Source organism: Euleptes europaea, chromosome 4 (genome assembly GCF_029931775.1).
Source record: "Euleptes europaea isolate rEulEur1 chromosome 4, rEulEur1.hap1, whole genome shotgun sequence".
Classification (NCBI taxonomy): Eukaryota; Metazoa; Chordata; class Lepidosauria; order Squamata; family Sphaerodactylidae; genus Euleptes; species Euleptes europaea.
The window spans coordinates 86,236,345-86,503,747 of NC_079315.1; the positions used below are offsets into that span (position 1 = coordinate 86,236,345).

Sequence of the window (267,403 nt, forward strand, 5' to 3'; positions counted from 1 at the left end):
CAGACTCAGTCATGCCAATTTCCTTTTCCCCCTCTGTTTTTCCTTTTAAAAAAACTATTGCTGACCCAGGGTTATTTAAGAAGGAACGCCGCTATTCAATAAATATTAGAGACATTTTTCCAAAGTTAACAATTTATTAAAACACAACTTTATTAAACAACAACATTATTAACATTTAATTGTAAAGAATTGGAGTGATTTTGGAATAAATTGGCCACTGCTTGGAATTGGCAAACAGCTGCGACCCCCGTGGCGCAGCATGTGCGATGTGTCAAATGCCAAGGCCGTTCCCACCACGGCCATAAGTAGCATCTGCCCACAGCGGTCCCGCTGTGGGCAACTGGGATGGCAGTACCAGGATGACACCAGGACGAACGCCACTGGGTGTTATCCCCCACCACATGGGAAGAGGCGGACAACCTGCCCTGCCACCAGGGCCTGCCCATGAAGCCTCTCCCAAAACCCCTTAACTAGGGTTCCCAAATCAGGGAAGCGACCCCATACCTATGGCGCTTCCCCCCAACGTGACACATCCCCATGCCGAACCGCCCCAAGCTGTGACTATCAGTAAAACAATAGGGAGGGTGGGTGGGTTTCAAGCAGAAAAACGGAGTGAGCTGTGGGCGGGCTCCGCTCCCCTTTATATAGTATTGGGGCGGAGTTTTCCACGCCCCCACCCAGCTCCCGCCTTCCGCCCCCATTGGCTGGGACCCTTCCTTGTCCCAGCCAATGAGAGGGCTGTAGCCGGGCAGATCGGGACCGGCACGAGCCGCGTGTGCGCGCAAACGCACATGTCGGCCGGCCGGGCCTGATCGCCCCCCCCCCTCGCCGCGATCGTTCCCTCTCTCTCCCGGGGCAGCAAAGATGGCTCCCGGGAAGGCGGGAACCATGGCATATTCAACTATTCAATTTGTCCACTTATAGCTTCTTTGACAGCCCTGTCAACTGGCAGCACAAGACATCTAGATATAGTGGCAGGCCAATGAATATGCATAACGTTTGGTATTTCAGACGCACAGCTGTTTCGATGTGATAAGTTTGTCTGCCTCCGGTCTTGGCTGTACAGATTTATTTATTGGGAAATATGTTCAATTGTGAATGGGATATGAGCATTCCATCAGTTTTATGGGACTGCATATCTCTAGATAATATGGTACTCAACTGATGTCATGGAGACCAATACATTTCACGGCTCTTTTCCCTCCATCATTCTTAAAAGTTGTTTTCTCAGACTCATTAAGCACAGTGGAAGTAATGTCCAGCAATCTGAAGAGCCAACAGCCTAAAGGAGTACTAAACATTTTCACAACAACCATTTTGCTTTAGGTTTTTGACAGCATCTAAACGCCAACTGTCAATACTGGCTCGGTATAAGTTGAACACATTTTAGTTAATTGAACTTGTGTCTGCATCTGCAATCCTGTGTGAAGTTGGCTTCTTTTACATGAGGAGTAATGCCTTGCTAATGGGGTTCAACGGAAGTCGGTTTCAGGTAGCCAGCTCAAGGTTGACTCAGCCTTCCATCCTTCCGAGGTCGGCAAAAGGAGTACCCAGCTTGCTGGGGGTAAAGGGAAGATGACTGGGGAAGGCACTGGCAAACCACCTCGTAAACAAAGTCTGCCTAGAAAATGTCGGGATGTGACATCACCCCATGTGTCAAGAATGACCCAGTGCTTGCACAGGGGACCTTTACCTTTACCTAATGGGGTTCAACAGCTGAAATTTCTGTAAGGAAGTGCTACTGCTGAACAAAATAAACGAAACAAAAAACATGCCTATTAAAAGGTGTTTTTACCATTTGTTTGTTGCTCACTCTTGGGGGGAACAATCCATGTAAGTAGACATATTTATGTAAAGGAAGGGCAGTCATTAATGAGTGTAGGAATTAAAATCTAGTCCCTGTTCAACTTCAGACATATTTCATTGTGCACGAAGACCAATGGCATGTGGAAAGTCCCTTCCGTCTTCCCCACACCCCCAACCTCAAGCTTACTGGGAAGCTGGATTCCTGGCTCACTTATTTCACGCCAACTTGTAACATTTTTTAAAACACAGCAGAAGCCTGATAAGAACTTAAGATATAGTTCATTTATGGTTCTACTTTTGCAACCTATCCGCCATCTATTCCTGTAAAAATCTACAGCTACAAAAATATCATACAAACAAGAAAAAAGCTTTGTTCTAGCCCTAAACTAGAGAAATAGCCATTCCAAAAGATTTTTTCCCATGAAATCTGGACCAGAAAACAATCTGGAAAGGAACTTGGAACAGAACTCATGTGATTCTTCCCCCACACACACACACACTTTTTTCTGATTTCAATAAATTTCCACATTATTTAACTTTGCAAAATGTTTAAAGACCAAACTAGAATAATACACTCTGGATCCAAGAAAACCCTTACAAGCTGCTCCAGTTTCAACAGTGATCTGACACACAAAAACGTGCTACAGTTCTATAGCAGGAAGCAAAAAGCAAACAAAAAACTCTTCATCCAAGCAGTAAGACAAGAAGACAAGTCTATAGATCTTGCTGCTTTGTCAACTCTCTGTACTCCTCATTTATAAATTATAGGTTGTGCCTTTTCCATGGTTGCCTTATGATCACTCAAAACCCAGTTTCTGGCTTTCAAGAAAGAAACAAAAGAAATTAAACCTGAATCTCATTTGATTCACACAACATTTAGAGAACATTCAGATGTCAGTTCCCCACATCAAAAGGGAAGCTGTGGGTTTTTGGATTCATGGCAGTTGAGGCTTGGGCTCCTCGTTCACTTATGTGTTTAGTCTTGGCATGTTAAAAGCATTTACAGGGCATATATATTTTGCTTATGCCTTTGACATGCGGCAAGGCACACTCTTATATTAGAGATCTGCTCTTGGCAAGTCACTCTGGTGGCTTTCTGGGTTCAGACACCACCCACTTTGGGGACATTCCACATTGTGCCTCATTTTGACGAGCAATTCTGTCATTGCAATGTCAGCCCCTCATAGGGACCTCAGTTTTTTCACGTATTCATCTTGGTCTTTTTCAAAAAAACATTTACGTTCTCTACGATTTTCCCCTTTCTTATATAACATATTTTTCCTTTCTGCTATGTCAGGTAACTGAGTCACAATTTCAGTTCCAAACCAAGTTTATTGCATTACTTCTGCATCATTCAGTAAAATAAACTAGGCCCAGGACAAATTCCCTCCCTCCTACTTCCTGTTTTCTGCAAGACTACATCTACAAGCAAGCAGTGCTTCCAACTCTGTTTATAGCCATGGCTATAAGCACACCAAACTTCAGTTTTCCTGTATTTTATATCATATATGTTAATTGCATTATTAGGGTTGCCAGCCTCCAGGTACTAGCTAGAGATCTCGTGCAACTGATTTCCAACTGATTTACAACTGATTTACAACTGATTTCCAGCCGATAAAGATCAGTTCACCTGGAGAAAATGGCCACTTCAGCAATTGGACTCTATGGCATGGAAGTCCCTCCCCTCCCCAAACCCCGCCCTCCTCAGGCTCCACCTCAAAAACCTCCCACTGGTGGTGAAGAGGAACCTGGCAACCCTATGTATTATACTGTACTTGCAAAGACCAAGTTGGTGCTATGCCAGTAATGGAGGTTGAAAAGAATGGGGAGGAACGTCTTTGCCAGTTGTAACATCATGCTGAGCATTTGCCTTTCCCCTCCTGTTGCAGGTATAAAGCTTGAGTGTGGCCGGTGGTATGAACCTTGGGCCCAAACTGAAGCTCTTAGCCTATTGCTTGCAGGCTGCGCTTTCATATGAGCCAGCACTGAATACAGGACCCAAAACATACATTGTTGGTTTGTTGTTTGATTGGTTCATTGGCATCATATTCTCTACTGCTGTAAGGCTTTGGAGAAAATGAAACAGAGTACACATATTTAAATACATAAATAAATAGCATAAGTGAATGATTTATCTATCATGTATATTTATTGCATCCCGTTCTGACTAGGGTTACCAGGTGCCCACTGGTGGCGGGCAAACCCCCGGCAATTATGCCCTCTGCCCGCCGACCACCTGAGGGTTGGCGGGCAGACGTGCACACTCGTGTGCATACCGCGCGCGTCACTTCCAGTTTAGAACCAGAAGTTCCGCCTCGCAAGGGGCCTTTTACCTCTTAGTTTGAGTGGTAAAGGGCTGCTTTACCACTCAGACTAAGAGGGAAAGGCCCTTTGCAATGCGGCACTTCCGGTTCTAAGCCAGAAGTGACGCACGCGAGTCAGCGCGCTCGAACACACACTTTACAAGAAGAGCCTCCCACTGGAGGAGGAAAGGGACCTTGCAACCCTGGTTCTGACCCTGCTCAGTTTCCAAGATCTGATGAGATCAAGGGAGCCTGGGCCATTCAGGACAGGGCGAGGACTGCATAGCACAAGGTATTTCTCCTGCTATAATTGAAAAGCAAATTAAATAAAATCATGTGGACCATCTGTTGCGCATTCCATTGCTCTATATACACATTATTATTTAATTGTTATTATTAAGCAGATGGCAAGGAGTAATTTTAGTTCTTCCGTTTGTGCAAAGACACATGTGGAAAACTTCCATGGGATCCAACCCATCATCGTTTGTTCAGTTATACAGACCTTGGTTCTTGCCGTGGTGGGCAACAGTGGTTTCTTCTCCATTTCTTCACCCAAACAATTCATATTTGATTTCTAGAAAAAGGGGTTTTTAATTGTTTCCTACGCATGCACACAGGCATAACTCTGACTGTTGACCAAGGTATCGTTTTCCCTCTTTTTCCCTTTTGTTCCCAAGAGCAGTGCACTAGCTTCTTCTGTTGCTTTTACTAGTATTGTGCCAATCCCATTATGAAGCATACCAAATGAAAGGGAAAAGATTCCTCTCTGGAAGATCATGGCTATCATATGATTGCCTGTAAGCTGACCTTGGCGTTCGGTCTAAATAATCACCCTCTTTGGTTCATACCATCTTTTCAAGTTACAATAGTTTGTGTATAAAGGATGGAACAAGGCTTTTAAAAGAGGGGCATCTTTCCAGTGACTGAGGGAAAGGGGCAGCCAGTCAAGGTCGGCAGGATGTTGGCAGGCAGATGCTGTTCTTATGTCTTTATGGTTTCCCTCAGCCTTGTATCCTCTTCAGAAAAGACATTATACTCCCACTTTAAAAACATTTATTCATTATTTTTACATAAAAGGCAACTCCAAAAGAAAATATATTTCAATACATTATTCGAGGAAACACCTTAGTGTTCTCATCCAAGGCTTCAGTTACTGTATTCCAAGCTCTTTATATAAAAGAAAGGATGACATTCTTTTGTGGTTTATATAGGACATAACCCAGTGTCAGCAAAGTATCCCTGCTACAGATGCTGTCCAGTGCAAACTATCTGCAGATTAACATGTCTGTAAGGAATTACACACATAGATACAATAACTGCACACTTAATATAATATCTAGATACTACGGTTACATCTACAAATCCCCTTTCTTTTTACTTCCTGTCTGAAATGTTCATGGCTTAACTATGGCCCTGTACCATAACAGCTGCACTAACAAAGAAGCACACTATTGTTGCTTATGTGGGTCACACCAGCACAAGGTTGCAGCTAGAAAGCTTAAGCCAGGATCCCATTCCTAGCAAGGTCTAAAAAAGTGCGCTGGACTGACCCTCCCGAACATTATAAAGATTCTCCTTGTCCAATAACTCCTGAATGATTGGCCACATGGTCTCCACATTTGCGTGTCTACAAAAATCTAGGTGTGAGAACCCTATCTGTCTATCAGAAGAAAAGTTTAATTTAATGCTACTGAAATTAACTAGTGGGTCATATGCAAAGATGTCAATCTTTCTATGACAGATATTCATGACATGTTATAGGTATTAGTGTTAGTTACATAGTGAAAATCAAGGAAAGAGCAATGATTATTCAGAAATTAAAAGTAATTGTAATACGTATGGATAACTAAATGATACAATAGCATGCTTTGAAACAGTAGAATCAGAAATCAAAATGTTTAATAGCGAGATCTATAATCCTTTATGAAAATGAATGAGAAATGGAAAGTAAGTGAAACCAAGCAGTAGCACCAATGGAATAATGGATGAATGTTCAATTCAAGAAAAGAGTCAGGACTCTAAATGAGGAAACGAGGAGGGTTGTGGCCATGTTAGAAGAATGTAAGAAGTGAAGTTTTTTTAAACTCTATATTCTTTCCCCCCTTCCTATTTTTCTTTTCTGTACCCCGAAAAAATTTCTAATAAAACATATTTTTAAAAAAATAATGAAATTAACCAGTGGGAAGGAGAGACTGAGTCATGGCATGTACACATGTTAGCCCCTATTGCAATATGTGCCCATTTACACACGTCTTTATTGTGTTGCGCATGTGTAATAGCCTGTGATGGAAAGCCTGCTTGTGTAAATCTATATTACAATGTGAGTGAGAAACAGTCCACAGTGGTATGCATGTACCCATGTTATGGTGTTTCAGAACTACTCCACGGTTTCTTGCAGTATCGCTCATTTCACGGTTTCTCCCAATATTGGTTAAAAACCACTCTTCTCACAGTGTCCTTCTAAGCTTTGTTAAATTTGCTGGTAAGTTTTACTTTATTATATTAATCAGAAACAAAGGCAGGGGATGCCCTCTACTGATTCCCTGTGTCTCTGCAGCACAGACCACAGAGATACTGCTGTTCTGCTCCCTATCATTTCCACCCCTAAGAAGCATGTGTGCCTTGTCAACAAGCTACTGTAAATAGCCTCCAACAAGAGATCTGTTATAAACATATAACAGAGCAAGTTGCTCATTGGTGCATCATCTTTTTCATCTTCAATGAGAGTCTCCTGTTTTATGAACACTCTCACTGCACCAGCGCTCTGAAGATTTCAAACAGCATCATCCTAAGAGACAGCAGGAAGTTGCAATAAAAATGATTTATAGATATATGATCCCTTTACCCCATCCCAGCGTACACAGACCTTCCTCTTGCTTTTCGGCTGGATAACTTAGCTTGAATAAATAAACACGTAGGAGATAGAGAAACTGACTGGGGGAAATTGCTGTGGGTAATAGGCCCCTAGACTGACCCTAGAAGCTAACAGCCCATTCCTGAAAATTGGGCTGAAACTTCTTAGGAGGCAGCGTGACCTCGCTGCCAGAGTAAGTGCATCTAATCGCGTGTTTAAATGCACTTACGCAGGCAGCGAGGCCAGTCCCGCCAGCAGCAGAGCACCACAGGGCCGTGCCTCCCCCTCCGCCAGAGCGGCCCCTCTGTGGCGTAGGCCACGGAGTAGAGAGGCCGCGCCAACACAGGGGGGCATTCCGGGGGGAGGAGCCGCCGGGTAGGTGGTTTCCTGTCCTGTTTCGGCCCTCACCGCTGGCACCAGGAACGGCGGGGCTGTGACTGCTTTTTAGCAGGCGCAGCCTCGCTGTTCTCTATGGGGTGAAAGGCCCCAGTAAAACGGTTTTTGTTTTGTTTTGCGGCATGCGCGATTCGGCATGCGCGATTTCGGCCCCGCCAACTCCGCATGCCACATTTTCAGGAATGGGCTGTAAAATGATTAAACTGACGCTATTGTATTTTGATCGCATTATGAGAAGACAAGAGTCACTGGAAAAGACAGTCATGCTAGGAAAGGTTGAGGGCAGCAGGAAAAGAGGAAGACCCAACAAGAGATGGATTGACTCTCTAAAGGAAGCCGCAGCCCCTCAATCTGCAAGAACTGAGCAAGGCTGTCAAAGAGGAGAAGCCTGAAGAGGAGAAGACTGAGAGAACATGGATATGATAACCATATTCAAGTACTTGAAGGGCTGTCATATAGAGGAGGGTGCCGACTTGTTTTCTGTTGCTCAAGAAGGTCCGACCAGAACCAACGGGTTGAAATTAAATCAAAAGAGTTTCCGTCTAGACATTAGGAAGATTTTCTAACAGTTAGAGCGGTTCCTCAGTGGAACAGGCTTCCTCGGGAGGTGGTAAGCTCTCCTTCCCTGGAGGTTTTTAAGAAGAGGTTAGATGGCCATCTGTCAGCAATGCTGATTCTGTGACCTTAGGCAGATGATGAAAGGGAGGGCATCTTGCCCATCTTCTGGTCACTAGGGGTGTGGAGGGGGGAAGTAGTTGTGAATTTCCTGCATTGTGCAGGGGGTTGGACTTGATGGCCCTGGTGGTCCCTTCCAACTCTATGATTCTATGATTCTATGATAAGACATTTTGTTTTTGTTTTTTTATATAAATTTTATTGGGTTTTATGATAGAAATTTTCCATTGCATTAAACAACATCTATAACAATATCGAATTTCAATTCTAACCTAAAGTTGTTATAATTCCATATCATATAATAAAAAAGAGAAAAGAAAAAAGAAAAAAAAGAAATGGAAAATTTTTTGACTTCCCCATCACCTCTATCTGCCTCTTAATAAAAAGTTCCTCCCGTCATAGGTAATCTAATCTTGATAAAATATCAATACCATATATAAAAAACCGTAATCTGTTAGTAAATATAATTATGCTTATTCAATATAAAAAAAAATCAAGAATAATCCTCTGGATCAGATTAGAAAATATTCTTCCATTCTTCCCAATTTTAACTCATATTCACAATAATGCATCCACGCCCCCCATTCCCCCAAAAACCGAACGTCATTTTCTTCATTTAGAATAGCTGTGAGTTTTGCCATTTCTGCCACTTCAAACATTTTAACAATCCAGTCTTTTTTCTCTGGAGTTTCTAGCCCTTTCCATTTCGCTGCATAAAGCAGTCTCGCAGCTGTTGTGGCATATATCAAAAAAGTTCTTTATGTTGCTAAGTCGTCTGGAATCATACTCAATAACATCATTTCTGGTGTTTTGGATATATTCTTTTGTAGTATTAATCTCAGTTCGTTATAAATCATGTCCCAGAAGTCTTTGGCTTTGTCACAGGTCCACCACATGTGATAAAAGGAACCAATTTCTTTGTTACATTTCCAACAAGTAGGGGACATCGTTTTATAAATCTTTGCAATTTTCTTGGGTGTTAGATACCATCTATACATCATTTTATAGATGTTTTCTCGCACTGACTGTGCTTTTATTCCTTTTAAATCTTTAGACCATAATCTTTCCCATTTATTTAAAACAATATCATGTCCCACATTTTGAGCCCAATCGATCATAGTTGGTTTAATCGTGTCCTGCTCACAGTATATTGTTAAAAGGAGATTATACATTTTAGAAATCAGCTTTGTATTATTGTCTAGTAGAATCCTTTGAAAAGGAGATTTTTCTTTAGAGAAACCTTTTTTTGCATCTTGTACAAAAACTGATTTGATTTGGTAATATTGAAGCCATTGTAAATCATCCTTAAGCAGTTGAAAGTCTTTTAGTGAGCATTTCTTTCCTTCCCAATTAGTTAGATCTTGATAAGTAATAAATTTGTCTGGTCTAAGTGGGCGCAAAGTTAGCATTTCTTGGGGCGATATCCACATCGGTGTTTCTGGTTCCAAAATGTGTTTATATCTCATCCAAATACGAAGTAGAGAGGACCTGATTATATGATTACGGAATGTTGCTTGTAATTTAATTTTATCATACCACAAATAACCATGCCATCCACTTAAGTTATTATAACCTTCCAAGTCTAGCAAACGTACATTTGACAAATTCATCCAGTCTTTTAGCCATACTAAAGCTACCGCTTCAGCATAGAGTTGAAAGTTAGGCAGTGCTAAACCTCCTCTAGTTTTTAGATCCACCAAGTATTTATAAGCAGTCCTTGGTTTTTTTCCTTGCCAGATGAAGTTTGAAATGTCTTTCCTCCAAGTTTCAAAATATTTTGTTTGTGATATTATTGGTAAATTTTGGAATAAGAAGAGCATCCTCGGTAAGACATTCATTTGGATCGTTGAGATACGTCCCATTAATGACAATTTTTTGTTTGACCATATAATCATATCAGTTTTAATCTTACCCCATAACTTGAGGTAATTGTTGGTTAACAGATCTTTATTCTTTGCAGTGATCCAAATTCCCAGGTATTTAACTTTGTTAGCTTTCTCCCAGCCAGTATATGATATAAATTCCTGTTGTTGTATTTCCGATAAATTTTTAAATATTATCTTTGTTTTTTCTTGATTCACTTTAAAGCCTGATACTTTTCCAAAATCATCCAAAGTCTCCTGAAGTATATTCATTGACTGTGTTGGGTTTTCCAAAATTAGCAGTAGGTCATCCGCGAATGCTCTCAACTTAAATTCATGTTTTTTAATTCTTAGCCCGCGGATGTCCTGCATACTTCTTAGTTTCACACATAGCGGTTCCAACACCAACAAAAATAAAAGTGGAGACAAGGGACATCCCTGTCTAGTCCCTTTCGTGATTTGGCAGTTATCTGACATTGATTCATTAACCAAAATTTTAGCTTGTTGGGAGGTATAAATAGCTGATATACCTTTCTGAAAACGATCTCCAAAATTCAATTTATCCAAAATCCGTTTCAAAAAGTTCCAAGAGACCATATCAAAGGCTTTTTCTGCATCCAAAAATACAGAAGCCGCAGTTTGTTGAATATTATGGTCATAATATTCCAGTGAATCTAGTAAAATTCTTACATTGTCTTTTATTTGCCTTCCTGGTATAAAACCTGCTTGGTCCTCATGTATAAGATCCTTAATAAATTGCTTTATCCTACATGCCAAAACCGAAGCAAAAATTTTGTAATCCACATTTAAGAGCGATATAGGTCTGTAATTAGATGTTTTTTCTGGATCTCTTCCTTCTTTGGGTATCAGTGATATAAATGCGTGTGACCAAGTCTCCGGGGATGTTCCCTCGTCCAAAATTGCATTGTAAAGTGAACCAAAAAATCCAACTAAATTGTCACTAAAAGTTCTATAAAATAGTGCAGTAATTCCATCTGGTCCAGGTGTTTTATCCGTTTTTTGTCTCAGTATTGCTTCTTGTATTTCTTCCCTTGTTACTGGAGCTTCAATACATTCTCTCTGGGTCATTGACAAAGCTTTCATCTGTATTGAGTTTAGAAATTTGTCTATTTTCTGTTTTGAAGTATTTTCTTTCTGATATAACTTAGAGTAAAATGAAACAAATTCTTTCTGAATTTCTGAAGTTGAGTAAACTGGTCCTTTAGCAGTTTGGATTTTTGTTATAATCTTCTTTTGAAATGAGTCCTTCAGTTGTGTTGCTAAAAATTTTCCTGGTTTATTTGCATATTCAAAATACTTTTGTTTAGCAAGTTTCAGATTTTTATTCATTTCCTCCATTATTACCAAATTTAATTGGTGTTTAGATGCAGAAATCTGTATTTGAATTTCTCTTCTCTCCTCTTCCTGTGTTACCATTACCAATTTCTGCTCCAAATTTTGTAAATTCCAAAGTATGTTGTTTGTAAATTGCAATTGAGTCTTCTTCCAGGCCGAGTGATTCTGTATCATAAAACCTCTCAGAACAGCTTTGAATGCGTCCCAAACTGTATTTAAAGAAGTTTCCCCATTAAGGTTAATTTCAAAAAAGTCTTTCATTAAAACCTGTAATTCCTTTTGTATCTTGTTGTCTTTTAAAAGTTTATCGTTCATTCGCCATCTAAATGCTTGTTTATTGTTCCAATCAAAGGTAACAGGATTGTGATCAGAAAAAGTTCTAGGTAAAATATGAATTTTACGTAGTTGCGTGAAAATTGATTTACTGGCCCATATCATATCAATTCTGGAGTGTGAATCGTGTCTTGCTGAATAAAAGGTGTATTCTTTAGCTGTTGTATTCATTGTTCTCCAAATGTCTTGTAATTCTAATTCTGAAGCCATGGCAAAGAAGGTTTTAGGCAAGCATCCATCATTGATATCTTTTGCTTTTGATTTTTTGTCCAGAGATGGGAGAATAATTCCATTGAAGTCGCCCATCAATAAAATTTGGTCTTGTGCGTACTGGGTTATCAGGTCATGTAATTTTTCATAGAAGGATTTTTTCCCTTCATTGGGTGCATAGATTCCAACCACTATTGTCCTTTGTCCCAATATTTTAGTTCTGATAATTACAATTCTTCCTTCATTGTCTTTATATACTAGTTCTGGACAGAGACTGGGGTGGGCATAGATTACCACTCCCTTTGTTTTAGTTTTAGCAGAAGCAATAAATGCTTGTCCAAGCATCTGTTTCTCCAAGTATTTTTTATGCTTTGAAGCTATATGGGTTTCTTGTAGGCAAATTAGGGAGTATTTATATTTCTGTAGATATTTGAAGATTCTGGCCCTTTTAGTTTTCTCATTCAGTCCATTTACATTCCAAGAAATTGCTTTTGCCATAATGTAGTATTTTTTAACAAAATAAAAAGTCTATAATTTAGTACCACCTTCTGCACCCTGTACCTCTTCTTCTTCCTCTTCTTCTTCCTCCTTCTCTCCAGGTAATTCTTTAAGGTCCATTTTATATTTTCTCAAAAATTTCCCCACATCTGCTTGGGATAGAATTGTCGTTTTCACTTCCTTATAGGTGAAAGCCAAACCTTGTGGCATAATCCAACGATATTTGATGCCATTAGCTTTCAGTATAGACACAAAGTCTTTGTAGTTATTCCTCTGTGAAAGTAGATGCCTTGGAATATCCTTCAGTAGTATAAGAGAGGAGTCTCCTGCTGACACTGGATTTTCATAATGAATCTTCATAATCTTGTCTTTAACTCTGGTGTCATAGAACACTATCATCAAATCTCTTGGCTTAGATCTTCTCATTCTAGCAGGTAGTGGTATCCTGTATATTCTATTAATGGCTTGTTTTAATTCTTGTTCATCTATCTGAAATAAGTAGGCCAAATTTGGTATTGCAGATTCTTTATTATCTCCCATCATATCTGGAAAATTGCGTATACGAAGGTTGGTCTCTTTCACTCTCATCTCCATCATTGCCATTTGATTTTTTGCCGCCATCTGATCCGCTTGTATTGTTTCAATCTGTTTTTCTTGGCTTGTTAATTTTTTCTTTGTGTCCTTGTGCTCATCCATTACTTTCTTAATTGATACATCCATCGCTTGCATATCTGTCTTCATAACAATCATTTGAGTTTTTACTTCTTTCAAGTCTCCAGTGACCACATCCAACTTCTGATTAATAGCTTGGGATGCTTGACCAAGATTTGTCATCATAGAAGTCAACTGTGCCATCTGTGCAGACATCTGTTCAAACTGTTTATTTGTTGCCTCAGTTTGTTTAGTTAGCATATCCTGTAACTTTTTTTCCATGGTCGAGGTTTGTAAAGAGTCCCTTAGTTTAGTATAGGCAGGGCTATGTAGTGAGCCAGAGCGGGGTCGAGACATTTACATTCAGAAAAAGCTGGTAAAATACATGTCCACCGACAGGGCCTTTAAGGTGCTGGTTAAAAGATGATAGTTCAAAGATCAGCCTAGTAATTTTTTCGGGTTGAAAAGAGTCGAAATTGGCTTTAAAATTGCATTTTAAAGTTTTAAAATACCAGTGAGTTTTTTCGGTCGCTCTAGATCGGATTAATCAGGAAGTAAACAGGAAGTTACTAGTGCTGCAGACCTTCTATCGCCTCTTCTCGATGGTTATTCCTTCAGGAATGATTTGAAAGTAACTCGAGTGCGACGGATATTCAGTCCCGCAGCTACTTCCTGTTGTTTTAGTTCCAATGATAGAGAGGGTGTTATAGAGAGTCTTCCGTTCCAGGCACTCCCTTACTGCAAACGTGGCAGGAATTCGCCGGAAAATCAGGAAGAGAAATCACCCTCCCCTTCCTTCGGACCTCTCATTGGTGATAATTCTTGTCAGTCTAAAAGGTATCCTTCCGACTCTTTGTTATGGTTTAGGCTGATCGATCCGATAAGGCTCCTGTCGCTAATCCCGATGACTAACTCAGATCAAACTTTTTCAGTTCGGATTATGGAGGGGTGGGGGTCCCAGAAATATTCTTATCAGCCTCCCGTCTGTTCAAATTTCTAGTAAGTAGACGAAGAGTTCTTTTGTACTCACTTGGGTGTCAAGAGGTGAGGTTCTTTTCTTTATGTAGTCCTTATGTTGGTATTAAGGCGGTGGAGGGTAGAGCTTGCTGCCAAAGTTGCGTTTTGGCGATGTCCTTCCCTAGTGCCCTCGCAGGACCGGCATCTAGGACTCCGAGGGGCTTAAAAAAGCCCCCTCAGAGTACCTAGGAGGTCAAACCGCGTTTGCGGGCTGCAGGGAGTTCCTGCTTTCCAACCCACTTGCAAGGGTCGGATTGGGGTATCTATGTACCCCAAAAATAACGCAAACTTGGATTTCTCCCAGGACAACCTGGGGAAATGGAGTGCTCTCTCCAACGGCACCACCGGAAGTCCTATGATAAGACATTTTGGAGGACATTGATTCATAGGGTCACCATGAGTCAAAAGCGACTTGATGTCACTTAACACACACAATAGGTCTCAATCCAATTTAAAGTTAGGCATACTTCAACGGCTTAGAAACCAGTGGGCTTCAATGAGCTACAATTAACTGGTAGCACTGATGGAAAATAGTCTTGTGCGACTACCTTTACTTGGGTTAGAGTCATAGTCTACACAACAGCTAATGTGAGTGTGTTTTTTGCGGTCAAGTCACAACTGACTTATGGTGACCACATAGGGTTTTCAAGGTAAGGGATGTTCAGAAGTGGTTTTCCCTTGCCTGCCTCTGCGTCACGCTCCTGGTATTCCTTGGAGGCCTCCCATCCAAATACTTGCCAGGGTCAATGCTGAGAGTGTGCGACTGGCCCAAAGTCACCCAGCAAGTTTTCATGGGAAGGGGGATTCAAACCTGGGTTTCCCAAATCCTAGTCTGACACCTTAACCATTACACCATGCTGGCTCTCACATAACAGCTAATACATGTTATACAAGGGCTCAGTCCTTCTTCTATTGAGGGGCTGTGGCTCACTGGTAGGGCATCTACTTGGCATGCAGAAGGTCCCAGGTTCAATCCCCTGCATCTCCAGTTAAAGGGACTAGGCAAGTAGGTGATATGAAAGACCTCTACCTGAGACACTAGAGAGCCACTGCCGGTCTGAGTAGACAACACTGACTTTGATGGACCAAGGGTCTGATTCAGTATAAGGCAGCTACATATGTTCATGTGTTATATTCCTTCCAGAGTTTGGGGCAGAATAGATCTTATGGCATGTATTCTGCAGCTGCTGATCTAAAGCTGAAGTGACTGACTGACAGAAGGTCAAAAGACGATATAGAATGAGGCCCCTTCAGTGAGGATCGCTCAGACTACAAAATGCCCAGTACCCTTGCAACAAAAGAGAATTAGTAGAGAGTAAAATTTATTTTCACATTCTTCCTCCTTTCATAATATCCTGCCTTTCTTCCATCTTGGAACTCAAGACAGTTTGCATATCATTTCCAGCAGTTTTCCCAAACAAGGAGTTTAGTTTCACGTGTTTTGTTCCCTCTCACCATACCCTGGCCAAGTCATTTATTTGTTTGTTTGTTTATAATCCACCTATAAACAGGGACTCAAGGTGGATTACACATAGTAAGCCAGTACAATCACAAAAACGGGACATTCAGTAATCAATGTGTTAGGATTTTAGAAGTCTGGAGTTACCAGAAAGCATAAGTACTTATGCATAGCATAAGTGTTCACATGACACATTAAGCAGTACAGAAATTACATAAATGGGATCCTACTTGCAATAAGCTAAACACAGCAGTATAGACCACAATCCTAATCATTTATCCAAATAAGTTTGTAAAATCATTTTATGCAGTACACCCCTATCACCTGCACAGAAAAGCCCTCTTGAATAGTTCAGTTTTGCATCATTTGCGGAAAGCCAGGAGAGTGGGAGCTTTCCGGACTTCCTCAAACAGGCCATTCCACAAAGCGGAAGCACATGTATGGAGAAAGCACATGTACAGGCAGTTATTGATTTTGCCCATTTGAAGGGTTGCCAACCTCCAAGTACTAGCTGGAGATCTCCTGCTATTACAAGTGATCTCCAGCCAATAGAGATCAGTTCACCTGGAGAAATGGCCGCTTTGGCAATAGGACTCTATGGCATTGAAGTCCCTCCCCTCCCCAAACCCCGCCCTCAGGCTCAGCCCCAAAAACCTCCCGCCAGTGGCGAAGAGGGACCTGGCAACCCTACCCATTTGCAGGTTAACACCTGAGGAAACCCCTGCTGACATGAGCAAAGTTGTTATGGCGGAGCGTAGGGAGAGAGGCAATCCCACAAATAAGAGGGGCTGAGGTAGGGTTGCCAGCTCTGGGTTGGAAAATACCAGGAGATTTTTGGGGCGGAGCCTGAGGAGGGTGGGGTTTGGAGAGTGGAGGGACTTCAATGCCATAGAGTCCAATTGCCAGAGCAGCCATTTTCTCCAGGGGAACTGATCTCTGTCGCCTGGATATCAGTTGTAATAGCGGGACCTCCACCACCTCAAGGTTGGCAGCCCTAGGCCGAGACCATGAAGTACTTTGTATGTGATAGCAAATCCCTTAAACTGAGCCTCATAACAGATTGAATCCCTAGAATATAGATTCCTTGGCATTTGGAAGGTGTTTATAATGACACTGCATTGAGTGTATCCATGCATGAATTGTCCACATATACACGAAGGGGGACTCCCATTTAAATATTATGCTTGCCACATGATTTACAATAATATTTGTGACTGTATCCTTTTTATTATGGACCAATATTATTGGCTTGCCATCCTTAAATTAGATAAGGTGGCTTACCCCTCCACCTCAGCATTTTAGAATTGTTCTCTGCCTGGCAAGGGAGGCCTTCTAGTTACACTGTTGCAATTAACCTTGATTTAAATGTGTTGCTGGCGAGCCAAAAGACACACCCATGTGACTTTGCACTCACGCAGCAGCTCATCTAAACCATGCTGCAACATGTACAAAGCCGCTAAACGTGTTTAATTAGCACTCCAGCTCAACACCCACCCGAGCTATGGACCTCTGGCACTATATTTATGCAGCTGCTTTGCAGGACTAGTAGCCCAGTTTAAGCAAGATGTTGTGTGATTGTAAGTCCCATGGTTTTTAGCCCTTTCCCATCATTATGATCAACCACATATAACCACCAATGCCAGGAAACAACATCAGGGAAAGGCCTAGGGTTGCCAGGTCCCCCCGGCCACCAGCAGGGGATTGAGGGGTAGAGTTGCCAACTCCAGGTTTGGGGACTCCTGGAAATTTGGGGATAGAGTCTGGGGGGTACAGGGACCTCAGTGGGACACAATACCAAAGAGCTAGGGTTACCAGCTCCGGGTTGGGAAATACCTGGAGATTTTGGGGCGGAGCCTGAGGAGGGTTGGGTTTGGATAGGGGAGGGACTTCAATGCTATAGAGTCCAATTGCCAAAGTGGCCATTTTCTCCAGGTGAACTAGGGTTGTCAGGTCCCTCTTCACCACTGGCAGGAGGTTTTGAGGATGGAGCCTGAGGAGGGTGGGGTTTGGGGAGGGGAGGGACTTCGATGCCATAGAGTCCAATTGCCAAAGCGGCCTTTTTCTCCAGGTGAACTGATCTCCTTCGGCTGGAGATTAGTTGTAATAGCAGGAGATCTCCAGCTAGTACCTGGAGGTTGGTAACCCTAGGGTGAACTGATCTCAGTCGGCTAGAGATCAATTGTCATAGCAGGAGATCTCCAGCTACCACCTGGAGGTTGGCTTCCTCCAAAGCATCCATTTTCTCCAGGGGAACATCTCTGTATTCTGGAGATGAGTTGTAATTCTGGGGGATCCCCATGTCCCACCTGGGGGCTGTCATTTCTATCTTGGCCTTTTTGCCCTTTTGTTGGATTTTCAGAGGTCACTGTGTGAGACAGGATGCTGCACTAGAAGGACCACTGGTCTGATCCAGCACAGCTCTTCTTATGTTCTTCTTGATACATGAAGGTGCCATGTTGTATGAGAACATGTATTTTCCTTTGACTTGACTTGAAAACCTTTAATGGCATAAGTAATATTACAATTGTTACAAAGGTACATAAAATATGCAGTCATTAAGATAAAAACATAGGCCAGTAAATTCCAAAAGTAGAAATTACAAACTTTGGGCTTTTTGAACTTTCATCACATCCACTAGAAAATTGGCAACATCCAAGGTAACCTCCGGATCGGAATTGTTTAATAAAAATTGACGTTTTGCTTGGGTAGATAGGTGATATTTGGAAAGAAGCCAATTTTTAACCATTTCCCACGGGGTGTTTCATATAAGGGGAAGACCAACAGAATATGATCAATTGAGTCCAGGGAATAGGTATCACAGGGACAAGTCCTATCCTGGATTGGTATTTGTTGATACCTTCATGTATTTTCCTGCTTTGGGGTGTACAGTCAGAGAACCCAGATTTGCTGGGGGTGCATTTGTGCTTACTTAAGCTGCTTTGTTTACAAAATGGCCACCATGCCTTTTGAGAAGATCTTACTACATTCAATCTCTCCTTACATGCACTTGATTGTAACTACTGAAAAAGGCTTTTGCCTCACTAGCACTAGGTTGAAATCAGGCCTGTTATCTGGGATGGAAGGCTAGATTTTAGGCTGTATGTGTAAAGAACTAAATATACCTGACAGAAAGATGCTATCATATCTCTTCTCAGCCTCAAAGCACTTACTGGAATAATCCTGCTGAAGCTGATGGGAGTTTTCCAGAACAAGAAGTAAAACATTGTCTACATGGACTTTCCAAAAAAGGAAATGGAGTTGTCTTAAGTGGATTTCCCACCACAGCAGAGCTATTAAAGGCAAAAAGATGGTTGACAGTTATAGCTTATCATATGTGAAAACAGCCTAGATGGCATTTAAAAAATTGAAGTGAACCCTGTCGTAGCATGACAAGGACGTGTATAGTGCAAGACACGATTCTGAAGTGGCAAACACTTGAGCAGGGAGGAAGCAGCTTTTTCTGGCGATTAAGTGTCAGGGAAGAAGGACGCCAGTCATTACAAAGATGCCATTTTGGAAATACACTCTGATAAGGTAAGGGGAATTCTACTGATGTGTGTAAGATGGGGAGCCAGAGAGGAAACCCCAACAAGTAGCCTCTTTCCAGTAATATTAGCTAAAGCGCACTCTTAAATTTAAGGGCAGGCAGCAGAGAGTTCTTGGGTAGGCTCAGAATAGTTTATCAAAAAGAACTGATGATACACATTAAACTACAAGAAGGAGAGCAAAATTAAAGGGTTTGTGAGGCTGCCAACAGACCAATCCTAAGTACATTTTCCTGGGAGTAAGCCCCAATAAGTAATATGGGTTGAAACAGACCAGCTAGGATTGCTTCCTAAGCCATTACCTACACAGTTCTATCCCAGCAGAAGCATCATTTTACCTCAGCTATTAAACCCTGATCTATAGGTTTTATTAATTAAAAAACAGTTTAAAAATAGTTAGACTGTCTCATCCTCAGGTTCTTGACACTTAACAGGCAGGCTCATATCCTAAACAAGGATTTCTCTGTTTAATATAGATTGTTTGTGTCCGCTTGGGCTACCAAATGCATCCCTGTGCCTCTCTGCAAGTGAGAATTTTAATTGCCTCTAAAGCAAGGATGTTTCCTCCTGTCCGAAATTTGGCAGGGGAGAGGGGCTGTGTTGAGTGAACAATCCCTGGAAATGTTATCCCAGCTGGATAAAAGAGGGAAAGTTATAGAGGGAAATAGTGTTTCCACTGAAACCAATGGAAAAGGAAACTAAATTGAATAACTAAACTGCATAATCGTTTTTTAATTAAAAATTAAATTAAATTTTAATGTTTATGAGAATAAGTAAATTCATAGTTTTAATAACTAATTTGATGAAACTAAATCAAGGGTGTGTGTTTAAAAAAAGACCTATTATCTCCATGATCAGAGGAGCATGCCTATTATCTTAGATGCTGTGGAACACAGGCAGGATGGTGCTGCTGCAGTTGTCTTGTTTGTGGGCTTCCTAGAGGCCCCTGGTTGGCCACTGTGTGAACAGACTGCTGGACTTGATGGGCCTGGGTCTGATCCAGCAGGGCTTTTCTTATGTTCTTATGACAACAATGAACCGTCTTCCTAATGGAGACCAAAACAATGGGTGCATATCCCTAGTGCACACCAATTTTTTGTGTGTATAGTGTAAAGTTTATTGTGATACAATGGACAAAGAAATTTCAAGGGGAAATTAAAACTTACAATTGCAGAACTTGAGATAATTCACAAGTTCAGAACAATGGAAACCGTCTCCCATGGCTGAATAGGAACATAGGATTCTTATTGCGTTACAGATGCTAATTTTCTGCCCCCAAGCATATCCCCTCTGCTCCAATCAAGCTGATTACAACATGCATTGTACCTTTGGGTCCTTTACAATTATTCTTTACAACTCCCCTCCCACTTTCTGACCAGGATTAAAGGACTCAGATCTCCATTTCTATTGGTGTCTGAGGAAGAGGGTTTGACTCTCAAAAGATTATACCCTGAAACTCTTGCTGTTCTCTAAGGTGCTACTAGACTTGAATCTAACTGTTCCAATGCAGACCAACACACCTACCCTCTGAAACTATCTTCACACACATACAACAAACACTTGATAATGAGCATTTTGCTACTTTTTTTGGGTAAATGCAGCTTTATTTCATGTCTCATTTGCTCCTTAGAAAGAAAGAAATGTGTAGAAAAGCAAACTAATGTAATCCTTGTTAATAAAACAAGCAGTTAAATAAAGGTTTCAAATGTCTTTAAGAGTCTTGTTGGGTTGAGAAATGTGAGCTCTTCCAAATTGTCTTGGTACACATCATCTGGAAACAGTGGCCATTAAAGCATGTCTGTTTTTGCTTTTGTCCTATCTCATGCCTTTGAATCCCGTGTTCAAAAAATTGAACGCATGGGGAGAGGGGACAGAGACAAACAGAAGAAGGGGCAGCAGCAGCCCCTGCGCCTCTCTTTTCCCCACTCCCGCGCCCTCCTCCGCCCCCCCACCCCTAGCACCAGCCAGTGTATCAGCCCACCTCACCGCCTGCAGCCCAGAGCCCGACAGTCAAAGGCGAAGGGGTGGTGGCTCCTTCCAGCGCCAATGACTCACACTTCCAGCTGCTGCTGCCTCCCTCTACCCGGCAAACCCCATATGCAACGACTGGAGATGCACAGCGTAGATGCCGGAAGGAGCTGCCGCCGCTTCACCTCCTTTCCTTCTGCTAGTTGCCCTGTAAAGAGGAGTCAGGCCTGGGCATCAGAAAGCCTACAAGAGGCTTTCTGACAAGAGAAAGAAGTCCCAAACACTGTTAATGCTAAACTAGTCTGATGCAAGCTAGTCACAGTGGCAAAGAGGGACCTGGCAACCCTATTCATAATGGAGTAGGCGGTCCTTCAGATATGTTAGTCCCAAACCATATAGGGCTTTGAAGGTCAACACCACCTCCGTGAACTGTGTCCAGAAACACCTGTTAAAATAGCCTGCATCAGACTAGTTTAGCATTAACAGTCTTTCTCTTGTCACAGAGAGCCAGCGTGGTGTGGTGGTTAAGAGCAGTGGTTTGGAGCGGTGGAATCTGATCTGGAGAACCGGGTTTGATTCCCCACTCCTCCACATGAGCGGCGGTTGGCTAATCTGGTGAACCGGGTTGGATTCCCCACTCCTCCACACAAAGCCAGCTGGGTGACCTTGGGCAAGTTACAGCTCTGTTAAGAGTTCTCTCAGCCTCACCTACCTCACAGGGTGTCTGTTGTGGGGAGGGGAAGGTGATTGTAAGCCGGTTTGATTCTGCCTTAAGTGGTAGAGAAAGTCGGCATCGAGACTCTTCTTGTTGTTGTCAGAAAGCCTCTTGTAGGTTTTCTGATGCCCAGGCCTGACTCTTCTTTACAGGGCGATTAGCAGAAGGAAAGTAGGGGAAGTGTGGTAAACTAAGCTTCTTGCGGTTTAGAAATGGTATTGCAGTGGGTGGGTGCCACAGTGTAATGAGAGATCAGATTACTTCAGAAAAGGTTGACTGGTGTTTGAGGCTAAGAGTGCCTGGATTTAAATAAAAACCCAAGTGACTGGAAATATATTAGGTTCCCCCCTCCCCCAAAAAAAGTCTTCACCTGAGTAATTTGAGTTAATACTCCTTACCTGTCAAGTGGGAGCATGCCCCATAAATGAGAAACGTTCAAAGAAATGATGATGCCTCAGGAATCAGATATGACATCACTTTCGGGGGATGCAAGCCTCAACCTTCACAAGTGAGATCAGACTTTTATCTTTCAACAGCGGATAAAATGAATAACTTGCACCGCCTTAGAAACAGTAGGACTTTTCTTCTCTGCTTGAGCCTCTTTTTCTGGCCTCTTTGGTCAAAAATCCTCATCCCATTGCTATGGTTCTCAATTGATGCACTGGTCTCACCACTCTATCAAGGCAGATTCTTGCTGGCAAAATTAGATGTGTAGGATAAAATGCTTGATCCTTGGCTCTTACACTGAGAACCCTCCCACTGGATTCAAGAGGAGTTTTACTTTACAATAGATGGAGAGATTTAGCCTTTGGCATGTAAACAGCTGGGGAATTCAAATGTATTAGCATTACACTACTTGCTTTAAAAACACACACAAAAAGGCTTCTTGTGGCTTTACATTTAGCCTGAATGTGGCTAGTTCAGTCACACATATTAAAAAATCACCCAAGTCTGTGACTAGGGCTGTCAACCTCCAGTTGGTAGCTGGCGATCACCTACTATTACAGCTGATCTCCAGGCGACAGAGATCAGTGGCTACTTTGGAAGGTAGACTCTATGGCATTATACCCCACTGAAGTCCCTCCCCTCCCCAAACCCAACCCTCCTCAGGCTCCACCCCCAAAATCTCCAGGTATTTCCCAACCCAGAGCTGGCAACTCTAATCAAGAGCCTCTTGTCCACTGACTCATTACTCCCACCACATTAGAGAAATTACTAACATTTCAGTCATAACACTTAAGTTATGCCAGCAGACAATGGTGTTCACTTACTTCCCAGTAGGTATGCTTAGTCTTGAAACCTATGATACCAAAATAAGGTTTTGTGCTCCGATGCACATAGGACTGGCACGTAAGGTGGTAGAAGCAGCTGCCTGGAGTGGTTTATCTTCATTGGATCCAGGTTCTAGAAGGCCACCGTCTTGCCTTTGGGGCAAGATAGTTTTAAATGTGAGGGAAATGGTTTCCCCTTTTCCCTCACTAACACAATGAATGGAATATAGGGAACAAAGAAAAGTCATACAGGACTTCCTCACCCACCCCTCTCTCCCTCCCTCCCTCTCTCTCTCACACACACACATTACCTAAAACAAGATGTGGAGGTGGGGGAATTAATGTTCACCCTGGGCACTGCCTGAGACCCTGGAGAGCTGCTGCTGCTCTGAGTAGACAAAACTGACTTTGATGGACCAAGGGTCTGATTCAGTATAAGGCAGCTTCATGTGTTCTTGTGTACAATAGCTTGAGCTGGCACTGGAGGCATACATGGCTTCCCTCTAAGAAATTGTTTTCTCGGCTTCCAATGCTAGGATTTCCCAGTCCCAACCACCATTAAAGATTATTGCATCTTCTTGACTTTTTTTGTTCTCTTCACTAAGTTGTATTATTAAAGACTTAAGTTCTTCCATTTGTGATTCTTCTTCCTCTTCTTGATTTTTGGTCTTCTTTTTTGACTTGGGCATTTCTATTGAACTAACTCTTTCGTGTTGTGTTGACTCAGGAGATGATGGCAGGATTTTGGATGAAATTAGACGCTTCTTTGACTGTTGTAAATATTTTTTCATAATCCAAAACAGTAAATTTTTCAGTTCTGCCCGGCAGCCTAGCAGGTATACAATATAAAATTGACTACAAGTATAATTGAGTTCCAGTTCATCAAATAATTAAAAAAAATCAATCAGTTAAAATTAATTGAAATTAATTCGTCAATACCTCAGCAATGGAAATTATGGTCTGCCTGATCAGTATACGGTTGGCCATATTATTGCAGTTGGCCATAAAACTGAGTCCACACATTCAGCTGACAGTCATACAGTTATCCAATGGACAGAAGTGATGCCTGTGTGAACCAAAGTGACTGGTATTTCACATAAATTCAGCCTTTCAGGTGGTTTAGATCTGCATTGGTGCATAGGGTTGCCAGGTCCCTCTTGGCCACCGGCGGGAGGTTTTTTGGGCGGAGCCTGAGAAGGGCAGGGTTTGGGGAGGAGAGGGACTTAAATGCCATAGAGCCCAATTGCCAAAGCGGCCATTTTCTCCAGGTGAACTGATTTCTAACAGCTGAAGATCAATTGTAAAAGGGTACACTCCTTCTATCTGGAATGGTCGTCCTCTTCCACCGAGCGTGCAGCTTCGGGAGGGACGCACATGGAGCGGTGAGGGAGGTAGGGGACACCCACCTAGCCAGCCGGATCAGCCGAATCAACCCTGGCGATCAATGGGGTGACAGATGTCGCAGCCAGATCACCCTCACATCCAAGATCAGTTGTAATAGCAGGAGATCTCCAGCTGACATCTGGAGGTTAACAAAAATCACAGCCGCTATGGCCAGCCAATGTTCATACAATGAGGACAGCGATGCAGCTCAAAAGTCACTGATATTTATATGACCAATACTATGTGTATACATTCAATTACCAGCTAGTTAAGTGACCTAACTAATCAAACAACAACTTATACAAAACGCTGCAACAAAAGTGAAACAGTAAATAAGCATTACATAGAGCCAGTGCAGCTGGCAATACATGCAATAATAGCTATCCTATATAGAGTAGTTGTTTACAAGTAACAAAGTATGTGGATAGCTCTGACTCATATAGAAAAAAGAAATTAAGCGTCCAAGTTCTGATGGATGAAGGATTGTGGCAGCGTCGTATTACAAAGGTAAGTGATTCAGGCAGAAAAACTTAGACTGATGGCCAAATTTGAAGGCAATACAGGATCCCGGCAAGCACCTGTTTTCGCATCCTTCTTCAGTTTCCTTCTTATTAAGGTCCCCTTCTTATTAATATCTGGAGGTTGGCAACCCTATTGGTATACAAGACAAGCAATGCTGCACTGCTAAGAGATGTTTCGCCACAATTTTAAAACATTTTGCTGGCACTCAGAACTTACTTGTTCCCACACACTATTTGCCATGTCTCAAATACAGAAATCCCACCCACCCACATCGGCTGCCATTTCTGTCATGTAGACATGCCTATTAGATAATGCATTCCTAGCATGGAACACGATTTGCGCAGTTATGATTTAATTTTCAAATCCCTACCACCTCCTGACATTCAAAAAAAAAAATACAGGAAAGAGTCTGATGGGGATTGAATTACTTATAGCCTCAGTTGCTTTTGTTAATCCTCCGTGCCTTAAATAATTATGTAATACTTCACTTACAGAAAACAGATGCATTGTGTTGGTGGGGAAAATGAAGCCTGGCCAACAGCCAAGGGAACTATTATTTTTACCTGTAGTAGTGCTCTGCCTTTATCCCTTTATGTTTGCAGATTTCAGAAAAAGTCATATCCTCCTGACCTCAAAATGCGTGTGGCAGGACTTCCAACACCTGCAGGAATAGAAGGTGGCTGTCTATTGTTAGCGGGCTTTGTCCTGACACTGGTCTGTTACTAACTGAAAGTCTGACTCTGCACTGAAGAGGAATGTGCCAGTCCTGAGGGGGAAAGGAGGCTGAGAGAGGAAGAGGCAAGTATTATTTTAAGATCTCATTTTGTTTTCCGCCCAGAAATGCTGCGGGTTTCCATCATCCTTGCAGGTGGCGACATACCAGCTGCTGTTTAAGCTGTGACTGTTGACTCATACATCATATCACATATAGAGGCTCCAGTCGAAACAACGCTGAAGGATAGGGAAAGCAAGAATGACAGATAACGAACGCATGGAGAATGTGTGAATGCACTGACCATCTATATATCCATTGTCAGTCCATTATCTTTTGCCAAAAAGCATGGGTGTTAGTAATTCGGACCCAGATCATTATTGCTTTAATTGCTTTTCACTATTGCAAGTTGGTCAAATCTAGGTTACTACAAACGGCAGCCCTGAGGAGCAAATGAGCATATGGGTCAAAGGGGAAGCCAGCTGTCCAAGACTACCTAGGTACTTAAGGGCTGTCAAGTCACAACTGACCTATGGCGACCCCAACAAGGGGCTTGCAAGGCAAGTGAGAAGCCCAAGGCTACTTAGCCCAAAGCAAATATAGGAGCAGCTATCCAACAGGTCTAGTTTAGGGGAATACCAATAGTGAACACGCAAGTCTCACATCAAAAAGGATGTGACGTATTTGTGATCCTCCTGAATCTTGTATCCTTCTGGTACGTGTATCCTAGAACAAAAGAATATTGACTTCAGAATTAGAGGGACCTTTTTGACTGTTGAGAGCCCCGTGGCGCAGAGTGTTAAGCTGCAGTACTGCAGTCAAAAGCTCTGCTCACAACCTGAGTTCGATCCCGACGGAAGTGGGTTTCAGGTAGCCGGCTCAAGGTTGACTCAGCCTTCCATCCTTCCGAGGTCGGTGAAATGAGTACCCAGCTTACTGGGGGTAAAGGGAAGACGACTGGGGAAGGCACTGGCAAACCACCCTGTAAACATAGTCTGCCTAGTAAACGTCAGGATGTGATGTCACTCCATGGGTCAGTAATGACCCGGTGCTTGCCTTTACCTTTTATAACTGCAGAGTCCCAATATCCAGCCTCAGCTTGTGATGACTGCATTATACACTTTATGAGGAGATAATATTAATATTTCAGCGCTTAACCATTTTTTGTAATTTTAATGTTGTTGGGCAGCCACCTGATTTTAGTCAGTCTGAACCATTCCCATATAAAGCAGGGGAGGTCTCTCTCTCTCTTTTTAGATGGGATAGAGCAAAGGGGAGCTGAAGCCTTCCCTTTCTCAATAGTTCCTCAGAGTACTCTGCTGTCTGAAGTACTTTCCTCTCAGTTCCACCACTGAAAGTCAACCTGCTTGGGGATAAAAGCACTTGAAGCGAAGTGGGAACGGCTTTCGCTCCTTTCACCCATGCACTTTTAAAAAAAAATTATTCATTTATATCCTGCTCTATCCTGGCCCCGTGTTGCAGAGTGGTGAGCTGCAGTACTGCAGTCCAAGCTTTGCTCACGACCTGAGTTCGATTCCAACAGAAGTTGGTTTCAGGTAGCCGGCTCAAGGTTGACTCAGCCTTCCATCCTTCCGAGGTCGATCAAATGAGTACCCAGCTTGCTGGGGGTAAAGGAAAGATGACTGGGGAAGGCATTGGCAAACCACCCCGTAAACAAAGTCTGCCTAGGAAATGTCGGGATGTGACGTCACCGCATGGGTCAGGAATGACCCAGTGCTTGCACAGGGGACCTTTACCTTACCTTTACCTATCCTGGCCAAAGCTAGGCTCAGAGCAGCTTACATTATAAAACACAGTATTACATAAAAATTGCTAATTCTGCTGATACATAATAAATAATAATAAACATTTAAAACCCTCAATTCACGCGCAATTTCCACTTAAGTTTCATGTTATATGTAAGAAGGGCAGTCATCTGAATAAATATACAACCCCCATCATAACTACTTTGGCCCTTAAAACAAAAACAATATGGATTGTAGTTCTTTAATATAATCAGGCCACCATTTTACAATCATAAAACAAAAATTTTAGTTGACTGTTACCATTCACACTAAACTGTTGGGTCTTTTCCCTTTCACAGTAAGAAGTTCTTGTCTTTGCAACGCTCTAATTACATAGGCTTTCTGCCCAAGGCACTGAATAATTTCCATTGCTTTATTGAGTGCAGATCCCCTTTTGTATAGCTGTAATCTTCTTTAATCCCTTCTCAAGTGGCAACCAGTAATCTGCTGGGATCTTTACAGGTTGTAAAGAAGAAACGCTCACTACGTCTATGCAAGTCCAGCCTGACAGAATTAGAAAGGGCTGTTTTCTTCTTAAGCTTCTGCATCCCTTTAGTTAAGTAATATGCTCTGCCCAGACTTTTATGGCACTTCAAGACATCTCTGACCTAACCTCCTTCTGAGCCAGAATGCCTGAGGCTTCAGTAGCTATGTTTGGTTAAGGAGAATGGGAAATGATAATAGTGAGAATAGAAAAGGGCAGGTTGCCCCTGTGAAGGGAAGACTATTCAAGGGAAGAATTACCAATGGGGTTCATCCTTGTTAGTGTAAAATCTTCCCGGTACAAATGGAAAACAAAGAAGGACACAATACAGGGGGGGGGGTTTTCCTTCCAAATAAATTGCTTAATAGGCGGACCAATCAAAAGTTGAAACATTATTTTCCTATGTAGACAGTGATGCACAGAGAATGCAAGAGAATACCCTCCCATGTATACACACACACACACACACACACACACACCAAGTATAGTAGGAAGCAAGTAAAGAAATGTGCTGGACAATAAAAAGCAGGTAAATGCCTTCCTCAAACACAATGAACTGGTAAACAAAGTGTATGGAAGAGGGAAAATTAATGACACCTAGCAATATAATGCTAGTGTAAGATACAGATGGCATTTCCCCCATGTCTGTCAGAATTTCCCCCAGATGAATTAGTACTGGACAGTATTTCTTGCATTCTAGTACAATTTTAATTCTTACATTACGTGCATCTTCCTTGCTAAGGAAGAGAGTCAAACAAAAAAATGGCAGAAGTGGATAACATTGCTCCCATTAACTTATATTAGCCATGCTCTATGATGGATGGCATGATTATGATAGTATTATCTAATTATTTACATTTTGATCCCACCCTTCCTCCAAGAAGAAGAGTTGGTTTTTATATGCCGACTTTCCCTACCACTTAAGGGAGACTCAAACCGGCTTACAATCACCTTCCCTTCCCCTCCCCACAACAGGAACCCTGAGAGGTAGGTGAGGCTGAGAGAGTGTGACTTGCCCAAGGTCACCCAGCTGGCTTCATGTACAGGAGTGGGGAAACAAATCCAGTTCACCAGATTAGCCTCCGCCAATCATATGGAGTGGGGAATCAAACCTGGTTCTCCAGATCAGAGTCCACCGCTCCAAACCACCACTCTTAACCACTACACCACACTACACCAAGTCATTCAGGAAGGAAGAAATTGGCTTGGATTCAACTGAGCTTTTGCACAGGCAGAAGGATTCCCACCCTTAAACTCCACTTTCTTTCCTCTCCCTTCTGCTGCCAACTAGGATTGCCAACCTCCTATACTGAATTTCTCATCTTAAAATAGGTGTATAGAGGTGTCTGATTTGTTTTCCAACCTCCAGGTATTAGCAGGAGATCTCCTGCTATTACAACTGATCTCCAGCTGATAGAGATCAGTTCACCTGGAGAAAATGGCCACTTTGGCATTTGGACTCTATGGCTTTGAAGTCCCTCCTCAAACCCCGCCCTCATCAGGCTCTGTCCCAAAAACCTCCCACCAGTAGCAAAGAGGGACCTGGCAACCCAAATGCCCCCCAAATGCTGTACTTGTGGGCCCCCAACTTACAGGAGCAGCATACAGGGGAGGAGCATTTGGGGCTGCAGCAGAAAGGAGAGGCAAGAAAGTTGGGCTCCCCTGGTGGAAATGCTGCCACCTGTGGAAACACTCTTTTAGAGCCAAGCCAGAGTTCTTCCTTCTTCCATTTTATCCTCAGATTATGTTGACAGAGAATGAGTAGCCCAAGTCTCCCATGTCCATCAGACATTGTCAGTATCCCTATCTAGCTGTAAACTACTGAGAGCCAGAGTGGTGTAGTGGTTCAGAGCAGCAGACTCTAATCTGGACTGGGTTTGGTTTCCCCACTCCTCCACATGCAGCCTGCTGGGTGGTCTTGGGCAAGTCACAGTTCTCTCCGAACTCTCTCAGCCCCACCTACCTCACAAGGTGTCTGTTGTGGGGAGAGGAAGGGAAGGAGATTGTAAATTGCTTTGTGACTCCTTAACGTAAAGGAAAGCGGGTATAAAAATCTACTTCTTCTTAACTGATGTACCACATACACCAACAACAAACCCCAAAGAACGCATGCCATGTTTCTTCAGTATCACGCACATTGTAGTGTGCATCCAGTCAATGCGTGTGTGTACGCGCACGTGTGCCATCAAGTCACAGCTGACTTATACAATTGCAATAATAACTTTGTGAGTTAGAATCGGGTGTGGAGAGTATGTGAAAAAATCAAACCCAAGATTTGGAAGAGGGTTGCAAATCCTGACCCACATTTGAAGGATATTTCTTTTTTTCTGCCACAAGACCCTACCCAGACAGTGAGCATCTCAGAAGGATGCCATTCATTGTGACTCTCCAACCATAGGATCAGAGAGTGCTTTGAGTCACAGTACTCCTCCTACAGGGCATGAAGATATATGTGAAAGCAGCTTCCCAGAGCCTGTGATCTGTGTCCTGGCCATAATGTGTCTGACCACATGGATTGCTTATTTCACATCCTGAGTCTTCATGCCCCTATGCTGCAATCCTGATAGCTGCAGATAGGCCAACAAAAATCCAAAAAAGCACACTGTTCCAGTAGTACAATTTAGCCAAGGTAATTCCTTTAATCCCACTGAAAGAGCCAGCATGGTGTAGTGGTTAAGAACGGTGGTTTGGAGTGGTGAACTCTAATCTGGAGAACCAGGTTTGATTCCCCACTCCTTCACATGAAGCCAGCTGGGTGACCTTGGGCTAGTCACAGCTCTCTTAGAACTTTCTCAGCCCCCCCCACCTCACAGGGAGTGGGAGGGAAGGTGATTGTAAACTGGTTTGATTCTTCCTTAAGTGGTAGAGAAAGTTGGCACATAAAATCAACACTTCTTCTGAAACCATTAGTCTATGTTCTGATTAGATGTAATGCTCCTACACTTGTCACAGAAATCAGTGGCCTAAACTGTAATAAATCTGCATAGCACTGCAACGCTAACTGGCTAATCGACCCAAGTAAGAGCCACACTTTCCAGAAGAGACAGAGCAGGAAGCCTGAAAGGCAATCAAATTAGTAATTCTGACATTTTTTACAATATTATCCAGGATTTGAGCTATAAATGTTCACCAACATGTTTTTGTTCAGACAAGATTTTTTGCTATGTGCTCTGCTGGCTGAAATATGCACAGTCTAGCCAAACTTCTGTATTTTAAGCCCCATTAATTTTAATGGAAGAGAGTTGTCATTTATACACTATCCAATTACTGTAAATGAAAAAAAAAGGAACCAATAGAGTCAACAGCAAAACTTTAAAATAGTCAGCATAAGCAGTAGAATTTAAAAAAAATTCAGCTCAGCTGCTGATGAAACCATTGAGCAGCAATAAAATCAGCAGTTCAAAAAAACAGTAAAATAAAAAATCACTCTGGGGTAGAATCTCTTTAGTGGCAGTAAAATAAGCAATTAAGAGAAGTCAGGGAAATGAGGAGGACAACCAGTTATATGTAAACCCAACCACTAAAAGCTTAGAAGAATAAAAACAGCTTCGCATGCCACCTAACTCTTGACAAAGAAGGCAGGAGATGTACAGCAGGGGGCAGCGGCCCACAGATGGGGTGTTACCACAAAAAGGATCTATCCCTCATGGCCAACCAACTCATTTCCGTAAAGGGTGGCACCCTCTACAAGGCCCCAGAGGTGGATCCTAATATTTAGACAAGTTCATATAGAAGGTGCTACTTCAAGTACCCAGGTCCATTGAGGCCTTTGAAGGCCGGCACCAGCTCTTTTAATTGTGCTTAGAAACAAGTTTGTAGACTAGGCAGCTTCTTTTGGGCTGGTAAGATGCATTCTTGTGCCTTGCTGCTCTATTCTGCACTCACTAAAGGGCTAAATTATTGCTGAATCCTGCCCAGCATAACCTATTCATGACACAATCTCTTTACCAAGGGAAACTAAATGAACAAATTTGAAATATACAAGAACAAAAATCAGCATCACAACACCCATAAAATTTGGAGAAATGAGCGGTGACACTGATTTTCCCTAGATGCAAGGATCAAAACAAGACAATTTGCATAAAGCCATTTTAACACTCTAGTAGTGTCATCCTAAGCAGAGCTACACCCTTGTATGCCCACTGACTTACAATGGACTTACAAGGGTGTAATTCTGTTTAGGATTGCACTGGCAAACCACCTCTGAAAGTCTCTGGCCTTGAGTATTCTGCAGGGTACTGCATAAGTCAGCCGTGATTTAACGGAGGAGGAGGAGGAGGAGGAGGAGGAGGAGGAGGAGGAGGAGGAGGAGGAGGAGGAGGAGAAGAAGAAGAAGAAGAAGAAGAAGAAGAAGAAGAAGAAGAAGAGTTGGTGGGAAAGCATTATTACAGCACTGTGCTTGTGAGCATATTAGCAGATATGATAATTATTAGCTTAATTTGCTCTGCTTCTTCAAGGGGGAACAAAGATTCAGGGTAATGTATCATCACTTTCCCACCAATCTGAACATCTTCAATATGTGAGCATCTTTATTGTGTCAAAAATTATTCAAGAATCCTTTTAAATGATAAAAATGCAGACAGCCTTATAAAAAAGACATAGCAACGTTCTTTCTCACACACGGGAACATCTGTGTTGCCTTTTGTAATAACAAACCTGGAGCAGAGTTTTGTGAAATTCCAAAGTAAGTGCATTGGTTTATAGTCTTAATTGTTCCCAATGAAGGTTTATTCCTGTTAAAAGATGGCACTGGAGACATTTAAATTGACAAATGTTAGAAGTCGCCACTAGAGGGCAACCATGCACTGTGTAAACAAGATCATCAGACTGCTGCCTTGGCTTGGCTTGTGATTTATTACTACCTGCCAAAGCATTCGTTCTTTAGGCTGTCGCCTGAAATTATCTTTCTGGTGGTGTCCCAACTACTTGCAACTCTGCGTGTCCATCATACCACATAAACAACTGTTCTCACATAACGTAATGCATCAAGCAAATCTAATGCATATCCAGCTGATAGAGATCAGTTCACCTGGAGAAAATGGCTGCTTTGGCCATTGGACTCTATGGCATTGAAGTCCCTCCCCTCCCCAAACTCTGCCCTCCTCAAGCTCTGCCCCAAAAACCTCCCGCTGGTGGCAAGAGGGACCTGGCAACCCTAACCATGGCTGTTTGGGCAATTGAAAAGGCATGGGGGGGGAACAACTGTGCCTTGTTGCATGCCCAATCAGGATTGGGCCCTCAGGGCATTTTAAATGTTTTTAAAATTGCAGTGGTGGCATCCTCAAGGCAGCCATGAGGACACTGTCACATCTAGTTTGGCCCTTATTACAGAGGAAATTGGCCATAAGGGATTCCTCATCACTTCCCCAAGGGTAATGTTCCCAGGTCTCCTAAACCAAGTCTACTCGTACTAGATGATGGTTATATTTTTAATTACAGTTGGCAGATTCGTGCAGAAAGCGCACTGAGCTTGTCTTGGTAAGAAATGAGGGTCAGTTTTTCTACTTTGCAATGGAAAAGGTATGAAGTATTTTGATTGTTATATAGTAACCACTTACCTTCTGATAAAGCATTTTGTCTGCTCAGTACATATTGTATCCCCCACCCATCTAACTACAGCTACTGGAAAGCGGGATCATTTATTATTATTTATTCATTATTCCAAAAGCATTCCAGTTCCACTTGCACCAAAAATGATTCTGGGCTGTACTGTTTTCTTTAGAAAGGAGCTGATATGGCCACCTTGAAAAAATTCTGGCCTTATTTTTTGTTGCTGTCATTGATTATTCGTTTAGGAGGATGTGTCATTTATATGCCCTTCATGCAAAATGTTTTGACAACATGTGTTTATGTTTAGCAGGAAAAAAATGTGGCAAAAGGAAACAGAAAACTCACAGATTCGTTCTCACAAGGAAGAAGAATAACCAAAATGGGGACATTCAAACCAATCCAGCAATTCTGCAAGTTATGTCTAGCTCTGAGCAAATTGCTTTGTGGAATGTTTTCAATTTGGCTATGTATTATATTGATATATTGATTGTATTGGCCTTCAGAATGCTAAGAATTTCTTCATCATCATCATCATCAAGAATTTCTTGACTCATCCACTTTCTCTCCCTCTCAGACACACAGCCATATGGGAGCCACTTCGCCTGGTATAGTCCCAAGCTGCTGCAGTAGGTGTCTGAATAAACCAGATGGGTGGGGGCAATCCTGTGCGTCTCTCACTCCCTCCATCCCCATTTTAACTGGGAAGGAGGGCAGCCATTGTTGGATATAATCCCACCCACATTCTCATGGTTCTGTTTATTAGAACTGCATGAGATAGGATCATAAAGAAGCAGCTCTTGTGCAAATGCAGAGGTGTGGAGGGAAGAAAAGGCACGTGACGGAGGACTTCATTGTTCAGTTATGGAGGTATGCAGTTCTCACCCCCATTCAGTCCATCTGAACTAAGACCCTAACTAGACAAACTGCTCAAGTTCACCATAGGGACTTGCAGCTAAACTGTAGCTGCCAGTTGCCGGTGTCAGCTCATGAGTAAATGTGTAGCAGGGCCCAGTTCAGATCAATGCACATGCTGGTTCCCAAATAATGAGCAAATAAGGTTCTCCCTTTGGTCCCCAGACTGTTTCAGCTGCCAAAAACACCATGGGGGGGAAGGCAGAAATTCCTCTTTCATTGGCTCAAATGAGTCAGGTCCTTCTGCTGGCGAATCAGGCCCTGCTGCTTGTCTATTCATGAGTTGCCACCAGGAACTAGCAGCCACAGTATAGCTTCAAGTCTCCCTAGCCACCTCGTGCAGTTCATAACATCTAGTTAGGCTCTAAGCCCTTGTCTATTGTGCATGAGATTTCAGAAACAGCTTAAGACCAGGAGTGGAAAGGTTGATCCATACACTTTCTCAGAAACCACCCATGGTACACAGCAAGCCATTCTTGAAACTACGGGGACTTTCAAAAGTACGTTGTAATTGGACATGCTCTTTTGTTCTGAGAGGAAAAGTTTCTTAAAAACCCACGGTGTACAGGGCCTTGGGTATCCGCCCCTGCCCCCCCCCCCAGGAACTATTGGGAGTCAGTGTGGTGTAGTGCTTAAGAGCTGTGGTTTGGAGAGGTGGATTCTGATCTGGAGAACCTGGTTTGATTCCCTACTCCTCCACATGAACGGCAGAGGCTAATCTGGTGAACTGGATTTGTTTCCCCACTCCTACACATGAAGCCAGCTGGGTGACCTTGGGCTAGTCACACTCTCTCAGCCGCACCTACCTCACAGGGTGTCAGGGAGGGGGAAGGGAAGGTGATTGTAAGCCGGTTTGATTCTTCCTTAAGTGGTAGAGAAAGTCGGCACAGAAGAACCAACTCTTCTTCTTCTTCTCTTGGGCTTGCAGCATTTTAGTTGTTATTCTTCTGGACTAAAATTAAAAATTACATGTAGGGCTAACATGCTCCATGGGAACTAATACTACCTCAAAGACAGAATTGTAAAGATTTGCCTAAAATTGGCTTCATTGATAACCAATTTGTGCCAAACTGCAGATTTTGAGAAAGGTTCTCTCATGCAAAAGTCTGTTGATACAGTTGCACAGAAAAAGACATCTCCTGGCTAACCTCTGAAGGAAAGTTTATTCAGGGCTCCCTCCCCTCTCCAAGGTTCCCTTATCAAATGCACTTTGAAAAGGTTTGTAAATGGGTTATGAAGACAAGTGCTTCCATTTTGCAGTATCAAAGTCAATCTTTGCCACCTTAATTTAAATCTTTCCCTCAGAGGTTGCTTTCTTTTACTTTGTTCTCAATGACACAGTTGGAAATTAATGCTAACAGCCTCACATCCTTTGATCATTTATCAGAGAAATCATTTAGTATAAAACATTTAGCTAAATATCAGAAGAACAGAACATCAGAAACAAAATGCTGATAACTTCACTGAGACATAACAAACGGGAGAAATTTCCTCTGGCTGAGAGCTTCCGTGGAAAAGCATCAGAAGATGGAGACCCACAGCAGATCTGCATAACATACCAATACACAACTGTCCCAGTTTGCAGAATATCTTCCGGAGGAGGACATCAGCTGCTAGTTGATGGACATAATGGCATTTCTGTGGTGCAAACTGGTACATGACAAGGAATGGTCATTTTGCAGATGATCAGCAATTAACAATGCTTTGGACCATTGGTTTTGGAGTCATACACATTGCACAGCAGGAAAAGTTCAATGGAGGGCTTAGACCAAGCGCATCCATTTCATTCTGCCCTAGAATTCCAGCAGCAGAGAATCTATAACCAACCTTTGTGAGCAGAGCAGATCAATTAACTTTATGTTCCTCCGTAGTTCAGAATCCTCCTAGTATAATGGCAACAACAGCAATCTTCAGTGGCCAACCAAACGTTAACTTTTGCTCTGCGTTTTTTGGTAGTGCCATTTTACTTTAGAGGAGTCCCGGCAGTTTTCAAAGTGTGACAAGCCCTGTTTTGCCAGCTGAGTGTTCTAGCCCAACATTTTAACACCCTCTCTTGTCAGTTTCACACATTCGTGACCATCAGCCAAAATCTTCTAGATGCACACACTTGCCTTAGATACTGGAAAAGTAATGTACTGGTCTCGTTTTCTTGGTTTTAAATTGTAGAGCAATTAGTAGCCTCTGCTGTAGTACGTTGACGTTTCTGTTCACAATCATGAGGACTAGAAATCTTTCTATTGATATCAAAGCCAAGTTTCTCAGAACTCTAACATGAGCTCACAGGGTGCAAAAGTGCCTTGGGAGCAGTTCGTCGCTAACCGTGGAACACACAGACACTGCTAAATATAGATCTTGGAGTACTGTTGGCTTGTAAGTTCATAGGCTTCGTTCCCATTATTTCGCAGTGGTTCTTTTTCATCTGCTGTGTCAATGTCTTTCATCGGTGGAAAATAAGCAGGAGATGCCTTGCCTTCATAGTGCCTGTCAAGGGATTTCAAGTGTATCAGCATGTGGAGGGCATAGGCCAGAACAAGAAGCAAAATCAGAGACATCACCAGGCCCATCAGAATTGCTGGTGGGAATAAGGAGGCACAGTCTTTGGCGTAAGCAAACTGTCCATCTTCAATGTTGAATCCTTGAATCTGTTAAGCAGAAACAAAAGTGTTAATTAAAAATCTTCCCTGTCTTGGCTAAAGGCGTTTTTGTCCCTATTGCTAATCATGACATGAATGACTGTATATGGCATAGGTGTTAGAATTCCTCTGGTTTGAACTAACTATTTTATTGCTGTTGTTGCAGGGAATCTATGATGAGTTGATTTGTTAGGAAAGAAACATTTACAGAGTTCTTTATGTTTGCGGAATGGATCGAAGTCGGCGTTCGAGAAACAGCCAAGCACCATTAGACAGCTGGGCAGGGGAAAGACCCTTTCCTTAACTCCTTTTGGACTGACCACACTGTTCTGTCTCATTTGTCTCGACCAATAGCTGTGTTAGTCTGTCTGTAGCACTAGGAAAGAGAAAGAGTCCAGTAGCACCTTAAAGACCAACAAAATTTCTGGCAGGGTATGAGCTTTCATGAGTCACAGCTCAGTTTTGTGGGTGGCAGTATAACATGTGGCCAAAATTATGGACTTTGACACACACACACACCTGTGAAGTACGACTGATATCTTCCCATTTGGTTTTCAGGAGGGTAATAAAAACCTCTCTCTTTTATCAAGTATTGGAGTTAACCTAAGGTTTGCTTATTGGGGAGTGATTTGGATAGCACTGCTGGGCAATGCTCCTTTGGTATGCTTTTCTGTATTGCTCCCAACAGGTGAGCTGTTGTTTTAGAAGTACTATTTCATGCTTTTATGTGGCACTGTATTACTACCAGTGGGGCTTTGTTGTGACTTTTCTGCTATTGCAAGATGTTTTGAGGATACCTAAGCCAAAATATTTGAATAAATATGCAGCTTCCCACTCCCCTTGGGCTGATTCCTTCTCTAATCAATGTAGCTCTGGAACTGGCAGTAATCCAGCACTGGAGGAGCAGACAGAAGAACAGACCTGACCTGTCTCAATGCCACTGCCCAGCACTGAGATTTTCCTACCCCTGACCAGGAGTGCCACAGAGTTCTGTTGCTTATGCCACAGGTTATCCAATCAAATTTGTGGAGGGGAATCACCACCAGCATATCAGCTTCTACAGGACCTAATCGTAGACCAACAAGCCATACAATTAGATCATTAAGTTTACCAGGCTACCTTCTGGTTACATTTAAATACATGAATCAAAACTGTGGCACCTTTCTTTAAACCTGGAGTGAAATCAGTGTTCAGTGTAAACTCTCTAAGTAAGAGAAGTCACTGAACCTGGAAGAGACCATTAAGGCACGTGAAGATGACCCTGCCAATCATCTGAGAGGCGCCATGTCAGCCAGAGGTAATACCACTAACATGGACGTCCCTTCAGCCAACCACGGAGTGGCCAAGGAAGAAAGCAGATCATAGATAAGAGTTGAAAGAAAAGTCTGTTTGCAGCAGCTCAGTAAGTTTAGGACTTGAAACATTCTCCCTAAGAAATCTGATTAGAAGTTCAGTCAGAATGAGGATGTCCCGTGAACATGAAACCATCAGACCTTCTTCTTCAAGACAGAAAAGAGAGAAAGCAAAAAAAGAATGAGGATGTCCAGGACTAGAGGTTCCTTGCCCCCACTGGTGGCTGCTGCAGGTGGAAGTCACTCATAATTTTGGGTGGACAACACAAGCAAAGATGCCTCTCTAGCTGGCCGGAGGTGGGGGGGGGGGAAACAGGCTGATACTGCAGCCAAGGTTGAAGCGCATTTTGCCATCACATGGGAGAAGGGTCTCTTATAAGAAGTAAGCATGCTCCATAGGGCATGTGTAGCTTATTCCATACTGTATGAAAGGGCTGAGTGGGTGGCCAAAGATGCAGAGACGATCCACCACTCCCAGCAGTAGAGGACAGGCAGTGGGGGGGGCAGAGGAAGACGTATGTGAGCAAACCCTCTCTTTTTCTGGCTGAGGCCACAAAGGGAATAGCCAGGCTGTAGTGCTGAAATGGCCCACCAACCCCTGGCAGAAAACACCGACAGAAGTGGTCTGAGGGGGTCTATCCAGCAGGACTCTTGAGAGCCTGAGTAAAAGTGACTCCTGACCTCTTGCAGAAAGCAACAGTCCCTTCTGGTCTGCAGTACCTAGACTCCAGCAGCCACCAGTATGAACGAGCGCAAGTCTTTGATCAGACTGAACACCAGTATAGTGTTTTATAACTGCAAATTACAATTGCAGCTTCAAACGAATCAGAACTGCTTGTTGGTACGTTAAAACAGGGATAAGGGAAAGGAAAGGAAGGAAAGAGTCTGACACTTTAACCACTACACTTGGATGGCTCTCCAAGGGGGCTAAGGAGGTGACAGGTATCCCAGATTCGTTAATTCAGAGTGGACGCAGAGGCTCTTGCTGCTGCGTCGCTGCAATGGGGGTTACCCACAGCTGCGACCGACCACAAGCCCAACTCGCTCAGCCTCCATCCAGATGAATGGGAGAGGGAAAACACAGCGGTACGTTACAACCTGAGCAATTTCTCCTTGGCTAAATTGTCCGTTTTGTTAGCTTTGCCCTCTCTTCGCCCTGCCCCCTTATCCTCATAAGGAGATAAGAGTCAGTAACAGGCATTATATCCTCTCCTTAGCTGACCTCATCAACTGATCCAAGTGTGATCTCCTCACTGAACTGTGAAGTATGCAATGTTCACAGAACAATCCCCAAACCACTTACACTGTCAATGAGATAAAGGTTTCTGTTAGACATTAAGGAGAATGTGTCTTTGCCAGCAAAAACAGCAGCCCCAATATAAGACCCTTTCCTCTCACTGGGGAGGGACTGTGGATTAGTGGTAGAACATCTCCTTGGCATGCAGAATGTCCCAGGTTCAAGCCCTGGCATCTCCAGTTAAAAGATCTGGCAGTCGGCGATGTGAAAATACCTCTGCCTGAGTCACGGGAGAGCTGCTTCCAGTCTGAGTGGACAATACTGACTTTGATGGAGCAAGGGTGTAATTCAGTATAAGGCAGCTCCATGAATGTATGATCACTGTAAAGTTTAGTTAGGGAATGTATGACATTATGTCACCATGTTGCGCATTTGTCTGCTGTGCCCACAGCAACATGATAGAAAGCTAATACAAACAAACAACCAGTTCTGAAATACTGAATGTAAGCCCAATAGGCTAACAATAACAAATATAACCCCAAACATTCAAACACATAATGATTTCATTGTGAATACATGATAGAAGGCATATCAACATGAACTAACATCCATGAGCTAGTACTGAAAAGTTCAAAGTGAGACAAAATAGTCCAAATTCCGCTTGGAACAGGTAAATGGGTATATCACAGTCCCAACAAAGCAATAATATAGTAAATAAACAATGATGTTGATAGAAGAGGTGGAGAACTGGATGTCTGCCATTTCGAAGAATGACTATCAGTCTATATATCATGCTGAAACAAAATATAAACCAACATGCCAAATAATATTGCAATCTAAAGATATACGAATGAATAACAAAAAATACAATATAGGGATCTTACCAATAAAGAGGAGATGTCACTCATCTGTCTCTATCCTTTGATACTTTCCCAAAGCGGTCACTATTCTCTGGTTCTATGTGAGGAAGGTTGTTTATACATACATCTCCTCTTTTTTGGTAAGATCCCTTCTATCTCGTATTCACAATGAAATCACAGCAACATGAGGTCATACCAAGTGTTACTCTAACTAAAGGGTACAAGCAAGAAGATCAAGCCTTAGACACACAGCTGCCATTTTCCTCAGTAAAACACATTCCGTTACAGTGGCTAGGTTAGGCTATGATGGCAACCCTAGGCATTCTTCCTAGGGAGAAAGTACCATTAAACTTAGTAGGATTTACTTCTGACCAACTGTGCCTGAGATTGTCCTTCAAGCCAAGTTTAGTGCGAGTGGTTTCTAGATCATTCTATTATTTTCTTTTATTTCTTGCCTGTAAGAATACAGAGCCCTATACCAAGATTTTTGAAGTCATTCACAGCCTGTTTGCATCACACACTAAGTCTCACAACAGTCACGGACACACACACAACAGAAGGCAACATCTTTTATGAGTTCTTCTGAAGTTGGCTTTGGAGAAAAGTATTTCAGTTGTGTAACTATACTCTCCCATATGACAAGAAGTGCAAGAATTGTCTTCTGTGCTTAATCCCTACTTCTTATTTCATTCCTGGAGATTCCTGTAATTTGCTTTCAGTAGGTCATTAAGCATTCTTGATCACATACACACAGCTGTCCCTATAAGGACCTGCTAAATTCATTTGGTTTGGCTTTCACCATATTACCTGAAAGTCAATAAAAGTGACTTCCCAGAGCCCGGCTGCATCATTTGTGGAGCTGGGTGTCAGCAGCGCATCATACCTCTGGAGGTTGCTAACATGTTCACAGTGATAGGAATAACTCGCTGGAGCATGTATTCGGGTTGCATTGAATGTCGCTTGTACGGAATGGTTGTATATGAGCTGGATTCTATGCAAGGTAAACCAGTTTTGAATGGACAGCTTGTAGTAACTGTTTGTGAGCATAAATCTAGGGGAAACAATCAGAAAACAAGAGAAAAGAACAACAGTTTTAATATATGTTACTTTGTCCCAAGGGTGATTCACCAAATTCATTTCATATTTGTATAGGCTGCCCCCATGAGGCCAGAAAGTATTCTTTGCTTCCTTCCACCATCAACTCCTCTGAAGCACCTTCCCATGGAAGCAACCAGTGCCAAAGCGAAGATGGAGAAGAAATTATTTCCTCCATGTGGGTCTTTGCTAGCCTTGGAGTGGCGGAGTCTGATCTGGAGAACCGGGTTTGATTCCCCACTCCTCCACATGAGCGGCGGAGGCTAATCTGGTGAACTGGGTTTGTTTCCCCACTCCTACACATGAAGCCATCTTTTAATCATGGGCTATTCACACTCTCTCACAGGGTGTCTGTAGTGGGGAGGGGAAGGGAAGGTGATTGTAAGCCAGTTTGATTCTGCCTTAAGTGGTAGAGAAAGTCGGCATATAAAAACCAACTCTTCTTCTTCTTACTAATCCTCCTGAGCACAGCTCCAACATTTCTATATTAAGGGTTCAATAGCACTTGGTAGCACTGATTGTGTAAGAATGCTGTGTTTTTAATGCCTTAAAGCTGGCGTTTAATTTTGCTTGGTTTTCATCCAGTGTATTATATCCATTCTAAGTACCCATTAGAAGTACCCATTCTAAGTTCTTTCAAGTATCTGTTCCATAGGGAGGGTGTTGAAAAACACTGAAAGTGGCTCATGACCTAAAAACGCCCACCCAATACTGAATGGTGCCTCTGTACAACTGGTGAGGATAAATGCGGTGCTAATACCTTCTGAAATTTCTCATAAAAAGGTATCTATGAAGCCCTCAATGCCGAGGCATTGTCAGCCAAAGCTGAAGAAATATAAGGCCTCAAAAAGGGTGATTTATTTATAATGTTGGGTAAATCATTCACTCTTCTGCAAAGGGAAAAAGAGTTCTCAGCATTGACTGGATGGTGCTACAGGTGTTTTGACTTTGGTGGGATCCCTGACCCTACGGGGAAGGCTTAAAGTTGCCAACCTCCAGGTGCAAGCTGGAGATCTCCTGCTATTACAACTGATCTCCGGCCGATAGAGATCAGCTCATCTGGAGAAAATGGCCGCTTTGGCAACTGGACTCTATGGCATTGAAGTCACTCCCCTCCTCAAGCCCTGCCCTCCTCAGGCTCCACCCCAAAAACCTCCTGCCAGTGGTAAAGAGGGACTTGGCAACCCTAGGAAGGCTTCATACCTAGAGAGGATCTAGGACCCATCACTGATCCTTGATTCTTTGGGGGCAACTGCAGTCCAGAGTGCCTTTTACCAACTAGAATGCTTTTGGTTGCCAACTGATGGGTGTAGATTAGCAAGAACAAAGTTTGTTCCAAGCCCTATTTAAGGTGCCTCTTTTGACCTTTAAAGTCCTATGTGATCTAGGCCTATCTCTGGACTGAATTCTGCTATGAGGGCTGTTCCAGTTTAAATCCTGTAGGAAGATAAAATTGTTGACGACCAGAAGCAGAGAATTTTATGTGGTGGCCCAGATTTAGGGAATGTGCCATGTCTGCAGCTCACCAGTCTCTTTCTGGCATCCGGAAAAGGCTTTTGTTCTATCAAACATTTGAGAATTAACTGGAGATTTTTTTACCTGTTGCTTTTATGTAGATTAACATCATTGTATTGTTAGGATTTACTTTATATTTCTTAATGTTTGTAAAGTGACTTATGAACATTTTCATACAAAAGTAGTAAAGAAACATTATAATTAAATAAGATTACGGATTCAGAAAAATTATTCACACCTGAAAACCTACCTGATAACAAATCCCTTCAGATTGTCAACATCACCAAAATTAAGGGAAAGCCTATGGCAAAAAAGAACAAAAAGGCAGATTAGATGAAAAAGTGTAACATTGTACAAAATAGAAAACACATCTATATTTATATACAACAAGGTGTCTAATATTTGTGTACAATTTAGAATTTTTAGTTTATACAACCTTACTGAAGTTTTGAACCAGGTTCAGTACTATTCATTCTATCCTCACTATCTCAAGAGATCTAGGGTAGTAAAAAGCTTTGGCCTAAGTCCCTGGGGAGTTGTGCTGCATGGATGATTTCAATCAGGGCCAAGAACATGGGGCTGGAAGTGACCCCCCCTTATGTTCTTAAACCAATTCAAGGAACAAAAGCTCTTAGGTTCTTAGGACTGGATCCACTGAACCACAAGTAGAGTTCTAGTCAGAGAATGCGGCTTTCCTACTGCCCCATTGTTGTTTCTTCCCTTCAAAGCTGTCCTTGTAGGTTGGGGAATGGGATGGATATGGCTCAAAGGAATACAGTAGGAAGGAGGAATCAGCAGAAATTCCTTCTATTAGCAATGAAAGTGCCCTTCTTATTCAGTGGCAAGACTTCATGAGATAGGATCAGCATGTAGACAATACCTCAGCATACCAACCTAGAAATCTGTCATTATGAATCATTAAGAATGGACAGAATCATAGCCTCTCATGGAATGGGTACAAAGCTTCAGTTGTGAATCTCAACATCACCTATGCCTGTCTGCATGGAGACTGCATTATAAAGTTCCTGTTATTTTGATTGATTTATTTACTTCATTTATATCCCACTTTTCTCCCTATTGGGGACCCAAGGTGACTTACATAACTCTCCGGTCCTCCATGTTATCCTCACAACAACAGCAGTGTGAGGTAGGTTAGACTGAACGCATGTGACTGGCCCAAGGTCACCCAGCAAGCTTCCATGGCAGAGTGGGGATTCGAACCTGGTTCTCCCAGATCCTAGTCCGACACTCTATTATATCACACTGGCTCTGCTAAGGAGCAGTATGGAGGGAGGAGTAAGCCATGCCATATGGAGGGGCTGTGGCTCAGTGGTAGAGCATCTACCCCCGGCATCTCCAGTTAAAGGGACTAGGCAAGTAGGTGATGTGAAAGACCTCTGCCTGAGACTCTGGAGAGCCGCTGCCAGTCTGAGTAGACAATACTGACTTTGATGGACCAAGGGTCTGGTTCAGCATAAGGCAGCTTCATGTGAAGGTTTTAGCAAGCAGTATAGTGGGACCCAGGATGTATTTGGACCACATCAGTCAATAGAATTCCTTACACAAGCTCTGTATCAACATCCCATAAGTAGCAATAAGATTCTGAGGTGCATGGTGTGTCATGTTGCACAGGAACATCCTCGAGAACATGCACTACACAGACATGGCTCTATTTCTGTGGTGTTCCCAAGAGCTGAATGGTTGCTGGGACATAATGCTGGAAGCTGTGCCTATATGTGCTTATGTACACATATAGCCTCCAAGCACTACTACCAAGAACAGGAGTTTTGCCAATATCATTACAGTATCACTGACAGAAAAATACCACTACTACACTTTATGAATATTTCCAGTTTAGGTTTGAAGGGAAAATGAACAGGTTTGAAAGGTAAAACAAGCTTTTATTCACAAAACCCCCACAACAAAACCAAAATTCTTATCAAAATACTACCCTTTTGACAAAGCTTTGTTTTGGTGGATAAATTATTCATTTTGGGCTCTTAAATACAAAAAAAGACACAAATAGGATAGACATTCACTAGAAGCCAAGAAATTGGGTGCTTAATTTAATTCGACATGGGAAATTGAGACCCTGGGCCCTAATGCTTTTTGTATCTTGCATTCTGTTTTTTGGCCAGCCCTCCCAGAGCACATTACCACCACTGGCAGGTGGTGAAATTTTCTCAGAGACAACTCTCTCCTTGCTTTAGTTCCTATTTTCTCAAGCCTCTTTCTCTCATATCCTACCTTCCCCCTCAGATCTACCTTCTCATCCAGTCCTTCTAGCACCTTGCCTTGGAACCCCCTACTCCTTACCCTAACTGCTTGGACCTTCCCCCAGTCTGCCCCACAAAACTATTCTTCTCTCTAAGGTCTGTAAAAGTTTTATTCTCAGGGAAAACTGGAAATTTTCCCACAGAAGCTAGGCTGTAAATGATCACATAACATTGTTCCCAGGGAAACTGAAATGTTTCTGAACATTCCAAGTCATCGAAACAACCCAGCCAATCAATGCCAGAGGCTTCACCACCAATACAATATGGATTTTTCTATGTTGCAACTCTCCATGGTAAGACATCATCTTACATAGCATTTTCTTCACTGCAGTTTGAATCAGCAACATCTACAGTTGCATGAACACCAAATGTCTTGTCTGTTAGGTCCAGCTGAGTGTGATTCTGAAACTTAATCATGATTCTTCTGGCCCAGAAAAGTATGCAAGGGCTCCCATTCACTGTGACATTAAGAGGACTGTAGTGGCTGTGGATGACGGACTCTCTCTCTGAATTCTCTTTACTGCTTACATTGTAATTCACAACCTGGGTAAGAGATCAGAAGTGTGGTTAGGGCTTCCAGACAGAACAATGAATCGCAGGTGTTGCATGCCACAAACACCTCGCTTTTGGAAATACATCTAATCCCACTTACTTCAATAATACTGGACTGGCATAAAGTATGCCACGCTAAATGCCTTGTGGGACACACAAAATGCTAGTATCTATGTACTACAACTGTCAACCAATATGGAGGTCAATATGGATCAGACATGATAAGTGATGTGGTGGGCTTAAAAGACCAACATTCAAATTCTTGGCTGAACCATAAAGCTCATTAGGCAGAATTCGATCAATCATAGTCTCTCAGTTTCACAGGATTGTCCTGTGGATAGAATGAAACTAGTGTTGTAAAGCACTTTCTATTCTGCACTGCAGAAATAGTAAAATTCTCAAATGAAGACCCAGAACCACAAAGACATAATATTCACTAATTTTGGGGGTAGCAAGAGGCACTGATACATGGGACCATAACTACAGGAGTGTTCTAACTGGAGAGGTCGCTGCAGTGACTTCTCGATACTCCATTCTTATTCCAGATGAACTAGGGTGGAAAACTACTATTTGTGCAATGGAGACTTGGGATTCTACCTCTACAAAACATTCCACAACTATGTGATCACCAAAGATCATATCGCACACCCAGCCCCAACTCTTTGATAGGGATCTCCAGATCAGATTCCCCTGTAAGAGGGTAATCTGTAGTTGCCCTTTTAATTCATTTAGCACCCTCTTTAGAAAGCCTAAAACATCAATGCTTCACTCCACCAATAAATCTATGCATCATCAAGGGTCTGATGTTCAATGAATAATAAGTCTACATGGCGATCACATATTTGTTAGAGATTTATACCCTCTCTTTACACTCTTAACTCACAAAGGGCTCCCAAGGTAGTTTCCAACATAGATTAAAAAAACAATAAATAATACAGAAAAAAGCCAATTAAAACAACCACAACACAATAAAAATCAGCCATAAAATCAAAGAGAACTTTCCATAAATCAGAGACAGTCATAAAGTGCAATAAAACAGCAGCTAAGAACACCAATAACGATTTGACATCAGCTTTAGACCACAGATTCATGAAATATAGTTACATATTTAACCCTCCTCTATTAAATTAGAAATTTCAGCAACTTAACCCTCTTATAGTGTCTCTCAGAGGGCAGGTAGTTGACCTTAGATTTAATGGACATCGAGCCAAATCCCTGGCTTGGTAACAAATTCACTGGGTGGCTTTGAGCACATCTTTATCTTCCTTTTACGGTCTTCCAGTCTATAAAATAATTATTCTTTGCTTATTTCAATTAAATCCCTCCCTTTATCCCAGTAGTTCAGAGCACTAATCATAGAGATCTATTGTGGTTTTTCCCATTCATGCTCTGACCTGGCTTCAGAAACAGAATTATTCCAGGTGCCCACAGAGCATTCTATGGAAAGATAAAGCAAGAGTGGTTTCTGTGAATTTTGGGGATAAGCAAGTTGTACATATGTGTGTGTGTAAAATGCTGTCAAGTCGCAGCCGACTTATGGCGACCCCTTTTTTGGGGTTTTCATGGCAAGAGACTAACAGAGGTGGTTTGCCAGTGCCTTCCTCTGCATAGCAACCCTGGTATTCCTTGGTGGTCTCCCATCCAAATACTAACCAGGGCTGACCCTGCTTAGCTTCCGAGATCTGAAGAGATCGGGCTGTACCATGCTGCCTCCCTCCTAGGTTGTACGTATAAACAATGATAATTTAATCACAAGTTCCAGTACATTGGGAATTAACATATTAACATATCAATATGGTTATGACTTTTATCATTATGGCCTGCATAAGGGCCAGTTAGGATGGATGTGTCCTATTTTTCATACATTTACCAAGACGCTGATACAGACAGAGGCCTTTTATGCATTGTGTGTCTCCATCACAGTCACCCCTTGACTACTTCGGGGCTTCGTTTTAATTATGCATGTATTTTCTGACCTTCAGAAGTTGTCTCACTCTCCCCTCACGTTTTCTTTGCATTTTTAGGATGCTGTTTTACCCCAGGTTTAAAGTCTGCCTCGATCTCAAATCAAAAGCCAGTCCTGTGCATACTTGTCACTTCAGGTTTTTCTCCCCATGCCCATTCTCGTTACTCCCTCTCACTTCTCTGTCCCTCTCACCCCAAACCCTCCCCTCGAAGCAATTTGCAAGTCCACTAGGGGGAGAATGCTGGAATACTTTGAGGCTGCTTATTTGGTAAGTTTCATGGCTAGTGTGGGTCAGTCTCAGACTGAACAGTTGAAAGAATGCTGAAATAATCACAAACAACCTATGCAGTGGCTTATTTAGTCAGTTTCACAGTGAGTGTGGGTCAGTTTCATTCCTCAGCGGTTGGACCATAGCTGGGGTGATTTGCCGTCCTCCCCATAAGACTGCTTATTCAGTCAGTTTCACAGCGAGCATAGGTCAGTTTCAGTCCTTAGCAGATGGACCATAGCTGGGGTGATGTGTCATCCTCCCCATAAGACTGCTTATTCAGTCAGTTTCACAGAGAGTGTGGATCAGTTTCAGTCCTCAGCCAATGGAACGGAGCCAGGATGATTTGCCGCCCTCCCCTTATATGGTCCTCTTATAGGCATGCAAGCCTTCTTTTGTTTGTGAGTGCAAGACTACCAATGGAGATAGCCAGAAACAAATTGGGGGGGTGTTGTCCAGATACTTCTCTGCTTTGGCTGTAAAATGGCCACTTGGTTCAGTTCAAGTGAAAGAATCCTGTTGCGGGGCTAGCAGGGGTTGGTGATATATTTCAAAAAATACACTACAGCCAATTACAAAGCTGTGTTTTCAGGGGGAGATGCATCATTGATCACAAGGTACTCCTGGAATTTCTTAGGGGGGGGGGAAGCCCCTGTGCATAGTGTTTTGAGAATTCAACCACAGATACTGTGCAGTTAGAGAGCGGCAGATCCAGCATAAAAACAGACCGTGCATAAAAGGCCAGAAATAACCAAACCAAATGAGATGCTGGAAAATTGTGATCTTATCCTAATCTTTTACAAATAGGATCCACTGGGAGGCCTGATCTACTTTTGAACTATGGTGCTAGGCAATGGGACAGTTAACTCCTTCTCCCTCACCCACCCTTTCCCCAATGTAAACCAGTTGCTGGAGCTGCTGTTCACTTTCATAAGGGGGGTAAATGGGCAAATGTAAGTTTCCCTGCCAAGGCAAATAGCAATCTGATTTGACTGCATGTTGCACACCTTCAAACACATACCCAGGGCCACAAATATGGTATAAGGTCCACAGAAGAAGAAGCCTCATATTAGACACTCCAATGCACAGACAACATATATACCAAGATAGTTAGAGAAATGTAATAGCTACCCTACATAATTCAGCATTCAGGTATTGTTATCTACACCGTGGGAAAACTTACAATCCCCTTTTCTAGTACCTCCATACCTGTGCAATTGCTACTTGCTGTAAATTAAGCTTTGGCTTCACACCACCATCGTATCGTCGGCCTGCAGAAGAAGAAACACATCAACAGCCCAGCTTTCTGCAAGCATAAGAGACTTGCATACAAAGGACTGTTCCACAGTTCAGCATCACTAAAGTAATACTGTGTGTGTGTGTGTGTGTGTGTGTGTGTGTGTGTGTGTGTGTGTGTGTGTGTGTGTGTTGGCAAGAGACTAACAGAGGTGGTTTGCCAGTGCCTTCCTCTGCACAGCAACCTTGGTATTCCTTGGTGGTCTCCCATCCAAATACTAACCAGGGCTGACCCTACTTAGCTTCTGAGATCTGACGAGATCAGGCTAGCCTGGGCCATCCAGGTGAGGGCAAAGTAATACTAGTAAGAAGGAATTCCACTAATAAGGCGTTTCAGACTGCTGTAGGTTCATTTATGTGCAATCTACAGGGAAGCCTGGTGTAGGAAGAATAAGAACAAGGAGAGTGAGCTCATATTTTATATAACTTTTAAAAAGTCTGTCTTCCTCTTTATTCTCTCAGACTGCAAGTTCCTTGGCAGGCCATGAGTACCTCTCATTTATTGTGTCTTCCGGCAGTTCCATCCAGCACAAAACGCTTGGGTATGCGTAAGAACATTAAGAAGAGCCAGCCAGATGAGGACAAGTGGTCCATCTAGTCCAGCAGGCTGTTTCACACAGCAGCCAACCAGTTGCCCCAGAGGAGCAAAGAAACAGGGCACAGAGTCTGAGGCCCTCCCCTGCTCTCCTTCCCAGCGTTGGTATTCAGAGGTTTGGTACTACTATAGATGGAGGCTCCCTTCAGTCACCATGGGTAGTAGACACTGATTGACCTCCTCTCCATGAATCTAAGACCCTTTTAAAGCTATCGATGCTCGTGGCCATCACAACCTCCAGCCTTTCCTTTATTCTGAATCCTGCATGGCACTTCCCTGTGGCCACATCTCCTTGCCCAACACTCACCCTTCCTTCTGCACACACCAGTTCTCTTCCCACCTAAGGGAACAGAGGTATGTGCATGTTAGGACATTACAGCCATAGGGGAGAGAGCAGGAGATGGTGTTTCCAATGAGAAGAAGAAGAGTTGGTTTTTATATGCCAACTTTCTCTACCACTTAAGGAAGAATCCAATCAGCTTACAATCACCTTCTCTTCCCCTCCCCACAACAGACATCCTAGAATCATAGAGTTGGATGACCCCCACCAGGGTCATCTAGTCCAGTGGTCGGCAAACTCATTAGTCAATGGAGCCAAATATCAACAGTACGATTGAGATTTCTTTTGAGAGCCAGGTACCTGCCCCCTCACAACGCCACAGCCTTCCTTCTCCTGCTCGCTCTGCGTTGCCGCCGCGTTTAAATCCTAGAGACTGTAGGATTCCCCCCCCCCTTTCCAAGTGGGCAAAATTGTCTCATCTAGCGTTGAGATAAAAACAATTGGTCCAAAGAGATCCCAATTCATGTTACAGCCCGGAAAACTCTCCTCAGGCAGCCTCAGTACAAGCCCGTGTTTTCGCTGCTGGCTGGAAAAACAGGAGAAGGTATCATTAACCTGGGGGCTTCCCAAGCATGTGCAGAGCGCGTTTCCGGACCCAGCCACCACTAGCAGCCCTAATGCTTTGGAAGGTGAAGGAGAAAGACTCCCCAGAGGCACGACGTCTAGGAATGCTTCTGGGTTTCTTTCCGGGAAGTTCACCACAGCACTACGTGCTTGTTTCCTTACAGGGAAGTCGATCCCCCAAGCTGCCGCGCCAGGGGTCCCAAACGTCCCCCACCCCTTGCAACAGCAACTCTTCCTGGGCCCTGGGCCACAAGCATAACACCCCAGCATTGTGCACTAGGTTGTAAACAGGGCGCCAGGGGACGCCTGGTCTCTGCCCACGAGAGGAGGGTGAAAACGCAAGGGAGATTTTTGCCTTGGATCTGCCGCTCTCTAAATGCACATTTCCCCCATCCTGATTCTCAAAACTCAACCATAAGCCCCCATGCAGAGCTTGGAGAATTCAGATGGGGGAAATGGGCATCGCCCCTGGAGAAACTTGGACACCCCCGATACTCACACAAAGACGCCGAAGAGGAGGACTCGAACCCCGACCTCGACCGCCAGATCCCGCATGGTGTGCTCCGAGAGAGGCCGGCGAGGAGGGACGATCCGCCCGGCTGGCTTCACAGCCTTGTTTTTAATCCCACGAGGAAAGCCCGGCAGGCAGCCCCGCGCCGCTCTGGCTCAGCCCCAGGGCCTTCCCTCCCCGGTGGGTGCCGCGGGCCGCCCAGCGTGGGCCCCTCCGGCTCCATACCCGGCCCCGGGGCTCGGAGCCGCGGTGCTTACGGACTGGCGGGGCTGCTGGGGCTTCCCTCTGCCCGCGTTCCTGAGCGCCCCAGTCCAGGCGACGGAGGCTCCCTCAGCCTTCTGGAGCAGCCTGGGCTAAGGGGATCCTGGGGGATTTCCATGCCCCTCCCTGCCCAGCAACTATCTGTTGCTGCTCAGGCCCCGCTCACCAGAAAGGCTCTTCTGCCGCAGGCTTCGGGAGGACTTTCCTCCTCGCCAGGATCATCCGATGGATGCTTCGAAAACAATGAGCGCGACAGGCATCTTGGTCATTTGTGGCAGAGTCGCACTCAAGGGGCCAAAGAGCCGCATACAGCTCAGGAGCCGCGGTTTGCCGACCACTGATCTAGTCCAACCCCCTGGACAATGCAGGAAATTCACAACTACCTCCCCCCACACCCCAGTGACTCCTACTCCATGCCCAGAAGATGGCCAAGATGCCCTCCCTCTCTCCCTGTGAGGGAGCTGTGACTAGTCCAAGGTCACCCGGCTGGCTTCATGTGTAGGAGTGGGGAAACAAATCCAGTCCACCAGATTAGCCTCCGCCACTCATGTGGAGGAGTGGGGAATCAAACCCGGTTCTCCAGATCAGAGTCCAATGAGGTGGAGTAGCATTGCATGTTGCCTCATTCTCCTGTTCTGTCTACTGAGTTTCCTTTCCTTGGAGGGAAACGAAGTCCTTCTCAGTATTCTCCCTTATCCCTGCACACCCCTGGTGGAAATTCCACCAGTCTTTCAGTCTCCAATTACATTAGAAAAGTTTCGTGGCATTTCCAGTGAGGATTATGAAAGAAACAAAACATACTCCAAGTGCTATGTATGCAAAGCTAACAAAATATTCCCTAGCTCTTTCTTTATTTTGTAGGCCCTATTTTCTGAGGAGAGGGTGATGTAGAGGGTAAAACTCAGCTGTTCAGCCAAGTCTTTTTGCCCAAGTGTTGTATAAGTATGTAGGTGAATGATGAGGGAAGCAACAATCACCTGTTTTGTACAAAGTTTTGTGAGAGAAATACGCCACAAAGCCATGTGATATCCTCAAGCCTTGACCAGATTCTCACACAGGCAAAAGGCTTTCCTTAAGCTTTATTTCATGGCTATTATGAGGAATTGTATATTAGTGACCAAGATCATCTCTATATGGTGCTATCAATATCACTTCATTGATTTCACTTTGAAAACTTACCATTTCTTTGGAGCAAGTCTTGGTCAGGGTATGCAAACCAACTGCAACAGAGCAAACACACAAACAGTCAGTGGGCAATTGTGTTATTTTTTTCATTTTGTGGACCATGTTTAAATTGGATAATCTCAGTTCAACTGACTTGCAACATGCCTCTCAGATAACATATTTATTAAAAGCACATGGGAGTGGATAGGTCTGTGTTTCCATCTCACATATGCCTTCTTCATGCATGTGTTTTCTATAGTCTTTCTTAGGGTTGCCAGCTCCGGGTTGGAAAATACCTGGAGATTTTGGGAGTGGATCCTTCAGGAGGGTGGGGTTTAGGGAGGGGAGGGGCTTTAATGGGGTATGATGCCATAGAGTCCACCTTCCAAAGCGGGGCCACCTGGAGGTTGGCAACCCTAGTCCTTCTATTATAAACATGCCCTGAGTAGTGAAATGCTTCTCACAGCATTCCTCACAGGAGCAAATGGAGAGCCATTATTGTATAGTAGTCTGAGTACTGAACTAGGATATGGAAGACCTGAGGTCATATCCACTTTCTGGGTAATCTTGAGCCAATAACTCACTTTCAGCCTAATGTTTCTCACAAAATTGTTGCAAGGATAAAAGGGGGAAGAAGAGAACCAAGCATGCTTCCCTGAGCTCTTTGGGGGAAAGGAGGGATTCAAGTGTACAGGGCTGACAGAATAACAACCTTTCATTTCTAGAGAAGAACTCAAAGAGGTGAACCTGGTCCGCTCAGTGTCTGGAGCAAGTGGCAAATTTTTCTCCCTTTACTTAATTGAACCGTGTATTGCAAGGTATTTACTTTGTCCCACCAAACTTAAAGGATGCCAGTGAGAATCAAGTGTACCAAATGTCAGAATTTACTACATAAATCTATTGTAACAAATCACAATTGGCCCAGAATGTTTCTATAGGTGTCTAAGGTATGTCTATGTTTCTTTAAAATAAGCTCCATGTTTATTAACCCAGGATTTTTCATTCTGGGGGCACATATTATAACAGGATATTTGCTACCTTCAAGATTAGTGAACAGATAACAGATAACATGTTTTGAACAGATAACTCAGAACAATTCAGAGGGAAAGCCAGACAGTGTTCCCATGGCAAAATGATGATGGTTAATTATATCTGTCTAGAACAGTGGTTCTCAACCTTTTTTGCTCCATTCCCCCCTTTCACCATTGTTCAGAATATAATTCCCCCCTTCTCAAGATAGTCTAACTAAAAAAAAAAAAAAAACCTACCATTTTACAGATTGTACATAATCTACAAGACATCACACTTTGCTGAATAGTGGTCCAAATCCCCCCCCCCCTGGAACCCTAAAATTACCCCCTGGGGGGGAATTCCTCCCTTGTTGAGAACCCCGGTCTAGAAAGATAAAATAACTGGGCATATGATAATAACTGTCATATGATTTAGGGTGGCACCAGAGAAGCTGATACTAAATTGATGTTCACTTTAGTAGTCTATCTCAGAGGATGCTTAATTGGTCTGAAATATCTATTTGCTGCAAGACTGTGGGATATGTCTGCTGATATGCACAGTCAGGCGGAGGCTGTGAACAGTCGCTACAATCTCCCAGGTTCAAGCTGATACTTAGGACAGGCAGCCTGACGTCTCCCGGAAAAACCACCGAAAAATGAAACCATGTTTCACACACAAGTAACAAGATTCTACCGCCAGAAGAAACACATCCACAAAGTGCTAAATCTACCTCCCAAATGCAATATTCATAGCTCAGCTAGAAACCCAGCAGTGAGAGTGAGGTGTGAGCCTCTGCAAATTACCACAGATTGACAGATACAATTGGCAACTGTCTACATCTCCAGGGAAGCAAGTGGTAGATACAGCGGCAAAGAGCCCTCTTCGTATGACCGTTATTTGTGTTTATGGTATTTATAGACTGCCAGACAGTCACAGTGGTATCTAGGAAAACAAGATGTGTACTTTGTATTCTGCCTGTTACCAGTGTACCAAATGCCAGAAACTAAATCAAAAGAAATTAAATCAAAAGAGTTTCCATCTAGACATTCGGAAGAATTTTCCAACAGGCTTCCTCAGGAGGTGGTAAGCTCTCCTTCCCTAGAGGTTTTTTAAGCAGAGGCTAGATGGCCATCTGTCAGCAATGCTGACTCAATGACCTTAGCTAGATCATGAGGGGGAGGGCATCTTGGCCAACTTCTGGGCATGGAGTAGGGGTCACTGGGGGTGCGAGGGGAGGTAGTTGTGAATTTCCTGCATTGTGCAGGGGGTTGGACTAGATGACCCTGGTGGTCCCTTCCAATTCTATGATTCTATGAAATGCTTTGGTATATTACCTTACAATGTGTAGATGTGCTTTGTAAACATTTTTCTGTTGTAAAAGAAGACTGTTGTAAATGGTTGTCCTAGCATTATAAAGGATAATTTCACATGGCCAAAATTAGTAGCTGGCACTAGCACACAACACTGTAATTTTGAAAAGAATTTGACCAACAAAAATTAATCCCACCCGACACATCCAATCTCTATGTCATCTGTTGGATGTATGATTAGTGGATATCTATGTAAAACAGCTTTGGCCAAGGTCTACATATCTAGCATATTGCCACTCAGTACTTAATTTTAATGAACTTGGTTTTAGTACATATTCATGGGACAGAAACCGCATTCACAGAAGATATACCAATTTAATTCACTATTACAGACACTCTTATGTGACTCAATTTTCTAGCAAGAGCTGAAGTGAACTCTCATACAGGAGGAGCAAGAAGAGGAAGAAGAAGAGGAGGAGGAGGAGTTGGTTTTTATATGCTGACTTTCTCTACCACTTAAGGGAGTCTCAAACCGGCTTACAATCACCTTCCCTTCCCCTCCCCACAACAGACACCCTGTGAGGTAGGTGGGGCTGAGAGAACTCTTAATAGAACTGTGATTAGCCCAAGGTCACCCAGCTGGCTTCGTGTGTAGGAGTGGGGAAACAAATCCAGTTCACCAGATTAGCCTCTGCCACTCATGTGGAGGAGTGGGGAATCAAACCCGGTTCTCCAGATCATTCCATCATTCCAAACCACCGCTCTTAACCACTACACCATAGCATGTTGCTGTAAAAACCCCTAAGGAGCCTTTGTGTACAGATATGTCATCTGTCTCTCAAAAGGAAACCTCTGCCATGGCACCTACAATTTGGTGGAGCAGCTAACCCTACATATGCACTAGAATCTAGATCATGCTAGCTATGGGGGCAGCTGCTGTGACAGACAGCAGGACAATTTCTGGTATCTAAACACAGACCATGTTTATTTATATCATCATCTTTGCTTAAACATCATGGAAGTTTTAAAGGGAAAATATGTATGTAATATCACTTGGATGAACCCCAACACTAGATCAAAATCTACTTTTTAAACTTTGGAAAGAGAAGGGAAGGGAGGCTGGGGGGCTGTGTAGGGCTTTAAATGTGCTGTGTGGCTCATGGCCTATGAGAGCCAATTCGGTGTACTAGGAACTGGAAGGATCTCAGACTGGGACTGTTTCCACAGGGATGTTTTGCTCCACCTTGGCTCCCTTACTGCAGCACTGTTTTGGGAGTGCCCATGTGATGCTGTCCTCCATTTGTTTTGCTCCCCCCACACTTTGTTGCAATAGTTCCTACGCCTGGTTTGGTACGATCTGTTTGGAAAGATCACAGTCAAAGCACTTTTGGATATCAGTCCCTCAACATTCACACACACCAGCAGGTTTACAAAAATAAATGGAGTTGCTAGATTGTTATAGTGGTCTACTGCCACTATAATTCTTTATTTCTTTTTTTAAGTAAGCATCTAGGGATCCTGCATGGCAGGGAGTTGGACTGGATGGCCCTTGCAGTCTCTTCCAACCTTTTGTGATTTTGTAGTCCTTTTTATTCCAGAGTGATGAATGGAAGGAGTACATTTCACCTTATAATGCCATAACAAAAAGGGCTATAGGCTTTTAAATCTGAGAACTAGTAGAGCATGACAACAGATCATTATAACACAATTGTAATCCGGAAATTCCCTCTTTTAAAAAAAAAGCCCTCTGGTAAAGGAGATGAAATGTTAACCTGGGAGGGGAGATGAGGCAAGTGCAGGGAAAACTGCCATGTGGATACTCCATCGTCACTACGAATGCTGCTGCAGTAATGAAAGCTACACAGAAAACTACCATCATACAGCAATAGCCTTGAACTAAGGCAATCTGGGCTCAAATTCCTGCTCCGGCATAAAGTTCACTGGATGACTTGGTCCAGACACTGTTACTCAGGGCCAAAGCTAGGCATGCCATGCTCACAGTTCCCAAGAGCTTTCCCCCTTTCTTTTGGAGCAACAGCCTCTCAGAGACCCAGTTTGAACTAGCACCATGACATACGTAGAAAGGAGGTTAACCCTTCTCCTCATGTCATTTTCCTGACCCAGTATGGCATCTGATATATAATTTTAAAAAATTGTCAGAAACTCTAGACGTGAAACCCCTAGCACAAAGTGGAACTTAGCCCTCGGCTTCAGGTACTTCACGTACTAGTTAAAAGGATAAGTGAGGGGGGGAACCATGTTCACCATCCATAACCTCTCAGACAAAGGGTGACCATACTAACATCATACATGAACCAATAGGCTGCCCCTCAGTAACATCTTTTCAGACGCTTGCATTGCCTGCAGCAACATTAGTTCTTATGTCCCATCATTGTCTGTGGTGAAATAGTTTTCAGACACTTCTGTAGTGCTTCCCATTGCATCCTGGAAAACCAAAACCATCTCTTCCCATGCTATCCAGCCCACTACAGACAGGCCATTTTCTGTGGTGGCACCTCGCCTCTGGAACTCCCTCCCTCCTGAATGTCCCCTGGTACCTACTTTACTTTCTTTTAGGTGCCAAGCCAAAAATAACCCAGGCTTTTATTTAGGGGTTTTATCTTACCAGTTTTTATGGTCTTCTTCAATTTTAAGGATATGTGATATAGCCTGATCTCATCAGATATGGGAAGCTAAGCAAGGTCAGTTCTTGCATGGGAGACCATCAAGAATGACTCTGCCGGGAAAGGCAATGGCAAACCACCTCTGCTTCTCACTTGCTTTGGAAGCTCCTTGTTAGGGTCGCCATAAGCCAGTTGCTACTTGACAGCACTTTTCTACATATGTCCAATGGCTTCTTTTTATCTTGTGATGTTGTTTTAATTGTAAGCAACCTTCACCAGGACTCTGAAGAGGCAGCATAAATAGAGGTTGCCAGGTCCCTCTTTGCCACCAGTGGGAGTTTTGGGGGCGGTGCCTGAGGAGGGTGGGGTTTGGGGGGGGGACTTCAATGCCATAGAGTCCAATTGCCAAAGCAGCCATTTTCTCCAGGTGAACTGATCTCTATCGGCTGAAGATCAGTTGTAATAGCGAGGATCTCCAGCCAGTACCAGGAGGTTGGCAACACTATGCATAAATAAATAAGTAAAATGCTATCTTTGTATATTTTAGTGAAACTGTTCTAAACATCTGGTGGGTACTGCCACTAAGTAATACATTTCTTACTCATATATCCGTACTAGGCCAGAGCCCATTTGAAACCATTACAAATTGTTTTTAATTCAATTTAATGTTTATTATTTAAACATGTGCCCTCATATATGCATGTATATCACTTTAAGGAGAAGGTGCAGCAGCGTCTCCCTTTGGTGGTGATATTAACTAGACCAGAGGCAGCCTGCAATCTGGTTTAGTTCATTTCACCACTCTTGTTTACATGCAGGGAACCAGAAGGGAACTGTTTCCGTGAACTCCTTCATCTCAGTGTCCCTTCTCTTCCATCTAGATCGAAAGCTGAAGATCAGTGTCAGGCCACAGTTGAAGTCAATTCAGTTGTTAACTAACTATCTATACACTTGTACAATTCTGGCCTTCCACAAAATATATGACCGTAAATCAAATCCCCTAAGATCTGTTGATATTAATGGACCATTTTATGCCTGTATGATATGTTTATCTTACCCTATTCTGGGTCTTTCACCTGTCAAATTAAAATTGGTTTAACTCTAATAAAAATAACGGAGTGGCTAATCACTGTATGGTATAAGATTAAAAATGATCCTGTGTATAAAAGAATGTACGGTAAATGCCTGCTATCAAATGACATTATTCATCACAAGAGAATAAGAACTGACTTGCTTATTCAGGTTCCTGCTAAAGGAAGGGGTTTGAAAACTGCTCTATTTTAAATGGACATAACTGGGGGGAAATCATTTTAAGTGTTTGCTTGTAACATTATGTTAACTGGGAGTGAAGATATTTACAGATTTTTAGAAATACTTCAATGGAAAATCAAGTAGTATAAAGTTCAAAGACGAACAGATTCTTGATTAACATTCCTATTATTCCAAATGTTTCAACCCCTTACTTTTGCAGTAGTGGACAGCTAATGACACATAAGAACCCGAAGCCCAGATACTGGTACACATCTCCATTCATATCAAAAGACCCATCCAATCTGTTCAAAATGGCTTGGATCCAGACGTGCATGCAGATCCATGCCAGCAATTCACAGGTGGCTGCTGGCGCGGATCCCTCTTGCTAAGCAACCAAGATTTGTTTCATTAGCGATCAAGCATATTCCCTTTTTTATGAGTGATAAAATTCAGGGCACTTCCGAACTGCACCTTCTCCAACCAATACTGATATCTACCAACACAGGATACAGTGCTGGTCAATTCCTAAAAATGGGGGTTTGATTGGTAGATTATTTTTGATGGTTGCTGTGCACGCTGAACCTGCTAGAATGTTTGGGCTAGCAACAAAATGGAATTTGTACAGGGTGCAGGTGTGCATTCTGGATACCAAGCATGCCAATTCTTCATCCTCATGTTTGAAACGCTCTCAATAGTGCAGTCAAGATCCAAGGAACTGCCGGGGGGGCTCATCTTTCATGCCTGTGTGTTATAACCCCACCACACACACACACCATCACCTAGAAAGCTGGCAAATGATCCTCAGGAACTGCATAGGATGCAGCACAAGAGACTGCAGCTCTTGGGAAATCTACAGAAATCACAGATTCCCCTCCCTGGAGCAGACAGAAGTACCTTCCACTTCCACAAGGACAGCTTTGGATCCAACAGTGTAGTATTTAGGATTGCCAGGTGGTGGCTGGAGATCTCCTGCTATTACAACATATCTCCAGGCGATAGAGATCAGTTCCCCTGGAGAAAATGGCTGCTTTAGCAATTGGACTCTATGACATTGAAGTCCCTCCCCTCTCCAAACCCCGCCCTCCTCAGACCTCACCCCCAAAATCTCCAGGTGTTTCCCAACCCTGAGCTGGCAACCCTAGTAATCCCACAGAAGAAATACCTCCTTACTTGTAGATGCCTATGTTCTAATCCTCCTGTAGACATGCTAAAAATATGAAAGTTGGCACAATTTTATTTGCAGCATTTATACCCCACCTTTCTTCTATTATGGATCCTACTTAAAGTTCTTCTATGATGCAGCAATGGAGGGGGGGATCCAAAACACTTTTATTTATTTTATTTATCCGTTAACCGAGCCACAGATCTCTTAATACAAGCTTAAGGAAATCACCACCTGCCCCTGTTACCCTAAATGCACAGACCTGAGAGAAATTTGGGAGTATCGGGATGCTTTTGCTTTCATGGTTTTTCACTAAAAAGTGCATTGAGAGGTGTGAAGAAAAAGATAAAACCTAACAGAAGATTTAGAATTTTCAACAATGTCAGATTGTTCCTCTGTTTTTAAAAAAACCAAACTAGAAATTACATAATTCTCTCCAATGAAGGACACACAATTACAAAAAATGCAGATACATTATTATAATGAACTATTTGTAGCAATTAAATATATAATAACACAATTAGTTGATCAATCATTTTATATTTCTGGAGTGTGAACTAGTTTTCTTTCCATAGACTAAAGGCAGGAGACCATTAGAAACATGAATCATAAGACTTAAATCTTATTTTTTTAAAAACTCTCAGGCACTAAAGAGCCCCCCTCCCCCACACATATTAAAGAGCCATGAAATGACTGACCAGACTGAAAAAAAGATCTGCTATTGCTCAGTCTTTCGCAGAGTTCAGGAATTTCAAAAAGTATGTCAAAGATTAGAAATGGCTTCCAAGAAGACTTCAGTAGATATCCGTGTGATTCGGATTTGACAAAGAAAACCACCAAAAGGCATTTGTAAACACCAGCCCACAAAATTCCCAGAAATTACAGTGTTTGTAAAAGTGAAGGTACATGAATCGGTTCACCTGACACCTGTAACCAAAGGGTGCTGGCCCCAGTATCTCGTAATGAACCCTGAAATCCCAAACAGACTTGCAGACGCAGTACAGGTAGCCCAGGAACAGTAACTCCAACTCCCTCTGTGAATAGGTACCTCTGCTCCTGAACAGTGCAAACTAGGGCTTAAGAGGCAAATATGTATTCCACTAAGGCTTTAGTAAGAGTTGCCAGACATTCCTTGTTTTAAGAATACGTTGCTTAAACAACACAGTGGATACAACTTTCTTAGGACTTCAGAGCTCTTTTGCAAGTATGATCCAATAACTCTTAATTTAATCAATTCTTTTTTTTTTACCTGAGAAACTTACTCTTACAAAGTGTCTATGAAGTCTGCTCTTGCGAAGTCTTGCAAAGTTTAGTTTGTTCCTCCAGTTCTTTTACTTACAACTGTACCCATAGTACACTTAGGGTTGCTTGCTCCGGGTTGAGAAACACCTGGAGATTTTTGGGGCAGAGCCTGAAGAGGGCGGGGTTTGGGGAGGGGAGGGACTTCAATGCCATTGAGTCCAATTGCCAAAGCGGCCATTTTCTCCAGGTGAGCTGATCTCTGTCACCTGGAGATCAGTTGTAATATCAGGAGATCTCCAACTAGTACCTGGAGGTTGGCAGCCCTAATTACACTGAGAATGTGAAAGGGCATTTGATGTTATCTTTAAGTTTGTCTTACTTTCTAGCTGATGGCTACCAGTGATAATCAGGATGGCTCTTTCAAAATAAAAATAATCAGAGTTATGCTTTGGGTTTATAGACATGATCCTGCTTTTGTGAAAGTAAAATCCAGGACACAGGGCCTGAGTCAGTGAAATGTCTCTTTAATCTAGAAACATGACTATACTTTCCTGGATACCTTATTAGAAAAATAGTCATTGAACGGGAATACTCCATGGTCACAGCAAACAAACAACTTACATGCAACAGTATGTTTTAATTTATCAGTTAACTGAGCCACAGATCTCTTAATACAAGCTTAAGCAAATCACCACCTGCCCCTGTTACCCTAAATGCACAGACCTGATAACGCACCGTGATCCTCAGCGTGGTTACCTGGCCAGTTCTTACTAGCTGTGAGACACAGGGCATATTGATTCCACTGAGCTGTTTTCCCATCCAGAATGATTCCTTTGTACAACTTCCCTTGGCTCAGACACTTGCTGAAATATCTGAGAGCTGTCTGTTTTGCACAAATGAAGAGATCTTACACTGGAGTGTCTTTTATTCTCCAGTAAAGCTAAAACTATACCCACTTCTATAGAACACGCTTCCCTTTGGAGATTTGTTTAAAACCCTGCATTTAACTGTGTTTTGGGGAGTATGTTTTTACACCTACGCTCTTTTATTTTTATCTCTGTTATTAACACTTCAGAAGGATGGTGAAGTCACAAACTCAAAGGGGGGAAAAACTGCAACGGAGAACCATTGCCTTCCCGAGGCTTTAGATACAAAACCATATGAAAGACGCTTCATTTCATCAGCAATATACAATCCAATTTCCTCAGGAGGAGTCCCACTGATGTTAATAGCCCTGCTTTTGAATAAACGGCTTGCAGCAGATGGCATCGTTGATGTTTAAACACTTTCATTCTGCATAAATTCTGCAATGTTTAAAGAAAGGTAAAAACAGTCTAGCCCTTACCTAGTTTACATTTAAAAAAAAAAAATTCTAGCCCCACCATGCAGGCTCAACATACACACCATTCATTCAATAGCCATGCTTTTTATTCAAAGGCATAAAATCACTAACCTCCTCTCCATTCTTCCCAAAAATTGATCCATGGATGTTGTAAATCCCACACAGAAAAAGAAAAGAAAAAGCCCAAAGGTGCTGTTGCTTTCCATTGAGAGCAGAAGAATCCGTCCCTCCAGACCCAGCACATCTGTTCATGTGTAGCAAAGAAACCTGAGCCAGTATTCTCAGGATACATGTGATGGACAGCAGAACCAACCAATAGGAAGCAACTTTGGACACCACATGAGTTGCCATGTACTGTCTATACATAATAAAAGGCTGTCTTCGCTGTCTTTCTCTCTTGAAAACAACCAGCTTCCCTTTGCAACCTGTAATTGTCGTTAGGGAAGGATTAGAGACCGTGGAAAACTTGAGTAAAATGCCGCTAATATGAGACTGATCTTTTAATACAGTGTTTTAAAGCTAGCCCTTCCAAACATAAATGCAGTTAATGTATTTGCTTCAATGCTAATCCTTCCTTAATAGCATGGGGAGATCACTTAAGCATGGGCAGAACAGCTCAATTAAAATATACAGAAAGAGAGCACAGTCTTTGGGGAACATGTCCAGGACACAAATGCACTGAAATGAATGACAAGTGTTGGCTAAAAAGGCACAGGACTTGCAAATAAATATAGTTTTCCCATATGTCTCTTTAAAAGCCAGTCTATCAAAGCCATCATGCGATTCACTAACACACAGCACTCCCAGATCATCTGTAGGACCAGGTAAATAGGGGTGAAACATGGCCGATCCACCCACAGCATTTTCATGCTCCTGGAGCTCATTTAGCACATCCAAAAACTTTGGGCTATCCCAAACCCCTCCTACCAAGGATTTGGTCCCAGCAAGAGTGGTGAAGCTTGTGAGTACCAGCCTTTGGCCAGGCAAGAGGAATTTGTGCTAATCGCCCTTCTGTTATTCCAAATACCCTTTGTGTGCAATTCTCACCACCAAAGTGCAAGGCTCCATACTCTCAATGTGTGTGACATTGGCCAGAGAGATATAGATGTCTGCTGGACACCCTATCATGTGAGCTACGGGTGTCCTGGCTGGGTTTCATTTGGGGCTTGGTGGGGCTGTGACTAGCTTCTGGTGGGGGACTCTAATGGGCTGCAGGCGCAGTCAGCATCCTAAACTGTGGTGTTGAGGGGCCACTTAGTGCTTTCCCTTGCATTGCGTGGTCCTCTATAACTATGACAGAGGTTTTGCTGATAACATTATACCAGGGTTGGAGTCTTATCATGGACTGCATGGCTTATTCAAGTCCTGCTCTGCCTACAGTGTGCCACTAATGCCCCCCAAGTCTATGCTGCCATAGCATGTTATCTTTGCCATTAGCTGCCATAACTCAGAAGTAAATCAGCAAAGCGCTTGGTCATCATCCTAAACCCTAGCAAACCTTATCAATTAATTTTACATGAGTGGTTTCCATTATTTATTTTGATTGAGTGTTTTGCCACAGAAGTTATGGTTTCTGCAAGTCCAAAGTAGGCAGCCTGGAATATGGCTATCTTTCTTGCTTGCTAGTTAGTGTCACACATACCTACTGGTGTGATTGTAGAAGAAATAACTGATTGAGTATGCCAGTCAAATGCAGCCTAGATATAAGATTAAGCAGGGGCTTTAGCATCTGCAGCCATTAAGCTTTGGGATTTACCATCTTTAATTATTTTTTCCTTGAGTGATACAGAGAGTATATGATAATCTCAAAATCCTTCGGCAGCCTGTGCTCACCATGACACCACCATTGTGAAGAGAAATCCAAATGCAGGTCTTAACAATGAAATTCGAGCATGTGACCCCACTTTTACAATTGCAGAGGCAAAGCACAATGCTCCTTTAAAAAAAAAAAAGCCAAAACATTCATTTATCAGAATAAAGATTGTAAAAGGAGAGAATAAAAAGGCGGTGGAACTGGCTACAATTATTCTTTTAAGATTTGGAACAGAATAACGGAAGAGCAGAGGAAGGAACTTATCAGGCAGATCTCAAAATGTTAGTAGAGAATTATTACCACTTAACACTCTTAATCCACATTTGGTGTTCTTATAAAAGGAGGACGACACAAAAAGTTGCTAAAGGTGGGGGATGTCCACATTTCTCTATAAAATACTGAGAGAGAAGAGGAAAGATTCTCATTGGTCTTATTGATTTTGAAAACGTTCTCAAAACAGTACAAAAGGACAAGAAATTTAGGTTGTTTCACACCAGCTCTATTGATACGCACTAAAAAGTGCAAAAATCTGACATGATTTGGATTTGTGAGAATAAAGAAGTGAGAATGCAGTTGTAGCACAAGAGTTAATAGCGTCAGCTGGAAGATTCTTATCTAGTTCATATCTTGGGTCTCCCACAGATACAATGGAAGCCTAGTTCAAAGACTCTGTCCCACAGCCACACTGCCCAGCTCTTTAACACCAGTTCCGCTTGGGGTAGAAGCGCTGTAGAGCCATCCTAACCAGAGTTACGCTCTTGTAAACTCATTGATCTCAATGGACTTAGAAAGCTGAAAGTCTGCTTAGGATGTCACTGTCAGTCTGCCTGACTGAACTGTTACAGCCAGCTGGGTGACCTTGGGCTAGTCACAGCTCTCTCAGTCCCACCTACCAGGGGGTCTGTTGTGGGGAGGGGAAGGGAAAGTGATTGTAAGCTGGTTTGAGTCTCCCTTAAGTGGCAGAGAAAGTTGAATATAAAAACCAACTCCTCCTCCTCCTTTGAAAGAGGTTTCAAAAGAGCAGTACATGATTGTTATGATTTATTAATATTTTTTCTACTTGTAATCCCCTTGCCCAAGCAATTGACCTCATTCTTTTTAGAATATACACTTGAGCAGCTTTAGTCTGTGCTAGGATTTCCAAGAACAGAACTGTGGCATTTAGCTATGCTAACTAAGGGGCTGTTACGATTCTGAAGCAGAATCCCTTTGGTGGGTGAAAGAGCAGGGGAAGGCTGTTGGCTTTGCATCTTCTTTGTGGAATACCTAAAATCATCTGACTGGTCATTGTCAGAAACAGGATGGTAGAACAGATGGAGTCTCCAGAAGGGATTGGGTTCAGATTAATTAATACAGGATGAAATCTTGTGATCTTATTTACTTCTTTGCACTTCACCACTTATAAAAAACAAAATGCTTTAGAAATGTAGCATCTGAGAAATGAAATGTTCTCAGGTCCTGGAAGTCTTTATCCCCTAGTACCAGATGGCTGGGTGAGAAGTGGGGGTTACTTTTTATACTAAAAAAAAATGTGGGGGGGGGGACTTGGCATATAGTCACAAGCTGCCCCACCTTTTCTGCCATTTGCCTGTCAAAGGTTTAGGGTACAAAAAGAAAGTCCAGTGAGTGTTGATGTCATACATGCCTTAAGGATAAAGTTTTGCAGGAAAATACAAAATCTTAGAAATGAAAAAAAAAACTAAAAACTACTATTTGTGAATATTTCATGGAGCAAAAAGGAGGGACTTGCAGATTTGCTCACATCTCAGGTGTTCACACGTGTGCTATTTCCCCCCCCCCCCATGACCATTAATTAGTCTCATGTTCTGCTAATAGACAAGACTTTGAAGGAAGGACCTTGGGCTAGTCACACTCTCTCAGCCCCACCTACCTCACAGGGTGTCTGTTGTGGGAAAGGGAAGATGATTGTAAGCCGGTTTGATTCTTCCTTAAGTGGTAGGGAAAGTTGGCCTATAAAAACCAACTCTTCTTCTTCTTAAATATTGTTTCAATGTGTTTTATATCGGTTTTAATGGTACCCAATTGTTTTATACTGTATTTACATTACTGTTGCCCACACTGGGTCCTGAGATGTTCAGAAAAAAGATGGACATATAAATATTTTAAATAAACTTGTACAATCCCTCTTTTAAAGGCATCCAACACCTATAACCATCACCGAGCTTTAAGAAACAAATGTTCTCTGTGGCCTTTGCTCAGCAACCACAACAGAAACGACAGAGTTCAAACACTGATTTCAGTCAACAAAAGGCAAGGGAAGGGAGCGGTACCCTTCCAGGTCTGTTTTGGCCTTTGAGGGAAGACTCATTGAGCCACGGCCAGCAGCAACCACCCGATGACTGGCTACCACACCATTTATGACACATCCAAGACTGGAAGCTTGCTACTGTTCAAAAGCAGCCACCACATGGATGCCAGCGTCGTATAGCGGCTAGAGTTTCAGACTAGGACCTGGGAGATCCAGATTCAAATTTCCAGTTGGTTATGGGTGGGTGACCTTGGTCTAGTCACACACTGACTGCCTAACCAACCACACAGGGTTGTTGTGATGATAAAATGGAGAGGACAATGATGGAAGCTGTTTTGAGTCCTCATTGTGGAGAAAGGTGGGGTATAAGTGAAGTATTTAGCTGAAGGTGGAGGACAGATAAAAGGTAGATTGGTCAATATGAAGAAAGCAGGGAAAGGGGAGAGGATATGGGGGCTGCCAGAGAGAGAGAAAGAGGAAACAATATGCAGAAGGAATATAGGAGGGAAGTGAGGTTCCCCCTGCAAGTCCTTTTAGATTCTCTGTCATGCGAGAAGGTCTGGTGGATGGCCTCAAGCATCTTGGCCAGAGTTTTCCTAGGAAGAGGCTCCCAGGGGAGGGAAGGAGGGAAAGCTGAAGATGAGGGGGGTAGATAAAGGTAGGTTGCCTGGTGAATGGGAAGGATTGAAGGACGTAGGAAAAGGGGAGAGGCTATGGGAGCTTTCAGGGAAGGGAAATAGTCGGGGGGGGGGGACAAATGAGATGCCCCACATAAGTCCTCGCAGGTCCTCCATTTGTTTTTTCTAAACTGAAAAACCCCAGATTCTTTGAGCTTTTCATTTTAGGGAAGGTACTTCAGCTCCTTGGTTGTTGTTGTTGTTTTTTGTTACTTTTGCTTTATGCTTTTTAGCACTTTTTGAGTTTGAGTGACCAGAACTGTTTACAGTATTTCACATTCAGAAAAAGTCATTATAGAGGTTAGTGGGCATAGTGATCCCGGCTGTTTTATTTTCAGTCCCTTTCCTAATAACCCCTAGCATACAATTTCATGTATATTAAGTCTCTTTCCATTTGTACAATTCAAATGACTTATAATTAAAACATTTGTTTTTAAACTTTCAAAATGTTACCAGCTGCATCCCTGAAACTTTTCATTAAAAAAATTTCTTTGACTGCAACCATCAATCCACTCTTTTAAAAAAACATATCTCCTTGAACTCCTCCCAAAGTCAATGGCACTACACTATAGTAAGCAGTTTGGAAATTGCTGCCTTGGCATTTCTCCACCCCAAGATTTCTCATATGCAAGCATTTTTACAGAAAGCAAGATCTAATAATGTATCCATCTTATCAAAGAATTGTATAGATAAATTTAAGCTACATTGTTGTTATCAGCACAACATGACCTAAATTTATCTATACTGTAATAAATAATTTGCTACAGGACCAGCATATTGCTATTGTTTCAGTGTAAATTCATTTCCATTAGTCTATTGCCAGGTTTCACCAGTTACAGTGGCCATTTATGCAGGGTTAATTTTGATGCTTGCTCAAAGCTCTTTTAAATGCAACCTTTAAAATGCCTATTCACTGTTCTGACCCAAAAGGAGAAATTCCACCACCCCCACTTGCCTGCTCCTTCGTTCGTTCCATTAGCAACCACCGTTTGCATAGCTAATGCGCAGCTGTGATTTTGCATGCTTCCTTGAGGGGATTCTTCGAGGCAGAGCAAATACAAAAGGTTGTGATAAAGGGGCTCTTAAGAAATGCGAAGCAGGTATGCGCCGTTTGTAATCACTTCCTGAATGACGGTTCAGCGTGTAAAACTCAAAACAATATGCGCAGCACTTCAGCTTGGAACGTGCTAATTACCAAGCATAAATGGCCGAAGTCTTAAGGGCACAGGTCTCGTCTGATCCCTAGGTCCCTCCAGCCTTACCTGTCTCATACTGGAAGGCTTCTTATCAAAGTCATTGCAGCATCATTTATGAACTTTTCCCAGTTGACTCACTGGGATTGCGGTCCACTGGCCTAGGCTATAGTGTAAAAACTAAAGAAAGGCCATTGGAAGGTAAGAGTTACTAGGTCCTAGGAACATTTTGTGGAAATCAGTGGGCTGCAATGTGGTGTGGGGGGAAGGCAGGAAACTTCCATTCTCCTGACAGAATATTTAGCCTGGGTCTTACACCATTAATATATTGGTGGAAGTAGTGGAGAAACGCAGGGAAGATAACAGAGAAGTTTCCACTAACCCCTAATTTATTGTTTCTTATTTCTTCCTGGCAGAAAACTATTTTGGAAGCTTTAGAAGTCTGCAGTCTAAATAAATGCAGAAAACAGAGGCTAATTAAACACTTTCTCATAACATCAGTTGATTCCACCCTTTCCCCCTCATATTGCATTTTTAGCAAGAGATCTGAACATGAAGCCCCACTCAGCAAACTTCAAATCAAACCAGGATTATATGTTGACGAACCCAGAATAACCAGCTGTGCTCAGTGATTATATACACCCTACATTTACAATCATGGAATGATACTGCACCAGAGTCTACCACTTTAAGCATGGATAATTTGTAAGCGTGACTAGGCCCTCAAGAAGACATAAGTGAAAAGAGCTTTGAATGTAGAAATCTCTCACAGGGATCACTTTCTTCTTCCCTGGTACAACATTGCTACTTATTTGGACCTGCTACACATCTTCTTATTTTCCATCACTCCCAGGGGAATCAAAAGGCATATCTGAGACAAGTTCCCATCCTGTTACCACATTCCCTTTAAGTTGAGCAAAGAAACAGGTAGCTCTCCCATCAACCATGTATGAGACCATTTGCAGTTTCTTTGTTGGGCATTGTGAGCTCAGGTTATGTTTGTTACTGTCCCAGGCCCATGTTTTGGGGACCCATTCAAACTTCTTGTCATAGACAGCAATCAAGGATGCAATGTAAGAGCTGCTAGCATGGCCAGATTTGCTTGGCTAGCAATTAAAATAAGGCAGAGATCGCTTAAGACTATTAGTAAAGGAAATAGTCGATGTGTACTGTATGTATCTATATTGTAAGTATGTTTATTTTTGACAGATTTATCCTTTATCTTTTGCTATTAATAAGCATTATAATTTTAATGATATTCAGTATTTGTTTGGTCTGATATTAACTAGCTATGTATCTCTGCAAATTTGTCATTTTTAAGCATTTTAATTACAATTGTACTCTGTACTTGTTTTACCCTATATTATTTAGCTAGGTAAACTCGATCTGTTTGATGGTCTATGACTGCAAATAAAAAAATATATTTAAGAGCTGTTTCTTTATGGGTATACATCAGGAAATGTATTTCACATCTGTGGTAATACTCAGATTACTACCACTTGAATAGGTACACAGTGGAACATTTATGTTCTTTATGCTAAATCCCATATTGTCCAGCCCACCTTTCAAGATCTGCCTCACAAGCTCTGGTCTCTGTACCCCACCCCCCCGCCTCCAGATGTAAGGTGGAGCACCCAGCAGAGACAGGGCTTGTTCAGTAGCGGCATCTCACTTATGGAAAACGCCTCTGCTTGATGCTCACCTGGCACCTACGCTGCTCTCTTTTAGGTGCCAGGGCAAAAGGTTTCTGTTCATCCAGGCTTTTAATTAAGCAGCCTTTCAAAACCATTTTAGTGTGCTTTAGTCTGAAAAGTGCTTTTTACACTCCTATATTTTTATGCTGTGACTGGGTTTTCAGTGCTAGATTTTAAGCTTTTTTTAATGTTCTATTTTTATTATGTTATATTTTATAACTGCCATCAGGCAGGTTTCCTGAAAAAGAGACATCGAAATATGCTAATTAAGTAAAAGCTATTTGGCTTAGGGACTGTGCACAATGTATTCTGAGTTAACAGCTGTTTCTGGACCATGGTCTTGCACAAGTGTTACTAATGACGTCCAAACACTGCAGCTGTATAAGATGTTAGCTAGCATCTCCACATGCATATCCTTCCTCCACTGTACTTTCATCTGTGCTTAGTGAAGGTTGCGACAAATATTGCATTAAATGTGCTGTACCCAAAGTAATCCTAGCTGTGCTTATGGGCCTATCTTGCTGCTTGTTGGATTAGAATCTGGGAGAACCAGGTTCGAATCCCCACTCTGCCATGGAAGTTTGCTAGGTGACCTTGGATTAGTCACATGTTTATGGAGGAGAGGGGTATTCATGGCTACTAGTTAAAATGGATGCTAGTCATGATGCATACCTATTTTCTCCATGATCAGAGGAGCATGCCGAATATATTGGGTGCTGTGGAACACAGGCAGGATGGTGCTGCTGCAGTTGCCTTGTTTGGGGGCTTCTGAGAGGCACCTGGTTGGCCACTGTGAACAGACTGCTGGACCTTGGTCTGATCCAGCAGAGCCTTTCTTATGTTAAGTCAGTCTAACCTCCCGCACAGGGTTGTTGTCAGGATAAGAGGAAATTATGTAAGCCATTTTGGGTCCCCACTAGGGAGAAAAGCAGGGTATAAATGAAGTAAAAAATCTTTAAAAAGACCTGATGCCTGGGTCAGGTGTTCTGGCTCTAGCAATACAAAGTGGATACTACCTTACCAGATACAATAGTATTCTGTCCCAATTAGCCATTCGCTGATGCATGGCAGGACTGGTACCTGTAAGCGCTTAATGTTGTCCAACTAATGCTGTAATACATGGAGGATACTGCCAAGAACCCAGGACAAACATAGATCAGAATACTTAACTGCTGCTACAGATATCCTCTGAAGCTGGATTAGACTGTCTGACTGAATAAATCCATTTATATGATTAGATTGCTCTCAGCCCCAATTTCTCTGTTAACTTCAGCATGTGAATGTTAACTTAAAATTTAAAGGAAATCTTCATGCATCACTCCAGAGTCAGGAATTATTCACCACGCCGAATCCTGTATAAGATCTCACAGATTTTAACAGAACTGGTTTCTGAGACAACGTATGCAAGATCACACTATTAAACTAATCAACGTGAACACATCACACCAAGCCTCTAAGACTGCAGCAAGAATCACATGTGAGCAAATATATTGGCTTAAATCTTCCAGTTTTCCCACCAGCAGAAATACTTCCATCCTTTCAGTTACATAATTAAATAAATGAACCGGACATGATGCTATGCAAGTCTTTTCAACATACTCCATCTCAATATTTCTTTAATGCTCATTAATATGTTGAGATTTAAACTAGCAGTTTAAATTTTTGGTTAAGAAACAGTCTTTTGCAACTTACACTGCAATCCTATAGAGCAGGGGTGTCGAACTCAAATGTTACAAGGGCCAGATATGACATAAATGTCATTTGGTCGGGCCATGCCTCACCAGCCCAGATTGAGGGGGGGAGGGGGCTGACTTGGCTGGCTCGCAGGCCGGATAAGAGCTCTCAAGGGGGCAGATATGGCCCCTGGGCCTTATGCTTGACACCACTGCTATAGAGAGTTACCCGAGGCTAAACCTAGACTACAGTAACTCTGCACAGGATTGCACTGTTAGACTGCAATACTAGTAAGTAAGATTCCTTGAATTCACTGCGGTTACTTGAGACTAAACAAGTTTGCAATCAGGATGTGAGTCCATTCAGAAGATTCACGTAACTCAATTTGCTCAAGATATTTGCTCACGTAACCCAATTTGCTCAAGTTTTTATAGGATAATTCCTCCATGTTATAAAACACTACACAATTATAAAACAGTCCATAGAAGCCCTTTGTAAAACACAGATGTTTATTAGAGACCTAAGCAGCACAGGAATTATGATCTCGGTCTCTCTTTCTTGCCTTTGTACAAAGCTAATAGAGAAACATTGGCTACTTTGACAACTTTGAAGCGAACTCCTGGGATGTCACCAACAGCATGACCCTTGCGACCAAAGCCAGCTACCAGGACTTCATCATTTTCCTACAGCATAAAAAGAAAAACAAGAAATGCTTATTCACAACAATTATACAGCCAAAGATATCCCTTTCCCTCATTAAAACTTACAGTATCTGAAGAAGTGAGCTGAGCCTCACAAAAGCTCATACCCTGCCAGAAATTTTGTTAGTCTTTAAGGCGCTACTGGACTCTTGCTATTTTCTACTACAGTACTATATGTCAACCAATGCTATTCTTAATTGTTCCAAAAAATGCAAGTACCTCAATGAAGTTCAAACAACCGTCATTAGGAACAAAGGCTGTTATTTTCTTGCCATTCTTGATGAGCTGGACTCTGACACACTTCCTGATGGCCGAATTCGGCTGCTTGGCCTCCACACCACTGAAACATATGAAGTGAAGAGAGATGCGGTTACAAAAATATTTCTGCAAATTTAGTAACTAAATACATAATTACCCATATTCAAGATCACAGCTAGGACTTAAATTCGTCTTAAGACTAAAATGAAATCCAAAGTCTTTAACACAAAATATTTCCAGTAGTGGTGTTTTAGAAAAAGTGACACTGGCGTAGTGCTGAAAGGACAATGCACAGAGCACGGTTTATAAATAGCCAGATCAAAGGATTAGAAAGACCTTCCTCAGAAGTATCCTGAACTCAATGCAACTTACTCGAAGCCTTAATTTTATATACAGTAAAACCAACCCCCCAAAAATCTTACTTTGTATTAAGGTAAATTATGTATATTAAATTTGAAAGACGTTTCAGACAAACAACAGCTTCTGATAGTCTACTAGCATCCCCTTTTTAGCTAGGTTAAAAGATGGTTCTGTGGCAAGTATGCTGAAGTTACAATTTTTAAAGGCTTATATTGATTATTCCAGTTATTAAATGTAGAACTCTAGTGCAATAGAATGAAAATAACTTTCTAGAAAGAGAGTGCATTCCTAACACCCCTAGAAGCGGTGCAGTTTTAGAAATGTTAAAGGGGGACTCAATTCAACAATTAGTCAAGTTGTCATCTGTAATCTGTACATCCTTGTTTTTGAATAAAACCTACTGAACTCAATGGGAACAATGTACAAGTATACACAAATAGAATAGGGTTGCAAAACTGTAATCTACACATTATAGATACAGCAACTCACACTGTCTATCTAAACAAAAAGATATCAAAGGTATGAGAAGGATATAATTATACAGAAGCTTGGAACCAGATGCACATACGCTAAGCTAAGTGGATGAGAGGCAAGATAAACATAAAATAACATGGCAGAAGTATACTGTTCTAAGGTGTCCTGAGGTCGTTTCTACTATGGGGCAAAAAGTAAGAATTCACAGGCCCCCCCACCATCATTGTCAAGGCTTCACTCACACTTTTTCCAGGACTATTCCTTTTGCATGGGAAGCTCCCCCAAAGGGGTTGGCCTTCAGAGCTGTGCCCAGGTGAGCCTTCTTATACTGCTTGTCATGCCACTTCTGATCCCGGCGGTGACTGCGCAGTTTCCTGGCGGTACGAAGCCCACGACACTTACCTAGAAGGCAAATGGAGAGCCAAAACGGAAAAAGTCTGGTTTACACAATCCGGAAAGCGAAGCAGCAGAAGGCCAAGGCGATGAAATGAAGTGTACCGCTTCAGGTGCAGAAGTGGTACACTTGGCTCTGCTCCATGAACCACAGCCACCCTGCAGGTAGGTACAAGACCCGGCCACAACACAAGCACCCAACAGAGCCCTTTCATTCTGGTGTAATAAAACAGGAGTCCAGCAACACCTTAAGCCTAACAAAATGTGCCCCAGCATAAGAGTTCATCACATCAATTTCTTTCTTTGTAATGATCACAAATCAGCCAACATCAGCTGAATGAATGAATTTTATTTGCAATCAAAGACTAATAAATACACACTATATGTAACAATCTTACAACGTTTCAAACAAAATAGGATACAAAAACTTATCAATATTAAAATAAATTACTGCATAGTAATTTAACAATTGTCTGTTTCCTATAAACAAAGCCATCAGGTTTCTCCACTTTTGAAATCCAGTAGTTTAAGCTCAAACTTTATCTGCATCTTTGCTTTTTAATTTACTGCATACTTTAATCTCCGCAGCGCAAAATTTGGCAACCTGTCTTGTGGTTGAAGTGTTCATCCACCGGTAGTTTTCCAAGTTTATATTTGTTAGAATAAACAGATAGGTTTTTTTTCTAATAGTGGGGATACTATGGCGAGTCGGAGCGGGTTATAAATAAAATTGAACCCCAAAACATATTGGCAGCTAAATCGAGAACTTCTCCTGGGTACCTTTTACAACCACATGGGAGCCGTATGCGTGAAGAAGCGTCCAAGGCAGGCATCCACCACTTGCAGAAGTGGAGAAACCCATCTCCAGCGTCAAGCCCCCCGCCGCCTCGCCTATCCTGGATAAGCTATCAGAGGCCATTTATGCACGGGAGGTTTTGCCTTGGATATTCCGCTCTCTGGATACACATTTTCCCCATTCGAATTCTCATACCTCTGCATGGGGGCTTATTGGCCATTTATGCACGGGAGGTTTTGCCGCTCTCTGGATGCACATTTTCCCCATCCAAATTCTCATACCTCTGCATGGGGGCTATTGGCCATTTATGCATGGGAGGTTTTGCCTTGGAGGGTTTTGCCTTGCTCTCTGGATGCACATTTCCCCCCATTCAAATTCTCATACTTCTGCATGGGGGCTTATTGGCCATTTATGCATGGGAGGGTTTTGCCTTGGATATTCCGCTCTCTGGATGCACATTTTCCCCATCCGATTTCTCCAAACTCTGCATTGGGGGGGGGGGCTTATTGTTGAGTTATGAGAATTCGGATGGGGGGGATGTGCATGGGGGCTTATTGGCACATTTTCCCCCATCCAAATTCTCACACCTCTGCATGGGGGCTTATTGGCCATTTATGCACGGGAGGCCATTTATGCCTTGGATTTGCTGCTCTTTAGTTGCACATTTCCCCCCATCCAAATTCTCATACCTCTGCATGGGGGGGGGCTTATTGTTGAGTTATGAGAATTCGGATGGGGGGGGGGAAATGTGCAACTAAAGAGCAGCAAAGCCAAGGCATAAATGGCCTCCCGTGCATAAATGGCCCGAGACACGCAACCACTGCCGCCCCCCCCCCACGCACCCCCCCCGGCAGCTTGCACACTCACCCATACCGCCGCGAAGGTCAAGAGAGAAAGACCCACAAGCCCCCGCGGCAGCGCCTTGGAGCCTCAGTGAGGACCCCCGCAGGGCGACTATCCTCGCGCCTGACCCTTAGCCGCCTCACCGAAGCGACTGAGCGGAGTGACACGTGCTGACATGAGAAGCGTGGAATCATTGGAGCGTTTCCCCAAGTTTAAGATCCCATATTGGGGGGGGGGGTGGAGACACGAGAGCCAAGCAGAGTCCGAGCTGCTGGTTTTCGTTTGAAAGGCGCTATTGGCGCTGAAGGCACATACAGTGCGATGGAAGGGTTACTCCAGTGTAAGGCCAATTCACAGTGGGTAGCCGTGTTAGTCTGTCTGCAGTAGTAGAAAAGAGCAAGAGTCCAGTAGCACCTTAAAGACGAACAAAAATATTTTCTGGTAGGGTGTGAGCTTTCGTGACCCAGATCTGAAGAAGGGAGCTGTGGGTCACGAAAGCTCATACCCTACCAGAAAATATTTTTTGTTAGTCTTTAAGGTGCTACTGGACTCTTGCCCTTTTCTACTACTGGAAAAGACAGTCATGCTAGGACAAGTTGAGGGCAGCAGGAAAAGAGGAAGACCCAACAAGAGATGGACGGACTCAATAAAGGAAGCCACAGCCCTCAATTTGCAAGATCTGAGCAAGGCTGTCAAAGACAGGACATTTTGGAGGACTTTCATTCATAGGGTCGCCATGAGTCGGAAGCCACTTGACGGCACTTAACACGCACTTCACGGAGAGCCAATAATGCAGAGAAAGTCCGCCTTCCGACTATGGGCTGGGCAAGCTGTGGACTACAGTTCCCACAATGCACCGCACAGCCCTTATCCGCCCAATCCAACAACAAAAAAGCCTGTTGGGTAATGCCTCTGCGGCCAGGCACTAGCTTAGCCAGCCCTCCCCTCGGGAGCGAGGTCCTTGGAGCGGGGAGAGTGTGCCGCGCTGGATTGTGGGTCTTTCTCTTTCCTCCTCGGGACCGGCGCTCGGCGGGATGGGTGAGTGGCTCCGGCCGGGGAGCGGCCCGTTGGGGGAAAGAGCGGAGGCGGTGGCGGCCGCTGCTGCGTGGGAAAGGTCGCTTTATGCGTCTGGATGGGCGGCGGGGCCCTCCCGCCCCTTCTTTCCTGAGAAGGGGCGGTTCAAGATCCCTGGAGGAGGAGGCCACGCGGGCAGCTTCCTTGGAGGCAGGCCTGCGTGTGACAGAGTGGCGTCAGGCCCTTCTTCTAGGATACCTCGAAGATGATATAATAATAATAATGAAGAGATAAAAAAATATTGTTCTAATTCAACAATTAAATGACTTCCTCCTCTTCCGTCTAAAATTAAATTGTATAATCTTTTGCCAACGGGACTAATCCCAATATTATTTTAATTTATTCTTGTCTTATCCAGTTTTTTTGAAATAATTTTTTATTTTTCTTCATTTAATATTTCCATAAAGACAATATAATAGTAATAATAATAATGAAAAGATAAATATTGTTCTAATTTAACAATTAAATGACTTCCCCCTCTCTGTCTAAAATTAAATTGTATAATCTTTTGCCAACAGGACTAATCCCAATATTATTTTAATTTATCTATTCTTGTCTTATCCAACATTATGTAATCAATACCTAATATACCTAATATAAAAATTAACACAAAGTATGAATAAGGGATTAGATCAGTGAATATCCTTTAAATGGTCCCATTAAAAAGTAATTCTCACAGTATGTTTTCCAAGCCTCCCATTCCCCCCAAAATTGTGATGTGTCCAAATTTTGATCGACCGTTTTCCCATTTGATGTGGCTTCCCTTTGGAGAAAGAGAAGGCTTGCATCTCGTTATTCAGTGTATCAACTCAGGAAGTAGCAAAATCATTTGATTTTTAGCTGCAGCTTATATTTTTGTTCTGTCGTTCCTCCAGAGATGCTCAGGGTGGTGGTCATACCTTCCTCCTCTCCCCAGTTTTATCCCCATAATAACTGTAAATCCTGGAAGGCCCAATAAGAGATGGATTGACTCAATAAAGGAAGCCACAGCCCTCAAATGTGCAAGATCTGAGCAAAGCTGTCAAAGATAGGACATTTTGGAGGATATTGATTCATAGGGTCGCCATGAGTCAGAAGCGACTTGACGGCACTTACCACACACAAGGCCTGTCAGGCTCAGAAAGAGTTAGGGGTAGCTAGCTGGGTGAAGATGTAGAAGCGGAGGCACAGGATGCCGTTTCTGCCTCCCCATTTCCTCCTGCTGCTCATTTGAGCAGTGGTGGGAGGCAGGGAGGATTGATGGAAGCCCTCCTGCTGGAAGTGGGTATGTGGCATTCCTAGGCAGAGAGTGGCTAGTCCAAAGTCACCATGAACCTAGGTCCTAATCCAACACACCCAAGAACGAGCAATTCATTCAACTACACCAGGTGAACAAAAAGTAGAGAAACAAGCGATTCCAATACCTCACATAAGCTGTCTGTGGAGACTGTTGAAGGCCCCATCTTCAGATTTGCTCTGACAGTTATAACATTACATAAAGATACTATGGAGATAAGATAGTAGAAGTTGAGCTTCATGAAAGGTTCTGTTTGTAATGCTTCAGTGTTGCCCTCCTTTTTTTTTTTTTTACCTGTTGTCCTCAGTGGTGTAGCTGTGGTTCTGTTGGAGCAACCAGAGTCCATATTTAAAGGCATTTAATGAAGGGACAGCATAAATGTTAGTTAGCATATTGGGTGCCATGAATCTTTTTATAGCTCATAAAAGAGTTGGGATAGTTGGATAGAGGCATGTAAATTCTATTAATTTGTTTGCTGCCATCTTAATGTTTTCTAATGCGCTGGTCCTTAGGTAAGTGTCGTGGGCTTCGTACCGCCAGGAAGCTGCGCAGTCACCGCCGGGATCAGAAGTGGCATGACAAGCAGTATAAGAAGGCTCACCTGGGCACAGCTCTGAAGGCCAACCCCTTTGGGGGAGCTTCCCATGCAAAAGGAATAGTCCTGGAAAAAGTGTGAGTTTCATTTCATAATTCTTGATGGTATCTCTTTTGACTGAAAGCACGTATCCCAGTTCCTGTAAAGAGTGTTGCACTGTACAATCGAACTGGCGATAAATGCATCTTAAGTGTGTTTAAGTATATGTGATCACAAATACATTGTTAGCATTTATTGCATTTTTAGCACCCAGTCATTAGGAAACCTTATCAGTGCTAGCACTAGAAAATATCAGCCCCCAACCTAACATACTGACTTTCTAGGTTTTGGGTTTTTTTTGGGGGGGGGGATTTTGTAGTAAGCATTTGTGCAGGAAAATGAATGAAGACCAATAAAAGAAAGAAATGGATAAAGACTATTGCTACTTAATGTAGTTAGCCTCTTCATTTGAAATTACGTTTAAATTATATAACTTTTTCTCTAGAGGAAAAAAATAACATGTAAAGTTAATGTACCTTAAAGTAGTGTTGGCACTTTTGAACCTCTACTGAAGAGTTCAGGTGCCTTAAGTAAGACTTCAGAACTTTTATTCACAACTGTTGTCTCTTGAATGGTTTCTCATCTAAGAGCCCATTCCTGAAGATGGGGGCAAAGCTCCTTAGGAGCCAGCTTGACCCCGCACCGGTGTAAGTGCTACCTTATAACGGAATAAGGTGGCACAGGGGCAAACACGCAGGCACACAAGGAGGGATTTCCCAGAAGGGAAAGCCCACGCTGGCATGAGGGGGGGTGGTTCCCGGGGGTGGAGCTGCCTTTGGGCAGCTTCCTAACATTTGCCCCGGGAGCACCCTCTCACACAACTGCGCAGCTATGACACTAGAAAAGGATGGAACATCCTTTCCTTTTTTTTCTATTTAAATTTTTAAATCCCTTTTTACCTCCACAGCGGCTGGGAAGCCTCTGAAGAGGAGGTGTGGGTGCGCTGCTCCCGGCTGCTGCGGAAATACCCCCCGCCCCTCAGGAATGGGCTGCCCATGAATCTAAGATTTGCTTATATATAGATATTCCCTCTGATAGTTCTTGTTAGGTTCAGTATTTCTGCAAAATATGCCTTCTTGCATCTAACCTCAATGAATTTTGTTATCCTAACCATATACCATTGTTTTGACAGTAAATATGCATATTTCTTCATTTTATTTCCATTTTAGTGGTGTCGAGGCTAAGCAGCCAAATTCTGCCATCAGGAAGTGTGTCAGAGTCCAGCTCATCAAGAACGGCAAGAAAATAACAGCCTTTGTTCCTAATGACGGTTGTTTGAACTTCATTGAGGTAAATAACTTATCCAGCCCTTCAGAGGAGCTGTACATGAAAACCAGCTTTTCTACTAGTACATCTCATTGCTCTGTAAACGGCAGAAAGGAGGATAAAATAGCAAAGCCTTACGATAGTCCTGGCATTGACAGATCATGTGAAAGGCTTTGGATTTGATTCTCTTTATGGAGAAGGAGACCAGCATTGTTACCTTTGTTTTCAGCCAGTTTAGTCACACTGATCCGTGGTAGTTTAACTTCAAGGCTGGATTACTCGAGTACGCTTTCAAGGGGCTGCCCTTAAAGACACCTCGGAAATGACAAGTGGTTTAGAAAGTGACCTTGTGTCTTGACTGAGGCATTCAGTGTTCAGCATATAACACTGGCATTTACATTGGCTGCCAATGTGTTTTGAGGTTCAATTCAAGGTGTTTAGCTTTTAGAGCCTTACGTAGCCTGAACCTGCAAAGGGACCACCTCTCCCTATATGGGCTTGTGTTGCCAATTGCATTCAGTATGCCAGGCCCCCTCTCTGTATCCCTGGCTGCAGGAGAGTTAGAAGGATGGTGGCCTCTTCCAGAACTTTTTCAGTGATTGCCCTGGAACAGGCAGCAAGTAGAAGTTTGAGTCACACTGTGAGCCTTTTCACAACCTGTGAAAAACAGTAAAAAAATCTTGTTTAAAATAACTTTTAATCTGAGTTAACTGAACTGATCCGGTAGACGTAACACTTGTGATTTTTGCACCGTTGCCCCAGAATACAGTGAGTTGGATCCCATGATAACATTGATGCAAGGCATACAACTTCAGTTTTCTAAGGCTACATCAAACAAACTTTGGGACTACCTTTCTTTCTGTATGGTGGTTTAAGAATTGATAATTGTTGCGAGATAAGCAAGTGTGCACAGTTAATACTAAAGATTTTTTTTTTTTAAGAACTAAGTTTATTTTACAATACGCATTTTGGACAGTCACCAAGCTCAAAGTTGGCTGCAGTGTTTATTTGTAAACACCACTTTGTACTGTGAATTAGTATGAAATGACATTTTATTGTTTAATTGCAGGAGAATGACGAGGTTCTGGTAGCTGGCTTTGGTCGCAAGGGTCATGCTGTTGGCGACATTCCTGGAGTTCGTTTCAAGGTCGTCAAAGTAGCAAATGTTTCCCTGTTAGCCTTGTACAAAGGCAAGAAGGAGCGACCAAGATCATAAAACTGTTTGAATCTTTAAGATGGTCAATAAAGTTTTCTCATAAATATTTTTGCGCCTGTTACTGTGTGGAATTGTGCTTTTTAGCATTTGTCTTCCAGCCATATTCTGGGTCATTCAGGATTGAATGGGACTTACTTCTGAGTAGACCTTGTTTAGGCTTACCACTATTGTTAGACGAAAGCTAATTCTGGTTTTAATTATGTAGATCTCCATCATGGCCCTGTTTAAATTTCATTTATTTGCTTTTGCAAAAAAGACACCAGCTGCCCTTGCAGATTGCAGCAGTGGGGAGAGAACTTTTTGCAGCTGTTGAGTCAGCTTGTAATTTCACCATCAAACTTTGCCAGTTCGCTATTCCCTTGAGTCCCTGTCATTTATGTTAAATAGTGCTAGCCCTCCTGTGGATTTTTCAAGGAACGCATAGGTTGTTTATTATGGGTTGGATCCACTGTAATATGAGAAGAGTTAGATTCTCAGAATGAGGCTTTTCTGGTCAGCCGCCCCCTTGTTCTCTTGGCAGTCAAAGGAACCTTCATGAACAGTGTGTGGGAGAAAGTTGAGATCTGCAAAGGGAGGGGGAATAACAAAAATCACCCTCCAAGCCACAAATTGAAGCACCATTCGAGCATAAGGGCTGCTATGCTAATGGAACACCACCTTGGGCTTCAACTTAATACAGGTTGAGTATCCCTTATCTGAAAATCCGATATCCAAAATGCTCCAAATTCCAAAACTTGAAGAGCCCACAAAGGGTAATAAAATGGCATGGGTGCAGGCTGGTCGTACCAACAGCAGGTACCCCACAATGACCCGCATGTACAAAATTATTTAAAATATTGTATAAAATTACCTTCAGGCTATGTGTTTAAGGTGTATATAAAACAAATGAATTTCATGTTTAGATTTGGATCCATCCCCAAGATAATCTCATATATATGCAAATATTCCAAAATCCAAAACACTTCTGGTCCCAAGCATTTCGGATAAGGGATACTCTACCTTAACTCATTTTTCATCCAAAATCCGGTTCCCAAAGCAGCTTGCGGAAATTAAGCTAATGCTAAAGTCAGTAACTACAAAATATATGGGGGGGGGCCTTAGATAAACTCGATCGGGCAATATGGAGGAGTGCTTAGCTGTTCCCTCCTTTCTTTTGGTGTATTCGTTTACTTCGGTTTTGTTTATTCCTGCGCTCTGGTCTTGTTTTTAGCTAGTTGACAGTTAAATCCCTTAGAGAAAGTGGGTTGTGAGCTAGGGGTTTTGCTTCTAGCATCTATCCATCTCCTACAGTCAGTTGAACTGCCAGAGGCTACATTTCCATGGCTCTAACAAGAACCAAACATTATTTCCACAACCTGTCCTCAGCTCATGACTACGAAACATCATTCCCCATATTGTATGCTTTGGGCATGATTCTGCCAAAATTAAGGCATATGCTTAATTCATTAGTGTGTGTAATGTCAAGTCACAGTAGACTTATGCAACCCATAGAGTTTTCAAGACGAGACATTCAGAGGTGGTTTGTCATTGCCTGCCTCTGCGTGGGCTGAGAGAACTGTGACGGGCTTTGTTGCTGTCACTGTTCTGTGACAGCATCTTTATAGCAGATTTGAACATAGCGGGGATAAAGACTTGGGTAGTAGGCTCCCTCAGCAAGGCAGAAAATATGTCCCCAAAGTGATCCCTCTATCCCAAAGTGATCCCTCTTGTGTTTCCTGTTCCAGAGTCAATTGGGAGTTTGCATTCAGATATTTCCTGACTGGATATGTATCCAAAACTTACCTTAGTATTTTTTAAATATATCCAGCTAACTGGTGCAATATTCAGTATTTTCAGAATATTAGAAGCCACAGCCCTCAATTTGCAAGATCTGAGCAAGGCTGTCAAAGACAGGACATTTTGGAGGACTTTGATTCATAGTTCACAGTGGGTGATTCATAGGGTTGCCATGAGTTGGAAGCGACTTGACAGCACTTAACACACACACACAGTATTCAGGTCCGGAATAGTTCCAGAAATATCCAGGGACAGCATTTAAGTCTCCCAAGTCTGCTTCCCCCCCCCCCCCCGTTTAACAGGTCTCCTGGGCAACATGAGGGTGTGGGGAAGGAGGCAGGTCTCCCAGGCAATGGGATCAGACACAATGGGGAGCACTGGAATTGTCTGCCCAGTCCTGACAGGATTCTCTCACAATCCTCCATAGCACTCTGAGCATCGCAAAGAGGATGAAAAGCAGGCCTGGCTGCAGCTTGACTCCATTTCAGGGCTAGAGCTTTTGGAGTCCTGCTCGTGTCTACTGTGCTGGTCTGTGCCTTAGGCTTCTATTTCCTGCCTGTGAGGGAGCCAGTGGGGGTTACTGCACTTTGTATTCCCAGCAATGTATTAAGAGTTTGAAAATGGTGTAAAAAACATCGCTTTAAAAGGGTTTTTGGATACTACGGCTTATAAATGGTTGGAAGACGTCTTCACAGCTAAAGGGGCCAAACAAAGTGTGAACAGTATTTTTTTATAATTTTTTCAAACTCTTAATACATCCGTGGGAATACAAGTGCGGTAACCCCCTTTGTTTTCTTCCTGGTTCTGTTTAAAATAGTTTCCCTTCATTTTTGTTTAATTCTACTTTCAAAGGGGCTTATAAGGCTTGTGGCAGTTTGTTGAGTTCTCAGCTTGTTTTAGAAAGAGCTGCTTTTCCTGTCTAAAAAGTGTTTAATTTTAAAAGGGTTTGTGCTGGTCTCTTGGGGCCTCTGAGACATTGGTTGGGGATGAACTTGCCACATTGGCCTGTGGTTCTGCTGGGAGTCTCTAGTTTGATGTTGGGCTTATTGGTTCTGTTTGCCTTTGGAGGATTTTGGCCAGTATTTGCTGCTGTTTTTTTTTTTTAAATCTATTGGCTTCTTTGCCCTGAAGATGGCATCCCCCCATGAAAAACAATAGACAATTAGGATAGCTGGAGGCACCTTGTTTAGGGGTATATAGAATTTGGACCTCTTGTTCCAATTCATTTGAAACGTCTGGGGTCTTTAGTGGAGAGGCAGGACTAGATTTCCTGCAATTTGCGTGTCATTTGCTTGAAAATCAGCCACTCCAGCCCCCTGGAAAGAGTCCCCCCCATACAGAATAATGGGCCCACAATAATTCAGAATTCCGGGGGGGGGGGGAAATGAACCCTGAAACAGTATTGAGGGCCTGAATAATCCTGCACAGTGGTATGAAAACCATTCCTGAAATCTGAGTCCAAAAGATACTGAATTTTTCTCCCAAGTGCACATCCCTAGAGCCAACCTAGATGGATTTGTGTGCAACATCCTACCAAATGTCAAAGATTCTGCACCAAAGTGGAATGTGCCTTGCTCCTTAAAGAATGTGTTGCTAGGAAGCTATCAGAAATGCTGCACTGTACACTTCCTCTGCTTCCATTGGTTTCTTGGGCCCTCGACTTGATCCGTCTAGACCACACCAACTACATCTTGGTGACCCTTGGTGGCTGTACCAGCCCTGGTTCACCTTATTATGGCTCCTTTTCAGAAAAAACGCCTTTCACTTCCCAGAGAGAATGAATCTTGTGTAGTATGCAAAGTGGTACTACATCCAGAGTTGGACACTCAAGTCAATACAGTGGCTAACAGCAGTGATATCCCTAAGCATAAATACACCCTTATAAGTCCATTGGAGTCAACGGCCTTAGAAGGATGTCATTTAGGATGGCATTGTAATACCATTTGATTTCACTACAGGTTTCTAAAGTCCTGTTGAATGCAAGAAGATATTCCACAAGGTGCTCATATCACATTTATTTATTCATTTATAGTCTTCCTTTCTCACTGAGACACAAGGTGAATGACATACCGGTAATTTAAGATAATATAATAAAAATAGTTATGCTTTGTTTGAGAAAGGCAACTTTGTAAAACAATGATCTCATAATCACTGTGGTTGATTTTGTTTTGTTGAACTTGCTCACCGTCCAGAATACGGTTGGGCTATCCCCTTTAGTACTGCTTAAGAAGGCAGCATGGTACAGCCCGATCTCGTCACATCTCGGAAGCTAAGCAAGGTCAGCCCTGATTAGTATTTGGATGGGAGACCACCAAGGAATACCAGGGTTGCTGTGCAGAGGAAGGCACTGGTAAACCACCTCTGTTAGTCTCTTGCCATGAAAACCCCATAAGGGGTCGCCATAAGTCGGCTGCGACATGACAGCACTTTATACACACACACATCCCCTTTAGTACACGTAGCCTCTTTATTGGTCCAACACATCTACAAAGACTTGGTTTCTAAAGGGGCTTTGAAATTGTCCCCATCGTCGCATTTCATATCCTATGCGTGCATGGAGATTGTCATTGGATCTTTTGAAACTCATGAAGAAATGCTTTGAGCTTCTGGCATCTTGCAGTCTCTGGGTTTTAATTCATAAAATAGTTTTCCTAGTAGCAATTCTTTCCGCAGACCAAACAACTGAGCTGAGTACACTGACATCCTAGTGTTTCCCTCCAGCTATAGTTGTCTTGAGACAAGACACGTTATTCACCTTTAAGGTGGTTTCAGGCTTTTAGCTGGTTCAAGATATTATGCTCCCATTTTCATTACCTAGTCTAGAGGTGATAAAGAAAACTATAGGTCATCTGACAAGCTTTCATATTCTACCTACACGTGGTTAGTATCTATTGCATGGAATCTAGACTGTTTCTTTGTTATGGTGTCCCAAACAAGAAAACTAAAGTGTTTGCCATTGGTTATGAGGATATCATACCTTTGTCCAGGAAAGCAAATTTGTCAGGCTCCCATCAGCGCAAGAGAGACCACAAAGAGGAAAGAGAGGTAGCCCACTTTTAATTTATATTCTTTGGGTGGCCATTTGTTCAATTGCAGAACCACCCCTCACCACTATTTTTGTCCTCTACTGGTACTGCATCTTAGGCAGCAGGTAGGAAGGAACACATTTCTAAAGTAGTGTTGCCAACCTCCTGGTAATAACTGGAGATCTCCTGCTATTACAACTCATCTCCAGCCAATAGAGATCAGTTCACCTGGAGAAAATGGCCGCTTTGGCAATTGGACTCTATGGCATTGAAGTCCTTCCCCTCCCCAAACCCCGCCCTCCTCAGGCTCTGCCCCCAAAAAATCCTGCCAGTGACAAAGAGGGACCTGGCAACCCTATTCTAAAGGCATGCATGTGCATGCATGAGACTTGCTAGTCTTAAAGTTGAGAAAGTTTGAAGGCCATCTCTGCACAGATGCTGACTATATTGCTGTGACTGACAGATGACCACCAGAAGAAGATGAGTTGCAGAAAAGCAACCTAGAGTGTCAACTGTAGGATGGATGTCTTATTCTTACTCCAGAAATATTTGTGCATGAAACCAGAACTGAGACAAACAACATACTCCAAGACCATACTTTATATTCCTTTCTGTTTAAAGCTAAGCAAAATGGTGAACAGGATCAACCTCAGCAGGGGTCTGCATGATAATTCCTTTCAAATTGTCATTGGCTGATTACTAACACATGACTTTTAGGGTTTTCTGCAGGAAAGGTGTGTGGAAATAAGTTTGTATTTCATACCTAGGAAGATGTAGGGAGGAAATAATGGAAAGGAAACATGGATTTCCAAAATTGGGGTAATGCTGCTGAGGAAACTTGATCAGCTGAAATTAAAGTGCTTCTATCTAATGCTGACAGGTGGCACCTTTGCTTTTATGCACTAAAGGATAGCGGCAATCACTGTATTGATAATAAGCCAGTATGCATCCAAAAGACAAACAGTAACTCTCTTTATGCTTTCAGCTTCTCAGTTTAATGCATGTTCTGGTGCAGTTTACGAAGATGCCCCTCTATTAAATGCAGAAACGGGAATTAACTCCTTTGTTATCTTTTCCCCTGACCAAACCTGCATCTCAAAGGAACGTCGTTACTACTGGAAACTTGGCTAATGAGAAGAAAACCCCCAAGGACAGATTGTGAGGCTGCAGCGCATTTAGGGGAATGCTGGCACATGGCCACCTATTCTGCCTTGACTGGTTGCTTGATTATGACAGTACAGGGGCTGAGGGAAAGTGTCAGGGGCATTGCAATGAGGAAATAAAACAGTAACATGCCTGTGCAGCCAGGGCAGGGCATCCAGTATTTGCATCCTCTGTACTAACCCTGACGGGTTCCAACAATCACAGTGGTCTGTGGATCACCCAGATAGGTGCTTTAACAGGGCAGGTAAAGCAGAGAAGCTCATCGCTGGGGAACAGCTGCTCGGTGTTCCAAAACACAATTAAGGGATGGAGGTACTGAAAAATGTAGCCCGCATTACCAGTACAGCATGTTCCATCCACATTGGCACCAGAGATCTTGAGGTTAACTGTACAAGTTTGATGGCTTGGCTCAGGTTTGAGGAGATGAGGGAATATCCCGGCTCAGGTTCTGGAAGGCAGCCTGATTATCTGTCTCAGTGATGGTTTGGTTTTAGGTTCAGCTGTGGCATTGGTACGGGAAATCCCTCCACCTGGCTTTACTGTTGAAAGCTACTGTTTCTATTTTGTCCTATGCCAGGAAGAGGTGCCAATCCTGTATACAGTCTGGTAGACAGACACTTCCTGAGCCAGAATTAGTGATTAACCGAAACAAAAAAACAAACCTTGAGTTAATGCGTTACTGAATAACTTTGTATGAATTTTAGTGCTTACCAGAATGGGGCGAAGAATTTATTTTACAGATTTTTTGGAGTCTATTCTTAGAATAGGAAAACTGCTAAACTGGGAGGGGGAAATTTGTTGGCATGTAGGAGGAGGTAGAGGGAATTTTTGGCCTTGACAACCTAGCAATTTGAATAGGCATTTTAGGAACTTCCTAACATTTCCTAATTTGAGTAACAATGGTTATAAGGAAATAGGAACCTTGTCATTTAAAGAGGCACTTCCTTCTTCAACAATGAAGGGTTACTAGGGGAGTTTTATTGCTGTGACTGCCACTGTTCCTTCCATGCTGATATATCTGATACATTAATTAGCTGATGTCAGAATAAGGATCCCCTAGTGTTTGAAGGCAACCAACAGAAATCAGAATGGGAATATCCCTTTGTCCCACCCCACTAATTTAGAATCATTTCCTGTAGAGACATTTTTCAGATAGCTTAAAGAAATACAGGTTGCTTCCACATGCATATTTCTCTTCACCTGGGCTCTCAAACTGAAACCGGTGTTTTAGGCAGTTTTTTAAAAAGAAGTTGAACAATGTCATCCTCCATTTGTCAATTTTCCGTGTTTTCTCCTGCTTGGCTTCATTTCCTAAACTTGCTTTCAGGATATTTTTTGAAAGATCAGAGTTCAAGCAGGTATGTATGCCATGTGCATAGGGAAAATGTGCACTCTGGAACCTCCCACCCATATTGGCATTATTTTGTTCCCATGATCCTCTTGTGGCCACCATTCCTCCCACCTACACCCATCCCCCATGCCACCAGAGGGCTTTTTAAAAAATGGCAATTGCTTGTACAGATTCTCCCTTCTAACAGCCCCCCCCCCAACATCTGCTCACTCCACCCACCATCTTGGGGTTCCAGCTTTGCACTCTAAGGCTGCTATGAGATCCTTTAAGAAACTAACTCCTTTTAGCTTTTAATCTCTGGATAAACTTTAGTCAGTGCCACCACCAAGAGTTCCGTAGGACATCCAGATTCCAGCAATATTGGTGCAGTCTCACTTCTGGGCTAACTGCCCCCTTAGACTAGTCTCAGTATTGATTCAGGCTGCTCTTCAGCCTTTGTGTTTCCTTAAAGGTAAAGGTCCCCTGTGCAAGCACCGGGTCATTCCTGACCCATGGGGTGACGTCACATCCCGACGTTTACTAGACAGACTTTGTTTTATGGGGTGGTTTGCCAGTGCCTTCCCCAGTCATCTTCCCTTTACCCCCAGCAAACTGGGTACTCATTTTACCGACCTCGGAAGGATGGAAGGCTGAGTCAACCTTGAGCAGGCTACCTGAAACCGACTTCTGTCGGGATCGAACTCAGGTCGTGAGCAGAGCTTTTGACTGCAGTACTGCAGCTTACCACTCTGTGCCACGGGGCTCTTTGTGTTTCCTTAATGGAATGTAAAAACAAACATGTGCTTGTGTGAGTGAAAGGGTTTAGACTGCCTCACCCTTTTCTCTATTTGTTTCAGCGCCTTTTAAAAAGTATAACAGGTTTGTGACCAAAGGTGTTGACTTGTGTGTAGACTTCCCCAAGAGTCCCCTTACCAAAACACAGAAGAAAAGAGCGAGAGTCCAGTAGCACGTTAAAGAGTAACAACATTTCTGGCATGGTATGAGCTTTCTTGAGCCACAGCTCACTTCTTCAGATACAGCTAGAATGAGATTCCATCTATCCTTAAGTAGAGAAGAGTCAATTAGACACACAATGGCAGTGTAAATGTCAAAAGCAAGTAAATGACATTAGCAGGCATGGTTGGTTTAGGTGTGTCATGCAGAGGGATAGTAGATGTGGAGAAATTAGCATGGGTAATGAGACAGGAATCCCAGATCTCTATTCAATCCAGGAGAATGCATTATCTTGAGCTTCATTATTAGTTGTGATTCAGCAGTTTCTCTTTCTAATCCCCCTTTCAAATCCCTTTGAAAATACAGAGATTTAAAGTTTTATTAACTAAACATATATTCTGCATAACACAGATATTTGGGAACAGCCTATAGACAGGTATAATAATACAGAACACTAATAAAACAAAAAGAAAATGCAGTTGCTATCTAGATCTACTTAACAATGTTTAAACGTTCCTCTCCCTAGGGATGGTTAAAGGAACCACACATTGTTTTAAAAAAAAGTTACTGAGGCTTTTCCAAAGAGTATCTGGAGACTTGACAAAGAATTACACCCCAGGCGTCCTTATTTATGGGATTTCCTTCTAGCTTAGAAGTTCCCTTCCTGTACCAATCAGAACTTGGAGTACTAATTTCCCTCCTCAAAGACTTTTTTTCACCAATCAATTCAAAAGAAGGGTCTATTGCACCTTAAGGGTCTATTGCATCCTTAAGGGTCTATTGCACCCTTCCCCCAAATTAGTGCTGAGTGCAAACTGAGTGCCAGGTGCAGAGAGGTGAAGACCAGGGATACTTTATCAGAGACAAGATGACCACATGGCAATATTAGACTGCTGATTCTATTTCTACCCTGCCCACATAAATCAGTATGAAGCTGACAGTGCCCTTTTGGGAATGTAGCTTGTGGGTTTCGTTGCCCACTTCAAACAGCTACGCCTAGGTTATCCTAAAATCATATTAATCCATCCATAGCAGTAGCTATATTGCTATAGCAATATAGGAAGTACCTTTAAATAAAGCTAGGTGGCATGGGGGGGCAAAGAAAAGTACACAGACTCCTCTCAACTGGATGCATTTGCAGTGGAAACGAATGCACAACAGGGAATGGTTACCTTGTGGAGTCCAAGATGGAAATAGTTTAAAAGTTTTGTATCATTACTACACAAAAGCCTATATCACCAGCACAAAGTGAATTATGAAGTCATAAGCAAGGAACCTTGACATTACCACAGAATACTCCTACTAGAGATTAGCACAGCTCCAGTTCTTACTCATAACAAAATGTGAAGGCATCCTGCCACTAGATGCCACTCTTAGTATACAGGGAAATTTTCAAAGATGTATATGGGCTGTTGTTTGTAAAATGTTCATGTGTCGTTTTGTAGCAAATCCCTTGGAATTGTTTTATATAAGATTTGAATTAATCAAGTTTGAAGCATTGAAGCGCTAAATACCGGTCAGCATCCGAAACTGCCTCCCTCTCCTAAGAGAAAAGACTGTTCTTTCTGGGCTCCTAAGAATTATATGCAAAACAGACAAACAAAAACCAATGAGAAGTATGTAAGAGAAACAACTGGATAAATTGGTACAGAAGATGTGAACGTTGGGGGTGTCATATAGTTGAAGATTTAATGCATGGTGAAAATTGGTTGGGGGGGGAATCCAAATATTGTTTTTAAAATAAGCACCTCATAACAATGGCTACATGAAAATATACATAATATAATTTACATAATCTGATCACAAAGGACATTGTTCATAACTGCATGACAATTAAACCCTTCAAAAGGGGTGAGATGGTAATCACAGCCTCAAGAATGTCATTTACCATCAACGTTTATTTCCATAAAAGTCTTCGTATTGTAAATCTAGCTGTCTCCAGACCAGGTTTCAACTTCAGGAGAAGAGTTTTGAAAGCTGGATGTGTAGTGCCAGCATTGTTAAGAAAATTTAGCAGGATCATGACAAAAAATGCAAACCACATGCACAAAATTATTAGCCTCAGCACCCAGTTTTGTATCTAACTTCCATCCATTTTTCTTTGCTGGATGAAGAAGAAATGAAATAACTTCTGCAAGTGACTTCAACCCTTTGCTATTTCCTTCCTAGCTTCAAAAAAAATGGATATGCTACATTTTTCTGTGGCAACAGAGAGGAGGAAAAGTGTATTTACTCATTCCACCCCACCCATCAATTTGGAGGACTGCAAAATACAATGCACTACATTTATATTGTGCATTCTTATTCTGATCATCTCTTTTGAGAGCCAGCATGGTGTAGTGGTTAAGAGGGGTGGTTTGGAGTGGCGGACTCTGATCTGGAGAGCCAGGTTTGATTCTCCACTCCTCCACATGAGCGGCGGAGGCTAATCTAGCGAACAGGGTTGATTTCCCCACTCCTTCACATGAAGCCAGCTGAGTAACCTTGGACTAGTTACAGCTCTCTTAGAGCTCTCTCAGCCCCACCTACCTCACAGGGTGTCCGTTGTGGGGAAGGGAAGGTCATTGTATGCCGGTTTGATTGTTCCTTAAGTGGTAGAGAAAGTCAGCATATAAAAACCAACTCTTCTTTTTCTTCTTTATAAAGGACAAAATGGGCAGCTGAATATGGCTACTACTACCCACTGGTACGTTGCTGAAGTTGGTGACTGGTAATGCTCACCTCCAATGGGAAATAATCATTATGTCCACAGACTTTGTCTCTAGCTTAGGTTACATTCCCCACTGAAGAATTTCACCGTTACCCTGTATGAGAGATCAACTAACTGCTGTTTTACCACAGTGAGTTTGGATGTACAGCTTGATCAGCTTTACTGAGCCTATTATGAGTGTCACAATAGCCCCTTTATCTCTTTAAGCGGGGTAACTGTTAGGTCTAAAACAGTATCCAAGGGGATTGTCATAATTAGACACTGATATCTTCCATCTGAGTTCCGTCCACAACACTTAAAGAGTCCTACTACTCTTTAACCTACTTGGTAGTGACAGCTATTTAAGTCCAAGAAGTAAGGCTGGAGCAACTAAACATCTGTCTAATAGGGTTTAACCAGTAACACCTCCCCAGGGTATCATGATAAGGACTCCAAAAGACCCTAAGGATGTCATACACTGCAAACAAAGTAAGCATGTAGAAAAGTGATTAGTTAACAGGGCTCCTGGGTTCGACAATGGAAAATATGTACCCTGCAACCAGCAGAAGAACATTGGATAAGCAACAATCAAATCAATGAAAAACCCAGTAAAGTGCATTACGTAAAGCTTACAACAGCAGCTTTCATTGCTCCACCTCCTACCTGCCCAGTTGTCAGGGGCAATGCAGCAACCCTGAAAGCCTGTATGGAAGACAGAACAAGAACAGAAGGAGAGAACATGGCAGGAAGTGCCTCCTGATTAGGTCAAACAAATCCCACAAGTTTAGCTTTGATGGTGACATGAGAGACCAGAGTAAGCATTCCTTTCAAGACTCTCCAGCTACTGTCCACTGAAGCAATCACACATGGATGGGTGCGGCCATTTCTGCTCCACCCAGTCTCCAGCAAGCAAAAGAGTAACCAGAACCTCACAGAAAATCACCCTTAGTTTTGAACACTGCCACATGCAGAGAGGTCCAACTTTTGTCTGCCATATTCAATACACAAAAGCTAACCACCGTTCTGTGAGTACAAATGAACCAGCTGCTACATGTAGGCATAAGCAACAGAGGGAGAAGGAATCTGGCTGTCGCGTGTGCACATGCCAAGAGTCTAAAAGACTGTGACTGTAAAAGAAATTCTCTGTGAAACTTCATGGGTCTCCATTTCTTACACCAAAACTGCTAACTCCACAAAAGCAAATCTCTTTTTTGCACTGCCAGAACCCATCAAAAGTCCACCAATGAGCGCATTTGTGTACCTTGCACGACTTCCTGCCAACTGAGTCAAGTTCACACTTTTTACTGGGTGGAAAATAAATGTTGCCTCAAGAAACCCAAAGTAGGGCATTGGACGCCAAAATAAATGGGGGAAAAACAGCACAGTTGCTTGACCTTAATATAAAAATGGTTTCACACCTACTAAATAAATCCTCTGCAATTAATTTTTATGTAGCTCTCATTCCTAAACATAAAATTATGAAACAAAGCAATTCAAAAGGAGAAGGTAGAATGAAAATGACAAAGTATTTATTTTCCTGCTCAATTCCTTTTTAATTAATATCCATCAAAATTCCTGGTTTGTAGGCCAGGTGTATAAATACGAACACTGAGGTTGCGCGTGGAACTGTGCCAGACAGATTTCCAACCTGGTGCTATGAGCTCAGTTCTTTAGACAATATCATCGTAGCTGCAATGCGTTTTTATTTATTTATATCTGCTTTTCTCCCCAGTGGAGATGAAAGAGACTCACCACACTGTTTTCCCATCCTCAGCTTTATCCTCATAACAACATCCTTGTGAGGTAGGCTTGGCTGAGAGTAATGGGCCCAAGTTCACCCAGCAAGCTTCCATGCCAGAGTGGAGATTCAAAGTAGGACTGACCAGATCCGAGACAAACTCTCTAGCCACTACACCATACTGGCTCCCTGGATATCAACTGAATCCAAATAAATTGCAGGTTGAGCTTCATGATAACAGAAGAAGAAACAGAAGATGAAGAGTAATTGGTTTTTATATACCAACTTTCTCTACCACTTAAGGAAGACTCATACTGGCTTACAATCACCTTCCTTTCCCCTCCCCACAACAGACACCCTGTGAGGTATGTGGGGCTGAGAGAGTGTGACTAGCCCAAGGTCACCCAGCTGGCTTCATGTGTAGGAGTGGAGAATCAAACCCAGTTCTCCAGATCAGGGTCCACTATGTAACAGAATCACATGGTGCAGTACTTTGATGGACATTGAATAAAAATGATTAAAGACAAAACCAATTATGAAGCTAGAAAGACAGCAGAGAGTGGGTACTATCCAGCGTTTGCTCTGAGTGCCGCGTGAATTACCTGTCTGCCTTATGGGTAGAAGTTGTGAGCATGCGCAGAGTACAATGAGCTCCTGGTACTTAGGATATATGCTTATTCCTTTGGGACCTTAGTGTCTGGCATAGACAACCTAAAAGAATCAGCGGTGTGGTGTAGACTAGACATCCTGGAAGAAAGATCCCATTCCCAGACTAACAGCTTATCTTCTAGCACAGAATGAGGTCTCAGTACAGAATGGTGTCATTACTGAGGAAGAGGGAAATGATCCCTTAGAAGTGACCTGGTTCTCAGGTGGTAAATCAAGATTGTCTTTTGTTGAGGACAGGGGTAGGGGGGTTCTGATTTGTTTGTTCATTGCATGGAGATAGTATAGTGTACTAGTGGTTGTATACATCATACACCGTGCATGTAGGCTAGCAGATAGTACAAGGGAGGAGTCAGTGGTTGTTGGGTCTGTCGGCACCAATGACTTGGAGAAATTAATGTTTATTTATTTAAAACATTTCTATGCCACCTTTCTAACCAATTCAGAGTCCCCAAGGTGGTGAACATTAAAATAAAACATTAAAACATCTAAATACACACACACACACACACACGCATACACAAACAATGAAGAGGGCTAATAAGAGTTAGTGAAGGAATGCCAAAAATGGCAAACAAAACAAAAAAGTCTTCACGTGCTGTCAAAAGACAACACTATTAGGAGACAGACAAATCTCCCTGGGGAGGGAATTCCTAAGTTTTGGTGCCATGACTGAGAAGGCTCTTTCCTGGGTTGCCACCCATTTACCAAAGATGACAGGGGCACCCAAAGCAGGGCTTCTGAAGATGACCAGAGTAGTTGGGTAGGTTTCTATGGAGGGGAGTAGGCAGTTCTTCAAGTATGCTGACCTCAAGCTATTTAGGGCTTTAAAACTCAGTATCTGCACCTTGAATTGGGCCAGAAAGCAAACCGGGAGCCACTGCAGATGGAACAAGACTGGAGTGATATGGAAATCAATAATAATCAAGAAAATCAATAATAGCAAGCTTGCTATTACTATTGCAATAGCTTGCATGGAAACAAAAAGGTATTAATCAGGGCAACACAAATCACGGGGCTTCAGCCTTAGAATAGCAGGACCATTACACCAGAGCGAGCTGTCAAAAGGGAAAGTTCGTTTTTAGTTACAAGTAAAGATTCTGGGTCTTAATGTTCAGAAAGAAGGCTGAAACTGTATGCAGAACATAGAAAAACAACTTGGATCTTGGAAAAGGAGTGGAGGAAAATTTCAGATTGCTGCACTAAAAGTGCTGAGCCACAGGATCCAGGGAAACTGAGAAATAGCCTGTGCTTGTTGTCATGGCATTGATTGTTGGCATAGTAAATGAAAGGCTTAAAATAGTCAGGGATGCCCAGGGCAGGGGCTAAAATAACACCCTGCTTGAGGGAAATGAAAGAAGTCTCATGTGCAGTAATTCAGGAGAACAGGTAGAATATATAGCTGAAATCTTGTTTGCAGAAACTGAATATTGGCCTTAAGAGATCTCATGTCCCAGAGAGTGGACTTCAGACTGACAAAGTTGCAGTTTTCCCTTATTTGCTTTGTGCTCTGTCTCAGTGAGGGCAGTAAGGAGAATAAGAGAATCTTGCTTACAGGAAACTTCCTACCCAAGGAAAAAGAAATTTCCCCTTCAGTCCCTACAACCCACTTCAGTGGGTTGCAACATTTGTAGTGTCCTGGATGCAGCATTTTGTACCAACTGCAGCTTCTGTGTTGTGGTATCTTGACAGCCCTAGACTACCCTGGTACACCAGGCAAAGGGTTCAGGACTGGAGCAAGTGTGCAGGGATGGAATACTGCTGTATAGCCAGAGACAAAAAGGGGTCTCCTGGCGTCCATCTTGTGTGCCAAGCTACAGAGCCGACTGGGCAAATTCAAGCTTGTTTACTTGTTTCCCCTTGGGAGGACATCTGATGTAACATGGAAACAAAAAGGACAAAAGAAAGACTTCTTCAGCATTTGTTTAGCTCTCGCATGTAGCAGATACGACACACCTCACGCCAACCTCTCACACAGCTCTACCAGTCTCCTAGCTAATTTCCCCCAATAAAAGGAGAGATCTGGACAGTCCTCTAGTAATCCAATACTGTAAGGAAAGGTTTAATTCCAGGTTAAGGACTTTGAAGTTTAGGACTTCCAGGATATCATTCTAAAAATGCTACATGTTTTGTGCACGGGGCCAGCAGCTAGAAAAGCAGAGTCATGGAGTCTCAGTGCACAGAGGAGATGCGCATCAGTACATAAAGTGCCCGGCAACACTTTAGGACAGAACAAGCTATAAAAACAAACCAACACAGGTTCCCCTTGAATAACAACGGAATCCTCTGCTGGTTCTATTAATAAAAGTCATAGGGTAGTTGATTTCTGAGGGGAAAGAGAGCAGGAGCTGGGAAGCATCCTGTTCAGGAAGTCTAATTCTTTAGAGATGACGGTGAAAATGCTTCAGGTGGCCATCTAAGTGGGGATAGTGTAGAACTTGGCAGTATGCACAGAGAAAGAAATGACAGCTGTTTAGAGAGATTAAAAGGTCGTAGGAGAAAGCTGGAGATGGACTCAGTGTTTATATGCCAGCGCTAGAAGGCTCCAAGCCAAGACAGGAAATCTGACAAGGATCTCTCCCAAATAAGGGTGTTGGAAACATGGAAAACATGGAAAATTAGGTTGAATGTTGGTAATGATAGTATAAGGCATACTGAGTCAATAATACTAATTTCACATATACATTGAGAGAGTCTGAACCGGCGGTACCTAATCATGGAAATGAAATTGAGGTTGTGATGGGTAGTTCAATGAAAACTTCAATGGAATGGGTGAGAGTGGTGAAAAAAAGGAATAGTTAGGAATGGTACTGAAACTATAAGGGCCAACAACACAATACCTTTTCAAACATGACCACATTTGGAATGCTGTGCATAGGCCTTCTAATCCCTCCCCTAACAGAACTGTGCAAACCACAGAAGAAGGTAATCACAATGATCAAATTTATTCATCATCATTTATCATTTATCCCCTCCCCCCAAAATTATCCAAAAATACCTTGGAAGGCTATAATACCATAGAGTGTGCCCTTCAAAACAGCCATTTTCTCCAGGGGAAACTGATCTCAGTAGTCTGGAGATCTGTTGCAATTCAGGGAGCTCTCCAGGGCCCAGGCAATCCTACTCTGAGGTAACAATAGTTGCCATATCCTGTTACTTGGAAAGTGTATGGGTGTTATTACTGATGAGTTCCAATGACTTATATTTGCCTTTTGGAGGCATTCCTGGACCATTATGTCAGGCTGCAACAGTGAGAAGAACTTTCAGAAATAATCTTTTCTCTCAGATTCTAACTTAGCGAACTAGTGTGGGCTTCCTAGAGGCAGCTGGTTGGCCACTGAGTGAACAGACTGCTGTACTTGATGGACCTCGGTCTGCTCCAGCATGGCTTTTATGTCCTTACTTCTACTCATACTGTTATGACCTCTATTGTAAGGCAAGTGATGAAGGTATGCTTTTGAAAACTATGGAAACTACAAATGGTATGGTCCTAGAACCAGACTCCCTACTATTGGCTTCCTTTTCCCGGAAGTGCAACTTATCTAACTTCGGGTTTGGCAAGATGGTTGCCTTTCTGGCTGCTAGGGAGGTGCTCTAAGAAAAGAAAAACACCCTGAGGACATCTTGAGGTGTTCTTGGTGGCTACTCAAACTTCTTTAGCCTGAGAGTTTGCCAACACCTGAGCTAGTACATTTTCTAAATGCAGCACAAAACTTTTCTGTTTGGGCTGGTGTTTGTTTGCTAAGGCTGAAACTATTCAGGTTTATTTTACTGCCTATACAATATATATTTTCTTTCTTGTTTTATACATGTTGCTTCTGGTGAATCTTCAGGATAATATAGGTTATACATATAAATTAAAATGTATAATTTCATCTTTTCCTGATTTTCCATGTAAGTGAAGATTATGTTGCAATCCAGAATATGAAAGCACTGCCGGAGTAGGTAAATTGTCTTTGTTAGCAGGCTACATTTTTCCATTGTTATTGCCAAGTAGCAATAACACATAGTAATCTAACCTGCTTAACTATCCATGCTCTGAACTACCATGTCATCACTAAACTTACTGAGTGATAAAGATGGAATTGGCAAGTAATTTTTTCCTGCAAATAACGGGTTAATTATTTCCAAAGTATCTCAGCTGCATGTAAGCTTAATAGGATGATTCACAAGCCACTTATACTGATGTAAATAACCCCCTAGATGTTCTTTGTGGTTATTTATACATTCACGAAAACGTAGGCTGGCTATATCACACGCACACTCTTATGTCCTTACCCCACTGCAATCATAGCTGTTTGTTAGCTTTATACGGCCAGTTAACAGTAAATGTAACATTTTAGTACATGTATGCATTTGGGGGTATTTCCAGACTATTACAGCAACCCCATATTTTCCTTTGTACCATATCTTAGCCAACATCAGTGGCATTATATCCCTGGCACACACTAAGTAACAGGCCTAGATGCCTATTCTCTCTCTGTGAAAGATTCATGATCATATCGCCTGCTTTTTAACCCTTTCTTGCTGTGCTGTTTTCCCAACATAAATTGCTTGGGAGGGGGAGCCTTACAGGTACCAACATTGCAAAAGGGGAGGTCTTCCAAAACAGGAATATATGGTGGTTGGGACATATTGCATATAGCATGAATACACAGAGCACATTCCTCATCTGGTAATGTTCCTTCTTTCTTAGGTTCTAGACTTTTCTTGTTTATCTTACAGTTTCTGCATCAGGAATTTCAATTAGGACAAGTGGGGGACCCAAAAGAACTTGCAAGGAGCTTCTCATTTTCCTGTCCCTCTTTCCCTTCTGTGAATGCCCCTTTAGCCTTTCCCCTTTTCCTGCTTCCTTCTCGCTCCCACCCACCTCCAACCTACAATTATTTTCCCCGACTTCACCCTTTCCTTCCTTCCCTCACTCTGGCAGCCTTTCCCTGGGGGGCGGGGGATTGTGTGATTCCAACTGCTAGACTGGGCCCAGTTGCTCAGTACCAATGACTGGCCTGAGCCCAGTTGTGTCATGTTGGCAACTGGGCTGGGCCCAGTTGCACAGTGGGGAACTTGCAAGGATTTGCAGGGGGCACCTCACCTTCCCCTGTATCCTCTTCCCCACTCTATTTCCTCTTCTCATCCTAGTAGCCCCCATATCCTCCCCTTTCCATGCTTCCTTTACTCCTTCCTTCCCACCAACAAACCAGCTTTTTATCTGCCCCATCTTCAGATATATTTATTATTTATTGACTTCATTTATATTCCACCTTTCGTCACAGTGGGGACACAAAGCAGCATACATAATCTGCCTCTCCTCCATTTTATCCTCACAAAAACCCTATGAGGTAGGTTAAAGCTGAGCGTCCAAGGTCACCCAGTGAGCACCATGGTAGCTGGAAATTTGAACCTCAGTTTCCTAATCCGAAACTAATCACTACACCACTGTCTTTTATGTGGTGTCTGATGTTGAACAATAGCAAGCAGCCTAGCTTGGGTATCATGCAAGTCAGCTGTTAGTAAGTAACCCAGTGGTTTCTGGCCAGCCTGGGCCCAATGGGCTCAAAGGCCAAAAGGGCCCTGCCCCCTCCCACTGCCTATTACTGACAAGAAACCGAGGCTTGAAGGCTGACAATATTGTGTGGTTGGCTAGCAATGGCCACTAAGGGCATTCATTTCTATAGGTGCTGCTTCTATTGTTTGGGGGTGGGTTAACCCCCAATGGTTTTTTAAAAAGATTTTCAAATTTGTCTGCAAACGTGGGGCATTTTTCAGGTTTGTGGAAAGATCTGTCTTGCCTGTTCATGGTACTGGTCTCCAGATTTATGTACCCAGGGATGGGGTCATGTTGAAATTAGATACATGGATGTTCTGAAACAGGCACCTTTTTGCCATATGCCCCAGAAAAGGCAACATGTTATGCTTTCCTTAAGACAATCTTAGTATTTGTAATGATGATTAAAATGGGGGGGGGAGAGTTTGCACAGCATGAAGTAGCACCCTTATATCACTTTCTAGAGCACCACAGCCCCATTTTAATTTAATTTTTCATAAATATTGAAAAGAGACAAATCAGTTCTGCTATAGGGACTTCTCTAGCGCAGAGAGAGAGAGAGAGAGAGAGAGAGAGAGAAACATTGGCGTAATAATTTTTTTCCTGATCTCATTTCTTGCTCAGCCAGCATGACTTGTTATGACATGGCCTGAAGTGAATAAAAATGTCCTCAAATGGCTAATTACCTTCCATAAGCTACTCTGTTTAATTTGCAAGATCACATGGAGATGGAAAGCGCCCAGGTGTTCTACTGTGAACACCAGTGGAAAATTAAGAGTTTTCAAGAAACAGGTCTGTTGTTGGCAGTGATGGAGAAATGCCATAGCCGGTAGTGTTGTTATTAGTCTGACATACTAGAATTTCTTGCATCAAAATGGAAACAGAAATGGCTGGAATGTTATAAAAAGCACCTAAGGGACAGTTCTACATTTTATTGATAGCTGTAAAGTTACAACACACCTGACACATGGAAGTTCTCAAGAATATCTGCTATTTCTTAAAGCAAAAATTTTTGGGGGGGGGGAGTAGGTGTTGGCAGGCAACCCCCCGGCAATTTGCCCCTTTGCCCGCCAACCAGCTGACGGTCGGCGGGCAAACGTGCACGCACGTACACGCCGCTGGTCACTTTTGGTTTACAACCAGAAGTCCCGCCTCGCGAGGGGCCTTATGCCCCTCTAGCGAGGCGGGACTTCTGGGGCCTTATGCCACTCAAACTAAGAGTTTGAGTGGCATAAGGCCTCTTGCGAGGCGGGACTTCTGGTTGTAAACCAGAAGTGACGTGCACGCACATCGGCACGTCCACGCGTTGCTGCACGATCCTGAGATGTGCCTTAAAAGTCTCCCGCTGGAAGAGAGGTAGGACCTGGCAACCCTAGGGGGGAGGGATGTCTAACCCCATCCAATGCCAACTTTGACAAATGAACCCTAGATGTTTATTCTGTATATTATCCAGTTTTACATAAGACTGGATCCTATCAGCTTACCTTCTGGAGAAAGATGTGGGAGGGGGCTCCTTGGACCACCAATAAGTCACGATATGGTGGCTGCAGTGAGGAGGGGAATTGGGCGAAATGGAGCAGAAAAGATGGCAAATCCAATAATTGACTGCAGTAAAAGATTTTGATTGATATAATCCATATCCCAGTATATATTGTTAGTATCACTCAGCTGCAAGCACTTTTCAGGAAATATCCATATATTAGAGGATGCCTGCATGTATACCTTCTTCCTGCTGAAACCCCCACAGTTGCTTCTGGAGGTAAGGGATCTACCCAGAGCTGTATATGATTCAACCAGAAAGAAAAATCAGCACAACTTTTTCACATTTGGATGCCCTTGCTGCTCATGCATGGGGCCCTTCGGTTCTGAGTCCTAAAACACAGTTCTAATTAGAGTATGACTTTTTGGGAAGAGCTCTAATGAGGTCTATCCAACCATGGGATAATTTTTCCTATGCTCTAGGAAGGAATGGTACCTCAAATTCCCAGTGGAATGGTTTATCCCTGCCTTAGAAACATACAGCTTCTGGAAGGAAGTAATGTATAGTAGCCCTGCAATTGGACTTTACCACAAGAATGTACTTTTTAGTCTCCCATATCTCTTTCCTGGCAATTCTCCCCTGCTGTGGAAAAATACCCTTTTGGTTACTCTGTGTTTGTCCCTCATATAGAGGCATAGAAGTTATAGTGACCTGATTTTTTTCTCAAATTTTTGTTTCTGTTTTCTATGCCCTGAATGTAGCCTTGTTACTCACCGAGAGGGCTCTTTCCGCTCTGAGGGCTCTTTCTGCTCGGGGAGGCAGGACCAAAATCTCGCTTCCTGTCTCCTTGGCAGGAAAGCCTCGACTTCCACTTTTTAAGGAGCCGAAGCTATAGACAGGAGCAATAACTAGAGTAAACACTGATAAACCTGAACCAAGTAGGTACGGAATATAACTAACATGTAACTAGATAGAATAGTAGGCCTACTTAGAATAGAAGTAGACATACAGAACACCATTCAGATAGGAAAAGGAAGGAACATCAACCCTTCTGACACGGTCATTGTAACCCAAGCCAATCTAATTACTCATGCCTATGGTGAGGCAGAAGGAATATTGATTGATGCAATTTAGGCAACATTAGCCGAATTTTATTGGGTGGGGCAAGATGCCCTTCTTCTTCAGAGTGGAAAGAGCCCTCTTGGTGAGTAACAAGGCTACATTCCCGCTCTGAGAAGAAAGGGCATCTTGGAGCTCGGGATGTCCAAGAGCTGTAGACTATTCGGGTGGGTAGTAATTATTTAGTTTTCCTTGACCACGTGCTGTAGCACTCTACGGCCGAACGCCGCCTCTGCGGATGCGAAGGTATCAATGTGGTAATGCCGGATAAAAGTGGACACGCTCGACCAAGTGGCCGCCTTACATATTTCCTCCACGGAGGCCTGATGAGCCATTGCTGCAGTGGTTGCAGCGCTGCGGAACAGAGTGTGCTGTGATGCCTGAAGGAATGGGAACTTTACTAACCAGGTATGCCTCAGATATACAGTGCTTGATCGCCCGGCTTAGGGAAGGTCGAGACAATCGCCTACCCAGGTTAGGGGCAGAAACAGAGATAAAGAGAGAGTCCGATACTCTGAAGGATGCTGTCCGTCTGATATAGATTTTTATGGCTCTTCGAACATCTAAGTTGTGCCAGTATTTTTCTTTAGAATTAGCTGTATTCGGACAGAAAGATGGCAGTAATATTTCCTGTTGACGATGAAAGGTGGTATTGACCTTGGGGATGAAGGTGGGATCGAGGCATAAAACGACTTTGTCCTGTTGAATGATGCAGAGTTCTTTCCTAATTGAGAGAGCCCCCAATTCGGAAATCCTTCTCGATGAAGTGACGGCGGTGAGAAAGATAGTTTTCATTCCCAGGAATTGCAGTGGAACATCCTGTAGAGGTTCGAAAGGCTTCTTAGTCAACGCTCTTAGAACCAAATTTAATCGCCATGAGGGAAACCGATGAATGGGAGGAGGATGTAATTGAGAAACGCCTTTAAGAAAAGCTTTAACTTGTCCACACGTTGAGTTTGAACCAGGCCGGGTCGGGGTGAACAAGAGGACCCTGCTGGAGTAGATTTGGCAGAAGCGGTATTCGCCATGGTCTCTGGGTTGACATGTGCATCAGGTCCAAGAACCAGGGTCTTCGTGGCCAATCCGGAGCGATCAGGATCACCGTGGCTCTCTCGGATCTTATCTTCCTGATCACCCTTGGAAGAATAGGAAGAGGGGGAAAGGCATACAGCGTTCCTCGGGGCCAGGGGGACAGATGGGCATCCGTCTGTTCCGCCCGAGGATGGTAAAATCTGGAATAGAATCTGGGCAGCTGGTGGTTCAGATTCGAGGCAAAAGGGTCTACCAGGAGGGGGCCGAATCTTTGGTTTACCATCTGAAAGGCTTGAAGAGAGAGGGACCATTCTCCCTCATCTATGGAATGACTAACTCAGCCAGTCGGCCTGAATGTTCTGCACACCTTGGATATGTTCCGCCTGAATGTGTAAGAGATGTCTTTCCGCCCATCTGAAAATCCTTTTGGCTTCCTGATGCATTGTGGAAGACCTGGATCCCCCCTGTTTGTTCAGGTGAGCTTTTGTGGCGACATTGTCGGTCCTGACAAGAATATTCTGCCCTTGAATTAGATGTTGAAAATGTCGAAGTGCCAAAAAGACTGCTCGTAACTCCAGAACATTTATGTGCATCTTTTGTTCTGTGGTACTCCAGACGCCTTGCGCTGATTCTTCTCCCAGGGTTGCCCCCCAGCCCGATAGGGAGGCGTCCGTGAAGATCTGTAGAGGATCCGGTAGAATGAACCTCTTTCCCGTGCGTAGGTTGGTGGGATGGGTCCACCAATGAAGACTCTGTCTGACTTGATGGGTCAACGAAATTAGTTTGTTCGTCTTCTTGGTTATGGCCTGTTGATGTGGCTTTAGAAGCCATTGTAGGGGACGAGAGCGAAAACGGGCCCAGGGTACCGCTACAATGCTGGATATCATCAAACCCTGCAGGCTTGCTAGAGAAAGAAGTAGGGATTTCCGAGACCTGGCAATCTGCATGGCTCTGCTTGAGATCTTTAGAACTTTGTCTTCTGGAAGGTAAATTGTGTCGACAGCCGTGTTGATGATAACGCCCAGATGTTGGATGTTCTGAGAAGGCACCACCTGACTTTTGGCGAAGTTCACTATGAACCCGTGGTTTTCGAGTAATTGAACGACCCTTTTGGTGTGGGAGCGCAATGTCACCTCTGACGGGGCACAAATGAGCAGGTCGTCGAGATATGGATGGATTTGGATAGCCTCTCGACGAAGCTCTGCAACAAGGGTGACTAGCACCTTGGTGAATATGAGCGGAGCAGGACCAAGACCGAAGGGGAGGGCCTTGAACTGCAGATGTTTCTTCCCATAGGCGAATCTCAGAAAGCGGCGATGCTGAAGAGCGATGGGGATGTGCAAATAGGCTTCCTTGAGATCTATGGAGGTCATGAAGGAACCGTGCTTGAGAGCTTGAATGATTGATAGAAGGGTCTCCATCCTGAAGTGCTTCGTGGGTATGTACCGATTGATAAACCAGATCAAGGATGGCCCTCCAGTCCCCTGTCTTCTTTGGGACTGTGAAAAAGGTGGAATACATTCCCGTGAATCGTTCTGCTGCGGGTACTGGTTCTACTGCACCGATGGTGATAAGATGGTTGATGGTCTCCATAGTTCTCAATTGCTTGGCCTGAGATGTTGATACTGGGGAAGGGATGAATCGGTCTGATGGGAAGGTTCGGAACTCTACTGAGTAGCCGTGTTGTACAATTTGCAGAACCCAGGCATCCGTCTGGGATCCCTCCCACTGAGAGCGGAAAACTTGAAGTCTTCCGCCCACAGGCACATCCATGGCGTCATTGTTTGGCAGCTTTTTGGAACTTGTCCCCTTTGTCTCTGAACTGGCTTTGTTGAAAGGGGCGATTGTAGCGACCTTGCCTTCTGAATTGTTGTCGGTTATTAGACCAGGAGGGAAAGGGCCTTCTCTGATCCTGCCTGAATCGAGACAGGGTATGGGAGGATCGAAAGGAATGAGAAAAGCCTTTTGATTCCTTTTTTGAAGACTTGGGCATCATGCGCTTTTTATCTTTAGTCTCAGCCAGCATCTTATCCAAGCGCTCGTTAAAGAGCTTACCTGCTTGGAGTGGATAAGCCAAAAGACCAGATTTTGTCTTGGTCTCTACTTGCCAAGATCTGAGCCAAAGGGCCCTGCAAATAGCGGCATTAGAAGACATAGATCTGGCTGAGAAAGATAAAGCATCAAGGGAGGTGTCAGCTAAGAAAGAAGAGGCCTTGATTAATCTAGCCATGCCATCAGAAATCCTTTTGTCTGATTCCCCCATGAGTTGGGAAATTTTCTTTGCCCAGGCTATGGACGCTCTGGCTATAATGGCAGCAGATGCGGTAGCCTGAATAGCCAGAGCGGAGGACTCATGTACTTTTCAAGTGAGAAACTCCATCTTGCGATCAAGTTGATCCTTGATCACAGTCCCTCCCTCCTCGGATAATCCGTCAGGTGCCTGAAGAGATGCAACAGGAGCATCAACGGCAGGCAGACTGAGAAGCTCCATTGCAGGAGGAGTCATTTCATAAAGCCTCTTAATAGACCCAGGGAACTGTCTGTTCTGGGTTGGTTTGTCCCACTCAGTCTTGATGAGTTTTACAAAATAACTTGGAAGAGGGACTCTTTTAACCTGGGAAGCCCCTTGGGGAAAATAATCCTTCGTGCCAACTGGCCATGACTCAGATTGAGAACCCTCAGGCTTAGAGTCTGCCTCTTGATTCAACTCTAAGGCAATCAATGCCTTGGAAAGTAAGGCCTGATAGTCATCATGGGAGAAAAGGCGAGGCTGATCTTCTCCTTGATCCTTGGGGTCCTCAGCCTCAGAATCATATTCGCCTTCCTCTCTGTCTGCAGCCTCTGAAGGCGAATAGAGAGAGGCATCCTCCCTGGTTGAATGGGCGTAGTTACAAGGAGCTTTAAGAGCTGCCTTGGTAGGCCAAGCACGAGTACAGTCAGGATTGCTGCAAGGGGATAGAGAAGGAGACTCCTCTCTGATCCCTCTGTGAGATCTTAAGGGAGATCTGTGCCGGGTTTCCCTGTGAGGAGCTGGGGCCTTAGAAGGGGCAAACCACTTTGACTCCCTCCTTTCTAACACCCTCTCAATGGCTGCCTCTAAGTCATTCAAAGAAAATATTCCCCCCGTTGCCGGAGCCCCAGGCGCGGGTACGTTACCCTCCGACGATCCCTGGGGCTGCCGTGAACTGACGAGGGCCAGCTCCTCAATTGCCCGAGAGGTGGAGGGAAGGTCGGCAGGATCGGCCAACAGGGCACCCGATCTCAGCTTTGGGTCCTTAGGCCGCCTGGTGCTCCTCTTAGGAGAGCCGCCCACGTCCTTCCTTTTGCACTTGCCAGCCTTGGAAGTGGCGGCGGTGGCGGCTTTAGCGGCGGTTTTGGCGGCGGTGGTATTTTGAGCGGCGGCCACGCCTGCGGGCTTCCCAATCCCCGGTGGACCACCCGGGCAGCCACCAGAGGACTCCAACTGAGGACCCAGGGAGGGATCGTAATCCTCCACTGAGAGTAAGTCGTCCTCTCTGGGGACTGATGCTGCTGCAGCGGATTCAGCCGCCATTTTGGGGCCGGGACAGAGCCGATAGAAAAAACAGAAGAAAAAGGGACAGTAAGAATTTTTTTTTTATATATATAAGATATATAGTAGGTAGACAAGAAAAAACTAAGTATGAACAGAAAGAAAACGTCCTAAAGAGATAAATTTGCAGAGGTCTGCAAAGAGCGAGCTCTCCCCAGCGAGGCAGGACTGAAAGTGGAAGTCGAGGCTTTCCCGCCAAGGAGACAGGAAGCGAGATTTTGGTCCTGCCTCCCTGAGAAAAGGGCGGGAAAACCCGAGCTCCAAGATGCCCTTTCTTCTCACAGCGGGAAAAAGCTAGTTACTTAGAGTTTCCCCCCAGTATTTGACAATGTCAACTTCCAGTTACTTGATCACTGCCATGGCAGAGTGGGGATTTATTTATTTTTATTTGTTTAATTCATTTATACCTCACCTTTCTCCCCTAATAGGGACCTAAAGCAGCTTACATTATTCTCCTCTCCATTTTGCCCTCACAACAACCCTGTGAGGTAGGTTAGGCTAAGACAGTGTGACTGGCACAAGGTCATCCAGAAAGCTTCCATAGCACAAGTGGGAATTTGAACCTGGTTCTCCCAGATGCTAGTCCGATCCTCTTAACCACTACATCACACTGGCTCTTAATTTGCCAGGGACACTGGTTAACCACTTTAGCCATTGTTAAACATAATGGTGGCAAATCGAGCTCTATTAAAATAAATCAGTGTTTTTACCAACTTTAGAAACAACAGGATGAATGACATGGGGTTTCCAGTTAAATATGAATCGGAATTTTTTTTTAGTGTCATAAAGAGAGCGTGATCTGATTTAGCAACTTTATTTTGACTTATATTTTAATTTATATATGTTAATTTTATATCTCAATAGCAACATATATTTGAACTGAAGTATTTTATTAGGAAAATATACATCCAGTGTGGTTTAAATATTATAGTCAAACAAATTATGTAGAAAATATTTACACTGAAATAATACTGGTTGTTTGAAGACGATATAGCATGTACTTAAGGAAAAAAGGTACAGAAAGCTGCAGACACATTGGGTTCAATCCAAACTAATGTTTCCCATGAGCAAGGATTTCTGCCCAAGGAGGGCAATTTTCCTGCCTACCCCCTTCCACAGCAGCTGCAAATGCCCCCCAAGCTCTGCTCCTATGGGTCTCCTGTACCTCAGAAACAAGATCCTGCGGGAGGGAGACAGGAAAATTGCATTCCATGGTGGAAATTTGTGCACTTGCAGAAATGTCTATTCTGGATCCAAGCCAGAAATTTTAGTGCACCCAAAGAACTGTGCATGATATGTCATAGAAATGGTTTTCCATTTTTGTTTCAGCAGAATTTAATTCTTCCTAAATTTAACTGTCACATGTTGTAGCATCACTTGCATTACTTATTAATTCCGCATCAAGCTGGTGCTTTATAATATCTCTACCACCATGTGAGAGGACACATATGAGTAAGAATTTATTAGATTGGGCTTTTGATGTGATTCACACAAAGAACAGGTGAATTCATAACCTGATTTTTAAATTTGGATTATTAGATGTATTTGTGGTTTATTCCACCCCCACACACACAGGCTTACAAATCAATAAAACATTCACATACTTTCTCACACAATTTAGGAAAACCACCGGGGGGAGTATTAATTATAACTTTGAAACTGCCAACTGTGCCCAATATTGTATTGGCAATGGCATCCATTCAATTGTTATTAAATTATATGAAACAATGAGTCTTGAGAAATGGAAATTTTTTGGCAGAAAAGGCATTGTTAGAAGGAAGGGAAGTTCTATTCTTCCCACATATTTGAGAAGGACTGCATCCAAAATCACTACACACGGATACTTCCCATGTCTCCTGAAGTAACTGTTATTTCAGTTTGGTTCCCCATCAAGCATGACTGAATTGTGTATCTTAGAAAATCACAACCTAAAAGACTATTTTATATATGTGTGTGTGTGTAAAGTGCCGTCAAGTCGCAGCCAACTTATGGCGACCCCTTTTTGGGGGTTTTCATGGCAAGAGACAGAGGTGATTTGCCAGTGCCTTCCTCTGCATAGCAACCCTGGTATTCCTTGGTGGTCTCCCATCCAAACACTAACCAGGGCTGACCCTGCTTAGCTTCTGACGAGATCAGGCTAGCCTGGGCCATCCAGGTCAGGGCATTTTATATATAATAAAATTATTATTTTATATATAATAAATGCTAAATAACAGTAACTTGAAATATGTTGTGTCCTTCTATCATTCTTCATTACTAGCTGTGACATTTTTCTTCTCAGCCAATTGACTAAAAGCAAGAGGCAGACTTGCTCTGGAAACATGGCTTTATGCCACTTGGTGAATTCCTGATACTTATACAGAACATCTCACCTGAGTGGCTGAACTCTCCTGAACCAGCTGAAGAATGGAACTGTGCCAAGCAAATCACTCTAAAAAATGTATCACATAAAATAGTAGCATTTTCTTGAGAAAGAACTCTCCTTTCAAAACAAAGAATAAAGTACACACATTGGTATTACAAAAGACTATATTCTCTGCGTTTAAAAAAAAATCAAAATTTTAAGCTAACGAATTTTGTGGCAATAAAGCTGGATTTTACTACTCACACAAATCATATATTTGCTTGTGGCATAGTGGTTAAGAATGGTGGACTCTAATATAGAGAACCAAGTTTGATTCCCCACTCCTCCACATAAGCGGTGGCTCTAATCTGGGGAACTGGGTTGGTTTCCCCACTCCTACACATGAAACCTGCTGAGTAACCTTGGGCTAGTTACAGTTCTCTCTGAACTCTCTCAGCCCCACCTACCTCACAAGGTGTCTGTTGTGGAAAGAGGACGGGAAGGAGACTGTAAGCTGGTTTGAGACCCCTTAAAGGTAAACTTAAATTGGAGTATAAATTTAAATTGGAGTATAAAAACCAACTCCTTGTTGTTCAGGCTGATTAAAATTTTTTTTGGCTTTTTATACATGGAGAGATGCAAAGAGCAACAAGGAGCATTAAAGACACTTACTTTGCAATCCTGTTCAGCGATTCAAGTAGGTTGGCTTGGTGGCCAAGCGTGCCTTTTATCAGCTGTATCTGGTCCACCATCTATCTTAAAACATTGGCTGCCAATTTGTTTCTGAGTCCAATTCAAGGTGCTGATTCACCTTTCATGGCCTATGGTCCACATATCTAAAGGAATGTTTCTTCCCATGTGTGAACTATACTCCTCAGGTTGCCACCCCCTAGCTATTCCCCCACTGAAGGTAACCCTGGCATCCATTAGAGCCTGTGTATTTTTCATTATAGCTCAAACTTTGTGGAACAGGCTGCCTGAGAAGTCAAGGAATGTTCTGTCTTTAGAAATTTTCAGGACATACTTTCAAGCCATTTTATTTGCCAATGCTTTTAATGGTATATAAACTGCTCATATCTTTTTTTGGGGGGGGGGAGTGATACCTCTGTTTTTATTTGATTGGTTTTAAATTATAATTTGACTTGTGTAAGCTGCTTTGAGGCGCAAGTAGAGGTAGGATATAAATATTTGAATAAATAAATAAAACTACCCTCTGTTGTAGCAGTTCTTAACTGTATTGAGCCAATGGATGATTGTACTTTTAAGGGAAGAATAGTGGGCACCATGCCCTGACCTGTTTGGCCCAGGCTAGCCTGATCTCATCAGATCTCAAAAGCTAAGCAGGGTCAGCCCTGGTTATTACTTAGATGGGAGACCACCAAGGAATACCAAACCACCTCTGAACATCTCTTGCCTTGAAAACCCTACTGGGTTGCCATAAGTTGACTGTGACTTGACAGCACTTTACATACTCACACACACACACATGGTGGGCACCATCACAAAATAGCTGTCACGTGGGCAGGCCCAATCACAAAAAGTTGGGAGGTTCCAAGCCCAGCAGATGGATAATGCAGATAATATACAGTTTATATAATTAAAAGGCCAGATGAAATCATCAGAAATACAAGAAAGTCTAGGGATTATACCACAAACCCTAAGCATTGTGTGGACAAAGATAAACTTGTGAACTGCAGTGCTTTACTCTTTTGACCCAAATTAATTTCTAAAACTTAACATATGGGTTGTTTTACCGAACCAGAAATGTCCAAAGCTCCTTTCATCTTGCCGAAGTATCTAACTTCACCCATTGTATTTTTTACCATTCGACAAGATGCAAAGTAAATCGCACATATTTATCCAGTAGTACATCTGAGAACTTATTTTTAAAAATATATATGCATTTATTTTGTTTATGTTTTAAATATACATTTTAATAGGACTTTACACATAATTTGATTCCATCTGCTAAGCAAATTATATAACAATAAATAACAACAAAAACTTGTTGAGAAGGAGTTGAATTGAAACTGGTTGACACGAACATCATGCTCCAATATAGTTATGTGGCTCACACACTGTGGTTACTGTCCTCATTAGCTGAATGAAATCCGCTTAAAGTGGATTTGCCTAGGTAAAGGTAAGATATGGTATCTACTCATAAATCAAGCAAGGTACACCCAAATGATAATTTAATGTGACAATAACTACCTCAAAAGGAAATAAAACTATTTTCTGAGATTATGAAGAAGACTGCCTTCAATCTATTGAATTTAGTAAAAGTTATCGAGCTTTTTTTTTTTTAATTTAAGTTTGCATCTGAAGAACACAACCCTGGAATACTCAGATAATTGGCAAAGGGTCACTGGGGGAAAGGCTATTTAACCCTGACCTATGATTTAAATCCTCTTCCTGAAGTTGTACTTTATTCTGCAAAAACAAAGTCAGGAACAGTAAAAGATGCCGTGAGAGGTGAGGAGATGGTTGAGCTTCCCTCATGCACATGCTGCTTTTGATGCTGAAATTAGACACCACCACCACCAAGTCACCACTTTACATATGAACAGGGCATAAACGTGAACAACAATCATGGCTGACTCCATGTCTAATATGATCCTAACCTAACCATATGCATCACTATACATTTATTACTATGGGCACAAAAGGTGCATGTGTGGTCAGGACCTAGGCCAATTGCAGCTTTTGAGTATGCGTTCATCATGTTACCTATATATGGGCCTTTAAATAGCTCTGTTGTCCCTCCTGGCTCCAGAGGAAGTCAGGATATGGGCAATAACAGTCAGTCATGGAAGTTGCCTCCGGCATCTTCCAACAGATTTCATCTAACACAGGGGATTTCATGTTGTTTGCTCCACAAAAACTTCTTATGACATGTGTGAAGTAACTTGTATATCTATAACTTACTACTGTTGTGAATAGGTCTGATAAAGCAAAATAGCAGGAAGGAAACAATTCTGCATATAGCTACTCCCTTTCAGCCAACTGTGTAAACTATAGTGGCAAAAGAAGAGGAAAGGAGCTTTCATCATCTGAGAGCTTAAACCAATTGCTTTGGACAATTGCTCATGATTTGTTAAAAATACACTGGCTGAATTGTTTCACAAAGCAGATGGGCCAACTGGTGATTCTATCAGTTCAGATCCTTCCCCTAGCTATCATTAGCCCTGAAAAAGAACAACCATTGCTTGAATGGGCATTTGCTTTCTGGTAGGACTGTCCTTGCAATGACACCAATTATTTGTTGTCATAAGACACACCCATGTCAATGCAATTCAACGTGCTGAGGTATCTTGTGCAATTCAACGTGCTGAGGTATCTTGTGTTCACCATGATGTTGTTGCTACCTTTGCATTTGAACTTAGCTTTACCATTCACCATTCTTCATGTACCTGCAATTGAACCTGCAATAAGAACATTAAAAGGTAATTAAAAGTTGTGGAAGAATCCAAAGATAAACACTAGAGTATTGCTAGAGTAATGTGTAATTATATGATGTCATTCCTGATTTTGTGATTAAGCTATTAGTAAGGTTACAAGTGGCGGCCTGCAAGAGTCGTGGGAGAGAATCTCATCCTCCCTCCTGGGCCCGGCTGCGGCAGCGGGGGGTTTGGGAGCTGCTCTGAGCCCGGAGCAGCTCCCACATTGTGCTGCTACTGCAGACAGGCCCAGGGCAGGTCCCTGGACGCTGACACTGCCAGGCCCGGAGTGGCTCTCCAGACACCAGCGTCACGTCCAGGCCTGGAGCAGTTCCCTGAATGCCAACAAAGCTGGGCCAACAGCAGCTCCCCAGACAATGACAATGCTGAGGCTAGGCCCAGAGCTGCTACCGGACTCCACCACAGCCAGGCCTGGAGCAGCTCCCCAGATGCCACCGCCGTGGCCGGGCCTGGTTGGAGGGGGGCACAGGGCAGGACCAGGGGGCATGGCCTCCTACTGATGATTATTTGTTTCTCCTAACACTTTGCTGTTTAGCTTTAAACATAGTTAAAGTGACTGCTGATCTAATACTTAACTGAAGTTAAGGTGGGAGAGAGAAATTTACTCTGGAGAGGGCAGGCTAGGAGGTCGCATGTGCACCATGCCATGATCTTATCTCTGAACTGTGGTTAAGAGGGTCGTCTGTACCAGGGTCTAAAAGAAGGGCACAGCAGCATCAATGCAAGATGGTGGACAACAGAGCAAAAAGACAGGCCAGTCTGTTATGAAGAAGGGGTGCAGAAGCAAAAGCTGAAATGGATTTGTTTTCCGACTACTTTTGAAAATAAATGTTTTACAGTTAAGGAATACATCCAAAACAAACAATACAACAAAAATAAAGTAAGAGAAATCCATCTGCCTATTTTTAAAATGGAAGGTTAAGGACGAGTAAGGGCAAATTAAAGAAGCACCAAAGAGTGTATATGTAAAAGGCAATACAGATAAGAATAAACACAAACAGTTTTTTTGTTTCTTACAAGATGAGAAGGAGAGTAGGGCACTTTCACACACACTGAATAATGTACTTTCAATCCACATTCAATGCACTTTAGTGATTGTTTGCAAGTGGACTTTCCATTTCATACAGCCAAATCCTGTTGCAAGGTACATTAAAAGTGGATTGAAAGTGCATTATTCAGCATGTGTGAGAGCACTTTTAGGAGACATTTTAACATTCGCAAGAGCAAAAAGGCTTTTCAATGACCGATTTTGTGTAGGATCAGTTTTACCTCTTTATTCAGCACTTGTGGTCTGCTCAGAATTGACTTTTGCGTAACTCAGAGGTAGATGGAGACCCACCACTGGACCTACAACACTCAGCCATGAGATGATGTAATTTGTACGCCTACAAAAAAGGAAATAATTTTTAAAAAGTTATATTAAGGTAAAGGTCCGCATTCCTGACCCATGGGGTGACGTCACAGCCCGACGTTGACTAGGCAGACTTTGTTTACGGGGTGGTTTGCCAGTGCCTTCCCCAGTCATCTTCCCTTTACCCCCAGCAAGCTGGGTACTCATTTCACCGATCTCAGAAGGGTGGAAAGCTGAGTCAACCTTGAGCCGGCTACCTGAAACCAACTTCTATTGGGATCAAACTCAGGTTGTGAACAGAGCTTGGACTGCAGTACTGCAGCTTACCACTCTGTGCCACGGGGCTCTTGTAACATACCATAGCTGTATTTAAAAAGTTTGGGCACCATTTTGAACAGCTATCAATTAATCTTAAAACCCATGTGACATTATAGTCGTATATTATATAGTTTAAGGAGAAAAAATCTTCAGTGGCAGTTCTGACCCTCTAAATTAACAGAGCTCACTATTGTGCTGTGCCACTTTTAACTGAGAATATGCAAACCAGTCAGCCAAAAGCTAATGGGTCTGGTGCTTTGCTCAATGCAGGATCAGCCTAGAGCATCTCTGACAAGTGTTTGTCTAGCCTCTGCTTAAAGACTGCTGGTAACACCGTTGAACAACTCTTACTGTAAAAAATTTTTTTCCTAACATCCAGCCAGTACCTTTTCGCCCGCAATTTAAACCCATTTTTGTGAGTCCTATCCTCTGCTGCCAACAGGAAAAGCTCCCTGCCCTCTTCTAAGTAACAGCCCTAAGTGACAGTTTAGGTGCAGATTAGATGACAGAAACATCATCTGGAAATCAGTTCTTGTAGGTTATCCGGGCTGTGTGACCGTGGTCGTGGTATTTTCTTTCCTGACGTTTCACCAGCAGCTGTCAGGAAAGAAAATACCAAGACCACGGTCACACAGCCCGGATAACCTACAAGAACTGATGAACTCTGCCTGTGAAAGCCTTCGACAATATCATCTGGAAATGTTTGTATGGACAGTCTGGGTTTTGTTTCCTTTGATGGATGTTGATAGGATTCTGGTAGTTGTGAAGGCTACATCCTCTAAATTGTATCTACTTACAGTTAAAATCTCGCCTTAAACAAAATCAGGGCTTGTTTGACCTAGACTATGAACAGCTCTGACAGAGGGAAAAAATCATCATGGATTTAAATAAGACTGTTAGAAATAATTAAGTCTAGATGGGAATTATGACCCACCATATAACATCTAACTACACAATTCCAGAATTTCTGGGCTCATCATTGAGACAAGAAATCTAAGTGCTAGACAATTTTCCACATTGCCAAGTTTGTCATAGGGAGATAAAGAGCAACAACCTTAAGAAATTGTAACTTAACCAGATTTTGTCCGGCAACAAAAAAACTTATAGGGTTCTTGAGAATTGTGCACCACCACAAATTTATATACAAAATTTACTTGCATTTGTTATGAGTTATAGTAGGGGGTATAAGAACCTATGCAGCCAAACAACTCACATCCAGCAGCTCCTCACCTGTTTCCTTTATGTGAACTGGATAATACTGAAGCCATAAATTCATTTGTCCGACAGGGATGAAGTACAAAGAACGGCTGTCCAAATAATGGATGTTCCTGAAAAGAAGCACAGCCTTGTCAATTTTTAATGAACTATACTCAATATACAAAGTAGATTACATTATTACATTTGTCCTCATTACAACCCCATAGGGTAAGTTCTTTAAGTTTCTCATTCTACAGAGGAGGAACTGAGTTTAAATTATATCAACTACCCAAGATTATCCAATAAATCCTAGTCTGGGTCCCCCAAATCCGGCTTCAACATTCTAGCCATTAAATCACACTGTAAAAGAAGAGAAGACACTGCAAGAATGAAAATGGAAATGTTGTGACCATCAGGACAGCGGTCTAACACAGGCTCTGAAATTTTGACAAGCCTATTGCTAGTTCCTGTTTAAAATCAATCTAAATATTTGTTTTATAATGTGTGTTCGTCATTATATTGTCATTGGTAAATCTTTTGTTGTCAGTTCCAATCCATAATTTCCCCCCAAACAATCTGTTTTTGCTAGAAGTATTTTCACACATTACTGATTTAGTTTAATAGCTGAGTGGAATAATATGTTTTTGTTCTGTTTGACATTCTTTACACGATACGGAACAGCATCAGTTCACTACTATGGATAAAAGAGGGAAACATCCTTGCATAAATTTGTAATTTGAGCTAATTTTTCCTAAACTGTAAACTGGATTGTATGACTGATCTCTACACTGCTCATCCCAAACCCTTTGTCCCTGACATGAGACAGAGCTGGCAGTGAGAAGCAGGATCCCACACCAGTGAGGGAAACTCATTAGGAAGTTGGCTTTGCCTCCTTCTTTGAGGAGAGGCCAATCCCAAAGAATCTAGAACGCCCTCTTGCCTCTATCAGTTTCTGGCATACCCTCTCATTTGCATGTTAAGTGGTCTCTTACCTGTGGCAGACCTATGTACAAATCATGCAGATTATCCATATCATTCTTCAGCGAGATATAATTCATTAGTTATGGACCAGATTTCCTTTGAATCAAGGCTATCCCCCAATGGTACAAATGCAAGGAAGTCACACACTTAAAAGTTTGTCTGAAAAATCCTCTAAGGTTACCACTTTAATTCCTTCTCCATGCTAAGTATCTTGGAAGAAAGCACAAGAGTCCCAAGCAATCTAAGTATTTTACATGGTAAGTTTAACCATGCTCCTTTGTTAGTGAACTATTAAGAAGACTGATGTACATCCAAGGTTAAAGCAATGAAACAGCAGGTTGAAGCAAACTGAGAATAGTTGCCAATAAAATGAAAATTATTATTATTATTTAAAGCAGCTCAGGGAACTGATAATCAAAAACATAGTCTTTTATTGCTAGATCACTGGACCAAATTTGGCCCACGTTGGTAGTAGCTAAGAAGTATTACTAGACAATAGCCTATAGAAAATTAATTGAGGGTATTTACATAAACAAAGCTTGCATTAATTAGCCCCCTTTTTATTCATTCTAGCTTAGAAATGAAGAACTAAATTGACCAAAGAGAATGAGTTAACCCTATGTCATTCCATCTGATCATATAGTAGAGGAATTGAATTACTGTGTGGCTGCCTGGCTACAACATATATTCCATGCATAAGAATAAGGCTGAGGTACGATAAAATAGCCTGTTTTAAGAAAGTTAAGAGATCTCAGTCTTCAGCAGGTTTCAGATCAAGCTACAATAATTCTGTTCTATCACAATTAATCTGCAAGCATTCTCATGCAACTGAAAAAGGCAAACTGAAATCTGTATATATACAGATGCCTCCATTTAGCTCTTTGATGAAAAACCAGCAGTATAGATGAAAATCTCTGAAAAAGAAGGTAAATGAGGAAAGTGCCATACTAATATCAGGGATGGTGCATAATGCAATCTCATCAGTAATGCATATAGGCAAATAACTTCAGTGCCTTCATACATTGTGTTGAATCCTATACTTTGTTCTATTCTGGGGCAGTGGGCCATCGTAAGTGTCTTTAATGGTCAGAAGACTCACCTGGACTCAATGGTGCCTTTATTGTTAAGAACCACAACCACTAGGGTTGGCAGGTCCCTCTTCGCCACCGGCGGGAGATTTTTGGGGCGGAGCCTGAAGAGGGCGGGGCTTGAGGAGGGGAGGGACTTCAGTGCCATAGAGTTCAATTGCCAAAGCAGCCATTTTTCTCCAGGTGATCTGATTTCTATCGGCTGGAGATCAGCTGTATTAGCAGGAGATCTCCTGCTACTACCTGGCAGTTGGCAACCCTAACAACCATGGAGCTATCCACACAAGTATACTTGTGACTCTGCCATGGGGCAATTCCACCAGGCCTGTTAAGGTCTGGTTGCCTTATCTTGCCTAAGCCCCCAGCTCCTCTTCCTCCCTTCTCTTTGCCTTCCCTCTCCCTGCCGCTCTTAGGTAAAGGTAAAGGTCCCCTGTGCAAGCACCGGGTCATTCCTGACCCATGGGGTGACGTCACATCCCGACGTTTTCTAGGCAGACTTTGTTTACGGGGTGGTTTGCCAGTGCCTTCCCCAGTCATCTTCCCTTTACCCCCAGCAAGCTAGGTACTCATTTTACCGACCTCAGAAGGATGGAAGGCTGAGTCGACCTTGAGCCGGCTACCTGAAACCGACTTCCGTCGGGATCGAACTCAGGTCGTGAGCAGCTTTTGACTGCAGTACTGCAGCTTAGCACTCTGCACCACGGGGCTCTTAACATCTCCCTTTTTACCCACGTTGGCCAATCCCAGCACTGCTCCTCCCCTTATCTCAGCACTGTTCATCTGTTAACCTCTTCCTTGCCTTGCCCCACCATATATTGGAGCAGCTGCTGCTTTTGGCCAAGCAGATGGGACCTCTTCTGGCCTCTGAGAGCCAGCATGGTATAGTGGTTAAGAGCGGTAGACTCTAATCTGGAGTGCCAAGTCCTCTCCCCACAACAGACACCTTGTGAGATAGGTGGGGCTGAGAGAGTTCTGAGAGAACTGTGACTAGCCCAAGGTCACCGAGCAGGCTTCATGTGAAGGAGTGGGAAATCAAACCTGGTTCTCCAGACTAGAGTCCCCCACTCTTAACCACTACACCACACTGGCTCTGATGGTGCTGAGGCTACTACTAGAGGACCGAGGGATCAAAAGTGGCCCATATTTCTAACAGTTGTGCTGCTGCAGCAGCAGCTGTCTCTTTAATGTGCTAAAATATACATCGGCCAAACAGGAGATGCCCATAGAGTGTGATCCAGCTAAGGAATCTGCATGCAAAATGCTACATGCTGGGTGGGGGGGGAAGTATTACAGAAGCATCTCAAGTATTTTAAAAAGTTTGTCTTGAGATGTGCAACAAATTACCCTGCTGTGGATTATAAACCTCATTATTAATTATTTACTTTTCAATTTATATCCTGCCATTTGCTTTAAAAGCCTCAGGGTGGCTAATGATAATTTAAAAACATAAAATCCAATCAATACAATTTAATCAATTAATTTTTTTAAAAAATGCATAAATAAGTTACACATCCGTAATAGCAGCAGGTTTCACTAAATTATCACATCTTTAAAAAAACAACACTATCTTTTCCAAAGGCTTGCTGAAATAGTAGTCTTATCTAACCTTTCAAAAATTTGAATCAAGTGGATCTACCAAACCTACCTATGGAGAGAGTTCCACTTCCCTGCTCTTTGTACCAAACAACCTAATTGTATCTTTATGCATCACTGTGACTTTGCTGCTCCCCCCAACTACTGGTCCTAAACTGAAGCTGACCAGAGAACCCAGTTGGGTAATGATGATGATGATGAAAACAGAGTTTCACTTACCTGTAACCTGTTGTTCATCTGGTGGATCTTCTATGCAGTAACACATTGGGGACTGTGCAGGCGCAGGCCAGCCACGGATAAGATTTGTCAGCTTCTAGCAAAATAGAAAGTGAGAGTGCTCCCCCTCCCCTCGGGGCATGTAGCCTTCCCGCCCAACGGTCACATGACCCAGGGGGAGGGAGCACTCTCCCCTCTAGTTCTCCAACCTGCCGCCACGGAACCACCCACGTGTATTGCGGAGAGGTCCCACAGCGGGGAAGGAGGGAGGCATGTGTTACTGCATAGAAGATCCACCAGATGAACAGTTACAGGTAAGTGAAACTCTGTTTTCATCTGCATGGCTTCTATGCAGTCCCACACTGGGAGAGTAGCAAGCTCGGTTGCCCGGATGGTGGGTGTGGGACAGTCACCGAAACAATGACTGCAAGACGGCACGTCCCACTGCTGCCTCTCTAGATGAAACCACATCGACCGCATAGCGCTTCATGAAAGTAGAAGGGGTCAACAACGTCGCCTCTCGACAGATGTCTCGGAGGTCGATTTTAGACAAAAAGGCGACGGAGGCAGCGTAAGCTCTTGTGGAGTGCGCCTTGATCATGTCTGGGCAATCCACGTGTGCTCTCTCATAAGACAGTCTAAGGGCTGAGGTAATCGACCTGGACAGGGTCTGCTGGGAGGCTCGGTGACCCTTACGGTGGTTGCTACAGCAATAACATATTACTGTTTTCCCTGCAGGGTTCATTGTAATAAGAAGGGAGGGCCCTCCGTACATTTAAAAGTATAAAGCCCTCTCCGCATCGGAAGAAGGGGTCTGCAATAACACGGGTAAGACGATACCTTGCGTAGAAAGAAAGCTCGGGTTTCAACACCACTTAATCAGCGTGAAACTTAGTAAACGGTGAGGAATGACAAGAGCCGTTAAATCTCTGACATGACTGGCCAAGGTGATTGTGACCAGACAGGCAGTCTCATAGCAAAGAGAGGCCCCCAGTGACCAAAGGCTCAAACGCTGTTTCATGAGTTAGGACAACCTGAAGGGAAAGCTCCACTGAGGAACAGGTGGAGATACCCTGGGATAGAGGTTGATATGTTCCCTTAAAAAAACTTCTGTGAGTCTGGGTGTGAAAAAACACAGAAAAGAGAGTCCAACGCAGTGTGAAGGGCCGAGCAGTAGTCGAGGGATTGAACAATCCAGCATCGTTAAACATACAAGGTAGTCAAAAATTGAGAACAGGAGAGAAGCAGCTCCGGACAAATCATTGTCAGCAGCTCACAGGGAAAAATGTTTCCACTTGGCATCAAGAAAAACGTCTCGTGGACAACTTAATGGGGTGCAGCAGCACCTAAGCCACCCTATCTGACCACAGATTACATAGAATTCTCCATGCTGCCAGCTTGATTCTGGAAGGAATGTGAGAAATATCTTGAGGAGGAATAGTACTACCTTGAGTCAGGGCATTAGAATCGTGAACTGAGATCTCCTGGGCTGGATGGTGCCACCAGGATGCCACTTGTCCTGTCTGTCCAGATCTTGGCCAGAACCTTGCCCAGCAAGGGGAAGGGGAAAGGGGGGGATCGACCAAGTCATTTGGAATGCGTCCCCCATGGAGCCTGGGCTCTCCCCCGCTCTGGAGCACAATTGAGGACACGCTGAATTGTGCTGAGTCACAAGAGATACATTCGCGGGGTGCCCCAGATGAGGAAGAGATAACAGAGACAATGTGAGTCTACAGTGAGTTTGTGACAATCGTCAGGATGATAAGTTACGAAGTCTACTAGAATGTTACTCGTGCGATGTGAATGGCAGTGACAGTGGAGCCATGTGTTATGGTCAGTCCCAGACTGGAATGGCTTCTGTGCACAGCAAGTGGACCTTGTGCCGCCATGTTTGTGCTGGGCAGTGCTCTCCGTTGTGACTTGAACATGTCGATCCTCGAGGACCCCTGCAAAGGAACAGAGAGCAAGCCTAATAGAATGAAGCTCAAGAAAGTTAATGTGCAGGGTAGACTCTTGAAAGTTAATGTGCAGGCCATACACCATGGGCCTTAAGATCCGTACAATGAGCTCCCCATCCTGATAAGGAGGTGTCAGGAACAAATGAGCCTGTGGAGCAGGTGTTTGAAAAGGCAACACCGGCCAAGAGGACCATCAGTCCAAAGAGGCAATAACCGATGTAGGGATAGACAGCTCTTTGTATTGAGGGTCAATGTTCAGCTGAAATGCTGTCAGAAAACCGAGTGTGCAAGGGGAACAACCGCAGACGAGCAAGACAACAACTGCAGTGGAGAAAGCCATGAGTCTCAAGTAATGAATTTTAGGAGTCGTTTGGAACCTTGTCTAGAACAGGTTAACTAACTTTCAAATGGAGCGTATTCCCTGTATTAGAAGGTAAGCTCTAGCTGTGGCCAAGTGCAAGTGGATACCATGAATCTATGGCCTTAGAAGAGGTCAATGGAGACTTTTATAGTTGACCAGGAGACCCAGGTCAGTTAGGATGGAAAATAAAAACTTCCGCCTGACTAGCAAAGGCAACCTCTTAGTAACCGACTATCGGCCAGTCGTCTAAGTATGGAAAATGACACATGCCTGCAGGGCCAGGTGTGTAACTCCCACAGATAAGCACTTCATGAAGGTGCAAGGTGCCGTAGCACGACCAAGGGCGAACTGCATATCCATAGTGCTTGCCTTTGCAGAGAAAACGCAACAGAGACCGCAGTCTCTGTGGATTGCAATGTGCAATATGCATCACGCAAGCCCAACGGCAAACCACATCTGCTAATTTGGGAGTGGCAGGACCTTGGGTATTTAACATATGATCAACATATGAATTTGTGGATCTTGACAGCATCGTCAATTCCCCAGGTCTAGAGAGGGGCGCTTCCCCTCTTTTTGTCAACTAGGTAGAAACGGGAATAGTACCCATAGTCCCTATCCTCAGAGGGGACCTCCCAGATGGCCCCTTTCCGTAGAAGTTCCCGAACCTCCTCTAGGAGTTGGGCAGGAGCCAACGACGTAGTGCAAACCGGAAAGAGGTAGGGAAGCAGCGTCTTGAGCTCAATAAAGCATCCATGCTTTATCATTTTGAGAACCCAATTACCATCAGTGATGGACATCATATACTGTAACGACCAGATACCCGGTCTGTGAAAAGCACTTGAGCATCTAGCTACACCTGCTTAGGTTTGTAGGGCGGTTGAGAGATGGGCTAGGACCCTTCCTGGGTCTAGGTGTGCCCAAAAACTCTCTATCCTGCTGGGCAGAAGTGAGAATGGAGGTGGAAGGTACCTTGGTACCTGTATAGGTGGGATGGTTGAGGCTGGCTGCCAAAGTATCTTGGCTATAAGCTGGCACAGTGGGGCAATGCCCAAGGACTTAGTGGTTATCCTTCTTGAGACGATCAAGAAAGGCATCGTTTAATCGCTGAAGAGTGAAGTGCCCTCAAGGGGTGGTTTCCCAATACGCAACAGAGGTGCCCTCAAGGGCAAGGTGCTAGATACACGACCGAGTGTCATACGGAAGGGTGGGCTGGTTAAGTCAGCATGCCTCCGAAGGACTATGGACGAGGCTATGACCTTGCTGGAAGGGTCTGCAAAGTGACGCGCAGCAATAAACTGCTGTCTGTTGAAGGTCATGTTTATGCTACAAACAGTGTAGTGTGATGGGCGTTGATCCTCTGGTAGGGTACTAATTTGAGATGAAATTCCATCCCAGAGGGCATATTAGTATCTGGCCATGATTGCCATGAAATAGAAATGTGAAGGCCAATGGAACTGGAAGTATAAACTTTTCTGGGTAAAGTCTCCAGTCTGCGTCCCGCCCGGTTAGGGGCAAGGAATGTGAACACGATTTATATTTGCCCGACAGGGCATCGACCACCATAAAATTTAGGACAGGCTACTGGTACGGAAAATCACCGTCCTCATGGCGGATCTTGTAAAGGTTCTCAATTCCTTTGTTGAAGAGGGCAGCAAAAATGGCTTGGTCCGGTTAGAATCCACCACCTCCAAATGCTTGTATCATTGGAAGGACCACATGACCTGCTTCAGAGGAAAGTAATATACCCATGATGGCCATCATCCGAGACGTCAGGGGGGGAAATATATATTAGAACCTTAGCCAGACGGATCAATTCTACATATAATCTCACATCACCCGGAGGGAATGTGATTTAGTATCTCCTGCAATGTCCACAGGTGAGGGTTGCGAGGCGCGGAATTCCGAGTCAGAGACCTGAGTAGCCGTTGCATTGGAATGGACCATATCCTTTAATGTAGAAGGAGACCTTGGTTGGAAGAGTCTCCAGGGGGAGTCTTTGCCTCAGCAACGTAGGCTCCGAGAGCGTAGGCTCCGAGAGCCTGTGGGCGCCGAGAGGCCGTGGGCTCCGAGAGGCCGTGGGCGCTGAGAGGGTCGCCGAGAGGCCGTGGGCGCTGAGAGGCTGTGGGCTCCAAAAGGCCGTGGGCGTCGAGAAGCCGTAGGCGCCGAGAGGCCGTAGGCACCGCTTGTCCAGAGTCGGAAGAGCAACACCCTTATGCGGCTGCAAAAGGAACTGAGTGCAGAGCTGTTGCTCATCCTGGGACCTGCTCTGAACAGGAGCAGAGGGGCTAACCAGGGCATCCTGGGACCAGGGCATCCTGGGACCCGCTCTGAACAGGCAGAGGGGTTAACCAGGGAATCATGAGACGTATCCTCAAGCTCCGTAGACGTCGTCGCTCGGCGCCAAGAGACATCGACGACGATGGGAGATGCCGAGGTGAGTTAGATGCCGATCGGTATCGAGGTGGTGCCAGAGCGGGTCGGCGCCGAGGCAACTCCGCGTTCCGAATGACGGGGAAAGAAAACTTGTCCGGTTTTCACCAATTAGAGGTCCGAAGGGAGGATTTGTCTCACCCAGATGTACCTCAGATGTCTTGCCGAGTTTCCGAACGGGGAATTTTCCTCAAGGTGGAGGTAACCTCTCCGAGGACTCCATGTAAAAGTGATCAGTCCGAGTCTTCAATGCCCTCTGAGTGATCTAGCACAGTTCTTACATGAGGAAGGCAGTTTCTCTGTGACAATTGGACTTAATTATTTCTTGAAGAGAGGAGCCTTCATAGATTCCATAATGAAGAGAAGCTAAAGACACGCTCTCTCTCCGTGGTGGCAGAAAGAGAACTGGAGGGGAGAGTGCTCCCTCCCCCTGGGTCATGTGACCGTTGGGCGGGAAGGCTACATGCCCCGAGGGGAGGGGGAGCACTCTCACTTTCTATTTTGCTAGAAGCTGACAAATCTTATCCGTGGCTGGCCTGCACCTGCGCAGTCCCCAATGTGGGACTGCATAGAAGCCACACAGATGAAGAGTTGGTTTTTATACCCTGCATTTGTCTACCTTTAAGGAGTCTCAAAGTGGCTTACAATTGCCTTCCCTTCCTTTCCCCACAACAGGCACCTTGTGAGGTAGGTGTGGCTGACAGAATTCTGAGAAAACTGTGACTTGCCCAAGGTTACCCAGCAGGCTACACGTGTAGGAGTGGGGAAACCAACCTGGTTCACCAGATTAGAGTCCGCCACTCGTGTGGTTGAGTGGGGAATCAAACCTGGTTCTCCAGATTAGAGTCAGCTGCTCTTAACCACTACACCACGCTAACTCTGAATCATGAACTGAGATGAATCATGGACTGAGCTGTTTGTCCTGCCCCATTCAGCCATGTTTAAATAATGCATACCAGGTATGAACCTTTATCTAAGATCACTATTTTGCTGGTTTCAGACCTAACAGCCTTACATATTTATCTCTTTGAGAAACTTTAATGTTGCAATATCAACAGGATTCCCAAGGTGGTGTTCAGTTCCAATCCAGTTAAAACAATCTGTCAGTAAAATACAATAAAAACCAATTGGATAAATACAAGAAAACAACAGAACAAGGTTGTTTTTTTTTAAGTCATAAAATAAAAATAGCTACAGCACATACAAAGAAAAGCAGCTCAAAGGAGTAAGAACAGTACAAAAGCATATGTTAATTTAAAAAAATCTCGACAATGGTTTAGGTAAAGAGCAAAAGTTTTACACTGGCGTGGTGGTCATCAAGTTTTGGGTTTGTTTAAAAATGTCCTCTGAATAGTTTCAGAAAGGTTGCCAAATATGTGGTATCTATATTATATATGTACAGGTATTTGATGTCAGTCTTACAGTATCTGGAGATGGTTGGCATGCAACCAAGTTGAATATTTAACTACTCCGTGCACATGGTCCTTGACAGAGTCAGGTATACAAAAAAGATACCAGATGTCTACCTCAAGGAGCTTACAATCCACACTTTGAAAGTGGGGGTGATGTCAGCAAATTCAAAGATGGTGGAACAAAGATGTTCAGGGATGTCATTTCAGGAACGAGGAACAGCAAAGGAGAGGGGAAAGAGCAGGAGATGGGAGGATGGGAGGATGGAAGGTCATCAAGTCTGACAACTGGTAAACACTTTCAGGGACGTGATTTCATAAGTAAGGTGTTTATTTTTTAGGGATGGGTACACCCTGCACAGCTTCTGGTAGAGATGCTGATTGTTGGGCAGGTGGTCCTTTAGATACCCAGACCCCAGACCATTTACAGTGCAATCCTAAGCAGAATTACGTCCTTCCAAGCCTACTGAGTCCTAAGCAGAATCACACCATTAATGTTTAAATGTAAGGACACATTAATTGGGTTCTGAAATTGATTGGTGGGCATTGCAGTTCTTACAATGCAATCCTAAATACAGTTCAATATACTTAGTGACTTCAAGAGACCTATAAGATTGTAACTCTGCTTAGGACCGCACTGTATTGGAAACATATGCTCCCTGTAACCAATCTCTTGTAGTAGTATTGCTGCTGACTTGTGAACCTGCTGAAGTTTTTGAACCATCTTTAAAGAAGGCCCCATATATGCCACATGCCAGTGATTTAACCTGCACTCAATAACACTTTTCAAGGAAGGGCCACAGTTAGCAAACCAACCAAAAGTTGGTGAGAAGCACTAAACGCTACAGGAGAGAGTTTAGTATATATCTGTAGACACTGGTATACCAGCACTATGAAGCACTAGATGCAGACTCAGTAGGCAGCTACCACAATCTCTAGAGTCAGGTTGGGGACTAGAAGATGAGCCAGCCCTCATTACTGAACTTCAAACTATACTATCACGCCACCTGCCTAACTTGGGTCGCAGATTGGATCAAACATCCCAATAATAGAAACATTACTCTAGAAAGAGCGGATCTTATGCAAGGATTCCACAAAGCTTTGTAGAACCTCTCGACAATACCACAAATAGGTAAAATTTCTGAAGACTGCAACATTAAACCGGCGATCTTGAAAGTTTGGAAGAGATACAAAAAGAGAATCAGTCCCTCTTCGCCATCCATAATGTCCCCGATTGAAGTCTACCATGAAGACATCAAACTGAAAACTGAACTGCAGATCAAGAGTTTACCAAGGCTCCAAGACAAACTTAAAAAGGTAAACTGGTTGATATATCTCCAACTGAGATCTAACCTAAAAAAAAGATTGTTTGCAATCTGGATCATTCCGAGAACTAACTGAATGAGCTAACAGTAACTAAGACTGATGACCATTTATTAGGAAAATCTACAGACTACTCTTGAAATATGACACGGAAGAAGAACAAGTAAAGATAAATATGATTAAATGGATGCAAAACTTTGGTGAGATGGTCATGATGGAAACATGGGAAAACCTTTGTACATCTGAATTAAAATATACTGTGAGCCAAGAAGTGAAAGAAAATTGGTACAAAACATTTTATAGATGGTACATGACGCCCAACATCATCTCTCAGATGACTACCTCCGGAAAAAAAGGTGCGTGCTGGAAATGTCAGGAGACTGACAGTTCTTACTTCATGTCTGGTGGACTTGTCCTAAACTACAAACGTATTGGAAGAAGATTCAAAGAGAACTACAGATAATAACCAAAACAAAAATAACACTGGACCCTAAATATTTTCTACTCAGTATAGTACCATCTGATTTGCCCATGAGATTCAGTGACGTCTTTAAATATGCTACAACCGCTGCAAGAGTAGAATTGGCAAGAACCTGGAAACAAATGCTAATGCCTGACATAGAAGACTGGAAAGACAAAATGCTCGAATATGCATATATGAATAACATGGCTAGAATGACACCCTAATTATAATGAATTAATAGAACAGTTCAACGAGAAATGGGAACCATTTTATACCTACATGTTAGCAGGTTGACTGATCAATGCACGCTAAAAAATTAGAACATATATCTAGATAAATGTAAGTATCTCTGATTAACGAAATGTTTTAGAACCATTCTTAAGGTGATTCTACGATGAATTGTTTATCAAGAATTGGTAATCATCTTATATCCATAAGCTGGCAACTTGATTGACATATATATTCTAAGTAATACGAATATACATTTAGATAAATGCAAACTTACTTGACTAATCTATATGCTTGTGTTAGCTTGAATATCGACTAAGCTCTTAATTTTATATGTACAAAATAGTGCTTTTACTTATCAGGCTTTTTTCCCATCCCTCCCCTTTTCCTTCTGTATCCCTTCAATTAAAAAAAACAAAACAGAAGATGAGCCAGCCCTCGATGGACTTCTTCTAAACTGGCCAGGGACTAGGCAAGTAAGTGATGTGAAAGACCTCTGTCTGAGACCCTGGAGAGCCGTTGCTGGTCTGAGTAGACAATACTGACTCTGATGGACCAAGGGTCTGATTCAGTATAAGGCAGCTTCATGTGTTCATGTGTTCATCTTCAGACAAAAACTTCTGCTAGTGCAACAAATCATATGATGAAATCATGCCAGGACATATTTAATGATAAACTAAACCTAAGGATAACCTGTTTTTATGCAAACATTCCATTTATTCAAAGAAGTCTACATTGCACACAGGCTTCTAGACAAAATAATAATGCCATGGTTGAAATACATGAGAAAAACCTGATTTTATGCTGCTACAGAACAACCTCCAGAGAGAAGACAAACAAGGCAACAGTTGTGATATTAGAACCCCTTCGTTGTTTTGCAGTCTGAAAATAGGAATGGTTAGCTGTAGCCCAATACTGGTAGTCTGATGCCCCACCCCAAAAAAAAATTACAGTGTATGTCACATTCCCTTCTGTAGCTTAATGCAACAGATCCATTCACTGAAGATTGATCTTTCTGGTTTCACGTCCTTTATACTTCTTTATCATTGACTAAATAGTGTCATTTCCACCGTATCTCAGTGTAAAAAAATATGAATCACTCCCATTTCACAAAGAAGCAAAGGACCAAGTTTTGAAGTTCCACCACTAACAAAACAGACCTTTCATTAGATTGGGTTTATACAACTTGAAAAAGCAAGCACACAGCGAGATGCAGCCTAAAATAATATGTGAAATATTATCCATGTCAAATTTCAATTAACAACAAATGTCACTTTTGGGTAATGGATACAGCAAGGTAATTAGTTCTGGATAGCTTCTATTGTGTGTTTTACTTCCCTTCCCCCAAACAGCAGGTATTTTGATGTTGGTACATTTCCTGTAACAGCACCATTTATTTTCCCTGTCATAACTGGAGCTCCTCCAGTAGTAATGGCTTCTATTTTCTCCTGTGCTACATTAAACTGCTATGGAGCATCCATCATAGCATTTATGGCCTCTCCATTTCTTCTATAGTGCAAAAGGATTGTTGTCCAAAACATCTTCTGCCACATCTAGTTTGCATGATGTAACTTTGATGAAAATCATTCATAGAGGGATGTCAAGACTTTTATCAAGGGTAGCAGAAAATGTCTGTGCTTGAACTTTTTTTTTAAAATACCACCTGAGACCTCAGCTGTTCTTCAGGCAAAGAGAAGAAGTAAGAAATAATACAATTTTATTTCCCAGAAAAAGAAGAAAAGGAACAGTCATTCAATTAAAATACATGCCCTCTCTTTCCCCATATGTACCCCAAGATAGGAGAGATCATACCAACCAATTTCAAGAAGTGAAATCAACACACATCAAATTAATGCAATCTTATACACATAACTAACTCACAAAACTAATATTTTTCTTTATCAACTTCATTCAGTCTGACAACGTAAATCAGTGGACAATGTCAGCACCTGCCTTTTATGTATTAACAGACATCATCACTTAAGTATGCTTCTTGAGGGGCAAGCTTTCAGTACATAAAATATTGTTGAAGGCTTTCACAGTCAGAGTTCATTGGTTCTTGCAGGTTATCCGGGCTGTGTGACCGTGGTCTTGGTATTTTCTTTCCTGATGTTTCGCCAGCAGCTGTGGCAGGCATCTTCAGAGAAGTAACACTGAAGGACGGTGTCTCTCAGTGTCAAGTGTGTAGGAAGAGTAATATATAGTCAGAAGGGGGGGGGGGTTTGAGCTGAATCATTGTCCTGCAAAAAGTATCAAAGGTAATGTGCTAATCATTGTCCTGTAAGTATCAAGATAGATAGATTTATCAAGAAGATAAAATGATGCTCAAAATCTTACAACACAGACTGTTACCATATATGAAACAAGAAATGCAAAATGCTCAAGCTGAATTCAGTTTGAGATATGCAGATGACACCACATAACTGGCAGAAACCAAATAAGAAGACTTGAAACGACTGCTGATGAAAGTTAAAGAAAGACAGCATGGTGTAGTGGTTAAATTGTCAGTCTGGGAACTGGGGAAACTCAGGTTTGAATCCCCACTCTGCAATGGAAGCTTGCTTGATGACCTTGGACAAGTCACATGCTTTCAGCCTAACCTTCCTCACAGCCCCATTGGTAGAGCATCTGCTTGGCATGCAGAAGGTCCCAGGTTCAATCCCCAGCATCTCCAGTTAAAGTGACTAGGCAAGTAGGTGATGCGAAAGACCTCTGCCTGAGACTCTGGAGAGCTGCTGCTGGTCAGAGTAGACAATACTGACTTTGAGGGACTAAGGGTCTGATTCAGTATAAGGCAGCTTCATGTGTTCCTGTGAGGGTAAAATTGAGGAGAGGAAAACAATGTAAGTAGCTTTGAGTCCCCATTGGGGACAAAGGCGGGAAATAAATAAAATAAATAAATAATAAATTAATCAGAAAGTGCCAAAGCAGGCTAACTGCTGAACATCAAGAAGGCAAAACTAATTAATAGGGCTGTGTACCATTTTCGGCCAGATTTTTTCAGGTTCAGGTTTATTAAACCAGGAAATTTCCAAAAATCCCAAAAAGCTAAGCATAAAGGATTCGTTGGTTCTTGTAGGTTATCTGGGCTGTGTAACCGTGGTCTTGGTATTTTCTTTCCTGACGTTTCGCCAGCAGCTGTGGCAGGCATCTTCAGAGGAGTAACACTGAAGGACAGTGTCTCTCAGTGTCAAGTGTGTAGGAAGGGTAATATATAAAGGATTCGGCTTTTCTGAATATGAAAAAAATTCAGGTTTAATAAACCTGAACCCAAAAAATACATGGCGCAGAGCTGAATGCTGAGCTCAGCATGGTCATTTATTGCTCTATCACTAATCTTGAACTTGCAAACAAAAAAAGGAAAATGGATGGGGCATATGGAGAAATAAGCAGTCTCAAAATGGCTTTGAGGGGAGGGGTTGGAGGAAGGGAAAAGGAAAGTGGGAGGGAGAAGCGATAATGTGGGCATGGGAAGACAAACCCAAACTAAAACTATGCACAAGAGTAGCAATCGATTTGGGATCGACATAGACCTTAACCTCGGAGTAACACAGCATCCAGAAAACACGGGGGAAATGCAGGGAGAGAGTGAAATTACTTCTAAAGGTCAGAGAAAACGTGCATAATGACAACAAAGCCCCAAAGTAGTCGAGGGGTGGTGGTGACCAAGACGGAAACAACTCATGCATAAAAGGCCATAGTCAAGACTATTTATTCAAACCTCAGCCAGTGAAAAATTGCCAGCTACACCAGCACTGATCATTCAGACCATAATCCTTTTGAGGCAGAACTATATAGATCCGTGTTGGCGAACCTATGGCATGCGTGCCATTTCCGGCACGCATAGCCCTCTCTGCCGGCACGCAGCTCTCTCCCTCTCTCTCAGTTGAGCTGCGGCCAGCACGAGAGAGGAGCACAGCGAGGGACCTCCCCACAAACGGCTGGGATACAGGAGGACGAGCGAGGGGGAGGTGAAGACATGCGCCGCCAGCTTCTGAGCGGCCCGCCGGCCAGCTGGGCATCGGACGAGCGCTGGCGGGGCGGAAGGCGAAGGGTCGGCCGCAGCTCAGCTGTTTGTCGGCGCCGCTTGCCTCTCCAGCTCTGCCCCCTCCCACCCTCACTCTGCTGCTGTTCCCCACCGGCGCCTCCAGGGCCGGGCTGGGTGAGGGGCCCACACACAGCCATGCCCAGGGGTAGCTCGGGTTATACTCTGGCAGGGCCGCCAGCGGGATCGCCTCCGTCGGGGCGGCGCTGCCGTCGGGGGCCGTGGGGCTGGGCGGCGAGGGGCAGCAGGGCCGGGGGCCCTGGGAGCAGCACTGGTGGTGCCGTGGACGGGGCGGGCGGGGTGCTCCTCCACTTGCGGCAGCCGGAGCCTTTCTGCATGGCGGCTGCGCTGCACTCCCTTCGGAGGGGGCGCCCTTTCCGACGCCTCCCTCCGCAGGCCGGGCCAGGCGCTGTGGAGGCGCCGCCAGCGGGCCAAGGAGCGCGCCAGGCCCCAGGCTGCCAGCGCGCCCCCCCCACTCGCCCTGCAGTAGCATGGAGGGGGTGGGCCCGTCGCCTGGGCTGGAGCGAGGGCGGGGGTGTTGCCCCGGGGGCCGCACCATCGGCCGCTTGCCTGGCCTGGCCCCCTGGCCCTTGCGATCGGCCCGCGCTCGGCTGAGGTTCGGGCCCTTTCCAGGGCTGGGGAAGCGGCCGGGGGTCTCGGGCGGGCAAGCAGCAGCCGCCGCTCTGCAGGAGGGAGGCCTTGGCCACGCCTTCCTGGCGCTCTGGCCGCAGAGCCCAGACAGACTGGGAAGCCGGCACCGGCCCTGCACTGCAAGGCAAAGCAAGGTCGGGGGGAAGGAGGGAGGGAGACCTCCCCATGAGCGGCGAGCTCACAGCTGCCGCCACCCCCCCACACCACAGGGTGCTGAGGCTGCTGCCTGCCGGGGCCCAATCCTGCTATGGTTCTCCCGCCCAGGAGAGGCGCAATGCCCAGCCGCTGGGGCATGTCGTTTGTGCCGCCGCGGGATGTTCATCTTTGATGGGCAGGGGGGGGAATCCTTCCCACCCATGGCTCTGAAAACATCAAACAGCTGGGCGCGGCTGCGTGTCCAGGAGGGGAGGGGCCGTGGCTCAGCGGTAGAGCATCTGCTTGGCATGCAGAAGGCCCCAGGTTCAATCCCTGGCATCTCCAGTTCAAGGGACTGGGCAATTAGGTGATGTGAAAGACCTCTGCCTGAGACCCTGGAGAGCTGCTGCCTGTCTGAGCAGACAATACTGACTTTGATGGACCGAGGGTCCGATTCAGTATAAGGCAGCTTCATGTGTTCATGTGTTGGAGAAGGGCCGTGGCTCAGTGGTAGAGCATCTGCTTGGTATGCACAGGGTCCCAGGTTCAATTCCCGTCATCTCCAGTTAAAAGGACCAGGCAAGTAGATGATGTGAAAGACCTCTGCCTGAGACCCTGGAGAGCTGCTGCCTGTCTGAGCAGACAATACTGACTTTGATGGGCCGAGGGTCTGATTCAGTATAAGGCAGCTACATGTATACAAAACATAGTGGCATTTTAAAAAGTTGTTTGTATCATTGAAAGCTCTGTTATTGTGTTTTTCCTTTAAGGCAAAAAATGTTAATGTATGAGTTGTTTTTACTAAACTAAAACCTCAGTATTCAGGTTAAATTGCTGCATTGGCACTCGGCAATAAATAAGTGGGTTTTGGGTTGCAGTTTGGGCACTCGGTCTCTAAAAGGTTCGCCATTACTGATATAGATAATGGTCATTTGCGTTCACAGAATTTTGCTTAGTGTATCCTTACTCTACAGCTATCCTTTACTGACATCTTACAAGACCCTTCAGATATCACTTTTTTCCCCCCACCTGAATCACTCTCTTGAGAAACTTAAGAAACACAGACCATTCTTCCTTTCCTTCCCTACCACCATAGTGGTAGACCTCTCCAGGATGGCCCATGACAATTTTTCCTATGACCTGCATCTTTATAATGCAAATGCCATCTATATCAAAATAAACATGACAAGAGAAAGCATGATACACTCAGAGAAATGGCAAAAGTGGACACTAGACTGCTGACCACTGCTTGGGACACAAGGCCAAGGAAAGCAAGAAGGAAAACTATAGTAGATAGTCCAAGCACACACCCTCCAATCCATGAACACCTATAACAACAACAGCTGTCCCATGTAGCAAGCTTTCTGGACTCACTTTAACAACCCAGTCCTGTATACATCCCTTACTTGTACCATTCATCTATTGTAGGGGGTTACCGCACTTTGTATTCCCAGCGATGTATTAAGAGTTTGAAAACGTTATAAAAAACATTGCTTTAAAAGGGTTTTTAGATACCACGGCTAATAAATGGTTGGAAGACGTCTTCACAGCTAAAGGGGCCAAACAAAGTGCGAACAGTATTTTTTATAACGTTTTCAAACTCTTAATACATCGCTGGGAACACATAGAAAGTGTGAACAGTATTTTTTATAACATTTTCAAACTCTTAATACATCGGTTCTTGTGGGTTATCCGGGCTGTGTAACCGTGGTCTTGGTATTTTCTTTCCTGACGTTTCGCCAGCAGCTGTGGCAGGCATCTTCAGAGGAGTAACACTGAAGGACAGTGTCTCTCAGTGTTACTCCTCTGAAGATGCCTGCCACAGCTGCTGGCGAAACGTCAGGAAAGAAAATACCAAGACCACGGTTACACAGCCCGGATAACCCACAAGAACCAATGAACTCTGACCGTGAAAGCCTTCGACAATATCTTAATACATCGCTGGGAATACAAGTGCAGTAACCCATGTAGTCTCTAATGCACGTGCCCCTGCATTGTTCAGTAAGGTGGGTGAGCTCAAGGCATGGGGCTTTCTCTGCTATGGTGCCTTGACTCTAGAATTCATTCCCAGCATCAGTTTCACCAGGCACCACTGCCTTTTTTTACTTCACAGCCCCTTCCTCACCTTTTGGTGCCGGGGTTGGCGTAGCTGAGGCACCACCACGGCGCCTCCAAACCCATTTCCTGGCCACCGAAAGGCTTTAAAAAGTCTCTTGCCAGCTTTTAAAATTCTAAATGGGGCATTTTGCCTCATTGAGAACAGCGATGCTGCGCCTGCAAAACAGCAGTCGCAGCAACACCATTCTCCCCACCGGTGTGCCAAGCCAAAAGGGGACAGGAAGCTGCCTACTGGCAGCTCCACCCCCGCCCCGGCCTGCCCCAGGAATGGCCCCCAGCATGCCGGCACGGGCCTTTGCGCGGTAGGATGCTGGCGGAAGGTCCAGCCAGCGTCCCTGGGCAGCGCTGCTGCAGCAGTGCTGGGAGACCAGTGTCCGGGCCTCCCCACCAGTGTCCAGCCCATACTGGGTGGTGCAAGTAATGCCAACGCCGGAGCAGGAGGCCGGAATACCGGCGCAGCCCCTTCCTGGCCTCCAAAGGACTTTCGTCCTTACAGGTCAGGAATGGGCTGTTAGGCACCAGGCAGAAACATTTTGTTTTGTTGTTGTTGTTGTTGTTGTTGTTAGTAATTAAAGTGTTAGTTCTGAGAATTATTGTCTGGTTGTATGACTGCCTCTGCTGGCTTGATTTGGTGTCTAGTCTTTTCCCATTGATTGTATTCTTTTGTTACTGTTTCATTCCTAAGCGGTTTTGAATTGCTTAAATATAATTTTTTAACTCCCGGATTTATTGTCATTTTTAATTTGTTTTTAATTATTTGTCATTTTCATTGTACTATTTCAGCCTTTCTTTTGGAAGCCTCCTCAAAAGGAATATGCTGAAAGCTGCGTATTATAAATTGTTTTAATAATTTATTTTTGAAAACTATGAAATATAGTTACTCAATTGCGATGAAAGTTTGTAACTCATTAAAAATTTTAGATAAAAGTTTATAATGGAAAATTGGCACACAAGTTTTTGTTCTTAGAACTGGCACTTCAGTTATTCTTTCATGAAAATAAACAGATGATATATTTTTCAACACATGCCAAAATAAAATTAATTTAGTCTTCTACATTTTAGTAATTTTGTATGTCATTTTAATAACTGTGTGTTTAAAATCTGTTCTGAGCTTGTAAGATTGACGGAAGGTGCAAGAAGTCCACATAAGTGTGCAAGTATGGAGAAAATTAGATTGCACTAAGATTTTGTGTGCAATCCTGAAGGGGGGGGCGAATGCCCATAGGAGCCGGCATGACCACTACACCTGTGTCCGTGCCACTTCCGTCATGCAAACTGGCATGGACACCAGCACAGGGTGACATACACCAGCTCTGGTGGACTGCGGTGGCAGCATGGCCCTCGGACGCCGGCGCAGCCTCCCACTGGCATGTCCCCGGCGTATCTCCCCATGCAAGTGTCCTGGAAGGTGTTCCCGGTGCAGTGTCCTAGCCCCTTTCGCCCCCGGAATGCCCCCTCACACTGCGGCATTGCTACACCAGCTATTTTGCTGGCGTAGCCTTGCTAAAGGCATTGGGGCTATTTTTTATTTGTTATTTTTAAATGGAGTTATTTGCCTTTATTCTGGCCGGGAAGCCTCTGTGAAGTCAGCGTGCCAGTGCCGCTCCTGGCCACCATGTTTCTCCCCCCCCACACACACACACCTTAGGAATGAGTTGCCAGTGAAGTTAACAGAAAACAAAAGATTCAAAATTCTTGCAGTCTGTGAAATTTAAAAACTCTTAAATTAAGGAAAGAAGAAGGTAATAGTGTTAAACACATCTTTAAAGATTCCATTTCTGATGCAAGAATCACAAAATATTCTGTATATCTCTTTCCAGTTTGTGACTTAAAAATCATAAACTAGCTTGCCCATAATGAGATTCATGAGCCAGTGAATGAAAAGCACATTAGAAAGAAAATCTTGTGTGCAGTCATCAGTAACAGAAGACCCATTTGCCAAATGCTCCAAGTCATAAAAGTGTGACCATGAACCTTCACTTTGAATTTGTATTGAGAAAATATTCTTCCTGGGCCTGATCCTATGGTTAACTCTTACATCTCTCATAAGATCGAATTCTTCCTTTAAAAGATCAAGTTACGGTCACCAACTGACACAGGATCCTTCAGCAAATGTGATTAATTGATCTCATACAATAAAACTGGTGCTGTGATCTCCTCCTCTTCTGGAAATAGTCCCTCGCCTGACCTCTTCCTTCCTGCTCCTCACGCCCTGCTTGAATTGTCTCCTTGCGCAGATCTCCCACTGTACCTCACTAAAAAATTTTCTTTTTGGTCTTCACGTCTAAACTCCTTACCTTAAATTTAGGATTAAGGGAGATTCCTGTCTCAATTATCTAACCTCTGCACAGCAGAAACACCATCAGCACTAAGTTGGCATCACGCAGGGATGAGCTACAGAAGCCATGCGGTGCTCTCTCTATCTCTGTTCTAACCTAATAAAAACTGACACATGTGCCAAGGTGGCACAGGAAACAATTTGCAGCTCTCTCAAGTATATTTGCAATTTTGCTTGTATAAAACTAAAAAATTTACACTTCTAAATCCCATCAATTCACTAAACAGTACAATCTTGTATGCTTATAAATGATGCATTTTTATGCTAAAGCAGTAAAATATGTTTAGGTTTGACAGAAAAGGAAGGCCATTTTTGCAGGGCTGTTTCCCCGTGGTCACTACCCCCCTCCCCCCCCGACTGCTTCGGGGCTTGCTTTTGCAGATCAGATCAAGTTTATTGTATAAGGCCATAGCCCATTACAAGGGGCTTGCTTTTGATTATGCATGCCTTTCCTGACCATCAGAGGTCACCTCGCTCTCCCTGCGCCTTTCCGCACATTTTGCCCATGTTTTCTGGATGCTGTTTTAGCTAGCCCCGAAGCAGTCGGCAGGGATGACCGTGGGGAAACAGCCCTGCATAAATGGCCTAAGTGTTTAATGTATTCTAGTTTTTCTTCAAAATCCTATGCCCCTGCTCATGTCTTCAAAACTTCCAGAAATGTTACATCTTTATTTATAACAGGACAGTTGTTGCTAGATATAATATACGTAACACTCTAAATCACGCTTCAAATAACAACTGGAAGGCAATCTGAATTTAGGCTTTTTGTCATCCTACAACGTATTTGCTCGAGTCCCAAAGGAGAGGCAACACAAAGTAGACAGATACCTAGGCAAAGGCTCTGATCCAAGCAGTTCATACAAACTGGAAGGCTAAATTGAAGGCTAATCAATGCCTCACTCAATTAGGTGTACAGAAAAAATGTTGTAAGACTCTTTTGCTCCCCTGGAAAGGGGGGTAGAGTTTTCCCCAACCATCTAAAAAAGTTTGGTTTTAGATTCATGGTGACAATGGCCATCATTATGGTCTCATACTCCAAAACTCAGTTTAAGTAGAATTTTATCAATTATGGTAACCAGGACACTGAATTATGTACAGCTCTCGAGTAATACTTGCAACTTGCTTCTCTACAGTTGTATTGTTGTTACAAATTATTTTCTGTAAATTCTGGCCAAGGGATCTATAGCAACTGTTGATACAGCTCAAAGAAATTTATCTGAAAATCTTAGCAACCTTCTGTTAAGCTACACTATACATAACCTCTGCAACTTAACAGAATTCTGCAATATGTCCACAAAGATTTGTATGTCTAAGAATAGCTACCTACACACATTTCTCATGATTCAGCCACAAAGATTTAAAACTTCGCTACCACAATTTCACTTTGCTGTGACTCAACTCTACTATATCAAAGACCTCCCTTCAGAAACATTTGCGAATCTTTCGTTAAAAAAAATCACACCATTAACATCCTTGACATTTTAGAAATAATGTTTATTGATTTTTGTGTTAACATTGCCATAAATTAAGTGATGTAATGGACAGAATTATTGTAGCACTATAAAGAACATGTCTTTCAGCCTCTTAACCACATGCTGAAAAGAGCAGGATTAAAAATAGTCCAGCATGATGCTGGTATCAGGGAGGTATAGAGATTTCTTCACATGAAACAAATGAATAGCACCAATAAACTGCCTCAGTCATTATTTAGGTGTCTAATCCCGCAGTAATCTGGTTCTTAGGAAGAGATCTTATCCGGCCATGCCACCATGGATGCTAACTGGGATCTCCTACATACAAAGCAAATACTATACCACTAGAACATTTTTTCCTGCATGGATTATCACTGAAACCTTCCTGACTTTTAATCTCTAATTTAATAAGTAGTGCATTATGCCCTAAAACGAGTCCAGAAAACAGACTTCCATAGGTTGCCAAGATAAAGAAGATAAAGCGCACAAGTGAACTGGAATATGTGATTGTGAAAGGATCAAGTATGATAAAAATATGAACACACCCTTTTTATTTATTAATGTTGCAGCCCACTTGACTATAACATCAAACATGTTTAAAGGCAAGATGTTCTAGAATAGACTAGCCCCTGTCTTGCGCTACAATGAAACAGCTGGTACTTATTAAGCATACCTTTTTAAAAACTAAATACAGGTTGAGTATCCCTTATCTAGACATCCAATATCCAGAGTGATCAAAAAACCGAATATTTTGAGCTGGCATGCAGGCATAACTCACAGGCCCTCAGCATCGCCACTGATGGTTCAGTGTACACAAAATTATTAAAAAAGTTGTTTAAAATTACATTCAGGCTATGTGTATACAGTATATATAAAATATAAATGAATTTCATGCTTACACTTGGGTTGCATCCCCAATATATCTCATTATGTACATGCAAAAATTCCAAAATATTCCAAAATACGGAAAGATCCAAAATACAGACCACTTCTCATTCCAAGCAGTTCGGATAACAGATACTCAACCTGTATGATCTTTTTGTCAGATGGTCCTACTGTCAGCACTAACTTGTTTTGTAATGGGACTTCTATAATGTTTCTTCTATTTACTGACAGCAATACTCAGGCAGTAGGAAAAGAGGGCCCTGACCTGGATAGGCCAGACTAGCCTGATTTTTGTCAGATCTCAGAAGCTAAGCAGGGTTGACCCTGCAAAATATTTGGATGGGAGACCTTCAAGGAATACCAGGGTTGTGACACAGAGGCAGGCTATGGCAAACCACCTCTGAACGTCTTTTGCCTTGAAAACCCCACCAGGGGATGCCATAAGTCAGATGTGACTTGGCAGCAAAAAAAAAAAAAAAAGAGGAAAAGAGGAAGACCCAACATGAGATGGATTGACTTCTGTAAAATGGTGTTCACGGCCACAGGTCAAACCTGTCGCTGCAATAATGTCTAGTTTGGCCCTTATTATCACTGACCTAATGGCCAGGGTGCATTAGATTTGTGCACACAATTCATTTTTTTCTGGCCCCTGAATCCTTTTGCATCGTTATTCTTAACACTAGGGCTGAAATGGGGGCAGCCATTAGGGATGCTTGGTGATCGTCATTTCTGGTCACTCCTGAAAAGAAGTTGCCAGAGAGTGTCTCGTTCCTCCCTTAAGTGTGATTCACAGTACACTGGGAAGGAAACTACTTTATTCTCATTCTTCCTTGAAGAAAAGCTCCACTTTAGATTTAACTTGCTGCTATCCCTGTAGATTGGTTCAGGAAATCATCCTCGGTTGCAGTAGCACACAGTTTAGTTGAACGGTTTACTATGGAAATCTGATAATATCGAGCTGTGAAAATTGTGTTGCCTCTCTGAACATTTCAGTCATACTATGATTTGGGGGAGAGAGGCACCACCAGTGGTGGCTGGGAGCATGTGTCTCTGCTAGTGGAATGCAAATGTCATTTGCTACTCAACAATAAAAGGATTATGGGCCAGTTTATGTCTGTGTTGCCTCTACCAAATTTCTGCCACAATACTATCTTCCAGTTTGCTTGTGCCTGTGATGACATAGAAGAGCATGCATGTGTAACATCAGCAAGGATTCTGGTTATCTCAGTTGTTTAAAAAAATGGCTAACATTGCACAAACCATTGTAATCACAACTTGCAGGTGTATACTTCCATACCATGTAGCAAGCTATTTCCAAGCAGTGGTGGGCATACACATGCCCATAACTGCCATGCCAAGAGAATCCCAAAATTGAGAACTGGCTCTCTTACTTCATTTCCCCCCCTTTGCAACTCTATGATTTTAGGCTCAAGCTGTCCATTCTAATTAGTTCATTTGGCCACTTGTTTTAAGTGTTTGAGTATACATTCCATTTATAAGCCCTAGCTGAATGTGAACTCACAACTTTGCTTATTCGGCAAAAGATTTATTAAAATTCCTAACACAAACCAAGCAGTCTTTTAGGAATAGGGAAAGAACGTCGGAGTGGGTGGGAGGAGCAGACTGGACCTAGCCAATAGACAGAAATAGAGCAGTTACAGGGTGCTTGCTTCCACCTATCCTGTCAGAAAGAGCTATTTAAACACCGGTTGCCTGCAGACATGAAGGAAAGGGCGCTCTTGACTCTGCCACCAGCCAGATTTCCAAGAGCTGCTAAAGATTTTGCTAATTGTGTTGGATTTATTCCTTTGTAAGCTGCCTTGATGATCATTTTATTGAAAGGTGAAATAAAATATATATTATCCAAATAAATATATATCCAAATATATATCCAAATAAAATATATATTAGGGATATTTTATTTGCATTTTTTGTTAAAATAGAAACAAAAGGGAACAGGTATTCCAGCTGGAAAACAAAAGCACCCATATTTTGTTTAAAAACACAAGCATCTTTACAAATGCAGCATTATTTAGAATCAGATTTAACTAAGTTTTTTCATGACCTGAAAAGTTTTCAAACAGGTGTGAAGTGAATTGATGATCTCAGCTTATAAATACAGATACTTTATATTGCCTCTGCATAGAACATTTTGACAACACATTATAATGCTAAACATGTGTCTAATTTGTTGCTGTCTATATCACTGTAAGCCCTTCAGATAATTAAAATTTTAGGTGACTTCCTCAATCAAGTTTTTATTTTACCCTACATGGCTTCATTTTCACTTCTTCCATTTTTGTTAAAGTAATAATCACTTTGATACTGTCTCGTTTTATAAATCTTCTTGTAATTCCCACCCACCCGCCGCCCTCCCCAACTTCTCTAACTGAATTATTAATGTGTCAGTTATTCCCTTTCTGGATCCTATATGAACAAATGCTACATTCTGTTATACAGTGGTTTCAGTCCTACCTTGAAGGTAGGTTTCAGGGTGTGGGGTTGGGAGATGGCTGCTCCATCCCTTGGCCTGTGGCCTACAGGGCCCCACTAGGTTCCATCTTGCTGCCCATGTTTTTCAGCATCTATGTAAAGCTGCTCAGAGAGGACATCTGGAGATTTGGGCTGTTGCTACCAGTATGTAGATGACAGTTCTATCTTGCTTTTCCAGCAGATTCCAGGGAGGCTACTGAAATTGTGAGCAGGTGATTTGAGGCAGTTCTGGAACGAGGGCTAACAAACTAAAACTTCATCCTAACAAAATGGAGGTGCTACTGGTGGCAGGAAGGAAATGGGCCCCAGGAAATAGGATATTTCTTGTTCTGGATGGGGCTATATACCCCCTAAATCAGCAGGCTCATAGTTTGCGGGTGCTGCTGGACCTGGGCCTCCTGTTGCATAAACAGGTTGGAGTGGTGACCAGGGATGGTGCTTTCACCAGCTTTGGCTGGTAAACCAACTGCAGCCCTTCCTGGGCAGGAAAGATCTGGGCACTGTGCCTGCTCTTTTAACATCACATTAGAGTATTGCAATGCACTCTATGTGCGGCTGCCATTGAAGACTGTCCAGAAGCTACAGTTGGTAATGATTTGGATGAAGGAATAGAGGGGATGCTTATTAAATTTGCAGATGATACTAATTGGGAGGGGTAGCAAATACGGTAGAAGACAGAGCCAGGATACAAGATGATCTTGACAGGCTGGAGAATTGGGCTAAAACTAATAAAATGTACTTCAACAAAGATAAATGTAAAGTTCTGCATTTAGGTAGGAAAAATCAAATGCATAATTATAGGATGGGGGAGATTTGTCTGAGCAATAGTGTATGTGAAAAGGATCTTGGGGTCTTAGTAGACCAAACACTGAACATAAGTCAGCAGTGTGATGTGGTAGCTAAAAAGGCAAATGCAATCTTGGGCTGTATCAACAGAAGTATAGTGTCCAGATCACACAGTAATGGTATTGCTTTACTCTGCGCTGGTTCGACCTCACCTAGAGTACTGTGTTCAGTTTTGGGCAGCACAATTTAAGAAAGATGTAGACAAGATGGAACGTGTCCAGAGGAGGGCAACAAAGGTGGTGAGGGGTCTGGAGACCAAGTCCTATGAGGAAAGGTTGAAGGAGTTGGGTATGTTTAGCCTGAAGAGGAGAAGACTGAGAGAGGATATGATAACCATCTTCAAGTACTTGAAGGGCTGTCATATAGAGGAGGGTGCCAAGTTGTTTTCTGTTGCCCCAGAAGGTCGGACCAGAACTAACGGGTTGAAATTAAATCAAAAGAGTTTCTGCCTAGACATTAGGAAGAATTTTCTAACAGAGTGGTTCCTCAGTGGAATAGGCTTCCTCGGGAGGTGGTAAGCTCTCCTTCCCTGGAGGTTTTTAAGAAGAGGTTAGATAGCCATCTGTCAGCAATGCTGATTCTATGACCTTAAGCCAGGGGTGGGGAACCTCCGGCCCACAGGCCGTAAACAGCCCGCGACATCATTCGCTGCAGCCCACGGACTCTCCAGCAAAAACTGCCACCATTGCTGTCGCAGGGCCGCCTGTGTGTGTGTGTGTGGGAAGCCAGGAAGGCTTCACCCCGATTGCTTGTGTGTGTGTGGGGGGAGAGTAGCCGGATGCTTGCTTGTGTGTGTGTGTGGGGGGGGAGAAGCCAGGGTTGCAGCCAGGTGCTTGCTTGCTTGCGTGTGTGTGTATGGGGGGGGGGAGAAGCCAGTGTCGCGGCTGGGTTCTTGCTTGCATGTGTGTATGTGTGTGTGTGTATGACGGGGGAAGAAGCCAGAGGCACGGCCGGGTGCTTGCGTGTGTGAGTGTGTAGGGGGGGGGAGAAGCCAGGAACCTCTTTCTTTCTTTCTTTCTTTCTTTCTTTCTTTCTTTCTTTCTTTCTTTCTTTCCTTCCTTTCCTTCTTTCCCTCCCCTTCCTTCCTTTTCTGCATAGCCTCACCTAGGGTTGCCAACCTCCAGGAGGTGGCTGGAGACCTGGCAACCCTAGCCTCTCCCCCACACACGCCAGGAGATCTACACCTGGTATGGCCCTCAAATTATGTTATAAATATGCAAACGGCCCTTGGCAGGAAAAAGGTTCCCCACCCCTGCCTTAAGCAGATGATGAGAGGAAGGGCATCTTGGCCATCTTCTAGGCATGGAGTAGGGGTCACTGGGGGTGTGGGGGGGGAGACAGTTGTGAATTTCCTGCATTGTGTGGGGGTTGGACTAGACGATCCTGGTGGTCCCTTCCAACTCTATTTTTCTATTCTATGATTCTATGGTGCAGAATGCTGCAGTCAGAATATTGACTGGAGTGGGTGACAGAGATGACATTACTACAATCTTGTTCCATCCACATTGGTTCCCAATTTGCTTCTGAGCTCAATTCAAGGTGCTGGTAGTCACCTTAAAAGCCCTAAATGATTTATGGCTAGTGTATCTTAAGGACTGTTTCTCCCTTAAGAACATACCCATCCACTCTGATCATCTTTGGGTGTCCCTGCTTTCTCAGAATAGGCAGGTAGCCATCTGAGAAAGGGCCTTCTTGGTAGTTCAGCCAAAACTTTGGAACTCCCTCCTCAGGGAGTCATCTGTCTCCCACCAGTGGGTGAAGACTTTTTTTTATTTTGTTTTGTAGACTCTCAAAAACTGTTATTGGCCCTCTGCCATGGTCATCTTATGTGTGTTGTGTGTTTAGATGTTTTTATTGAATTAATTTATATAACCTTTATTTTAGTTGCTGTTTTAAAAGTTTAAATGTTTAATGTCTTCATGACCACCACCTTCGGGATCTTATTTGGGTGGAAAGGCAGATAGAAATGTTTTAAGTAAATAAAATAGTGCATGGTTTGTGGTGTGTCTTAACATTATTTATCTTTATTGCATTGTTTTTGAAATTTTGTAATCTAGTTGTTGCATTGTTTGAAAGGCTGGCTACAAATAAAGTCAATAAAGAAATAACTTGAGGCACAGCTCAGCCATGGAACCTATTTTGATTGGCAAATGAGTCCTTGAACATTTTAAGTAATAATAAAGAGTCCCTTTTTCTCTTACGTAGAGCATCACCCTTTCAACGTGCTCATCAAGGGGATGTCTTCCAGATCAAAGAAAAGATATTAGCCACAATACCTTTCATTTTTGAAAGGAGGTATGTGAAATTCTTCATAGGGACAGATTAAGGTGGCCCAGGAAAGAAGTCTTTCTCCCCCACTACCACTCTCAGGCCATTTATGCAAGGCTGTTTCCCCACAGTCACCCCCGCTGACTGCTTTGGGGCTTCCTTTTTATTATGCATGCCTTTCCTGATAGTCAGAGATCACCTTGTGCTCCCAGCATGTTTCCACGCATTTTGCCCGTATTTTCCGGATTCTGGCTAAAACAGCAGCCGGAAGACACAAGCAAAACACGCAGAAATGCGCAGGGAAAGCAAGACGACCTCTGACGGCCGGGAAAGGCATGCATAATCAAAAGGAAGCCCTGAAGCAGTCGGTGGGTGACCACAAGGCACACAGCCCTGCATATATGGCCTCAATCTCCTTCCCAAACCAATGTCTCCAAAGGTAAAGTAGAAAATTGGGCAAATAAGAACGGCCAATGAGGAGAGGATTCTTCTCCCATTAAAATCCCTGTGCTTTCCTCCCTCTTAAAAGGTCCTTTAATGTGTGTCTGGTTTCCAAGTTTTGCAAAATACATATATCATTGAATAATTACATCTCAGTTGACAGTAAGAAATGTTTGTATTTATTATGATGATAATTCACAGTGGGTAGCCGTGTTAGTCTGTCTGCAGTAGTAGAAAAGGGAAAGAGTCCAGTAGCACCTTAAAGACTAACAAAAATATTTTCTGGTAGGGTATGAGCTTTCGTGAGCCACAGCTCACTTCTTCAGATACCATACCCTACCAGAAAATACCCTACCAGAAAATATTTTTGTTAGTCTTTAAGGTGCTACTGGACTCTTGCCCATTTATTACGATGTTATTCTTCTATTAGGATCAATTTGGGATAGATTAATGACAATGTTCATTACATTACTGCATGTGGCCGCAATCAAACTTTGGTTGTCTTTATTTAATCAGTCAATTGAAGAGTTCCATTTTCAGTATGCACTTGTAAAAGTTATAGCAGCATTACAGCATTAATCTTGAATTAATATATAAGAACAGGATTGGAGTGAAGCTGGCTACAGCAGATTTCTCGTCTCCTTAAAAATAGTATTAACAACACTGTCTCCTGCAAGATAATTTTACTCATAATTGAACTGGGAATTTGTTCCACATACAGAGGAATCACTCTGGAAAGAGAAATATATTGTGTTGTATCCTACTGCCACTCTGTTGGTGGAAGCAGATAGACCTTTCTCTCTCTTCTGTTAAAATAATATTAGGGTTTCAAAATATCATTTTTCAAGCACGATATTTTAATAGTTAATTAGGTGAGACAGCTATTTTATATTTTTCTGCTATTAATATCTCTCACTTTTATCAAAGTATCAAAGTTTCATAGTTCTTCCTGGTCTAAGAACATTCTGCTTTACCAGATAAATATGATCCATTCATCATGTAATTAATTCCATTTTATAATATTATAATAGGTTAAGAAGCCTCGAACCTGTTGTGTAATGGTGTCCCATGGATCCTGCCAGAGACGCTCCCTGTAGCATTCATGAACACTATTCCATATTTCATCCAGGGTCAAAGGCCTTCCATCTGAAAAAAAATCCACACATCCTACTGTGAAATTAATTCTAAAATATATATCTACATATAAACATGCAAAATATTGTTGAATCTAACAGCTAAACCAGGAATGAATAGGAAGAATGAATAAACCAGGAATGAACAGGAAGAACTATTCTTTACAGAGGCCCCAATTATATATTTTGTTAAAAAATTATAGAAAGTATAGTTTGTACCCCAATATACTCATTAGTGATTTTGCTGTAAGCCTTTACAGGATTCTCACATTCTGCAGTCATTTGTGTTTCCTCATGTCCCCGGTATTAGCTAAACTGCAGTTTTATACCAGTCTTTGCTACTGTATTGCAAGTAAAAGTAATCCTTCTCTGAGTGTTCTTTTAAAAAATGAGAATATTTCAATACTTTTTCAAAAAGTATTGTCATCTTGGCATTTATTAGATGTCAGGAGGCTATTATCCCATGATAAATAGTTTTATTTCACTGACATTTTCATGTCTGTGAAATAAACAAGATTTATTCATCCAATTAACATTTGAATGTCATGTTTAGACACAACTTGAAATCTGTTACAATCAGATTCAGTTTTCTGAATTTATTCAAAATGGAGGATGAAATTCTGTTTACTATTCACTAGTATTAACTTTATTAACTTTAAATGTGAGAAACTATAAACACAGGGAAGCAAAAGCAACAGCCAAAAACTAATCACAGGAAAATATTAGTGGATTATATATAATCTCTAAGGGCCAATACATGCCCCAAATTTCTACAAATATTTAAAGGTTCACTATGATAGGCCATGAAATTATGGTGAATACAAATAAAGGGAAAGCTGAATCTCAGCTTTGGAATTCCATTCTATCATGTCTGATACATTAAGAACTCTTTCATATATCATGCAAGAACCTTTTTCCTGGATAAAAACAATTTATTGATAATTCTTGGTTAATATGGAATTTAAATTTCCATATTATAATCGCTATTCTGGTTCCGATGCCTTGTTCTTTCTTGTATAGAACAAATTCTGTATACATGTACATAACATAATTTCAGCTATTACATTCATAACTAAGGACTGTATGAAAACTATATACTCTGTCTTCAGATTTCACTGAAGATTTTCCCTCTGATCACATAATTGTGCCACAGTTTATACAGAATATTTTCACTCTGTTCATGCAAATAAGGGAAGGATTTGGAACCTCTGATCTCTGTATAAGAATCAGGCTACAAATCAAGTTCCAGTTCTTCAGAACCATTTAAATTTGAGATGAAATAAAGTGTCAGTTTTGCTCCTTGTAGAAACCAATTAAGAGAAGATTAAATTCTGCAGATTGAATTACAAAAATATTATTGCAGTTATTAAGAATCTTACAGGATAGCATTCCTATGGATTGTCAGTCTGTCAATTACAAAAGGTCCTGGTAATTTAAATGGATGAGTCTTCCCATGATAAACATGGAGGCTGAGACACAATCCTTTCCTCTCTGTCTACCGTATTTATTGTGGGGGAACTCAGCTGTTTAATCCAGCACACAACATGCACAACTGTGTGTTTTTCTAATTAAATTGGCATTTTTGTACCCAGGTTTAAAAAAGTAAAGTGCAAAATCAGCTCTTGAGTCTTGGGGATATAGAAAATGATACATTTAATGAATAAAGAAAAGAATAAAGTTTTTTTTTAAGAGTGCTTAAATAGTGTTCATAACTGAGTATAATAAACTATTACACAATTTATTTTCAAGGCACATTGTAAAGAGACACTCAGCAACATTAGTAATACTATAACAACATATACATTTAAAAAAAATGAGTCCCACTGCTTTAAAGTGAATTTACTACCACAATAAGTGTACTTGGGATTAATACCTCTGGATAATGGAATTATTATTATCCTTTAGAAATGCAATAGAATCAAGCATGTTTCTTTATGAAAAGTAAGCTAGGACCGACTGGTATCACATTTCTAATGTATCTGTTGTCATTACCTCCTGTGATACACTTTACCAGAAATTACACTACACCAGAAATTACATACATGCCCCTGACCTGGATAGCCCAGGCTAGTCTGATCTCATCAGATCTCAGAAGCTAAGCAGGGTCAACCCGGGCAAGTATTTGGATGGGAGACCTCCAAGGAATACCAGGGTCTTGACACAGAGGCAGGCAATCGCAAACCTCCTCAATGTCTCCTGCCCTGAAAACCCCATCAAGGGTCGCCATTAAGTCAGATGTGACTTGATGGCAAACACACACACACACACACACACACACACCAGAAAATCACAACTGTGTAACTGAAGCAAAGTGAATTGTCAACAACAACCAGGTTAGGTACGGAAAGATAAATACCATCAAGGCAAAATAGTTTGCTCCTACATCTGTTACAAAGATAACATTTCCAACCCCTAAATCCATACGTTTTTAGATCTGATTTGTACAAATTAGTATAAAGGGTAACATGTCTATCTACATAGTCTACATATTGGGGAAACTCCATATTGTAGTTTTTAACATTTATACTAGCACCACAATCCTAAAACTGGCTATCACAGCAAGGGAGTGCTTAGAGTGAACATGCCAAACACGATTGGCACAGTGACACAAACTATGATTTTATTTCAAACTTTCAGGCAGACATGCCAACATACATATTTAGGGCTGGAGTGTAACTAAATCAGGAGGAAAAGATCATTATTTGTATAAACAACTGAGCTATTCATACTGTAAATAAGGTGCCCAATAGAAATTACATTAGGAGTGTGGTGTGCCATTCATCCATGGCTTCATAGCACATTCAAAAGGTCATCACCATATAGGTAGGGCCAATCACATGAGTTTCTGCCATCTGATCAAACCCCAGACAGGTATGACTTTCACAGTATAATCTACAAGACAAGCCCCACCCATGTACTGCCTTTAAATGCGTAACAGCAGCACAGAGAGAATCCTCAGTGGTCCCCAGACCAGTGCTGTAAGGTCTAAGGGTACCTAAGTGAAACCTATTGGGCAGATCTGTTAAGCAAAGTATGTTTATCTTTTCAGGTCAGCCTGTGAGGGGGGAAATGCTTAAAAGATATCAAAGAATCCCCAAGTGGCTGCAAAAAAATCCTCCAAAAGTCATTATTTTCAATTGTGAAAGATTCCCAAGAAGTGTGTTAAAATGTACAATTATAGGAACAATTAAAATTCTGTACTGCAAGGGGAGCTGTTGGCACACAATACAAAGACTTTGCATTAGATCATCCATCAGCTTCTGTAATATCCACTTCCAGCTATAAGGAGTCATGTTTCAACACCTCCGATTCCCTGATGCTGACAAGCTAAACAACTTGTTTTGTCTCTGGGAGCTCTTCTCTGGTGATTAACTGCTTATAGTGAATACTAATTATATGAAAATACAGTACTGTAAAAAAAAATAAAGGGGGGGGGGAAAGAACTGCCCTGTTTCCTCTACCTGCAGTAACATCATCCCCCCCTGCATGTAAGAGGTAGACTCTTCCAGGTAATACAAAGATGACATTTTTCTGCACCACAAATAAATTAATTTTCCTTTTACTATATATCTGGAAAGCACTAAAGTGAGTTGAGTAGATGCAGTTTCTTTATTCTCCTGTCTGCAAGTAAGTTAAACAACAGTGTGCAACTACTTTGTTAAATGTTTGCAATAACCACAAGCATATAATTGCAGTGTGGTATGTGTGAATTACGGTACTATTACTGGCAATAGAGCCTAAGATGTCCCCAATTCCCTACATCCTAACTTGAAAATATACCCTAAACTGTCATTTGTGAGAAAATGAACCTCAGATTAAAATCCCTTCTACCAGAGGAGACTAAGAATTTTCTATTTTCTTTCTATACTCAAAGAGCTGGTTAAAATGCTAACGTGGCAAAATTAGAAGCCATGAAACAATATAAAGGCAGAGAGTGATTAAATCTACCAAACACATTCAAAGCAGCTTAAGCTACTTTTTAATTAAAAAGAAAAAGATACCACTAGCAACATTCAGATGTGCTAAGCTAGATAAAGCTAATGGATCATTCCAAACACAAAAGCTACTAAGGCTGCTATACAGGAGACTAAGTTTAGAAATGACCTCAGGATTCCAACTCCCTCCCCAGCCCCAGGTGTAGACTCTTCACAGGGAGGAGAGCAGAGTACAGCCAGTACACTCCAATACCATCACTCTATTCCTGCTGATTAAATCAGTGTTGCGGCCACTGGCCTTGGAAAAAGCAGAATGTTTCACCTTTCCAACAAAGTAATAAAGGGTCACAAGCTCGAAGATATATATTAAAAGGAGCATAGATAAAGCAAGGCTTGGCGTGAAGAATTTAAAAATGCTGTATGTGATGGTTACAAACATGGCTATGTAAAGCTGCTCTCTACATTTAATAATTATCAGTCACAATGCACTATTAGTTCAAAACAAAATTCTGATAAGGTCCATATTCAGCATTCTTTACCACATTCAAGACCTAGGTATTTTGTTCATCTCAATTGTAAATCTTAAAGCTACCTCTAGCTTTAAGATTTTTTCTCCCCTTATCATTTAAAGAAAAGGAAAAACGGCTAGCAGGTTTAGTCAACTATAGGCTTTCTGCCAGGAGTCTAAAGATCAAGCTTCTTCAAGCTGAGATGATATCATCTGCCCCAGGATACAGATACTCATAGAATCTGAAATATAGGAGAAATTAATCACCACCACCCCAACACCACCATCCCAACATTTTTCATCTTTTTTATTTTCCTACTATTTCATGATATTTGTGTACATTTTTTTTCTTTTTAATATTTATTTCATGCAAGAGACATCTTACCTAAAAAACATGCTCGAAAATACAGCACAGGAGCTTGGTAGCTGCAGGAGTACAGAACGTGATACTCATAGCGAATCGCCTCTGATGCTGCACAGACTCCAGCAACCTGAGAGTCACCCAGACCTTCCTGAAACAACAAATACCAACACCTATAAACAAGTGTGTGTAAATTATATCATTGTATGGGCCATCGAAGAAGAGGAGGAGGAGGTTTTTATATGCCGACCACTTAAGGGAGACTCAAACCAGATTACAATAACCTTCCCTTACCCTCCCCACAACAGACACCCTGTGAGGTAGGTGGGGCTGAGAGAGCTCTTAATAGAACTGTAACTTGCCCAAGGTCACCCAGATGGCTTTGTGTGTAGGAGTGGGGAATAAAAGCTGGTTCTCCAGATTTGCCTCCGCCGCTCATGTGGAGGAGTGGGGAATCAAACCCGGTTCTCCAGATCAGAGCAACTGCCTTAATTAATAATGCCAGGAAGGAGGAAGACAGGCATACTGTAACAAAGAGTTCACAGTGCATACCTCAGCTTTACAACTGACACAATGAAGGTGCATACCCCAAATTCAAACACATTCTTACTCCCTCCTCCATGCTTTTAGACAAGACTGCTTGCATTATTATTATTTTATGTTTTTAAAATATTCCATATAGAAGAAGAAGAGTTGGTTTTTATATGCTGAATTTCTCGGCCACTGAAGGGAGAATCAAACCGGCTTACAATCACCTTCCCTTCCCCTCCCCACAACAGACACCCTGTGAGGTAGGTGAGGCTGAGAATGACTCGGCCAAGGTCACCCAACTGGCTTTGTGTGTAGGAGTGGCGAATCAAATCCAGTTCACCAGATTAGCCTCCGCCACTCATGTGGAGGAGTGGGGAATCAACCCCGGTTCTCCAGATCAGACTCCACTACTCCAAACAACTGTTCTTAACCACTACACCATGCTGATCAGTTCATTTTTTTGCCTTACTAACATCTTTTAAAAGTAGATAACACCTCCAGATGTTCACCTCTGCTGAAACCTTCAGAACCTTTTATCTCTAAGAATTCAATTAAAGAGAGGGAACATATGTTTGCTTTAGTAGAAAAGGGCAAGAGTCCAGTAGCACCTTAAAGACTAACAAAAATATTTTCTGGTAGGGTATGAGCTTTCGTGAACCACAGCTCACTTCTTCAGTATGTTTACTTGTAAGCAGTGAGAAAACTTCCAAATCAGCTGATTGCTCTGAAAAATGTCATGTCTGTCTTCACCGATCAGGTTTCTTCCTAGCTGTGGAAGTTTTGTGGATAATGCTTCACTGTAAGAGTGCAGGACCTTGACCTGGATGGTCCAGGCTAGCCTGATCTCATCAGATCTCAGAAGCTAAGCTGGTTAGTACTTGCATGGGAGCCCATCAAGGAAGTCCAGCGACGCTATGGAGAGGAGGGCAATGGCAAACCACCTCTGAACATCCCTTGCCTTGAAAACCCTATGCGATTGCCATAAATCAGCTGTGACTTGATGGCACTTTTCACCACCAAGCGTGGAGGAAAATAATGCATCAATTTGAAAGATGGGTCCATCTAAGGGACATTATGGTAATCCTAGTCTGCAGCTTAATCTATGTGCCCATTTTAGAAAACACTTGCCATCCTATTTGTCACTTAAGATTTGCATAAGAAGCTGTGATATGAATTCACCTTCACATACTAAGGAAAAAATTACTGAGGAAAGGCCTTTTCAGTGATGGCACCTCAGCTGTTTAACTTCCTTCAAAGTCAAATTAGCCAGTCAGTTTGATACCAACCATGATTCTAATTGCATCTAGGCAAAAGGAAACCACTGTTTTATTACCTATCGATAATTTAATTACCCTTGTTTTAATTAAGCATCCTATTTTAATTTTATACCAGGAATCAGTGGCCTTTTATAATTAAAAATCTGAACAAGGGGAGCTTCCGCTCTACTAATTTACCCAGCTTTTTTGCCATTGCTGCCCAGTCGTTCCCTGAAGTAAGGTGAGAATGGAGATATTAGGCACTTTTAAAAGAAGGAAAAGGGAAAGGGGGAGCCTGCCCTTAAAAGGAATGCAAACGTCCCAGCAGCCCACATAGCCAATTTGTTGCTGGAGACAATGCCAGCTCAAAAAGTGCAGAAAGGAGGCAGGGGCTTTAAAACCAAAGCAATGTTTCAAACAGCAAGTAGTGCTGGCTTTCCATCTAGGGTTGCCATTCCCCCACACACACTGGGGGCAGGGGATACCCCACCCACAGGCCCCACCCTTCGTCATATATCAGCTGGCTGGCAGGGAGACTTACCAGCATCAGGAGAGGCCAACACCAGCCTCTCAGCTTCTACCACAGTTTTGGTCCAAATACCAGAGTGTCCCTGTATTGCCAGCAACATGACATCACTTTCAGTGCATGCCAGAAGTGATGTCACCACATTGCCAGTGACAACACTGAGATGCTGTTGTAGACCGGTAAGCCCCCCACCCAAGCCCCTGCCAGTTTCCAGGAGTACCTGGCAACCCTATTTCCACCACCTCAAGGGGAAACTTCGTAACAATAGAGGTTTCAAAAACAGTGAATAAAGCCATCTGAAGCGCAGCAGGAAAGCAATTCAGAATGAAACATGCAGGAAATGCCTTAAATAACCTGGAACTGTGAAGAAGCCCTTCAAAAGGGACATCTAAAAGAAGCTTATGTCACAATTCAGGGCAAGAGCTCAACAAGGAGCCAATATAAATAAAGCCCATTTCCATAACAGGAAATATGCAATTTAAAATTACTGATAATTGATGGGTTGATTAATAATCCACAAAGGACGGAAGTGGCACACACAAGCTCACATGATAACACATACACATGAAGCTGCCTTCTAATGAATCAGACTCTTGGTCCATCAGAGTCAGTATTGTCTACTCAAGACTTTCAGCAGCTCTCCAGGGTCGCAGGCTGAAGTCTTTCACATCACCTACTTGCCTAGTCCCTTTAACTGGAGATGTCGGGAATTGAACCTGAGACCTTCTGCATGCCATGCAGATGCTCTACCACTGAGCCACGCCCCTCCCTATAAATAATAAGTATACATTGGCACACCCCTTACAATTGTTTTAGTGCACTGGCATACATCTGCACATGGTTCCCACTTGGGATTACTGACAATGTTCACTTCTATAATTTCCCTTTCTCTAAAGCATCTCTGAGAAGCTCTTTAGTCCCATAAAAATCTTGGCTTTCCTCAGGATTTCCAGCTGACTCACTTTGGAGGGAGACCTCCCACTTCTCCTCGCCGCTGCTCATCTGGGAGGTGGAGAGAAAATGCTGGGTGAAATGAGAGGTGATAGACAGGGCCTGGCACAATGACATCACTTCCAGTATAACACAGAAAGTATGCTCTAGCATTTGCCCAAAGCTCTATGGTTCAAGTGAGAAGTGATGTCATAGTCCAGGGACAATGCCAATGAACTAAGTTTCCCCCATCTCTCCCATCTCCCACAGCAGCCTGCCAATCCCTTCACATACTGGTTACTCAAGCATCCCACCCCTCCAATATACTTTAACTTAAATATTTAATTTGCTTTTCTTTTTTGAAGAGCAATATTTGGTTTTGTAAAGGTAAAGGTCCCCTGTGCAAGCACCAGGTCATTCCTGACCCATGGGGTGACATCACATTCCGATGTTTACGAGGCAGACTTTGTTTATGGGTGGTTTGCCAGTGCCTTCCCCAGTCATCTTCCCTTTACTCCTTTACAGAGTCAAATTCTGCATGGATCCTCTCTGTTCAATTCTCAAAATATTAATTTAGTTGCATGAAGAAATCAGTTTCTGTTTGGTTGTTTACACAAGCCTCTTTCCTTTTAGCCTCAAACACAAAACTAAATCTTCAGATATTGGAACCATACTATACTTGGTTATAAGAATACAGAAGCAGATTCTGGATAATAAATACTCTTCTTATGATCATAGTCTTATTAACCAATAACAATTTATATGAAACAAGCAAACAAAATTAATGACAATATTTTTTATCATGGCTTGACTTCTGATCGCTGCTAGCAAACTTACTTTTTAATGATGACAATTTTACATTAGATGACAATTTTATATTAGAACAGCCTCAGGTAAATTCTGCCTCCCTTGGAAATAATAATTCCATGTATCTAGAACAAATTCAAAAGTTCCAAGAGTTGTTTTGTAAAAAATAGTGAGCTTAATGCTGTTTTCAAGCAGAATTTATTATACCCGTCTTCACCCCAACCTCACTCATGTGCCAAGATTCCAAGACTGGTGTCTGTTGTAGTTTATAAACCTTTTTACAACCATATTGTTGAAAATGAAGTACTTCAACTGACTGAAAAGATAATTTCAGAAATAGATAATGTGCTAAAATATCTACCTAACTTTCCCAGGAGATACTAAGTAACAGCTTAAAAAAAAAAATTCTTGGAACACCTAATGATTTCCCCCCCCCCCAAGGTGTTTATCACCTACGCATATTCATTTATTACTTATTTATCTGCTAGGTCTCCCCTGGTAGGGTTGCCAGGCTAAGGAGGGGGGGTTGGGGAGGGGAGGGACTTCAATGCCATAGAGTCCAATGGCCAAAGAGGCCATTTTCTCCAGGTGAACTGATCTCTATCAGCTGGAGATCAGTTGTAATAGCAGGAGATCTCCAGCTAGTACCTGGAGGTTGGCAACCCTATCCCCTGGCCACCATGGGAGATGGAAAGGTCGGGTTGCCAGATCCAGTTTGGGAAACTCCTGGAGATTTGGAGGTGGAGCCTGGGGAGGACATGGTGTATAATGCCATAGAATCCACCCTCCAAGCAGCTATTTTCTCCAGGGGGACTGATCTCTGTAATTTAGAGATGAGAAGAGATGAGATGTAATTCCAGGAGATCCCCCGGCCTCACCTGGAGGCTGGCATCCCTATATTTATTGTACATGTTTCTAATTGAAACTCAAGGCAGATTACAGAGTTATAAGAACAACAGAGTAAACCAGTGTTAAGACATACAATGGACAAATAAAGACCAATGGAGTAAAACAGTACCACGCATACAATAGCCTAGATTTTGCAAATTACAGGATCCACTGAACTGGATTTCACAATTAGAGGAAATTAGAAAGAAATGGTATAATATATTCAATAAACAATGCAGTATGGTGGAGCAAAAAAAGGGATTCCTGACAACTTTCACAGGCAATTTAAAAAAGTGTTAATTTTACTGGTTGGTTGCTGGTGTTCAACGCCTTTGGAAATAAGGCCATTAACTTTATTTTCACTCATGAACTGAAGTAATGGGAAATAGCAGAACAAATTTTGTCAAGATAACACAATCAATATAGTCACAGAATACAGACAGGCACCAAAAAAGTAAATGGGCACACAAAACCTGAGCAATGGCATGTTTCTAAGTTTGAATGTCGTGCGCATCCCATAGAATCGGAAGGGGTACTTAGTGACCACCAGTTCTCAATACTAATTCACTATGATACTTTTGCTGGGTCAAGAAATGGATAGCTGAAAGCTACAACTGAAGAACCAGCTTTTCTAAAACCAAAGTTTCTTCAAAAAACAGCTTGTGGTATAGGGTTGCCACATCCCCACTTACCTTGAATGGGAGCTTCTTATGGGCGGGGCTGGGTGGAGGGATTGGTGCACGCTCTCAATGCTCCTTACAGTTTCCTAGCCCCGCTGGGTGGAGTCAGAGCGCTTGCACAGCAGGGCTAGGAGGAAAGCTCTCGCCTCCTTCTCCAAGCTGCAAGCCACACCAATCTGGCATGCAGTTTGGAAAGGGAGGCTGGAGCGTTCCTGGGAGCGTGCGGGGCGGATCGCTCCCCCCTTTCTGCTTCCACCCGCTGACCATCAGCTGGTCAGTGGGCAGCCTGGTTGATGGGCGGGCAATTGCCCGCCACAACCAGGCAGTTGGGAACCCTATTGTGGTATCATATGCCGTTTGGGTCCATAAGAAACCTTGATTCTTCCTTGTACATTGGAACAATATAAGCACTGGTCATGTTAAAGATGACATGCCCATGCAAAAGCCTAAATTGAAATCATTACTACAAAAATAATCTGATCTGAGAAATGTGACCATTCAAAATAGTAACCAAACAAACAAAACCAGACTAGTGTATGATTAAAACTAGGCAGGCTAATCATTGGAGTGAATTAACAGTACTATTTTCTTTACAGTTGTTGAAAGTTTGCTATTATTTAATCTACTATCAAATAATACCAGAAATCTTTGCTGATCAGAAGTAACTTGTACAGATTACTATCATGGTCTTTCTTTTTTGCCTGCCTTATTACTAGAGACAAGGGAAACACTTTATCAACAATCTGTAAACATGCAAGAATTCCCGGATCCTCCTTAAGGCCTGCTCTAATCCCTTTTTATTTGGTAAACAGTAGTAACAGGATGCATTAACACTAAAACTCAAGTACTCGTGTGTAATCCGTTGCTCTGTACTTCCAATATCATGCATGCAAAGACATAGCAGAGTGAAGTAAATTTTAGTGTCTGCCAAGGTTGACAGCATCACTTTAACAGATTACAAAATCTGATAATTTTTTTGATAGCTCTCATCTGTAGAAAATAAAATTTATTATGCTTCTACAATGAATCACCATTGCTTTATTCATAATGATGGATAATGGAATTAAAAAACATGATATAATAAAACCATAATCTGTAAAAAGTTGCTAACACACTGAGGGATAGATTTCTCAGGACACTTCGCACAGAGAAGAGGAAGTAGAGTTCTACATAGGAATGCATCATAATCCTCCCATTTGCTTACTATGATGGCCCTGCTCAAGATTTAGCATTGTGGTGCTACATGTATGACGAGGCAGCCAGCCATTTATAGTCAGTCCAGTTACGCCACCCCCTATGTCTCTTACACACACGCACACACAGCACCTTCCAATATTCAACAATGCATTCTTCCCACACCCCTCACTGTACAGACTGTTCACACCAGAGACAGAGAGAGAAACTGTATTTTGACACAGATTTAGACAGGCAGGTAAGATGCAAAACATAACTAAATGAACAAATTGAGCACTAATAGTTCTAATGATTGCAACTATAACAATGGGATTCAGAGAGTGAGTTCTGTTACTGGGCTGTTTAATAGTTTACAACATGCAGGGGATCTGCAAGGATTTGCAGGGGACATCTCATTTTCCTCTCCCCACAATATCCTCTTTCCCTTTCCTGAAAGCCCTAAAAAGTCTCTCCCCTTTTCCAGCTTCCTTCTCTCCTTCCCACCAGCCAACCTACCTTTATCTGCCTCCCTGTTTTGAGCTTTTTCTCCTTCCCTCTCCTGGCAACCCCTCCCTGGGCAAGTTTGGCCCAACTGCATGGGTTCAGTTGCATGGTATATAACCTGCAAGAAGTTGTAGGGGGGAACCTACACCACACTAGTCCATCTTTGCCTCCCCCTGACAGCCCCCATATCCTCTCCTCTTTTTCCTGCTTCCTTCTCACCTTCCCACACACCAGACAACCTACCTTTTATCTGTGCCCCATCTTCAGCTATATTTACTGACTTCATTTAGAACTCATCTTTCCCCCCAGTGGGGATTCAAAGCAGGTTACATCATTCTCCTCTCCTCCTTTTCATCCTCACAACAACCCTGTGAGGAGGAGGAAGAGGAGGAGAAAAGTTGGTTTTTATATGCTGACTTTCTCTATGACTTAAAGAAGAATAAAACCGGCTTACAATCACCTTCCCTTCCCCTCCCCACAACAGACACCCTGTGAGGTAGGTGGGGCTGAGAGTATGACTAGCCCAAGGTCACCCAGCTGGCTTCATGTGTAGGAGTGAGGAAACAAATCCAGTTCACCAGATTAGCCTCCGCCACTCATGTGGAGGAGTAGGGAATCAAACCCGGTTCTCCAGATCAGAGTCCACCACTACACCATGCTGGCTGAGAGTGTATGGGCAGCCCAAAGTCACTTAGTGAACTTCCACATCAGAGTGGGGATTCGAACTTAGGTATCCCAGATCCTAATTTGAAACTCTTACCACTATACACACTGTCTTTCTTGGAGTGGGTGCTCTAGAAGCAAGCAGCTGGGCCTGGGTGAGTTATGCAAGTTGTATGCAAGCAATTCACCCGGTGGTTGTTGTCAGGCCTGGCCCCAGTGAGTCCTCGCTCAAAGGCCAAAACAGTATTGGACCCTGCCCCCTCCCCCGCCTTTTACTGACCAAAACCAAGCCTTGAAGGCTAGCAGTACTGTTGTGGTTGCCTAGCAATAGCCAGTGAGGGCATCCATTTCTTAAAGCTCCCAGCGCTCCTTTTATCATTTTATCATTTTTTTATGATTTCAGATTTTTCTGCAAACTTGGCTTTTTTCAGGTATGTCATTTCTATCCTTGGCTTCAATCTCTGGATTTCATTATTCACAGATGAGGCAACATTGAGAACAAAATATAACGATAGTTGATATATCAATATCCGTCTTGTTCACAGTACCTTGTTTTAATTTCAACTGTATATACATAGATATGCAAAGCCAAACTAGGAAATGTGCCCTATGAGCAAAGACTTTGCTTATTTAGTTGTTTAAAACATTTATGCTTGCCTTTCTCCTGAGTATCTCAGGACCGAAGGCAGGTTAAATCAATGTAAAAACAATTGTATAAAAGACATGTAAAACCAACAGATAATACAAACATTAAAACCAGTTTAAAATTACCTTAAGTCACCCATGAGTATTCCCTCTCTGCCCAGGCTCAGAATGTCCTCAAAGCTCCCAAGACTAGCACTATTTTAAAGTATCACCGGAAATCCAGGAGGGTAGCAAATGCCTTGACCACTTCTGGGAACCTATTCCAGAGTCATTGGGCAGCCACTGAAAAACCTTAAACCCAAACTGTTGCTGAAAAGTGCCTTGGACAAGCGCTTTGGATTAGGGGTACCGACAGTAAATCCTGCTGGGATGAATGAGGCTACCGCATGGGAACACGCAAGGAGAGGCAGTCCTTCAAGTATGTGGGCCCTAGGCCATGCAGGGCGTTAATGCTAAGCACCAGCACCTTAGACAGGACATGGAAGTCAGCGAATGGATCTTTAAATACAAGTGACATGGTCTTACCAGCTAACCCCATAATATAAATGGGCTGCTGTATTTTTTTTTACCAGCTGCAGTTTCTGGATCTCCTTCCAGGACAGTCATGTGCAGAGGGTGTTAAAGCAATCTAGCCTCTAGGTTTCTGAAACACAGATCACCCTAACCAGAGCAGGTGTCTGCAAACAGGTAGCCAGCTTCCTAACTAGATGTAGCTGGGTGAAAGCATGTTTTGCTGTCGTGAGCACGTTTCTCTGACCGGAGACCAGGATCCGGCAAAACTCCCAAGATCTTAACAGAGGCTTTCAGCTAAAGCTGCATTCCATGGATGGCAGGAAGCATAATCCCCTCTAGAGCCATGGCCCTTCCAGCCAGCATCACCTCTGTCTTGTCTGGATTCAGCTTCAGTTTGTTCTCTCTCAACCTCTTGTCGTCCACACTGAGGCAGTGGGTCAGGAGGACAGAGACAGCAGCAGCCCGTGACTGACTCAGAGTTAATATACAGCTGGGTGTCATCGGCATATTGATGACAACCTTCTCCAAAACCGTAGCTGATCTCATTAAGGGGCCTGGTATAGATATCAAACAACACAGGAGATAACACAGGGCCTCTGCGCAAGCTCGAAAGATGATTAAGCATCTTCCACTGGAACTTTTTGTGAATCATCTAATCGAAAATATTGGACCAACCTCAACACTGCTCTGCCCGGACCCATTTCACCTTCCAGACACCTCAGCAGTATTGTACGGGCCACCGTACAAAAAGTTACTGAACGCTAACAGAAACATGGAGGCAAGGCTATAATTATTCAAGTGTTTTTACAAGCAAAACTTAAGTTGGATTTTGTAGAAAAGCAGCTCAGAACCATTTGATTTTTTTCCCAGTTATTGCTTCTCCACAGCAATTTTACTTGCATGGCTGCCACACTACATGGGAAACCAAATCTGGGACTGACTGTTTCCTAAACAAATTGGGAAGTTGTCATCAGGAAGCATCTGTTATTTTATTACACTCACGTAAAAGCATTCTTGTGCTATCATAATGGAGTACTGAGCAGATGCTTTTGAGCACTATACCCAGTGCAATGTATGTTTAATAGTAAAAAAGATAAGTAGCTACAGCCTAATTAATGATACAGGTTGCTTTACAAATTCATTCTCGCTAACTAATGAGACTTGTCAGTCTTCAGCATTTAAATCATATGTCTGTCTGCTCTCAAACGTGTTTGCTCTGATGTCTTCAAAGCTGATTGTTAGTAATCATCCCAACAAATTAATGCAATGTAACACTTTTTCCCCTTTTTAACCAACATGTTAAATTTTTGCCTCTTTTCAGAAAGTTGTTCAACTTCAGACCTTTCATGCAAACTACAGCTGTTAGGGGGAGCTGTTAACTTGATTTTGGCAGAGTTTTTGATAAGAACCTGAAACCCAGCCAGCAGCAATAGGCTCAGGTCAAAGCAGATCAGCAAGAGATCTTTCTTGAAAAAGAGGGAGGCTGACAGAAGCAGGGATCAAGGAGGAAAGCAATCGGCAGAAGAAGCTGCATCTTTTGTCCCTCGTCCTCATTCCTCACACAAAACTTGGTCTGGCAATCTTCATTCTGGCAAAAGCCCCCAGAAATGTAGACCCACCCAGCTCTATCACAATCAGTGACCTTTACCTACAGAGGGTTTTACTTTGTTTTATACTGCTTGAATTGCCACTCTAAGCTTGGTCAAGTTGTTTTGACACTCCATGTTGAAGCTAGGCCAAAAGCCTTTTCTCCCGGGTTTGGTAAAGGTAAAGGTCCCCTGTGCAAGCACCGGGTCTAGCACCGGGTTAGCACTCTAACCTCAGATTCATTCTCAGGATCTCAGGCTAATCAGGGTCTGAGCAAGCCATATATTTGATGGCTTTTTCTCTACAAGTGATGGTGCGCTAGTAGGGTTGCCAGGTGACCGCTGGTGGCGGGCAAACCCCCAGTAATGTGCCCCTCTGCCGGCCAACCAGCTGAGGGCCAGCAGGCAATCATGCACGCACGCCCCAAAGCAGCACTTCTGGTTTACAACCCTATGCGCTAGGGTGGCTGCAGTAGCTCTTGATTCCACCTCCTCGTGTCTTTTCATGGCTGCTTCTACATGTGAAAAAGCTGTGGGGTGGGGAGACGAGCTCTGGGGCTACTGCACACCTAATTCTGATTGGGGCCTCTCAGCAATTTTCAAAGAATTACAAATACTTCTAAAACATCATCAGCAAGGAGGGTCTGGAGGGGAGAGGCAATAATCTGGCACTAACTACTCAGCTACATTTCATGTTCCATGGTTAATTCATTGCCAAAGGCCACTGCAATCTTAACATACCGTATATACCCATGTATAAGCCGACCCGCGTATAAGCCGAGGTGCCTAATTTCTCCCCAAAATTGGGGAAAAATTAGGCACCCGCGTATAAGCCGAGGGTCGGCTTATAACCCCTCCCCCCCCCGCAGGCTTACCTGAAAGGCTCTCCAGCGGTGAGGGTCCGGCGGCGGCGCGGCCCGGGGGGGCCTGGGCAGCCTTCCTGCGGCTGCAGGAGGCTGCCCCAGGCCGCTCCCGGCGGGAGGAAGCGGTGGCGAGGCCCAGGGGGACCCGGAGCAGCCTTCCTGCGGCTGCAGGAGGCTGCCCAAGGCCCCTCCCGCCCGGGAAAAATGGCGGGGGGGGGCGGGAAGGGCCGGGGCAGCCATCCTGTGGCTGCAGGAGGCTGCCCAAGGCCCCTCCCGCCCGAAGAAAATGGCGGGGGGGGGGCCGGGGGGGCCAGGGCAGCCATCCTGCGGCTGCAGGAGGCTGCCCAAGGCCCCTCCCGCCCGAAAAAAATGGCGGGGGGGGGCGGGAAGGGCCGGGGCAGCCATCCTGCAGCTGCAGAAGGCTGCCAAGGCCCCTCCCGCCCGAAAAAAATGGCGGCAGGGGCCGGGGCAACCATCCTGCGGCTGCAGAAGGCTGCCCAAGGCCCCTCCCACCCGAAAAAAATGGTGGCGGGGGCGGCGGGAAGGGCCGGGGCAGCCATCCTGCGGCTGCAGGAGGCTGCCCAAGGCCCCTCCCGCCTGAAAAAAATGGTGGCGGGGGCCGGGGGGGCGGGGCAGCCATCCTGCGGCTGCAGAAGGCTGCCCAAGGCCCCTCCCGCCCGAAAAAAATGGCGGGGGCGGCGGGAAGGGCCGGGGCAGCCATCCTGCGGCTGCAGGAGGCTGCCCAAGGCCCCTCCCGCCCAAAAAAATGGCGGCGGGGGCCGGGGGGGCCGGGGCAGCCATCCTGCGGCTGCAGGAGGCTGCCCAAGGCCCCTCCCGCCCGGGAAAAATGGCGGGGGGGCGGGAAGGGCCGGGGCAGCCATCCTGCGGCTGCAGGAGGCTGCCCCAGGCCGCTCCCGGAGGCAGGAAGTGGCACGGGCCCGGCGGCGGCGGCGACGGCGGTAAGTTTCCCCCCTCCCTCCTCCCTCCCTCCCCCCGTATTGACCCACGTATAAGCCGAGGCCGGCTTTTTCAGCCCATTTTTGGGGCTGAAAAACTCGGCTTATACGCGAGTATATACGGTAAGAGATAACACATATCAAAATAATAAAACATTTTGTGTTTAGTTCATTGGGGGATCCATATCTTTTTTTTTTGGTCTTGTCTTGTGAACAGTCCCTTCTCTACTAACCCACGTGACTGTGATGTCACACATTTACAGATACTGTAAAGTGATTAAGTACTACCATTAGTACTGCTGTTCAATGAAGCATCACCAGGTCCCACCCTAGGAGTCTCAGGGTTTAAGATGTTTGAATCCTGGCAATCCTGCTGACACCACAGTGGCAAGCAAGAAGTCATCCCTAGCTTAACTAATAAGAACTATTATATATGTACTAAGGTTCGCTAGAAGGGTCTTCCTTCTCTTCTAGAGGCACCCTAGCTGTAGCTGGGCAATCATTTTTCTTCATCAAACTGATGCTTCTATGAACAGATGCTTGGTTTGCATTACCTTCCTGTGCTTTATTCCTTGTAATTAACAGCCAGCTCTTTCTTTCATTGGCTAAAAAGACATCCTTATCTGCCAGTCCAAAATGTAAGATTTCAATCTGCCTAAAATGCATAAATTTTGCTAGTTTGAGGGAAAAGTTGGTCGGAAGAAGACTGCACATCTGGAAGTGCTGCTAAAAATCATTCTGCAAACACCCAGAAGCTGGGCCCTCAGTCACAAACTACTACCTATTTTACTGGTGTGAAGTACAGAAAGTGGAGTAGAGCAACACCCATGCTACAAATCTATCACACTTTGTAAGTTCACACTTTGTATACCCACTTCCACTGACTGTTTTTGCCCTCCTGCTGCTAATTGTGGCCTCTTTCAATATGTATACTGATTTAAGGTAGAACGGTTCCAGAAACAGGAAGCCAAGGGGACCCAGGCAGAATTCTAGTGCTATTAGCAACACACCCATGGATATGACAGATTTGTAGCCCCCTGCACTTATAATACAGTGTTTAGCACCTAAGTATAGTGGCTCAACTAGAATTAGCCTCATAAGGTCTAGCAGTGTGATACTGGCTCTTCAAAAATGTATTCCCCCATGTTGCAAGAATGAACAGCTTTGGCTTTCAACTTTTATTTTTCTAAAGTGCCCAGGGTTATACATGTTCCATAACTTGAGAGGGGAAGCACAACCTGAATAATCACTGCACATTCCCTGTGCAATAAACAATTGTTCGGAAAAGCCTTTAAGGAGAAGATGTGCCCAGTAAATATAGCATTTGCAGTGCCTTATTTTATTTTTTGGTCTTTGAGGTTTCTGGCTCTGGAGAGCATGAATGAATAATGCTGACCTTCCATGGTGCTACTGGTGTGAATCCCTCTGTGAACATCCCCCTTGTTTGCAACCCAAATCGTAATCTTTCCATAGGTGTACTTTACTTCAGGCAAACTGAGTGCCAGTTCAAACGAACGTGAAAGACTATCAGTACAATGTTGTATAAATAAAGATTAAAATGAGTTTAATGTAAAGGGTCCTGCTGGGGCTTGTCTGCTCCGTTTGATTTTATCTTTACTGTTTATTTCTCCCTCCCAGGTGTTCCTTATTAATCCTGACTGCGCCCTTGTTGCTTGCAGCCCTCACTAGAGTCTAATATATTCAGCTTATGTTGGTTTGCTTTTTCCACAGCTTACTGAGTGGTTGAGTCCAATCTTCCCCTCACTGTGTAAAAACCAGAAGTAAAACATATGGGGTTAATTACAAGTAATTTGGTTAAGATCAGAACACCTGGAGATGCTACCTCCCTACAATGCCATCATGCTGTGCATTTGGAAGCATGGAGCCTCTTGGCATGAATTTTCAGACCAAATAACAACCAGCTCCAATGGGCCAAGAAGGTAGTATGAAATCATGAGACTGGCAGGAACCAAAGCCCCAAATTATGCCTTAAGTCAGGTTCTTCCACCGAGACATTATTCCTCATCCATACCACACACCACCCACACCATGCTTCAGTAGGCCACAAGGAATGAAGAAGCCTGCAGGCGCAGAACAGATCAGCAAAATAAATCCAAACGTCTCACGCAAATGAGCCAAACCACACACTCTAACTAAAGGCAACACCCTCGCCTAAACTACAGTCCAAACTGACGTAAGGGAAAACTTTTTCCTCAAACATTAAATAATGCTTAATTATCTGGGAAAAGGGGGGAGAAAGGCTCTGTGACATTAAACTAACTACCTTTCTTGCAACAACAGCATAATGTCCCAGATCCTCAAGCATTCTGAATGTGTTTCTATTTTTCATTGGACAAAGCGAGAAGACGGAGTCTCCCGTTTTTGAAGTAGTCCTGTGGTGGTCAGAGGAAGCAAGACTTCCTCCTACAAGGCTTCAGTATCTTTTCAACCGTGTTGATGTGCATGAGTTCACTGTCCTTACCTTCTTTTTACTATTTCACAGGACAATTCTATTACAGGCAATTTGCAAAACTGAAAGAAAGGAGGTTTCCTTTCTCAGATTATCTAATTTATATATTTATTTACTTCTTAAAAATTTATATCCAGCCTTCCCCAATGGTTTGAAGCTATTTAAGCAAACAAAGCGCAAAAATAAAATAAACAAAAATAAAGCACATTAAGGCAATGAATCAGCCGCATTAAAAATATTTCCTCCTACTAGTTTCAGTCAAAACAGAAGAACCTTTAGGACTACAGGCTCAATCATCAAGCAGTCATTTTAGTACCATCTCAAATTGTCTTGCATGCTTGTCAGAAAGAAGGAAAGGAAGGGGCATTTTGAACCTCTTCAAGGCAACTGCAGAGAATGGGGGCCACCAAAGTAAAAGACCATGCTCTAATAGCCAGAAATAATTTATTATCTAACCTAAGTTGATGAGAAAGAATATACAGGGAGAGCTACCCCTTTGATATGTGGGTTCCCCGGATCCAACTCGCTTTCATCACAGTCACACAGAAACTGTGGGGGAAAGCATTTCTAAAGTCCTCATGAGTCCGATTTGGTTCACGATGATTTTAAAGTGGAAGGTGTGACTCCTGTCTCTCCCCCCCACCCCATGCGCTGTTTTCTAAGCCAAACTGGCCAGGGATGGGGAGTGATTTATACACAGAATATTCCATGTGCATCTCCAAAGGTGGGTAAATTACTCCACTCCAGCCATTTCAGCTCAAGAAAACAGTGCAGGAGAGGGAGGCAGTAGCCCCTCCTCCCTGACCATTTTTTTTCCAAGTCTGATCAGGCTGTTTTTGTTACAGTTCAACTAATGTGCAGTTTGGCCTTTAAGGGGTCTTTTTAGGTAAGAACAGAGATATAAAATGTCCAGAAATATTGAACGGTGGGGGAGGGGGGGTCTCCCTATTACAAATAGAAAATTGGGAGAAAATGGAAATATATCCTATACTTATTTCCTTATCCAACCTAAACTTATATTGCTGCTTTATTTATTTATTCATTTATTGGATTTTTAGGCTGCTCTTCCAGACAAGGTCTGGCTCAGAGCAGCTTACAAACATTTAAATCAAACAATTAAAACAGCCATGAGTTACAATAAAATTACAAGAAAAATTAACAACAAAAATTAACCATTGCCATTTTAGATAGCGCGTAATATTATACTGCTGGGCATATTTACAACATTTAAAATGCCTTTCTACAAGCAAAATTGCAAATACACTTAACGCTAAAGAAAGAGACCAGCAAATTGCAGCAATATATACTACCTTAAGGCATGTATTTTAGTTTTTGCCACCTGAAAATTGTAAAATAAAAGTAAAAGTAAAAAACAGAACACACGTTTTGTAATAAGCAAAGTTAAAAAATATGTATAGTCTTTAAAATATTGCATATGTCTACAGGATATGTAGGATTTATTGTTCTCTACTGCTATAGGTTGTCTTAAATAAAAATCTTCAGACCTACATTTTCTGAGTAAAAACACTGTCTTAAAAAGCATTTCATTCATAGTTTTAAAAATATTGCTCCCCAAAATTTCCAGTTTTTCCATTGGTACCGATGTGATGCAGGGTAGAAACATGAGCCATTTATGCTTGGGTACTTTGCCTTGCATTCTCCGCCGGACTGTTTTGAGGCTTTGTTAGGGTTACACATCATTTTTTTCAGCCTTCAGAAGTCACTTCACTCCCGCTTTGTGCTTTCCTCGGGGTTTCAGGATGCTGTTTTGCATAGCCTTAACTTTGGGTTTCTCTCCCCATGCCCATTCTCGCTTGTCCCTCCCTCATCCAACCTAGAAGCCATTTTGGTGAGTTTCAACAGCAAGTGTTATAATATCTCAGGGAATGGAGCCGCTTGTTTCCTCCCCCCTCACTTTATATGTGTCCTCTCAGAAACAAATTGGTTGGGGGACAAAAAGCCCCCAAGCACAGAGATTTGAGAATTCGAATCAGAAAACTGTGATCTGCAGAGCAACAAACCCAACGCAAACTTCCCATGCATAAATGGCCTTAGCTTGTTAAAGGCATATACAGCTGAGTGTTACTGGCATATCCAGCAAAATTGGAGAGAGAACAAAGCTCTGCAACACCATCCAATTTTCAAACGGAAAAGGCCACCTCTCTGCCTTCTGACAGCAAACATTGAAACCAACATAAAACCACACCTGAAATTCAAAATTCTTACTCCGACTAGTCTAATAAGGTAGCATGATTGACTGTATTGAAGAATGCTGGCAAGTATAACAAAATTCATAGAGAGGAATTGTCCTTCTCTATCTGTAGATACAGATCATACACCAAAGGTAATAAAGCAGTCTGTGTCCAAAGAAGTCCAGGGAGAAACTCATGATCCAGTGAATGGAGTGCAATGCAGAACTGTTACATATGTAAATATTTTTAAACAGAAAAAATATTTCATAAGAATTTCAGGACTGCATCAGACCTACAGCATAGCATCCTGTCCCACAATAATAAACTAAAAAGCCTGAAGTGGGCACAGAGGACAAAACTTCCTCCTGTGTGGACCCCTTCAGCAAACTTGGTCAGATCACTGCTCAAACCCAATCCTAGATGAACAAGTATCATTGTGCTCATCCTAATACAGACTTTGCAGAAACAGTGGCACTTGCATCTGTCTGCACAGATTATTTTTTGTGACAAGCAGAGCTTTCATTTTGGGATTTTTCGGTTTTATAAAATATTTTATTTAAGTCTAGTGCAAGGTAGTAGGGTGTGGAAATATATTCTCTCTAGTAAGTCCAAAGGGAACTTTGTTACCTCATTGGGATTCAGTTAGGCACTATGCAAACGACAAAATGTCTGGATTCTAAGGAGATTCTTGAGACAATTTTTCTTTATAGGGAAATAATTTCCACTGCAACACTGGTCTTACTATAGTAGCATGTTCAAAGGTACAAATGTTTAACTGTATAAATGTAATGGATGGAAAAGGTATAACTGCTTCAGGGAAAAGCCTGTTTGGCCACTTTCTTACAAAACAAAAGGGTTTGTGTGTCCTCTGGAGAAGGAAAGTAGCAGCATATTTCTTCCAAAAGAAAAAACAAAAATGTTGTTGAAATGCCAAAGCATTGCTGCAGTGGAGAGAGTAGCACTGCACTATTTTTAGAGACTATCCTTGGCAGGGAGCACTGACCCTTTACAGAAGTTATTATTTTTTTAAGCACAAGCAGGGGGGAAGAGCAGGCATGGATATCAGGCCTGGTGGTGGAGTCCCCCAAACGGATTGTTCTGGGGGCTTTAACCATGCTGAGGGCACCTTGGCTTGGATCTAACGATACACGAGTGTAAACATAAACAGACTTAGCACAGTTCCATTTGTGCAACCTTGTACTTTCCTGCCTATACACACCATAGTGCCCAGAGATTGTTTGCCCAACATATTGTACAAGTGGAAATGCAAGTAAGGATACATTAAGTCTGACACAGTGCGAGTGGCTAGTGTAGCCCTTTTCTTGCATTTCCACTTGCATGAGAGCTCTAGTGGAAGTGGGAGTTTTGCATTGGATCCAACCCTTTGTCTGGACCAACTCAAGATTTTGTATAATCTTTGGCCACCATGGGTTTCACTCAGGTTGTGACGGGCCCAACACACATAAAAGGACATACCATAGACTTAATGCTTTGCACTGAGCCTTTGGGAGAAGGTCTAATTTGGGAGATTTATGGATGCAACTGGATTCCAGAATGCTTTGGGGATTTTAGGATCCCAGAAAAGTCTGTGGTGGGAATCTGAAATGCAAAGCTCCTGGAAGTTATTGATAGGGTTGCCTCCTTCATCCCGTCTCACCCTCAATGCTGACTCCAGCTCCTTAGTTTACCATAGAGCTGAATGACTTAAAGAGGGCAGGGATGTTTCTGGAGAGGTCCTGGAAGAAAACTCGGGGTGAATCTGACAGAGCCTGCTATATAGCTCGTTGAAAAACTTTATTGTTTTGGGGCTTCCTAAAGGCACTTGGTTGGCCACTGTGTAAACAGACTGCTGGACTTGATGGGCCTTGGTCTGATCCAGCAGGGCTTCTCTTACGTTCTTATGAGGCAGCAGTGACAGCAGCAAAGAAATCTGAGTTGTCTGCTATCATTGCAGCAGCTAATTCACAAATAGCAGTTGCTTAAGTGTAGGGAACCTGCAAATTTCTCAGTGAACCATGAATTTACCTTGTTCAGCACTCATGATCAGACTGTTTCAAAGGGCAGCCATGTTGATCTGCAATAGAATAGTTAGATTCAAGCCCAGTAGCACCTTAGAGATGAACAAGATTTTCGGGTATATGAGCTTTTGACAAAAGCTCCCTTTTGTCATGAGCTGCTCAGGAGTATACTTGGATTGCAATTTGAATAGCTGCCAAACAAATTTGCAGCTGCTTGTTGGTTAGAAGCAGACTCAGGGATCAGCTGGGAGCTGGATTCCTACCCACCCTGCCCTCTCAGCAAAATACCTGCACAATGAAGTTGCAAAAGGGAGCTCTCCTCTCCCCTCCCCTCCACACTGGATTGGAGAAATGCAATGCTGTCAATGGTCTGTTTTGTAACAGGGAGAGGAGAAAGCTGGCGCCTTTCCTTTTCTCTGGACAGCTTTGAGTGGGAACAAGAAAAGGGAAATCAGCCGGGCTTCTGATCAGCTACCCATCCTAAATTTGTTGCATCTCAGCAAGTCTGGGAGGCAGCAAAATTTCCAGGATGGGAGATCAGAAGAACCCTAGTTACAACGGATCAGCTAGCAGCTGGCTCCAAATTCCTACCCCCACAAAAAAAACCCTTTGAACAATTTGTCAACATCCTTGAACCACAATTACTGAACTTCCTCTGTGGAACTGTGAATACCAATTGTTCCATTTATTTTGACTCAGTTACCCTGAGGTACGCTGCTAGGATCTTGGGATCTGTGAAGGCCACCACTTGTAGGGCTGTTGAAAAAAAAATCGGTATAGTTCGGATTCGGCCGAATTCGGCCCGTCTGGATTCGGGATATGCCGAAGTCCGAACTCCCCCACTTCGGGTCCGTGCAATTCGGCGGGAATTCAAAGTTCGGGGAAAAAATTCGGCCGAATAAAGCCATTAAAAACACAACAGCGCCTTTCCGCGGCTCCGGGGGGGCATTTTTGGGGGTAGAGGTCCCAAACTTTCAGCGGAGCTTCAAAGGACCCTTCTTGCAAGAACCCCCAAGTTTTGTAAAGATTGGGTCAGGGGGGGCTGAGATATGGGCCCCGAAAGGGGTCCCCCCACCCGTAATGTGCATCTCTGAGCAGACCTTGCCACCCACGCACAAAGCTCCCAGCCCCAACAAACAGCTGAGCTGCGGGGAGCAAGGGCGGGGCAGGTGCGAGGAAGTTTGCAAAGCAACACAACCATGCAAAGCAACACGTTTGCAACCATGCAAAGCAACACCTGACACCTGGGAGTTTGCAAACCATGGAAAGGGACAGAGGCAGCTAGCTATGCATAATGAGAAGGAGGGGGTGGAATTTCCCCTTTTGCATTGGACTCGAGTTGGGACCAGGCAAATGCATTCTTTAAGTAACCATTTGAAAACCAGTTTTGAGCAAGCATCAAAATAGACCTAACCGATCTTATGAATGAGGGAAAACCTGAGGACACATAACTGAAGCCCCCCCTCAAACCAGGGAGAGAGAGACTCGAGGGGGCACACACACCCCAGGCAGAACGGGCAAAAGCCCCCTTTGGCTTCCCCCCCTCACCCAAAGAAACTGCTCCCTCCCCACACACACACAGACTCTGCTTCCCCCCACACACACACACACAGGAGAAAAATTATAGATTAAAGCCCTCAAAGGGGTCTTACTGTGGCTGTCTTCTGTTCCATCAGGAGGGGCTGGGAGGACTGGGTAATCCAATACGATTCTATTTAAGCACGGGAGGTTTTGCCTTGGATTTGCCGCTCTGGAGATGCATACAGTATCGGGTGATCCATTCATCCCAATAGGGAAAAGGGGAAAGCCCATATTTCAGGACCCCCTGACCCAATGTTTACAAAACTTGGGGGGTCTCTTAAGAAGGCTCATCTGAAGCTATGCTGAATGTTTGAGGGCTGCACCCCAAAAAATGCGCCCCCTGCAGCCATGGAAAGAGAAAAGGGGGGAGCCCATATTTCTGCCCCCACTGAACCCATCTTTACAAAACTTGGGGGGTCTCTTAAGAAGGCTCGTCTGAAGCTATGCTGAAAGTTTGGGGGCTGCACCCCCCAAAAAGCGCCCCCTGCAGCCACGGAAATGGAAAAGGGAGGAGGAAAAAGGGGTGAAGCCCATATCTCGGGACCCCCTGACCCAATGTTTACAAAACTTGGGGGGTCTCTTAAGAAGGCTCGTCTGAAGCTCCGCTGAAAGTTTGGAGTCTCTACCCCCAAAAATGCGCCCCCTGCAGCAACAGAAAGGAGCGAATGTGCACACCCACCCCCCATGAGGATTTCTCTTTCTCTCCCCGGCCGGGCCGCACAGCAGCTGATTCCTCCAGTACTCAATCCTGACTGATTGGCACAAAGACGACCCAGCTTAGCCACCGATTGGCCAGGGGAGAATGCTGCTTACTGACGGTTATGCTGCTGTGCCCCGAATTTGCCGAATTTATTCATGAACTCCCGAACTCGCTGAATTCGGCTTCCCCGTTTTCCCGCCATTTTTGACTTCCTTTCATCCCGAACTAAAAACCGCCGAATCAGGGGAAATTCAGCTATTTTTCGGTTCGGGCCCTAACCACTTGAATTTGTCACAAACCCACCCTGGGTCTGTGTGTTCTTACATGTGTGTTGCATGTTGGCATACATGCAAAAGCCTGTTCCCTCTTTGTGTGCCACCACTCCAAATTACAAAACCCAGCCTATCACATAACTAGTGCCTTGGGGTACCTGGTGAGGCTGCCTCTGAGCAAGCACAAAGGGCAGAGCTTTCCAATAACTTGACCCCCTCCCCATGCATGAGTATTCTTAGCGTGGGCAAGTGACCTAGGTGGGTGAACCACAGCCTGCTTTCTTAAACAAGAATTTTTTTTGCTAAAAATTAAGCTAGAGCACATACATGGAAACCCAGAAACTCCAGCTGGTACAGAATGCCATGACTCAATTATGATTAGGAAGTAGGGGAGGTATGCATATTACACCTCTTGTGCAGTCGTTCCATTGGTTACCAATTAGTTTCTGGGTTCAATTCAAGGTACTGGCTGTCACCTAACAAAGCCCTTCACGGCCTAAGAACCACAAGGAACTCCTCTCCCAACATGGTCCACTGAAACAGCTGCACACATCTGAGCAAAGTCTGCTGAAGGTGCCACCCTACAAGAGGGCAAGATCAGGACCCAAGCTTTCTCTGTTGAGGTGCCACTTTGTGGATTGGCCTGCCTAGGAAGTCATGTCAATCATTCCACAGAAGGCGTAACATGGTATTTTCAGGAGAGCAATGAAGGAATTATGACTGCAGTAAAATGGTACTGTTCAGCAGGACACTTTTACAAAGGGACAAGACTGTAGTTTTAGAACTGTTTATTGTATTTCTTTTTTTCACTGCATTGTTTTCTAATCTCTGTAATCCAGTTTGTGCATTTCTAATGTCATGTCTTGTACCATTTTTATTGCACTGTTTTCTACCTTCGTATTCCAGTCTAATTACAATGTTTATTATGTGTCTTACACTGTTCTTATTGCATTGCTAAATTTTGTAATCCATCATGAGTCTCAGCAAGAAATTTGGACTATAAAGTAAATAAATATGTCATATTCAATGCTATCAAAAGCATTATCCAATAGGCATCAGTAGCACTTTCATCATCCAGAACAATTTTCTGCAGCAATCATGGGTCTGGTAGGGAGCTATTTAACTTCTTTTTTTGTTCTTTCTTTTTTGGAGGGGGTTGCACTTCAAATCTTTATTAGCAAACAAGGTGCTCCCCATAGATATTCTTGAGATACAATCTGAAGAATCTGGAGTATGCCCCATTAAATAAAATGACTTACTCAGTATTCAGACTTACTCCTGAATGTGTGTGTGTTAAGTGCCATCAAGTCGCTTCCAACTCATGGGACCCTATGAATCAAAATCCTCCAAAATGTCCTATCTTTGACAGCCTTGCTCAGATCTTGCAAACTGAGGGCTGTGACTTCCTTTATTGAGTTAAGCCATCTCTTGTTGGGTCTTCCTCTTTTCCTGCTGCCCTCAACTTTTCCTAGCATTATGGTTTTTTCCAGTGACTCCTGTCTTCTCATAATGTGACCAAAATACGATAGCCTCAGTTTAGTCATTTTAGCTTCTAGGGTCCGTTCAGGCTTGATTTGATCTATAACCAACTGATTTGGTTTTTTGGCCATCCACGGAATCCGTAACACTCTCCTCCAACACCACATTTCAAGAGTCTACTTTCTTCCTATCAGCTTTCTTCAATGTCCAGCTTTCACACCCATACATAGTAATAGGGAATACAATGACATGAATTAACTTGATCTTGGTGGCCAGTGACACATCCTTACACTTCAGACTTTTTTCTAGCTTCTTCATGGCTGCCCTTCCCAGTCTCTCTTTTTTAAAAAATAATTTTTATTATTTTTTCTAAATTTATTGAACATATACATTTCTACAATTACTAGCAATCATAAAGAAACACATTATATTGTTGTTGAAAGTATATCCATTATTAAATGAAAAAGAAAAAAGAAGAAAAAGAAAGACTTCCCCTACATCTTCCTCCATCCATTAATAAACCTATGTACTCTTTAGTATAGGTAATTCCAATCCTAATATTTTTAATTTTGTTCATTAAACTAAATCACATACAATTTTAAAGATAAAGCATTGAATATATTCATTAAAAAATTTATTTAATACTAACACAATTTTTAAATAAATCTCATTAATAGTAGATAGATTAGAATAATAGGTAACATTTATTACCCCCTTTAAAAGTCAAGTTCTCTGTAAACCCTCCATGTCTCCCAATCACCCATAACTGCAAATCAACTTTCTAGAATATTAATATAAGAAACTGTTCCATTTTCCCCAAAGCTAAACCGTTTAACCAAATCCTTTTTTGTTCTAGAAAAACTAAACTCTTTTAACCAGTCCCTTTGTCTGGAATTTCCAGCGTCTTCCACTTTTCCTCTTTAACACTAAACATTGAAGAGCATCCTTGGAGATTGCTGGTAAAGTTCCCTCTGCAGACATTGGGTTCTCATAGTGAATCTGCGTCATAATTTCTTCCATCCATCCCAAAGTCGTAGAGAGAAATCCCAGTAATTCCAGCCTTTCCACCCTTCAAGTTTTCCAAGCTGACCTTAAAGAGTTCTTCAGGCAGATTGTAAAGACTAAAATCAAAGTCTCTCACATTTAGATCCATTGTAGCCAGGTAATCCATTGCCGTTTCTTCTTGAAGGCATGCAGCTTCTGGTTGTTGATCATGGCTTTCCAGTTCCTTTATAGGGTTTTTCTGTTCTTCAGCCGTCTTCTCAGTTGAAAAATCCACTGCTCCCACATCTGGCTTCATTGTAGTAGCTTGGTTATTTATGTCTTTAAGTTCGTCTAAGATGATGTCCAATTTTTGGTTGATAGATTGGTATTGAGAGTTTATCATAGCAAATAGTTGATCAAGCTGATTAATCGCACGTTCCATGGTTGCTGCTTTTTGAAAATTCTGTTAAAACTCAGTTGGTAAAGTCCAGACAAATACAGCGAAAAGAAAAAAAAGTTTGTAGATAATTTGGCAGGATTCTTATATAGTGGGTAGTAATTTAGAATTAAAATACCATCGAGTTGAAGACACTCTAGCACAGAGATGTTGCAGGAAACAGTGTGCACAGGGAATTTCAGAGTCGTGGACCTTCCGTTACCTCCTCTTGATATCCAGAAACTTGGGAGATATTTGCCAGTTGTACAAGGGAGACACACTTCTGGCCCTACGATCGATGATGCTACGATGGTATTAAATGCCTTAAGGAACAACAAGGTTACTGTGTTCCGGTTCTCCAAGACAAGTCACTTCCAGGGAAAACGTGGCTGGAGGACCTACTTAAGTCGGAAAGACATAACTTCTGGGGGGGGGGATCTCCTCCTCCCTGCGTCACAGTATCTGATTGGTAGTTGTAGCGTCTTTCAAAAGATCCTGTTTGTTATGTCTACCCACCGATCAAATTGATAAGGTTCCTGCCGATTTATCAGATATTTTCTTGTTTTTAAAGAGTCATTTATACATTAGGTGGGGAGACGTGGATTTAATAGATGTTTTCAACAATCCTTCAGAGCTTCCAAATCCAGGTAAAACGAAAGAGATCTTGTAACTTACTCAGATTTTAGAAGAGTGGGTATTCTTGCTTCCATGTAGTTGCTTAGATGGTAATAGATAGAGGAGATCTGAGCCTAATTAAAGAAAACGTTCACGGCGTTGTATTTCCCCTATACCGGCGGGACTGCACCCAATGTTCCCGGGAGAGTTCCTGAAGTTCTCTCAGAAAAAATGAGGGTCAGACCGCTCTTCGCGGCTGCAGGGGTGTTCCTGCTTCCCAGTCCACTATTTAGGACCCTGGGGGGGTGCAAGGTGCACCCCAAATTCGAACGTTTCTTGGGTCCCCCGGGAGATCAGCGTCTCTACCGGAAGTCCCCCCTTTCCAGTCTCAATTAATAAATCCCCCAATTTTTTTTAAAAAAGCGTTGTCTGCACATGCGCAGACAATGCTCTTTCAAAATGGCAGTGACTGCTGCCACAGAGAGCCTGGGCTGGCTGCCAGGCCAGGCTGCGGCAGATGCTGGGAGTGCCTCCCAGGCTGCACTGCCACCACAGCGGACGCCTAGGCTGCTCTATGGATGGCCGCCACCACTGCCACAGAGAGCTGGGCCTGGCTGCATTGGCCACCGGATCAGGCCAGGCAATGGCAGCTGCAGAAACTGGGAATGGATCCGGATGCTTTGAGGCACTCCTGCAATGGCCGCTGGAGAGAGCTGGGCCCGGCCATGCCACAGTGGCAGACACTGGGAGAGGCTCCTGGGATGTGCCACTGCCACGGCGAACACTCTGGGCTGCTCAGGGGGGACAGCCGGGCCCAGCTCTGTGGCAACAGCTGGCCCTACCGCAGAGAGCTGGGCCTGGCTGGGGGACTGCCCCCCCGTGAGAGGGGGAGATGGCATCCTTCCCCCCTGCAAGTCTCACAAGCCCCCACTTGTCATATTTTACACACCATATTCACTGGGGGATGACAGTAGCCCTGTTCACATGCTGTGTTTTGACTGGGGACACCCTGCCATTTAGGCTGAGCTTTCCTACTTTCCCAGTCCCACACCCTATAAAAGGAATGAACAAACAAACTTGAAAGCTGGTACTGTTTTGTTAATTAATATCTTATTATTTTTATATCTGTATTATAATATGATGTTTCATATTTGTTAGCTGCCTTGAGTGTTCTTTTGATCAGATCGGCGGGATACAAATACATTAATGGAAATAAAATAAATAAATTACAGGGAACATGCATTCATGCCACATATATGTACATACATCTGTTTGTAAGAAACAGCCAACATGTGTTAATTTTACATATCAAACCAGGGACCAGTACTTGGATAAAAGTGAGGTTCGGTTCTATGAAAAAAGTCCACAAGAAAATTGCCCACAGAAAAAAACCCACAGAAAATGCACACAAGAAAAAACCCACATGGAAAAAAGCCCACACAGAAGAAAGCCCACACAGAAGAAAGCCCACACGGAAAAAAGCCCACATGGGTTTTTTTCTGTGTGGGGTTTTTTTCCATGTGGGCTTTTTTCTTGTGTGCATTTATGACCGTGGGGGTTTTTTTGTGAGCAATTTTCTTGTGGGCTTTTTTCATGTGGGTTTTTTTCTGGTTACCATGAGGTTCATATGCCCCTTCAACTGTAATGCACTGAATGTGACAGGAGAATTACATAATGCACGTATAAAGAAAAATCAAGTGTACACTGTAAACAAATTGTACATGCATTTACTGTGATTTACAAACAGGGCTAGTGAGTGTGAAATATTAAAAAGCCATATTTTTATCCCCAAAGAGAGAGAATGCACCACATTTGCAGTGTAGGTTTACAGACACAGTCTATGTACTGTTATCACAGGAAGAGGGGTGGCTATTGACACAAGTCTGAACCACTGTGTATCTTTCTGCTCAAATTTGCAAGATGCTTTTCAAGAGAACAGCCAGGATTAAGATGACCTATTAGCTATTCCTGCTCCACTGATGGTGTCCCCACCCAACCCATACAACGGTGCAAAAGGGCAGTTAAAATGTTAATTAAAAAGACAAATAATGTCTTCTGGTTAAGTGAAGCATAAAATTCAATTGGGAAAAAAAGAGAACAAACTAGCAAATTAAAAAAAAAAACACAAAACACGGGGCCAGAGAACGTTCAGTCTGCCAAGGTAAGTAAAAAAAAGTTAGGGACTATTGATGTGATACTTAGCGTGGTTTAGTAGGAGACTTGAATTGTGTGTAGCACATTTTTACTGAGGCAATGAAAAAGCTGTGTGAAGCCAGATGTATCCTCTGCTAAATCTGCAAAAGCCTGTAAAGAACACACAAATCTCAAGAAAGTTAGTTGAAAATGGCTTTAGAGAGGCTTTGATTTCTGCAGTGAATAACCATATTTTGTTTCACCCACTTCCCCCCAGACCTACAACTCACTGCCTGGAGGGTGAGGCCCCAGGGCAGTTGTCTGACAGGGTAGCTAAGGTTTTACTACACTCCCTGAAGTCCTCCACACGGCGGTCCTATGACGCTAAATGGAGACATTTTTCTAATTGGGCTAAGGTCAAAGATGTTTCACCAATTACTTGCCCATTATCTACTGTGTTTGATTATCTGTTAACCCTCAAAGATGAAGGTTTATCTAATTCATCCATTAAAGTTTATTTAGCCGCTATTTCAGCTTTTCACCTGGATATCGACTCCTTTTCCGTTTTTTCTCAAAATCTTTGGAGCAACTTTTGCAAGTTGCAGGAATGTGGCCTTCTCCCAAACAAAGGAGACATTCGAGGTGAGGATCAGTTTTCCCCATCTTGGTACCACAAGAGGTACTTTTTTTTGAAAAGTGGAGGTTTCTTGGGCTCCATGGCTAGAGATGAAGCTAACACGTTCTCTCTCCGTGGTGGCAGAAAGAGAACTGGACGGAAGAGTGCTCCCTCCCCCTTGGGTCATGTGACCGTTGGGCGGGGAGATTGCATGCCCCAAGGGGAGGGGGAGCACTCTCTTTTTAGATTTTGCTAGAAGCTGACAAATCTTATCCGTGGCTGGCCTGCGCAGTCCCAATGTGGGACTGCATAGAAGCCACGCAGATGAACCAGAATGTGGTACTAAGGGGTAGTTGCTCAGATCTATGACATTAGTGTAATGGTGTTCCCTAAAACTCTATTGTGTCATATGTGCTTTTCAGCATCTATATAGCATCCCTGGGAGAAATCATCCAGATTTACATGTCACATGTGCTGATAATATGCAATTATCTCTCCTTTTTGACATCATCAGGTGATGCTGTTGATATTTTAAACAGGTGCATGGAGCCAGGAATGATAACAGGCAGTAAACTGAAGCTTTATCTAGACCAGGCAGAGGTTCTATTCATCAATTATATATCGTATCAAGGGTTCAGAAATAGCCCATTTTGGATGGGATTGCACTCCCCTTGAAAGAACATACACATTGCATCTTTGGCCAGCTTTGGCCCTTCTTTGAGAAAGGCGATTTGGTCACAGAGCTACATTTTGTAATCACATGTACTAGGCACTGTGTTTCACAAGTACATTACCAATATACAAGCACATTACCAAGTACATTTTGCCAATATCCACTGCCTCCTGCCAATGGTTGCTTCTTTTTCAGTGTACTCAGAGGTACACTGCCATTTTGGAAAAGGGAGAAAAAAAAAACACAACCCTTTAAAGGTAACCATGACTGGCTTTTTTTCCCCTTTTTTGAAGCTCTGAGTTGAAGCAGATACTGGTATCACTACAGAAGTATGAAAAAGGTGTTTGTCCAGAGTTTTCCCTGCCTAACTACTTAATGCTGCATGGTTACAGCATGGTGGAAGAAAAGAGAGTGATAGAAGCAGGCTGGTTGCCAGAGGTCAGTTAAGTGGCTGTGTAATAGAGAGCAAGTAGCCATTTTTAGTTTTATACCACTGTCGTTCCATATAGAGACAAAACAGGGGGAAACGGCATTACAATCTGGCAACCTAAGAAGGAGAGGTAGCAACTGAATAGAAAGAAAGAAAGAAAGAAAGAAAGAAAGAAAGAAAGAAAGAAAGAAAGAAAGAAAGAAAGAAAGAAAGAAAGAAAGAAAGAAAGAAAGAAGCCCAAAGTCACTCAGCAGGCTTCATGTGGAGGAGTGGGAAAACCATTCCGGTTCAGCAGATTGGAGTCCACTGCTCATGTGGAGGAGTGGGGAATCAAACCTGGTTCTCCAGATTAGAGTCTACCACTCTTAACCACTACACCACACTGGCTCTCTGGAGGTCAGGCTGCATAGGTAACAGACCTGGGAGAGGCGGAGCTGGTGGTGAGAAAAACGGAGTTAAGCAGAAGAAAGATGCAGTTGGATTGGGGGATTTAGAGGAATAATAGAGATAAATGAATTGGGTAGGAACCTGAATTGCATTTATGCCACTAGAAGTTCACAAGCAGAGCACGAAGGTAATGATAGCCATCTTTTTATCCCTAGCATATTTAGAGGTGTAGTACCACTCTTGACATGAAGGGCCCCTTTAAGTATCATAGGTAATCACTGTTAGATCACTGATGAATTGCCTAATAATTTTAAAACTCATCTAAGTTAATGGCCATCACCACTGAATTTGTTATGTGCCATGTGATGCCTCATTAGTTTTCTTTCTATAAAACTGATGTAATGTTGCAAGAGAAAATATAAAGGTCCCCATGTAATAAATAACATACAAATCCCCATATAATAAATAAAACACATATACATGCATTTTGAAAGCCTTCAGGAAAATATGAGAAGTCAGTCCTTCTTGTATCCAAATTCTGGATGTAATTATTATGCAAAATTAGATTATACTGGAGTTCCACAGAAGACCAGAGATACTTAGGTTTGTCTAAGCTGGCAAGCTCTGTTGCCTGCCGCCCTCTTGTTTGTTTGTTTACATTTTTTGTGGTCCGCCTTTCTCACAGGAAGGCAGATTACACACAATGAGTCAGTTCAATCAACAAAATGGGACATTCAGTAACCAATGCATTAGGATTTCAGAAGTCTGGGAACCACCAGAAAGAACAGAAGCATAGCATAAGCATTCACATGACACATAAAGTGGTACAAACATTACATAAATAGGATCCTGCCTACGATAAGCAATACACAGCAATATAGACCACAGTCCCTAATAGTTTATCCAAGCGTAGAAAAGCCCTCTTGAATAGTTCAGTTTTGCATAGTTTGCGGAAGGCCAAGAGAGTGGGAGCTTTTCTGACCTCCTTGAGCAGGCCATTCCACAAGGGGGGACCCACAATGGAAAAAGCTCATGTATGGGCAGTTGTTGATTTTGCCCATTTGCAGGTTGGCACCCACTGGAGGCCCTGCTGACTTGAGCAAAATGGTCGTGGCTAAGCACAGGGAGAGAGGCAATCCCGCAAATAAAAGGTGGCCAAGGCTCTGAAGGATTTTGTATATGATAGCCAATACCCCAAACTGAACCTGGTAACAGATGGGTAGCCAATGGAGTGTCTGCACAATGGGAGTAATATGCATGGTCCGTCTAGCTCCCATTAATAGCCAAGCTGTGGCATTCTGGACCAGCTGGAGTTTGCCGATTGATTTTGAGGGGAAACCAATGTACAGTGCATTACAGTAGTCTAGTCTCGATGTTACTCTGAGCAGCAGTGGAAGAGAAAAAAATTTACATCACCACTTCATTTCGAGATACAATCTCGAAGTTACAAAGGGGAGCTCTAGGTTTCCTAGAGAGATTCCTACAGCTACCCTTTGTCACTTCCAGGTTGTACCTAGAAGTGACATAGGGATGCCGCACCTATCCCCCACTTCCCTGTCCCCAGCCCTCCCACCAGATCCCCTAGAAACACTCAAAAGGCTATATTCAACATATTTGATGTCTGAAATATCTTTTTTATACAACTGAAGATCTTATTGTAAAACAAAACATTTTTGGTTTACTGTGCTAAATGTTTGAATGCAAGGAGATTGTAAAGGTCTTTGTGCGTATATCTCCACAGTTGATGACTACCTCTTCATTCCAATTATGAATATACAGGTCGATATTTATGATATGTTTGCCTAAAATAAGCACTGAGAATGATCAGGATCAAATTATTATTGAAGAACAAGCTTGTTAAAAAGACATATGGTCTGCACTGAAGAAATGTTTTATTCTTAATTACTAGGAATTTAAATATTCTATTCTCAGACAAGGCAAACTCTTCGCAGCATTAATTGACCTGAAAGTTGTTTTAACTCAATAGATGGAGAACAATTATGGAACAAACTAAAAAGACAACTATTGATCTCCAATTATTTTTTTCCTTAGAGTAATCCATATATACATTAGAGCTAAAGTTAAAACCAGTGAAATTAGGAGACCAAATGCATCCATTCACAACCCCTTTATAACAAGCAAAGAAGAGAAGTCTTGGTCATCATTTGTTTTTTTAATTTTTTCAAAACTATTTAAATATTTATAACCTGATTTTCTGGAAAAATTCTATTCAAAACAATTTATTAAAAGACTGATTAAATTATGTACATCTACCAAAATCAAATACTGGGTGCCACAGACAACAGGCACATTTAAAGCAAACAGAAATTATCAGAAAAGTCATGATAGAAATTATAAAAATTTTTTCCTTAAAATCATGATTTAAAGTGATAAAAGCCTACAAGAACTGGTTTCCACATGCAAGGCATTACGCATTTTGGGGACCACTGCCATAAAGGTCTTGCTATATCCCAACCAAGGAATACCAGGGTTGCTGTGCAGAGGAAGGCACTGGCAAACCACCTCTGTTAGTCTCTTGCCTTGAAAACCCCCCAAAAAGGGGTCGCCATAAGTCGGCTGCGATTTGACGGCACTTTACACACACACACATATCCCAACCCACTGGTAAGTACTTTTCTAGCCAGGAACACCTATTTTTACACATAAATTATGTAGAAATTAAACTGCAAAGATATACCTTTACATCTTTGAAGTTAGACACCTACCTAATATCTGTACTGTTTTGTACATATTACATTTTATTAACACAGTACAAAAGTGTGTTTAATACCCTTAATTTCAGTATTTAGGTCTCCTGTTGTTTCTAATGTACTACTGGACTTGAATCTAGTATTTAGGAAAGCTTTTAATTACAGTAATTATTACAAGACCAAGAAATCCTGAATGGGGGGCCAGAGCTGCTTAGAAGCCAGCATGACCCCAGCAACAGCATTTATGCCACTTGTGGTGTAGTGGTTAAGAGCAGTAGTTTGGAGCGGTGGAGTCTGATCTGGAGAACTGGGTTTGATTCCCCACTCTTCCACATGAGTGGCAGAGGCTAATCTGGTGAACTGGATTTGTTTCCCCACTCCTACACCCGAAGCCAGCTGGGTGACCTTGGGCTAGTCACAGCTCTCTGAGAGCTCTCTCATCCCCACCTAACTCACATTGTGTCTGTTGTGGGGAAGGGAAGGTGATTGTAAGCCAGTTTGATTTTCCCTTGAGTGGTAGAGAAAGTCAGCATATAAAAACCAACTCTTCTTCTTCTTGTACTGTCCAAAGTGGCACGGATGCTGATGTAGGGCGATTTACACTGGTTCCGGGGAGCGACACGACAGCACAAGGCTTGGGTGCCGGAGCTGCCTCCCCAGCAGCGCTTTTCCATCGCAAATGCTTGCACCGGCATCCAGTACGGTGTTCCTAGGGATGGAGCTGATGTTAATCAGCTCCCTAAGCCCCATCAGCCCAGGGAACATTCCTGTTTACAGACAGTTACTTGTGACAACAAAATAGCTGGAGTAGCCCTGTGAAACCCATTAGAGGAGTTTCCTGGGATTTTGTTAAAGTTACATTCTTTATTTGTTTTTTCGGGCCAAGAAGCCTCTCAGAAGGCAGCAGAGCTGCGCTGTCCCCGGCCATCCCCTATTCCCCCTCCACTCAGAATTGATCTCCCTGACAGCATTAACTATATGTAGAAAATTAATGATTTATTCAACTGAAACAATTTTTCTTTCTCTTATCTGACATAGCTGAACAAAGGCAGTTTGACCATACTAGTAAAAGCCAAGGAATTTAAATGGATGAATGGATGGAATTTAAAGCTCACAATAATTATGAAAATAACTAAGAACTATATTTGAATTATAGTTGGAAATTAGTTGGGAATACTTCAGGCTGGATCAGAAGCTATCCAAAGTTCTTTTTGGACAGATTGTGGTTAGGTCTGCCAACAACAACCTCAAGGTCTTTGGTCAGAATAAGAAATGTTTAGCTCTGCTACAAAAGAATACCCTATAGGATAGGATTAAATCACTGAAAGTCAATACAATGAAAGGAATCTGATCGCCTCATATCTTTCGTTTTAGAAGAATAACATTCTTCTATATCCATCTGGGTTCTCCAAATCCCACAGAACAGTAATTTATTATTCAGCATAAACTATTTAATTTTATCATTCAGTCCACTATTAGTAAAGAGAATAAGCAAATAATGTAATCTGAGTACAGCTATGCAAGAACTCAACATTTTCTTTTGGACAAGATACTCTACATTTTGAACTGAAATAGTGTTTATTATTTATTTATTAAGAATGTTTTGTAACAACACTAATATGTTTCCAAAATATAAATTAAAATCTATTATTTCTTTATCACAAAGAAGACGTGATACGTTTGTGGCATGACTGCTTTGAACCAAAGCCCTCTTTGTCAGATGTACCTTGTAACAATAAACTATTCTGTAAAATTGGTTCTTGTAGGTTATCCGGGCTGTGTGACCGTGGTCTTGGTATTTTCTTTCCTGGCGTTTCGCCAGCAGCTGTGGCAGGCATCTTCAGAGGAGTAACACTGAAGGACAGTGTCTCTCTGTGTCAAATGTGTAGGAAGAGTAATATATAGTCAGAAAGGGGTTGGGTTTGAGCTGAATCATTGTCCTCCAAAAAGGATCAAAGGTAATGTGCTAATCATTGTCCTGTAAGTATCAAGATAATGTGCTAATGAGGGTGTGGTATGTTAATATGGAACCATTGTATCCTGAAGTGATGTGTTAATGTGTGAAATCTAAAGTTAATCCGCATGGCTATTGTGGACTGTAGTCTTTGTTAGTCTGGAGGTTTTCAGGACAGGAAGCCAAGCCTTATTCATTCTTAAACTCTCTTCTTTTCTGTTAAAGTTGTGCTGATGTTTATGAATTTCAATGGCTTCTCTGTGCAATCTGTCAAAATAGTTGGTAGAATTGTCCAGTCTTTCAGTGTCTTGGAATAAGACCCTGTGTCCTGCTTGTGATTTCACACACTTGACACTGAGAGACACTGTCCTTCAGTGTTACTCCTCTGAAGATGCCTGCCACAGCTGCTGGCGAAACGTCAGGAAAGAAAATATCAAGACCACGGTCACACAGCCCAGATAACCTACAAGAACCAATGAACTCTGACCATGAAAGCCTTCGACAATATTCTGTAAAATGTCATAAGACTCTTTTTATTTCAATTGCACAACTACATTGCTGGAGTAGTAGTAGGTGGTGGTAGTGGTGGTACAGGTGTAGTGGTAGATGTAGTACTGTAGCTTTGATAAGGTGAATGTCACTGGGTCAGCAAAACATCTAAACCAGGGCTGTAGGAAGTCTCCAGAAGAGCAGAAGTTACCCAAGCCTCAGATCCAACAACTTTCACATAACTGAGGTCAACTGTTCAAACACTAGGAGCAAGGGAGAAGTAACTCAAAGCATCTTTTCCCCTAATAGAACACACTGTTTATCCTGCCTTAGTAAACTTGGGCAGATACCTTGTCCCAGCCAGGGAATTGAATATCAGAATTCCAGAACACAAATTTTGGGCAACCTGTCAAAGACAAGCCTGCCTCCTAATAAGACCCTACTTGCACAGGAAAAAAAAATACTGTCTATGTGCTTGAAGACCACTGCTTTATTAAGGCTATTATAGAAAGTACAGTTGTTCTATTGCAAGATTTAATTAATATGTCTTAAATATAGCTTTATTTGTTCTCCCCCCTCCAATTACCATGAATCATATAGGAAAGAATGAAGTACTGAAAAGGTTAAACTGTTCTTGTTTTTCTAAAGTGAGATATTCTGAGAACCCTAAAGGCATTAAATTCCAAAACAGGAAGCCAGAGAGAAGAACACTCAGCAACTCTAATCTCATGAAGATCTTTTGGAAACTATTTTCCTAAACACTTGCTGAAAGAACTTTTTCTTACTCTGCACGCTAGCACACACTAAGTGCAGTTCTGTAAAAAAGAAAACATGTTTACTATTTAATCCTTGTTAGGTAAAGAACACATTTTACTTTAAAACATTTATACCACACCTTATCTCCACAGACTCAGGGCGGCTAACAATGCAATACCATGTTGCAAAGGCACAAACATAATCCATTTTACAACATTAAAAATGCACCAAATTAAAAAATGCATGAAATTAGAAGCACACATAAATCTCTGAATTAATCTATTTGATGTATTCCTGGATATGGCAAGTGAAGGAACCTTCTGCAGTCACTGTTGTAGGTCATTCCAAAGGTCTGAATGTCACAAGAAGTTCTATTGGAATTTCACCAACCTCCTCCTCGATATATCCCCCCTTCAATGTATTGTGTCCATGATGCTCCCACAATCCTCAAAATCAGCATTTCAGAGGTCTAGGGTCTGCTGAGGAAGGGAGAGGTGATAAAACTCCAAGTATACAAGTACCTTCTACTCTTGGTTCACAGGATCCAACCGAATACTTCAAATTGAATGCTTCTCATTGCATTTCTATATCCCAAATTGTCAGCATAGTTCTGCATGTTATCTGTCTCGCATACATATACACACAAAGCATACATAAATAAACCCATGACTATTTTGGGGATCACAATGAAACGGTACTCTAGGGGTTGGTCATTTAATAATTAGGTACACCATGCAGACCAGTTCTGACAATGCCCCTCCAGGTATACACAGCACAGGAATACCCACATGGGAGTGGGAATTCTTCAGTACCAAAGAATGAAAGAGAACACATTTCTCTGTAGAATTCTTCTTCTCAACCAGACTATCTCGGTTATGTAGGATGGCTTCATTGCTTCTCCTACACAGTTCTAAACACTGAGGCTGGGCATAATTGCTGCAAGAAGTAGTAAACTGCTATGCAGCAAAGTGATAGGTGGAATCAGTTCTCACAGTTGAAAAGGTGGGACTTTTTTCCTGGTGCAAGAAAATTGACTACTGCAGGCTTTTACCTATCATGAAGAAGATCATACAGTTGTTGACATCTAGAAGGAAGCAGTTCATACACTGGGCACTTGTATATTAGGCAACAATTCACTAACCACTCCTCAAAGGGTGGACAGACTTAAGGCTTAAGGGATCTAGGCTTTTTCTTTGCCAGAGTTCCCAGTCACCAATCGGACAAAGCCAGCGATAGGCACTATTACATATTGCCCCACACTAACATGGCATCCACTGATGTGTTTCCTGATGCCCACTTGCTTCTCTACTGCCTTCTTCCTAAGCCTTTCCACATCTCTTTTATCTTGTTTTAAGTTTTCCTCTTTTTTGTCTTCTCCTTCACCCTGTTCATATCCCTCCTTTCACATTACTTCCTTCCTCTCTCCCTTTTATTTATTTACATTACTTATAGTCAGCCTTTCTCACCGTGACTCAAGGTGGACTACAATCAATAAGATGGGAAAATCAATAAACAATGAAATAGGATTTGGGTTACAGAACCAACTAGAAGTCTAAAAAACAGAACGGAAGCAAAGCATAAGTGTTAACATTACACATTAGATGATGCAAAATTACATAGCATAATCCAATTTAAAGCAAACTATACACAGTAGTATAGCCACAGTCCCTAAAAAAAATTTCAAGTTACTTTATGAAGCATTTTGTACAGAGCTAACCTATTGCCTGCATAGAAAAGCCCTCTTGAATAATTCAGTTTTGCATAGTTTGTGGAAGGTCAGGAGAGTGGGAGCTTCCTGTCTTTCTCAGGCAGGCCATTCCACAAGGTGAGGGCCACAACGGAGAAGGTACGTGTTCCTCTGAGAGGTACGTGTTCCTTGGGCCAGTCAGACACTCTCAGCCTCGACCCTGGTATTTGGATGGGAGACCTCCAAGGAATACCAGGGGTGTGACGCAGAGGCAGGCAACAGAAAACCACCTCCAAACATCTCTTGCCTTGAAAACCCCACGGGGTCACCATAAATCGTCTGTGGCTTGACAGGGCACACACACAGAGTAACAAAGCAAGCAAGTGTCACACCGTTATTCCAAAATTCCTCCAGCATATTAAAAACCTCAATAGAAAATTCTAGCCATAAATTCAAGACAGTGATGTCTCAAATACAGCAACAGTGCCAGTACCAAAGCAGTCTGCTTGTAAGACAGGCAGAAATTAAAATGTGAAATATTTGTTAAAAATAAAGAAATGAATGGAAGTAAAACAGTTTTTCAAACAGGTGCCTTTTCAAATCAGTGTATTATGTCCTTTATATCAACACTTTCTTAGGGATTCTATGGATGTCCTTCATGTGCCAAAACATGTAATTTATACAACAGGCTAAGAGGGGGGGAAATACCTTATTATATATTGTCAGATAGAAGCCGACTGCTTTTCTGTCAAACTCTTCCTTTGCTTTGGCGAACAACTGTCTACACATAAACCTACACGAAAGCAAAATGAACTCCGGAACCTTATTCCACAAAACTACAGTTTAGAGTTAGCTACATTTAGCTCATTTTGTGTTCCAAATGGCAATCAATATCTATTTGCTTTTCATATTTCAGTGAACATTTAAACAACAGTACAATGTCCAAGGTTTTGCATTCTGAAGAACAGCACATAAGCAGTTATTCTCAACTGCCAGTGTATTTAACAAGAAAAATATTATCTCTCAGAGTTTCACCTAAACAAAGAAACAGAAACAAATACTACAGCAAATTAAATTTGGAATTTTTTGGCTTTGTGATTGGGAACAGTGTGATTCTTCAACACCTGAAGCGGGTGACCAAAAGAGATAAACAAGCATACAGAAAGTTAAGTGTTAAAAAAGAAATGTGATTATGACCAACTAAGCGGGAGCCTGTGAAACTCACTCACTTTCCAGCCCGTCTGCAACCAGATGGGCCTGTCAGGAGTTCCCAGGCTCTGTCATTGCGCTGCCTTTCCCACTCCCTCTCTTTCTCAGTGGCTCCGCCAGATTGCTCTGCGTGGGCCCCCCTCTCCCAACCAGCCCTGCTTTTTCGCCAGCTTGCCCAGAGCCACTCCATTAGAAAGATGGGATATGAAGTTAAATATATCTTATAACTGGGTGTGCTCTGGACCGTTTTCAGTGTGGCTTGAGTTAATTATCTCCATTTGAATATAGACAAAGGCCATGCTTCTTTTGCATTCCTACTCAATTTATCTGCTGCCTTGGATACAGCAGACCATGCTACCTTGTCAAAATATTTGGAGATGTGTGTAGGTAGCAGGGAATGTACTTTGGATTGGTTTAAAATAGTTTGTTATGGACTGGACTCAAAGAGCTGCAATGGGAGACTATTTATCATCAGTGTGGGATTTGTCCTGAGGGATTCCCCAATGCTATTCAATCATTGTAAAAGCCCTTAGGAGAAATAATTCGTAGTTCTGGAAAGGGTGCCATCTGTAGGATAACAACAGCCAACTCTACATCTCTCTATCCAAATATCTTGGGGATTCATTAGAAGACCTGAGCCACTGCCTGACTACAGCGGTTAAATGGCTGAGAGTGAACACATTGAAACTGAACCCTGACAAGATGGAGGTAATGCAGGTTGGGAAGACTAAGGTGTTGAAGGACACTGTGCTTCCCACTTTCAATGGGGTTCAGCTGGCCCTTGCTGACTCAGTCAAGAGCACAGGGGTTTATCACGATCCATGTGTACCAAGCAAGAGACTGCTTTCCAAAATGTTCGACTGGATTTTTAATTTTTCTCCTTAGTCCCTTTACTTATTTTACCCCAGTAGAAATGAGACACCAGAGGCTTTTTCAAGTTAACAACCAAGTAACAGATTCATTAAATACTGTACAAGGGATAGACTTGGAGGGAAAACAGTACTTAGGGAAGGCATAGAACCAGAGCTAATTTATACATTTTACTACAGTGAAGGCATAGATCTTAGATGGCTTAGTTAGTACAGAATTACAATTCTTAAGTTAAGTTCCCAAATTCAGTTCCTATAGATGTTCCTATTCAGACTCTGCTGCCTAGCTAACAGGGAAGTATGGAGATTGTTTCCTCAAATCTTTCTTCCATTTCTCTCTATAGATTTACCCCACTTTTGTGGCAGTAATCCCTTAACAAAACCCTGTATCTGGAATATCTCTTTCCCAGAGCCTATTCCCTTTCAGTGACCTGAGAAAGGGACCCTTTCCTCCCAAACTCTGCCTGTCACTCCACAGGAGTTGTTTCACAACTGCTTAGGCAAATCTGAACCCTCAGGTTCCCAGAGCCACTGGAACTACTGGAACTTCAACTATAATTAATTAACACAGCTGCCAAAAACACTTTCTTCCAACTTAGCCTGTAAGATGTCCCCCTACCTTGACTCGGTTGATCTGTCTATCTGAATCCACACCACGGTAGGTGGGTAGGTAGGTAGACAGACAGACATGGATACAGATAGATCTTCCCTCAAAATAAACTCCACTTAGCACAGAATGCTATAGCTCAGTTATTATCAAGAACTAAGTAGTGCATGCATACTACACCCAAACTGCAGTCACGCCATGGGCTGCCCATTAGTTACTATGTTCAATTCAGGGCCATCACTTACAAAACCCTTCATTGCCTTGGACCCCAAATCTTCAGGACCACCTCTTGTCCTATGCCCCACCATGATAACTTTGCTCATCTGAACAGGGCCTCCTACAGGTGCCACCCTGCATTGGGCAAAATCAACAGCTGCCACACAGCCCACATCCTACATCAAGATAATGCTATCGTAACACAATATACATGGAGCTGCTTTTGTAGAATACCCGAAACGGCACTTGGTTCAAAATGTGACATCTGGGGTCTTAACTGGGACCCACTATAACAACTAGGCAGAAACAGTAGTTTGCCAGCTCTGATCTTTCAAGCCTAAATGATCTTTCAAGCCTAAATGTTCTGTGGCCAAAGTGCTTCCAACCATATGAACTTAATGGGGCTTCTTCTATGGACCTCAATGAATTAGGGAGACAGAAGAATGGGAAGATGCAGTCTCTGGTTGCAGATGGATCTTAATCCCTTGTTTTAGGTCAATAATGGCATTTATTTGGGCCTGTAAATATACCAGAAATCAACAGATATTGAAGCAGCATAAATACTGATGCTAGAAAAAGTATTGAAAAAGAGCAACAACATATATTTTGTTACACTCCCGATCCACCTTGATTCCCTTCACAGGACTGAAAAGGCACTAAAGATTCTGAAAATAATAACTCTTTATTGTATGTACAAACTATTAGGGAAATGACTGCAATCCTATTCAGTTACTCCAGTCTAAAAAATTGATGTTAGCCCTCTGCATAGGATTGCACTGTGATGCTCTACAGTGGCAGGAAGTGAGGAGGGCAAAGCAGTTTAGTGGGAGAAGCTTGGCAGGACCATAGAAGGAGGCTGGCAATAGAGGGAACAGGTTTCTTGAAGAAAGAGAAAGTCTGAACCATACTGAGATAGTAAGCCAGTGAACTGGCAAACAAAACAGGTTTTCTTTTTTAAAAATGCAGCAAGTTTTTTAAAAAATCGTGAAGATAAAGCTATGTCCTTAAATTTTGACATGGATTACACATAGATGATGGAATTGCACATAGATTGTGAGCATGACAGGGGAAAAAAGAAGCCCTCTAGAGACATGTATACACTTGAAACTGATGGATTTCAACTAAACTGTTGAAAAATTATGACGCCGTCCAAACCAAATATTCTGAAATCAAATGTAAACACGTCAAGCTGTGATTATTTGCTAGCAAAATATTAAACTGTTTAAAAATCCCTTTTCATAATAATTCCAATTTAATCCAAAAAGTCACTTGTATCACGTACAAAGGTTTATAATAAACCTGAAACCATCCTAAATCACAATGGTACACATATGCAAACTAGTCTCAAAAAGATTAACATGCAGAATCTCTACAATTTAGCAACGTTTTAATGTTTTTTGGGGGTGGGAATACGAAAATACTATTAAAATTAGTACACCGGTATTAAACTTCTACTGTAAAATTAGTAGTCATGATCCAAAAGAACTACATTAAACTAAAGTGCAAAAGCCTACATGTGGCTAGATGGGTTTTTTTCTTATTAATTCTGAATAGCAGACTGCAACACAGTTTTGTATGCTTTTCAAAGGCCTTGAACATGAGGAGCTAGTTGGTTCTTTGAATTCTAGGCAACGTTTGTTTTGAAAGGCTGTTAATTTATTATGCACTATCCTAACAGTAGATGCCACATTAACCCCCTTAACAGAGCAATAAAAGGCATTTTACTAAGCCAGTATGGGAGTCAAACAGACACCAAAGTGAGGCACAGAAATAAAAATCCTTGTGGGTTTCACTAAGCATGACACCAGCGGCAAAGGGCGGGGGGAATCTATACCGTTATTTCATTTCCTTTTGGTGGTACAGAAATAGAACAGCAGCAAAGAAACCAGGAAAAATACACACACACACACACACATTTTTGTCTATTGACCCTTCTCCAGGTAAGTTTTGATCTCCACCTTCTGTTTTAACAGACTGATCCTATACAAAGATAGAAATGTATAAACACTCTGAGAACTCCTAACTCTGCATAGGATTAGGCTGAGAGACTGAGCATTAGTACTGTTATCTATGCATCCCCTACTCTACTATTGCAATCCTAAACAGAGTTAAACCCTTCTAAGTCCTAAACTCTGTTTGGGGTTACACTTTAAATTTATTTAAGAACTACACTGCACTACAAATTGTTTCTCCTTTACATAAATATTGGGTTTCTTTACCATAACTACTGACAGTTTATTTTTGAACACATGAAGCTGCCTTTTATTGAATGAGACCCTTGGTCCATTCAAAGTCAGTATTGTTTACTCAGACTGGCAGCGGCTCTCCAGGGTCTCAGGCGGCGGTCTTTCACATCACCTACTTGCCTATGTTGGGGATTGAACTTGGGACCTTCTGCAGGCCAAGCAGATGCCCTACTACTGAGCTACAGCCCCTCCCCTAAAAAATTATTTTCATTTGCTTACCAAAATCTCTTTTACATAACTAACAGTGTAATCCTATTCAGAATTACTCCACTCTGGTGATATCAGTTTGTTTATACTGGAGTAACCCTGCATTGGACTGCATGATTAAAGCAGATTTTTAATGCAGACTGTTTATAGACTGCTATTATATATACGGCAGAAATGTCTTTTTGTGTTACTGCAACCGTAAAGGTTTGGATCCCACAGGGTCAATTTCAATTACAAAAAAAAATTCTTACTTATTTTTAAGCAGATAGACTGTGAAGATCCCTGTCTTCATCTAAATATTCAAGGATATGTCTACTATTATTTGAGGGGGTCTGGCTCAGTGGTGCTTGGCATGCAAAGGTCCTGGGTTCAGCCTTCAGCATCTCGGGCTAAAAAGTCTGGTAGTAGATGATGTGAAAGACCTCTCCCTAAAACCCTGGACAGCCACTGCCAGTCTGAGTAGACAACACTGACCTTGATGGATTGATTGTCTGATTCTGTATAAATCAGCTTCATGCATATGCTATCTTAGATCTGCTTACAAAAGAAGAAATGTTACTTCTAATTAGTTATAGAATTGACAACCACAATATTAGCTGGTTATTGTGTGTGTGTGTAAAGTGCCGTCAAGTCGCAGCCGACTTATGGCGACCCCTTTTGGGGGGTTTTCATGGCAAGAGACTAACAGAGGTGGTTTGCCAGTGCCTTCCTCTGCACAGCAACCCTGGTATTCCTTGGTGGTCCCCCATCCAAATACTAACCAGGGCTGACCCTGCTTAGCTTCTGAGATCTGACGAGATCAGGCTAGCCTGGGCCATCCAGGTCAGGGCAGCTGGTTATTACATTAGCTATTAGTTTCATTTAGATTTGTCCTTCAGTTTTTAAAATATTTTTGTTTACTGTGGCAGCCACCTTTGTTCATATGTACAATGTCATTAACTTACATCAAACCTATACTGAACAAGACCTCCTCAAATGAATTGGACCTCTTGGAATGTTCCAAAAATTTGCTTTCCTTTTATTCTTATAAACACATACAAGCATACCTCGGAGATATTGCAGGTCCAGTTCAATTAAACGAGTCACACAAATTTCTTGGTTTCCCAGTGCATATAAAAGTTATAATTACACTATACTGTAAACTATTAAGTGTGCAATAGCATTATGTCTAAAAAATGTACTGTAATAATAATGAAAAAGTTTGAAATTGTGCGAAAATTATCAAAATGTGACACAGAGAAACGAAATGAGCACATGCTGTTGGGAAAATGGCGCCGATAGACTTGCTCAAAAACGCAATATCTGCAAAGCGCAATAAAGCGAAGCAAAATAAAACAGGCATGCCTATACACCTTGAAATGCCTTTAAAATATTACTTTCTTATAGTGCAATCCTAAGCAGACTTCAAAGAATTTGGGAGGGGTGAGGGGCATGACAGCCACCTTCAAGACTGCCATGTTGAACACGCTTCCAAGAGGCTGGTAGTGGGCAGGAACAGCAGCTTCCACTGCTTCAAGCCCTAAGACTAGCTTTTTCCTTGGTTACCTCCAGCAGGCAGGTTGAAGGGGTTGCTGTCAGCAGTCAGGCTGTCAGCTACACCCATTGTCTCCTTGATTACACCCAACAGACAGGTGGGGGTGGCTCACTGTCACATTGCCCCCAGCCTATGCTGTGCCAAGACCTGAGGAATAAAGTTGTGACCTGATTTTCTCCCAGTCCAGTGTGTCTGTGTCATTCTCTTCCTTTCCTACAGGCTCATCGCCACTCCAGGCACAAGGGCACACCTCTAGTTAAAACTGCACAGTTAGTCCAGCACAATTTTTGTTGTCACATATTCAGACCTCTGATGCTGTATCTTACTAACAACACTTATTATCCAGAGATCCTCAGACACATCAGCACCACATCATAAAAGTTAACAGGAGCTAGAATAGCTCCAGGAATATGTTGTCAATATCCCACACAACTAGGATCCTTTTGTATGGGTTGGTTTCTTCTAACACTTCAACTACTATTTACCACACAACCAGGATGATGTCTTACAAATGTCATGGCAATTCTTGTACAGTATCACATGAACATAGTCAAAGGTCAGACATTTTTACCCTCATGTACTTAAAATGTGTTTGTTATTATACCAAAGTTTTACAAACTCAACAGAGGTTTCCAATAATACTTTATCATATCTGACATTCATCGTCACATTCCAGATCCAAGATGCCTTCTGCAGTATCTTCAAGGGATCCTCTACAGATTCAAACCAGAAGGTCTGTCCAGGGATTTCCACATACCAAAAGGTTGGATGAGGTCTAGTCAGAAGAACACGCTGTAGACCCCTACATAGGGCTGCCAACCTACAGATGGGGCCAGGAGATCTCCCAGAATTACAGTTGATGTCAGCATGACAGAGATAAGTTCCCCTGAAGAAAACAGCTGCATTTGAAGGTGGACACTATGACATTCTACCCTGCTGAGGTCCCCAGGTTCTACCCCCCTCCCCCAAAATCTCCAGGAAATTCCCAAGCTGAGTTGGCAGCCCTACACAAAGGCATAAGATAATACAGGACTCTACTGCTAGAGCAACCACCCAATACTCACCATTCCACTGAAAGCTTCCAGCAGAAGATGCACTGCAGTGCCAAAGTACATGACTCCAAGCCTGGGTTTGGCCCTTTTAAATTGCTACTAGCTTGTAGCTTGGGCGCTCTACAGGCTTGCTTTGCTAAATTCAGAATTTAAAGCAGGAATATGCCAACATAAAAACATGTTTATTAATATAATGAATGAACAAATAATGACAAGCTAAAGGACAGATCTCAGCATCTGGTTTTACTTGAAAACAATAAAAATAATGCTAAAATATGAATGTTTAACAGAATCAATAATACATTTGCAGATCTAGCCAATTATAACAGGTTTGACTACAAGAAGGAAAATGAAAGAATACATGAAAAAATACATGTACATCAATTTTTATATAGCTTGAAAATTCTGCATACATAAGGATTTGAGTTACTGGATAGATTACAGATAGAAATAAAACCAAAACCCTACTTCTTCTACATCAGACAACTATCATCCAACTTCATTTCTTATTATTTTAATCTAAATATTCTCTAAATATTCTGAGATGATAGATTTTCTCAACGACCCAGTAATTTTCAAAATGAAGATCTAATGATATGCTACACAGTTGACGTTTAGATGCCTAAGAAATCTCTGTATCGTTTTTTTAAACCTACGATATTATAGTTTTAGCACTATACAGAGCTGGTACAAAGTAATTTTAAGGGAGGCATTTAAAGGCATTTTCTTCATGCTACTTGTGTATCTCTAAAGCTCCCTTGCAGCATTTCTAGTCCATCAGGTACAGAGCAAGAGTTTTTCAAACCTCCCTAATTATCCATAAGACTAAATTGGGTCCCAGATAATTTAGTCTTCACTTTCCACAAACCATTTATTCTTAAATGGAAGAGAGTGAAAAAAAAACCTTTAAGTGAATGCAGAAACACAAGAGCAACATCAAGACAAAAGAAGATGAGGAGAGGTTTCCCTTTGGAGAGATGAGGGAGAACGTCAAAGTTCTTCCTTCCCCAGAAACCATTTCTGTTATTTATATTATGTTCCTTAGAGCTGGAATACATCTTAATTGATATATTTGTATTTATATATAATAAAACATTGTGTGTCCTTAGGGCAGTTATATTCTAAACTATCCACAAACTTCATTTACAGAAGCTTCAAATGTGTTGTAGTCCTAAAATAATGCAACACCATCCTTAAATCGGGTGGCCATATGCCAATCATGCCACTGCCTTGCGTCACATTGCTCCCTAAGGATACCTTCCTGGGAAGGGAATTTCAAAAGCCCTTCTATATGTTCCTGTCGTTCAGTTTGGGGGCACTGTAGTGCAAAAAAAAAAAAATCCAAGGACCGCTGGGAGACTGGATGAATTGGAAGGTAAATTAAATAGGGCCAAACTGCAGCACCACAAACTATGCCTGGTACACATGCTGTCATCTCTCTCCTCTTGTCAAGAGACAATGTTCAGTTGGAGCATCTGAACAGCTTTAAGGGCAGGTCTGCAGAAGCTATACCAATACTTTCCCTTTAGGTGTTGGGATATAATCTGAAAATTACATCTGTAAGTGTGATCTGTGCATTTTTATCAAAAGTCTGGAAAATTACTCAGCGAATCTATCACGAGGTGCATCTGACAGCCTGTGACATATGACAGTGATTACACAGCTAAATTTTAATTCCAAATCTAAAGTCTTGCAGTCACCCCAATGTGAAAAATGCCAGTGCAATGCACACACAAAAAGTCCCACTCAGCTAGTGCTGGAGCTCCAACCATCCCTTCTTTTAGTGTTACCATGTTATGCATCAGTTGAAGATTCCAAAAAGCGTTAGGAATAGTCTAAAAATTGGCCTTAGGTGCCACAGGCTCTCTATGACAGGAATGGGGAACCTTTTTCCAGCCAAGGGCCATTTGGATATTTATAACATCATTTGCGTGCCATACAAAATTAAAAATTGGCCGACCAAGCCCCAAGCAGGCAGCTGCCCTAGATGACCCCCCCCATGCAGGCAAGCAGGCAGGCATCCAACCAGTGGCATCTTGGGTGGTCCTAGCAACTCCATAGCTAACGACTCTTCTGAAAGGGGGGGGAAAGGTTCCTTTTCTTGGCAAAACAAACTCCCATCTGCCTTGAATAGAGGCTATTGCTGTCTGTAGGAGGGGGCCAGTCTTAGGTCCTTCTGAGCTAGAGATCTGCCAGGACCCATGAAGGGCCAGACCAAATGACTTCGCGGGCTATAAATGGCCCCCAGGCCTGACGTTCCCCACCCCTGCTCTATGACATCACAGCAGTTAAACAAATCAGAGCGCTGTGATATCTACCTTCCTAGGACCACTGTGACATAAGAACAGATCAAAACAAACGTGTTGTTCACAAGTTATACTGAATACACATCCAATCTGTGTACAGTGTACACTTATTTTTCTCTGCATACACACTGATTAGTTCTCATGTTACAGTCAACACAAATAATGCTGAACATGCAATACAAACCACACATTTATCCAGGTACTGGTCCTCTGTTTCATTGGTCAAATGACCACTCATTGACTCTTTGGATGTAAACATGTACAGGAACGATGTATGCAATTTCACTATAACATGTGAACAGGAATTTTATAAATGAAACTAGGGACCTGTACCTAGATAAATGTGCGATTTAGACATACATACATTGAATGTAACTTGAGAATTACTCAATACATGTACAAAGAACAGTCAAGCATACAATGTACACAGATTGTATGTGTGCTCACTGTAACATGTAACAGGGCTAAAGAGAATAGAAGTCAGAGAAGTAGGTTGTAGGAGAGATTCCAAAGATACTTTAATACATGCTTTCTATGGGTTTTCATCCTATGGTTTTTCACCATATGGAATGTTTTAGCGTTTGCTGCCTTGGGGACACTGAGTTGGACAGAAAGCAGCATAGAAATGTTTTAAATTATGTAAGTACATAGTTATTTCTGACCTGTTAAGAAACTACAAATGGGTATTTGAAATATGAATTGCTTCAGCTCATAATGCTTGGCTCTGTTATAAATGGCATGCCATTTTCTCAAGAAGTTATTTTCTAGCTTGGAATATAAATAAACCAAACTTCTGAGTATATGAAGTTCAGCATGAACTCCTGGAACATGGAAGTCCAAGCGCTACATTCCTAGGCTCTTTCTGCTGTTGTAAATATACTCGGTATGGAGCTAGTACACATGCATCTCCCGAGGCACCTTACATCCCTAATGAGTTCTAAGATTCTCTGGAAAACTACTTAGAATCTCTGCCACCCAGAATACTGCCATAATTATTTGCCATTTAAAAATTACTATTTTACATGTTTTGGACAAAAATAGCTCATATTACTGAAACTCAATTCCAAACTGAACAAAGGTTGCCCATCACTAATACATCAATTGTGAAAGGGTATTATCAAACACATCATTTAAACCAAAGCTCTCACAGAATCTAAAAATCAGAATGTCCTGTGAATAATACAGAATCATAGAATAGAATAATAGAATCACAGAGTTGGAAGGGGCCATACAGGCCATCTAGTCCAACCCCCTGCTTAACGCAGGATCAGCCTAGAGCATCCCTGACAAGTGCTTGTCCAGCCTCTGTTTAAAGACTGCCAGTGAGGGGGAGCGCACCACCTCCCTAGGTAGCTGATTCCACTATTGAACGTAGCTGATTCCACTGTCGAACAAATCTTACTGTAAAAAAAAAAAATTCCTAATATCCAGCCGGAACCTTTCCATCCATAATTTAAACCCATTATTGTTGAGTCCTATCCTCTGCTGCCAACAGGATCAGCTCCCTGCCCTCCTCTAAGTGACAGCCCTTCAAATACTTAAAGAGAGCAATCGTGTCTCCCCTCAACCTCCTCTTCTCCTCTTCCGAGCATTAGTATGCTCCTCGTCTCCTCTTCTGAGCATTAGCATGCTCAGATGTTGAACACAGCTCATGAAACAACCCACATCCTAAACAACAGTATTTTTCAACTGAGAAGGATTTCCTGAGAAAATACTGGCCAGCCACATATCAACACACAAGCAAACTGTTTGCTTAGAGTAATGAATGCAGCACGTTTGAAGGCACCAGATGGAAGGAGAACATTACTGCAATTCCTGCATCCCATTGTGCCACAGCCAAGAGAGCTGTTAAAGCTTTCTGGCTATTTCTAAGCAATTTAATGTGCCTTCTTTTTAAAGTTTGCATTCCCTTGTCAGTTTCTCTGATAGGTTCAGCTGTCTGGCAAACAAATTTTGTTGGCAAATTATAACAGAATAGAAATAAATATAGTAACTACACAGTGCAAAATATCACTAGATAGTTATAAAGCTTATGTATGAAAATATATTACTTTCGATGTGGCAAGGCATTTTGGGAAGAATGTATTTTTCCTTTGAGACTAAAGCCGTCACTTCCCCCATTTTATATCCTGTCAGCCTTTTCAGTATCGATAGGTTAACCTCGATATCATAATACAGCTCATGATCTTTTTGTCTTTCTTTCTCACATGCAAATATTAAGCACATGACACTGAGTCATTTCCCTCAAAACAGAATAGAGAAACAGAAATAGTAGAATTTGCTGAATGAGTTCATTTGACTTTTAATTCTAGTGTCACAAGATAACTTTTCATAAATATTATCTCACTGAACAAGATTAAAAACATTAAGACATTATAATGCATTTCCCCCAACGATTTGCATAATCATTATGTAATCAATAGCATCCTCATTTCAATTCTACTTCCAAGTTGTTCAATGTACAATTTGCACAGTGAAAACTTAGCTCTCACACGTTTCTAAAATATGTCACTCTAATAATATTTAGAATTTATATAGCACTTTATAATGGTCAAAGACTTTAGCATACATTATCTTCATGTAATAGCCCACAGTAGCCCAATCTCGTCAGATCTCAGAAGCTAAACAGGGTCAACCTTGGTTAGTATTTGGAAGGAAGCCACCAAGGAAGTCCAGAGTCATGACATAGAGGCAGGCAATGGCAAACCACCTCTGAATGTCTCTTGCCATAAAACTCCACAGGGTCGCCATAAGTCAGCTGTGACATGATGGCCAAAAGAATCCTTACAACAATCCTGTAGGGTCAAGTATTACCACCATTCTAACGGTCTGGCACACAATTGTGTCCCAAAATGTACCTTAACTGGACCAGGCAGCTGCCCTCCTAAGAGAAAAACCAGAGAACCCAAGCCTGTCTAATATGCCATCTGTGGCAGGTCTAAGGCTCACTCAGCTAGGCCAGGCTTCAACCACTCTCCTAGGACTCAAAAGATGTAACTCTGCACAGAGACTCTATAATTGTAGGGTATTTGGGAACCTTCCAATATAAAGTACACATGTTGACCAAAGGCTTAAAAAAAGAAAAGTGAGAATAACCAGAACCAGCTTATTTTTGAATTGTGATTTTAGTTTGTATTTTGATTCTTGATGAATATTTTGTTGACTGCCTTGAAACCAGAAATTACGTTTTAAAATTATTATTTTTAAAAATGGATAGGGGAAGACTGGGATGTTAGAAGAGTCATGGGATAAAAAGATTAATCCTCTTATGGATTAAAAATTGGTTAAATGATAGGAAGCAAAGAGTATGAATAAATGGACAGCTCTCACAGTGGAGGGAAGGAAGCAGTGGGGTTCCACAAGGATCAGTATTGGGGCCAGTACTATATAATTTGTTCACAAATGATCTGGAACTAGGGGTGAGTAGTGTAGTGGCCAAGTTACACACAATTATGCAGGATGATGAATACCAAGGATGACTGTGAAGAACTCCAAGAGGATCTCCACAAATTGGGTGAGTGGGCGACAATGTGGCAAATGACGCTCAATGTTGTTAAGTGTAAGATGATGCACATTGGAACAAAAAATCCCAGCTTCAAGTATAGGCTAACTGCGTCTGAACTTGTTGAGACTGAGAGGGAAAAAGATCTTGGAATTGTAGTAGACGCCTCAATGAAAGTGTCAACCTAGTACGCTGCAGCAGTGAAAAAGGCAAATTCTGTGTTAGGGATTATTAGGAAAGGGATTGAAAATAATTTGGCTGGTATTATAATGCCCCATATAGATTCATGGTGTGGCCTCATTTGGAATACTGTGTACAGTTCTGGTCAGCGTATCTAAAAAAGGACATTGCAGAGTTGCAAAAAGTACAGACGAGAGCAACCAAGATGATGAAGGGGTTGGAGCACCTTCCCTATGAAGAAGGGGACATGATAGAAGGAGGGGACATGATAGAAGTTTAAAAAATTATGCAAAGGGTGGAAAGAGTTGACAAAGATAACTTTTTCTCCCTCTTCCAAAACACTAGAAGTCAAGGGCATCCAGTGAAGCTGATGGGCAGCACATTCAGGATGGACAAAAGGAAATACTTTGTTACACAGAGAGTGATTAAAATGTGGAATTCGTTCCCAGGGGATGTAGCGATAGCCACAGGCACAGATGACTTTTAAAGGAGATTAGATAGATTCATAGGTCTATCATTGGTTACTAGCTGTCAGCCCTTGGCCCACAGAACCAGAAATCACCACAAAGTCATATAGAGTCCAAACAGATGGCTTTTACTGGTCAAATAGGCATACAGTGCAAACGAATAAAATGACAGCTATGAGAGACTCACTAGCTGGGAGATATTATAAGGCAGGAAAGGCGGGAGATTACACGCATAGGCTGAATACAGTTTCCCAGGAGCTGAGTTCCCAGGCCTAGGTATGCGACCTTGGGGGGCAGACAATACAGCGCAGAGACAGAGGCAATAACGAAACCGAGATAGCAGCCTGACATTCTGCTCCCCTTAAGGCCCCCTCCCAGTTCGCAAGGGGGCTGGCCTATCCGGGTAAGCAATGTGAAAGGCGTCGACGAGGTCGGGGGCGGAGACATCCCGTGCGCGCACCCATTCGTCATAGGCAGGGGGGAAATGTTTCCAACGGACTAAATATTGCAGGTTGCCATGGTGAACACGGGAGTCAAGGATCTTGGAGACTTCGAAGTGTTCCTCCCCCCCCCACCATGATGGGTTGCGCAGGAGGTGGGTCCGGATGCCACTGTGGAGAAGCAACATGGGGTTTGAGGAGGCTAATGTGGAAAACAGGATGCACACGCCTCAAGGATTTGGGGAGAGCTAGTTCCACCGTGACAGGGTTTATGACCCGGGTGATGGGGAAACGGCCAATGAATTTAGCACTGAGCTTATGGCACGGTTGGGTGGAACGGAGATTTTTGGTGGAAAGGTAAACCAAAGCACCCACTTGCAGATCACCCCCGGGGGAGCGATGTTTGTCAGCTTGCGCTTTGTATTTACGTTTGGCCCGGTCGAGGTTGCTAACGAGCCAGGGCCAAGTGGTACGGAGGGCGTGTGCCCAGGAGGCAATGTCGGGGTTCCCCTCCCCCTCCACATCATCTGCAGGAGCGATGGGACTGAAATCTTGCCCATACACAGCAAAAAATGGGCTAAAACCTGTGGATTGATGCATGGCATTATTGTAGGCATATTCTGCTAAAGGTAACAGTTCCACCCAGTTATCCTGGTGGTAGTTAACATAACAGCGTAAATAACATTCAAGTACAGCATTGACACGTTCAGTTTGACCATCAGTTTGAGGATGGTATGCACTAGACAACCCTTGTTCCACTCCCACCAACTTGAGGAAAGCTTTCCAAAACTTAGAAACGAAACCACTTCCGCGGTCACAAATTATCTTACGCGGAAACAAATGTAAACGAAAGATATGCGTCACGAAGAGGCGGGCCAGTTTCTGAGCAGAGGGAATCCCTGCGCATGGAATCAAATGTATTTGCTTAGAAAACAAATCAGTAACAACCCACAACACAGTTTTACCCCCACTGAGAGGGAGATCAGTCATGAAGTCCATAGCAATCACTTCCCAAGGTTTGCTGGGCGTTTCAAGAGGTTGTAGCAGTCCCGGGGGTTTGCCCTGCGATCGTTTCGCAGCGGCACAAATGGGACAGCTGCGGATGAAGGAGTCAATGTCGGAACGCATTCCCCCCCACCAGAACTGTCTGCGCAACAAGTGAAGGGTTTTCAGAAACCCAAAGTGCCCAGCTGTTTTGGCTCCATGGGCTAAATGTAAAACGTCCTTCCGGAGAGCCTTGGGGACATACAATTTCGAGTCCTTGTACCAGGATCCTCCTTGTTCCAAAACACCAGGAGGTAGGGTATGAGCGGAACGTTCTAAAAGGCACTGGTCCCGAAGGACAGTTAAAAAGGACTCGGAGATGGGGATTTTGGAGGGGGCCCCCCCGTCGGCCGTGGAGATCTTAGAAACAGTTATGGGGCTAGTGCTTACGTGCGGCGGCGCGCAGACTGCAGGCGGCTGGGCGGTCGGAGGGGTAGGAAGGGCGGGAACTCCGGTTTGTTGCGGTGGCGGCTGGGCAGCCGGTTGGGCTGGCGGAGCTTGTAAGTTGGGTAAGGTGTGCTGATGCTGGGATCGAGTTTGCACAGCCAGCATAGGTAGGGCCCCACGTTGCATAGGGATGAACAGAGAGTTGGTGGGTCTCTCGAGTTTTACCGGATATTGTGGTAAACGGGAGAGGGCATCCGCGAGAACGTTCTGCTTCCCCGGGACGTGCTTCAGGGTGAAACGGAACTGAGCAAAGAACTCCGCCCACCGTTGTTGTTTCGCCGATAGCTTATGGGACCCCGTGAGGGCAGCTAGATTTTTGTGATCGGTCCAAACCTCAAAGGGGACTTTAGACCCTTCCAAGAATTGTCGCCATAGAGTCAGTGCATGATGAACTGCTGAGGCCTCTTTCTCCCAGATGGGCCAGTTTAATTGAGCGTGCGCAATTTTTTTTGAAAAGTAAGCGCAAGGGTGAAGAAGACCATCCGGTCCTTGCTGGAGGAGAGCCCCTCCCATGGCTACATCGGAAGCATCGACTTGCACAATGAACATTTGATTTGGGTCTGGGTGCTGTAGCACTGGCTCCGAAGTGAAGAGGCGTTTGAGGGCCAGAAAGGCGGCTTGGCATTGCTCAGTCCATAGGATTTTTGCGGAGGGCAAGGCAGCCGAGCTTACTTTTCCCTTAGTTTTCAGTAGGTCCGTAATGGGTAGAGCCACCTGGGCGAAGTTAGGGATGAATCCTTGATAGAAGTTTGCAAATCCCAGAAATTGCTGTGCTTGCTTACGGTTGGTGGGGGGAGTCCAATCGAGGACGGCTTGGACTTTGGCGGGGTCCATGCGAAGACCTTGGTGGGAGATGATGTATCCCAAAAACGTGAGTTTGCTTTGGTGAAATTCGCACTTAGCTAGTTTTGCGAAAAGCTGATGGTTACGCAGGCGTTGCAGAACTTCCCTGACCAGAGCCACATGCTCGTCCATAGTTTTCGAATAAATGAGAATGTCATCTAAGTAGACCACCACCCCACGATATAGAAGGTCATGTAGGATTTCATTGATGAGTTGCATGAAGACCCCCGGGGCCCCTTTTAATCCGAACGGCATCACAGGGAGTTCATACATTCCGAAACAGCTAGAGAAGGCAGTGAGGTGCTCATCCCCTTCGCGGATACGGACTCGGTAGTAAGCTTCCACCAAGTCTAATTTAGGGAACACACGGCCTTCCTGTAATTGTCCCAAAATATCTGATATTAATGGGATAGGATAGGCGTTGGTCTGGGTAACCGCATTGAGCTTTCTGAAGTCAATGCACAGGCGAAGGTCGCCCTCTTTTTTCCGGACGAAAAACGCGGGGGCCGAGTTTGGGGCATTCGAAGGGCGAATGAACCCTCTGGCGAGGTTTTTGTCCAAAAAGTCCCGGAGGACAGTGCGCTCGGAAGCGCTCATAGGGTAAATCTTACTCTTGGTCAATGTGCAGTCCTTTACCACTTCAATCGCACAGTCTGAGGCCCGGTGGGGGGGTAAGGCATCACATTCCCTAAGGTCGAAGACATCTTCAAAGTCCCGGTATACAGCGGGTAGAGCCGGTGGTGTTGGGGCGGTAGAGGTTAATGCTGGAACGGGCGGATATAGCAGAGCAAAGTTTTGCCGATGCTGGTCGCAGGTGGGACTAGCGAAGGAGATAGTGTTTGTTTCCCAATCAATACTGGGACTATGTCCTTTAATCCAGTTAATTCCCAAGACCACTTCAAATCGGATAGGGGCTATAGTGAAGTCTATTTGTTCCCAGTGGGAACCAATTCCCATTGCCACCCCTATGGTGCGGTGATCAACTGGACCCCCCTGGAAATGGCTTCCGTCCATTTGGGCAAATTGGACGGGGGCGGGTAAAGCCTCAGAGTCGGCTCTGAGTGCAGCAAAAGTGGCTTCGCTTATGAGAGTGCGACAGCAACCGGAGTCAATTAGTGCCTTGACGGGGATTTGTGGGCCACCGTTAAGTTGTTGTAAAACTGCATCCACGTAGACGGTGGAGTCCACTTCTTTGATTTTGGTAGGAGCATTCGGTTTGATAGGAAGATCCTGAGAGGTCTGTGGAGACGCTCCATTCACCACAGACCGGAGCCGTTTTTTGACAAGTCGAGGGGAGATTCCAGGTTTAAGGCTGGAGAAATCCAAGGATTTTCCTCATCCGAAGAGGGAAAGTTGTCCCCCAATGGGGCACTTGTAATCCGAGACCCGGCGGGGTCGTTGGTAGTAGGCAGGGAGGCTGGGTCCCCGGCATGGAGTGCAGAGGGTGTGGGTCTTCCCGGAGCTGCGCTGCGGGTGGCCGCGGTGCCTCTGCGTGGTGGACGACCTCGGGCGCGGGTTGTCGTGCTGGGACGAAATAATTCCTGGCGGCGCGGGCAAACGGCTGCAAAGTGGCCCATTTCTCCGCAAGTAAGACAGGCACCCCTCTGAAATCGGGCTTCACGTTCCTGGGGCGGACGTGGGGGATTTCGTGGGATGAGCAGTGGTGCCTTGGGTTGAGGCTTTTGGGTGCCTTTTTCCTTGTGCTTTTGACGGACGAGAGAAATAAAGCGTCGGCGGCTTTCCACTTCCTCGGCTAATAGGATCCAGTCTCCAGGAGTGAGAGTGAGAGTATGGGGTCGGGTTCCCCGCCCAGCAGAGGTTGTACTCGAACCGCCAGTGCGGGTGCCTCGGCTCCAAAGGTCGAGGTCAAAACTTGAGCCAAGGTGGCTACCGGGGTGTCCTTTGTACATTCCACAAGGAGAAGAGCGGTGCTAATAGCGACTCGCTTGGCCTCAGCCTGACAGCTGGCTGCATCCGGGATCAGGGAAAAACCCTCCGGTGGGGCTCCCGCCATGGTAGAAAGAGTTTCTCGAGAAATAAGATTATCCAAAAGTCCAGTTAATATTTGTAAATCCTCAGTCGCCAATCGGGCATCGTCCAGTAATTGATCCAAGTCCTGAAGATCTAAACGAGCATCAGTATCCTCCAACGTTAACATCCAGAGACGTCCTGTAAGAGATTGCCACTGTTCCTGTACCAGTCCCCTCAAGCGGCAAACCTCTCGGGTCGTCCGGAAAAGTTCAGCGATTACGTCTTGTAACAGAGTAGGATCCTCAGAGAAGGGCTCCAGGGTAGTAGATCACCTGGAGAGCTGCACAGCTCCCATCCAAGTGGCAGGCGAACCCCCCTGGGCTCCAGCCTGGCTAGTAGAATGGTGAAGAGAGATAGCTGTCATAATGTCAGCCCTTGGCCCACAGAACCAGAAATCACCACAAAGTCATATAGAGTCCAAACAGATGGCTTTTACTGGTCAAATAGGCATACAGTGCAAACGAATAAAATGACAGCTATGAGAGACTCACTAGCTGGGAGATATTATAAGGCAGGAAAGGCGGGAGATTACACGCATAGGCTGAATACAGTTTCCCAGGAGCTGAGTTCCCAGGCCTAGGTATGCGACCTTGGGGGGCAGACAATACAGCGCAGAGACAGAGGCAATAACGAAACCGAGATAGCAGCCTGACACTAGCCACGGTGTCTAAAGGGAACCTCCACATTTCAGAGGCAGTCAATCTCTGAATCCGTGCTTGGAGGCAACATCACAGGAAGACCTTGGCCTCTATGCCCTTTTGTTGGACCTTCAGATGAACTGGTATGCCACTGTGTGAGACAGGATGCTGGACTAGATGGACCACTGGTCTGATCCAGCAGGGCTCTTCTGGATCAGGGCTCTTCTTATGTACACCTGCTGTGTGTTTTTAGAAAGTGGGTGGTGCCAGGTGGGGTTTGCCGATTAGCTATTAGAGATCTGATTGGCTGTGCAGGTTAAAAAAAACTTTCCTTCAACAGTAGCTGCCACCATAGCACAAAGATCTTCACTGTGTGATTGAAGGTAAGCTGTATATATGCAAGAGAATATTTTAAACAGCATGTTCATTTTAAAGGCATCCTGCAAACAAAACCTCTGCTTAAAATGTTGAAGAGTTACTATTAGAATTATTCATAGCCTCAGTCCCTGATGCTTTGTGTTTGGCTCCGCCTCTTCTGGCAGCCATTTTGTGCTTGACTCTACTTCCTGCAGTAGCCATTCTGTGGTTGCACCCACCACCCTGGATCAAAATTCCAATGGTGACCACAAGCTCAAAATGGTTGGGGACCCCTAGTGTAGAGAATCAACAGCAGTCCACATTGAACAAAAGCAAGGCAAGAAAGTTACAGAAATAGGAGAGCAGGTCAAAATGCATGAGCAAGCAGCTTTGTCATTCCTGGAATGATGAACTGGTCAGATTAAAAAACTGGATTAGGTGCTGGAATTCTATAGTACAAGTTGAGGTGTCACTGGTTTCTCAATGGACTGTTGAGTCAGCAAGACTGAGACAGAGTATTGTGGGCCTACTATGACTTAGAACTAATGGTGCCCTGAAGTGAGTAGAAGACACTTCAGCTTGGACAAGCAGAATCTCTACCTTCTGCCAATTCCCCCTTCTCCACTTAAATCCCTTGCAATCTACCAAATGCCATTTCAGAGAGTATCTGAAAGTACAAACTACAATTTACAGGCTATTTAGGGTTGCCAGATTAAAAAAAATAATACCGGGCACACCAAGGTTCGGCTTCCTCCAAGGAAGGGTTGCCAGGTGCCCTCTAGTGGTGGGCAAACCCCCGGTAATGTGCCCCTCTGCCCACCGACCAGCTGTTTACAACCAGAAGTACCAGTTTACAACCAGAAGTGCCGCCTCGCGAGGACCCTTAGACCACTCAAACTCTTAAGTTTGAGTGGTCTAAGACTCCTTGCGAGGCGGCACGCATGCACACGCACGCACGCAAGATCAGCAACGAAACCCCCCGCCGAAGGTGAGTGGGGACCTGGCAACCCTACTCCCAGGGCAAACAGCGCGAACCACACTGCTCAAGCAGGAACACCCAGCCTGAGTGCAAAGCAGTCACAGTGGCTGCCGTTTCACACTTGGACTCAAGTCGCCTCCTCCCAGGGCAGACAGTGCTAAGCACACTGTTTACTGGTAGTAGAACCCAGCCCGAGCATGAAGCAGCAGCAGTTGCTGCTTCATGCTTGAGCTGCCTCAGTACCATCTCCTCCAAGCCTAAACAACATGTTTTCTGGCATTTTTTTCAGTTTCTTTCCCAGATAGCTTACTATCAGACTGTCCAAGTTAATACCAGATACCTGGCAACCTTAAGTTTATCAGGTGGTTGCCGCAGGAAGTCCCATCCCATTAGTATACTTGTGGTTCTTCAGTTTCAATCCCATACCTGAGGAATATACAACTTTCTTGTAAATGGAACAGAAGCATCTGGGGAACAACAGTGACCCCCCTCTTCCACTACGTTATGCAGGCCAGAATACTGCTCTCCACATAATCAGTTGTTCAGTTAAACACATTAAATCCACTGCATCTGGAAACCATAACCAAAAAAAGAACTAATTCAGAGCATATCATAATTAGAATCATAGAGTTGGAAGGGACCACCAGGGTCATCTAGTCCAACCCCCTGCCCAATGCAGGAAATTAACAACTATCTCCCCCCCATATCCCCAGCGACCCCAACCCTCCCCCCACCATGCAGGATCCCACAATCAAAGCACTTCTGACAGATGGCCATCCAGCCTCTGCTTAAAGACCTCCAAAGACGGGGACTCCACCACCCTCTGAGGCAGTGCATTCCACCATCGAATTGTTTTAATGCTGATGCTGATGTTTTAACATTAATCCTGTTCCTATGATATTTGACTTCACTGTGCTAATTGTTTTTTGTGTACATGGAAAGCTTTCCCTTTATATCTTCCAAATCTCAATAAAAGCAAGACTATTACACCATTAGATTGTTATCAACATATTTTTACATGTGCTGCTGAATTCTATAGTATTCGACTCTGAATGTAATTAGAAAACAACTATAATAACCCCCAATGAAAGAGGAAAAATCATAAAGAAAGAAATTTTGTCGTGAGAGAATGACTAAATAACACTTAACCTCATACAAATAGCATACAATCTAGAGATAAAGTAGACTATTAAAATTCTAAGTCACAAACATTGTTTTTTTAGATATTTTGCTGAGCTTCTAAACCAGGGGTGTCAAAGAGGCGGCCCGCGGGGCCGGATCCAGCCCCAGGAGGCTGGTCTCCGGCCCGCGAGCCGAAGCTCATGCCCTCCCTGCCCCCGCCCTTTCCTGGACACACGCAGGCCCCCGCGGGGACCAGGCCACCCTCCCCGCCGTCCCCGCTGCCGCTCCCGGCCGTAGCCAGGCCCCACGAGTGCCGGGCGCGCCCTCCAGGTCCCTGCTGCAGCTCCCAGCTGTTGCCGGGCGCAGCCACACCTGTGAGGGCCGGGTTGCCCTCCCCGTCCCCCCCGCACCGCCCCATTCTTTCCCTGACGGGCACTTTTCCCCCCTTCCCTGCGGAGGCCAGGTCTACCCATTGGTTTCTATGGGCCTCTGGAGGGTAGACCTGGCCTCCATGGGGGGCAGGAAGGGGTCCCAATCGTGAGGCCAGGTCTACTGGCATGCAAGCCAATGGGTAGACCTGGCCTCTGTGGGGGAACCACCGTCTCCGTCCGGAGGCCAGGTCTACCCATTCTCTTTCTTTATCCCTCTCTCTCTTGCTCTCTCCCTTTCTCTCTTATCTGTTTCACTCTGTCTCTCTCTTTCTCTTGCTCTCTCTTTCTCCCTGCTTTTCCAGATCTGGGCTGCGAGCTCGCCTGGCAAGGCAGTCGCCCCCACCCCACCGCAGTTTTAAAATGAATGCAAGGGATTAGAAATATTAACTTTATAGAGGACACAGGCAAAGTCAATTAATAATATTATTTTTTACTTAATTTTTTACTTCAAATACAAACATTCTTAAAACAATAACAATAAGACTGTTAAATAAAAGAAAATGCTGTAAGAATTGTATTGTTGTAAACTTATTTGTTCCCTGACCTGGATGGCCCAGGCTAGCCTGATCTCGTCAGATCTCAGAAGCTAAGCAGGGTCAGCCCTGGTTAGTATTTGGATGGGAGACCACCAAAGGAATACCGGGATTGCTGTGCAGAGGAAGGCACTGGCAAACCACCTCTGTTAGTCTCTTGCCAAGAAAACCCCAAAAGGGGTCGCCGTAAGTTGGCTGTGACTTGAACGCACTTTACACACACACACAAACGTATTTGTGTTTTAAGTAAAAAAACCAATATTATTGATTTTGCCTGTGTCTTCTATAAAGTTTGTAACTACAGTACGTAGCATTACATTTTATTTATTTGTTTGTTTGTTTGTTACGTATCTGCGGCCCGACCAAGAGACATTTGTTATATCTGGCTCTCCTCACAAATGAGTTTGACACCCCTGTTCTAAACCATTGTATGGTTATTCAACAAAAATTCAGCTTACCTTTTTAAAAAGTCTGCAGTGCAAACTTCTGATTTCCTGCTTATTTGATATTGGTATTGTAAATTGTTAGGTTAAAAGGCTAGGAATCACGAACAATCATAAAAGCACTTCAATTATTACAACTGTCCACATCCTACTCTATCTTTTGCCACCAAAATATATTGTTGAAAGCCATAAGGCACATAGTATTCTTCATATGAGCATACTGAAATTTCAAGATTTCAAAAATATGCAGCTGATATTCAATGCCGTACAACACACACAAAATAGAGATCTGCAAGCAGAGTCTAATTAGCATTGTTTCCTAAAGGCTTCTGATTTAATGTTTGCGGACTTTTAAGAAATACAAGCTGGGAAGAACAGGGGTTTCACTTTATAACAGGACATCAGAATGATGATCTTGTGATCTTTACTGAGGCTTGGTTCTCTGAAGGTCACCAACAAAAGCCAAAGACAAAGCACCCATTGAGTTCACTGTTCATTTTTCACACAGTAAGCATTTTTAGATGTCATGGAAAAAACAGACTGAACACTCACCATATTACAGCAGCTATATTTTTCTGTTAACATATTCAATGTGAAAACACTGCACTAAACCCAAGAGATTAGAAATGCTGTGGTGTTAGCAAGAAATTACTAGGCTCTCAATGTACATGTATTGTGAAAAATGTCCTCAGTTTACACACTGATACTTTTGCCATATGCAGAAATTATCAAGGTGATTGAGGGAGATTTACTATTGGGATCACATGTTGTCTTGAATCCCTGTGACTCATACTGAGTTGACAAAAAAATCTGAATTGGAGAAGTTTTTAATTTACTCTTTGTGGATATTCTTCACTAAGAGCGCATTCTTGGGGAGCCTGAAATTCCATGGGAGCTGGCTTGACCCCGTGCTGGCATAAGTGCCCATTTAACCTGGGATAATGGGCACTTACACCATCCCGGGTGGCACACACACTGGTGCTTGGGTGCCCCGGAGCGGCACAGGCCTCTGCCACTGCAGCCACATTGCCAGGACCTAAATCCTGGAAGTGGCAGTCCACACCAGCATCAAGGGGGCATTCCTGGGGTGTTCCAGGGGAAGCTGACATTAGTCAGCTTCCTAACCCCGTTTGCCCAAGGAACGCCCCCCCCCTTGAGCTGCGGCGTGGTTGTGCCACCTTTTTCAGTGGTGCCACCTCGCTGTTTGCAATGGGGCATTTCCCCCTTTTGTTCTTTTTCTATTTTTAAAAATGCTTTTTTCCCCTCCGCAGCAGCTGGGAAGCCTCTGAGAAGGTGCATGGCTGTACCACGCTTGGGCGCCATGGATCTAACCCCCACCCCCCAAAATAGGCTGCCCATAGTATAAAAAGCAGATTTTAAAACGTAGAATTACTCTATGTCAGCATTGTAACTGGTAAAAAAATCATATATCTCTCACATGTAAACAGATTTTTCAAGGATTATATATTTTGCTATAATATTCCTATATATTCATGTAAACATGTGACATTTTTACTCCACTGGACAACGCAGAATGAAAGCAAAAGATATTTAAAGGATAGAAGGAAAAACAATAACATACCTTCACTAGAAAATCTGGAAATAAATTTAACATCAGATCACTAAGCAGCTCACAGAAACAACAGTAGAAACCAGCTAGGGAAGCGACATACACATGCTTATGGCATTTACTTTATCTGTTCATGCTGGCCACCAGAGCAGCATCAGGCAACCGGAGTTGGGGGCAGGAGATCCCCCACCCCCCAGTGGGTACCTGGCTACCCTACTCATTTGCGTGGGTTTGTGCTTCAATCCAAAGCTGTATTTAGTTTGCCATTAAAATCTCCTCCCACCAACAGACAAGTGGCTGAAACATTGATGAAATGTGTCTGGAGAATCCACATCTGGACTATACACATTAACCATAACAATGCTTTTCACTACCAAAATAATGTGACCATTTGGATCTGTAATCACTTTCTGAACCTGAAAAGGTACACACTTATGTAACAATATTGCCACACCTTTAGATCGATCAAATGTATTCGTAACAAATACCTCATCAACCCAAGCCTTACACAAGTAATTCTTATCCATATACGTTTCTTGTAAAGAAACCCACATCAGCTTTAAGATCTCTCAACTTGAAAATAACTTTTTTATGCTTGTTAGAATCCCTCAGGCCCTTAACATTCCATGATATCATGTTGAACATAATAATTTATCGATCCACAGTCCCCAAACAATAGTCTTTGGTGGGATCTATATGGGTAAAGCCTATATGGCTGAACTAGGTTTGATTGATCCCTGGTGTATTTGCACCCAATGGACAGAGATTACACTTTTATTTTTTCTGTGCATCATAACTATTTCCACTTAGACTACTTTCTTGTTTCAGCCTCTCTGATGCCCCAGATTATTGCTTGTGATATTGAGGTTATTATTTTTGATCACTCCCCCATATCATTAGGACTTCAGTTTCCAGACTGGATTAGACCACCTGGTTTATGGCATTTTAATGTTTCTCCACTTAATGACAAGACTTTTAAAAATTAGATGATGGCTGCGTTATCAGAATATTTTAATATGAATCAAGGAACAACTAGGACATGCTATTGAATGGGAAGCTTGTTAAGCTTTTATTAGAGGGAGAATCATTGCATATGCTTTTCATAAGAAGAAGCATACAGAAATTAAATAAATAAATTTGAAAGATAGATTTAAATACATTTTAAGCCAGTTTGCTATATCTCCCACACCAGACATTTATCGGGAACTGAAAAAGGTCGAACATGAACTAAACAATATACTATCAGTGAAAGCATAATATTCTTTAACTTGTTTACGCCAGTCATATTGGGAAAGTGGTGAGAGACCAGGTAACATTTTAGTATATCGTTTAAGACAGCAAAAGAATAAGAACTATATTCCTTTGATCAAAGATAAGAAAAATATAATACATACTGCCTCTAGTGGAAATTTTTTACCATTCTATAAGTATTATTCTGAATCGTACAGTAAAGGCAAAGAATCTACAGAAAAGGGTTTGGAAACATTTTTCTTCCACCTTGATCTTCCATGTTTAGATATTATTCAGCACCAGATTCTTGCTGAACCTTTATGCCTGGACAAAATAAAGGCAGTGATAATGAATATGAACAATGGCAAATCTCTGGGACCAGATGGGTTGCCTCTTGAATGGTATAAAACCTTTGCAAATTTCTTAATTCCAACACTTTATCAATTGTATAATGAGACTTTTGAACCTGGCTCATTGCCATTGTCATTATACGATGGCCTATCTCACCGTGATCCCTAAACCTGTCAAACACCATACCCCGTGTGCAAATTTTCAACCTTTTACTTGGATGAATGTGGATCCTAAGGTATTAATTGCTGTTTTTGGTAACAGAATTCAAAAGGTTGTTACAGCTTTGGTACATGTAGACCAGGTAGGATTTATATGAGGTAAGCATGGCTCTGGTAATCTCGTGCTGATCACTGATTGGATTGCTTTAAATCACAGGAGATTTGATCAAGTTGCCATTCTCTCACTTGATGAAAAAGCTTTTGACAAAATATACTGGAAATTTATCTTTGCTTCATTGACTAAACTTGGTTTCTATCACAAATTTTTGAAGTGGATTAGAATTCTTTATTCATCTCCCAGATCCAGTGTGCTGACTAATGGCATATTTTCCACGCCATTCCCTTTCGAGGGGGGTACTAGACAAGGTTGCCCTCTTTCTCCTCTTATTTTTGATTTATGTCTGGAACCTCTGGCTTGTGCTAGAGGTTCCAGACAAAATAATAATATTCATGGCTTTGTAGATAACTCCTTAGTATTTAAAATTATTCTTTATGCAGATCTTTTTTGTTATTTATTTTGGAACCTAAGTCTTCCATCCCTGCATTAATGAATATGATTAATACCATTGAAGACTTGTCTGGATATTCGAATAATTGGGAAAAATCTGAGTTAATGTCACTGGGAGACAATGTATCATGGAGTGTATTTGCCTATGGACATTTTCGGTGGTGCCCAGATGTCATTGCTTATCTTGGAATCCTGATTCCTAGAGATATTATATGCATAACTAAGCTAAATTTAACAAGCAAATTGCTGATATACCTTTGGATTTGAATAGATGGGCAACTTTCACCTTGTCTCTATGGGACAAAGTAAATACACTCAAAATGAATATTATACCTAGAATTATTTATATTTTACTTGCAAGTCCTTTTTATATACCTTGCAGATATATTAATAAAATACTTGGTTTTGGAAATTTATGTGGGGTTCTTCACCGCCTTAGATTTCTTTGAAGAGGATGCAACTTCCATTCAATGATGGAGGATTTGGTTTCCCTGATCTTAGTTTATATCATCAGCCACACTTGTTAATTTGCTTTAATTATTGGGCTCACTCCTTGCAGTTGGCCTATCCATCTTGGGCTCTTTTGAAAGCTTATTGTCTGGTGCCCCTCTCAAAGTGGAATGCATTAAGTCTAATTATGCTTGAGTGGAGACCCTTCCTCCTACAACTGTTGCAACTAGAGAATAGTGGAGTATAATGGCACAATAATATAAATTCGATCCATTTTCACATGCTAAATTAATGTTATGGGCCAATCCAGATCTAAAAATTGGGGAGAAATCTCCTTTTATGGAAGACACAGACCAATTGAAGAATCTTTACATTAGACCAATTGATAGATTTGATTAGACCAATTGATAGATTTGACCAATTGATTTGATTAGATCAATTGATTACATTAGACCTATTGATAGATTTGTCATTTTCTCAGCTCAGGTCTAGATATGACTTGTCACCTTCTGTAGAATGGCAATACTTACAATTGCACAATTTGTTGGTATCTAAATATGGCCCTGCCGCATTAAATGTCTCAGAATTCCCTTTGTTCTTGTAAACTCTAATTGAACTAAGGCAGAAAACAAAACCTACAATATTTGTTTATAAATATTTGATGATGATTAATAAATACGATATGCAGAGTTTCAGGAAAGAATGGAATAAGGAGCTAGATGGCCCTATTTTGCCAAAGCAGTGGGATATGGATTTATACCTGCCCTCTAATAATACCTAACATGGAGTTTTTACCACTGCCACAGACTGGGTTGATATTTTTTATCAAGCTTTCCACTACAACCTCAAGATCTCTTTCATTCTTAATCTCAGACAGTTCAGACACCATCAGCATACATTTGAAATTAGGATTTTTTGTTCCAATATGCCTTTCCTTACACTTACCCATGCTGAACATCATCTGCCACACTGCTGCCTACTCATACACTTTATAGAGATCTTTCTGAAGCTCTTCACAATACGCCTTGGTTTTCACAATCCTGAATAATTTGGTATCATTTGCAAACTTGGCTACTACACTGCTCACCCCAAGTTCCAAATCAATTATGAACTAATTAAATAGCACTGGTTCCAATGCCAAACTTTGTGGGACACCAGAGCTCACTTCCCTCCTTTGTGAGAACTGTCCATTAATTCCTACTCTCTGCTTCATTCCATTTAACCAACTTTTAATCCATAGGAGTACCTGTCCTTTTATCCCATGATTGCTAAATTCACTTAGGAGTCTTTGGGGAGGTTCCTTGTCCAAGGCCTTTTAAAAGTTCAAGTATATGATGACTCCCGGATCGCCTTTATCCACATGCTTGTTAACCTGCTTAAAGAACTCTTAACAAGTTGGTGAGGCAGGACTTCCCTTTGCAGAAGCCATGCTGATTTTCCCTCAACAGTCTTTATTCCTCAATGTGCTTAATAATTCTCTCATTAATCACAGTTTCTACTAATTTACCCAGAACAGATGTAAGGCCAACTAGCCTATAATTTCCTGGATCCACTGTGGACCCATGTAAAAACTGGGGTGACATTTCATATTTTCTAAACATCCAGCATGAAGGCTGATTTTAGCAGTTTTTTAGTAATGTTACATATAGTGGTTAGTACATCAACAATTTCACATTTGAGTTCTTTAAGAACCCTTGGGTGTATGCCATCCGGATATGCAGACAGTAGCTCAGGCATGGGTATGCATGCCACATTTTCCACAGTGAAAATACCCCCCTTCCTTTCCTAGACTTAACAAAATTGCCAGGCTAGAGTTATAAAGCCAGTGTGGTTCAGTGAACAGAGGATCAGACTGAGATCTGGAAGACCTGGGTTCAAATCCCTACTCTGCCACGAAGCTCACTGGGTAATTTTTAAGGCCAGTCATTCTCTCTCTTCCCTATGTGTTTTTGAATATAAAATAGGGAGCGCAGAACAACATACGCTGCCCTGAGTTCCTTGGAAGAAGGGAACTACAACACTGTAGTGGATCGACAGAAAGTAGAAGGTACAAACACATCCCATATTCCATTTCTAAATAATAGAAAATAGATGCAACAGCTTCTTCAAAAACATATAAAATGGACTCAAAAGTTAATACCAGCTACAGATTCAAAAATATTAAATGTAACTCAGAATATTATCTCTTTCTTCAAGGGTTCGTATGGCAGTTCCATATCTTGGGATTCTGGAAAAACTAACAGCTGAGAATTCCTTGTTTAGTGTATACAATACAATATGTGGATTAGTCACTTTTCCTTAGGATCTATTTCAACATTCCTGTTGAATGCTGAGTTTCATTAAACTTGTTTACATTTTTTCCTTCGGTAATGTTTGTTAGGATTCTGCTTCTTCTTTTTTTTACCCCCCTAGCAAATACTGTGGTTTTGCAAATATTTACATTTTTGTTCAAGCTATTTACTTTTACAAAAAGAATGGGAATGATTTTTAATTCCAAATGCATTCATTTGTTTGGGAAAAAATGATTAATAATCACTGAGAATTGGAATATTTTCATCAGTGATGCTACATGCAGAACAACACAGTTGATACCATTAATATGATGGGGAAAATGGCCTCTTTCCTATCATTTTTCATGTAGGCAGCCCTCCTTTTGACTGCACCAGGGATTGTGCTGGCACTGATACGTAAGCTGATGTCCCAAACTAGAAGTACATATATATAACCAGACTGGATGAGAAACGGATGTTTCATTTTCAAATGAAGAGGTCATGTTCAGCACCCACAATCTGTCAGCTGATTCATACAGCAGAAATCTTTGCATTTGCAGATATTATTCCACATTGACTCATTCAATCTGCAGCAACCACAAGGACCAAAGCAAACCATGCAGAACACATATACACACAAATTACTGTAACACCAAATTAATTTTCTGAGTTTTGCAGGAAAACATCTCAGGCTGCTTCCTCCAAACTTTCTTTTGGGGACTGGCATACAAAAATGCGATTTTTAATTAATCTATTGGTACGTTAACGAATTGAAGAATTAAAACGGTGTATTTAATTCCTCTCCCTCCATCAACCGGTGAGGCTGACAAGAAGCAACAGAGATGAGAAACTTAGGCTCCATCTACACATTACAAAGTTCTCATGTTTTTGAAGAACGTGAGGACTTTGTAACATACATGTGATGGAGTGTTTTGTGCCTCCCAAATGTACACTGGGTCTTTTCTATTGGTGACCACAGCATGCAGGGAGAAGTGGCTTTACTCTCCACACACATATACACACTCTCTCTCTCTCTCTTTTCACATCCGCAAACTGCCCCATGGAGCTGCTATTGAATTAATTCTGCAGCCATGTAAGTAATGCAATTTTCACAGCAGAGCCAACAGAAGCTCCACGGGGTAGTTTGTGGATGCAAAAACAGCATGGATGGAGCTAAAGCCATTCTCCCTGCACACTGTGGTCATCAACATAAGAGCAGGTGTGCATTTGGGCACAAACCTCCCACCGCATACGTGGCACAAAGTCCTTCTGTTGTTCCCCAACAAACACTAGGACTTTGTAACAGAACCTTAAAGCACCTACGATGACAATGACCTTCCAGACTCACTGGCCCCATTCTCCATGTCAACTGTGGTAATGCACACTTTTAAATAAGTGTAGTCCACATAGTGTGTTAACTAATTATTTTGTTTCTGTACTATTAGGATAGTCAAGGAGGTAAATAATGTCTATAAGTTACCAGCTTTTAAGCCTTTACATATGCAAATAAAACCTCAGAACTGTAGCATAAGCCATGGGGAAATCAATGAACTGACAAAAAGCACAGTAAGGTTTGCATAACTTCTTTTTTGCTAAGAAGGTCCACTATATTTACATATCCATGCAAATAATCAAGAGAGTAGCGCTTGTAGTATCTTTCTGCTTGCCCCCTAAAATACTGATGATCCACATGTGAGTTGTGGATTCTCCTAAATTCCCATACACCATGCATGATTTGGATCACATCTGAAGAGCACACAGAGAAGGGCTTCAGCTCCTGAACTGCTTTCCTGACATGCAATGGTGCTGAGGGCATGCTATCGGGCCTGTTGGAGAAACCCATGGGTTTCCCTAATGGGCCAATCAACCCTGCCCCTGGCTTTTTCAGGTCAAGGAAACGGGTGGGGGAGAGGCCTAAAAACCTTCTCCACACATGCTGCAGTCATGATCAAACCCAAATAGCTGAGATGCCATTAAGAGCCAAGCAGAGAAGACACATGAATAGGTTCTCCTGAGTATTTTTAACTGGATGGGGGAGGGATTGAGACTCATCATGGGGGAGTTGGGTTTAACCCTTCCCCTTACCACAGCTGGTTTACTGAAGCTATTATTTGTCCACTTGGGAAACATGCCTGAGGAGGTTTTTGAAATTGAGTAACTGGTGTTGAACAGAACGATTAAATAGCCCAGAATTCCCTGTACTGCTGTCAAGTTAAAACTGGGACCCTGTACAATTGCCATTTAAGAAGAAAAATGTTTCAAATTCCAAACAAAGAATCCAAGAGTCTTGTCTTGATGAGATTTTCTTCCAGAACTGATATGTATATGATATTTTGTTTCTTATTCTAGCAAAAAAATGTAGTAAGAAACTGAATGTCAATTAAAAACTATTCTAGTTAGAAGTAAACATTAAAATTGTTTGGTAACCATTTCAGATAATTCGGGATGCTTTCGTAATATTTCAGATCAAGCAGGATTCACATTTTTTGAATACTTCTTGGCCTAAAAGAAACAATATCTTACAACAATATAGTATCTGTGCTGAGCCAGCTGTGGTCCAGCTGAAACAAAGGAGGCAGAGGAAGGGGATGATCTTATCTAACACATTTTACTTTATTAGCATGCACAAGTTAAATTGCTTAGCTTTCAAAGTAAAGAGTCATGAGGCAATGTGATTTATTTTATTGAGGACTATTAACAGATTAGTATCTTTCTTTCTTTGCAAAGTTAATGATAATTCTCATTCCAAAACACAATAGGAGTTACAGTGTGTTCATGGCGCTCTGCATATGAAGAGGCTGTCAAATTCGCTTACATGGCAGAGAAAACTCTATACTCTGTACTCTCATTTCCACTGGAAAAACCTTTTAAAATGAGTCTCAATATGGAGGTGACCGGGACAGCACTTCCCTGCACTAAGCTTCATATGTACATCAGAGGCCCAGCAAAAAACCAAAGTAGTCGATAAAGTTCTACTATTCATTATGCCTACGGGTACAATACAGATATGGACAATGTTCTACTAAATACTGTGATATGCTTAATTTTGTAAAATGACCACAGTTCTACTTATTAAAGTACTGTGATAATAACATTACTAAGACTACAAGCAATTGTGCTGGTCATACTTAACAACACAACAGGTGCCATGCTACATCAGACCAGTGGTCCTAATTCAGTAATCTGTTTCACACAGTTATCCTGGCGGGCCTACAAAGAAGACACAGAGATGTTGCTTCCTAGTACTAATACTGATTATTGTGTCTGGATGTGGACACTCCCTTTAGGCACCATGGCTAGTTGATGGACGTATGCTCCATAACCGCCTGTTAAAGCCATCTGTGCTATCGGCCACCACTGCATCCACTGACTGTGAAGTCCACAATTTGATTAATTGTTGAGTTTTGTCCATCCTGAATCTACTGTCCAATCTCTTGAACCATTATAGGAGGAAAATCAACAGCAAAAGTAGTGCAGTGTATTGAGCTAGCTTTCTTCTATTATTTGACACTACTAACCTATTTCGCAGAACTATTTCTCAGGATGACTAACAACAAAAAGAGGAGGAAGAAAAAAAGAGATTGCTTATAAAGAGCACAGTGGCTGCCCCATCTGCAATGTACTGTGGTCTTAGATAGAATTCAAGCAATTTTATGCAGAACTAAGGTACTTTCCCCCAACTTTTACTGCTTGGATTTTTCCCTTATTGGAACAATTCAGCTATCTGTAATTTTTATCTACTTCAAAGAATGCCAAAGTAGCTATCTTGAAGGGGAATCCTAGAACAAGAGGACAACAACCATCTATCATCCAATGGTAGAACTTTGTCTAAAGGTGAAACCACATCTTCAAATGCTTCTATCCAATAGGGATTCTGTTGACGGTATTCATTATCTTCTCCAAATTTGGTAAGATAAGAGCTAGCACATATTTCATCACTTTGCTTTCTGATGTACAAGAAAAATATTGTGTTAGAGAAAGATGCAAAATACTGACGGATTTTATATTTTCCAGGGGACAGTGATCAGTGCTTCTCTGTTCCATTCTTCTTTGAAAACAAAGATCTTTATACTTGACCCAATATTTGTTTTGTAAAGAACTGCCATGCTAGCTCACACTACTTTGTGGTTTTTGGCTGGTCCTAATAAAAATATTACGTTAATGCTATTTGCTTTGCTACTAATGGTTGCAAATGCTGCACCCAGTTATGTGCATTTAGTATTTAGCAAACTTAACAGAAAATAGAAAACAACTTACAGCAACAATACAAAAGATGTCTTCATAACACTAATACAGGCAGATACAAAGGTATGTACTTAGAATCAGAATGTCAGTTACTTAAAATCATAGTAGTCCCACAGCCCAACATTTCATGCAGCTACTTCATTAGCATTAGAACTAATCCAGTTAATGCTATTTCACTTCAGATGTGCTACTTGTTTTAATTCCAGCAATTCTGACGATGCAACACTAAAGAAACTGAGAACTTTACATTTTCTTCTATCTTTTATGGATTAATTTGCTTTTCTGATTTCCTATTTAATGTTTCATCTTGCCTGCCAAAAATTAATGCTTTGTTCTATTAGCAACTAATAGATTAAATTTCCATTATTTAGAGGATGCTTATAGTGTGAATATAGTTTGTACCCAGTCATGAATCCATAGCAGGTTTCTTCCTTCCTTTTTTGCTTCTCTCTTTGTTCTGAGCTGTGCATAAATACAGTTTCTCTAATAAGGTATTCCTCAGCAGTCTTCGTGCTGATTCCACGGACTTTAATTTCCTAACTTTTCCCTCCAGGCTGTTCCTAATTAATACCCTAATTTTTGAAGTTATTTAGGTTTAGTAGCACAATGATACTTCTCGGTGTGATCAGCTCTATAAGAACATAGTAGCTCCAACAAGCATTATTATTGGTTGTTCAACTCATTTAATTTTTCTCATCAGTTTCCCAATAATGGCCAGAAGATACTGCAATATGAATTATTTTTCTTATTGACAAACAAGTTCTATTAGCCTGACACAGACCACGTTCACAGGCGGTGGCTAGAGTGGTTCTGTCAAGTCATACTGGCTAATAATCTTGAGTTGTGGAGTGGCTTTGCTTTGGTAGTCCTACACACATGAACACATGTAGATGACTTCTAATGAGTCAGACCATTGGTCTATCAAGATCAGTACTGTCTGTTCTGACTGGCAATGACTCTCCGGGGTCCCAGGCAGATGTCTTCCCAATCGCCTACTACCTTATCCTTTTAACTGGAGAAGCTAGGGATTGAACCTAGAACCTTATGCATGAAAACCAGGGGCTCTACCATTAAACCATAGTCCCTCCCCAAGGCTAGTCCTAGGCTAGCTTTGTTGCTGTTCACTAGAGAACATGGTTGGGCTTGTTTCCTTAAATTATGTTCACCTATCTTGATATACTGTATCTTGTTGGTTCCTAATCTCAGTGTGTGGAAAGTTACATTGTATAAACTGACTGAGGTGCAGTGGGTGAAATCTATATGATTTTGCTTCCCAACCCTGCACTTCCTGCATTATGCAGGGGGTTGGACTAGATGACCCTGGTGGTCCCTTCCAACTCTACGATTCTATGATTTTACGACTTCTTAAACAATAAAATAAGGTTGTGGATTATCAGCCATAACTTTAGTGTCACAGTCAAAATTATTCCGAGCCTCAACCTTTTTTCTATACCTTGTGCTTGTACATTATAAACTAGGGTTGCCAACATACAGGTGGGGCCCAGAGTTCTCCCAGTATTACAATTGATCCCCAGACTACAGGTCAGTTCCCCTGGAGAAAATGGCTGCTTTGAAGGGGGGGGACTCTATGGCACTGTACCCTGATGAAGTCTTTCCCCTCCCAAAACCCTGACTTCCCCAGTCTCCATCCCAAAAATCTCCAGGTATTTCCAATCTAGAGCTGGCAACCCCATTATGAACACACGGTGCTGTGTCATCCTATATTTAGAGTATTGGTCCATCTGTAAATAAGTATCTTATTTACTTACTTCATTTATAGTTTGTTTTTCTTATCGTGACCCATTTTTACCTGGAGATACCAGGGATTGAACCCGGTACCTTCTGCATGCAAAGCGTCTTTTCTATCACTGAAGTATATTTCCTGCCTTCCTCGTCACAGCTTAAAAGGGCTATGAGCCTCCCACCCCTCTTCAGAATCCCGTGATTCTTTATTTTCATTCATTCAACAGCTTTTATCCCACCTTTCTCCCTATGAGACCTGAGAAGGTATAAAAATAATTTTAAAATAATTACAAACAAAAAACAAATCAACCAGCCAATATGGACAGCCCTCATTATCATCTGACAAAAGCCCCTCTGATAATTCAACCATTCTTTTAAATAATTCTGTCTTGCGCTGCCTTCGGAGCATGGAGTTAGTGCCTTTAAAGTCCATTTGACCTGTGCATGCTGGCACGATGCTGCCAACCATAACCAAACATGAGGACAAGCACATGGGACTGACGGGCAAGCAAAGCAGGAATAAGTTCCCTCTTCAGAATTGGTTTTCCAGTATACAGTAGCATACATGAAAGAGGGACATCAAGGAGAAGAGTTGGTTTTTATATGCCGACTTTCTCTACCACTTAAGGGAGACTCAAACCAGCTTACAATCACCTTCCCTTCCCCTCCCCACAACAGACATCCTGTGAGGTAGGTGGGGCTGAGAGAGAGTGACTTGCCCAAGGTCACCCAGCTGGCTTCACGTGTAGGAGCGGGGAAACAAATCCAGTTCACCAGATTAGCCTCCGCCGCTCATGTGGAGGAGTGGGGAACCAAACCCGGTTCTCCAGATGAGCATATGTCATTTTGCACAAGCAGTTCTATACTTAATTCTCAATCCAAATATTCTCCAAATGAAATAACTCAGATCTACTAATTTCAGTCGCTGAGTCCAACAATACTAAAACACCAGAGGGGTTTTAGTTAGGGCATTAAAAAGTACTCTTTAACCAAGCATCATGTACTTACCTCAGCATATGTAGATGGTACTTCATCGCTGTCATTCATTATCTCCCCTGTGTCTGGTGAGATGCCTCTGCCTTTCACTTGGAAGTGTGTTTTAATCATATAGCCATCCGCAGAACCCTGAATTCAGAGAAAAATATCTTTATTTAAGAAATTTTAACATATGCTACTAAAATTCACCAGAAATAGCAGTAACTTATCAAATAAAATATTTAACAGGGCAATCTTAAACATAACAACACCATTCTAAGCCCACTGACTTCAATGGACTGAACAGGGTGTAACTCTGCTTAGGATGGCACTATAAATCTTGGAGGCTTTTCCAGTGATGTTCCACTGTTATATAGTTCTTGACATAGATAGGCTATGATCATAAGTGCAATTCACCAATATTATTAAGTATTGTGAAACTGTCTGCAAATCTTCAGCAATATTTGCTACCTGCCCCCAACAGCTGGTGTGAAAAACCCGGGCCATCAATCCTATTAACCTTGAAAATGCTCAAGCTTCCAAACTGCACAGAGACCCTGTTACATTGAGCACATCTACAACTTATTAAAAGTTATGGTGGTAGATACAGATCAATCATCCCTGGCCTGTTTTATCGAATTCTCCAAGACAGGAAACCTCACAAAACAATTAGCAAGATTCAAGATTTTAACTGAATATTTCTAGAGATATCCGGTATGTTCCCAGTCGTTTAGCAGCTCCAGTTAATTATTTCAAAAGTACATTTTGTAGAGGCCAGACTCTGAATGAATGAGATGCTTCTATAAAATTAAGCATCGGAATTTAACTGAAGAGGAATAAATGGCAGAAATACACTATATTTCAGTTTTAAGAGCAATGAGTAGGCAAGATATACAATTGTTTGATAGAAGTAAATAGATACTGTACTGTGCTGAGTAAAACTATTTTCATTATCTGACAGCCAACTTTCTTCCAAGATCAAAATAAAAAAGCTAGACTTTTTATGATTAAAGCAATAGTCTGCACAACTAATTGGAATCAAAGTTTTGTAACAAAAATGTTCATGGACATTTGAATTTTTTCTAATAACCTATAATTGGACACACAAAACCAGTAATCTTGTAAGGATGGAGAGAAATTTGTTTTGTTAAAAGATAAAAAAAATCTCCTATCATTTTGTACATATGTATATGTTTATGTATAAATACGTACAGGAGAAATGACCATGAATATAAATTAACAGACTTCAATAAGTGAAATGTAAAGAAAGACAAACTTTCAAATACAGGAAAAATAAAGTATGGTTCCATTGTTTAAATCTTAGCTGATGACCTACTTTTGAGTTAGGTGCAGATGGCAAACCTGTAAACAGTGACAATAAGACGCGAGTGAGCAATAGTAATTTCAACAGAAGCATGTGATAAGAAGAAAAAGGATGTATCCTTTCCATATGCCATTGAAAATGGGACTGAAAATTTACCATCTGCAAAACAGGAGAATGTGAAGTAGCACTTTCTAAAATTAAACATTAAAAGCAAGCAGACCCAAGAAACTCATACTCAAAAGCCCTACAAGAACCAGAGAACAGCTTTCTTACATTTAAAAATGTGAAATCTGACAGAAAGATAGAAAAATATTTCACATCACCGCGTAGACCACTGGAGTTTTCAAGAACTGCAGAAACACGCTACTGTAACAGTACATTTCATGTGAGATGCAATTTAAAAGCCAAGAGAAAAAATAATGCAAAACAACAGATCTTTTCATAAGAACTGTCTTTCAGATGTCAAATTTATTTTCACATGGATATAACTGCACTGATACAGGAAATAACATATCTTTTATAACTACTGGTTTGGAGGAGAGTGAGGCCTAGTTCACACATACAGGAGAATCAAGAAGTAAGGAGGTGGTAAAATGTATTATACCACACAGAGTCACAAAGCACTTTATTCCCCTCTTCTGGTGGATTCCAGATTTTATTGTTCCTCTGCATTAAAAAAAGAAGAAGAAAGAAACCTTGATGTAAACAGAAAACCAGCTTAGCAGGAAGAAACATTCTAAACCCTCTGTTTGCTTGCTGTGTTGATTTTCTATTTGAAAGGAGTTTTTAACATAGGGCAGCAATTTAAAAAGTTATCCCCTCCGACTCTTAACCCATGTCTGCAAACGGTGTAGTCCATTCTACCATCTCAGAACACTGAAACCTCATTGACACTTCATTCGCATGTGGGTGCAAACAAGGCTCAAGTCTGCATTCACACACAATTGCCCTCCATCCTGTCTCTCCCTCAAGGAATGTGTGAGCTGTGATCTCTGCAACAGCATCACCACCTTGTGCAACTGCCCAACTCATGCAGTTTCTTGGGTGAGGGTGAACATGCAAATAAAGACAGCTGCACAATCAGAGACTAGTCACCTTACAGGTACTTGAGATGCTAGGCAACTAGAGAGCCAGCATGGTGTAGTGGTTAACAGCCATTGTTTGGAGCAGTGGACTTTAATATGGAGAACCGGGTTTGAGTCCCAACTCCACCACATGAGCGGCAGACGCTAATCTGGTGAACTGGGTTGGTTTCCCCACTCCTCCACATGAAGCCAGCTGAGTGAGCTTAGCCCCACCTCTCTTAGCCCCACCTACCTCACAGGGTGTCGTTGTGGGGAGGGGAAGGGAAGGTGATTGTAAACCAGCTTTATTCTTCCTTAAGTGGTAGAGAAAGTCAGCATATAAAAACCAACTCTTCTTCTGCCAAGGGATAAACCAGGGCAAAAATGGACAAGAGTGGAGGGGGAAATGGAAGGGGACAACATAGTGACAGGAAGATTCTCATACAGTTGATTGATTGAAGGAGCACTTCAGTAGATCTCAAGCAAAGGGCTGGCTGCAGACCACTGATAAATATTTTTAATCTCTCCCTGTTAGCTTTAAAATGTAAAATGAGATTGGGTGACATCCAACCATCCAGGCATGGAGGTTTGCCGATGTTCCTGCAGACTCTTCTGATTCCTGGAAAGACCACTCCTAGGGTTACAGGATCCATGCAGAGAAACAGCCATGAGGCTGGGTGAGCTGGAGGGAGGAGGGACAAGCAGAACTGTGCTTCGGGAAGAGGGAGGAAGAGCTATTTGAATGTTGTGAGCCACCCCGAGCCCTGTGACCCAGGGGAAAGGAGGGATATAAGTCTAAAATAAAGTAAAAAGTAAAGAGATGTCCAGTAAATGGTGCAATGAATACAGACAGGAACAATAGTGTAAAGCATAGGCCACAGCTAATGAATGCTCTAATTTTTCTTCTCTGTTCCCAGGTGGCTTTGTCCCACTTTTCTTTCTCTGTGCCCCTGCCTCCTCCATCCCTCTTGTACGTCATTCCTGCATCCCCTTAAAATACTTTTGACATCTTATCCACACATACCCCTCTATGCCCTAGCCCCATTTTCTACTACTTTTTTTCCACCACTACCTAGCTGGTCCTTATTAATTTCCCTTCCTCAGCTTTGGATTCCTTCACATGTGCTTTCTCTGTCTCTTCTCACCATGTCCTCTTCACTTCTGCCTGAAGTCTTTTCTGCCTTTTAATCTTAAACTCCTAGCTTCCCCCACCCACCCACATACCCTCTTTCTTTATATCATGTTGGCAGAAACCATACCACCATTATATGAGCGCCTTAGTACACAACACTTGTGTCTGCCTTATTCTTTGTAAATGTTTTAGGACTGTTCCTAGATGTGCATCTGGTCTCATCTTTGGAAGAACTCAACTAAGGAGTGTGATCAGACATAACCAACTTGTGCTAGCCAATTCATGGAGCCATCATTTTAACTGGTAGTGGCTGAAAGTGCTGGCAGGTCGCAGCCGATTTAGGGCAACCCTGTAGGCAAGAGACAAACAGAAGAGGTTTGCCATTGCCTTTCTCTACATGGCAACTCTAATCTTCCTTGGTGGTCTCCCATCCAAATACTAACCAGGAACAACCCTGCTTAGCTTCCGAGGTTTGATAAGATCAGGCTAGCCTGGGTCTTCCAGGTCAAGGTATCGTTTTAACTACCTTCTAATTGTGTGTGTGTAAAGTGCCGTCAAGTCACAGCCGACTTATGGCGACCCCTTTTTTGGGGTTTTCATGGCAAGAGACAGAGGTGGTTTGCTAGTGCCTTCCTCTGCACAGCAACCCTGGTATTCCTTGGTGGTCTCCCATCCAAATACTAACCAGGGCTGACCCTGCTTAGCTTCTGAGATCTGATGAGATCAGGCTAGCCTGGGCCATCCAGGTCAGGGCTACCAGTGGTTTATATGGTAGTTAGAGACACTGAGGGGACTGGTTGCTATGCTTAATTGCCCTGACCCCATTTGCCTGCCAGAGGTCTTACTTTCTGGACTCAAAACATCATCATCTATAATTACAGCATTTTTAAAGAAAAATTAAAATATCTGTATGTGATCTCTATATAATCGTTGTAGCTCTACGTTCCCTGCTAAAAACCTGCCTTGCTTGTTGTATTACTTTTTTGATATATACTGATATATACTTCTTTACTCAACGAGTAATTACATTGCAGAATTCATTTCCAGTAAAGGTAGTGATGGCCATGAGCACAGGTGGCTTTAAAAGGAGGTTAGACAGATGCATAGAGGATAGGTTCATTAATGGCTACCAGCCATTGGTAGTAAGGGGGACCCTATTCAGTTAACCTCTGAAATCCAGTGCTAGTTGGCAACATAAAGGGAATGCCTTGGCCTCTGTTTGTTGACCCCATAGGGCATTCTTAAACCACTGTGTAAAACAGGATGTTGGACTAGACGGACTACTGGTCTGATCTAATGGGATTCTTATGTTCTTACATTTTTTACTCCAGCTTGGTAAGCAATTATCAATGGTAAGAAACAATACGGAGGATAGCCTTCCTGCCCTTGTGAGCCTCTTTTATCAGTATAATGTCACTCCTCTCTTCTCTTAGCTGTATCTTACAGGGCCAAAAAAATGAAAGAAAGAAATGAGTTGACAGAAAGCATGTGGACTGTATAATGTGTAATGAGGCTCAGAGCTCATACAGTGGTGCTGTGATCACTGCCAAAAACACCTTTCCCTTGGTGCTACTGCAGTTTTGTGGTACTCCAGTTCCATCCTTCTCTGCACTACGTAGGTATCTAACGAAGGATAAAACAGGAGTTATGTCTGAAGTGATTCCTCTGGGAAACAACTAATAACCTCTGGAATGAGCAAAGAGCAGCTGTGAACTTTTAAAGTTATTACTGATGAATTTTTAATACTCAGACTCTTGCTGTTTGTGTGTGACACAGCAGAATTGCCTAGGATTGGCATATCAGTCAACTATCTATTATTTGACTGAAGTCAAATATTATGAAATATTCCACGAAGCCAAATGTAGGTAGTAGGGTTGTTATTTTTCCCCCTTTCATTATTGGCAACATTTGTTACAGAGGGAAGCAGAGTGGTCTGCTTATTCCTTTGGCCTGCAGTAGTCACAGGCAAACCTAGCAGCACAGCACAGCTTCTCCTACTAACCACCTGCGACAACTACAGGCATCTCCCAACAGGACAAATTAGCCTGTTACTGACTTTGCACAACTGTTTTTAAAAACTGACTGCTTTTTAAAAAATACTTAGCGCTATTTTTAGTCATTTAGTAACTAAGTTAATTCTAGTATTACAAGGTAAAAGCCAAAGAGAATAACTCTTCAATAAATCCATCACTAACATTGTTAAACCTTATAATAATTTGTCAGGCCATGGAGCAGATGTTGATATGGACTGTCAAAAACTGACACATTGCCACCTTGCTGAAGATATGCAGGTCTGAATCTTGTTTATGCTTAATTGGAAGACCTCCAGAGAATCTGCCCAGTTCCATGATGGAAGAGATATAAATGTAGCTTTTATTGTTTATTTTATGTACTTCATTATTTTTTACAACAGTAGTTACTAATTTTCTTCTTACTTGAAGTATCCAATCTGTTAAGGATTAATTTATTTTCTTGTTGTTCTAAATAAACGATCCTTAAAAATATTTGACCAACGTGTGACTGGTCAAATGACCAAATCTTTTTTTTACTAGTCAAGTGGCCAAGCATAAGCTAGCTCTTACATTTACCAGGAAAAAGCCTACAAAGATATTGACTGGATCTGAATCATAGATTGATTTGATTTAAGAAGCATGTATGGCCCTCCATGGACAAAGCTGATGGGCTGGGGTTTAAACCTTATTAATTAGGGACTCACCCTGCAGAAGGGAAAGAGGAAAGACGAGAACATCTCTGCTTAGCAATATGGGCCTCTTTTGGTTTTTCATTTGTTGGTTTGTAGTCCCTCCACTAAGAGAACACAATACAGCTTTATAGGCCAACCACTACCCTGTGGCTTCCCATCAAGTCAACTCATAAACTGTGATGCAAAATTCCTTCTGTCTGCTACCTTCCTGTTAGTATTAACCTTGCAGGATTACATTTTCTGATTCTCTTTCAAGCAATATATGGATACATATGTTAGACTAAAGGTCCAAAATTAAGGTGCAAGCATGTGTTTCTGCCGAGATTCTGTCGTCACAGAGCTCATTGACAAATGATAACTGGTTGTTCATATGCCACTTAGCAAACATGTCTAATTACTCCAAACTGAAAACACTACGTAATTTAATAACTGCAAATATATTACATGGGCTGGGAAACCGCAAGTTTTCCTGGATGAAGTGAACTACTTGGATCTTTTCCCTTCCAGCTTCAGGCCTGGATGGAACTGAAACAGCTTTGGCCATTCTGGTAGATGAACCGTGGGGGAGATGGATTGGGGAATGTGATCCAACCATGTTGATCCTCTTGAACCTCCCAGTGGATTTCAGTACCATTAACCACAGTATGTTTCTGCACTGCACTTCAGAGTTGGGACTGTGAGGCACCGTTCCATGGGGGGTTCGGTCCTACCTGGAAGGTAGGTATCAGAAGGTGGTGCTGGGTGATTGCTGCCTGGCCTTTGCCCTATGGAGTCCTGCAGGGCTCCAGCTTATCCACCATGCTCTTTACCATCTATATGAAACCACTGGGTGAGTTCATCTGGAGATTTGGGCTGGGCTGCCCAGCTGATCTCAGAGAGCTGCAGGAGCCCTGAACCAATACGTGAAGGCAGTTTTGGGATGGATGAGGGCTGATAAATGGAAAATTAATCCTGACAAGACAGATGTGCTACTGGTGGGTGGAAAGACTGATCCAGGATTTGAGGTGTCTTTTGGACAGGGTTACACTCCCTTGAAGGAGCAGGTCCGCAGCTTGGGGGTGCTACTGGATCCAGGACTACTGCTGGATTGGGAGGTGGAAGTGTTGACTAGGACTGCCTTTTACCATCTTCAACAAGCTGCAGCCTTTCCTGAGAAGAAAAAAGCTGGCTGCTGTGATGCATGCCCTGGTGACATCTAAATTAGATTACTGCAATGCATTGTACATGGGGTGAAAAGTGGCAACTCAAGAGAGGTCCTTATCTGCTGTGGCACCAAAATTATGGAACTCACTCCCTAGGAATATTCCCCCTTAGGGGGAAGTGACCATGTTCTCCTAGAATTCCTTTTGCTTTGGGGGACCAAGGAAGTTCATAGGCATACGTGTTTGTTAGATTTTTGTAGGGAAGATTTTAATAAACTCAGAGACATGGTGAGAATAATTCCATGGGCAAGACTGCTGGAAGGGAAAGGAGCAAGTGAAGGGAGGGCTCTCTTAAAACAAGAGCTCTTGCAAGCTCAAGCCCTCGCTATTCCAACAAGAAGGAAACATGATAAAGGATCCAAGAAGCCAATGTGGATGAACAGAGAACTCCATGATGAGCTAAGGGAGAAAAAGGAAATGTTCAAGAAATGGAGGCATGGACATACCTCTAAAGAAGAGTATCTGCGGGTTCCTAGGCACTGTAGGTCAGCCATCAGAGAGGCCAAAGCTCACAGTGAGCTGATGCTGGCCAGGGAGGCTTGCTACAAGAAAAGCTTATTCAGATATGTGAGGAGCAAATGCAAGGGAAGAGGTCATAGGCCCACTGTTGGGTGAAAATGGGCTCATCTAGAGATGACAGTCTTTCCTGCCTTCTTCTTTAATTGCTGTCCTTGTGTTGTAATAGATCTAGTTTAGTTTTGGTTTTTACTGATTTTATGATGTACTTTTACAATTTTTTGCCTTTAATTGTTAGTCGCCTCTTTCAATGGATAGAAAGGTAGAATATAAATTTTGTAAATAAATGAATAAGTCCATTTTGCATCCCTGCAATGAGACTACCTGGAGCATGTGCCCCTGTCACCCCATAGCAACCATCCTCCTACACGCTAGCACCGCTAAGTAAATTAAACATGTCCCTGACAAATCAGTCTTACAAAATAAAAGTTAAAGAATTGTGTCACATGGCAAGCACCACTGAGAAGAATATCTGTTGAGAGGCAAGAGAAATGCATAGGAGATAATGAACGGTAGCGGCATATTAAGAGCTTATTTCTCAAAGGAAGCGCAAACAAATTGGGGTTTTATTAGCTGTTTCATTAAGTTTTATTTTAGACAAACACACACAGAAAGCATATGTGCAACATCTGATATAAAGAGATTCTATTCAAAACAGTCTCTGTACAAAACCCATTAATGTAGCATTAAATTACTCGACAAGGCTGCAAATTTAACTATAAATTTAACTCTTTGGATAATCCATCATTTCTAACACAATTTATTTCATTTGTTCTGATCTTTAAATCAATGTCTTTCTCATTCCACCACATTAATTCTGTCTTTTAATCAGCATTCCAAATATATGTATCTTTTTTTTAAGTCTATGTGGTTTGTGCCATGGGCTATTTTGGCACTTTGTTGTTACAAGTTTTCACCTGAAACAAATCAACATGGGTAGTTTTTGTCATTAAACATTTGAACACAAAACAGATCACTTTAGAGAAAATTACATTGTTCTTACTTGCTTTTATTGATATGCTATAGTTATGTTTCCACTAAAACACAATGAGCCAAATTCAAAATGTACCTGTGGCAGAGCAAACTACTGCACTTTGACTGCACTTGCAGCTGTACTTTCAATTAGGTGCAATAGCTGCAATCCAAATCTAAGCAGTAAAGCAGGGGAAAAAAACAGGATCTGCCAGGAGGAGGAGGAGAATTGTCATAGTCAGTATGAAGATGGAATATTCCCCACTTAAACACTGGGTGCAAGGGAGAGGAGTTTAGATACTCTTAATTCACACTGAAATAAAAGGATTAACATGCTTAAATTAAACATGGAGTGTGCATGTATGCCCCAAAGATTTCAATCAAACTTAAGTATGCCTAGCATTTATCTGAATTGTACCTACTGTTCCAGCTGCATCCACTAGCTCAACAATGCACAGAAAGCAGAGAGTACGGCATCTCCTTCTGCAACAGTAAACATAGCCTTGGAATTCTGCATTCCAAACAGCTCTGATATTCACCATGGATGTGAGGAAGCTTCCAGAATCATATACTCTTTGGGAATTGGAATCCAACAGCTAAAACTGACTTTTCACTCACACACACACACACATGAATAGTACATATGGCATGTATTCTACTGGGGGATATGCTCAGATTGACAAACCCAAACACCTCTGTAAGATTAAATCTGACCTTTACTAATTCAAATTCTCAAACCTGTCCTATTTCAAAATTCAGAATTACATGTGTTTTTAGAAGTAACAAACTTTGTATTGTCTCAGAGCAGCTACAAGATTAGGCTAGAAAAAGATTTGCTTTAGCACCTATGATGAGTAAGAATCTCTTACAAATGAGCAGGCAGGGTAGCTTTTAATTCAGGAAGAAGGTGTTTTTTCTTTTATTTTTTTATTTATTACATTCCCAGCCCACCCTCCCCGGCCATAACCAGCCTCAGGGCTTTCCTGAGGTTATCCATGCAAAAATGACTACCGCAGAAATATGTGAGCAGATGGGCTAGTAACTTCTGTGAAGTTATTTCCAAAGTTGTACAAGGAGATCTACAAAGACAGCATTGAGCTGTTTAAAGGGGGAAAATGTTCCTATACAATGTTCCTAATTCCTTTAAAAAATTAAAAACTCCCACAGCAAACCCTCAAACTGCTTTTTGAATTCAGAAGAGTTTAAATAAGTTCAGAGGTCCTGTGGCAGAATTTCCACCCAAAAATAGCAACTCAGAGATAATACATTTGAAAGAGACAAAGTATATAAATGTAAAGAGAGTGGAGATAACTGGAAAGAACATTAGAGACGTAGATAACCTAAGGGACAGGCAGGACACCTTGGTTAGAAAATAAAATACAACCAATACCTTTACATTTCTCCACTCCCAACCGTCTCCTATTTGTTGTGAGTGTTTGATAAACTCTGCACAATACTCCTTAAATTTATTCTCTTCCAAAAAGTCCTCCTTGCCATCCAAGTCATGTGACATCTAGGAAGAAAACAAAATATTAGTACTGGCAGATGCAGTGAAATGTAAAGATTACAGATATCCCAAAGGAGGTTCAAGGAAAGCCAAGCCAAGTGACTGACAGAGGGGTGATCAATGATGGCAAACTACTTTGGCAGTTATTACTACTCTAAGCTGCAGTCCTCCCACTTTTGTGTAGGTTGGTAGCCCCTTATGCTAACATTAAGCTCTTCTAAAGGCACAGGTCTCCCTACTTTCAACCTCTACAGCACTAAAACATCTTAATTACTACTCTCTAATTACTTTGTTTTGGGGGAAGGAAGGCGGCATGGCATAGCCCGATCTCATTAGATCTTGGAAATTAAGCAGGGTCAATACTTGGATGGGAGATCACCAAGGAAGGCTCTGCAGAGGAAGGCAATGGCAAACCACCTCTGCTTTTCACGTGCCTTGAAAGCCCCTCACTGGGGTGCCATAGGTTGGCTGTGACTTGAGAACACTTTACCCATACAATTACTTGTTATCTACCTTAGGGAGCACAGTGATTTCACTCAGAGCTGTATCAGGGCTGGAAGGGACACTGCCCCATCCAAGAATTGTCTGGCCCTAGCACCAATCACCTTCTAGGGAGAAAAACAGAAAGATGGTAGCGGGCCACTGTGCCGTCCAATTCTATAGCTTTTAACTCTGAGATCGACTGCATTATGTTGAATGGAGCTTGTCCCCAAGTAAGTGGGGCTAGGAACACAGCCCTGGTCTGACATTGCTCTTCATAAAGTGTTGGGGAGGAGAATCAAGCGGCAAACAGTTAGGAGCTTCAGACCTGCTGCCAGACTCTGAAAACATCATGAGAGGAGTTGTGTTCCCCAATAAGGGGAAAGAGGAGAAGGAATAAAAGCCAGATCCCAGCAACTGAGAAGCTTGAGAGCCCAAGAGAGAACTGAAGAGTGCAGACAAGAGTACAGAGAACAGAGAGCTCTTAAGATTTCTGGCTACTGCCAAAGAACTGAAGTTTGATGTGAAGTTGTTATTAATCTGCAGTATTTTGGGGAAGATTTTATTCTTTTGCAGATTTTATTCTTATTCCAATTAATTCATACATGAATTGGTTGGTAGGGCATGGTCACAGCCTGCTGGTATTTTTTTTCAGAAGGCACTATTTAACTTCCCTTGGGCTGCTTTTCGCCTATATATTAGTGTTATTTAACATTTTATTAGCTATTACTGCATTTTCTCCCACTTTTCCTTCAAGAAACTTGCACTGGCTTACATGGTCTGTATGCCATTTATCCTCACAACAACCCTCTGAAGCAACACATGCAGTTCAAATTATATTTCACTGATCACTGGAAGACTTGAAGATGTTTGTTTCCTACTTGAGCCTTTAATAATGGACAGTTTTTTAAAAAATAATAATAAAGCCTAGATCTCAGCAAGGACCTCCCCAGTCTGCTCCACACTCCCAAATCAGTCCTAGGATACACCAAGAGGACCAAGGGAGCACACATCTAGCACAACAGCATCTCTCCAGCAATCCAAAATCTCAACTTGAAAATAAAAAGCAAACTGGAAAATGGGCAAATTCTGGTTGGAATAGCTAGTTTCCAGTGACAGGTTTTTCTGCTACCCTTACAGAATATTTATAAGGGATTAAGACAGGAAGCCTTCTTTTTTTCTGTCCAGTGCAAGAACAAAAAAGGGTTTTCTATTCATAGCTCATCCAATGCCCACATTATGGCAACATCTGCATGGGAGGAATGGAAGCAGAGGTCACCATCGGGAAAATGATTCACACCCTTTTGGTTTCTGGGCAAATTCAGAAAAATAGGCATCATGTCACCAGAATAGCAGAATGCATAAAGTTTCTAGCAATAAATGGCTGTGCATGTCATGGCTGCCTGCCTCATCTGGTAGGCGCTGGCAGAAACTGATCTGTCAGAACATGATTTTTCGTAGAGCTTTTCCTTTACACAATGGAACAATTAAAAAAGCTACAGCTGAAGGAATCACTTCCAATGTAATCTATACAACCCGTCATACAAAATGAGACTCTCTATCAGGGGGTGCATGATCACCAAACAATATTATTCAACATATAAAAACTGCAAGGTGAATTTGTATTGCCTGAATGCAAATGGAATATTTGATTTAACCACACAGAATACATTATCAGTTGCAGACAGGTTTGTCAAGAAGAGCAAACCTGTTGAACATCTCCTGGCCTTTTATGAGCTTAGTAGTCTTACCAGTGACTCCCTAAGTTTTACCTGACTGCCAGTTCAGTTGTTCTGAGATCATGGCCTGGGACACATCACCTCCCACATGTTAACTCACCACACAGGGAGGGAGGATGGGCACAATTGCTCTGGCTCCACCCCTCCCCTCTTTCAAATGTTGAGTCATCTGCAGAGTGCAACCGCATGGAGGATATGGCCGCATGCACACACCCTCCCTGCGATCAGCAAAGTTCTGAAAGCATTGCATGCCTCAATGTTATATGGTCCTAATATGATGTCTGGGGGCAATGCCTCTGCCCCTGCATTTACCCCGGGAGACTACAAATCCCACAGCTGGGGAAGGTGCCTGTCAGGTTGCAGCAAGGCCTGGCCTTGGCTGAATATACTCAGGAGTCGGCAAGCTTGAAGGAACCCAGTCAGCTCTCAGCAGCAGGCTCAGCGGCACTGGCCTTTTTAGAGGAGGTAGGGCAGGACAGTCAGCTATTTAAAGAAGTCCAGGGGGAATGGTCAGTGAGCTCACCACTCCAAGGCAATCATCCATTGGCCCAGGGGCTTGTCACTCCCCAGGGCTGGATTGGGGAGGGAGGACTGGCTGAGTCCAGGGGTGGCCCTTTGGGAAGCATTTAAAGGGTGTGCCCAGGAGCAGCCAGGGAGGAAGAGCCAGACCCATTCCAAGGCAGCAGGGAATAGGTAAATGGCTGAAAAGTGGGGAAATTGGGTGAATAGGAACCCCCTCCTCTTGATCTATTCTGAGGCTCTATCCTGGGGCACTCACCCAACTAAAAGCAGCCCTGGACTCAGACCTGACGGCAGCAGAACCTGATATATGCTTTTGAGAAAATAAAGTGGACACATGCAAGAAAAAGCAGAGATTATTCCCTACATTCACTGTTTCAATTCACCAGTTGCACCTTGTAAAGTGTACATGCTTGGACCAAAATACCTATGGCTGGGGACTTCCTTGAAGTGTGCAATCATTTGTATAATTTCACAAGAAAGCATTGTGTTTGTTATCTTTATACAAGAAGCCACCAACAAAGTCTTCTGAGACAAAGGTGGACAGGCCATTCAGCTACTGCTATCTATCAGAACTGTGAAGACAATGGATGTTCCAAATTATTTTGCAATAACAATGATATATACAGTAGTGCCACTAGACCTCAAAATGGAAGCAGTCACATTACAAAGCCAATATGCCAAGATCAGTTTCATAGGCTTCGCTCTTCTAATGAAAGATGTGCTGTGTACTCTTGCCCCTGGCAACTTAAGCACTACAGAGCAAGGAAATGCATTTAGGCAGAGCTGTCGAAATTGTAAACATATGTGCATCTACACTGAAAGAAAAGCACAGAAAGCTGCCAATCTTTTTTAGGAATTTTATTTACATTTATGAAATTTATATGTCCTACTTGAGGCAGCAATTATGTGGCAAAGAATGCCAAATATGTCATGACAATGGGACAGAAAATGATGTGGGAAAAGTGGAAAGGATATGGAAGGAAAGGTACACAACTGGAGGATTTCCAAACTAAGAGCAGTCTTGGAGCATGCAGTGAATCTTCTTCACACTTAGAGCTGAAGAGACCTTTTAATAAGGTTCATGACTATGCAGTTTCTGAGAGTGAAGCATGCATTGTCTACTATCTTTCAGCTATGTCTAGTTTCTTTCAGCTATGAACACACTACCAGTATCTGGATCATTCTGAATGAGATATCGGTTATGCCTTTCTTCTACCCACTAATGTCGATCGCTTGTAAAAAGGTCTGTGTCAGCACCACCTTATTTAATGACAAAAGAAAATGGTGTCCTGTCTCTTTGCATTTTTAAATGTGTCCAAGGCACTAGCTTGTGCAATGATGTTTGGTGCATCAACAGCAACATGTGAGGCATTAGTATCTTGCCTCACACACATCTTACAAACCCAGAGACAATCAATGAGGAATGACTGGAAAAACAGTCTCACACTATTTAAGCTAGGATAAAGCACTTACCAAAAAAAACACACTAGCATTTTCCTTACAAAATGTACTAAACATGCAAATTAGTTTTATGAAAAGCACTGGTGATTCCATATGTGATATTTCTTAGACCTTGTGTTACAAACCATCCAACTATCTGGGAAAGAAGAAGTGTGTTGGGCATAGTTCATGTGTTGTAAAATTTTGGGGAAGAAGTCACATGCTCTCCACTGGTAACTTGATGCCACTCACATTAATTATCCTAAAACAATTCATTTCTTGGGCCCCTCCAAAAGAAAATGTGTGACTATGGGCCTGACTTCACTCAACTTTATTCTGCAATAAAAACATGTATGGCTTCTTCTGCTTCAACCTTTAATGCATTCTGCCAGACAGTATATTTTAATCGTCAAAATGAAGCTTGAGAAAACAAGGCACTTTGAGGACAGGAATACTGATATAGAGAAGCCATTGCAATTCTACCTTCATTTTAAACTGAATTATTGATAGTTGAGTCGAACCAAATGTTACCACAATTTTGAGTTACTAGGATCTGAGCAAAAGTATAATAAAACCCATATTTTTGGAAATATGTCAATAATTACTAGGTCCCCCAGTGCAGTGATCAAATGTAAAACTGTAATCAACACTGTGTAGGTAAAAATACTGTAGTTTTCACACACACTTTAAATAGAACCACCTGTTTTTAGCAAATGAGCAGATGCAGACATAACACAGTAACTAGAAGCTGTAACACAATATTGCCTCCTTTTCCATGCATGTGCCATAAGAGCATTACAAAAGTCAAAAAAGAGAAAACTATCCTTTGTTAAAATTACTATTAAGCACACAGGTAAGCGCACTATCAGGTTTTGAACAAGTAATAAAGTGTTTTTTAATAAAGTTTTAAAAGGTTAAATGTTTTATCACTGCTTCTGAGGCCTTGAACTCTGTTCACATTTCAGGGGTGAAGCTGAAAGGAATGACAACAAATGCCATTTGGCAGGTACTAGTTCTTTCCCAATGATTATAAGAAAGCATAGATTTAACAAAGGACCTACGTTTTCCTTTGCTCTGCACTTTGAACCGGGCACTGCCACAACGCCTCGCCACGAAGAGAGGAAGCTGCCCTTCTAAAAAGTGCAAGAGATTTTGGGAAAACTGAAGCTTTTACCAAAATTAAAAAGCGCATTAAAGAGCTCGATTATAACAGCACTACTTTTCGTGCTTGTCGCGTCTGTTCATCCCAGTTCTTCGGAATACCCCCTCCACGTGGTCTGCCTGCCTACACATATTATCTGATAACTCCTCGTCTCTGTAGAGCTTTTTTCTTGGCTAGATTGAATGCTAACCCTTCTATGGTAATGAAGGGCAGAATTCTGAATATACCATACTCAGACAGGATCTGCCCTTACTCCTCTGGCTCTATTGACTCATTAGCCCATGCCCTTTTGGAATGCCACTTTTATGAGGAACTTCGATCGCACTATGTTTCCCCCTTTAATATACAAATCCAATGCCTCTGTGACTGACACAATGCCTTTTTTACTAAGCGATAGGGACCCCAAGGCTACATGGTCAGTGGCAAGATTTGTTTCAGTCCTTATATCCCTCCAACACTAGATAGATGCTGCTCAAGATCAATTGATCAAGGAGCTTCTAAGGGATAAAAGGAAAGGAAAAGGGCAAGAGTCCAGTAGCACCTTAAAGACTAACAAAAATATTATAGCTGTCTCTGAAGAAGTGAGCTGTGGCTCACGAAAGCTCACACCCTGCCAGAAAATATTCTTGTTAGTCTTTAAGGTGCTACTGGACTCTTGCTCTTTTCTACTAGCCTTGCTCAGGTCTTGCAAATTGAAGGCTGTGGCTTCCTTTATTGAGCCCATCCATCTCTTGTTGGGGCTTCCTCGCTATAGCTCAGTCTTTAAGGTGCTACTGGACTCTTGCCCTTTTCTACTACTGCAGACAGACGAACACGGCTACCCACTGTGAATTATCTTCTGAAAAGTGTTCATGAAGACGACCTACGCGCCACAAGCGAGGAAGTACAAAAGGAAAGGCTGCATTATTCCAGACACAGCTACTTCCCCCCCTTTTTGGGGGGGGGGATCACTCCTGCATTTGAAACGCAGCGAGGCTTCGCTGACGAGGGGAGAAACTCAAAAAGGAGAATCCTCTGAAATGCACATTGCAACCGCTCGGGGGAGGGGGATCAGCAGCGTCGGGAATTTGTTTTGTTTGTTCGGTTTGGCCTTGCTGGGTGGTACTTCTGCGTGCGGTCGGGGAGATTAAGAGCCCAGGCAGCGTCAGCCTGGCTGGGCACGCAGCAAAGGAACAGCCCAGGGAACAGGCCCGGGCAAAGGCGGGACACGCCTTTCAACGCGGGCGAGCGCCAGGGCGGGAGTTTCCGAACGGAAAGGGGAAGGCGGGCCCTGTGGCGCATGCGCAGAAGCCTCGTCAAGACGCAGCGCGCCCCAGGGATAGTCTGGAGGGGGGGAGGGGAGGCTCCCCCCTCCCCGGGAAGGAGGCCCAGCCTCTCGGCCTGCTTCCCCGTCTGTTGCTATCGCCTCACTCTCAGAACACCCCCTCAGCCCTCCCCCGCCTCTCACCTTCGCCTCCCGCCAATTTCAGAGAGAGACGCAGAGCTGACTCCGTCCCCTCCCCCTCTACGAGAAAGGGGAAGGTGAGCCCTGTGGCGCATGCGCAGAAGCCTCGTTTGGGATTTCCTCATCCCTCCCCCGCCTCACCTCCTCCCGCCAATTTCAGAGAGAGACGCAGAGCCGACTCCGTCCCCCTCCCCCTCTACGGGAATGGCTCCGCGCGGAAAGGGGAAGGTGAGCCCCGTGGCGCATGCGCAGAAGCCTCGTTTGGGATTTACTCCTCCCCCCCCCATCCCTTGGGCTCCGAGAGCGGTTCCAGGACGCTGAGCCTCGAGAGCGCATGTGCCAAACTGAGCGCGCGCGCGAGGGAGAGAGCAGAGCATAACCTTGGGGGGCGGAGGGGGGGGGTGATGCATTGTCCTTGCTAGCTCCTGTTCAGAAATGAGGTCCCTTCCCCCCCAAACCCCTTCAGAAGGAAACAAAGCTTTGTGAAATGGTTGCAGCTGTCATCTGGGTGCTGGGGTTGTACTAAAATTTATACTGTCGCAGTGGCTGGTTTTTGGGTTCTTGTTTCCCAAGTTTCTCCTGCAGGGAGGAGGGTTGAAAAAAGTTTGCAAGCCCAGTCGTGGGAAAAAAACCGCACGAAATCCATACCTGCAGCGTTCACAGCGTTTGCTAACTCTGCAGCCGTGATGAGACGAGATAAAATCCTTGAGAGTTGGCAACAGTGATTTTGTCAGTCCCGAATGCTTGAAGTTCACTGCTCTGACTCATCCAAAATTACAAGCTGTTTTGCTGAAATTCTCTGGAGAGGTGGTGAGGAGTTGGCAGTGACCCACCTTTCATACGTCTATAACCCTAAGGCTAGATGATGACTATTTGTTCTGAACAGTAGGCAGGGTGAAGTAACTTGCATCAAAGATTTTGGGGTAAACATAAAGGGCAAAAATTCCAATGAGTTTGCCACAAATGAGCAACTGTTTATTATTATTTTTTCTACCAAAAGTGGGGGCCATCATTGTAATTTGTCTGCCACAGACAAAAATGTATTGGGTCATCTGTGATAAAGGCTACAATCCTAAAAATACTTTCCTGGAATTAAGACCTATTGAATAAAATAGAACTTCTGAGTGGACCTGCTTAAGGCTTGCTTCCTGGAAGTTTCAGTAAGCATACTAATTTTCAATAGTGGCTCAATCAAAACATTTTATATCAGTTTTATAGCACCTGCACTGTCTCTTTATCAGTCTGCCATTCCAGACATTTGATTGATTGCATCTTACAAAATTTCTAACACCAAACAACAATGGTTATAGCACGGTCTCTGAACAGCAAGGCCAGACAACAACTGGTGTTTTCAGTTACTGTTAAATAGCCATGTGTTCCATGGAATTATGGCTATCTTCCCTTGAATGGACCAATGGGCAGTCAAGCCATTGACTGTTATACTGTTGGTTATACTGTTGCTGATGAAGTGAGAATCAGGAGCCTGTTTCCTACCACTCTGCTCAGCGAAGTTTGAAGCCCTTCTCCAGCTTTTCACCAGCAAAAGATCCACTTAAATTTCAGAACGCTTAAAACTTTGCTGACCCAAAAGAACGTGGAGCCAAAAGAAGGAAATGTCAGACTATGACATCTGTACCATTCACTTGTTATATAAATTAAGGTAACACCTATTTTCAGGACTAGATCTCTAGAATGGTTGTGAATTTTTGACCAATGAAAATGGAGAAAGCAAACTTTAAAAAAGGCCTGCATTTTTATTTATGGAAGAAAATAACATTAAGAATTCTCACACGACTGGATCCAGAACATATAGTTAGTGGAAGTTTATTGAAAATATGGGGAAAAACAAAAAGAGACTCAGTCCCTCACCATCCCTATTAATGTCTCCGATTGAAGCATACTATGATAGATCACAAAGAAAGCAAGAAGATTACTTAGGAGGACATGATTAATGCACAAGGAGAAATTAAAACTTGGCAAAGGATTAAAGAAGAAAATAAAAACATAAGATGGCTCACATATTGTCGACTTGTTTCTAGACTGAAAAAAGACTGTCTTTTCCCGGGGGGGGGGGGGGGGGCTAGAGAAATGACAGAATTTGAACTCATTATTGAAAAATACAGTAATCATTTGCTAGGAAGATTTAAAAACTCTTACTTAAATATGACACTGAGTCTGACCAAGTTAAACCATGTATGATAAAATGTATGCAGAATTTTGGGGAGGAGTTCCCTATACAACAGTCCTCGTAAGTAATATAATCTTCTTGCTTTCTTTGTGATCTATCATAGTATGCTTCAATCGGAGACATTAATAGGGATGGTGAGGGACTGAGTCTCTTTTTGTTTTTTCCCATATTTTCAATAAACTTCCATTAACTATATGTTCTGGATCCAGTCGTGTGAGAATTCTTGATGTTATTTTCTTCCATAAATAAAAATGCAGGCCTTCTTTAAAGTTTGCTTTCTCCATTTTCATTGGTCAAAAATGAAAATGGAGAAAAGGACAAAGGTGATCAAGTTCACAGCTTGTCAAGCTCTTAGAGAAAATTGGTATAAAATGTTCTTCCACTGGTATATTATACCCAAAGACATTCAAAAGATAAATAAGATCAGTGGATATTGCTGGAAATGGAAAGAGACTGAAGGAACCTTCTTTCATATCTGGTGGTCTTGTAAGACTGTGAAGAAATACTGGATTCAAGTTCATAGAGAAATGCAAACAATGTTAAAAATTAACTTTGCTTTGGATCCTAAGTACATGTTACTTAGGATAACACCAGCAACATTGGAAAAGGCAACCGAGAAATTGTATAAATATGCAGTCACAGCTACCAGAATGGTACTAGCCATGAAATGGAAATCAGAGGAAGGTCTCAACATAGAAGAATGAAAGAATAAACTGGCAGAATATGCTGTTATGGCAAAACTAACTAATTTAGTAAACAAAAGACCTAGAGAAGAATTGTTTCTAAATTGGAGGCTTTATTATGCTTTTGTGAAAACAGCCATAAGTTATGAGGAGCTCAATATGGGTAATATGAAAAATGTTTTTAAAGGTATTTTTCTTTAGTATAACAAATATATGGAAATAGAGTATAAATAAATCACATGTTAGAATGTCAGAGGTTAAATTGGGATAAACGACATATTCCCCCCCCCCATGTATATACTTCTTCTTCTATATAATTGAACAGTAGTTGTAATATTTTGATGCATTATTGTAATCCCCTATTCCCCCCTATCCTTTTTCTTTTATGTTCACTGCTTTGTTTTAAAATAAAAATGGTTGTGAATTTTTGACAGGCTAGGCAGAAAAAGAAGAAATTAAAGGTATATGTTGAATGTGCAAAAGTCAATTGTAAACTTCCAGTATCTTCGAGATCAAGGTAAACTCTATTATAACTCAGATAAGTCCTGTATCTCAACCAGTTTGTGCTAGACTTTAATAAACTTTAGACCAATTTCACCAATTAGCTGGTAGATTCTCTTTAACAAATATAACATTTGTTGGAACGATTTAACAAAACGTCTTGACTGGGCACCAAACAGAATCTTCACACATTATACCAACTGAACATTAAGAAACTAACAAGGATTAACTAACAGTTACTCCCAAGGTTGTGATATAGGTGCAGCCCTATATCACATGATGCCTGTGTGTATAGTAAATCTGCATTCTTGTGTTGCTATCTCATCTTATACTCACTAAATTGTGGCAAGACCCACAATTAATTTGCAATATCTGAGCACTGAACATATGAAGCTGCCTTATCCAGGGACCAGACAGCTGGTCCCTGGAGCCAGGTGCTGTTTACTCAGACCAGCAAGAGTTCTCCAAGACCTCATGCAGGTCTTCCCTAGCTATGTTACCTTTGATCCTTTTTTAAAACTGGAATGCCAGGGATTGTTCCTGCAACCTCCTTAGATGCAAGATATGCCACTGGGTATGTCCCCTCCCTGGAATATTATTACTATCTTTTCATGAACAAAAGATTTACAGTGTAATCCTAAATAGATTTAAACCCTTCTATGCCCATTGACTTGAGTGAGTTTACAAGAGTGTAGTTCTGTTTAAGGTTGCATATGTCACACAGAGTAGTTAAAAAGCTCATGCAATATAAAGCAGACAAATGCCACAGTAGTCAGCTGTTTGTCTGGAATTATGATTCACCTAAACAGCCAGCCTGCTACAATATTTTTGAGGAGGGTTTCATGCACTGTAAAACATCAAGAGTTCTGTCAATACATGCTCCTTCTGACATTTGTAGCCTGAGTTACCTATCAAGTGTGAAATTTTCCAAGTATGGTATTTCTAATATTCTGAATATCTACACTAAGTAGTGGCTGAACGTATTCTGTTAGAAGTAGTTGAACTAAACCACTAAAGTACTCCACTGTACTTAAGATTCCATTTTCCTCGATACTGAGCTCTTACCAGTTTAATTGTTGCAGCATATACCTATTATTGTATTCAAGTATAATGAACCTAAGCACTGAGGAGGAGTTAGTGGATCCCTCTGCAGCTCATTGTGACCAGTTTGCAAAGCACTCTGCAAAGAAAATCGGTCACATTCCAACTCTGTTGCAATCATACTGAAGGTTCCTGAGGTCTCTATCTGCCATATTCAAAGGAATACCTTTCATTTGCTGCAACCTGAGGAGATGGACAAGTTAACTGAAGAAATAAAGCCTACTATTTGTCCCTTAGACCTTTGTCCTTCAGGGATTATGAAATCTGCTAAGAGTTGCTGCTGTTACCAGTTGTTCTCTTTCTGAAGATCTGTTCTCTCTAGCTTTTAGAAAGGCAGCAATAACATTTTTAAGCCTTCTTTGAATTGTAACTGATTTGCAGTGCAATGCTAAGCAGAGTTAAAATAACTGAATTCAGTGGTCTGAGAAGAGTAACTCTGCTTAGGAGTACACTGTTAAACAGCTATCAGCCAGTGTCATTTTTTAGCAAGTGTGGAGACAAAACAACGCTGAGTTTTTCTGCATTAAACTAATTATCTGGATCCTTTCCCAACTGGATTCTAGCCTGGCTATGGCAGGAAATCAACTAAACTTCCCTGCTGGATTACCACTCAGGGGAATGTGTCACTGTTGGTCCCCATGTACCCCTCAGTGGAGTTTGATACCAACAGCTTCAGGGTTGCCTCATAGATATGGGCCTTGGTGCTGCTGTCCTGTATTGGTTTCAGTAACTGGAAGGTAACTCCCAGAAGATTTTGCTGGAAAACGTTAGCTGGAAAAATTCTGTTCAGACCCTTGGGTTTTGGCCTATGGTATTCTCCAAAGCTTTTACTTTACCCTTCGTGGCATTTAACATCTACATGAATCCACTAAGACAGATGTATCCAGGGACTGGAGCACAGAGCTACCAATATGCAGACGACAAACAGTATCACTTTTCTAACCAAATCCAGGGAGGCCATGAGAATACCTAACCAGTGTTCAGAGGTAGTGAGGGATAGATAGTGAGTAAATAAATTAAAACTAAATTCAGAAAAGATGGAAATATTTGAGTTCAAAATAGGGCTGATACAGGAACAAAGGTCCCGGATGATGTTACACTGGAAACCAGTTGTAATTCCAAGAGAATTTCACCTCCCTCCACCACACACACACACCTGGCAGTTGGCAACCCTAGTAGTGCTTTATTTTTCTGTGGAAATTTTTTCCTTTCCAAAGATTCATTGTTTCATAAAACTAACAATGAATGGATGCAATTGTCAATACAATATTAGGGAAGCATGGCAGTTTCAAAGTTGTAATTTGACTATTCTGAGGAAATTATTAATTTATAAATGGTGGCTGAGGGATCTGCGATGGGATCTGTGCTGGCAGCGACAGACCAAGAAAGGGATCTTGGGGTGGTAGTGCATAGCTCAATGACGATGTCAACCCAGTGTGCGGCTGCTGTAAAAAAGGCAAATTCCATGCTGGCCATAATTAGACGAGGAATAGAGAATAAAACTGCTGATATCATACTGCCCTTGTACAAATCTATGGTGAGAACACACTTGGAATACTGTGTAGAGTTCTGGTCACCGCACCTAAAAAAGGATATTACAGAGCTTGAGGTGGTGCAGGAAAGAGCAACCAAAATGATTAGGGGACTACAGCAACTGTCCTACGGGGAGCGGTTAAGATGCTTAGGGCTGTTTAGCTTGGCTAAGGGGTGACATGATAGAGGCCAATAAAATTATGCATGGTTTGGAGAGAGTGGACAGGGAGAAGTTTTTCTCCCTCTCCCATAATACTAGAATGCGGGGTCATCTGCTGAAGCTGGAGGGTGACAGATTCAAAACAGATAAAAATGAAGTATTTTTTCACATAACGCATAGTTAAATTGTGGAACTCCCTGCCCCAGGATGCCAGCTTGGAGGGCTTTAAGAGGGGAGTGGACATATTCATGGAGGAAAGGGGTATTCATGGCTATTAGTTAGAATAGATACTAGTCATGCTGCATACCTATTCTCTCTAGTATGCCTGTTATATTGGGTGCAGCGGAACACAGATAGGATGGTGCTGCTGCACTCGTCTTGTTAGTGGCTTCCTAGAGGCACCTGGTTGGCCACTGTGTGAACAGACTGCTGGACTTGATGGGCCTGATCCAGCAGGGCCTCTCTTATGTTCTTATGGGATAAAATCATATAATAATCCAAAGAAAAAAATCATCAATATGATATGATATAGAACTAATAATGTAAGTCCTCCAAAATGTCCTAACTTTGACAGCCTTGCTCAGATCTTGCAAATTGAAGGCTGTGGCTTCCTTTATTGAGTCAGTCTACCTCTTGTTGGGTCTTCCTCTTTTCCTGCTGCCCTCAACGTTTCCTAGCATGACTGTCTTTTCCAGTGACTCTTGTCGTCTCATGACGTGACCAAAATACGATAGCCTCAGTTTAGTCATTTTAGTTTCTAGGGTCAGTTCAGGCTTGATTTGATCTATAACCCACTGATTTGTTGTTTTTTTGGCAGTCCACGGAATCCGTAACACTCTCCTCCAATACCACATTTCAAAGGAATCTATTTTCTTCCTATCAGCTTTCTTCACTGTCCAGCTTTCACACCCATACATAGTAATAGGGAATACGATGGCATGAATTAATCTAGTCTTGGTGGCCAGTGACACATCCTTACACTTCAAAATCTTTTCTAGCTCCTTCATGGCTGCCCTTCCCAGTTTCAGTCTCCTTCTGATTTGTTGGCTGCAGTCTCCCTTTTGGTTGATGGTGGAGCCAAGGAATAGAAAGTCGTGAACAATTTCAGTTTCCTCATTGTCCTGTTTAACAATTTCAAGCTTATCCTGATTCATGCTTCTCACATTCCATGTTCCTATTATATGCGTCGAACAGCTTTGGACTTTCCTTTTGCATCTATTCATGTCAACCACTGAACGTCCTTTCGGCTTTAGTCCAATCGCATCATTAAGAACAGCGCTACTCGTACTTGTCCTCTGGCAAAAGAGTGCCAGTGAAATCCCTGGGCAAGAGTTACATTATGTTGAAAGATGATTGGACAACTACATCCATATCATATTGTGCACAGTCCCTTAGGTGTTAAAATTATTATGTTAACAGTTGTCAGGTCTTTTTCTCTTAAATTTAACTATTGGAATTATATGCTTTATTGTCTTTAAAAGTTCCAGGTATTATTCCAATAAAACTAACTTCCACATAAAGCTCTGAGTTTGTTTGAATACAACATTTAAACCATACAACCCTCCCCCTCCAGCAAATATTTCAGTTCAAGTAATTTTTGCTATTTTAACCTAAAATTAATATATCTATTTTTTGTAGTAAATATATGTAAAAATCAATACACTAAATCAGATGGTGCTGTGTTCAGAATACTGGATAGTTTTCCAGTTCTAATTTTTCCAGGAAAGCCCATATCACTGCTGAGGACGCTATTTTCCTTTTTAAAAAGCAACCTATGTACTGTGAACAGTTTTATAGCAATGTTTTAGAATTTTATGTTTTTATGATTCTTTGCAAGCAATCTGGGCTGCTCTAAAGGGTGAACAAATATGACAAAGAAAATAAACCCATACCCTGCTTGTTTCTGACCTGGTTTTACCTCAAATTCATTTTTTATTAGTTCTGCATAGATTGCCATGCATGGATGTTTATTAACACGGAATACCACTGTAGAGTTGTTTGATGTATTGAAATGCTCATTGTTTTCATTATACTTCCTCTTTTTAAAAATAGATTTGGATCATGCCTTGAGTCACAGCAAAAGTTATTAGTAATAATTATACTTTGTATATGGAACTTTTGATGTATGGGCAGAGCAACCTGTGGGGAGCCTGCTCTGCAGCGGCTGCCATGGTGTAACAGTGGCGCCAGTAGTCCACTCCCTAAAGGGTTTGGTTATGCAGCAGTCAGCAGGAAGAAGAGTCAATTTGGGTTTCAGTAGCCACAACCACATCAGCATCTCCAGCAAACACACCATAGCATCCCATACAGGTGTTGTGGTGAGGGGGCGGGGTTGTGACTGACAGGGCAGGCAGCACCAATCAGGAGCAGCAAGCACAGGATCAGTGGAGCCCCCTGGTGCTTACACTGCTCCTTGGGAAACCCCACCAACCCACAGCACCATTCCCATTGCCCACTAGCGTGCCCAGCTCATGCAGCACCCAAAATGAAGGGTCACCTTCCTTCACTGTTAATGAGTATTCAGCTGGGCAGCCACACAGACTGGCCGCAGGCACCTAACCAAAGGTGTGTGTGTGGGGGGGAAGGCAGCCACATGGGGTAGGTGCTCAGGGCTGCACTGTGGAGGGATCAGCTATCCATACAGATGAGTGGTTCCTTCCATGTCCCAAAGTGTCTGGATGCTCAGAAAGAATTCTGCTGCTGCAGAAATGAACCCACAAACTGATGAAGGAGAATTTTTGCTGCTCATGCAATGTGGGAATTCCTAGCTCCGAAGACACTGTCGCCCCACCCGTTTTCAGGATAACAAAAGACAAGTAGAAGGCAGAACACAAAACTCTGGAGGAAGCCTAGGGAGGCTCCTCTCTCAGACTCCAGGGTTGCCAAGTGGTGACTGACCATCTCCTGTGTTGCCTGGCTGATGGGGCCATTATGCTTGTGCGGCTGCATATGGCTGCAGTTTCTTGTAGCATTGTTTTAAAGAATTAGGGATAAAAAGCATTGTTGATACCCTGAACATAAACATCCCCTGGGAATAGGGGATGTAGGCTTCCCCTGTTTCTCCAGGTCTTCTTGGCAGAATTAGAATCATAGAATTGGAAGGGGCCATATAGGCCATCTAGTCCAACCCCCTGCTCAATGCAGGTTTATCCTAGAGCATCCCTGACAAGTGATTATCCAGCCTCTGCTTAAAGATTGCCAGTGAGGGAGAGCTCACCATCTCCCTAGGTAGATGATTCCACTGTCAAACAATGCTTACTGTACAAAACCTTTTCCTAATATCCAGCCAGTACCTCTCCACCTACAATTTAAACCCATTATTGAGAGTCCTATCCTCTGCTGCCAACAGCTCCCCACCCTCCTCTAAGTGACAGCCCTTCAAATACTTAAAGAGAACAATCATGTCCCCCCTCAACCTCCTCTTCTCCAGACTAAACATTCCCAACTCCCTCAGCCTTTCCTCATAGGGCTTGGTCTCCCGTGGCTAAGTCCCAGATGGACCATTCCACAGACATCGTCAGCATAGTAATTTAATTCATTCTTCAACTCCTGACCAGTTTTTTAATACTAATTGTAAAAAACCTACAAGCAAAGTGTCATTCTAAAAAAAAAAAACCTGTGCACAGCCTTAACAGAATCAGCCAAAATACATTTTCCAAACAAATGAAATGTATGTCTAGATAAAGTATAGGGATAGAGAGGAAGCTCTTTAAATATGAAACTTCTGTTGAACAGGAACTGGCAGCTGTAGCTTGGGAACTGAAGACTGCATATGGAACAATCCCAAGTAATTCCCATCCCAAATTATGCACAGGAGACATTCTCCTCCCATTCCCTCCAGTGTTTATGCCGGTAGATACTACACTGTGGAGCCTCAATGTCTGGATCAGGGAATTATTAGTTGGCACTGGGGCTATTTTTATTATTATTATTTATCCTTTTAGAAAAGAAAACTATTCAGATTAGATTGAATTACAGATCAATTGAAGAAAAGGCTAAATTACAAAACAATACATCAACAGAATAGGTAAAAGCAAAGGAAAAAAAGCCAAGTAAGACATTCTGGCAACACATACTGTTATAAAAACACATTCATTATTTCTGCACATCACATTATCATATCACTCCAAAGATTTCAGACCTCTAATGGAAATGAGGACCTGTTAATAATATTCAGTGAAAGGCTTCCAGATTGCAAAAAAGGGCTTCTCCACATGTTTAACCACTTTTTAATTTCTCTAACAGCACTGGGGGCTCTTTATTGAATGTGTGTGTCAGTTTGGTATTTAATGTAATTTTTTTGGAAATGTGAATTTTAACTTTTGTAGAAAAGTATTCGCCTTCTGAATCTGCTTAAATCCTGTTCTTGATACAGAATCCTATAGAAAAGTTAAAATTGACTAATTTGCTGAGTGCACCAACACACATTTATTCAGAAGTTAAGTCTCACTTTATTCCCTGTTGCTTATTTCTCGGAAAGTGTCCTGAGGACTGAAGCTTGAACTGTGTGTGTGTGTGTGTGTGTGTGTATAAAGTGCCGTCAAGTCACAGCCAACTTATGGCAACCCCTTTTGGGGTTTTCACGGCAAGAAACTAACAGAGGTGGTTTGCCAGTGCCTTCCTCTGCACAGCAACCCTGGTAATCCTTGGTCTCCCATCCAAATACTAACCAGGGCTGACCCTGCTTAGCTTTTGAGATCTGATGAGATCAGGCTAGTCTGGGCCATCCAGGTCAGGGCGAAGCTTTAACTACCCATACTTACGGTAATTCAATTTACTTCTCAATTTAAGATAATATAAATGAAAGGGTTAAAAAAACTTGGAGAAACTTTACCATTCAGTGCAGCAACCTTGTGATCTGAACATGGCAACCATAGCTATTTAGTGACTCGCATCTTCTCTCCTAAGTATAGTACAAAGAGAATCTTGTTGTCGATCCCAATATTTTCAAAGTCATACAGTCCAAAGGTGTGCTTAGTGTTGTAATGACAAACCAAAATGGGCCTCAAAGCTCCACATCATGTAATTTAAAAATTATTGGAACCATATATTGCCAAATAAATTTATGTGTGTGCATTTGTGTGTGTCTTCTTTAAAAACACCAAAACAAACAAAGGTTATTGAACTGCTCCATACTCTGCTTAGTGTGTCTATCGATTTAATCACCAGTTACTATGTAATAACCCGGTGCCTGTACAGGAACTACCTTTACCTTTTACTATGATTACTATATTAGCTGCAGTTTTATAAGGCTCGGCTTGGTTCAGACATGACGGGAAACTGTGATTTAGTTTAATTATGGTTAGTTTGCGATGCCAGGATTTGGCTCACAGACAATCTTTTGCCTTCATCACTGTTGCTCTTTCCCCTGCCTTCCCTCCAGTGATCCAGCTGATAAATCAGCTTGCACTGCAGCAAGGACAGCACCAGGGGACAAACCAAGATTAAACCGGGATGTTCATATTTGCACATTATGCAAAACAGTACTTAAGATACTGTGGTTAATAAACCAACTTTAGTTCATGGTTTCGAATCCTGGTTTTATGTATCCTAACCAAGAACATTAGTAGCACGGCCTATATTCAGATGATACATTAATGTTAGTTCAAATAAACATTTACTTTGTGTGATATCTTAATGGAACCTTAATATTATCCATTGAGTCATTATCAGTGCCATCCTAAGGACCATAACACACTCCTAAACCCGTTGACTTCAACAGACTTAGAAGGGTGTAACTCATAGACATAGAAGTATGGCACTGTTAGTTTCTGGTCAAATCAAGAAGTAGCTTTTATCTTCTGTTTTTCAGACTGATGTCTAATCGACATGCAATGAGACCACAACAAGTTCATGTAGGAAGAAGTATTGCAATTTCTGGAAAGCATGAGAAGAAGTGGTCAGATAGAAGAAAATGCCTCACAGAACCCACAGAGATTATGGACTATTTTCATAAAAAGACTGAAATGGGTGTCATCCAAAACAAAAGTAAGTGCCATGTTTTTGCTATAAGCAATATCAATGGCTGGGGTGATACCCTAAGTAGGCAGTCTCCACTTTAGTTTGTGGGAATTAGCTGGAGACAGCGAGAGGAGGTAACTGGGATTGATAACCTATGTATACCAGAATAGTCCTGGGTGAAAACTCAAATGAGCAAGCAGTTGTATAATTAAATATGGTTTTATTAAAGAATTTAAAAAGTAAAACAAGAAGTATATTTTAAGCAATGAACATATGCACACAAAGCATACAAGAGCTGGCTAAGAGAAAAGGGAAGAAGTTGGATAAAGTTTCAGGGATGGGTGATAGTTACGTCGAGGGAAAGCAGCACTGAAGAGGAAAACAGCCAGCATTTCCAGGAGCAAAGGAAAAAGCCCACACACAAGTGAGGGTGCGTGCACAGATCCAGAACATACACACACACACACAATGAATGGCCAAAGGACCAATATTTATACCCCAACATGGGTCCTGAGGCAGTATGAGGTGAGCTGGCAGAAAAGCCGGATACAAGGAATTATTGCTTTTCTGGGGTTCCAACAATAAGATAGAAGAGGCTTTATGAGTCATCAGGACCCAAGAGAGTGTATGGGGCTATTCTCTTGAATACTGATTGATTGCTGGGATGGGTGCAGATAGGGTAATTAACAGAAGAAGGAGGGTTGGTTTTTACATGCCGACTTTCTCTACCACTTAAGGGAGGCTCAAACCGGCTTCCCTTCTCCTCCCCACAACAGACACCTTGTGAGGTAGGTGGGACTGAGAGAGCTCTAAGAGAGCTGTGACTAGCCCAAGGTCACCCAGCAGGCTTCGTGTGCAGGAGTGGGGAAACAAATCCAGTTCACCAGATTAGCCTCCGCCACTCACGTGGAGGAGAAGGGAATCAAACCCACTTAAGAACATAAGAAAGGCCCTGCTGGATCAGACCAAGGCCCATCAAGTCCAGCAGTCTGTTCACACAGTGGCCAACCAGGTGCCTCTAGGAAGCCACAAACAAGACGACTGAAGCACCATCCTGCCTGTGTTCCACCACACCTAATATAATAGGCATGCTCTCGAGCACAGAGCCAGTGCTCTCCAAGTTGCCCGGCACTCCCCTCGCAGGGCTGGTGGAGGCCCATGCATCCCCACATCAGACTCCACCGCACTAATGGTCTGCTCAGAGCACTGATTAAATCACCTTAGAGTGACACAATGGGGATTAGCTAGCCTTATTGTCCAGCCAGGCACACCTTAGGGCCGGGGGGAAAGTTCAGTGGCCAACCGCCTTCTTGCCCAGGCTTGACACACAAGATGGGTCCCAGAACTCCATTTTGTAGGGAGCAGTGTCTTGCTCTTATGGCAGTCTTTGCCCTATGTGCCTTCATGGCACCCCTTAGCAGGAGGAGGGGTCTAACTAATTACAGGGGGGAGCCTAGGGAAGGCCACTGTGTGCTCAGAAGAAGATGGTGAATGTCAACCTACCAGTGCCACTTCTTCTGAAACAGAGAGAGAATGGAGAATCTGTTCTCACATATAACTAAGAGCATCCCAGCCTTATAAATCATCAGAGTATCTTCCTTGTGTAGTATGCAGCCTGCAAAGCCATAACATGATTCTGATTCCAGGTCTGCAACTGAAGAAAACCCATTATTCTGGAGATAAAGAGCCGCTGCCAAAAGTTTGGAAGCACTGTGTGTTTCACAGATGCAGAACTTAACACTAATTCTGTTATAGCTTTGCTGGCCAGCATAATCAAATAAAGATTCTACCTCCTCCAACAGCAAAGGAAAATAATCACAATAGGGGGGAAATGCTAACATAGCAACTAGGGAGAATGGTCCAAGGATTTTTTTTTTAATCAGAAGGTAGCAACAGATGTGGGTGAATCAGACCCTGTAGAAGAAGATGTGGAGGAGGGGCCATGGCTCAGTGGTAGAGCATCTGGCATGCAGAAGGCCCCAGGTTCAATTCCCGGCATCTCCAGTTAAAGGGACTAGGCAAGTAGGTGATGTGAAAGACCTCTGCCTGAGACCCTGGAGAGCCACTGCTGGTCTGAGTAGACAGTACTGACGTTGATGGACCAAAGGTCATTCAGTATAAGGCAGCTTCATGTGTTCAAGGTGTGGAATCTCTGGAAGTATCAGGGGTTCTTGACTGAGAACACCAAGAACGTAAGAATGCAAAATGTACTGGATCCAGGCAAACTTGATAATTAGGTCTTGGGTGCTTGAACCACCTGGGTTCAAAGAGATCATTTCTAGATTTTTGACACTCCTTATTGTTCTGGCTGTCGGGAACAGGAGGTAAAACATACTGGGATGGAAAAGAAATTCTAATAAGTAACATTTGACTAAGGTAATTTACTGAGCCACATGATTTTTCATGTACATAGCAAGAGGAATGAGACTGCAATTACTTGTCTCTGTGTCTGGTTCTGCAGCTAATTTGTTGTTTATTATTGCACTGAAGAAAACTGGGTAACTTGGTTAGCTTTCTCAGCTGTATTTCCTCCGTTTGTGTTTCATATGTTATTCTAAGCTGCTGCCCACAGGGACTTTTTCATATTATGGAGTAAAGCAATGATCATTTGTACTGGTTCAATTCCATTCTACACCAGCTTGTGTATTACCAACAGTCTTCTGAGGCACCGTGCAGCTGTTTAGGTTGTCTTGCTGAGACAAAGCACTTCACATAGTTCCTCCAGAGCTAGAGGTGAGACAATCAGAAAGCCACCCAGTCTGTTGTCAGAGAAGGAAATGAAGCTACTGAGACCCTCCTCATTGATTTGCATAAGCCAACTTGCTCTTCCTCCCTTTTTCAAAAGTAACTTACATCTAAGTAAGTCAACATTAAAATGCACATTCCTTTGGGCCCTATTTCGTTCAGATCATTAGTGTAAGCTCGTTGTAAGTGGCTAGTACACTTGTGGCAGGGAAAGAGAACACTCCAAAAATACAGATATAAGGCAAAGGACTAATTAGGGTATGGATGGAATTGAGTTATTTTACAGTGTTAGGCCACCATATCTAGTTACACCAATTAGCGATAGCTTTCATGGTTTCAGTCAGACGTCAGACATTTAACCTTAGTTAACAAAACATAACAGAAAGATTTAGAAAATTTAAGTTCAATTTAAGTTTAATCAAAATATTATACAAACACACCGTTTTACAAATGCTAGTCACTGTTTTGTGCTTGTGACACATTGTACTATTCTGGATCATAGTAGGTCGATTGCAGCAACATCATTTATGGGGGTAAGAATGAGTAAGAATGCAAGAAAATTGCAATTAACACAACTCGAACCAAGAGCTGGATAAGATGCAAAAACATTTTGTGATAGTTTAGCTAATGCCCCAAAACAAAACAAATTCATACATTCAATTTTTCATGTATGTTTGCTGTTGTGTGCAAAATTCAGGTGTTTTACATTGTTCTGGATGGTTACCACCATATGTGAATAGCCTATCATATTCTACAGCTTATCATGTACACTGGGTCATTTTCTCTGCTCTGCTATAAAGACTAATGCTTCCCTCTCTTATTCCCAGAAAAGGAAAAAAACAAAGAAACAGCAGCATCATGAAGAAACTTACTGTAGATGTATGGTCAGCTGCTGCACACAAACAGTTCACCATGGGACCACCACATGAAATAGTTTAAAGTAACGGAAGCCATGCCAGAACATCACCATCAAGATGATGACTGTCCATCATAGAATCATAGAGTTGGAAGGTACCACCAGGGTCATCTAGTCCAACCCCCTGCACAATGCAGGAAATTCACAACTACCTCCCCACACACCTCCAGTGACCCCTACTCCATGCCCAGAAGATGGCCAAGATGACCTCTCTCTCATGAACTGCCTGTCATAGAATCAGCATTGCTGACAGATTGCCATCTAGCCTCTGCTTAAAAACCACCTCCCAAGGAAGCCTGTTCCACGGAGGAACAGCTCTGTTAGAAAATTCTTCTGAATGTTTAGACGGAAACTCTTTTGACTTAATTTCAACCTGCTGGTTCTGGTCCAACCTTCTGGGGCAACAGAAAACAACTCAGAACCATCCTCTATACGACAGCTCTTCAAGTACTTGAAGATGGTTATCATATCACCTCTCAGTCTTCTCTTCAGGCTAAACATACCCAGCTCCTTCAACCTTTCCTCATAGGACTTGGTCCCCAGACCCCTCACCATCTTTGTTGTCCTCCTCTGGACACGTTCCAGATTGTCTACATCCTTCTTAAATTGCAGTGCCCAAAATTGAACACAATACTCTAGGTGAGGTCTAACCAGAGCAGAGTAAAGCGATGTCAGGTAGGTTCATAAGGGATCGCCTACTCTCTTATAAATCTCTACCCAACCACTACAGTCATCTTTCAAGGCCCTGTTTGGGTGTCCCTGCCTTCTGAGATTAGGCAGGTATCAACAATTTGAAAAATAAACAAACCCAGGAGAGGACCTTTTTGGTCCTCTCCTGCGCTAAACCTCTGGAACTCTCTCCCCAGAGAGACTCGCTTGTCTCCTCATGTTGCTGTCTTCCACAAGGAGGTAAAGACTTGTTTCGTCTGGTGTTCTCAGTGATCACTCCTTCCAGCCCTATGTTTTAATTATTGTTTTTATGTATGCGTATTTTATTGTATCGTATGTGTATTTTAACTCAGTTTTAATAGTCTTTAAGATGTGTTTTTGTTATGTATGTTTTTAATCTGTTAGCCACCTTTGTTACCCTGTCAAGGGCAGAAAGGCAAGGTATAAATGTTGTAAATAAATAAATAAAGTGTAAAATATTGTCGAAGGCTTTCACAGTCAGAGTTCATTGGTTCTTGTAGGTTATCCGGGCTGTGTAACCGTGGTCTTGGAATTTTCTTTCCTGACGTTTCGCCAGCAACTGTGGCAGGCATCTTCAGTGTTACTACTCTGAAGATGCCTGCCACAGTTGCTGGCGAAACGTCAGGAAAGAAAATTCCAAGACCACGGTTACACAGCCCGGATAACCTACAAGAACAAATAAAGTGTAGTTCATATGAGGAGAGTAAACTCTTAATATCAGTAGCAGAAACTTTTTTTCCTGATCTGAGCCCCTTCTTATGGAGCCCTGTATTTATTTACTTAATTTATACCTTTCTTGTCCTGACCTGGATGGCCCAGGCTAGCTTGATCTCATCAGATGTCAGAAGCTAAGTAGGATTAGTAGTTGGATGAGAGACCACCAAGAAATACCAGGTTCGTTATGCAGAGGAAGGCAATGACAAACCATCTCTGTCAGTCTCTTGCCTTGAAAACCCTACTGGGTTGCCATATGTTGGCTACGACTTGGTGGCACTTTACACACACACACACACCTTTCTTACTAATGGGGACCCCAAAGTGGCTTACATTGTTCTCCTCTCCTCCATTTTATCCTGACAACAACCCTGTGAGGTAGGTTCGGCTGAGAGTGTGTGACTGGTTCAGTGTCACCCAGCAAACTTCCATGGTACAGCAGGGATTCAAAACTGGGTCTCCCAGACTGAAGTCCAACTACTATACCACACTGGCTCTCAATATATCAGTTATGGAAGGTTTTTATATGCAACCATCATCCTGAAAGTACAGAATTTTAATAACGGATGATGCATGGTCTCAATTTTTTTTAAAACTAGAACGAACAAAAAGGCCATAGAACAATCCTGTGTAAGAAACACATGAACAGGATACTATAACTGATCATTTCCATTCTTGACTAATATGATTCAGTACCATGGGGACCCCAAAGTGGCTTACATTGTTCTCCTCTCCTCCATTTTATCCTGACAACAACCCTGTGAGGTAGGTTCGGCTGAGAGTGTGTGACTGGTTCAGTGTCACCCAGCAAACTTCCATGGTACAGCAGGGATTCAAAACTGGGTCTCCCAGACTGAAGTCCAACTACTATACCACACTGGCTCTCAATATATCAGTTATGGAAGGTTTTTATATGCAACCATCATCCTGAAAGTACAGAATTTTAATAACGGATGATGCATGGTCTCAATTTTTTTTAAAACTAGAACGAACAAAAAGGCCATAGAACAATCCTGTGTAAGAAACACATGAACAGGATACTATAACTGATCATTTCCATTCTTGACTAATATGATTCAGTACCAAGAAAATGATCTTTCCAAAGCACCATAATCCATAGTAATTCAGGAAACAATATCCCTTTGAAACTTTTCAAAGTAATAAAAAATGTTCCATTGTTTGAGACTGATGGAATTAACATTATATAAACTCACTTCACATATTGTTGTAATGTAATGCAGGTAGATAGCAACTCACAATGGTTCCTAATCTTATCTTTATCACTTCAAGCATCTGGTCACTTTTGATCTCTCTCTCTCATTCTCAGCACAAAGTATTCATGGAAAAGGAAGAGTTTTTCTAAAACTCTTTACATACATCAACAGAAAGAGCAACTTAAAAGAGTTTTGGAATTCCAGCAACAAAAGGAATAGGTCACTGTAACCAAATAAAAACAACTTTACTAGCCAGGGTGGATTTTTCTTGTTTCTTTACACCATAATGTTGCCCATCTAACACAAATACCGCTTAAGAAACAGCATCCTGTTTATTTGCACATGTCTATGTCCCACCCATTTGCAGCAGCAAACACCTTCCACTGAGTAACAAAACCAGTTACCTTAACAACAGTTTAGTCTAGGTGAGGTCCTGCTCCATTTCTAATGAAATCAAGATTTCATTTGGTGTCAGCATCTCTGTAAATGATTGTGTTGCTCAGTTAAAATATCTCCACTGAGTCCTAACAATGATAAGTAATAGAAAGACATAAAGGCTACATGGCTTGGTCTGGACCAGCAAACCATCAGCTTCTGATTTACTGCTGTATCACTGAAAAATTGTTGAATGCAAAGGAAATTCCAAATGTGGTACTCTCAGTTTAAAAGTATGTCATCAGGAGCAATTCTGGACAGACCTCTGACTGAAACCATGAAAGCTATTGCTAATTGGTGTAAATAATAGTCGGCCAGATGGACAATTGATCTGATTCTCTGGACAATGCCTCTTCATAAGATGCCCTTTTTCACAATGATAATAATTTCAGTGATTCCAACAGTGTAGTTAAGGTTGTTGTTTTCAACATAGTTATAGGTAAACAGAGAGAGTTTGACTGCTAACAATGCATTCCTGGGGAGGGGGCGCGAAACCTCTTAGTAGGCGGCCTGACCTCGCCGCCGGCGTATGTGCATGTAATCAGATGATTACATGCACTTACGCCGGCGGGGTGGCTCCGCCACTGCCCAAGTGCCGTGAAGCCGCGCCTCTCCCCTCCGCCAGTGCAGCCTCTCCATGGCGCTGGCAACAGTGTAGAGAGGCTGCGCCAGTGCAGGGGGCCGGGCCGGGGGGAGGAACGGCGTTCCTACCCCTTTCGGTCACTTGCGCCAGCGGCCAGAACGGCGTTGCTACGCCTGCTATTTTGCAGGCACAGCCTCGCTGTTTTCAATGGGGCGAAAAGCCCCAGTTAAACAAACAAAAAGGCACGAAACGGCTTTTCTTTGTTTAAAAATGTGCGCGATTCGGCCTAGGAAGCGGCACCGCTGCGCCTCTTCCCCGCCGACTCCGCACGCCGAATTTTCAGGAATAGGCTGTTAATGTCAGACCATGTCACAATTCTCTATTTTAGTGGCTCCCAGGCTTGTGACTCAAGCACCTTGTTTACATAGCATTACAGATGGCCACAGAGATCGCTAATAATCTAACCGTGTCACTCCAAACAAAGCCATAATTTCCTGTGGCACCTTTTGTTTCAAATGTAACATTAACCAGTTATTTTTTGTAGGAAACCTCCTTCAACAATTAACAAGACAGATAGAAAGGAAAACCAGGGTAAAAGATATATGAAAAGAAGTCTTGTTCATTTCTTCCTTAGACTATCCAGGGAAAAATTCATGTAATTTCCCTAAAGCAAGGCTAGAGAACTTCCACTTAATGAGGGGCTTCTCTTCCCAAAACTTCCATTTACTTGAGTGGGGTTTCTCTTCCACAACATGGCAGTTCCCATATTCTATACAGTAATGCTGACCACCAGCATGGTCTGTCAACCAAAGATTTTCTCTGAGACTCAAAATTCCTTGGCAAGAGCCCTTTTGACATGAATAGGGAATCCCTTGGTTATACAGAACTCTGTGTGTTCCAAGACTGTTGGAGATCCAAGACTGTTTGGTTCAGGTTCAGAGTGCAGGTCTCAACATCACCCAAACTATTGTTTTAACAATGACTGATGAGCTATGCCAAATTTGCAGTGCCTTCCTAAGCAGAGTTATACCCTTCCAAATCCACTGAAGTCAATGGGCTTAGAAGGGTGTAACTCTCCTTAGGCTTCTACTGTTAGTGGCATTTATTTAGTGAAAGAAGGAACAACTTCCATGGTGACCTCTTAGACCAACTTTTATTACAGCAGACATATTTGACTGTAATTACACTCAAAATGTTTTATCTGTTTGGTTCTTTACTGTGCTGCAGTTATTTCTTCTCTCGAAGTACAAACTAAAGGAACAATCTGTCTTCAGCTTTTACAGCCAAATTTGCCACAGCTTGCCATGTGGTACTGTCAAATAAATGATGTAGAATTGGCTAAATTTCCTTTGCATCATTGACTTTGTATAGATGTGAGATTTATTCCTAAACACTATCTTTTCAGTTTTTGCACGATCAATTAAAAAAATTCAGGTGGTTTTTTGTAACAGCTTTAAACCTTTAAAAGTTCGGTTTTCAACAACCCAAATATTAAGGCAAAATTCACCCATTCAATTAAACTTGATGTTACATAAATGTTGCATCTCCATAGCTCATGTTAATGTGTGGACTTTTATCTACAACATTACCTTCAGGAAAAAGTTGAGGAAGGACCTTGGGTTTTCTCTTTCTGGTCTACAAGAAGTACCAGAACAACTGAAATATTCAGTAACTGCAATTGTCAATAATTGTCATCCAAGAAACTGAAGAAAAAGTGAATGTGATATTTGTCGCACACCCAAAGTAAATATTTTAGCAAATTTCTGCTAAGCAGCTCCTAAGGTCTGATAATGTGCTGCCAGAATCATACAGAAGGCTACCAGGGTTGCCATCCTCCAGGTGGGGCCTGGAGTTCTCCCAGAATTGCAACTGATTTTCAGACTACAGAGATCGGTTCCCCTGGAGAAAATGGCTGCTTTGGAGGGCAGATGCTATGGCATCACATCCCTGATGAGGTTTCTCCCCTCTCCAAACTCCATCCTCCCCTCCTCCTGGAGCCACTACAGGAGATCACCCAGGATCCAGCACTACCAGAGTTTCCCCCAGACAACTGGGAATGAAGATGGAAAATGACCAGGGCAGAAGCATGGACCCAGTGAAGGAATGCACAATGGGCAGCCCAGGGCCTCCTTCATTCCAGCCTTTCTCGGGAAGAATGGTAGGTGTAATTGTTGACAGAAGCTAGGATCTTAACCAGGCTACCAGGAATAGCATGGATCTCAGCCTCCTATATAAGCCTGCAAATGGATAGGCGCCTTGCTGGTACAGTAGCTCCTGCTAGCATTTGTGCCTGGTCAGAAAAGAGATGATCTTCTTTCTGCTTTAGCACCATGTTCATATGGAGATTCCTGTTCCTAACTGCCTCACAGTGAGGAATCTGCTTCACCGTGGCCACACCTGCACCAGAAATATAGTTTCCCTGCCACATTCAAGATTTCCGCTTCCTGTCTCCTTTCCCATGAAAAATACCACTTCCCTGCTGAAAACCTCAGAACAGTTGGCCTACACTGTTAGCCAGACCAAGACAATAGGGGAACTACAATATTAACCATTTTATTTTCAGTTCCTTTCCTGATAATCCCCAGCATGCCCCTTACTTTTTTCACCACTGCTGCACACTGAGCCAATGTTTTCATTGGGCTCTCCAGTACAACCTAGGGTTGCCAGACCCAGCCTTGCAACCAACAGAAGACCGGGGAAGGGGGGACATGAGGGGGCAGCCATCAGCAACAGCATAATGTAACTTTTGGGAAAAACTAGAAATGACATCACATGTCTCTAGTGATTGCTGGAAATTCTATGGTAAAATCATAGTGTTTTCAGCAATTCCTAGCAAGGAATGCCAGGTTCTAGGAATTGTTGGAAATTCTATAAGAACATAGAGTTTACAACAGTTCCTAAAGGGGTGTGACATCACTTCCAGGCTTTCCCAGAAGCCTGGGCACCAATGGTGCCCTCCCTCTCATGATCTAAGTTCACAGAATCAGCATTGCTGTCAGATGGCCATCTAGCGTCTGCTTAAAAACCTCCAAAGGAGGAGAGCCAATCACCACCCAAAGAAGGCTGTTCCACTGAGGAACTGCTCTGTCAGGAATTTGTTTAGCTGAAAACTCTTTTAGTTTCAAACCATTGGTCTGAATTAGTGGAACAATAGAAAACAACTCTGCTCCATCGTCTACACATGATAGCCATCTTCAAGTATTTGAAGGGCTATCATATCACTTCTCAGTTGTCTCCTCTCTAGGCTAAACATACCCAGCTCCTTCAACCTTCCCTCATAGGACTTGGTCTCCAGACCCCTCACCATCTTCGTTGCCCTCCTCTGTACACATTCCAGCATGTCTACATGCTTCTAAAATTGTGGTGCCCAAAATGGAACACAATACTCCAAGTGAGGTCTAACCAGAACAGTAAAGTGATACCAACACTTCGTGTGATCTGAACACTATACTTCTGTTGATATGACGTAGATGATCATTGAGGGGTACTTAGCACGACTGGACAAAGTTCCTTGTGTGGCCAGTCTTGCTATTTACTCCAGTGATCAGAGGACCATCAAGCTAGCCAGTTGAGTAGGCATCGCATGTAGTTCTATTCACATAACTGCTTTCTATATATGTATACTGGATTTTTCAGGGTAAGGGATCATGTGTATCACAGCTGCATGCATATGATGAAAGATGCATTGTTCCCATATTGAGTGATTCATGCGACATATCCTGCATGCAAAGAAAGCTGTTATACATGCATACAAAGTGTTACATGCGCAGGGCTGATGGCTTGTTTAATGTCAATCTAATTGTCTCTGACTGAGTACAGAGTAGAGCATCTGCAGAATATTGGTTGTCTAAATTCCAAGCAACATTCCTTAATTACTCATATATCTCTATTCCTTAATATTAATAATATTATCCAGTGTTTCTATAGTGCATTACAGTATGCAGTGCAGACTTCTCCATTATCCTCACAATAATCCAGGGCTGCATTACCATTTCCAAGTTGCTGATGGGAGTGAGAACACTGAGGCTAAGAAGGAGATGAACTTACTTAAGGTCCATTTCAGAACAATACCCTCAATGACCATGCTCAGTTATAGAAAACTTGGAACTGGAAATTATTGTATTTCGATGCTGCTACCAAAGAGCAGCCCCACATCTCTTCCTTCTCTCTGCCCAGTAAAGAACAGCACAACAAACATGAGAGTTGACATTATCCTAAGTTCCCAACTGCCATTTGCCAACAGGGCAGTGTTGGATGTAAATACACTCTCCTTTGTGACTAGATTTTATTATCACAAAGCAGAGACGACGCTAGGTTTTAGAAGCAAAGGAAAAAAAAACTTTTTATTTTGCCAGGCAAAAGAGGGAGACATTTTAGGCCTTTTTGGCTTTAAAAGTGAAAGTCTCTCCTAACAAAACCCCGCCCTCTATATCTTATATACTCCTCCAAAACCCTTTGTTTCAAGAGGATTTGAATATCTCCTCCTCTCAAATCCACCTTAACTTTGATCTCATCTCCGTAGTCACATGTTGTTTTTTTATACCTCCCTGTTCCAGACACGAAAAATCACCTGCTTTGTTCAGTTTAAGTTAGACAATACTGTTTTCTACTGACTTATATAAATAACCACAGCTTACAAATA

The 267,403-nt window shown here is 42.7% G+C and overlaps 4 protein-coding genes across 4 annotated transcripts; 1 reads left to right on the forward strand and 3 right to left on the reverse strand.

Annotated features, from left to right (window-relative positions):
• Window positions 1-36,607: 36,607 nt before the first annotated feature.
• On the reverse strand, window positions 36,608-61,836 carry LOC130477020 (V-type proton ATPase subunit S1-like protein). The gene is made up of 6 exons (XM_056849012.1): window positions 61,752-61,836; window positions 49,251-49,312; window positions 45,566-45,798; window positions 43,230-43,280; window positions 41,177-41,420; window positions 36,608-36,929 (listed from the first exon to the last, which is right to left on the reverse strand). The coding sequence occupies exons 1-6, from the start codon at window positions 61,834-61,836 to the stop codon at window positions 36,627-36,629; spliced, it is 978 nt and encodes a 325-aa protein (XP_056704990.1). The 3' UTR covers window positions 36,608-36,626.
• Window positions 61,837-72,540: 10,704 nt separating this feature from the next.
• LOC130477021 (40S ribosomal protein S23-like) lies at window positions 72,541-78,601 on the reverse strand. The gene is made up of 4 exons (XM_056849013.1): window positions 78,504-78,601; window positions 74,070-74,264; window positions 72,955-73,075; window positions 72,541-72,717 (listed from the first exon to the last, which is right to left on the reverse strand). The coding sequence occupies exons 1-4, from the start codon at window positions 78,599-78,601 to the stop codon at window positions 72,571-72,573; spliced, it is 561 nt and encodes a 186-aa protein (XP_056704991.1). The 3' UTR covers window positions 72,541-72,570.
• Window positions 78,602-78,691: 90 nt separating this feature from the next.
• Window positions 78,692-81,370, forward strand: LOC130476665 (40S ribosomal protein S23). The gene is made up of 3 exons (XM_056848631.1): window positions 78,692-78,881; window positions 80,013-80,133; window positions 81,179-81,370. Exons 1-3 carry the CDS (start codon window positions 78,706-78,708, stop codon window positions 81,323-81,325), a joined length of 444 nt encoding a protein of 147 aa, XP_056704609.1. The 5' UTR covers window positions 78,692-78,705; the 3' UTR covers window positions 81,326-81,370.
• Window positions 81,371-114,490: 33,120 nt separating this feature from the next.
• On the reverse strand, window positions 114,491-243,409 carry ATG10 (autophagy related 10). Its single transcript, XM_056848731.1, has 7 exons — window positions 243,341-243,409; window positions 236,434-236,556; window positions 226,163-226,279; window positions 151,787-151,913; window positions 146,874-146,971; window positions 116,117-116,214; window positions 114,491-114,602 (listed from the first exon to the last, which is right to left on the reverse strand). Exons 2-7 carry the CDS (start codon window positions 236,554-236,556, stop codon window positions 114,491-114,493), a joined length of 675 nt encoding a protein of 224 aa, XP_056704709.1. The 5' UTR covers window positions 243,341-243,409.
• Window positions 243,410-267,403: the final 23,994 nt, after the last annotated feature.

What these genes read in the sequence shown, in the direction of transcription:
- LOC130477020 (XM_056849012.1), bottom strand. Translation starts at nt 61,836, where the DNA reads ATGTCTATAAACCCAAAGCATAACTCTGATTATTTTTATTTTGAAAGA. An exon ending in TGGTAGCCATCAGCTAGAAA is followed by an intron (nt 49,313 to 61,751) that starts GTAAGACAAACT and finishes CTTCTTCTGCAG; the next exon opens with GCCGACGATACGATGGTGGT. An exon ending in TGCAGTGAAGAAAATGCTAT is followed by an intron (nt 43,281 to 45,565) that starts GTAAGATGATGT and finishes TTTTTGCCATAG; the next exon opens with GCTTTCCCTTAATTTTGGTG.
- LOC130477021 (XM_056849013.1), bottom strand. Translation starts at nt 78,601, where the DNA reads ATGCTAACTAACATTTATGCTGTCCCTTCATTAAATGCCTTTAAATAT. An exon ending in GGAATAGTCCTGGAAAAAGT is followed by an intron (nt 73,076 to 74,069) that starts GTGAGTGAAGCC and finishes CATATGTTTCAG; the next exon opens with TGGTGTGGAGGCCAAGCAGC. An exon ending in GTTGTTTGAACTTCATTGAG is followed by an intron (nt 72,718 to 72,954) that starts GTACTTGCATTT and finishes TTTATGCTGTAG; the next exon opens with GAAAATGATGAAGTCCTGGT.
- LOC130476665 (XM_056848631.1), top strand. Translation starts at nt 78,706, where the DNA reads ATGCGCTGGTCCTTAGGTAAGTGTCGTGGGCTTCGTACCGCCAGGAAG. An exon ending in GGAATAGTCCTGGAAAAAGT is followed by an intron (nt 78,882 to 80,012) that starts GTGAGTTTCATT and finishes TTTCCATTTTAG; the next exon opens with TGGTGTCGAGGCTAAGCAGC. An exon ending in GTTGTTTGAACTTCATTGAG is followed by an intron (nt 80,134 to 81,178) that starts GTAAATAACTTA and finishes GTTTAATTGCAG; the next exon opens with GAGAATGACGAGGTTCTGGT.
- ATG10 (XM_056848731.1), bottom strand. Translation starts at nt 236,556, where the DNA reads ATGTCACATGACTTGGATGGCAAGGAGGACTTTTTGGAAGAGAATAAA. An exon ending in TACCATCTACATATGCTGAG is followed by an intron (nt 151,914 to 226,162) that starts GTAAGTACATGA and finishes TTGTTGTTTCAG; the next exon opens with GAAGGTCTGGGTGACTCTCA. An exon ending in GGGACACCATTACACAACAG is followed by an intron (nt 116,215 to 146,873) that starts GTTCGAGGCTTC and finishes GCTTCTTTTCAG; the next exon opens with GAACATCCATTATTTGGACA.